Source organism: Acomys minous, assembly GCF_964271855.1.
Source record: "Acomys minous genome assembly, chromosome: 17".
NCBI classification, from domain to species: domain Eukaryota; kingdom Metazoa; phylum Chordata; class Mammalia; order Rodentia; family Muridae; genus Acomys; species Acomys minous.
This window is the reverse complement of record NC_140500.1, coordinates 59,865,188-60,148,454: the sequence shown is the minus strand read 5'-3', so window position 1 is coordinate 60,148,454 and position 283,267 is coordinate 59,865,188. Positions and strand designations below refer to the sequence as shown.

General features: G+C 47.4%; 10 protein-coding genes, 2 long non-coding RNA genes and 1 pseudogene across 37 annotated transcripts in view; 6 read left to right on the top strand and 7 right to left on the bottom strand.

Annotated features, from left to right (window-relative positions):
• Nucleotides 1–3,109: 3,109 nt before the first annotated feature.
• On the bottom strand, nucleotides 3,110–12,754 carry LOC311588072 (uncharacterized protein). Of its 2 annotated transcripts, XR_014776071.1 has the most exons (7): nucleotides 12,640–12,754; nucleotides 11,037–11,136; nucleotides 7,528–7,597; nucleotides 6,820–7,138; nucleotides 5,305–5,632; nucleotides 4,704–4,829; nucleotides 3,110–3,779 (listed from the first exon to the last, which is right to left on the bottom strand). XR_014776071.1 is itself a non-coding variant. In XM_084765551.1 (4 exons), the coding sequence occupies exons 2-4, from the start codon at nucleotides 11,120–11,122 to the stop codon at nucleotides 6,836–6,838; spliced, it is 459 nt and encodes a 152-aa protein (XP_084621677.1). In that variant the 5' UTR covers nucleotides 11,123–11,136; nucleotides 12,640–12,754; the 3' UTR covers nucleotides 6,748–6,835. The 2 variants fall into 2 exon arrangements, 1 of the variants encoding a protein (XP_084621677.1); XM_084765551.1 differs by lacking the exons at nucleotides 3,110–3,779; nucleotides 4,704–4,829; nucleotides 5,305–5,632 and having other exon boundaries at nucleotides 6,748–7,138.
• A 9,991-nt stretch (nucleotides 12,755–22,745) lies between these two features.
• LOC311588097 lies at nucleotides 22,746–32,008 on the bottom strand. 3 transcript variants are annotated; one of them, XR_014776090.1, is made up of 7 exons: nucleotides 31,762–32,008; nucleotides 26,846–26,940; nucleotides 25,621–25,723; nucleotides 24,723–24,916; nucleotides 23,524–23,733; nucleotides 23,057–23,382; nucleotides 22,746–22,818 (listed from the first exon to the last, which is right to left on the bottom strand). It is a non-coding gene; the product is annotated as an uncharacterized lncRNA (long non-coding RNA). The 3 variants fall into 3 exon arrangements; XR_014776092.1 differs by lacking the exon at nucleotides 31,762–32,008 and adding an exon at nucleotides 27,807–27,945; XR_014776091.1 differs by lacking the exon at nucleotides 26,846–26,940.
• A 12,923-nt stretch (nucleotides 32,009–44,931) lies between these two features.
• On the bottom strand, nucleotides 44,932–49,199 carry LOC311588163 (C-type lectin domain family 4 member F-like; the record flags this gene model as incomplete). Its single annotated transcript, XM_084765643.1, is given in 5 exon segments — nucleotides 44,932–45,097; nucleotides 45,620–45,738; nucleotides 46,545–46,949; nucleotides 46,953–47,083; nucleotides 49,172–49,199. Coding segments are annotated over 5 exon segments (849 nt in total).
• Nucleotides 49,200–51,985: 2,786 nt separating this feature from the next.
• Nucleotides 51,986–61,665, bottom strand: CD207 (CD207 molecule). Its single transcript, XM_084765798.1, has 7 exons — nucleotides 61,530–61,665; nucleotides 58,778–58,894; nucleotides 58,567–58,683; nucleotides 56,282–56,656; nucleotides 54,986–55,137; nucleotides 53,487–53,605; nucleotides 51,986–52,694 (listed from the first exon to the last, which is right to left on the bottom strand). The coding sequence occupies exons 1-7, from the start codon at nucleotides 61,657–61,659 to the stop codon at nucleotides 52,556–52,558; spliced, it is 1,149 nt and encodes a 382-aa protein (XP_084621924.1). The 5' UTR covers nucleotides 61,660–61,665; the 3' UTR covers nucleotides 51,986–52,555.
• A 26,049-nt stretch (nucleotides 61,666–87,714) lies between these two features.
• VAX2 (ventral anterior homeobox 2) lies at nucleotides 87,715–114,303 on the top strand. Its single transcript, XM_084765561.1, has 3 exons — nucleotides 87,715–88,020; nucleotides 109,143–109,330; nucleotides 113,583–114,303. Exons 1-3 carry the CDS (start codon nucleotides 87,774–87,776, stop codon nucleotides 114,024–114,026), a joined length of 879 nt encoding a protein of 292 aa, XP_084621687.1. The 5' UTR covers nucleotides 87,715–87,773; the 3' UTR covers nucleotides 114,027–114,303.
• Nucleotides 114,304–117,029: 2,726 nt separating this feature from the next.
• On the top strand, nucleotides 117,030–134,828 carry ATP6V1B1 (ATPase H+ transporting V1 subunit B1). The gene is made up of 14 exons (XM_084766771.1): nucleotides 117,030–117,241; nucleotides 123,675–123,730; nucleotides 127,906–128,004; nucleotides 128,172–128,265; nucleotides 128,661–128,738; nucleotides 129,578–129,717; nucleotides 130,954–131,055; nucleotides 131,397–131,494; nucleotides 132,155–132,278; nucleotides 132,487–132,637; nucleotides 132,775–132,857; nucleotides 133,904–134,008; nucleotides 134,180–134,309; nucleotides 134,396–134,828. Exons 1-14 carry the CDS (start codon nucleotides 117,124–117,126, stop codon nucleotides 134,557–134,559), a joined length of 1,542 nt encoding a protein of 513 aa, XP_084622897.1. The 5' UTR covers nucleotides 117,030–117,123; the 3' UTR covers nucleotides 134,560–134,828.
• A 5,761-nt stretch (nucleotides 134,829–140,589) lies between these two features.
• ANKRD53 (ankyrin repeat domain 53) lies at nucleotides 140,590–147,606 on the top strand. 3 transcript variants are annotated; one of them, XM_084766854.1, is made up of 5 exons: nucleotides 140,590–141,811; nucleotides 142,305–142,507; nucleotides 144,462–144,626; nucleotides 144,997–145,181; nucleotides 146,201–146,817. In XM_084766854.1, exons 1-5 carry the CDS (start codon nucleotides 141,335–141,337, stop codon nucleotides 146,341–146,343), a joined length of 1,173 nt encoding a protein of 390 aa, XP_084622980.1. In that variant the 5' UTR covers nucleotides 140,590–141,334; the 3' UTR covers nucleotides 146,344–146,817. The 3 variants fall into 3 exon arrangements, with proteins under 3 accessions (XP_084622980.1, XP_084622979.1, XP_084622978.1); XM_084766853.1 differs by lacking the exon at nucleotides 146,201–146,817 and adding an exon at nucleotides 146,901–147,606 and having other exon boundaries at nucleotides 140,593–141,811; nucleotides 142,359–142,507; nucleotides 144,997–145,117; XM_084766852.1 differs by lacking the exon at nucleotides 146,201–146,817 and adding an exon at nucleotides 146,901–147,606 and having other exon boundaries at nucleotides 140,594–141,811; nucleotides 144,997–145,117.
• Nucleotides 147,607–148,208: 602 nt separating this feature from the next.
• On the bottom strand, nucleotides 148,209–155,171 carry TEX261 (testis expressed 261). The gene is made up of 6 exons (XM_084766672.1): nucleotides 155,005–155,171; nucleotides 154,363–154,442; nucleotides 153,044–153,197; nucleotides 151,383–151,450; nucleotides 150,733–150,835; nucleotides 148,209–150,622 (listed from the first exon to the last, which is right to left on the bottom strand). The coding sequence occupies exons 1-6, from the start codon at nucleotides 155,072–155,074 to the stop codon at nucleotides 150,507–150,509; spliced, it is 591 nt and encodes a 196-aa protein (XP_084622798.1). The 5' UTR covers nucleotides 155,075–155,171; the 3' UTR covers nucleotides 148,209–150,506.
• Nucleotides 155,172–171,190: 16,019 nt separating this feature from the next.
• Nucleotides 171,191–188,306, top strand: NAGK (N-acetylglucosamine kinase). 7 transcript variants are annotated; one of them, XM_084765358.1, is made up of 10 exons: nucleotides 171,221–171,507; nucleotides 173,072–173,156; nucleotides 173,320–173,418; nucleotides 174,053–174,194; nucleotides 174,981–175,091; nucleotides 175,711–175,823; nucleotides 176,844–176,931; nucleotides 177,665–177,762; nucleotides 178,049–178,127; nucleotides 178,948–179,276. In XM_084765358.1, the coding sequence occupies exons 1-10, from the start codon at nucleotides 171,479–171,481 to the stop codon at nucleotides 179,133–179,135; spliced, it is 1,032 nt and encodes a 343-aa protein (XP_084621484.1). In that variant the 5' UTR covers nucleotides 171,221–171,478; the 3' UTR covers nucleotides 179,136–179,276. The 7 variants fall into 7 exon arrangements, with proteins under 7 accessions (XP_084621489.1, XP_084621485.1, XP_084621486.1 ...); XM_084765362.1 differs by lacking the exon at nucleotides 178,948–179,276 and adding an exon at nucleotides 187,607–188,047 and having other exon boundaries at nucleotides 171,222–171,507; XM_084765361.1 differs by lacking the exon at nucleotides 178,948–179,276 and adding an exon at nucleotides 186,347–187,091 and having other exon boundaries at nucleotides 171,222–171,507.
• On the bottom strand, nucleotides 172,120–173,178 carry LOC311587985. The gene is made up of 2 exons (XR_014776031.1): nucleotides 173,042–173,178; nucleotides 172,120–172,551 (listed from the first exon to the last, which is right to left on the bottom strand). It is a non-coding gene; the product is annotated as an uncharacterized lncRNA (long non-coding RNA).
• PAIP2B (poly(A) binding protein interacting protein 2B) lies at nucleotides 182,801–210,135 on the bottom strand. Its single transcript, XM_084765365.1, has 5 exons — nucleotides 210,014–210,135; nucleotides 209,603–209,662; nucleotides 188,792–188,939; nucleotides 187,109–187,285; nucleotides 182,801–185,632 (listed from the first exon to the last, which is right to left on the bottom strand). Exons 2-5 carry the CDS (start codon nucleotides 209,629–209,631, stop codon nucleotides 185,576–185,578), a joined length of 411 nt encoding a protein of 136 aa, XP_084621491.1. The 5' UTR covers nucleotides 209,632–209,662; nucleotides 210,014–210,135; the 3' UTR covers nucleotides 182,801–185,575.
• Nucleotides 210,136–226,841: 16,706 nt separating this feature from the next.
• On the top strand, nucleotides 226,842–228,373 carry LOC311588083 (cytochrome b-c1 complex subunit 2, mitochondrial-like; annotated as a pseudogene). Its single transcript has one exon. The product of its transcript is annotated as a cytochrome b-c1 complex subunit 2, mitochondrial-like (transcript).
• Nucleotides 228,374–250,379: 22,006 nt separating this feature from the next.
• Nucleotides 250,380–283,267, top strand: part of ZNF638 (zinc finger protein 638) — a 100,715-nt gene continuing 67,827 nt past the window's right edge. For 7 of the 14 annotated variants that reach the window (XM_084765349.1, XM_084765345.1, XM_084765355.1 and 4 more), the window contains exon 1: nucleotides 250,381–250,501. In XM_084765349.1, coding sequence (XP_084621475.1) covers nucleotides 250,416–250,501 — 86 coding nt within the window. In that variant the 5' untranslated portion in view covers nucleotides 250,381–250,415. Of the gene's footprint in view, nucleotides 250,502–281,356; nucleotides 281,488–283,267 lie in introns of those variants that run through there. The other 7 variants (XM_084765350.1, XM_084765356.1, XM_084765351.1 and 4 more) reach the window with 3 other exon arrangements.

The following is a 283,267-nucleotide window of genomic DNA, read 5'->3' as shown; positions in this document are numbered from 1 at the left end:
TAGTGGACGTACAGTCTTCCTGCCTCTGTACATCATCATCCTGACATTGTCTGCCAGGAACATCTTCTACTCCCTGCTGTACCTCTAGAAAAGATGGCTGTACCTCTAGAAAAGATAGCATTTCCAACTCTTGGATTTGAGAAAATGACTCTTTCTAGTCTGAGATATAGCACTGAAATGGCAAATGAGAACAGTTCTAACGTCAGAAGAGAGAAAGGTGACAGGTTGGGAGGGGCAGCAGTGCCGCGCATGCGTGGAACCCCCGCCCTGCCATCCTGCCCGTCTGTGCTGTTCTGCAGAGGCAGCGCTGTCTCCTTTCTCCTGTCCAGGATCTGAGGCTTTTGTCTCAGTAGCTCTGTGCTGCTCTGGAGATGTCAGGTCAGCGACGGAAGACGGGGAAGACCCACCGTGAGAATGTTCCTCTCCCTGGGCTGGCAGTTGTTTGGTATTTGGTGTGTTGTTGCATTTTCTCAACAAGGAGTCTAAGGGAACAGACCAGAGTGACTGAGGTGTACAGAAATGTGCAAATATCCAAGGGAGGCTCTGAGGAGATGTGGCCTCTGCATACGGGGTTCCAGAGGTACCTGGAGTGAGGAGAGGCACACCCCAAAAGTCCTTGTCTATTTCATCCCTGGGCCTGAAGAAGGGCTTGTGATCTTTTCAAGCCAGGCCCCTGACATCAAACCACAGCTATGTGAGTGCTCTTGCCCGTCACTCCAGCTCTCGGGAGGCCGTGGACAGCCTTAATGGACCACTAGAATCTAGAGGAAACAGCCCATACTTCAAACGCATAATTAAGACATCTCTGTCTTTCCTCTACTCCCAAGTCACAATGTGGGATCTCTGCTTACACTGTACTTTAGGGTGTTGGGTCAAAGGCAGCACAGTACTTCATGTCAGGAGACAGGGTTTGTCAGAGCTAGGGACAGGTGCTGCTGCCACCTAGTGGGATGCTTTCATCCAGGGATGCTACTGACCTTTAATGCTCAGATAGGTCACAGAAGCAAGAAGTATTTTCTTCTGTGTTAGAAACTGTACTTGAGAAGACTGACAAACTGACAAGGAACCCCGTGTGTCATGACTGATGTATTGATAAGAAACTCAGTGTAATATGACAGATGTGCATGTGTCTGTCTGGGACGTCACATGCAGAACCCGTAAGTCAGTATCTTTTAGGGAGAGGGGACTGGAGAGGGAGATTTATTATGACCTCAAGAGACCGCCTCTCTAAGTCTAAGTGGAAAACAAGAAGAAGCCACGCTCCAGAATGAAGCCTCAAATGGGAGACTCATCACTTGGGAAGTGTCACTGCAAACCGGAACCTGAACTCATCCCTCACCCTGAGTTTGCTCTTCTGTAGAACAGGACTGGAGGGCAAGGTACCTGCTCAGTGCATGGGCCCTGTGAAGATCAAGGGAATTATGCCAGGGAAATCCTCCTGAGGTCCTGAGCTCCTCAGAGTCACCGGCAACTCTTTAGACCCTGGAATACTAAAGTAGAGACTAGACATGGCAGATAAGACCTTTCCCACCACAACCCTCCCCAACCACACAGCACTCTTATCCCTGGGGCTGTAGGAGTGTTTCCCTGGTGACAGCCTTGAAATCTTGTGTTCACATGCCTACTCAGAATTGTGAGCCATTCAGGAACAAGCCACAGGGACAGATGGTAGATGATGATAGTCTCTGGTGACTGCCTACAGTGGCAGCTGAGCAGGAAACCTCTTTCCTGTACCTCTCACTAGGCTACTCTGGCCTCTGCCATTGCAGTGATTGGCTCACAGGGAGTGGTACTGTTTAGGAGGCGTGGCTGGGTTGGAGTAGGCGTGGCCTTGTTGGAGGAAGTGTGTCACTGGGGGCAGGCTTTGAGATCTCAGAAGTTCAAGCCAGGCCCAGTGGCTCATTCTCTCTTCTTGCTGCCTGCCAATCCAGATGTAGACCTCTTAGCTCTTTCTCGGGCACCATGTCTGCCTGAAGGCCGCTGTGCTTGCTGCCATGACAACAGCAGTAAACCTCTGAACCTGTAGGTCAGCTCCAACTAAATGCTTTCCCTTTGAAGAGCTGCCGTGCTCGTGGTGTCTCTTCAGGGTACTAGAAACACTAACGAAGCCACACACCACCAACGGTCCTGTGACTGCCTGCCCGAGTAGAAAGAGGACAGCCCAAACACTCCACAATGCAGACACTTTCTGGTTAGCTACCAGCGTCTCTGTCTAGCTGCTGGTCTATGCGGGTACACACTGAGATCTAGGTCTCCTACTCATGAAATCCCTGTCCTTGGGTCTTTGAATGACAAGGGCACCTTACGCTCGGAGATTGCCTGGAACCTGATCAGTACGGATGCCACTGTCACATTCTCTGATGTGAGCCACAGTGAGACGCATGAGCATGAAGGCAGAATAAGTGCGGTGCCAGCCACAGGAAAGGCAACGGGACCTGCGGGTTCTCAAGTCAAAGGTTTGTTGCACACAAGGATGCCTCTTCTGTGTCGCCTGTTTTGTGGTGGGCTGCTGCCATGCAGGTGATGGTCTTTCCAAAGGCTTATGTAGCAAGCACATGGAAAATCTTGGTTGGATTTGCCCCTGGGGCCTGGGTGAGTGGACTCCTCACTGGCTCTATAGGTGGCAGGCTGACTTCTTGATGATTAGATAAAGAGATGAGCAATTCTGAGATGAGAGAAAAGATGCAGCATCCCAACCCTGATTTTTTCCATCCCAGATGTTTAGTAAGAGTATGAATGTGTATTCCAGACCATTCCATAGACATACTAGAGGCAATAAAAGACCATGTGTGGTGACCCTGAAGTAAATTTGGCCAACGAATACAGCAGGTGATTTGCGAGAGTTGTTCTCACAGTCAGAACAAGGTGCTGGAATAGGTGTCAGGCACGGGTGTGCTCCGTGAGAACACAGTGGTGAGAGGCTCTTGAGTAGAACTTGAGGAACAGACCTTATAAACAGCCTCGATATTGAAAGCATCAATAGGTAAAGAAGGCTTTACGTAGCAGTGAGTGAGGCACAGGTTTGCAGGTAAACATTCTCCTTTGGATCTTTTTAAACAAACACAAAGCGCTTTTGTTGATAATTGATTTAATTAATTAATTACTGTGTTTAAAGTGTATGAAACAAATTGCTCGATGTCAAGACGCCAGAAGTTTTGGCTCAGTGCCGCCTAACTAAAGTTGAGCTTGACTGCATTTGACCTTACCCAGACTGTTTGTGTTGGCTGTGGTGTTCGCAGGGACATCCACGGTGCAGGGCACGTGAAAACAGTGGAAGCGTGTGGGGAGGCGCTCTGGGGTGTGCTCAAAGGCAAGGGCTGCTCCACACAAACAAATTGCAACCCTCAGAGACTGAGCTCCTTGGCTTATTTTCACATACATCATGGGCCTGCTACATTTCCACCACCCAGACTCATAAGGAATTGCAACTTTGAAGAATTACTTTTAGTGACAGATGCGATTAGAAATGCTATAGAAGGACAGGAAATGCTCCTGAGACTCAACCCTGGACACTAGCGGCTGCGTGTGCTCAGAGACAATGTTCTGAAATGTCCTGACTCTGCGCAGGGAAAGGTTCAGGCAGTGTGCTTCTAAGAGACAGAGAAGGGGAGTCCCCCCCAGGGAAGTTAGACTTGCTTATGTGTCTCCAGCCTAGGGCGAGCAGCCGCACCAGGTCATCCTGAATGAAGAACAGCTCTCCACGTTCCACGTGCTACAATAGTTGGGTCCTCTGTTCTGCTTAGGGACAATCAGGTGTATTATGACTTAGGTCTTCTCACCTCAAAGAGAAAACAAGTTGTCACAATCTCGCACTCTTGTTCTCATAGCTCCAGTCGGTGAAGCCCCGCCCACCCAGGTAAGCCCCGCCCACCCAGTGAATGACTTTCATTCCTTCTCCTTCATCTGAGTGTTTCACAGCGATGGCTTTCTTGTGCTTTTCTGGGGTACTGTATAAATCCCCAAGTCCTTAGGGGCAATGCTGTATGGATCTTGAGTTGTTCTGGGAAGAGCCCATCCCTCTGCTGCCTGAAGCAGCTTTCCTACCCCTGCCTCCTCAGTTAAGGCCTAGGTGAGGTTTGTTTCACACAACACCCACTGGTTTGTTTGGGGCTGAGGAATGGGAGCAAGCTCTCCCTTCAGTGGCCTTGCCTTCCTCACAGTGTCTGCGTCTCCTAGTGGACACACTGCTCAGCACTCTGTATCCCAGGGTCTCTTCCATCTCTGCAAAGGACTGCACACTTAGTGGGCAGCTACAAAGACCTTAGATGATTTGTATCCCCAGGCCTTCCACTGAGGAGGAGCTCAGAACAGGACACAAAGCGACTGAGTCCTCCACTTAGAATTAGTTAAGGAGCCTGCCTGCCTGCCCGCCTTTTCCCGTGAGACAATGCCTCGCTCTCTAGCCAAGGCTGGCCATGAACTTGTAGGAAGCCTCCAGCCTCCGTCTGTAAGTGCCTGAGCATGCCACGTTAGCTATTACTAGAATTTCTATTTCTAACTATCACATTGAAACAAATTGTTCAATTCAAAGGTCTCTGAAAAAGCAACCAAATATGAAATCATCAGATTTGAGGTCGCCAGGCCTTGGCACCCGTGGTTCCCTCTGTGCAGTGATATGACCCTGATATGTTCTCTGAGAGTCACTGGAAGCCAAAGGGGGGAAGAAACAGTCTCCAATCAGGAAGGAGCTCTTATGTCTTTACCAGTGTTGCACACAGGACAGCGCACATTCCCTATTCCTCTCTCAGTGTCCTTTCTTGCAGGACGGAGAGGCCAGTCGCACACATCCTGTGGAATGGCCAAAGGGCGCAGACCTTTGATGCTATGGACTGCAATGGAGGAGAGAGAAAAGTCTGAGGTGAGCAGAGCTCAGCCCGGCAGCGTGAGCCACCCCACCCCACCCCGCCCCACCCCACCCCACCTCACCCCACCTCACCCCCCATGATGGGACCACAGAGTGGGCAGGGAGTTTCTTCCCCAAGCTCTGGCCATAGCTGCCTGGGATCTGGGCCCATAGACTTAACTGTCAGCTTGAGTGACTGGAGCCCTATTTCTAGATATGATTATGCAGTTATTGTTAAGAAATGTCTGGGTGGGTTCACAGTCTCAGTGAGCCAAGTGCCCCTCTCAACTCAGGTGAGCAACTGGGAGCTAAACAGGACAAGCAGGCAGTGGGGGAGGGGGACCTTCTGTGTTTCCGTGGGAGAGGCATGTTTGCTTTGTCCTCAGTTCAGTCCTTTAGGTCAGCTGGGCTTTGGACTCTGAGGTGTGGATTGGGTTTCCTTGGGTCACCCAGACTCTCACCTCAGACTGAGCTTCCATGAGCTGTGATTTTCAGATACGGACTGAGCCAAATTGCACTGCCTCGGCCTCATTTGATACAGGTGAGAGTTTTCCCCAGCGGTGGGCCTGTGAATTCAGCTGTAACCACCGTACTTCCCGACGAAGGTCAGAGTCAGGCTTCTCCAGACTTGAGCCTGTGCGCTCAGCTGTCCTTAACACTTCCAGATGCAGGAGAGAGAGTCAGAGGCCTTCCCCAGCTCCACAGCTGTGCACTCAGCAATCCACACACTTGCAAAATGCGATGAAGGAGCAAAGGGGAAGCTGTTCGGTTCCGGTCCACCTGGGAGAACTAAGCAGGAGACGGGTGACTGGTACCTGCTAAGCTGAGAACCCTGCCACTGTGGCTTTGCTAGGTTTAGTGTCCCATCTTCACTCACTGTTTGGAGTCTCGGGCTGCAGCCTTTCCTGGCTGCAACTTATCCGGGCTGCATGTGCACACAGGTCACCCTGCTGTTCTAGGGCCCCAAGGGTCTCCTTGAGAGAATTACAATTTGGTTTGGAGCTCTTTCTTATTCAAGAAGAGGTTTTGACTCATTCAAGATCAGACAAGGATCAGGCAAACTTCCAAAAAGACAGGCCTGATTCTGCACAGGCGGGATTTCTGCATTTGCTTGCTGAAGCAGCAAGATCTCACCAAGCTTGTTCGGGCTACCCAGGCAGATGTTACAAAGGAGAAAGGAAATTAGCTGAGATATTTGGGAACATTCTTTTTTTCTGAGACATGTGTGGATTTACCTCTTTAAATCCTTTATGTGCTATCTGTGTATGCATTTGTGTATGTGTGTGCATGTGCATGCGTGTGTGTGTGTGTGTGTGTGTGTGTGTGTGTGTGTCTGTCTGTCTGTCTGTCTGTCTGTCTGTGATGTGTGTATGTTGTGAGGATGTGCATGTTCATGTGTGAGCCAGGACACACATGTGCTTCAGCACAACTGCAGATGTGAGCACCCTGCCTGGAGTGCTGCTCTTCCCTGAAATTCTCTCAACTAATATCTCTCCGTTATGTCATAAGATTCTCTGAGACTCCAGCATTCGGTGAATAACAGCACCTTCCTTATGGCGGGAGATGACTTGGTGTTTTCTTAGTGTGCTTAATAAGATTCTTTAAATCTCTAGGGACTCTTAGGAAGTGAAGGTCTGACTTCCAAGGTCTCAGGAAACTGGCCTGACTTAACCTAAATCAAAGGTCATTTTTTTTACAAATCAGGGTGGCAGGACACACAAACACAGCACTCATCACACGAGGTTCTGCTACCACAGCAGAGTAAGTGCGGCCACAGAAGCAAGCAAGACTGAGGACACGGACAACAGGACACAGTATTGTCTGTGTTGCTCAGTGCTCCAGGCCTCAGACCCCTGTCCACCAGCACTGCCTTACCTTACCAGTGAGCTCCAGCTCCCCCTGTGTGGCTGACCCAGATGCAATGGGGACCACGTCTACACAAGTCTTTTCCAAGGCAGGAACCTGCGGTGACTTACCTGGGTCTTGTTGCTGTCACACTTTCCCCAGGCTGAGCGGTGATGCTGATGTGCCAGGGGCCAAGACTTCAGAGGCTTCCTCTAGGCCACTCACCAGTGCTGGCTTGAAAAGTGTGCTTCCCACTGAAGAGGCTTCAGCCTTTGTAGGTGACCATGCTGAACCAGGGCCACCCTCCCCGCTGTGATTTTCTTCACTACCATCCACTGGCCCAGCTGTAGGAGAGCTCCCTTTGGCAAATTCTTCTGAAGTTTTCTGTAGAATGTTTTTGATATCTTCCCAGAAGACAGCATTTTGTGCCACTTCATCATCTTTTTTCTTCTACGGAAAGAGAAAACGGTTTAGGCTGACACTTCAAATCCAGAAAGAAAAATCTCGCCAGCACAGAGATGACCAAAGAATAGTTCTGTGCAGGCCTGACAACAGCCTAGAGTCCCTGTCCCCCAATAACCCTGGTGCCATGGAACACGGCCACCACCCCTTACTCAGTTGCCATATGGCTGTCTTCAACTCTCTGCTCAGGACCTCACTGTACTTTGTGGGTGGACTTGAGAGGGCTTGTATGGGGCCATGGGCATGTTTGGGCAAGTGGAGTGTGGAGCTTATCCACTGAATCACAGACTCCATTGATAAGCCCCAGCACAATCCCAGGGCACACACTGAGCACCCCATTCGCAATCCTCCTGCCTCTGTGTTCTTGACACACTGACCTTATCTATCAGTTGCTGCTCACACTTCATGGTGTGCCTCTGTAGGAACTGGCACAGAAGGCTCTCAGTCCTGTTAAAAATGAGATTTACAATTTGCAATTCAAAACTGAAAAGTATCAGGCTCCGTGTCTTTCATTACTAGGAGTCCTCCTTAGGGTCAGCTTCATGGGTTCCAGAAGTGTCCACTGCACTAGGTTTCCATATTGCTTTCTAAATGCCCACCTATTTCAGCCGTCTGTCTGTCTCTCCCTCTCTCCCACACCCAATCTTTCCTGTTCCCATCCCAACTTCCCACCCCCACCTGCCCACTCACAAAAAATCTATTCTACTCCCCTTCCCGGGGAGATCCAGGTGTGCCCCTTAAACCTCTCTTCTTTACCTAACCTCTCTGGGTCTGTGGATTGTAGCATGATTATCCTTTACTTAACACCTAATGTCCACTTATCAGCTACATCCCGTGTTTGTCCACCTGGGTCTGGGTTGCCCTGATCAGGATGATTTTCTTCCAGTTCTACCCATTTGCCTGCTTATTTCATGATGTCATTTCCCCCAAAAGCTGAGTAATACTTCATTATATAAATAAATGTACTACTTTTTTTTTTATCCATTCTTCTGTTGAGGGACATGCAGGTAGTTTCCAATTTCTGGCTATTGTCAATAAAGCTGCTATGAACACTGCTGAGCAAGAGTCCTTGTGGTAGAATAGAGTGTCCTTTGGGTGTGTGCGCAAGAGCAGCACAGCTGGGCTTTGAGGTGGATCGAGTCCCAATTTTCTGAGGAACCTCCCTATTGAATTCCACAGGGGCTGCGCAAGTTTGCACTCCCACCAGCAGTGAAGGAATTGTCTCCTTTCTCCACATCCAGGCCAACATGGGCTATTATATGGGCTTTTTTATCTCAGCCGTTCTGACATTTGCAAGAAGGACCCTCAAAGACATTTTGATTTGCATTTCCCTGATGGGTAAGGATGCTGAACATTATACGTGGTTATTTTTTTTTCCTCTCAGCCATTTGATATTCCTCTAAGGAGAATTCTCTGTTTAAGTCTGTACCCCATTTTCAAAATTGATTGTTTGGATTGTTGATATGCAGTTTCTTACATTCTTTATATATTTTAGATACCATTGCTCTATCAGATGTGGAGTTGGCCAACACAAAACAAAACAAAACCACTTTCTCATTCTGTAGGCAGCTGCTTTGTCCTACCGATGGTGTCCATTGCTTTTCAGAAGCTTTTCAGTTCCATGAGGTCCCACTTACTGTTGTTCTCTGTGCCTGCTGATCCTGTCGTGTTTTGGAAACTGCCTCCAGTGCTGATGTAGTCAAGGCTATTTCTCGGCTTCCTCTTCTGTCAGGTTCAGTGTATCTGCTTTTATGTTGAGGCCTTTGATACATTTGAACTTGAGTTTTGTGTAGGATGGTAAATATGATCTATTTGCATTCTGCTACATGCAGATCTCCAGTTAGACCAGCACCATTTGTTGAAGATGCTTTCCCCCCCCCCCCCCATTGGGTATTTCTGGCTTCTTTTTCAAAAATCAGGTGTCCGTAGATGTGTGGATTTATGTCTAGGTCTTCAATTCAATTCCATTGACTAATACGTCTGGTTTTATGCTAATACCAAGTGGTTTTTATGACTGTATCTCTAGAGTATAACTTGAAATCAGTGATGGTGATATCTCGGAACATCTTTTCTTATTCAGGATTGTTTTAACTTCTCTACTTTTTGTTTGTTTGTTTGTTTGGTTTTCCATGTAAAATTGAGTATTATCCTTTCAAGGTCTGTAAAGAATTTTGTTGGAATTTTGATGAGAGTTACACTGAATCTGTACATTGCTACTGGCAGGTTGGCCTTTTTTTCCCCCCTGTAAATGTTACCAATCCATGAGCATGGGAGATCTTTTCATCTTCTGATATCTTTTTCTGCTTGTCTGTTTGTTGCTACCCCGGGATGTTTTATATTGTCTGTGGCTGTGTGGAGGGTCTCGTTTCCTTGATTTCTTTTCAGTCTGTTTGGCACTTGTGCACAGGAGAGCTGCTGATTGTGCTTTTTGAGTTAATCTTGTGTCCAGACACATCAATCAGGGCATTAGGAGTTTCCTGGTGGGATTTTTGGGGGTCATTTATATATGCTATCATAATGTCTGCAAATGATTATACTTTGCCTCTACCTTTCCAGTGTGGATCTCTTTGATCTCCTTTTGCTGCTGTCTTAATGCTCTGGCTAGAGCTTCAAGTACTATATTGAATAGATCTGGAGAGAGTGGGCAGCCCTGTCTTGTTCCTGACTTTAGTGCAACTGCTCGAGTTTCTCTCCACTTAACTTGATGTTGACTATAGGCTTTCTGTAAATTGTCTTAGTTATGCTTAGGTATGCTCTGTAACCAGGCTAGGCTCCCAGTGGTGGTACTGGGACACCAACCCAGGCACAAAATCTATGACCCACAACCTGCCCTGCTTGGAAGATGCTCTGGGACAATGATGGCCCAGAGCATTTGGGAGTGGCCAGCCAACGGTTGTTCTAACCTGAGGCTCACACAGTGAGAGGGAGCCCATGGCCAACACCGCCTGAAGGACAAGGACCCACAAGCTGGATGGCCTGGAGACCTAGGGTAGGACCAAACATAAAACCAAAATCAAAACAAAAAACCAAACCAAAACAAAAACAACAAGTAAATTAAATGATTCCTAATGGCATTCTGCTGTACTCATAGGATGGGTGCCTAGCCCAACTGTCATCAGAGAGGCTTCCTCCAGCAGTTACTGGGAGTAGATGCAGAGACTCACAGCCAGACATTACACAGAGCTTGGGGACTCTCAAAGAAGAGGGGAAGAAAGGATTGTAGGAGCCTAAGGGGTCCAAGACACCAGGAGAACATGCCTCCCCCCATCAACTAAGCAGGGCTCAGAGGAGCTCTGAAGTGGCAATTATGGAGCCTGCATGGTCTGCACACATGCTGTAGTCCTTTAGTTTGGGGTCTTTGTTGGACCCCTAAAAACTACAGTAGGGGTTGTCTCTGGCTCTTTGCTTCCTCATGGGAACTTTTTCCTCCTGGGGTTGCTTCATCCAGCCTTGATAGGAGGTATACGCTTAGTCTTACTGCATCTTGTTATGGCAAGTTCTGTCGAGCTCCCTGGGAGACCTGCTTTGATCTGAAGAGAAATGACTAGTGGGTATGGGGGAGACGAAATCTGGGTGGGCAGTGGGAAGAGGGGAGGGGCGGGGGGCTGAGCTTGGGATGTGTGGTATGAGAGAAGAGTAGGTAAAATAATGTGAAAAACTGAAATGAGGAATTAGAGCAGTTCTAATGTCAGAAAAAAGAGAAAGAAAAGTCAGGAGAGGAGCAGTGTCGCCTACAGGATGCCAACCCAGTTCCCTCTCTGTGTTGCTCTGCACAGATGGCATCAGCTCCCCTCCTACCCAGGGCTCGGAATCCGTGGCCTTTCTCCGAGTAGCCCTGTGCTGCTCTGGAGATGTTAGGTCAGCCACAGAGACTAGGAAGACCTACCTTAAGGAAGTCGGTCCAGTGAGATGCCAGTTCAGTGAAGATGCACCTTGCTGGTGTTCTTTTCCCAGTGGCAACATTGTTTCCATATCACCTTTTTTTTCTGTTTTGCCAGAGTCGAGAGTAGAATAGAGTGAGTAAGATGCACAGATAATTTCCAAACGGCTACTTGAGGCCCTGAGGAAATTTGGCCTCGGGATGAAGGTGTTAGAGATGCCTAGAGTGAGAAGAAGCATCTTCTTTCTACCTGTCTGACTGTGTTTGTGTTGGGCTGCTGCTATTCCTGGGATCTTTTCCTCCAGGCTGATATAAGAGGCCCAGTAAAGCTTGGGAAAAACCAATTAAAATTATGAATCGCTCTTTTAGGGGAGACTGAAATGGAGAATTTCCACTTAAAAATGGAGAATTTCTAAGACAAAAAAAGAGAGGATATTTGGCCATGTCCCCTTGATGGGGAGGCCTGATTGCACTCAGAGGAAGGATAGCAGGCTACCAAGAAGAGACTTGATACCCTAGCATCATATTCAGGGGGAGGAGGTCCCCCTCAGTCACAGTCATAGGGAAGGGGGATTGGGGTGAAAGCGGGAGGGAAGGAGGAATGGGAGGATGCATGGGATGGGATAGCAAATGAGATGTGATATGAATTATTTTATTTTTCAATAAAAAAATTTAAAAATTAAAGAAAAAAAGAGGAGGTCAGAAAACATCAGAAACAATTTCCTGCCATTCCTGCAGTCTAACTGTATTTGTGCATGCGTGCGTGTGTGTGTGTGTGTGTGTGTGTGTGTGTGTGTGTGTGAGAGAGAGAGAGAGAGAGAGAGACAGACAGACAGACAGACAGACAGACAGACACAGACAGAACTCTTAAGAAATTAGAGCAAATAAGACACCATATTCTCACTGTGGTAGTCAAGTGGCAGAGCAGGGCCCAGGGATGGCCGTGCCCCCTTGAAAACATAATGCAGAGGAGCTCTTGGGCAGCATTTACCTTAAGGCGCAGACCATACAAGCAGTCTATTTACTGAGATTAGCACTAGAAGACTTGAAGCAGCCGTGAGTGGTCATGCGCACACCAGAGAGTGGTGCACACGCCTGTTGGCTGTGCATACACACACACCCAGCAGTCACCACATAGGCTTCTCTCCTGACACCACCAAGGCAAGGAGTCACACCTCACGTCTTCCACAATGTGACCCTTTCTAGAAGTAGAAGGCATTGTGATGGAGGGCTGCTCAGTCACTTACTATCTATCATGCTGAAGTCTCCAGGCCCATCTGAGGGTCAGTGAGGAAGGAAAACCCAGTCCTTATTGCTGAAGCACGTCTGGGGCTGGAGCTGAGAGAGCAAGCTCTGAGCTCCTTGGGCTACAGCACTGCACAAGCCTACCCCGAGTGTTCCTGGGGAGTTGGGGTGTTTGAGAGCAGAGTGTGATGCACTCGAAAGACAAACTGGTCACAGTTTTGACCTGACCTCTGGGATCCCAATGGCAATGTTAAGAAAAAGAGACATGACCACTTGATTGAATAAATGTGAGGTTAACTAGTTTAAACACAGAAAAGAGTCCTGGGGCTTTGATATTCGCTGCCTATGATTGCATGCAGATTACCTTTCTTTTCAACTGCAGTGAGACTCAACTCATTTGAAGCTCCAGCTATGAAAGATCCTGTAGTACTTTGGACAGCTCTGTGGTCTGAGCGCAGGGTGTCATAAGGCTACTGCCTGTCACCATAAAAACAAGTAATTAAGAAAGCAAATCCCTTGCTTCTTTTGGAATATATGTTAATTTATGTTAATGTATGCATTGCTAAAGCAATGACCACTATGACCATGGGGATATAAGCTTTTAATACTACAATTCAGTGGTTGAGGAGGAGGATAGTTACAACCTGAATTACAGATTGACACACTTAAAAACAACTTTAATTAAAAAACAGGATTAAATCAATGTCTCTTTTACACAAATTTACAATAACTTTTAACATGAAGAAAAGATTCCTTTAAATGATAACAGGGTTTCCTTTATATGGCATGCTTGCCAGGAACTCATTAGAAAACAGAAGGTGCTGCTAGCCAAGAACTAGTGGTGACCGGCCACCTCAGTCCCCAAGTGGAGAGTGACACACCTGAACAAGCAGTCCTGGCACTGTCACTATTTCTAGAGAGTTTGTTTGGAGGGTCACAGCAGGGAACACAGTTGCTCCTGTGCCCCAGACATGAAACACAGTCCCATTTCTCTGTCCTGAAGGTCCAGCTCTCCCTGTAATCCCAGGCCCAGGAGGGTTGCACACTGAGCCCTGAGTAGGACGCAGCTGCCTCTCCAGCCAGGTCAGCCAAGGCAACCCTGCTCATAGAAGGCTGGCAGCTGTGGCATCCAGTTCCCCTCACGTGCCATCACCACTGCTGGACAACACCAACACCGAGATGCCATGTGCAAACTGAGTGGAGGGGGGCTGCTGCAGAGAAGCATCTTGGCTCTGAGTGGCCTGTCTACACCCCCAGCTCTGCCTCTGCTCCTGTTGAAGTGCTTCAGGAACCCCCTGGCATCCTTCCCTATACTGTGCTCCCCTAAACACTCAATACCTCAGGCACTAAGATCAACAATTAATAAATAGAACCTCATGAAACGGAACAGCTTCTGTAAGGCACAGGGCACCATGAAAAGGACAACACAGCAGCCTACAGAATGGGAAAAGATTTTCACCAACTCTAAATCTGGCAGAGGATTGATATCCAAAATATATCAACAACTAGGAACTAGACATCAACAAACCAGATAGCACAATTTAAAAACTGGGTTCAGATCTAAATAAAGACTTCTTGACGAGACTCTTTAATGGCTAAAAGACACTTAAAGATGTTCAACATCCTTAGTCATCAGGGAAATGCAAATCAAAACGACTCTGAGATTCCATCTTATACCCCTCAGAATGGCTAAGATCAAAATCTCAAGTGACAGCACATGCTGGCGAGGGTGTAGCTAGAGCAAGGGGCACACTCCACACTGTGGGAGTGTAAACTCGTACAATCACTTTGGAAATCAATTTGGTAGTTTCTCAGAGAATAAGGAATAGCTCTACCTCAAGACTCAGCTATACCACTCCTAGGCATATGCCCCAAAAGATGCTCCACCATGCAACAAGGACACTTGCTCAACTATGTTTATAGCAGCTTTATTTGTAATAACCAGAAACTGCAAGCAACGTAGATGCCCCTCAACCAAAGAATGGATAAAGAAAATGTGGTACTTTTATTTATATAATGGATTATTACTCAGCCATTAAAAACAATCATATAATGCAATTTGCAAACAAATGGATTTAACCTGAAAAGATCACCCTGAGTGAGGGAACACAGACCCAGAAAGACAACCACGATGTGTACTAGTCACAAAGTATAGGCTGACCATGCTAAAATCCACACACCCTCAAAAGCTAAGTAACAAAGAGGGCCTAAGGGGAGATGCTTGACTCTCTCTGAGAAGGGAAATAGCTTAGATATGAGGGAGGGGTGGAGGGAGGGAGGAGATGAGATGGGGGAGGACAGAGGGAGAGAGTACTAGGAAAGACAACCAGATTTGCGGAGGGTGAGAGGGAGCATCTCTGGGATGAGCCAGAAACCTCGGACAATGGAAACTCCCAGGAATCTATGAAGGTGACCCTAGCTAAGACTCCTAGCAATGGGGGTGATGGAGCCTGAACCAGCTGTGGGAAGGAGTGTAAGCTTTGTCACAGGTGAATGTAGTCTTGGCGGGCTTTACCCTTGGACACCCCATGGATACTCCCTGAGATAGACTGGGTGGAGCCATCTGGGCCTGGAATTCAGGAAGCAGACCTGGGGACTCCACCTGGACTATTGTTTTTCTAATCAGCACTCAATGGGAGAAGGAGACCGCCCTTCGAACATGAGACAGGCAGGTGGAGAGGAGAGAGGGACAGCAGGGTCAGACTGGGCTTGAGCACTCATGGATCAGAAAGAAGATCAGTGAACAGGCCGGACCAGCACACAGGCCAGAAACACCTAGGGACCTGTCCCGTGGAACAGATACAGGAATGTTCACTCATTTTTCCCTTTAACCTTTTTTCCCTCTTGTGTAAGGTAGTTGGGTTGTATAATAAAGTTTAATTGTTAAAAAGCAGAGCCAACAAGTGGCTTCCAATGTTGGGCCCAGTGGGTTCCACAGTTTCTAATGGTGTGAGGAAAGATTCAAAATTCGAAAGTACAGAAATGCTGTTTCAGGGTATCAGCAAAGTCACAACTGCCATTGCAAAACTCTTTCCTGCCTTATACTTAGAGGGAATTATCTGTTTTGTTTTTTGTTGTTGTTGTTGTTCTTTTATTGTATTTCATTCTTTAAGAGATTAGGAAAAATGCTAATAACATAAAAAAGCCAAAAGGGTCAGTAAATTCTATCTTTTTGAAAAAGATTACAGATTTGACTGGACAGATGGAAAGGCTGAAGAAACAAAAATAAAGGGATGGGAAAGCAAATAGAATTTTTGGTAATTGGGAGTGATGAAGGACAGAAAATAGAGAAACCAAAAAGCCAAAAAGCCAAAAAGCCAAAAAAACAAAACAAAACAAAACAAAACAAAACAAAAAAACAAAAAGAGTCAATAAGCTCTATCCTTTTGGAAAGAATTACTGACTTGACTGAACAAATGGACAAAATGCAAACAAAACAAAACAAAACAAAACAAAACAAAACAAAAACTGGAAGGGCTGGAAAAGCAGAAGGCACCTTTGGTTTAAAAGGGTGGAGAAGATCAGAAACCAGAGGAAAAGGAAGGCAGACAGACCAAAAGGTCTTTGGAGGAAAGTGTCCCTGTGGAGGACACCTCCAGAGTCGCCCAGGCACCTTCAGCTTTTTCAGTCACTGTTAGACATGTGCCCGCGCAAAATGGTGCTGAGGGTTATGACAAAATGGCCTGGCATCCTGTAGACATGATGGATTTAAAACATTTTAAGGAATCCGTCATCAAATATGGTATGCACTCTGCCTTCGTTAAACAAATGTTAAACAGCTGGGCCATGCAGAATAGATTTGTTCCCGAAGATTAGAAAAATTTAGTTTCAGCGGTATTGGAAGCAACACAACAGTTACAGTGGTTATCATGGTGGCGAACAGAGGCTATAAAACACAGGAAATAAATATTAATAGAGATCAATTGCTTAGTAAAGGACAATATACTAACTTAAGAGAACAAATTCAAGCTAAAGATAGCATGACTGAACAATGTCGTAAGGCAGCCTTGAGAGTTTGGGAGCTGGTAGAGGAACCTGGGAAAACAACTATTCCATTTACTAAAGTATTCCAAGGACCACTTTACAGATTTTTTACAGAGATTAGGATCTGCTATGGATAGGATGTTGCCAGATTTTGACACCAAACAGACATTAAAACTTATCATAGTTTATGAAAATGCAAATACTGAATGTAAGAGGGTGCTTAGACCATTAAAGGAAAGATGCACTCCCTTAGATGACTGGGTAAAGGAGACAGTTAATATTAACTCTCAAAAATATCAAAATAATATTATAGGACAAGCTTTGGCCAGAGAGACCAGATATCATAATACTCGGTGCTTTAATTGTGGTAAAATTGGTCATGTACAAAAAACCTGTAGAGATAGAAAGCACAATAACCCAGAAAAAAAACATAACTCAGGAGAAAACAAAGAGGTTCTGGCCATGATGGTAATGAGATGTTAAGACTCCCAGAGTACTGTAGTGGCTATGAAAAAGGGAAATATTGGTCTCGGGATTGTCAGTCTAGAAGAGATATGCAAAGCAATATCTTGCCAATGGGAAACAGAAGGAAGGGGGCATCGGCTTGCCCCCCCCCCCCCCCCCGTACACAATGCCAGCTGAACTCCTTTGGCCAGTCCAAAAGTGACAAACCCACACACAAAAAAGAGGAAATGGAGTATTAATAATCTAATGCATGCTACTAAAGACAGCGCAGCCTTGGATCTGGCTTCAAATATGTCTCTTACCCTATCTCCCCAGATTGAATGTTACAAATTAAATACTGGTGTTTTCGGTCCTTTGCCTTCAGGCACAGCAGAAATGGTTCTGGAAAGAAGTTGGCTGATTTCTGACGGTTTTATTGTGCATCCCAGCATTATAGATGGAGATTCTAAGGAGAAAATAAAAATCATGACATGTGTAAAGAAAGGAATAAAAATCAATGCCGGAGATAGAATTGCTCAACTCCTACTGTTTCCTTACGTTAAGGGCAAAGCCGCTCCAGTGGAAAGGACTGGTGCATTCGAAAGCACAGAGACACGAGTGTTCTGACAAACAGTAATTAATGATCAGAGACCTAAGTTAATTATACAATTGAATGGTGTTAAAATAGAAGGCTTGGTGGACACCAGAGCCAATGTCTCAATCATGTGTCAAAAGTCTTGGAACCAAAATTGGCCACTTAAGAGCATTTATACAAAAATTGTAGAAATTGGTAAGTTATCTCAAATAAAACAAAGTGTGCAATGACTTGAGTGTGTGGGACCAGATGGGCAGACAGGGAGGCTGAAACCCTATGTGGCTGACATTCCCATAAATCTATGGGGACGAGATCTCTCACAACAATGGGGTACTCAGATTACTATTCCTGCAAATACAGAGATAAACAATGTTAAAACTAGGGGTAAATTGGTACACGCTTCTAGGGAAGAGATTAATGTAAGTGATCAGGGGCGACCACAAACTATGCCCACTGTTCAACCTCAAAACTCTTCAGGTTTAGAGTGTCAAAATGTATAACAGGGCCGCTGCTGAGATACCAACCACCCTGCCCCTAAAATAGATTTCAAACAGCCCTGTATGACAGGAACAGTGGCCCTTAACAAAAGAAAAGTTACAGGCACTTCACTGTTTAGTGAAAGAGCAGCTGGAGGCTCAACATATCAAAAAATCTTCCAGTCCCTGAAACTCCCCTGTGGTTGCGGTCAAAAAAAAAAAAATCGGGCGGATGGAAAATGATAACGGATTTGAGGGCCATAAACAAGGTGATTCAACCCATGGGTTCACTTCAACCTGGAATTCCTTTGCCTTCCTTGTTTCCTAGGTCTTGACATATAATTACAATTGATTTAAAAGATTGTTTTTTCACTATACCTCTACATGAGAAGGACAGGGAAAGGTTTGCTTTCTCAGTACCTACTCTGAACAGTAATTCTCCAATAAAGAGATCTCATTGAAAGGTACTTACTTCCACAGGAAATGTTAAATAGCCCAACTCTATGCCAGTATTTTGTACAACAACCTTTAAAAATAATTTGCAGGCAGTTTCCTCAATCTATCATATACCATTACATGGATGATATTCAGCTAGCTGATTCTGATATTAGTGTTTTAGAAAAAAATGTTTCAGGAGGCACAAAGAATTCTGCCATGCTGGAGAGATTGCTGTGGAAAAAATACAAAGAAGAGATTCAATTACCTATTTAGGCTATAAAATAACTGAACAAAAAATTTGACCACAAAAGGTACAGATCTGTAGAGATCAATTACAAACTCTTAATGGCTTTCAAAAATTATTGAGAGATATTAACTGGTTAAGGCCTACAATCGGGTTAGCTACCTATAAGTTAAGTAACTTGTTTCAAATATTACAAGGGATTTCAGATTTAAACAGTCCTAGGTGTCTAACCGCTGAGGCAAAAAAGGAGTTGATTCTGGTGGAGCAAAAACTTCAAAAGACATATGTGGATAAAATTGATCCTGAACTTGGTTGCATTCCGGTTATTTTGCCTTCAAAACATTTTCCTACTGGGCTTCTTATGCAAAGGAAAGACAAAATCATAGAATGGATATTCTTGACAAATAAACAAAACAAAAAATTAAAAACGTACATAGAGAAAATTTCTGAATTGATTACAAAGAGAAAAATAAGATTGCGCCAACTGTCAGGGATGGACCCGGTGGAAATTATAATGCCTCTTACTGATTCTGAGATTATGTCATTATGGGTAATTAATAAAGATTGACAAAAAGCTTGTAGTAACTCTTTGGGAGACATTAACAATAGATACCCAAAAAGCAAACATATATAATTTATAAAAACAAACAAACAAAAAAACCAAAAAACTAATTGGATCCTTCCAAGTATTGTAAACCAGTCACCAATCTCATGGGCACCCACCTTTTCAACTGATGCAAATAAATCAGGTATGGGTGGTTATAAGTTTGATAAAATAACTAAGGTGATTAAAAGCCCATTTGCATCAGTTCAAAAGTCAGAATTATATACAATCCTTATGGTATTGTTAGATTTTCCTAAATCTCTTAATATAATTACTAACTCTCAATATGCTAAAAGAGTTGTTTTACATATAGAAACTGCTGAATTTACTCCTGATAACATAAAATTGACTACATTATTTATAAAACTACAACAGGTCATCAAAAACAAAAATTATCCCTTGTATATTACTCATATTCAATCCCATACAGGTTTACCAGGTCCACTGGCACAAGAAAATAAAGAGATCAACAAATTATTGATAAGTAATGTATTCAACGCCTCAAAATTTCATTAAAAACATCATGTCAATGGTAAGGGGTTAAAGAAAAGATTCTGTATCACTTGACAACAAGCCAGAAAAAAATAATTAATAAGTGTCCTACATGTTCCTTATATAGTCAAATACCATTACCTGCTAGAATTAACCCTAGAGGTAACAAAAAGAATAAAATTTGACAGATAGATGTGTTTCATTTTACAAAATTTTAAAAAAATGAGGTATGTGCATCATACCATTGATATATATTCAGGTTTTCAATAGACAATTGCCTTAAGTTATGAAGGGGCTGCCTGTGTGATTACTCATTTGCTAAAAATAATGGCATTTATGAAAATACCTGCACAAATTAAGACTGACAATGCTCCTGCATATGTGTCCTTTGAGATTAAAAAAAAAACTTCTTTATGTATTATAATATAAAACATGTTGCAGATGTACCTCACAACCCCACAGGACAAGCAGTTGTAAAAAGAGCTAATCATACCTTAAAAGAAATGCTTATTAAACAAAAGAAAAGGGTAAAGACACCCAGGGACTGATTAAATAATGCTTTGTTGACTCTAAATTTTCTTAATGTTAATGATAAAAGAACATCAGTGGTGGAGAGACATTGGGTGATTAAAAAAAAAACAACTAAGAAGTGGGGACAACCAATATTCTACAAGGACTTGACGAGTATAAAATGGAAACCTACAATAGTTTTGAGAAGGGGTCATGGGTATGTGTATGTTTCCACAGGGAATAAAAAAATATGGCTACTAACCAAACTTACAAAGATTAGATCTGACCATATAACAAGTAAATCTTAAGAGCTACCTGGTTCTTACAACTTGACATTGTTTCATACAGCTTGGAGAACTAATGCCCTCTTCTGCCTGTTGGTGTACATGCAGGTGGAGCCCTACATTATTCACAAAAACCAGGACAACACTAAAGACAAAACAGACAGCCTGGATGATTTAACCCCAAAAACATGCCTCTGGCACCTCAAGCAAGGTGCCTCAACTGATGTTTCCCTTAAAAATTATATATGTACTAACATACCTATGCTAATGATTTCAAAAGTTTACTTATTTTCAAAACAAAAAACAGGACAATGATGAAGATCAAACTTCTGCCTCTGGTGATACTGTTTCCTCCAGAACTTGCATGCATATTAACAATAAATCAGCTGGCCGAAAGGATCGATCCCAAAAAGACTGGACAAAAACAGATAGAGCTGGCTTTTCCAGCACTTGGCCAATATATTATTTTTCTAGGGTACCCAAAAAACATTTTCCCCTAAACAACATAAAGTAATTTTGAGAACATGACACCCCCATTCCCAGTAGGTGGGATGGGTATTTTTGGTGGGTTACCAATGCTCATTTTTGCCTAACGGGGTTAGTTACAATTAATAAAAGTTCATTTGGGGATTTCTTTCTTCTATCTTACTTTCTCTCTTGTCTTTCTATCCCATCTAATATTTTTAAAAAAGGGAGAAAGGAAGGGAGGGTATAGGTTTATAGAATAAAAGGTAGATTATTGAATCTACTAGCTTCAAAAATCTTACATTGGTATTATAAATTGATGAAAATTTAAGACTTTTGATGGATGGAAATTTAAGACTTCAACTTTTGCTTCACATTGAAAAAAACTTAAATTGTAATTGCTATTCATTTTTTTGCCTTATGTATTGTATGTTATATGTTGACAAAGTATTACATATTGTATGTTAGCAACTTAAGTTCATTTTGTTCAATGTTCATTTAATGTATTATTCATGTGCCATTCATTCAAAAAGGTAATGTCTTATGAAAAACTATTAATAGTCTGTTCAGGAAGATCAGGGATAAAAGTTGGTATTTACCTAGAAATCTTACTAGATACTAACTTACTTTGTCATAGACCAGGTTTGTTTAATTCCTTGTATATGTCTTCAAAGGGATAGATTGATAACTGTAAGAATAGATAGAGAGTTGGTCTTCAAACTCTTCAGAGATCCACAGAATATGACATTTAATGATGGGGGCTTTCCTGACAGAGAAAGACATCCGCTCCTGGCCGCATCTCCATATGCATCATTGAAGATGGGGGCATCAAGAGATGAGGGTGACATGGTCACTGGACTGAGAAACTGCTCTTATCTCTACTGCTGATGACAGGCTGACTGTCTGCAATGATCAACAGTGATGCTGGAAAGTTGACTGTCCAGCTTTGAAGAGACTAGATGGACCAGACCGTCGGATTTCCTGCTTCCAAAAGCAGTTTGTTGGATGTTTTGGGCCGATAAGGCTGAAGATTGATTGCGCCAATGAAGGAGAGAATCTGGTGACTGTCCAAGCGGTCTGCTGTCTCTGTCCTATCCACACCTGGAAGTTGCACCATCACTGTATATATCTGATAGCCTGCCTTCTACAGTTCTACCCTGTAACTTTGCCAATGTGTGTATTCTGTATCCCAGGCAAGGCTGGCAGTGAATGTTCCACCTGCTAATGGGCAGTCTCTAGTGAGGGTGAACCAAAAATGATGTCTCCAATTTGCTTCTGATGAGCACATGAATTAAGTGACATTTAAGACAGCATAAAATATCAAGTAATAAGCTCCTTTCACTCAGGGGTTGGGAGATGTGTAATGCAGAGCTGTTCAGCCGTCTGCTGACTGTCAACACTACCTTACAGAACAGCCTGGCAGATGGTGATAATCTAGTGTGAGGTTGCCGACAGTGTGTTCTCCTGCCCAACACGGGAGCTCTGGCCAGCCCCAGGTGTTCCTCCATGAGGTGAAACTAACGATCCCCAACAGGCCCACTGCCTACAGCCGGAAGATCAGTGACCGCACAAGACTTTAGGGAGAAGCCCCCTGATCCAAACTTCCCACTCCTGAGATCTGAAACACTGTATGCTCCAGACAGTGTTCACCGTGGGCAGGTTTCTTGCTCTTGATAAGACAGAAAGGTCACAGATGTCTGTCCTCAAGTCACCCTTTTGGAAACAAGCTCTGTCTGTTGGAATTCTCCATATTACCCCTTGGTGTATGACTTTTGGAGTAACTGGCCTTTGTGCCCTCAAAATGAGCATCCCCGTTAAATAAAACCCCCACAGGTTTGGCTTAGCACAACCCCAGGGCACATTGTGAAAAGGTGACACACTGGCCCTGTGTCTCTGTGCTGCTCACACTGACCTTGTCTGCCTTGTGCCACTCATGCTCACTAGTGTGCCTCTGTGGGTCCCGGGCCTTCAGCTGCTCAGCTTCAGGAAAGACATTTTATTTAGAGTCTGTGAGACAAAACAGAAATGGTGCATTAGAACAGTTCTAATGTCAGCTAAGAGAGAAAGAAGACAAGTCACGAGAGGCCACAGTGACCCCTGGGGAATGTGACCCCCCACTTCCCCACCATCCCATCCTCCATGCTGCTCCTTGCCCCCACAGTGCTCGGGATCTGTGGCTTTGGTCTCAGGCACTCTGTCCTGCTCTGGAGATTTGGGGTGGGGCACGGTGACAATGAAGACTCACCCTTAGGATGTCCTTTCCCATTGCAGTGATGACAGATGATCACTATCTGTGGCATGTAAGCAACCTCTCTATAATCTAAGGAAATAGGCCAGAATAACTAAGATATATGGAAAAGAGATGCAACCCCTGAAGGCAGCTTTCCAGAGATGCCTGAAGTGAAAAGAGGCCCTGGAAGCCCCCGTGCCCCTTCACCCCCATGCCTGGAGCGGATGAGAGGCCTCTGATATCCAAATCCAGGCACTTGACAGTAAACTCCAGCTGAGTGTTGCCTGCCTGTCACTCCAGCTCTCAGGGGGCTGTGGATGGCATTGGTGGACCAATAGAACCTACAGGAAACAGTCCATAGTCATTACTTCAAAACAGGAAATAAAATATCTGTCTTCTTTTCTAGACTCTCAAGTCACACTGTGGCTTTCTGCTCAGACAGTACTTTAGGGCATTAGTTCCCACCCAGAGGTACAACTCACCCCAGATAACTTTAGGCAGTCAGGAGACACTGGGGGTTGCTAGTGCTGCTGTCCTCACCCAGTGGGATGCTTCACCCAGGGATGCTGTTGACCTCCTCCAATACTTGGACCAGTCACAGAACGAAGAACCGAGACAGAGGAACTCTGTGTGCCATGACTGATGTAGTGATAGGAAACTCAGTGTGATACAACAGAATTGCATGTATCTGTCTGGGACGACACATGCAGAACTGGTAAGTCAGTGTCTTTTAGAGAGGGGACTGGAAAGGGAGATTTATTATGACCTCAAGAGACCGCCTCTCTAAGTCTAAGTGGAAAACAAGAAGAAGCCACGCTCCAGAATGAAGCCTCAAATGGGAGTCACATCACTTGGGAAGTGTCACTGCAAACCGGAACCTGAGCTCATCCCTCACCCTGAGTTTGCTCTTCTGTAGAACAGGACTGGAGGGCAAGGCGCCTGCTCAGTGCGCGGGGCCCTGTGAAGAGCAATGGAATTATGCCAAGGAAATCCTCCTGAGGCCCTGAGCTCCTCAGAGTCACCAGCAACTCTTTAGATCCTGGTGTAGTTGAGCCATGAGGGACAGGACCTTTACGGTCACATGGCAGTCTTGTTGTTGGGGCTCCGGGAGTCTTCCCTGGTGACAGATCTGAACTCTTGTCTCTATTCTGCCCACTCAGAATGATGAGCGGCTTAGGAAAGGTCTTATTGCGATGGTTCCCACAGACAGCAGGTGGCCCATAGTCATCTGGTGACCGTAGCTACAGTTCAGGTTAAGAAGGAAACCTCTTTCCTATACCACTCAATTGGCTACAGGAAGAGAGAGGAGGATCTGGGCTCTACCACACACCAGTGATAAGCCTGTGACTGGCTGTGTGAGCAGCAAAGGCCTGTCAAAACACTCACCAATGTGGACACACCCTGTTCACCTGCCAGCTCTTGTCTAACAGCTGGGCTGTGTGGACACAAGCTCAAGACCTAAGTCTCTTACTCAAGGAATTCCTGAGTCATGTGACACCACGACCTTAGGTCTTCATATCTTTGAATAGCAAGGACAAATATGTGTGTGAGCTGTCAGAAATCTGATTAAAAGATGGCACGGTCAGGTTCTGTACTGTCAGCAAAGCTGAGACGCATGAAGAGAAGACAGGATGAGTAAGGGGCCAGTCATGGGAAGGGAAGGGAAACTGCGGGTTCTCACATTTAAAACATGTTGCGTAAGGGGAAGCCATCTTCTGTGTCGCCCTTTATAATGGACTGATGCCATGCAGAACTATTATTTCCACAGCTGACACAAGAAGCCCAAGGAAAGTCTTGCTTGAATTCGATAGTGTGGCCAAGTTCAGCTAAATTCTTTCTTTTGTTCTTGTGGTGGGAGACAGAGACTGGGTCACTCTGAGAGAGGGGGGAAAAAAACAGAGAAAGAAAAGAGATCACATCTCAGCCCCGCTCCAGCCATGTCTGTCAGTGGTCTAGCACAGATGCATCTTTATCATCGGCCTTTCCTCAAGCTATTAGAGAAGATGAAGACCCACACTACATGCTGTGACAACTTAAATTTAGCGAACAAATCCAGCTGGGGACATTAATAGTGAGGAAGCAGAGTGGAAGAAGAGGGAGGGATCAGGGATGACTGTGCTTTGAGAACGTAATGCAAGATAGTTCTTGAGGGGCTGGAGAGATGGCTCAGAGGTTAAGCACATGTACTGCTCTTCCGGAGGTCCTGAGTTCAATTCCCAGCAACCACATGGTGGCTCACAACCATCTGTAATGTGATCTGATGGCCTCTTCTGGCCTGCAGTTGTACGTGCAGGCAGAGCACTGTATACAAAACAATAAATAAATAAATCTTAAAAAAAAAAAAAAGATAGTTCTTGAGTAGAGTTTAACCTAAGCAGGAGATGTCACAGACACTTATCAGAGGGCTGTGCATAAGCATAAACCCGACAGTCACCACACATGGGCTTCTCATATCACCAAAGCAATTGGAGGCAATGGAGTGGGGAGGGGGCGGTGGGCACCTTGGCTAGGCGGGATCCTAAGTCATACCTTCCACAATGCAATCAGAGCAAGAAGCAGAAGGCATTAAGGCCAGGTACCTTCAATCACTTTGTAAGTATCCATCATATTCGAGTCTGTCTCGGCACTTGAGGGACAATGAGGAAGAAAAACTTCATCCCTGCTGTTTAAGGATGTCTGGGTCTAGAGGCAGCACAAAGAAATAAACCTGTGAGAGCTGTGAGCCCCGTGAACCAGAGCGCCGCACAAGCCCGTCTTGAACTTTGCTGGGGAGTCAGGCTGCTCAGGGGAAGTGGGATGCACACAGAAGACAAACCAGTCACAGCACCAGCCAGTGTGCTGTGAGCCCACTAGGAAGGCAACAGACAAGAAGGTAAGCCATGGACCCTTGGGAAGAAGATGTGCTATTAACAGGTAAGGGCGGGTGGCACTGTAGCGAGCTTTCCGTAACATTAAACAGCAGGGAGCTACTGTGAAGGGCAACGGTTATTTTGGCTCATGGTGCTAGAGGTTTCAGTCCACTGTCACTTGTTCCTGTGGGTTTCTGTCCTGTGGTAAGGAAGGGTGTCATGCAAGGAGCACCCAGTAGGGCAAGTTTCTCCCTTAGGAGACTGGACAAACAAGAGAAAAGGGGGTGCTGTGCTGAGGCTACCCCAGGGTTAGTAGAGTGCTTACATCGCATGTGCGAAGCCCTTGGTACTTTCTCCAGCATCCTATAACATGTATCATGGTGATACAAGCCCATGATCCCAGTGTTTGGGAAGTGGAGGCAGGGGGATCAGAAGTCCATGGACAACCTTGGCTACCTAATAAGGTCCAAGGCTGATGGGGGTTCAAGAGACCTTGTGTTTTAAAAGGTAGGGAGGGAGAGAGAAGAGAAAGGATAGGCTTGGGTACCGTATCCTTTCCCAGGCTTGCTCTCAACGACCAGATGCCCAGATCACTCCCAAAGGATCTATCACCTTGTAGTAGAGTTTAACTGACAACTAGCCACCAAGATGCATTTTCTCATGTGGCCACTTCCTCCTCCAGAGGCTTGACCACCAAGGTCCAGCTTTCAACGCACTGAAGCCCAGCAGTCAAAGGCAGCCATCTTGACTACCCTAATTAACATGCCCAATCCAAAGAAACCAACTCATCCAACCCAGAGTCCCCCCCTTCCCCTGATAAACTGCCACTTGCCACTTTTGCGCATGCTTCTGATTAATCCAGAGGCAGTCTTTTGTCCCTCTGGGGCAAATATCCCTTGTCCCCTCCCCCCACCCCGCCCTGCCTCGCCCTTCATCCTCCTCCCTTGTTTCCTACCCTTTATCTTTTTTTCTCACTGGAGCAAATAAATCTCATTTGTGCAGAGAACTTGCTGGGTCCCATGTCAATTCCAGTCCGTTCAAGGACTAAGCCTGAAATACATAGTTTGTGGGAGCATTCCTGATCGGAGTATAGCACGCAGGGGGTCGTTTTCATGGAAATATGACGTTTGCACATCTGAGTAACACATTGCTCAGGTCCATTTAGACAAATGTTGTGTGTCCTGCCCTGGTCCTCAGCCTCTACAATCAGCTTCTGTGACAGTTTCTGTCCTTAGCGCCAGCACTCAGTCTCAGTGGCCCTTTCCGTGTCTGCTCTCCTGTGACTTTGCCGGAAGCATCCATCACACCTAAGAGTTTATGGTGGAGTATCTGGATTCCATGTGGAGAAGCAAGTCCTCTACAGGTAAGAACACTTCGATCTGACCTTTCCTGCTTGTTCCTTTTTCATTTCTCTCACTTTGTTTTATTTCTCTAGCTTAGACTTCAGGGAGAACACTTAATGAGAGTGAGAGGGTGGGCGTCCTTATTTTGTCCATATTTAGTGACAATGGCTTGATTTTTTTTTCTACTTGGTGTAATGTTGGCTCTTGGTTTGTCAAATGTACCTGTTACCGTATTGAGATATGTTCCTTCTGTTCCAAGTATCCCCCAGGCTCTTATCATGAACACTTACTTTTACCAAATCTTTTAGTACCAGCAATAAGATGACCCTGTGGTTTCTGTGGCTGAGCACATTTATTTGATTTATTACGTCACTGCAAAATTAGAACCATCCCTGCACCTCTGTTATGAAGCAGACTTTATTGTGAATTACTGTTTTGCTGTTTTCTAGAATTTTATGAGCAGTTTTGTTTTGTTTTTTTTTTTTTTTACAATTCTGTTCATTAATAAGTCTGATTTTCTTGGGCCAATTTAGGGTGGGGTCCGGCAGATTTGAAGTAATTGCTGCTACGTACCTGTTTCCTCTGAAACTAACATATTCCATCCTACCAGAAAGGTCCTTTAAACAGAAAAATAACAGAATAGCTGTAGGGAGCCCCTGAAATTGACCAGAGTCACTAAGCCCCTTTTTCCCAATAATAAACAGCGGCTGTAAAGAGTCACTCTCAGATAAAACAAGCCTCAAAGAAGACTGAGACCAACAGGACTGCCCGGAAGAGGGTTAGACCAACCAAGGCACAGGGAAGGACACTTTCCAATGTGCTGAGCAGTGTGCTCAAGATGTCCAGCTTTTGTGAGCTGTCACCCATACTGGGTGGGCTTTGGTGACACAGCTGTCTTTTCTATTCTTATAAGTCACCCTTCACCCAGATTCCCTTAAGTAACACCAATAAAATTCATTTGTTCACCAAATTGGACTTTGGTGGTATTAATACTTGGATTCATCATGGACTACCTATCTGCAATGAGTGGATGTGTGTGTGTGTCGGGGGGGGGGGGGGTGTCTCCCCAAGAAAACTTTGTCACATCACAAAGACCAATTTGGCTTCTGTAGTTTCTGATAAATTTGGATAATATTTGCATATTATTATTCCTATGGGCATTTCTACTATTTGTTCTTTGGGTCACATACAAATATTTCTCATAATTTCCAAAGCGCTATCTGTGTTCTTACTGTTCTAAACATACACACCACAGACTGAGTCTTACAGTCTTTCTGCCTCCTCTGCCACATTGCTCCCGGAGCCAAGAAGGGAGGGGTTTGGTGAAGACAACCCATTTAAGAGTGAGTTTTCCAGCTGGGTGGGTGTCTTTAATCCCTGAACTTGGGGGTTAGAGGCAGATGGATCACTGTGAGTTCAAGGACAGCCTGGTCTACAGAGTGAGTCCAGGACAGCAAGAGCTACCCAGAGAAACCCTGTCTCGAAAAACAAAACAAAAGGACTGAGCTTTCCAAAGTGTCTCACTTTCTGAACATTACCAAAAACTATTTTACAAGATAATGTCAATTTGGAATATGCCTGATTTATGTTTATTATTCTCCAATTGTAAACAAACTTTGTTCTGTTAACTTATGGCTCTTACATTTCCAGTTAGCAATATACTAGTATTGATTTGTTTTTCATTATGGATTTTAAGAATAGTAAATACATAAGAATTTAAAATTGACTAAAAGAAGACTATTCCCCAAAATATTTAACTAGCAGTCATCTGCTCATTTAGTCATTCATTTTTTAATAATTACCTCTGGCTTTCCTGCCAGCTTACACAGATCTAAGTTGTTATAAATATCCTAGGAGTGGCTGTGAGGTATTTTCAGAAATTACAAACTAGTGTATAACTGATTTCTTTTCTTTCTTTCTTTCTTTTTTTTTTTTTTTGTTTGCTTCTTTTTGGTTTGGTTTTGTTTTGTTTTGTTTTTTGAGACGGCATTTCTTTGTGTGTGGCTCTGGCTGTCATGGAATCACTCTGTAGACCAGGCTGGACTCGAACTCAGAGATCTGACTAAAAGGTATGCGTCACCACACTCAGCTTAAACCTGATTTCTTAGTGGCTGCCATAATTACCCACAGCCTTCGCTGGAACTTAGCCCACTACTCTGACTTCAGATGTCCTGTCCTTTGGTTCTGAAGGAATCAGGCCCCTCTCCTTAAGGACCCCCATTAAGGCCAAAGTCTGGGAGAATGTAGAAGCTGGCCTACCCAGTCCTCCCTTAAGGACCCCCATTAAGGCCAAAATCTGTAAATCTTATCTGCTTGGAGAGTCCAGCTTGAACCAAGGACAGCCCGCCTGTGCTGAGGGTCCAGTTTGACTCAAGGACAGCGAGTTTGTGTTACAGCTTATGTTGAAAATTTCCACTTTCCCAGGAATGTACTTACCCCTCCCAACTAAGTTCCTAACGCCCCTGTGACTGCTTCAGCCAATCACATGCTGTAAAACTCGTTTCTTTGTCTAAAACCTATAAAAGGCCCATGCCTCTGCCTCTCGGGGTCTCCAACTTGAAAGAGCTTGTCAGACCCCGGCGCATCAGCTCAATAAATTCCTATGTGTTTGTATCGACAACGGACTCCGTCTCTCAGTAGAGACTCCGGGAGTAGACTAGAGATCTTTCTGGAGGTCTCAGGCTTACAGTTCCACTTCTCAGTGACTCAGAGATTCCCTGGCAGGCATAGGACCCTCTTCCTGAGCGCTGTGGGAACCTAGTGCTGTGAGAACCTAGGGCCGTGGGAACCTAGGGCTGTGGGACCCTAGGGCCGTGGGACCCTAGTGCTGTGGAACCTAGCGCTGCGGGAACCTAGTGCTGTGGGAACCTAGTACTTGGTTTTCTCTTCTCTTTGTTCTCACTGGGTTTAGTGGAGCACAGAGCCCTGCTGTGCGCAGCTGTCATGACACCTGACTGTGATGCCAGCAAAAGTGGCTGTCAATAGATGGGTGTATTGATTCTATTTTGGCAATGAGACAGGATTGTTTAAAATGTTAGCATGTATTGTAGGGTAAAAGGGCCAAAGGAAAAATACCCTGGCTCTGCCTTGACCCCAAGCCGAAGCCTAGAGCCAAGGAACAGAATCCCACCAATCCCTGAGCTTGCCACAGAAACCCACCAAGATCTGAGCAAAAAAACCAAAGCAAAACAAAACAAAACCCAACAAAAAACAAAAATAAAAACAAACCACCAGTCTCTCAATAGGAAAATCCACCAATCCCTGACTCTGGAAACCTCCCCGCCCCCACCAGAAACCCTGTATAAACACTGCCTTTTGCTCAGTCCCCTGCTGCTTCCCTCCTGAGCAGAGGCAGCCACCCGGTTTAACTCTGTGGTGGTCCTTGGCTCCTAATTACCACAACACAGCTCTGAGCAGAGCTGTAAGACCTTCAACAGGGAAGAACGGTTACACTTGCACCGGGAATGGCGAAGCCTTTCCCCACAGCCAGACCCTTCTCTTTCAGCGCTTCAACACCTGCATGTGTTTCCTTTGTTCTATCCCATCCATATCTCTGAATCTAGATAAATTCTTTAGTCATAAAGATGCTCATACATTCACAACACTTTCTGTAACAGATCATAGCCACAACCCAAAACATAACAAAACCTCCCCAGCAGGCAGAGGTATGTCACTATTGGACAGGTTAAATGAATTGTGGTACTTATAGTTACATTAATTATAATCAGTGAAATCCCTTGAGGTTTTTAAAACTAGAACAGACAGCCGGGTGTGGTGGTGCAGGCCTTTAATCCCAGCACTCAGGGAGGCAGAGGCAGTCGGATCTCTGTGAGTTTGAGACCAGTCTAGTCTGCAAAGCCAGTCCATGACAGCCAAGGCTAAACAGAGAAACCCTGTCTTGAAAAGCCAAAACCAAAACCAACAACAATAACAAACAAACAAACAACAGCAAAAAAACTAAAAACCAGAACAAACGTAAAAATATCTGTATATGTGCACATACATATTGCATAGATATTCAGGCAATGAGGGGCTTCCTGAAAACGCTGGAAAGCAGGGCAGTGAGGAGAAGAACTCTCTAGCACCTGTGAGCACAGTTGCAAAACAAACCATTGGTCAATTGATTGGCAGGGACAAAGGGAAAAAGTATTGTAAATGTATAGTGTTTTCTTTTGAGCAGAAAGAGAATATACATTTGTGAAAGTGTACGTGAACAATATACAAAATGTAAATGATATACTACGTCTTAGAACGCACAGGTATCTGGGGCGGCGTGGGAGAAGAACTGAATTGGGGGGGGGGGTTGTTTTGTTTGGTTTGGTTTGGTTTTTCGAGACAGGGTAACCTTAGGTTGTCCTGGACTCACTTTTTAGACCAGGTTGGCCTCGAACTCACAGCTATCCTCCTGCCTCTGCCTCCTGAGTGCTGGGATTAAAGACGTGCGCCATCATGCCGCTGCTGCCGGGCATGAGAACTGAATTTTTGTTCCTGTCCTGAGTTCTAGGAGTGGGAGCACTTCCTTCCATACCTGAGCTACAGTGGGCGCGACAAACGCCTGTTGACAAATCAAGCAGTTTTGCCACCATGTCCCGAGGTTAGCACATGCTGGGAAGGCGCAGAAAGAGCCACAGGACCGGGAGCACCTTGTTGTACCCTTGCTGTTGAACCTCCGCGATTTCAGACCTCCGCTCTGAGGTCGTTGCTTGGACGGTTGGTGCCCGCGCCAGCGTGGAGTGGGCGGTGTCACATCACTTACATGAAGCCAGGGACATCACGGCCACGGTGGCTTCGGTGGGAGCTGGACAAAGCTGGCTGTGCCCCACCAAAGGAGAAGAGCAAAAACCACATCCGGGAATGGTAATGCGCTCTGTGCCAGCCTGGGCAGCCACTGATCCCCACGTTCTCAGCGACCTTGCTCCCTCCTGCCTCCCAGAGTTCTTAGCGCAGCTCTGCATTCTGGGGTCTCGCTCCTGTTCTGACAAGGCTGCATTTGTGGAGCTCAGGCTAGCGCAGAAGGGCGCCGTGGGGGCCTGGCTGCCTATATTGGGTCGTTCCCTTCATCACGGGGACCCACCCGTCCTCAGGTTGCTGTTTAGACAACGCCTGAGAGATGCGATCTGAGTTGGAGATACTCCTTGGGACCCATTAGAGATGCTCTGTCCCTTCCAGGACTCTGGAAGCAGAGGTGTCCTTTGAGGGAATTTCCTCGGTTGTTGCCCCTGGATAGTTTTACGATTTACCTCACAGGTGCTGGGAAACCCTACTTTTCCTACAGTTCTCTGCTTCCCCTCCCAGAGTTCACTAAGCCTTTTCTTTTATCTCTGGCATCCTAGCACAGAACTCGCCTGACCTAGAAGAGATCTGCACGTGTCCATTCATCCACACTCACTTCCCTCCAGTGCAGGTTTACACAAGCAACCCTAAGAAGTACTTAACTGAAATCGAGTTGGGAGCCAGCTCAAAAGACCTTAACATTTTTTTTACATGTTAAAAAATCAACTCCTTAGTGGGGCGCGGTGACGCACGCCTGTAATGCCAGCACTCGGGAGGCAGAGGCAGGCGAATCTCTGTGAGTTCAAGGCCAATGCATATAATCATTACACTTTGCTCATGAGAACTCCCCCACGGCTCCCCTCTGTGTCCTTTGTACCTCCCTGGACTGCCGACCTCCCACATCAGCCCCAGGAGGGTTTCTAGCTACTGCCATTCCATAGAGGAGGAGACAGGCACAGGAGGCTGGCTCTCCCAGCTACAAAGTCCAAGGTGGCGCCTCGCCCATCCCTTGCCTGGCACAGTCCCATGAGACTCTGATAGCAAAGATGATTTCTAAACCAGATAACGTAGGAGCTCTGCTACTGTCCAGACAGATGGAGAGGGCCCAGGCAGAAGGTGGGCAGAGCTGGGAGAACCCCTGCGGAGAAGCTCGACTCAGTTCGGGTGACTTTTCCACAGATGTGATGAAGATGCAAAGAGACAGCTGAGGAGGGCGTAGATGGCCAGCCCTGGGGTCTGTAGATCTAAGAGGGAAGATCACAAGAAAGGCAGGACTTTGGGAAGGCTCGGAAGGCTATGGGAGGCTGGAGAGAAGGTTCAGCTGGTAAAATACTCACCCTCAGGAACCTGAAGACCTCAGTTTAGATCTCTGAAGTCCACAGAAAAGCCAGGCTCCATGGCTTCAATCCTAAGGACGGGAGGATGGGTGGCAGAGATGGAGGTTTCAGCTAGCCTGGACCATATGGCACAGTCAGGCCACTGAGAGACCCTGTGTCAAACTAAAGGTAGAAGATGTCTGAGAGCTGACACCCATGCTGCTCTCATGACCTCTACATCTGCACTCCACGCATACATGCACACACGGCCACACAAATGCATATTGGTAGGGGTGGGGGTCGGGTGGACACTGCAGATCACAGCCCAGCTCTACAGCAGGAGAGCCAAGGGGGCCTCCCACTTCTAAAGTTCATGGGCCTCACCATCTCCCAAGTGAACACCCAGGCCTCTTCCCTCCTCTCCAACTGTCACTGAGACTTGGAGATCACATTGGGGCTTCTGGGGTTCATGGCACTTGGACCACATCAGGAGTCTCCTGTGGCCCACTGAAGGATCCATAGTGCTGGCTCTTAAAACTGAAGGCAGTAAGAAGGGAAGATGCACCTCGCGCATGTGCTGTCCACCCAGGAGCTCAGGCAGGAGTGATTCTGGGCCTGCATTTCGGGATCGGACCTTACGGCGTGTGGGGATGACTTGCTGGAAAGCTGAGTTACTTCTGCTTTCTTTCATTTTGCTAACCTTCCTTCATCATCTGTCACAGAGCTGGCAAGATGGCTCCACAGTGGGCAAAGGCAAGCTTGACCCGAGTTCAGTTCCTGGACACCCATGTAAAGGGAAAGAGAGAACCAACTTGGCAAATTGTCTTCTGACTTCTACAATCACACCAAGGCACACAAAAATAAAGGTTTTTCTTTGTTTGTTTTAATATAGTTTATTAATTTATTCATATTACATCTCAATTGTTATATCATCCCTTGTATCCTCCCATTCTTCCCTCCCTCCCATTTCCCCCTTACTCCCCTCCCCTATGACTGTGACTGAGGGGGACCTCCTCTCCCTGTATATGCTCATAGGGTATCAAGTCTCTTCTTGCTAGTCTGCTATCCTTCTTCTGAGTGCCACCAGGCTTCCCCATCCAGGAGATCTGGTCAAATATGGGGCACCAGAGTTCGTGTGAAAGTCAGACCCCACTCTCCACTCAACTGTGAGGAATGTCCTGTCCATTGGCTAGATCTGGGTAGGGGTAGTTTTTATTTGTTTAATTCTGTGACGTTTTCTTTCAAAGTACCCACTAAGAACTGCTCCTCGTCCCCCCAGAAAACTAACTGTGAGACCCACAGCATCTCTTTTAGAGTCATGCTCTCCCAGCAATTTGTAGAACTCCAGCTTCTGTCGGTTGTAAGCTTCCATCTGGGGGCCCTGGAATACCAACAGGACAACACTTGTGGTGGGCATGGCCACAGCCTACTAGTAACCCCCAAGCAGTCCGCGTCACAGACAGCAGCTGTTTGGAGCTCCCATGGGGGCAGACAGGGTGGACACACACTTAAGGACAACAGGCTGGCCACTTCCTCCAAATCATCTGAGGAGCTCTGTCTCTTCAGATGGCTCCAGGCAGTCTGTGGAGAACTTCCTCCCTCTGGCTCTGTCAACCTCTGGAGGAGAAGTAGCCAGCCTGGACCTGAACACTGATCTTAGGGTATTAGCAACAGCCCTGTCCTCTCTCAACCCCATCTTTTCTTTTGGGACAGGGTCTGTCTACATAGCCCTAACTGTCCTGGAACTCACTGTGTAGACCAGGCTGGCCTCAAACTCACACAGATCTGCTGCCTCTGCCTCCTGAATTCTAAGATTAAAAGTGTGCACCGCCATGCCCAGCTCACCCTGCTGTCTTTTGACAGTAGGTAGCTGGAGTGATGTATGGCTTCTTGTATTCCAGAATACCAGCACCCCAGGCCTCTAGCTCACAGGGTCTTTCCTATGCGCTTGCGCCTTAACTCTCTCTCCTCCCTCCCACAGGACTGCCTCTGTGAGAGCTGGGATTATAATACTGATTCACTGTTGAGTCCCTAAAACATAGGAAAATGGGCTGGAGAGATGGCTCAGGGGTTAAGAGCACTGATTACCCCTCCAGAGGTCCTGGGTTCAATTCCCAGCAACCACATGGTGGCTTACAACCATGTATAATGTGATCTGATGCCCTTTTCAGCATTATATACATAATAATAAATAAAACTTTTTTAAAATAGTAACTTTTAAAACGTAGGAAAGTACTTGGCCCACAGAAGACAGACACACAGTAAATATTCCTCAAATAGAAGCATACTGGGGTGAACTTCCTCAGAAGAAGTGTTTAAAAGCAATCCCAGGGGTTAGAAAGATGCCTGGCTCAGCAGTTCCAAGTATGTGCCTGAGTCTGTACCTAGCACCCATGTGTAACTTCAGCCTTCAGGGGATCCAATGCCCTTTTCTGGGCTCTTCAGGCACTCATGGGCACATAACCACACACAAACACATACATATATTGAAAAAAATGAATCTTTTTTTCTTAATTCATGGAAATTGCTAGCTTGAGTAAAGAAAGCACAAATAAGGATGTAGAGCATTTGCATAATAAAATGTTAAACTTAATGCAAACCATATGCCCATGAAACGTCTATTTAAAAAAAACTGCTCATATACGCAGAAATTTTCCCCAAAGTAGGACATTGTTTAATATTAACTCCTGATGCCACAAATCTAGGAAAACCCTAAAATAAAGACTAACAGTACATATAAGGAAAATATAATAGTTACTAGGAAGTGACTATTGAGTGCTAGGCCTGAGTAAAACATCTGTGTAACATAGGGGAAGAGAGTCAGGAGAGAGTCTGAGAGTTGGAGACTGGGGAGGAGTGCTGTGAAACACTGTCTTCCGGACTTGGCAAGACCGTTGTACTCAGGAACTGACAGCATCCGCGCTTATCTGCACAAGATCTGCACAGGATCAAGCTATTCTGAACTCTAGCAGAGATGGGAGAATCTGTGATGCCCTTCGCATTGCCGACGAGCTGATGGCTGCTGAGGAACATGAAGTCATTTTTCTTCAAGGGTGCAGCTACTGGACAGTTGCCCATGGTCCAGAGAAGAACCCCACATGCACAGGTACACAATTTAATCTAACTGAAATGTAAAAGACAAAATTAGGAAGAGAGAAGAAGTTATCTAGTGAGAAGAGGATATAAAAGGATAATAGGAGAGGGGGAGATATGATAAAATTATATTACATATACATATATATAATTGTGAATATTATTCTAATTAAAATATTGTAGACCGTTATGTGCACATTTTGGATGTATGCGTATATACAGAAACAAACAAGCCATTTTACTATGGCTGTAAATGTGAAATATAGACAAACGAACTTTTAGAAATTAAATCAAGCAAAATATTAAAAGAAGACCATAGCCAAGTATGGTGGCTCATGGCTGTAATACTGGGACCCTCAGGAGACTGAGGCAGGACAAGTTTGAGGCCAGCCTTGGACTACATGGAAAGCCTGTCTCAAAAGAAAAAAGAAAAAAGCATCATGACTATACAAAACTGAAAAGAAACTTCATCTCTCAAAAATGACTAAGTCTACCTACATAACGTCAGCAACAGGAGGGACAAAAGTGCCCTGCCACGGTCAGCTGCAGAGGCCTCAGGGGGTCCCTACATCTTTTAGGAATTAACCTCAGGTAAAGTCAGGATTTATGGCTTCCAGGCAGAAAGCCATGTCAGGGTGAGCCAGTGTGAAACAGAATTAGGCTTTATTAAAACTAATAAATACACTGGCAGGCTACCTCACAGAGGGAAATGCCATCTATTGAAAGGCATTTTCAATGTAGGTTTGTAAGTGCAAGGGGTGAAAGAGAGAGACACGCAGGGAAAAAAAGAAAAAGAAACATACCCAAATGTGGATATGGCCTCCTCAAGAAAGAGTCACAGATAAGTGGTGGCTGTCAAGTGACGTCTCAAATGATGCTAAGGCATGATTTTCCCTTTTCCCTTTTTAGTAGGTGAGATTGTAAGGTGTCTTGAATGGGATTCCAATCCCATAAGTAGAGCCAGAGCCGCTGAGCTTCCGGCAGGGGGCAAGCATGTGCTTTCCCTATAGAGAGGGATTTTGATGAGCGTTCTGGAGAACAGCAGGTGTACAACTGGGAAGGAAGGAAGGTCTTAAACAAATAATAATTATGTCCCATTTCTTGGTTCTCAACTGGCCTGAAAAAAAAAAAAAAAGGCTTCCGCAAGTCTCCTGAGTGAGAGGCTCCTGTCCCTAAAAAGATCCCAGTAACTTTTTATTTTTATCATGTCTCAAAATGATTTTTTTTTTTAGAAAAACCCTTTATTAGCATTTTGATAGATTCTGTAACCCACTTAAGGGTGATTGGGGAGTCCCAGCTTTAGTGAGAGACCTGGTGTTAAGGAGCAAAGAGTGACAGAAGAGACGCCCTGAGGCAGGCAGTGCTGGTGCACACTTTAATCCCAATGCTACACTTCCAACATGTAATGGCACGGGATACACATTAACATTCCAAAAGGTAGGGAATTGTTGTTTTAAAAAAATGAAAATCCCAACCGTTCCATTTTACCAATGAAGACTCGGGAGCCAGATGCTGGGGTGAAAACTTCCCAGCTCAGAGAGGCAGAGAAAGCACCCAGCTGACCTTCCTACTCAGCTCACGTCCCAGAGGAAGAAAGCCTAAAAAGCTCACTAGCTTAACTGACAGCTCAGGAGGAAAAGGCCAAAAAACTCAAGGCCAAAAGCTTGCTATCTCGAATCTCAGAAAACATCTTCTTATCCGCACTGTCTTTTGAAAAAAAATTTTTTATTCACTTTACATCCCAGTTATAACCCTCTTCCTTGCCTCCTCCTGGTCCCACCCTCCCTCCATCTTCCCCCCTCCCCCTATTCTAGTCTTCAGAAAAGGGAAGTCCTCCACTGCCTCTACCAACTGACTCCAGCCGAGCAAGTCTCATCAGAAAACTTGCACCCTCTTCCTCTGTGACCTGGCAAGGCTGGCCCGCCAGGGGAAAGTGATCAAAGAGCAGGCAACAGAGTCCATGGCCGAGACAGGCTCTGCTCTTCTTACTAGGGGACCCACATGGAGACTGAGCTGCCTATCAACTACATCTGAGCTGGGGACCTACGTCCTCTCTGTACGTGGTCCTTGGTTGGTGCATCAGTTTCTACAGGGCCCCCTGGGCCCAGATTTGTTGGCTCTGTTGGTCTTCTGAGGAGCTCCTGTCCTCTCTGGGTCCTTCTATCCCCCCCACTATCTACCTGTCCCTTCTATTCCATGCCCCCCCCTTCTATCTACCCAAAGTTTGGCTGTGAGTCTCAGCATCTGCATCAATCCCCTGCTGGGTGGAGTCTTTCAGAGGACCTCTATAGTAGGTGCCCATCCTGTTCCCTTTCTTCAACCATTTCCAGTGTCCATTCTATTTGCCTTTCTGAGTGAGTATTAAGCAATCTTCCTAGGGCCCTCTATGTTACTTAGCTTCTTTAGGTCTCTGGATTGTAGCATGGTCATCCTGTACTATATGGCTAATATCCACTTATAAGTGAGTATATATTATGTGTGTCATTTTAGGTCTGGGTTACCTCACTCAGGGTGATCTTTTCCAGATCCATCCATTTGCCTGCAAATTTCATGATGACCTTGTTTTTTAATAGCTGAATAGTATTCCATCGTGTAGAAGAGTACCATAGTTTCTTTATCCATTCTTCGGTTGAGGGACATCTAGGTTGTTTCCAGATTCTGGCTATTGTGAATGGCGCTGCTATGAACATAGCTGGGCAAATGTTCTTGTTGTATAATGGGGCATCTTTTGCGTATATACCCAGGAGTGGTATGGCTGGGTCTTGTGATAGAGCCATTCTCAATTTTTTAGAAGGTGCCAGATTGATTTCCAAAGTAGTTGTACAAGTCTGCACTCCCACCAGCAATGAAGGTGTGTTCCCTTTCTCCACATCCTAGCCAGTATGTGCTATCGCTTGAATTTTTTTATCTTAGCCATTCTGATAGGTGTTATATGGAATCTCAGAGTTGTTTTGATTTGCATTTCCCCCTGATGACTAAGGACATTGACTCAAAGTCCCTCCTACTATTGAATCCCTGTCAGCTGGTTTTTTGTTCCACCTCTTGACTAGGGTTAACTTAACTAAATCTTGTATACAAAAAGCTCTTGGATTAAAGGTGTGTGCTAGGGCTGTCTGAACCACACCATATTCACCTGCTTACAATAAACAGAAAGTTCTTAGATTAAATATGTATGTTAAGGCTCAACCACACCAAACAAAAGATAGATATTTTACAGTTCACTATCTTAGGGTTCACAATGGGATCAAGTATCCTGCAACAGGGAATGGATCATATCGACAAAATACTGGACCAAAGCAAGACTGACATGTCTGGGAGCCATGCAAGGGGAACAGCAAACAGCTTTGGAACTCATGGAGGGCGGTCCACCATGGTTAGCACAGCCATGATGGGTGGTGCTTTGGAGAAGCCAAGCCCCGAGGACTAGGTGTCCTGAGGACTTCATGCTGTTATGGAGTTTCACTTTGCTTGTTGCCCACATGGTCATCACATCCTTTATAACCTATGAGTCGCATGAAAACTCTAGAGGAGTTTCCACTTATAATAATAGTAATTGATCTTTTCCAAGTATTGCTGCTGGAGTAAATTAATGATTCAACCACCACCATTAAATTTTTTTAGAGCTGTAGATTGTTAGTAAAGTTAGGCTAAGATGTTTTTGTTAGTGGCTTTGATGCAGAAAATCTTGGGGGAACAATGTACAGTTCAGAAAGAGAGGGCTGTGGTGGCAACATACCTTTAATCCCAGCACCCAGGAGGCAGAAGCAGGCTGATCTACAAAGTGTTGTCTACAAAGTGAGTTCAGGACAGTCAGGGCTGCACAGAGAAACCCTGTCTTGAAAGGAAAAGAAAAGAAAGAAAGAAAGTTCAGAAGGGACACTCTTGGTAGTTGAGTGAGGGACTCCTTGAGGTCAGGGACCAAGAACAATGATAGTCTCGCTATTAGTAGTTGATGTGCCTTTCTTGCTAAAGATGGATTGCTGATCCAAGGTGATAATTTCTTGAATCTGTCGTAGTACAAGAATTGCCACCCAAACCACCCAAACACCAATCTCAGTGAGATATTGATGGTTTATTGAACACAACAGCCAAGGTTGACCATGGTCAGGAACACAGTAGACTTGGGAGCCACACAGTGATTCTTCTGGTCTGCTTCTAAGGCAGGACTTTTATTTAAAAAAAAAAAAAACACAGCCAGGTAGCAACCAGGTAACAAAACTGTAACCCGATGTAGGAAATAGAAGAGAGGGTAGCATTACATCATTTGACAAGCTAGACAAAGCATTTCTAATTGACCTTTAATTTGGTTGGTTCTGCGGTTGGGGGACTTTACAGAGTGTCCAGGTAACAAAGTTTGAGAAATGAAACCATAGAGATAGAATCATTGAAGGCAAAACCTGGAAACTTGAACAGAATTTTACCTTATAATCAAGATAGAGACTAAAAAACAAAATGGCTACATACACTATGCTAAAGGCTGAAGCAGGTTTCAACAGAACCCATTTTTGCCCTTGGCTTCTAATAAAAAAATTACTGGTTAAAGGCTGAAGCAGGTTTCAACAGAACCCATTTTTGCCCTTGGCTTCTAATAAAAAATTGCGGGTGGGTAGATGTGCACTCTGAGGATTTAGGGTAGAAATGTTTATTGGTTTTGGTTGGTTGGTTGGTTGGTTGGTTGGTTTTTCAAAACAGGGTTACTCTGTGTAGCCTTGGCTGTCCTGAACTCGCTTTGCAGACTAGACTGACCTCAAACTTACAGGTTCACCTGCCTCTGTCTCCCCAAGTGCTGGGATTACAAGTGTCTGCCACCACACCCAGTGTGGTTGATTGTTTATGTATATCCAAGTTTAGATTTGTGATTCTTTTAAGATTTATTATAAGATTACTTTTTGAGATGAAGAATAAAATGAATGATTCTTTGTGGCCTTAAAGTGCAGCATGCCAGTAAGAGAACTGGCTGAGGAAAACTCCTTGCGTGCTTACACTTCGTTAATCTGTAACAAGCTGTTTAGACCTGAATGTATGTGGGTCTTTGGGAATAATCTGCTTTTCACTTGTAGTACATAAAACATCTAATCATGTGAGGATATTGAGGAACATGCTGTTTTTTTTTTACTTATACTCACTGTAATAATTTGCTTTAAAATAGCATCTAATCACATTGTAATTTTTATACTGCTTGAAAGATTTTGCAGGGGTATATAAGCTGGGAGGGGGGGAATAAAGTTGTTGGAGCCTTACTTTGTCCACCAAGTATGCGTGAGTGTGTGCCTACTTTACATATTCACCAACCCCACATCTCCTCCTTGGATCACTGAACTCATTGTCGGAGCTGGCCTCCAACATCAAAAACCAGCCAGGCAAAAATCCAAACTCTGCATCTCCACGTCTGATGTCCAAATGCTCTTCAGATCTCCAACTCCTTTCAGATCTGTTGACTGCAACACACTTCTTTCTCTTGGGCTGCTTCCACTCCCTCGTAGCAGTTTACCTTGGCAGGTATCCCATGATTTGGGCATCCCCAACATCTTGGGGTTTCCAAGACAATCCAGGCTTCACCTTCATAGCTTCACACAGTACTACACTAGGCCTCCATGCAGGAACACCCCTGACACACCCCTGGCTTCAGTGCCTTTCCTCATTTATAAAGGAAGATTGTATTACCCCTTCAAACATAGGAATCTATAGGGGTCATTCTGATCCAAACCACTACAGACATAAAAAACTAAGGGTAATTTGAGAGGTCATATGGGAACCTACTAAAGAAGCTGCTTATAATATATACATATAAATGGAGTCACCAAATAACAATAGAAACAATGTCCCAACTAGACTTTCTACCAAGTGAAACCTCCTATGTCAGGAACAGATTACATCTGCTTGAGCCATTGACCAAAGGGGTTCCATAGAAAACCCCCAAACATCTCAAATTATTGCCAAGGCTATTGGTTTACAAACTGATGGTAAGGCCCTATTGATGAAGACAATGCTTATGTATCTCACCAAACACTGAGAAGTTGAGCTGGTACCTAACTAGAGTCTTTCCTGCTACTGACTAATGTTTATGCTACCAAAAGGTACTCTGCTACCAGAGTAGAAAGACAACTACCATCTGAACTACAACCCTTCGATCTACAATGGTGGCTTCCCTGAATGATACAATGGTGCAACAGGGCCATAAACACTGTAGGAGTACACAATCTCTCAATGGATTTAAGGCCCACTCCATGAGATGAAATCTATGCCTGGCACTGCTCATGTGACCAAGAAACTGAGACTAGATAGGCCATAGGCCTAAGAGAAAAATTAATACTATTGTTATGGAAAAAATGTAGTAATAAAATGACCCCTAATGGCTTTCTGCTATACTCATAGATCCGTGCCTCACTCAGCCATCAACAGAGAAGCTTCTTCTTGCTGTAGATGGGAACTAATACAGAGACCCACAACTGGACAATATGCAGAGAGTGAGGGATCTTGGACTATTCAGTCTTAAGTAGGATGTCTCTATTGAAGCTTTGCCCCTTGAAGCTCAGGGAACGATTTGGAGAGGAGGCAGGAAGACTGTAAGAGCCAGAGAGGGTGGATCACACCACAGAAACTATCTTCCAGACGTTAACAGGACTGACATACATATGAACACGGAGACAGTGTCAGTGTGCACAGGGTCTACAAAGGTTCAAGCCAAATGGGTCTCAACACTGAGACGGGGAAGTGGACACAGGATCCCATGCTATCCCCAATTGAAAATGCTTATAAAGGAAAAATAAATTTTCTCCAATGGCGTCACATTGGATATATAAAACACACTTAAGGGTAGGCCACATGCCATAGGTGGGCAACACAGAATAAATTCAATGGTGTTTCTGTAGATATTTTTCTCTTGTATTGCTTTGTTTGGGCATTCTTTTTTAAACCTTACTGGACTTCGCATATATATTATAAAAGTTCCAATTTTCTGTTTTTATGGGTTTTGTTCTCTCTCTCTCTCTCTCTCCCTCTCTCTCTCTCTCTCTCTCTCTCTCTCTCTCTCTCTGTTTCTCTCTCCCCCTATGTGTGTATCTCTGTCTGTGTGTGTTTCTTGTGTTTTATCATTGTTTTTCATGTTTCTTGTTTTTGTTTGCCTATTTTCTAAAAAGAAAGAAAAAGAAAGCACATTGTTGGATAGGTGAAAAGATGGAGAAGATCTGGGATGAAATGGGGGAAGGGAACCATAATCAGAATATATTTGTGAATTTTCAATAATAAAATAAAATATGGAGCCATTTGACTCCTATGGCTACACACAGTACCCATACCCATACACACAGAGAGAAGAAGAAGAAGAAGAAGAAGAAGAAGAAGAAGAAGAAGAAGAAGAAGAAGAAGAAGAAGAAGAAGAAGAAGAAGAAGAAATAAAAAAAGATATTAAAATGGGTATAAATGAGGTAAAGTTCTGTTCAGCCAAAAACATAATAATAGATCTAACAGATTCTACTTCTTTGGTAATATTGAATTTATTTTAATGGTGTGTGTGTGTGTGTGTGTGTGTGTGTGTGTGTGTGTGTGTGTGTGTGTGTGTTTGTATGCATCTGTGCAAGTGTATGTGCACATGAGTGCAGGTGCCCACAGAGGCCAAAAGAGGGCATCAGACTCTATGAAGCTGAAGTTACAGGCAATTGTTAGCTTCCTGACAAGAGTGCTGGGAACCGAACTTGTGTCCTCTACAAGAGTAATGCTCATTCTTAACCACTGAGTGAGTCACTTTTCTAGCCCCCAGGTTTCCACATTGTCATAGCTAGAGGAGCTCTTCGTCTATAAACAACTAGAAAACATGTCACACTAACAGACAGGAAACTCCTATTTCCAGATACAGAGAGAAAGAGAGAGGCCATATAAAGACAGAGATTAAAAGAGAGGAGAGAGAGAGAGAGAGAGAGAGAGAGAGAGAGAGAGAGAGAGAGAGAGAGAGACCCAGAAACCCACATGTGCTTCCTCCTGCATTGGTAGAGTGTTCCACAGACACCAACAGAGAGCTACTGAGGTTCTCATCCTAAGGTGAGCAGAAAGAGGGATTCCCTGCAAAGATTAGTGAGGTGAGTGAGAGGGTGGAGCAGAGACCCTACCAGGCCATAGGACAAGGGAGAGAAACAAGACCCCATCTGTGCACTAAAGAAACCCGTAGAACACCTGGGATGACTTAGGAAAGCCTTGTTGGTCATGTGATAGCCCTGCTGCTATGTGCACAGTCACTGTGAAGCCTCTAGAAAGGGGGTCCCTAGAGGAAACAGAAAGACCCGAAGGACAGAGGCCAGCCCAGGGAGGTGTGTGAAAGCAGCCAAAGGCACAATCAAGCCTCGAGTTTCTATCCAGTCAGTGTTTATTGAGGCTGGGGATGGACAGGCATGTTGGGAGTGCTGAAGGGACACCAGCATGCAGGGCAAACATGTTTTAAATGGTTAAACAAAGGGGCAGCATAGGACATAAGAAGGCCTGAAGTGAAGTCAAGGCTTTTGGGAGTCTCAGGGAAGAAAGACTCAGCTGCGGCCCATTGTGGCCACAGCCTGACCCGTGGTCTTCTTGCACACCCAGTGGTAGGTGGCTCCACAGGCCATGTCATTCCACAGGAGCTGCATGTGGACACAGTCTTCAAACTCTCCGTTGCCATGTTTCCAGTTGTCCGGCTGGTTTTCCCCCCAAAACCTAGAAGAACATGGCTTTATTCTGCTAGACAAAGCTGGATTCTTTCCTCATGCATAAGGGGGGGGCCTCAGGATGGGGATAGGACTGGGACCCTAGGAGCTCTCTGAGGCTACCCTCCCTCCCAGGGTCTGCAGGGGCATCCTTCACAGAATCAATGCTTGGAGGCCTTCCTTCAAAGGGCAAGGGCCAAGAAGGCAGGAAGCCAGTAAACAGATGAACTCAGATAAACAAGAAGACAATTTGTCTGCCATCCTCCGGGGCCTGTCCTTTATTGATGCTGTTCTGTTGGTCTCATAGGTCCACATACTACACTTCATATCACCCACCACAAAGATTGCACATCATACACTGTACATGTCATACTCATCACATATGTCACATGTATAAAGACACATCACACACACACACACACACACATACACATGATTAACACTCCTCACTGGACAGGACCATACACAAAGGACAGTAAAGCCTGTCCAAGACAGTCAGTACCAGACAGTGCTAAAGAGAGGTTAGACTTACCCATTACTCTGAGCAGGATTGAATGGTGTCCCATCTGCCCAGCGCCAGTTGCCTTCTGTGCCCCTGTCAGTGAGCCTGATCCAATGGTACACAGTATTCATGTGCCGTTCCAGGAATGCCTGTGCAAAGGAGGCAGTGCTGTGAAGAGCTGATTCTCTGGGCCATCCCTTCCCTGAGCCCTGAACAGGAAGCCCATCTCAGTGCAGGAGCATCCAGAACCTTCCATGACTTATCCAATATCTAGAGCAGCAGGTAGGTTCCTCTGCGGAAGCCCAGCCTCCCCTATGTTGACTGTCTTCAATAGCCCTCACCCTTGAGAAGGGGTGTGGCTTTGCTGGGACAGGAGTCCTAGTCCTAGTTGATTCTTTACAGCACTGTAACAAGTCCTGGGGGAGCCACAAGGGACAGTTCTGTAGGTTGATCAGAACCAAACTGAACCCAACCTAGCATAGTCCTGTCTTAGCCTGGTGAGTCCCTCCAGGGCCCTAATGAAAGGCCCTCCAAGGACAGTGTTTCCTTTGAGAGGCCTCAGATGTGTAGGAGTCGAGCTCCCAGAGGGCCTCCTCATCAGCTTTCCACGGCCACTAGATCTTTCGATCTAGACTGATGGGCAGAAAGGAAGGCTGGCAGGAGCTGAGGGGACGCAAGAGGGAAGCATCCCCTATACTGAAGAATGGGACAGACTGTCTTTTCCTTCCCTTCCTGCTGGCATCTGCTGGGCCCTGGTCCTGCCCAGAAGGTCTTCCTCCTTGCCTGAGCAGGTGGCAGTAGCTGGCTGCAGTCCCACCTCAGTACGGAGTGCTCTTGGGAACTCAGTCAATATTTGTTGGCCTGGTGGGGACATGAGGGGCTCTACCACCCATTAGGGGGACAAAAGTCTAACAGTACACCAGCCCTCAGCCTGCCCCAGCCTCACAGCTCTGACCTGCTCTGCCTGAGACGTCACAGATGCCAGGTGCTCTCCCTGGGACACACAGAATTGCTCAGCCTGGTGCCACGATTTCTTGTCGTGAGAAAAGTAATACAGGTTTCCCTGGAAGACTTTCCAGCCCTGCATCTCCAACTGGGCTTCCCCGAGGCCTCTGCCCAGCACGTGGAGCTCAGCACTGGTGTTTTCTGCGCTGCTCTTTAAGAGATCTTGGGTTTGAGACGTCATAGCCTTTGCCTTTTCCAAATCTCCTCTCAGACTGTGGATATCAGCACTGGGCAGCTTCAAGGAGTTTCTCAGAGTCTGGGTCTCCGAAGCCAAGGTAGCAGACCCCTTCAGCACACCTTTTGTCTGCTGGATGTCAGCACTGGCGTCCTCCAGATGGCCCCCGAGCTGCTGGACCTAAGAGCTAATGTTGTCCATTTGGCACTTCAGCATCTGTATCTCCTTGTGCCAGCTGCTAGAAGTCACCTCACAGCACCTAAGCCTCTGGATAGCCTCTCGCATTTCCTCCTCTCCGCCGAAGTGGAGATGATCTGACAAAAGCAAAACAGGAGGCAGGGAAGTTCAGGCGGCAAATCAGAAAGTCCCTTCACGTTCCTGAGTATGATAGTTCATACTGCCAACTTGGAAGATCTAGAACTATCCAGAAGACAAACCTCTGGGTGTATCTATAAGATAGCTTCCAGAAAAGTTTAACTGAGCTAGAAGGACCTGCCTTGAATGTGGGCTTTACCATCCTGGGGGCTGGGGATCCTAGACTTAATACAAAAAGATTTAAAAAGAAGAAGAAGAAGAAGAAGAAGAAGAAGAAGAAGAAGAAGAAGAAGAAGAAGAAGAAGAAGAAGAAAAGGCTTACTTATAAAAGCTCATTTAAATTAAAAAGAAAAGCTGAGCACCAGTGTCATAGCTGTTTCCTGACTGTTGCAATGTGATCAACTACCTCAAGCTCCTGTTTCCATGCCTTCTGGGCATGGAGAACTGCGCCTTCAAAATGTGAGCCAAGATCACCACATCCTTAGGTTGCTTTCCTAAGGTGTTTATTGCAGCAGTTTGATGCCTCCATACACAGCTCTGAGTGATCCCAGGGCAGCCAGCCGGTGCCCGCAGCTACATAGACTCTGCGCATGGACCACCCAAGGATGCAGGCCTGGAAACAAGGTGCATGGGGAGCTGGCTGCCTGCTGCACACCCGTGAAGGCGTTAGGGAAAACTGAAGGCCCGGCCTGGGTTCAATTCCCAGAACGACCGAGAATATTTTTTCTCAGATCACATGACTAAAAAAGGAGGCTTAAAAAGAGAACATGATTTTTTTTTTTTTTTTTTTTTTTTTTTTGGTTTTTCGAGACAGAGTCTCTCTGTGTAGCCTTGGCTGTCCTGGACTCACTTTGTAGACCAGGCTGGCCTCGAACTCACAGCGATCCGCCTGCCTCTGCCTCCCAAGTGCTGGGATTAAAGGCGTGCGCCACCATGCCCGGCCTATGATTTTTCTTTTTATCCCTTTTTATATGAACCTCTCTAAGTAAACAACTCTTTAGTCGTGACAAGCAGTGACTACCTGAGGTTGAAGTCAAGAGGGAGTTGGAAGTGATCACCAAGGGTTGCAAGTCGACTCCGGGGAGGGGATGGTGACTTGGTGCTTCACCTTGAGAGAGAATATACTCCTTCCTCAGGATTTATCAGATGGCATGCTTTAAATATGTGCCCAGCATTTACCTCTGCTGGGTCTCAAGGAAGCTGCGCTCAAAAACAGAACAATTTTGGGTTTGGAGCTATAACTCATTGGCTAGAATACTTGTTTAGTTTACACAAGGTTATGGGTTCGGTCCTCAGCACCACCTAATCTGAGCATGGCATCACACACTTGAAATCCTGGTGCTAAAGAGGTGGAGGCAGGAGGATCAGAAGTTTAAGGTCGTTTTTTTTGTTTTGTTTTGTTTTGTTTTTGTTTTTGTTTGTTTGTTTGCTTTTCACTTTGAAGCCAACCTGGATGGCATGAGACCCTGCATCAAAAAAAAAAGTTTAAAATAAAATGTTTTTAAAAACTTTTATTGAATGTCTATGATTTACATGTCATGTTCCAAAGTCCCTCTCCTGCCCCCAGTAAAATAAAACAAACAAACAAAAAATCTTGTCACAGAAGCTGCACTGTATCACACAGTATAGGCTTTTGTCCACCTATGTTTACTTTCAAATGTTCATTGCTAAGAGTCATGGGTCTGGCTGGAGGCCCACACGATCGGTACCAGATCCTCACTGGGACTGCGGTTAATATGTTTTTAGGAGGAAGGTGGGAGCTGGAGGTAAGATGTGGGAAGAGAAACTGAAACCAGGGTCTGTGCTCCTCAACGCCCAGCTCCCCTAGCCTTGTTGGCACCATGACTACTTACTGTCGGGGTCCTGCTCAGTAGATTTGCCTCCCTCTGGCTGGGCTATTAAGGAAAGATCTTCATTCTTCTCAGCTCTCCAAGGCTGTGAAGCTGAGATAGCCATGCCTGGGTCAGCTCATAGCCCTGACATGGTAGGCTGACTGACCCACACCAGTTAGGGTTCCAGAAAGAGGGAGGGGCACCAAGGACCCCCTCTCTGCCCCTCCCACCCCACCACCACCACACCCCCCCTACAGTTTCCCAGGAGAGCCTCCGTTCTCATGGCGCAATGGGCTATGTTGACTCCAGGTCTGGGCCTAATTTGGGGGTAAAAATGTTACTTCAGAGAGCAGAGATGTCCAGAAGACTGGCCTCTGGATCCCTTGGGACTTTTGCACAGGAGAACCAGTTGTGGCTCACATCACCTGAGAACTTACCCACCACAAAAAAAGCCAGGAGAGAGAGGAACACAGTCATAACTGTTAATCCCAGGATGGCCTGGACATGCCTCTGTGTCCTAGGAGCCACGGGAGCCTGCATGTACACCAGAAGAGGGCACCAGATCTCATTATAGATGGTTGTGAGCCACCATGTGGTTGCTGGAATTGAACTCAGGACCTTTGGAAGAGCAAGCAGTGCTCTTAACCTCTGAGCCATCTCTCCAGCTGCCCCCCCCCCATTCTGTTTCTTTTCCCAGACAAGTTTCCTAATTCCCACAACTCATCTCTTCTCTCCAGGAGCAACCACAGACCCTTGTTGGCCTCCACCTCACCCTGGTGTGGGATGCATTCACTCTGCAAACCATGCGTGACACAGCAGAGATGTGACCATCAGAAACTTACCAGTCACGCATACTCATAGCCCAAGAAAGGACACATGTCAGTGCCTCTGTGGTGTGACATCTCGGAGCACAGCCACCAGCAAGGCCTGGAGAGTGTGGGAGGAGAGAGCTACTCCGCAGCCGCCGCGGTGAGCTTGGCCTGCTGAAAGATTTCCCAGGCTAGCAAGGAAGGGAAACATGTGACGTTGATGTGATGGAGTTAAGACTATTGGAATAAAACCACCAGGCTCAATTTAGGTTATAATTAGCCAAATTTATTAAAACTATCAGCAGAGCCCCAGCCTCTAACCCAAGGCAGAGACTTGCCCCCCAGACGCAGGCAAAGGAAGGGCTTTTAAAGGCAAAACCCACAGGAAGTCCTTGAGTGTGTGCACAGCCAAGTTGCAGAGTCTAAAGAGCTGTTCTGCTTGTCCAAGACTAAGTGATCAAGGTGACCTTAAAATAGCCCTTGAATGTCTGCTCAAGCAGGTTACAGAGGCTGAAATTTAGCAATTAATCACATCATAGCAAGCAGATGGCCACGTCACCACTGTACATTTCTGGGTGGGTGGGGAGGGTGTCAAGGAGTCAGGGTTGGAGGGAGCTTGTCTTCCAGGAATTTGAGTAAGAGACAAAATGGCTTTTGGGTACATAGCAGAATAGTTGCATAGCACAAAATGAAGTGTCTTTAGCAAGTGAGTAGAAGGCAGCTGGTCCCATGGTGGGGTACCTAGGCAAATGGGGAGCCCCTCAGCAGGCGGAGTCTACTGGTAAGAGCAAGGGACCTCAGGCTGAGGTCTCTGGGGTTCTTGGAGGCTCAAAGATGCCCTGGTCCTAAACACCTGCAGCCTGGTGTGGTGGCACAATGCTTTTGGTCCCAGAACTTGAGAGGCAGATGCAGAGACAGGCTGTTCTCTAAGAGTCCAAGGCTAGCCTGATCTACACAGTGAGTTCTAGGCTAACCAGGATTACACAGAAAGACCGTGTCAAAGAAAACAGAAAAATTCCTGCGTCCTCTGCTCCCCCTTTTCTCACTCAGCAGTACCTGAGACTCCTCAACCAAGGCTGGCTCACACCTCCAGCACTCTCTCTGCTGCCCCCTGTTGGTGGCCACTGTTCTCAGGCCTTGTCTCAGGATTCTGGCTTATATTCGGAAACACAGCCTCTGTGAAGAATGAGGACCTCAGGAAGGGTACCCCCTGGAATCAGGGCCGGAGGACAGAAGAATGGATACCTAGCAACTCCCAGAAGATGCTTTTCAAACCGTACCATACTTAACTCACATAGAAACTAAAAATAAACCTTGCCCGTGACTACTGGCATTTTCAGGGCTTGACCGACCCCCTTTTAAAAACCTCTATCTGAGTATACTCCAAGCCCCCATTTTTACTTCTATCTGAGTGTACCCCAAGATTGCATATCCCTTCAGGTTCACAATGGCCACTAGGAATAAAAACATGCACTCTAGGCAAGGCTTTGAGCCAGGAGGTGTTTAAAGTAGAAGAAGAGTTTGTCTGCCCAGGGCATAGCAAGAGAGGAAACACAGTGGAGAGGAGAGGTAGGCGCCCCAGGCTGCTGTGAGGGGGGACTGGGCATGTGACAGTCTGGTGGCAGGAGGGAGGGGAGCTGGGCCAGGCAGCTCAAAAAGTAAAACAACAGCAACAACAACAACAAAATACAGACAGAGGACGTGCCAGCCACAACCTGCACTCACTGGATTAGCTCAGTGGAAAGGGAATTCAGGCTTCAGAGAAAATGGATAAAAGAGGTGATGGGACAGGGCATGGACAGCTATTCCCATGGTAGACAGCCAGCCCCCCCCCCCCCCCCCCGGCAAGCAGTATGGGAAGAATTGCTTAGCTGTCCTGAAGCAAACTGCTCCTCTCTCACAATGGTATCATGTAGAGCAGGCTGGCCTGAAGCTCACTGTGTAGCTAAGGATGACCCTTCTGATTCTCCTGCCTCCGCCTCCTCAGCACTGGGATCACAGGTGTGCACCAACACATCTGTCCGTAAAGTCCTGTGGATTTGACTCCGGGGTCACCAGTGCCAGGTGAGCTCTTCTCTCGCTGAGCCACACCTCCAGGCTTCCTATGGATTTTTTTTTTTTTTTATATTTTGTTCTCTTAGTCTGTAATTTAAATCTACAGGACTGAAGAGATGGCTCAGCAGTTAAGAGCACTTGCTATTCTATCAGAAGACCAGAGTTTGGATGTCAGCACCCACAGATGTTTATGGGGATTGAACTCCCTCTTCTGACCTCTGTGGGCACACACACACACACACACACACACACACACACACACACACACACATCAAAAAATAGCAAGTCTTTAAATTTATTTTCCATGGACACATAAAAACAAAATATTTACATATTTTGAGAGTACTATGTGATGTCTTAATACATGTATAAATTGTATAGTGTTTAAATTGGGCGTGTCTGTCTCCTCCAACACTGGTCATGTTTGGATGTAGCTTTCATATGGTCAGCCAAGGTTTCTTAGAAAGATCAGGAAAAAAAGCAAGCAAAATGTTTGGAGTACTGACCTGCCTCCCCTGGAAAGAGGGGACTTTCTACATCTTCTCCAAGTCCTCACACACTTAACCTAAGCTCCTACAAGGTCCTCTGTGGGGGAGGGGGGCAGAAAATTCCAAGCCAAGACATATGGACTCCAGGTCATGTTTGGGACAATTTTCAAGCAAGAAAAACTTAAGGCAAAGAGCAATCTTGAGGCATAGGGGAGAATCATCTCTTCAATCTGGGTCACTGTTGCAGCCCAGTGGCTGATCTCGGGCCAGGCGTGTCATGGGACGGCTTAGATGTGGGGCTGCTTACAGATGAAAAGGAGGGTATTGTCACAGGGAAGATCGTTCCAGGACATGAGAGAGGACACCCTGATATTGACGCAGTGTTCATTGTTCGCTACATTGTTGGGTTCACCTGGAATCCAGAACCTATCAAAGCGAGAAAACAAAGAAAGATACGCTTTATGCACCCGGCAGAATGCTTGCATAGCATGAAGAAAGCCCAGACTCAGATCCACAACACCAAATGCACTGGGCATGGTGGCGCATGCCTTTATTCTGGCACCCAGGAGGTAGAGACAAAAACGATCAGAAGTTCAAGGTCAACCTAGGCTGCAAAGCGATTTCCAAGCCTACCTGGGAGCTGTTTTTTTTTTTCAATTAGTTATTTCAGAAGCCAGAGAGATGGCTCAGTGGGTTAGGGTACCTGCAAGCAAACCTTATGACCTGGGTCTGATTCGATGATTCATGTGGTGGGAAAGGACAGGCTCCGACAATTCGTCCTCTGATCTCTACACACATGTGACACATGCTGCCACACGTACACTCACACAATAAAATAAAAAATTCTTTGATGAGTTATTTCAATCCCAGTTTTTATCCTTGGTGACAACACTGCAAGGTTTTGCTCCCAAAGCTAAGAAGACCAGCAGGCCTTCAACGCTAAGCCTCCTGCTGTGCCCTGACCCTCTTCTCTCAAGGCTCTCACCAGCCCATACTGCACAGGCCTGGACTTGGGTCAGAACCTCAGCTCAGCTGGGCGGAAGGTCCTGGAGGCTCCTAACTGGCCCCAGGTACCCCATGAGCAGCAGCAGTTAGCTGGATCTCCCCCGCTCCAGTGCTGCCGCTGTGCTAGGATGACGACAGAGCACAGAGTGTGTTCATGGGAACTCACGCCCAAGCAAGCCAGGCTGGGAAAGTGGGAGCTGCAGACTCACTCACCTCTCACTTTGCTCCTTGTTGAACGACGTCTCATCTACCCAAAACCAGTCCCCCTCACTCCCTTTCTTGGTGAGGCCAATCCAGTGTGGAAGCCCATCTGCTGCCTTGCACAGAAACTCCTGTGGAGAAACACAGAGTACGTGAGCGGAGGCCCGGCCACCACGGCACCTTTGAGTACCTACCCAATGCACAGCGACAGCCCTGAACTTGATCGTGCCCCGTGAGTCAGGTGCAGCATCTTCTGCCTGGACCCAGAGCACACTCCCAAGGCCTGGTTGCTCTCAACCTATCAGCTCACAAATGTGGAACTTGCGCTCTCTAGTGGACTGTGGGAGGACAAGGGAGACGCAGCCTGCCTGGCCTGGCAGCAGATGCCTGCAATCCCTACACTTTAGAGTCTGAGGCTAAGGAATTGAGAGTTCAAGGGCGTCCTGAGTTACATACCGATACCCTGTCTCAGAGGAAAACAATGCAGAAAACTCAGCCGATCTACAGATAAGGGACATCGAGGGACTGGCCTATATGGTAATACAGAAATTACATGATCCCTTAATTGTACAGGACACCACAAAACCTCCTATGTGTCCTTCCACTGTCCTCTAGCGCAGGGACTGTTTCATCAATTCACTTAAAGTGAGGCCTGGGGAAAGTAAGTTGTCTCCCCAAGGCTCCAGGACAAGTTTGATGGCAGACTACCACACTTGACTAGAACAGAGACCCTGGGCCCTCATCCACTTTACTTCTCTGCCTCTCAGATCAGTGAGCCCAGTCTACACTCTAAGTCACCAGTAAGGAGGCTTCCTGGGTCCTGGAGTTTGTTAATGTGCACAAACCTTTCTATTTTCTAGCATGTGGGAAAGGGCGCCCCCTCGAGGCCTTCCTTTAAGATAGCAGATTGTGTGACAGGCATTCACTAGGGACTTAGGAGCAGAAATGACATTTTAGTTGAGGGCAGGAGCTTTGTCAGCCAGTGCAGCAACTGCGGATGTGTGTTGAAACAAAGCCTCCTTTGGCTTAGGCCTTTGATACCCACAACGAACAGGACCCCTGCCATCCCTTGCTACGTGTGCAGTAACCGTGAGAAATAAACCTCCGGAGGGGTAGGGAGGTGCGGTTAGGGAAACGAAACAGTGGGTAAAAACACTTGCCACACAAGCATGAAGATCTGAGTTCAAATCCCCAGCACCCATATAACCCCAGCCTTATGGGAGGCAGAGACAGGTTTTCTGGAACTTCCTGGCCACCAGCTAGTGCTTGGAGAATGTGACAGAGTGATAGATGTTCTTCTGTGGCCTCCACACATGCATGGGTACATGCCCCTCTGCGTGCTCACACATGCACACACACACACATACACACACACCACACACATGGGCACACATGCACACACAGGGTCACTAACCCCCACCACACAGTTAAGGACTTTTTGTTACTGCAGCAAACTCCTGCCCAGCCTCCCTGACACGGCCCTTCACAGAGCAGTGATGGTTGCAACTCACTTGCTCTGATTTTGAGGTCACTGAGGTCAAGTGAGCTTCCCTAGAAATGCAGAACTGCTCGGCGCTGTACCAGGTCTTTGGGGTACGTGAAAAGTAATAGAAGTTCCCCTCGAAGTACTTCCAGCCTCGAGACACCATCTCCAGAATGTCACCTGCAAAACAGGAGCTGAGGTGACTGTGGCGCTCCTCCCGGTTCCGCTTTGTCCTGACTGGAGATGGGATCTTCGAGGGGAGCCTGGGGCAGCAGTGAATGGGTCCCGGCTCCGGGGTCTTGAGGTTCCAGTATCAGGGGTTGGGGACACTCCATTGGAACCCTAAAGATCTGAGACTTGTGGATGGAGATTCTGAGGCTAGAACAGGTACAGTGGCAGAGGGCAGAATACGACAGGAACACAAGGGGCCATTGCCTCCAGGCCCTGGCTCACAGTAACGAACTGCATGGGTACAGGCCAGGTGTGACATATGTTAGTAAAGTGTCACGAGGTGAGCTCAGTGAGAAGCTGTCCCTTTGTCTGGCCCTTGACTCCATGACAGGGAGGAAAGAAGACAGAAGAATGGACCAAAATAAAGACACTGTGTCCTTGAGAACATGGAGAAGCCAAACCGTTTCCCACAAAGGTTACTACTGTTTATCCCAAATAGATAGACAGTGAAATAGACAGACAGACAGACAGACAGACAGACGGACAGACATAAAGGCCTGCCATGGGAAAGAGGAGCTGAGAGCTTAGCCATGGAGAGAAAGATCAACTTGGAAGATGACTGCCTCAACTTCCCCAAGGCAGTTTCTGCCAGATGTTTATAAGCTCCCAATTTGGTGATGTCACCGTCCAGCTGTTGTTTGTCCTTTTACTCAGAAGCCTTACTCAAGGGAGCTATCAGAAAATTCAGCTGAGGGCCCCCAGTCGATTTCTGCTAGAGGTTTTGAGTGCCCAATTTGACGTTTTTGCCATCATCTACCATGTCTGTCTGTCATCTATCCATTTATCATTTGTTATTCATTCTTTAATTTTTATTTCACTATATACTTAATAAACTCGCTTGATCAAAACCAGACAATACAGAATGCCATGACTGGCTACTGATGGGTCAACATCCTGCACCTTAGTGTAGCGACCCAAGCTGGGCCTACTGTCTTCTCTCCTCTCAGAGCAATAGTTCAGGCCTTCCTTGTTGACTTTCCATTCCACCCTCTTCCCTGTCCCCTGCCCACCCACAAGCTCGCTGGCCTCCTGTCTGAGACAGGCAGGGCCTTGTGGCCACTGGTCCGCCCCCAGGATAATCTCATTTACTTACTCTGCCCTTTGAGCAGCCTGCTGATAGTCTCCAAGCTGTTCTGTAGTCCTCGGACTTTTGCATTCAAGGCGCTGGCTTTATCCAGATCTCTTTGCAGCTCCGGGATTTTGGCGTTGAGACTAGCAACCTCTCCCCAGCTCTTTGTTAATGCCTCGAGTTCAGCATGGGCTAAGTCCATGCTGACTTCCAAGGACGCGATCTGAGAATGCACCCGCTTAAGGCTGGTGTTCACCGTCTCCATCTGAACTCCAGACTTCTCCACGCGGCCTTTGACCTTCTCGAGGTCAGAACCCAGGCTGCTGATGTTGTCCACGCGGCCTCTCAACGTCTGGGCGTCACTCTTCACATCCAATATTTTGCCCATCAACCTGGGATCTGGATTTGAGAAAGCCAAAACGTCAACGGAGGGGTTCCTAAGCCATTGAGGTGGGATGCTGTCCAAAGGAAGGGAAAGCCGCGGGGTCAAGCTTCCCAAAGGATCAGGACGGTCCAAGGAGCTGCCACCTACCCGCCACTCATTCACTGATGTGCATCAAGTGTGCATCAGGAGCCACCATGTGTCAGGAACGCTGTCTGGCACAGGCAGCTTAGGTACCTTCTGAGCCTATGAGCTAGTTCCCAGCTCCTGTCAAAGACACAGCCACCAGCTGGGGCAGCACACCCCTCCCTCTGTGGCCATGAGCTGGGCCATATCTGTGCAGACTGCAGAGCAGACGGGAGGGGCATCAAGCTTTTCCTGCCCTTCCTTGGCCCCATTTTTCATACTCTACTAAGATCATAGGCACGGGAGCAGAAGAGTCCTCTGGGACTGCAGATGAATGACTCAGCAGGAGGGACACTTATTCTTGCAGGAAACCTGAGTTTAATTCCCAGCACAGCACAATGTGGCAGCAGTTCATAGCTGCCCACAAGCGCAGTTCTAGGGAGAGCCACTGCTCTCTTCTCTCTTCAGGCACCAGAGCATGTGGTGTGTGAACATGCAAGCAAAACACTTGCATGCATAAAATTAAATGAGATTAAAAATAAAAGGAGTCCTGTGAGACAGGAAGTGCTAGAAGCCAGAAACAGTCAGGCATGGTGACCCACACCTTCAATCTGAGCACTCAGGAGGCAGAGGCAGGTGGGGCTCTGTGAGTTCCAGGCAGGCCTGCTCTGCTGAGTTCCAAGCCAGCCAGGGCTACATAGTGAGGCTTTGTCTCAAATAAAAGCGAGAGGAGAGGAGGGGAGGGGAGGGGAGGGGAGAGGAGGGGAGAGGAGGGAAGGGGAGGGGAAGGAAGGGGAGGGGAGAGGAGGAGAGGGGAGGGGAGGAGGAGGGAAGGGGAGGGGAAGGAAGGGGAGGGGAGAGGAGGAGAGGGGAGGGGAGGAGAGGGGAAGAGAGGGGAGGAGAGGGAAGGAGAGGGGAAGGGAGGGGAGGGGAAGGGAGGGGAGGGGAGGGGAGGGGAGGAGAGGGGAGGGGAGGGGAGGAGAGGAGAGGGGAGGGGAGGAGAGGGGAGAACAGGGATCTAGGATAAGGGCAAGGTTAGTGATGTCCTGGAAGGGTGAGACTGAGAATCTGAGTCCACACATGTAGGCCATGAAAAGAGAAAACATTGCTCCCTATACATTCAAGAGACTCGACAGAAGAAAGAAAAGTGTGACCACAGCAGAGGCCAAGAAGCTTCTAGAAGAGGAATAAGAAGGCTCCAAGTATGGACATACTCTTTGCAAAGAAGAGAGTTCAGAGACTGCCTGAGAGGCTTGCTGACCTAGCCGTGCTCTCTGTGTGCGCAGTGGAGAACTCAGTCCCTAGTAGGGTCAGGAGACGTCACGCTCACCGTCGGGAGCTAGCCACAAAGCTGTTTGTTTGTTTGTTTGTTTGTTTTTTCAAGACAGCGTCTCTCTGTGTAGCCTTGGCTGTCCTGGACTCACTTTGTAGACCAGGCTGGCCTTGAACTCACAGCGACCCACCAGCCTCTGCCTCCCGAGTGCTGGGATTAAAGGTGTGCACCACCATGCCCGGCCCACCACAAAGCTTTGAATCCAAGGGTCTCAGAGCCATGAGTGACAGGAAGCTAAAGGAGGCAAAGGTAGAAATAAAAGGCTTGGTGACTGTCTCCTGAAGACCAAAGATTACCCTGAGAACAGACATTTTCCAATGTCAGTTCAAAAATCCCCCCAGAACCTGGGATGGAAGGGACAGAAGGCCAGCTTCCAGAAGCACCAGGGAACTTCCCAAAACATCATAGACTGGAGACACCAAGGACTACAGCGAGAAGGTTCAGGTGTCCAGGGACCTGGTGACTTACAGAAAACAGCCTGCAGCACAATAATGGCGACCAGCATCAACGACAGACAGATGGCGGCCGCGTGGATGCAGAGAGGTTTCCTTAGGACCGGAGGCAGATCCGACTTGGGAGGAGGTTCTGGAAGGAGACAAGGAGGTCTGCTAAGGATCAGTGATGCGCCCGGCATTGGGCATAAGCACCTAGTGGGCGTGGAGCAATGGCTGGCACTTGCCTCGAGGCCAGAGAGAGATGTTCTGCTTGTCCACTGTGAAGTGCGCGTCGGGAACCTCCTTCTCCTTCATCGCCACCTCTGGCATTGGAGCTTCTCGATACCTCTCTCCACACGGGCCTTTTATCCAGAAAGAAAGAGGAAATGAGTCACAAAGCAGGTCACTGCATCATGCCCAAGTTCCCTGTTCTTGCCCTAGACACTTTGCCTGGCCGAGGCCACAGCTTCAACCCTCTTCAAAGATCTGGTAAACTTTTTCCCCCACTCAAGCAGACAGAAGAGTGAAAAGGGTAATTGATATCACAGTATTACTATAGAAATAATTTTTACTTCTTAGAGCTCAAAAATGAGTCTAGAAATTTCTGAAGCAATTGCTTAGACAAGGACATTGGGAAGTGTGTGTGTGTGTGTGTGTGTGTGTGTGTGTGTGTGTGTGTGTGTGTGTGTACACGCAGGCATACACTGTGAATTACCTATCCAAATGGATAGCATATTGTGCTGGTTCATGATCACTAACTCACTACATCTCCACAATGTTTCACATGAAGAGATGCTATTATCATCCTCATTTTCCAGGAAATGAGCTACACTGAGGCATAAGGATGTGATATACTTCAGGGAAGAACAAACTAGGTTTTCATCTTATCATAATGTAGGCCTCTGAGAGATGACTGAACTGGGGATATGTAAAACACTGAGTGTTGCATGTTGACTTATCCAGCCTTGGAAGATGACAAGCGTACTTCCTGGTTAGCTCCTAAAGAGACAGGGAGAGAAGACTGTAGTGGCTACCATTCTGAAACTGTCCAAATGGACCCCCAAGAGCTGAGGCCCTTGTGCCTCAGCTGTGTTCGTCTCTGAGAGTTACTCAGAGAGAGCCATGGATACAAAGGCATACCTTTCCCCTTGGAATAGCAAAAGCCTGACTGCTTGGCAGGTGTGTTCATCTGTCTTCCTTGCCCCAGGACAAGCCAGTGAGCCTGCCATTATGGTTATAAGTCTCCCCAGGGATTCTGTGGAGCTTTTCCTTGTTTGAGTGCCAGGAGCAATTGGATTTTAAAATACAGTATCTTATACACTATTTGCAGGGAAATTGGCCAAAGTCAGGCAGTGTTGGCAAAGATCAGGGGATAGCTCAGACACAGCTGCCTTAGGACTGATAGCCACAGTCCAGGGGGGAAGAATTGATTCCCAAGAATCCACAGCCTTGATCCTTTTGAGGCTCCGGCTCCAGCCGCAGACTGAACCTTGCCAAGTCCACTCCTGGACAAGGCCACAGCTACCCTTCCCTTTGTCCTTTCATGAAGCCCTCTGAGGAAATCTTGGGTCAGTCTCGCTCCCAACAAAAGGGGACCAGGGGAAATGGGGAAGAACGAGAAAAAAAGAGACTAAAAGTTTCAAGGGGAATAGGCCCAAGATATGATATACACACGTACAAAAGCATAAGTAATTTAATTTCCTTAAGATGACTTTCTGTTGGGCATGGTGGCATCTGTCTTTAATCCCAGCACTCAGGAGGCAGAGGTCGGAGGATCTTTGTGAGTTTGAGGCCAGCCTGATCTACATATTGAGTACAAGGGCAGCCAGGGTTACACAGTGACACCCTGTCTCAAAAAAAATTTTTTTTGAAATAAAATATAAATAAATCGTTGGCTTTTCCCAAATGGAATCCTCTCTGTACGCTGAGTTAGAGCTGGTCCCAGTGGTCTCAGGAGGCATCAGGGAGCCCCACTGGGCTGAGGTCCTCTTTACGGGAAGGGCAGGATTGGAAACCTTCGGTCCAAATGGACACAGGTTCAAGGTGACGTCTTGATCTCTGAGCCAAAGCTGACCAGTGTGAAATGGGCAAGAAGCAGGGATCTTGGCTTATGAGCCACCTGTGGTTTCAGGAGAAAAAGTCCCAGGCCCTACAGCTGGCCGCTGGCCTCCTCCCTGAGAGGAAAGGGACAGAACAAGGTGTCTCCAGTGTGACTTTTCAGTCAGGGAAGCAGTTCTTTAGCACTCTCTGGTGCAAACCAGCCCTTGCTAATGAGGAACTCCGCCTTAACCTCAAGAGACTAAGAAATCCCTCTGTGACAAGAGAAAGGGAACGGCTATGCCCGTTTTCCTGTTTCCCCTTGCGGTGTTCCTAGGGCTCTCTGACTTCCTCTGGAGAAGGCCAGAGGAGGGGTCGGCTCGGACACCTTTTCCCTTCTCAGGATGAGCGAGTCTTGTGCTTGGAGATGAAGTATGGGCAAGATTGAGAAGAACAGAAACATAACCCTAGGGTACGGTGACACGGCTCAGTTGGTAGAGCGCTTGCCTAGCATACACAAAGCCCCGGGTTCGAGCCCCAGCACTGCATAAACCTGGCAGGTAGTGCCAGCACTTGGGAGGTAGGGGCAGGAAGATTACAAATTTGAGGTTCAAGGTCAACCTGGGCTACAGGAGACCTTATGAGGGACAAGGGAAAGAGGAGAGAGAAAGGAGGAGAAGGAGAGAGACAGAGACAGAGATTGACTCAAGTTGTTTGACGTGCTTGCCCACCAGTACTGAGAGTCACCTCCAAGGAGTGGAGGTCAAGTGGTGACAAGGCAAACATGGAGGACACTAGACTGGACAGCGAGTTGACAGTGAGTACATGTGAGACAAGAGGAAGGGAGGGAGAGAGAGGAAAGGGGAGAAGAAGGTAACAAATGCAGCGAGAGGAGTCAGGGCAGGGGTCAGACCTATCCCCAGGCCTGGAGAGACCCCTACACCTATGACAGGGACTCACGCAGTAGATTCCAGGGAGCTGAGGGATGCTCTGGGTGTGTGCTCCAGTAAACAAAGGACAGGATGATGCGTACAGGAGAGACATCAGAACACAGGCAGCTACCGGCCCCGCTCTCGGAAAGAGCCCTCATCCGGAAGGAAGGAGAGACTACAACACCCAAGAAGTCATGTGTCTCTACACGGACACCTCCCAGTCTCCCTTGATCCTTTTGTGGGTTCGTGTGGAGCAGTGGCAGAGCGCCGGAGTATAGGTTGTTACTAGCCTGTGACAAAGGGCAGGGAAGAAATATGAAACTGGGTGAAAACTTGTCATTGACCAGACTCGGCGGCCACTCCCAGAAGGGAAGCTGTTCTCAATTCGTTTACAGACTGTGCAGTAAGAAGCAGCTGGAGGAGTTGGTGGTTGGACCACCAGACAGCAGGGCTTAGGGGAGGGGCTAGGAGGTGGCCGGAAGAGGCATCACTTATGCACAGGAGACCTGCTCATGAGACAAACCCCCCAGCAATGCAGGAACTTCTCCCCCCAAAAAACAGAACCATGCCTGAGAAAAGTGTGTGTGTGTGTGTGTGTGTGTGTGTGTGTGTGTGTGTGTGTGTGTGTGTGTGTGTCCCAGAGTTCCATGTTTCTCCATTTCACATTTTAAGACAGGGTCTCTCACTCAACCTGGAGTCACTGACCAGCTCAGCTGGCTGGCCTGAGAGCTCAGGGGATCCTTCTGTGTCTGCTTCCTCTATGCTGGGACCAGCAGCTGTGCCTGCTGGTATATGGGCGCTGGGCATCCACCTGCAGTACTCACGCCTGAGCAGCAAGCACTTTCCTAGCGGACAAAGCCATCTCTCCAGGCTGCTGACTCATCATTCTTCAAGTGTATGTGCTTATAAAGAACCATGTGATGTTTCCAAACTTCTAAAAGTCATACAGAATGAAAATATTCCAAGTTCTTTCCCCTAGTTTCTTTTTGTTCTTCTCCTGAGACAGAGCCTCACTGTGTGGCCCTGGCTGCCCTAGAACTTGCTCTATAGACCAGGGTAGCCTGAAACTCACAGCTCCGCCTGCCCCTGCCTCCTGAATGCTGGGATTAAAAGTGTGCACCCCCTACTCCTGCCTCCCTTAGCCTCTTGGAGCCCAGTCATCATCCATGGTGCCCGTGCCATGCAGCCGTGTACCAGAAATGTACTTAGCTCACCAGCCGACCAGAATTTCCTCCACCTAGAAGTTATAAAGATCAGATTTCCACCTTTCCAAACATGGAAGCTGTGTCTGCCATCTGGAGTGAGGAAGGTGACTGGGCTGGAGGAGAAGTGCACAGTGGGAAAGACCAAAACAGCCTACAGCGGAAGCCCAGAGCCGCGCTAATTGGACAGGAGCCTGCGCTTTCCTGATTGCTAGCCTGGGCTTTTATGGTGTGTTAATACAATCATGGAGGGCATGATCAGAGACAAGGAGGGACAAGCAAGTGGCTTTGAAGAAGTGGCAGGAGACAGTGAATTTGCTCTCTGTTCAGGCCAGTTCCCTCAGTACTGGGTGTAGCCTAGTGACGTTAGGAGTCCCAAGGTGCCAGAGACTTCCGGTTCAGCTCTGCAGCCTTTGTTTTCAGGATCACACAGAATGAACCGCCATGTATCATCACTAAGAGAGAAAGGATGAGGTAGGAAACCTGAGTGCCGCTTCAGCCGGGATGGAGAGATGTCACAGAGTACCAGAGGAACCTGTAAGAGGGAAACTGCCGGCCTGACCACACTGGTCAGGAGTTGGCACGAGCTCCTCAGCAAGAAGGAACCAAAGGTGACGACAGCAATGCCGCCTTCCAGATGTCACCCTGCTCTGGGCCAGAGTCCCCTCCGTTGGGGATGACGGAACAAGAGCTGGTGGGCAATGTATAATTACACGGTGCGTATGAATCACGAGTGACATGCTTTCTTGGGCCTCGTGTGCAGTTTTGGGGGACAGTTACTTGGCCCTTGACCACAAGTATCTGGCTTGCCGATCAGATGAGTTTCCCGGTGCCCAAAGTAGGCCAAGTGTCCAGCTCTGTGTGTCTCATATGCCTAATAGAGTTCTGAGTCCAATCCCAGAGAAATACCATCTTCCAAGGCTGCAGAGAGGAGTCAATAAGAAGAGTGAAGACTTAAGAATGGACGTCGAAGGTCACCAAAGACAAGGAACAGCCAGTCATCTCTGAGACCACATGATCACCTTGGCCCTGTTGTTCACAGTGGACCTACCAGTGCCCAGGGTCCTCTGGTCATTTACATTAGAAACCCAGATACACCGAGGAGACTCGTAGCTACTCTTCTGGAACAACTTAACAACTTAAGATTTATCCGCCCCGCCCCAGGGAAAAAAATGCATAGTTCAATGTAAATATTGTTATCAAGGCTTCAAATTATTGATTAATAACTGCAGAATTACAGACTTTGAAAGTTAAAGTTTATACTTAAAAATAGAAATAGAACCTAGAGAAATGGCTCAGTAGTTAGGAGCACCAAGCTGCTCTTGCTGGGGTCCCTCAGGTTTAGTTTCCAGCACCCACGTGGCAGCTCACAATAAATCTGTGACTCCAGTTCCAGGGAATCTGATGCACACTTTTTTTGTTTTTTTGGCCTCCAATAGTACCAGGCCTGCATGTGGTAGACATACACGCATTCAGACAAAAAATCCATATGTATAAGATAAAAAATAAATATATTAAAAATATATGATCCAGCTATTTTATCCCTGGGCATACAGCCCGAGAATCCCACACCCTACCACAGAGACATTTGCACTCCCATGACTATTGATGCTTTTTTCACTATAGCAAGGAAATGGAACCAGCCTAGATAGACATCTGTAACAGGTAAGTGGAAAGTGAAATATACAAAATGGCACATACACAGAATGGAATACTATTCAGCTCTGATGAAAAACTAAGTCACAAAGTTTTCAGGAAAGCAAGCGGACTTAGAATATTAGGCGAAGTCACAGAATCTCAGAAACAAAAAACCACATGTTCTCCCTCATGTGTGATGCTAGGAGCAAGCGTGCGTGTGGTACAGAAGAGAGCGCAGGGGGACAAGAGAGGGCAGGGTTGGGGGATAAGGAAGGATGGATACAGGAACCGGACGCTTGAGGCTTGAAAGAATATAAAGCTAATTGTCTTTCTAGCTTTAACTCTGTCCTGGAATTTTTTTTTTCATTTTTTTAAATTTATTTTTTATTTTTATTTATTTTATTTTATTTGCTTTTGTGGTAGATAAGTGCATAAAAATGGGATTGACGGTGAAGGCGGAAATCCAAAGAAGAGCCCCACCACTTCAGAATGACCACCATCTCGTGCAGACTTCGGATCTGGGCAGGCGTGTGTGTGGCTGGTTACCGTAACCCAGCAGAAGCTCTGCGACCCTATCGCCTAGTTACAAATTTCTTCACAACAAAGTGATTTTCGCCAGTTTACAGTACCTGATCATAATTGTGCCGTTCAAAAGCAAAAGCTAAAAAACCACAGATTGACTCCCTACAAGCTGTCCCGGACAGGAAGCTAAGGTGTGGCTCCGCCCCGGACCTCCGAGCTCTCTTCATCAGCGTTCATTGCACGGGATCTGCTTTACTTCTCCTTGTGTTCCGTTGTTGTTGTTGTTGTTGTTGTTGTTGTTGTTGTTGTTGTTGTTTTATGAACAACATTCTCAACATCAAGTCTACTCTCAAAAGTAAGCTCACTGGTCCAGGAGAAAAGTCCTGAGAAAATAAAGAGGAGGATTTTTAATGAAATGTGTGGGCGCACGCAGAAGCTCATAACAGCCAGTTCTCTCTCGAACGGGGAGCCCTGGCGGGCAGCACCTACCACCTGGCATTGTGTAAATAGTCCCACAGCGACAACGTTCAGGTTGATGCGGGGTCTCTACACACAGTTGAGACAAGGCACACTGAGGCCTTTCCAGAGCCCACAAGACCAGCTCCTGCACGCCCCCACAAGACAAGAAATGTTTCTCTTCTCGGACTTCAAACTGTCCAGTAATGAGGCTGTCGTCTCCAGGAAGCAGAGAAGAGCCCCTGGCTACAGGGTTAAGGTCAAAAGACCGTGACACCGTCAAATGCCATGGGAGGGGGAGACAGAAAGTAAGGGAGAGATGCGAAGACCCCAGGATGAGGTGAGGCCTGAGCCCTCATCTCCTGGGAGTTCTCTAGAACGCTCTCATCCCTTTTCACCAGCCCCACCAACAACAGATGCCCGCTGGCTGGAGCTTCTGTCTGTAATATCCAGAATGAAGTGTTCCTCTTTGCTAGCCACAGAGGCTTGGCTGCCCCACCACCACTACCAGCACCGCAGTGCCCTGACGTAAGCACGCTTCCCCACCCTGAGTGTGGCCCATGGTCACAGGGGACTTGCTAGGGAAACTCCCTGGGTACTGGGTACTTCCTATGAACAAGAGCCACCCACACCAGGAGGCCCCATGCTTTACCACCAGAGACCAGACGTGATGGGAAACTGACTAACTGTGTCTACAGGAGAAAAAGAAAAGTCCCTTTCCACCGGAGGCACAAACCTCTCAGGATGGGGAGACCTTTTGGGGGTCTGGGAAGGCAGTGGGGCTATGTAGCAAATGAGCAGTAGGGGCCAACGGAGGCTGGACAAGGGATGGCAGGGCAGAAGTCCTTGTGGCGGGATGTCCCAGGTGAGGTTGTGGCACCTGTGGAAGCAGGTAGTTTTGGGGAGCATCTCTTGTGACTGCTAGCTAGGCAGTCGTGCGCCAGAACCCTTTCTTCCTGCGGTCCTGTCTTTGCTGGTTTTATTGTTGTTAGGGGTGACTCCATTTTGATTCTGGCACCTTCATGTAGCCTAGAACCTTCCGGGTCTAGCTGTCTTGGTTTGGTTTGGGGTTTGGGGGGGGAGAAGGGGGAGGGGTTGATTTTGTTTTTGTTTTTTCAAGGCAGAGTTTCTCTGTGTAACAGCCCTGGCTGTCCTGCACTCGCTTTGCAGACCAGGCTGGCCTGGAACTCACAGAGATATCCTCCTGTCTCTGCCTCCCACATGCTGGGATTAAAGGCGTGTGCCACCACGCCCAACAGGTCTAGTAGTCTTGATCCGTGACTCTGGATTGGGACTACAAAGTCTGAGGGTAAACATCCTTAGCAACAGAAACAAACAAACAAACGTTTGAGGAACTTTACCTGTGAATTGTGAATCCCAGGGTCCAGCTGATGAGGTCCAGGCACAATCCTTTCTCGTCCTTCCAGCCTCAAGAGGTCCCCTCCTGTACATGCTCACGTGCGCTGACCAGTGCCATTGCAGAGAGCACCCCTGCAGATCTCTGTCTGACACAGTGGTATAAGTGTGCAATCCAGTACCCAGGAAGCTGAGGCAGGAGGATTGCAGGTTTGAGTCCAGCATGGACTACCAAATGAAACCTTATCTTAAAACCAACAACAACAAAAAAATTAAGTAGAGGGAATCTGTTCTTGAGGCAGGGGACAAGCCCTCCGGGAAGCAGATGTCAGGTAGGATTAACAACCATTAAATGTGTGGGGAGTTATCAGCGCAGGTCTAGAGAAAGCTGGCAACCAGGAGACTACAATGCCAGCCTTGCTCCCATGAAGGTGGAAGGCAGAGAGGCCTGTGAAAGTGTTTGTCCCAGGCTGTTGTTTGCCTAAGGACTGTCTGCAAGTCACCTACCAGAGGACACCCACGTGCTGGCCTGCACAGCTGGAAGCAAGCCAGATTAGCACACTGCTCTACCCACTTCTCATGTTGCTTTGAAACCTTTGGTTTTCAAGCAGAGATCGTGTCACTGTGGGATTCACTTCTCACAAACCGACAGGAATCTGGATTTTTTGATCCTGCAAGCTTTGTTGCAGGTTACTAAATTCACGCTGTGCATTCCCCTCCATGACCTGCAGATGGCGCCATCACCTCTGCCTGGACACGGGACCCAGAGGCTGTTTTCACCAGGCTCAGGAACCTGGTCCTCAATAGAAAACTGTTATGACTGGAGTAACACAGCTCTGCTGGGTTAAGGAATGCAACTAGGGCGCTGGGACTGGGGCTCAGTTGGTAGAGTGCTTGCCTATCACACGCGAAGGCATAGGTCCAATCTCCTCAGCATCCTGGCGGTGCACTCCTGTAATCCTAGCACTTAGTAGGCAGATGCAGAGGACTGGGTGTTCAAGATCATCCTCAGCCACACAGTGAGGCTGAGAAAGAACCTCTCAAGAAAAAAAAAATTAAAATAAATGACAAAGGAGCAGGTCATGGTGGCACTAGGGAGGCAGGGACAGGCAGTTCTCTGAGTTCGAGGCCACCATGGTCTACAGAGTAAATTCAAGAACAGCCAGGGCTAACAGCAGGTGGGGGGGGGGGGGAAGAGAGGAAAGAACGAGTGATGCCAGTGGTCATGTGACCTCCTTCACTCCCTAGACCAGGACCCAGGATATTTTTAGTAAATATCAATGTTGATGTGGAATTTAGCCCAGGATCCAAATGTAAGAGGAGAAAACCAAGCCCTACAGGTTGTCCTCTGACACATCCCTCATGGGTGCACGCATGCGCACACATAAATAGGCAAATAATTCAATTACAAAAAGAGAGAGAGAGAGAGAGAGAACTGTTGCCGGTGGCCTACAAGGGCCTATTTTTCAGCAACCTACAAAGATATAAGACCAAAGGCTGGAAAGGAACCAACCAGCCTGGTGCTTAGATGCCCAAAATGTTAACCCCTAGTATTTCCCGCCCCGCTTGGCTCAGGGCCTGCCCCTGTGAGATGAGACTCGTGAATGCAGCTTGTGCCTTGCCCAGCTATTCTTGTGTCATTTGTGTTACCTCTTGTCGGTCTCCCCCTGCCAACACTTGAATGGCTTCTGTGAGGAAAGAGAAGTCAGGTCAGGTGGCCTGGGCCAGGGGTGTGTTCTGTCACCCTAGAATCCCCCAACACACACACACACACACACACACACACACACACACACACTACTCGGGATCATATTCCTGGAATGAGCAAGCTGTCTCAGGAGGGTTTGGTCCCACCCTCCTCCAACCCCTTGAGATGACCTGGAATTGGAGAATGTGCCTGGACCACGTACCACACAGCAGATGCAACCATCAATTTCCAACAGCACCTAGGGAGCCTATTATGTGCGCTGGTGATCAGCAGTGAGCAGGTGGCCACTTTCCAGGCGGTGGCCCACCACGCTTAGGATGCAAAGCTGGATCTGTAAGGGCAGCCGGTGCTCTTAAGCCTTGAGTCATCTCTGTAGTCCCTTGGCATTTCTTTTTACACTCCACAACCGCCTGGCTGTACATCCGTTGTATGACTTTTTCTGGGGAGACATGAACAGCCATTTACTCCAGAGAGGCCACCAACCACAATCAAAGCGACCCGTCCACCTAAATCTACCTTGGTGAACAAAGAAGTTTATTCGGGATTACTTGTGGGAGCATGCCTTGTCATTACTGAAAGGTCCATCCCAGCTTGGGGAACAAGTCAGAAAAGCTGCAAGTCCAGCTTACAGCGAGCTCACAGAAGATTCTCCTCTGTTGCACCGTTGCACCGTTGCACCCTTTGTACAACCCTGGGGAGCAGCCTCGGAGGTCCCAGGAGCCTCCTGAGTCTGGGGCATCCCTCTTCCTGCAGGAAAGAATGTTTCCACTAGAGGGAGCTAGAGTCTCTCCTTTCACAGATGGGAAACCCGGTGTTTGGGAAAACTTCCTTGGGGGTCTCTCTATCCAAGAGGAGATACACCCCGGCCAGGTGACTCTTGTCAGTCATCTTGGCCCCAGGGCGCTGCCCTAGATGGAGGTGGCTGCTCTGGGAGTTGTATATAGCCAAAGAGCTAAGCAGAGTTGCGGTAATTTGAGAAATGTCCGCTATAGTCTCTGGCACTTGGTGCCCAGTGGGTAACACAGCTCTGCTGGGTGAAGTTTGTCACTGGGGGTGGGCTTGAAAGTAAAAAGGGCTTACCTATTTCCAGGTGGTTCTTTCTGCTCCATGTTTGTGGCAATGGATGCGCATTCTCAGCTTCCGGTTCCTGCCGCCATGGCCGCCGCATCTGCTTCACGACGGACTCAGCCTTCTGGAAGCGGATGATAAAATAACCCCATTTGTAAGTTGTCTTGGTCATGATGTTTGGTCACAGTAACAGAAAAGTAACCAAGAAAAGCACGCAGGTGCTCACTGGCCCTCAGCCCTGACTCGGGCCTCAAGCAGAATTAGCCCCCTGAGTCCTGTCCCATGACTCAGAGTCTACCTCCCTGGGGCCGTCTGGAGCATGACTTTTGATCAAAGGAAGAGCTGCCCTCAAATCCCACACATGGTATAATAGCAGCACACCTCCTCAGAGTCCCCAGTGCCCCAGAGACAACACTTTCCTGAATTTCCATCCATTTCTTTCACTGCAGCAGGGGTTCAGCCTGAGACGGGGGACACAATTGTGGTGATGCGTTATTATGAAAATATCCTGTACTTTCTAAAGTACTAGAACATTTGCAGGACCTCGCAGCCCTTAGGCTTAGGACTGCTGTCCTACTGTGGGCCACGCCTGTTCCTTTCACCTGCCTTTAAGGGAGGCATGGAACAACCAACCTCACTTGCCTTGGATTTCCCATGTAATCAGCTTTTATAACCTAAGTTAATGCATGGCTCTAATCTTAAATTTTATGTGCTCTCCCATGCCCCTCATGCATGAGGGTGTGTGTGTGTGTGTGTGTGTGTGTGTGTGTGTGTGTGTGTGTGTGTGTTTAAGGTAATAAATGCTGTAAGTGGCAAATCAGTTGAAAGCCACCATATACAATAAAAATATGCTATTTTTTTTTATTGGAAATCACATACAGGGTTCAGCCCAGCCCAGAGAGGTGAGGGGTAGGACCTGTTCCAGGAGGCAAGGCTACCTTACTGGGGACTGCTAGAAAAGAGCACCTCCCTTTCAGGAGACAGTTCTGGAGAGGGAGGTCTTTATGTGGCTGTCCTGGGGCCAGGAAGCCTTGGTCACCTTCTTCTTGCTGTGGCTCAGAGGCAGGACCACACCCCACATAGCATCCAAAGAAGCAGCTGGGCTTTGCCCACTTTCTGGCAGTGCTCAACTTGCCTGTGCATAACTTGCACACTATGCATGTGGCTCCTGCCCATCTAAAGGCCAAGAACCTCCTTCTCGTCAGGTGAAAGTCTACTTGCACACTCCACAGGCTGGCCCACAAGGGCTGCCAATGTTCCTGTCAGTAGAGGTGCATCTACCTGGGGCTCCCTTCTGTGGATCTGAAGGAGTGTGCTTGGAAGTTACCAGAAGCTTGCAGCCTCCTGGACCACTGCCTACACATGATGGCCAAGACCACCGGCCACCCTCTGTGCGTGGCTTTCTTTTGTCAGTGTCCTTACCACCTACCTCCAGCTTCAAGTCTAAAGTAGAGAGTTCTTCTCAGTGTTGCTGCCTTCTTTCTCCCCAGCCTCCCATCCCTGATGGGGTGCCGGTTGGCCACTATAGATATAAATGAGGGTGCTTGATCATAGTCAAACACTGTGTTCTCTAATGTGTGTCTCAAAATATAGGCACCTCGTATGGGAATTTACCTAAAGAAATTATGGCATGTGTATAAAGAGATAAAAACCAAGGGTGGTTATGGGAGCATCACGTGTTTGCATGTGTGTGGTATAAATACATGGTGTGTAAGATAAATTTTTTAAGATGCCCATTTACAGAAAAAAATAGCATTATACTTTATGGGTCACACAAGCTGTGGATTCCTATACAGCTGATAAAAAGCCTTTCAAGCCATCTTCGTGGGGCAAAGGTCTGGAGATCCAAATGAACAATCTGATCCCGTGTAGGTTTTAAGCAACTCTAAGCCTTTTCTAGCTAAGTGTTCAGACCTTGGAAAACCAAAGGCTACTAGACATGTTAGGGGGGCACCCAAGATTACCAGAAATCAGATGCAGGAAAAATCAAACATCAAAAGCGCCTTCAATTTTGTTTTGTTAAAAACAAATTGTAAGCTCACCAAGATAGGAAAGATATTTTCTCCAAGGCTGCCACATACAAATAGGCAGAACACTATGAATGTAAAGTTTATATAATTCCTAATTGTTCCATTATTCTTCTTGCTGTATGTAGTTTATTTTATTTTATGTGTGTGTGATAATATACATGAATATGTAAAGACAAAAAACAATAAATTATAATAATAAAAGACAACATTTTAACTTAATTCTGGCAGCCACAAATGGGACATTTACATCACACACACACACACACACACACACACACACACACACACACGGTCCAGGGACATTTTGGAAAGAGGCAGACAGACTATCAACGTTTGAGGAGGACCAGAGCAGATCTGGCTGCCTGCACCAGCCCAAGCAGGCCAACACTCCAGTGTGGAGCAGGGAGCAGGGAGTAGCCCCCACCTCTAGCAGAGGAAGTATTCATAGCTGATGCGCTGAAGGGGAGTTGGTTTTTTTTTTTTTCATTTTTTTATTAATTTATTCATATTACATCTCAATTGTTAGCCCTTCCCTTGTATCCTCCTATTCCTCCCTCCCTCCCACGTCCCCCCTTCTCCCCTCCCCTATGTCTGTGATCGAGGGAGACCTCCTCCCCCCTATATATGCTCTTAGAATATCGAGTCTCTTCTTGGTAACTTGCTATCCTTCCTCTGAGTGCTGCCAGGCCTCCCCATCCAGGGGACGTGGTCAGAAAAGGGGCATCAGAGTTCCTGTGAGAGTCAGATCTCACTCTCCACTCAACGGAGGAGAATATCCTGTTCATTGGCTATGTCTGGGTAGGGGTTCGAAGTTTACTATCTGTATTCTCCTTGGCTGGTGCCTTAGTTTGAGGAGGATCCCAGGACCCAGATCCGCCTGTCATAAAGTTCTTCTTGTAGGTTTCCAGGACCCTGTGGACCCTTCTATTTCCCCATTCTTCCATGCTACTCTCACCTAAAGTCTCAATAGGATGATGTCCTCTCCTCTGACTCACTTTCTTGGTAAGTAAAGTTTTTCGTGGGACGTATCCCTTGGACTAGTGTCTCGATATCAGTGAGTGTGTCCCTCAGTAGAAGAATGGACTAAGAAACGGTGGTACATTTACACTATGGAATACTACTCAGCTATTAAAAACAAGGAATTCCCGAAATCTGTGGACAAATGGATTGAACTAGAAATTATCATAATGAGTGAGTTCACGCAGAAGCAAAAAGAGACAAACGGTATATACTCACTGATATCGGGGAGTGGGTTTTAAGAGCGTTATCCCTTGTAAGTTGCCTATGCTCCACCAGACAGGCTCCACAAGCGGGCAGGAGTGTGTGGAATGCAGTAATTGGACGCAGGCTTTGGGAAAACGAAAGAGGAGGAAGGGAGGTGCGGGGGGGGGGGGGCTGGGGGCGGATCCAGAAGGAGTTAGAAGAAAGGGGAACCAAAATACATTGTATACATGCTTGAAATTCTCAAACAAAAGTCTGTATTTTTATAACTAAGATTAGGAAAATACAAGACTGGGCTCTGCGACTCACACGTTTAATACCAGCAGCTCGGGAGACATCGGATCTCTGTGAGTTGGAGGCCAGCCTGGTCTGGTAGTGACTTCCACGACAGCCGAGGGTTTCACATGTGTATTTGAGGTGGGGAGGAAGCTGGCGAGAGCCCTCATGAACTGCTGAATCATGCCTTGGACCCAGGTAGTTAGGGAAATCTGCACAAGGAAGCTTATGGTGGAGATTTCTGAGGTTGCCGGAGGTGGGGGGATGGGGGGATGGGGGGGATGAGTGTAGCCACTTGAGTCGTTTTTTTCCTGGCGGACAGCAATAAGGGGGAGCCGTTGGAAAGATTTATGCTGCTGTCGGAGGGAGAGGGTGTGAACTTTAAAACGCCAAGCTTCTTCTTCTTCCCTCCTGAAAAGTCCCCTCCCAAGCCAGTAGGTGGAGCCAAACCAAGCCAGGTTCCCTACCAGGAAGGGCGTGTGCCACCGCGAGCTCTTGAAGTCGCTGGCACCGTGGCTGGAGTGAGTATCTAAACCCCGTCCCCAAGGGTCTCTACGTGGGGGACGGGGCAGTAACAGGAATGTAATAACACAGCAGGGGACTGATCAAGCCATCTTCAAAGAAGAGAGAAGCCAGCTTTCTCAGCACCAGAGAAAAGAGTGATGCACACAGGAAAAAGGAAACAGTAAGCGGGAGGTAGAGTCGGTGGGCAGAGAGCGCTTGCCCTCCCTCCCCAGCACTCTATAAACTGGGTGTAGCGGCTCCTGCCTGCAATCCCAGCATTTGGGAGCTGGAGGGTCAGAATTTCAAAGTCATCCTTGACTTGAATATGGGGCCAACCTGGGCTACATGAAAACCTGTCTGGGGGCTCGACGGGGGGCGGGGTGGGGTGGGGCGGGATGGAGAACGAAAAGAGGGTGTCAAAAGCCTTTCGTCTCGGCACTCAGGCAGTGGCAGGTGGATACACAGTGAGTTCCAGGCCAGTCAGGGCTACAGAGTGAGACTTCCATCTAAAGAAGGAGGGAGGGGAGAAGAGGAAAGCAAAGTGGGGAGGGAAAGTGAAGAAGAGGAGAGGGGGAAGGGCAAAAGAAGGAAGAGCAGGAAACAGTAGCACACCCTTTGGCTAGGTAGGAACGTAGGGACTTCAGTGAATGAGGCTGACCGCGTGGATAGGCTCCGTTCTCTGAGAGGGCCTACATCTGCACTCGCCAACGTTAGGGCCAAGACCAGACCGCAGACTCTGCCTTCTAAAGCACGCTACATTGGAGGACCAAGAGGGCATCAAAAGCTGTAGCACAGAAACCCTGTGAGAAGCATGGGTCTTGTGCTAGAAAGCAAGGAGCGCTAGGGATGGGAAGAAAGGGAGCGAGGGTTTATCTTGCCTTGTTTTTCTTTTGGTTCTGGGGCCTCACACATGCTAGGCAAGCATTTGCTAGTGTGCCATAACCCACCTCCCCCCCTGGGGGGGTTCCTTTTCTTGGTGATGGTAATATGCTGAACCTGATCAAAGGATGGCTTTGTGATTCTGAGAGTTTGTTGAAATCCCCTGAACGGCACCCTTTATCCAAGCCAGCTACACGACAGGTAACTCAGACCTTGATAATGCTGTCGCCAAAAGGAAGAACAAAGAAATGAGCTTATGGGACTGTCACAACTGAGGAGGACTGAACAAATAGTGGTACCAACAAGTAACCCATTTAGGCACACAGGATCCATCTCATCATGCAGTCTCAAAACCCTTCGCCATAAGACGCTAATTTGTTACAAAGCAAAGCAGTAACTCTCAGGAGAAAGTCTGCATCCACTTTCATGCTGTTGTACCTGAACAGGAAGCGGCTTGGGGGAAATGGCTTTGTGCAGCTCACAGCACCAGGTCACACTGTTCATCGTTGTGGAGATGCCAAGGCAGGAGCTGGGAGGAGTCGGTTGCACCACATCCACTGTCAAGACCAGAGAGGAAAGCATGCAGCAGGCACTCGACTGCTCACTTTCTCCACAATTCTAGACCTAAGCCCAGGGACCAGGCGCCACCCAGAGTTAAGCTGGGTCTTCCCCCACCAATTAGTACAATCAAGACAACCACCTCCTAACAATCTTGACCTGGTCTACAGCTCTCGCCTCTTCCCAGGTGATTCTGGGTTGTGTCCAGTTGGCAATTAAAACCAACCATCACACTCAGCAGAATGTCATCTCTCTCCAAGGATCAGGCAGTTTCTCCAGTAATGGATAAATCATGTCCCACCTGGGCGGATGGAGTGAGCACTCATGGTGACTTTACAGCCGCCCTCACCACAGGTGCACAATCTGAGTCCCCGTCACAAGGACACATGAAGCAAATCCACACTGAGGGCCATTCTACGGGACAACTGGCCATGAAGGTCAGGCACAGGCTGACCTTAACTCTCCCCCAAATTGAGCAGAGAGACACAGCAGCCAGACACAAAACCTAAGGACCTGAGTCCACACATGAGGACCATTTCCCGGATGCCCAGGGAGGCTTCACAGAGACGTGCAGGTTCTAGTGACTGCTCTGTGACCCCCAAGAGAATGTCTTTGTTTGTTGGGATATAAAATAAAGCATTGTGACAGCACCTTATACACAAATAGGTCAGGACAAGGATTTTTTTTGTACAGGCCTTTCTGTGTCAGGTTACTCAAACCAAAACAGGAGACAGTCGAGGTGGGAAAATCATGAATTTCCAGGCTACTAAGAGCTATGTAGTAATATACCTCGTCTCAAAAATCAGTCAATTAATTAGAGAACTAAAATGCACGCAAAAAAAATTTGGTTCCTTCAAAATTAGGTTGCAAAGACAAACAAAAAAAAGTAAATGAATTGTTTCTAGCTAAGAAAGACTAAAAGGATTTTTAAAACAGAATGCAATGGATAATACTGGATTAAAATCTGGGCCAGGAAAAAAAAAATAAGACCAGAAAGGATATTATTGGGATGGTTGGGGAAATGTGAGTAAGAGTGGTGGCTGCTGTGTCATGTCAAGCGTTCCTCAGTCTGTTCCCGGCACAGAGATGAGTGAAATTATTCTACTTGGGAGACACACACAGTAATACTGATGAGGAAGGACGAGGTGTCTGCAGTTTACTTTCCAACACCCACAAAACTCACTATGCGCTCCCGGAGGAAGAAGCTGGTAAACCCAGTGTGCTGGGGCCTTTCTACTATTCTGGTTCAAATTTATACCATAAATTTGAAATTTTTTAATTTTCTTAAAATCAAAACTAAAATTAAACAGAAACCTCACTACCAAAATCACAAATTTAGCTACAGGCACACAAAAGAACTCATATTTTGTGGGAACAGAGATAGAAACACTAAACATGGTGGCTTGGGAGGGGAGGACAGTCCAGCTAAGGAGACTAACTGGACTGCCACTGCTCTTCTTCTTCTTCTTCTTCTTCCTCCTCCTCCTCCTCCTCCTCTTCTTTTTCTTCTTCAAGACTAGATAAGCCTTCTTGCAGAGCAACCCTCAAGTTTCTCCCCTGCCCCATATAACCCAGGGTGGCCTTAAATTCAATCTATGACCAATGATGCTTTGAACTGCTGATCCTCCTGCCACTCCATCAAATGCTGGGTGAGTACAAAGGACCGCCAAGGCCCAGGAGAGTTGAGATATCCCAGAGAGAGCTGGGGTGGAGAGTAGGAAGCCTTGCTGTAAAAACAGAATAGCCTACACACACACACACACACACACACACACACACACACACACACACACCACACCACATCACATCGTTACTGCAGTCATGCATCTGGAACAAAGGCAGACTTCTACACACTTCCATTTGATTAGGCTATGCCTTTCTGCTGAGTTCTGATTTTAAAATTAATCTTAAAACACATACGTAGTCTCATCATGACAAAATTCAAATATTATGTTCAATGCTTAAATTGTTTACACCATAGCCAGGAGAGGGGTGCACACCTGTCACCCCAGCATTGGATGGTAGAGGCTAGAGGATCAAGGGTTCCAGACCAGCCTGATCTTCAGACTGTGACTCAAGAAAAAAAAATGTCTCTTTCAACAAAACCCCAAACCACAATACTTATCTAATTTAATGATACCATAACCTTTTCAAGTCCTACAAATTCCTGGGGTTGAGAAGGTCTATTTCCTAGTCCCTTGACCAGGATGGCCAGGGTGTGTCCCTCCTTGGCTTTCCCACCTGCGCTCTGAAATGCACCTGCTGCCATACAGAGTCCCTTTGCAAACCCCACAGCCAAGAGCTGTGCCATCCAAGACCCCCAGGTCAGCGCTGCAAATTCTTCCCTTCAATCACCTGTTCCAGCTCCGCCCTTTCCCTTCCGACCTCTGAGAGGAGAGCTTCAAGCTTCCGTTGCCCCCTCTTTCTCCACCCTAGAAGGCTCTCCACCTGTGCTCTGTCCTGGGACGTGCCTGCATGCATAGGTTCCGGGCAGGCGCGGAGGACGTTTTAGAATTGGAACACAGTGTTGGCATCTGAGATCCCCGACTCTTGCTGAACAGATTCCAAAGTAAACGCCTCCGCCTCCGCCAGCCTCTTTAGAAAGCAAGTCAGTGATGGGCTCTCCACAGTGGAGAGGCCTCTGTGGTGTTGAGCCTGTAAATATTCAAAGGCTCTACTCTGAGTAGATAGGATGCCTTTAGTTGTGAGCTATTTCAGCAGACCTTGCCTCAAAACATAAAGAACGGATGGAGAAATGGTCCAGCGGGAAAGGCTGCTGACGTCAAGCTAAAGATTTGATGCATCCCCAGAAGCCAGTGGTTAGACAGATCCCATTCCTCTCACTCCAGCCTTGCAGATGCGCGTAAATGTACACACATATTAAATAGATGTAATTTAAAAATTACTAGTCAAGGGAGCTAAAGAAATGTCGCAGAAGACCCCTACTCTTTGGTTCCAGCTATCTGGGGTCCGACGCCCTCTTCTGTCGTCCACCCGCATTTGCGCGGACACACACACATACACATATACACCTGCTAATAAAATGAAACCTTAAAAAATACTTGTACACTAGTTTGATATTTAAAAGAAAGGGCTACATGCAAAAATTATTTTTATTTAAATTTATTGTTTTAAATAAAGCATGTGCGGGGTGTAGAGGGAGCCGACAGAAGGGGGGAAGAGAGCGGTGGGACGCTTTCCTGCCTTCAGTCTGCCCCATTATTTCTGCAGCTGCTGCCTACCGGTATACGGAGGTTGCAAGCCTCTGAGAGGACGTCTGCCTCCTTAAAATCTCTAAAGAACTGAGAAGAACTCCAGGCGCTTTCCAGCGGAGAGACGTGGGGCTCGGTGGGACTAGAAACAGAACGTCATTTGCATTGTGTCTCGGAGCCAAGCCACGTCCATCGACTTTACTCTGACTCAAGTCCCTCACCAATGGCGGGTCCATCCTAGTCCTCTTTTCACCGATTTTGAGTCCGCAGTCGGCTAGTCCACGCCAGCACCCAGGGCCTGCAGCCGGGAAGCATTCCAAAGCGTCGCGCGAGCCGCAGGGCGTGTAGGTGGTCGGGCTAGGGCCCAGCGCCAAAGTGCAGGACTCCAAATCCCCTCCGCGCCACACCCCGGGGCTCTCCCAAGGCTCCTCCGTTCTCTGTCACCTCCTTCTTCGCCTTTTTTCAGTCCCAGAGCGCTGAAAAGTGAAACTTCTCCTCTGCAGGGACCCACTCGGCCTTTCTCCGGATTTCAACAAAACCAAGTCCACCGGCGCACCCCGTATGCGCGGCCTGCACAGCGCGGGTGGGAAAGAAGAAAAGAAAGGATGCCAGGTCACGAGCAAGCGCCGACGATGGCAGCTGGGGCACGCTGGAGGTACGACCCGGACGGGACCACCTCCATCCGGAGACACGGAGGATTCATTCCCACCCCAGCTGCTTCGTGAATTTTTCTTTGGTCACCAGCAAGACCAGGATTTCGAATTCCACGGCGTCGCCACGTTTGTTTGTTCCCGTGAGAACTCGAGAGTCTTTAGGGGGGGGAAATGAAGAAGAAAGAAAGAAAGTAAAGTAAAGTAAAAATGCACACGGCCTTACAAACGTTCGGGGCTCGGAGTCCTGCGAGCACTACTCTTTCGTAAAGGCAAGACGCCGGGCTAGCTGCTCGGTTCCTCCAAGCTCTCTCTCGGTACCTCGGGTTGCACAGAAGAGGGTGATGCGATTATTTTGTAGCATCTCAGAAGTACGATTAGGCCCACAAGGCCACTGATGCCGGGAGAGGGAATAGGCTCTTGAGAAGAAAATTCTACCTGCGTGGGTTGATGTATTTATCTCGCCAAAAAGAAAAGAGGTACTACTAAAAACAAAGAGGCAGGATGTGGTGAGTCATGCCGCGATCCCCAGCAGGAGGGTAGCCAGGAGCAAGAGGCCAACCTGGGGTACAGAGGGAGGTCCTGTCTCAAAAAGAAAGAAAGAAAGAAAGAAAGAAAGAAAGAAAGAAAGAAAGAAAGAAAGAAAGAAAGAAAGAAAGAAAGGCTTAAAATGTAAAAGAGAAAGTCTATCTTTCAAATGGGCTTACGCTCAACTCAAACGGAGTCTTCTAATTGTCGCGGAAGTGCTTGGGGTCTTGTCTGGTCCTCTGGTCCCTGGCTGGGCAGCCGCGGGCCTGTGAGGGCTCCCGGCAGATCGCCTGAGCCTGCCTCTGCCAAGGACCTTGACCTAGCACGGACTTGGTCTCCACGCTTAGCTCCCCCTGACCTGCTTTTGAACTCGCTAATCCACCCCAACTCTTACCCCTACGGCGACGTTCGCTCCCCGCGCTAATTCCCGCAGGCCTTACAGCCCCGACTCCCTCTCGGCCAGAGGCTCTGAAGGGCACCGCCGGGGCTCCACGCCCGCACTCTCCACCGAAGGAAGCAAATGGCTTCAGCTACAAACATGCCTCCTCTTGGCTCCCCTTAATTTAATTCGTTTTTCAATATAATAACAGTACAAATATTACGCTCTTCTATAATGAATCTGGTAAACTGGCAGTCCAGTAAAGCAGTGGTCACCGTGGCTGGCCAGCGAAGAGGGCCTGGGACGGGTAAGCCAGAAGCTGGTGCCCCCACCAAAGCCAGAAAGGCTGGACACAAAGACTTCTTTCCAGATTTTAAGGAGGGAGTTTATGTCTGAGATAAGGCAAGAACGCAAGGAACCTAGTGATGGAGCCTGGAGGGACCACAGTCCGGAGGGATATCTAGTCTTTTCCTAAATGTAAGTTTTGGTCTGTAAAAATTAAAAGTGGCTATTATTTGTAGAAGTTGGTGGGGGTTAGTCCACACCTGCACACCTGCTCAAGGTGTGAGTCTGCAGGCTTGCTGGAATTTGTTGGCTAATAGTTTTGTTGTGTGGCTGAACAGAGCTTAGGCCAGGAGCTTCCTCTCGGATCCTCAAGACACTGGCTGTGTAAATGTGTCTTCCCAGGCTGCTGGGCTGGAAACTTGAGCTTAGACACTAGGCCTGCCTGGTACACATCTGTGACCCATCTGGTGGTCCAGCCCAACCAGGACCTCTGAGGGTCCCCAGCCTTGGTTCTGCATCACACAAGTCTGTCCAGAGCAACACTGTCATCTCTAAAGATACATGTCAGTTTGCCTCCCGAAGGTGCCCTGACAGCTGAAGGTTGTTCAGGAACAGGCAGTTATTCCTGGCAAACTGGAAAAGTCCTTGGGAGCATCATAGAATAAGTCCTTAAGCTGCATCTGCAGTGGGGGTTGGGGGGGAAGGGAGGACTCATCCAGTGGCTGGCATCTTCTGGCACTCCCCAGGAGACTCACCAAATACCTACAAAGGCTGCCATGTTCTTTTCCAATTCCATATATCGGAAGGCATCTCCCAGAGTCAAGGCTAAAACTGAGCGTGTGTAGCTCACACAAAATATCCCCGTGTTCAGTGCCCAGTGAGACAGGAGGGTGAGACAGCAGGCTATGGCTTTCTAGAAACTCCCCAGCCACAGGCCACGGAACAGAGAGGCCTAGGGTTCTCCTTGAAGCAACAATGCTTCTGGATCCTCGGTGCTTGGGACATGGAAGGTGATGGTTGGTAGCAGAGTAGCCAGAGATGAAATTTGATCTGTTACTCCTGGTAAACTATGTCTCTGTCCCACTGGAACCAATCACTTTTAAAATGATGTTTTGCTGGAATTGTTCAACCAGTGATGAATCATACATTTAAAGGCACAGAAGGATACCAGTGCTGTCTCTGGGCTTCTCAAAAGTAAGATGGGGAGCAGTGTGGAAAGTTTATGCTGGGCTCCAGGAAGCACCTGGAAATTCTAGCCTTAGGGGCCATTACTTGATTGGGGAGGGGGGCAGCTCCCCCTGCACCCTCCACCCCTGCTTCTCCCAATAGGAGAATGATGTCTAGCTCCCTCTCACAATGCTCTTCTTGAAGCCTGGGAAAGGCTATTATGGGGTGGGTGGACAGCTGGGGGCATCTCAGGTTTGGAAACAGCTCAAATCCTGCTTCCAGTCAAACACAGGACTAGAGCTACAAACAAGGAAAGATGGGCTGTGGTTGTGCCAGGCCCCCAAGTTGGATGCCTAAGAACAGGGTCCTAGTTTGGGCCCCCATATCTAATGGCTCTTCAGGGGAGCAGAAGCTTAAAGCAAACTGGCTGATGTGCTGTGCTGGAGCCACAGTGGCCAGCTGAGCTCTTTCTCTACCTCCACCTGAGACAGACATAGGGGCAGCCAAGATCATGGATGAAATTTCCTCATCCTCAGCCGGGGGGGGGGGGGCAGGGGGCGGGCGGTGGTGTGTGCTTGGCTTTTACACCAGAATAATACAAGCATCTCTTTCTTTTCCCTGGTGCCCACGGCTGCTAGACACGGGCGCAACGAGTGGCCTACACAAATTAATTTACTTGTGCTAATGACTCCAGGAGTTAGAACTAAAGTTTTCATAGATAAGGACACTGAGGCACAGAAGCTAAGCAACCCATTAGTGACTAGTTGGTGACACAAAAGATTAGCTCTGAGCTATTTCTGCAACACCAACATCCCCGCAAGCCCAGCAGCCCCGTGGTCCCTCCTCGCTGGGCAGAATTGGAAAGGATGCTTCCAGAAGGTGAGTGAAGGCAAGCCATCAGGTGACCTGCAATGCTACCCTGAGCCTCCCCTCTGACTACTCCCTGGAACTTCCCCTCCTAGCTGAGCTGCTCAAATGTGCCATTGTCACACAGTGGATGTTAGTTGGTGTAGGGAGGAGTGGGAGGCTAGTGCCCGCTACAAGCACACCAAGAGAGAAAGAAGCCATGCACAGGTGCACACACAGTGGATACACCCCAAACAGGCATAGTCATAGGAAGAAGAGTGGCTCGTGGTTGAGAGGAAAGGGGGTATTGGGGCGTGCATTTCCCTCTTAGGTCTCTTGTAGCCCAGGCTGACCTTAAACTTGCTACAAAGCCAAGGATGGCTTTGAGCTCCTGATTTCTCACCTCTATCTCCCAAGTGTTGCTCTTACAGGCGTGCCCCCCCACACCTGTTTCAGTGGTCTGGAAATTGACCCCCGGGGGGCATTCTGTTGGCTACACAAGCACTCTGTACTGACACCATCCTTAGCCCATGAAAATGCTTCAAAATTTGTGGTGGTGAAAATGGTTGCATTTATCTGTGGTGCCCTGAAATTGACCGAACTGTACACTCTAAAGAGGCGAGCTATGTGATATTTGAGTTATATGTCAATAAAAGTGCCACTGTCACACACACACACACACACACACACACACACACACACACACACACACACCCCACAACCACTCTCGTCCCAGTTCTGTGGCCCTCAGCTGGGAGTCACCTGGAGATGGTCTGTGCATGTATATGAGGGACTTCTGGGTAACTTCTAGAGCTGAGCACCAGAAATTTTATTCCCACTGTAGAGCCCCCCCACCCCACACCACGTCTTCCTTAACCCTGGTGTCAGAGCCAGAGCTAAACCAATTGCAGCCTGCTCCATGTCTGCCTGTTTGGCACTTGGAGACTATTGTCACCATCTGCCCCTCCAGTGTCTCCCTTACAGACCCACCAGCTGCCCCAGGTGGCCTCCTGGCTAGACCTAAGAGCTTGGCAGCTCCAGAAAGTTGCCAGCTCCTTGCTAGAGGCCTGGCACATGGGCAGGGGTGGCAGGTATTGACTCACTCTAGACCTCTGGCAGCCTGGCTGGGTTTCCTTTGCAAGCGGAAGGGACAACAGCCTGAATTACGCCCCCACCAAGAGATCAGACTATCAGAACCACAGCCACACTATGGCCCCGATAGTTGCTGGATGCCCATCCCCAACACTCTGGCTACCTGCCCTGTGGCTGAGAGCACTTCAGCCATCTGAGGACCCTTGTGGACAAAGGCCAGCAGAAGCCCAGTACCTGAAAAGCTGCCTGAGGGTGAGTCCAGAGGTGACAAGGTGGCTGAAACAGTTGGTGCCCCCAGCTGGGATTGGCTAGGCTGGGTTCCAGCCTCAACAGTGACCTTTTGTGTTCTGTACCGGCTCCCATCCTAAAGCACACCAGCCCCTTGCAGAACCCCGGGTCACAGACATGACATCATCACCTTGTATTGCTTAAAATGTGTCAGTGGGGGTGGGTGGTAGAGGGGATGGCTCAGTGGTTAAGAACACTTTCTGCTCTTTGTAGAGGACCTGGGTTCAATTTCCATCACCCACATGGTGGTTTACAGCCATCCATAGCCCTGGTAAGTGTAGTTCCTGAGAGTCCAACTCCTTTTCTTGACTTCCACAGGCGGCAGGCACACACATGTTGCACAGACATAAATGCACACAAAGCACTCACACATAAAATTAAAATTTTTAAAGAAAGGTATACTGGGATGGCGGGGGGTGGGGGGGACAGGGAGGCACAGTGCTGGTAAGATGGATGAACGGTTAAGAACATTGAGTGCTTTTCCAGAAGGCCCTGGTTCAATTCTCAGCACCCACATGGCAGTTCACAGCTGTCTGTAGCTCTGGTTCCAGAGGACCCGATGTCCTCACACAGACATACGTGCAAGACCCAATGCACATGAAATATAAATAAATAAATAAATAAATAATAAATAAGAAAGATGTATGCCACTATACATGACAAATATTGGCATGTTTTAACTTTCTAAAATATGCCTGTGTGCCTACCCTGTCGGGTTCAATCCAAGAGGAGGTTAGGCACCAGAATGTGAGGCGCCACAGGGACCTGCCTGAGAATTCGCTGCCAGACCGTCCTCTCCTCTCCTCTTTCATCAGGTTACTCTGCTCAGAAACCATCATCTCCCAAAGAGAACGACAGAGGCAGGACAGTGGATCTTACTGTAGCATGAGGTCTGGCCCCCAGATGGGAGGCTGGAGAAGGAAGTGAGGGAGGGGGTACACCCTTTCTGAGGGCCTGCTTGCTCTCTGAGCTGGGATTGGATCTACAAGCAGTGTCCCCTGCTCACCCTGAACCCCAAGCTCCCTTCAACAACAGGAGGCCTCTTAGTGGTGACAAATCTAAGCACTGGATTCTGTGGGGACAACACAGGAATGCTACTTAGGACGTCCCCTCGGGCATATACGGGGGAACCCGCAAACCAGGAAAGCCGCTGGCAGTGTGTGAGAGGGCTAGCTCTGCACACACTGCTGGAAGATGGAGGGAGGGGTCCACCCCACCCTCAGCAAGACGGAAGCAGCAAGCGGAATCTAGACGGAGCTGGGTCCTGTGTGGTAATTTCAGCTAGCTCATTCAGATTCTCCCACACATTGCAGGGGAAGCGCTGCGGACGTGGCTCAGTAGGGTGCCTGCCTAGCATGCAAGAGGTTGTGAGTTTGATCCCAGCCCTAAATAAACCCAGTGTGGCGATGGCATGTGCCTAGAAAAATAAGGTGGAGGCTGAGGGTCTGAGTTTGAGGCCAGGCTGTGCTGCTAGAGACCCTGAAGAGGAAGGGGGAGGAGAAAGAGAAAGAGGAAGAAGGGGGAGGGGGAAGGAGGGGGCGGGGATGGAGGGGGGAGGAGAGATTCTCTAGGGTTGTGGCCAGGTTGAGGCATGAGTGAGGCAGCAGGTGAACACTGATGGCCAGGGGAGTACAGTAGGAATAAAACTCAGTTCTCTTGGCTCCCTAACTTGGATGAGAAAAAGCTTCAATATTCTGAATTTGCACCAGGCAGAGCTCACAGACTGACTAGCCCTGTGAGCAGAAGGGAAACTCTGGGCCCTGTTCTATTACAGGAGCCTCCCTTCCCAGGACACATTCAGTCATTCAGAAAAAGCCAACACCATCCCACCACCACGGATGATGGTACTTGGTGGCTAAGTGATGGCACACTAGAAAGATTGCACCCAGACTTCCTCTGTCAGAACAGCACTATAGAACGCAATCCCAGGCCGGGGTGAAGGCAGAGGCAGGAAGATCACTGAGAGTTTGAGGCCAGCCTGGTCCACAAAGCTGGTCCAGGACAGCCGGGACTACACAGAGAAACCCTGTCTCATAAAAAAAAGAAAAAAAGAAAAAAAAAGAAAGAAAGAAAGAAAAGAAAAAGAAAAAGAATTCAGTCTCCCTGGGTAGAAAGATACAATGGCAGCAGACCACTGGCACCAAAGAACCAATCACCAAAGTGCTTGCAGGTCATGGGGGTTGGGGGGGGGGGGTGGGGAACCACCCAGAATAGCCAAACTTCCAGACCTAAGATCTAAAGCACTCTCCAAAACCAGCAGCCTCTCCAGAAAGGATGGCCCAGGTGACTGGGGACTGAGGCTCCCTCCCAGAGTAAGACCTCTTCCATCAGTGAAATGAGGATTTAAAATCACAAAAAGATGCCGGGTGGCACGGCAGCACAACTTTAGTCCCAGCACTCAGGAGGCAGAGACAGATCTCTGATTTTGAGGCCGGGTCTGGTCTACCAGGACAGCCCGGGCTACACAGAGAAAACCTGTTTCAAAGTAACCAAACCAACCAAACAAACAAACAAAAAATCATGAAACGAGATAGTTCCTTAAACGGGTCCAGGAGGTGTCTCTTCATGCCCCCATCCCTCCCTTTTCTCTCTCCCCCTACCTCTTCTCTCACACCAACAGTTAGTTAGCACCGCTCCCTCTCTGCAGACCCTATTGTGCCCCGTACCGTGAAAGCCGCCCCTCCTCTGTGGTCACTGACTCAAAGCGTTCTGCCCATGTCTCTTTCTTTCTTCCCTCCTTCCTGTCTTCTTCCTCCCTTCCTGTCTTTCCTAGAATGGGCCAGCAAGCAGGCAATCTCTGTTATCCATTTCCTTCCCTTTCCCAACTCAACAAGAATCAGTGAGAATCACCCAGTGACTACTGGTGCAAATCTGCCGACCCCCTCTTTGGCTAAGGGCCTCTGGGATTGGACAATAGGAACAATAGTTTTTCACTTTTACAGAACACAGGTCAAGGCACTGATGGACTCCCCACACTCACACACCTGTTCACCCTCAGAGGGGTCAGGGCAATACTCAAGCCTGCCTGAGAGACAGAGACCTTACAAGCTTACCTTCCCACCCCACCCCTGCGCCCCCGTGGTCACAGACACCCTCAACCAGATCTTGGGGCCTCCTGAAGTACCTTGGCTTAGACTCACACCAAGCATTTTGGTAACTTCCAGTACTTGCCTTATCCCAGATCTGCAGCTGGAAGAAGGGAAAAGTTTGAGGGGACGAGATCCCTGGCCTTTGGAGAAGGCACCACGGACACCTTCCCTCTTAACCTTTCCAGCAAGCCTCTTTAAGGCCGAGCCAATTAAAGTGAGATCGGTCTCCACACCTCCTGACGCTGTCTATGCGGAAGCTGGATTCTGCAGAAACTGTAGCTAAGAGGACGCCTGAAAGCTCCAGGCTTGCACCTAGCCCCCCACCCACCCACCCCTTGCTCACAGTCTCCTTCTGGTAGTGGGAGGTAGGCACTGCTGAAGGGACTGCTCCAAGGCAGAAAGCGTGAGGAAAAAGCCGAAGCTCCCTCTCATTCTCTTAAGTGTCAGTCCTGAGAGTCAACAGCCTAAAAGCTACCAGAGCCCGGACGTTCGCTCCTGGCGTTACCACCTGGCTAGCTGCCTGTCCAGCTTGGCACCTCACCACGGCCAGGGAGAGCGCGTCGTCCTGGCCTCCTGAGCTTGTCTGTCCAAACTTGTGGGAGCTCTCAAGAGGTAGCTGTTCTGTGTGTGGCCGAGTGTCAATGTGGGTTTGGCTGGAGGACTGCCTCTAAACCCCAGGCCTCCTACCCCGGTCTCTATCCCCAACCCCCGCTCCCACAGCACCAAGCGCTGGAGCCCAGCAAACCTCTTGTTTTCCGGGATCGAGCGGGGGTTCGCCTTCCTCGAGCCTTGGGTTTTCCGTCGAGTAGAGCTAGCCTGAGAGCCAGGTGCGTTTCCCTGAGGATACAGGGAACAGAGAGGAGAGGAGCAAGAGGGACAGATGGAGAGTAGTAAAGTTTTGAGAGGGTATGGGGAGGTCTTCTGTGTGACGGCAGCGGTACAGTCTCCTACCGCCGGGCTCTAAACACCGCCCCACGCGAGGAGGCGCGAGGACATCGCTCCCTCCCTCTCCCTTTCTCATTTCTCTCTTGTCCCTAACCCTCCTCCTTCTCCTCTTTCTCTCTCCCCATCCCTCTTCCCCTCACCCCCTCCTTTTTCTCCCCCGCACCCCCACCCCCATCCATCACCCGCTGCGCTGCGCCTACGGGATCCACCCAGAGTCTTAGACTAGCTCTCAACCAATCGCAGTTGGGGGCGGGGCCTGTAGAAGGGGCGGGGCAGATGGAGGAAGGGGTGGGACGGGGCGGGGCGGGGAAGGACTAGCTATCTCTGGCGTGGACTAACAGCTGCCGTGGCCCAGGCAGCAGTGGCGGCGGGCATGGGCGATGGGGGCGCGGAGCGGGACCGCGGCCCCAAGCGCCAGGAGGAGCCTGGTGGCCGCAGCGGGCGTCACGGAGATCACGGCGGAACGGACGATTTGCGTGCTGACACGGGTAGCGCGAGTCCGAGGGAGATTGCTGGGACCTCCGCCTCCAGCCCTGCAGGCTCCAGGGAGAGCGGTGGGGACAGCGACGGACAGCAAGCTCTTGGTGAGACGGACCACTGCCGCCGCATCCTGGTACGAGGTAAGGGGACAGCCACAGCTTTGAGTCCTGGGCCACCACGCAGCCTCTCCTGGGGCCTCCGACCTCCCTACAGCGTCCATATCTCAGTTCATATACTGGTTCATTCATTCGGCAGTACATCCTGCAAATATTCCGAGTGGCTATTGTGTGCGGGACACTGAGCTGAACGCAGGGGACAAAGCAGGGGCTGGAAGGAGTCCTTTTTTCTCTGCCCTGCAGTTCCTCCTGCTGGACCGGTCCGCTCTCTCTAGGCCCATCCCGGCTAGTTGAAGTAGTAAGGACGCGAATCAGTTGAGGAAGCAGGACACCGAGAGCCAGGGCCCTTGCTTGCGTGGGGGTTCTCAGAGCGAGGGCGGAGAAAGTGTCACGCGCGCTCTGTAGGGACAGGATTGGGAGGGACCCGAGTGGACAGCTGCTGAAGAAGGCCGGGGCCCAGCTGGCGCTCGCGGACCCAGTGCTTCCCCAACTCAGCCTAGCCTTGTTTCTCAGCATCGGGCCTTGCAGTGGGTTGATGTCCAGAGATGGCTGGGTGGGCGGGCGGAGGGTAGCCTGCTCCGCCGCTGCTCCGCGCTGCTCCAGTTCTCAGTGGCTTGGACGCCAACTCCGGGTGCCCCTCCGCCTAGCCTAACAGATGCTTTCTTCCTTTGCTCCAACCGCCCTCACCCGGTGTGCGAGCCTTTCCTAGGCACTCTCCTGCGATCGCCCATCCAGATCCAGGTCCTCAAAGCCAGGATCCTGGGTCTGGGCATCTTTTGGGTATATACTTGGAGAAAGACGTCTCCGGTTCAGCCCTCAACTGGATCTCTGGTCTCCTGGGGCCTGTTCTCCTCCCATCCTGGCATCCTGGGGTTTCCGACTGGCTCATTTGGCTTCACCTAGCAGCTGCTTCTGCTTCTTCTGCTTCTTCTTCTTCTTCTTCTTCTTCTTCTTCTTCTTCTTCTTCTTCTTCTTCTTCTTCTTCAAGCCTCTTTATCCCACGCTATAGCAGATTCCCGTGCTATAACCCGTAGGCCTCAGGAGGCTGCTGGCCGTAGCCAATTTCCTCTCTTCTGCCTAGGAGAACCTAGATTTCTCTCACCTGAGTCTCTAATACCTTGGAGCTGGTGGAGTGCAACTTCCCTGCCCGCCTCCATGTGAATGGCCCTGGGGATCTGAGACGCAGCTAGGGCAGGGCATGGGGGCAGCATGCCCGAAGGCACAGGGAGCGGGGAGCGGGGAGCGCTCTTGAGTCCAGATGCAGGCAGAGGCCCAGCATAAAGAAACACCCCTGGGAGTAGGTGTGGTTACTAGAAGATTGGGTGGCCATTGCCACTCTAGGGCCCTGGTCACACCACCAGGATGTGAAGACTTGTTGGTTAAATTACAATTCCATTCTGTCATCTGAGGGGTTCTGTGGGCAAGGCGTGAACCACCAGTTGAGTTTCATTGAGGAAATCTGCAAAGGTTCCAGAGACACAGCTTTTAGAGCCAGGTCCTTGCCAGAGCTGTGCATCACACCCACCTAAGAAGAGGCATTTCCTCTTGTCGGGATGGCTGAGTTCCGAGCCCAAACACCTTTATGTAGAACAAATAAATCTTGTTTATGGGCATCAGTGGAATTGTCTCTGGTGCGAACTCTTAGAGGTGGGAGTAAAAAGTGACCCTTCCTCTCTACAGTAGAACCACTTAAGTGGAGAGAGACATATATGTGTAGGCTTGCCCAGGTCTGTCTTCAGGAGGGAGTGTACTTATATAGTGTACCCACACAAGGTGATTCTCTTACATTTGTAAAAATATAATGAAAACATTAACTATGAAGTACAGTTATCCACTGGACTGAAATCAAAAGCAAATACAGAACTCGCAAATCCCTCTGCCCCTCCCCCATTGAATGAGGAGGCTGTTATTACAGGCCTGAAATGCCCAGGACGTCATTTACTGCTAATCCCTCCTAGGCAGGGTCACCCTGTGTCAGTCACTGCTCAATTACTAGAAGCCCCACCACAGCTAAGGGTGGAGACTTCCATAAGTGAAGCCAACATTGGGGAAGGGAAGAGAGGCCTTCATCACCCAATATGAACAGCCCGCCCCTCCCATAAGCTCTTTGCACATTTTGCCCTTGCCCCCAGGTCCTCAGAAGATATATCTCCCTCATGTCTTCTGAGGAAGCCATTAGAAGGTGCAAGGGAGAGAGGATTATCTGCTGTGGAAGCTGTGGGCGGAAGGCTCTCCTAAGAAATGATCCCACTCTCTCCACTTCTTTTCACCCCTCCTTCCTTCCTCTGGGTGTGGGGTTAGTTCAGAGAGGCCTTTAGCCCTGAGGCGGAGGCGAGCAGAATTGGTGTCTCCGCCTCTGGCTTTGCCACCCTCCTTCCGAAGCTTGCTAAGGATCCAAGGTGCCATCAGGAACACTGGAAAACACTCCGCAGGCTCCCCATAAATATTTGTTGAAGGAAGGAGTGGGTGGCCCTGGGGGTGACCTTTCTAATGGATGGGCTGGTGTTATCTGGCAATCAGAAGCCCCTCTTTACCGCCCCCCCACACCCACACCCACACACCACGGCCCCAGGGACTGTACTGCTGTGGAAAGCCAGCCATTTACAGAGGTAAAGAAGCAGCTGATAAAGGAAAAATCAGACCATCTTGCCAAAAGGCAGTGAGGCCCTTCTCAGTCCCCTGGGTAACCTTGCTTGGTCAATGTCTCAGATTTCCTCTGAGAATGCAAAGCTGGGAGCCCAGGAGGCACTCTCTTTCTGCTCTCCTTGATTTCAGAATGGAGACATTCTCTCCAGCCGCCTGCCTGATCCTTGGCCAAGGAGGGGTAGTGTGGAAGGGACCTTTTGTTTTATCCTGGAAAGGGCCGGAAGGAATGGGGCCTCCAAGCTCCAGTGTCACCCTGCAGTTGGCCAACCCTGCATGACTCTTTTAGGGTTGGGACAGGCAGAGGACTAGGGGCAAGTGTAACTCACAGATCCCTGCAATTGGTAATCCAAGCCTGCCGCCGCCTTTGGCTCCCGTGGTAACTTCCCATATCAAGCAGGAAGAGAATTCAACTGATCTTGATAAATCTGTGAATGCTCCAGGGTTTTATGGTCAATGCCAGGAGGCACCAATAATCTGCTCTGTCAGAGGTACCTCTTGGACCTGCTGCCTCCTCTGCAAGTATCCAAACACTAGGCTAGGCGCACTTTCCGCAGCTCTTCTGTAGCTTTTGCAAGCGCGAACTCCCATCACAGCAGATCCTCCGTAGGGGCACCGGTCATCCATTCCGCTGTCTCTACACAGCTAAACCGCCCTGGAGAGAAAACTAGACACAGGTGCCCCATACATGGGAGTCCGAGGGGTCCTGAGAAGACTGAGCCTTTGGCTTGAAATAGCTTGAACCCTGATCAGAGCACCAACTGACCCTTCAAAACCTGTAGCCAGCCATGACGGAGCACCACGCACAATGGTTGTTTGGGGCTGGCCTGCCTGGTACACTTGAGTTTCCATCGGCCCCTGAGCCTGGGAGACCTCCAGGCTGCAGGCCTGGCCTTGCTTGAGCAGGCGCTGTGCAGCAAAGCCAAGGCCGCGTTGGACTGCAGAGATCAGGGCAAGGCCCCAATCCTGGGCCTCAGAGTGGGTCTCGGTATCTCAGTCTGTGGATACATTTGGAAACCTGGCCTGCACACACGCCTGAAGCAGATGTTGGAGATTTTAGAAGACTCGTTCAAAAAGCCGCATTGTTGGAGCTTTTGAACTTTATACATCTTTTTTTTAATTTTTAGCGTTTGCGGAGAGTACTTTAATATTTTTTTTATGATTGCTTCGTTTTATATTTTCCCCATTGCTTCGTTTGGCAGAAGACCCTCGCATTCTCGTCGCTGGTCTGTGCCGCCCATGATTCGGGTCTGTATTTTCATCTTATGTTTTAACCACCCTCCCACCCCACAAAAACAAAAACAAAACAAACAAACAAACAAACAAAAAAACCGAAGCAGGTGGCAGAAGCTGCGTTGTTTAGGCTCTTCCGCCCAAGCCTCATTTTCAGAGACCGATTGGGGACCGGAGTTACGTGGCTCCGTTCTCTGGAGCTTTCTTCCCCTGTACGAACGCGGCGGGTCCCCATAGCCACAGGACCCAACGAGAGGGCGCTGAGGACGAAGCCTTGGAAAGCTGCAGCTGGGAGTGTGGATCTCTGGGGCTGCTGGTTATTTTGATGTGGTCGGGCTTGCCTACAGATTCTTCTTCATAATTGAGGCACTATCCATGAAAAAGAGCACTTACGCCTAGACGCCATTGCTGTTTCCTCCGCCTCCCGTTTCTCTCCTGGTTGGACACAATTTCTTCTGTTTCATTTTAATCGGGGGCGACAGGGGGAGCCTATGAGGGTTTTTTTTCCTTCTCTTTCCTGTTTGTTTAAAACGAGAGAAATGGGCCTAGTTGTTCGAGGACCGGCGATGAGGCCAGCAAGCCCTCCCCCGGAGACCCAGGGTAGCCTAGTCTTGCCTTGAATCCCGAAGGGCGGGCGGTTAGGGGGTCTCCCACCTCCTGCAGACGCCTGGGGTTTCCAGCGGTCTGGACACTGCAGCGCTGGGGCAGCGACTGTCAGGAATCTGGCCTGGAAGGCCAAGGGTGGGCTCGATCAAGTCCAGGCTTCGTGGCTGTGAGGTGTAGTGGGGTGCCAGCCTGAAGAGGTGGGGCCCTCTCTAACCCTTTGTGCTCAGAGCTGTACGTCTTCTTCCTCTTCTTCAATCAGTCCGCAGACACCATTGTGCACCCCCTGTCTCCCCCCCCCCCACCTGAATAATTGAGGGCCGCAGCGTTGCATCTTAGCCTGGAGGTTTGCTGTCTTTGAAGACTCCCAACTGCTAAACTGTCCGGGCACACTGGGCTCCTAGATCGGGGTTGGGGGGATTAACCTTGCCCGGAGAGAGAGGAGGGGGCGGATTGCCCCATTCCCTGTGCGCCCCTGGAAACCAAGAAGGAAGTGGACACCATGTCTGCCAAGCCCACACCATTTTTCCCCATTCTCAGCACACAATAGCCACTCAAATATTTGTCAAATAAATGAAAGATCATTTGTTACTATTACCTATTTCCTAGGAATGAGGCCGTTAGTGACCACTCCCCCAAAGAATGACATGAAATCCCTTTTTATTTTGGCGTTACACATTTGTGTGGACAGGAGGATCACACAACGTTAACTGTGAAAGTATGAGGTCGTTAACGTCTTATTTTTAAATTTCCCAACTTTGGGAATTGCTAAAAAAAAAAAAAACTAAGACTGAACAACCTTAAGTGTGTGTGTGTGTGTGTGTGTGTGTGTGTGTGTGTGTGTGTGTGTTTTCTGATCACAGGGATGGCAAGGCAGCGGGGCTCTAAAAAGGTCGTAGGAAGTGCATGGCTGCAGCTGTGGTGGATGCTTCCGTGAGATGAGGTGAGGTTCTACCAGCAAAATTAGCCAAAATTGATTGACCAGAGTGGTGGCAGAGTTGGTAATGCCAGCACACTCTACGAGGCAGAGACAGGAAGGTTGACTCAGGTTCAAGACTAGCCTTGGAGTCTATCAAAAAATGAAAACAACAGGAATGTGAAAACAATTCAAGACAACAACGAAAAATCTAACAACTAACTAGCTAGAACCACTAGATAAATCTGCCCCATGCCAACCCATGAGACTGCAGTGGCTTAGAAAAATGGACTTGCTCTCCCCCCCCCCATCCCCAACCCGCCCCCCAAGCTTGATCTCACAGACTGTGGATTTGCAAGGAGGATCCCACACCCCCAACACACAGGTTAGGCAGGCCACACACAACTTCATTTGACCTACAGACACCAGAACACACACATCCCAGAAAAAAAAAAAAAAAAGAACCAGAGGCAGCAAAGGCTGTCAGACACTTCTTCCCTACTGCTGTTTCTTTCCAGGCACTTTCCCCATGCTATTTTGAAATTGTCTTTTTTTTTTCTTTTTTTTTCTTTTTTTAATCTCAAACTGCAGGAGGCATTTGTAGTTCCTCGAGCCCTGCTTTCATTGATTGTGAGGCTCAGGGAGGACCTGCCCTTGGTCTAGTTTAGTATAAACACAGGGACATGAACTCCCAAAGCCCCTGGCTTTGTGCAGATTTTTTAAAAATGTTTCGCTGAAATAAACTCCTAGCAGGAAAAGTGCTGATTTGAAAGCTTACAGGATTTTAATGATATCTCACTTAATTGTCAAGTGGGGAGTTCATTAAAACATCATCCATAACCCCATTTATGTATTTATTTATTCATTTATTTATTATTTTAGTGCGTGTACACTCATGTAGGACAATCTTCTTTTGTTTTGTTTTTTGTTTTGTTTTTTGTTTTGTTTTGTTTTGTTTTGTTTTGTTTTTCAAGGCAGGGTATTCTGTATTCTTGGGTGTCCTGGACTCACTTTGTAGACCAGGCTGACCTTGAATTCACAGAAATCCACCTGCCTCTGCCTCCCTAAGCACTGTGATTACAGGCTCAGCTCAGAGGACAAGTTTTAAGAGTTGGGTCTTGCCCTCTGGGTCCTGGGGAGGGAACTCAGGTTGTCTCACCCCAGATTCCTGCCTAGAACCTTCTGAGCCCCCTTTTAAAGTCTACTGTGAAACCCAATGGCTGGAAAGCAGCCATTTTTATTGCCTTGTAATCTACTGCCTTAGGGCATTTGCATGGTTTTGCACATCTGTACAGCTATGTGTTCATTTTCCTCCTGCTGCATTTTAGACATAAAGAATCCTCCCTGCGTTTAACAGATATATGGCGTTTCTTTGCAGGGAGCTCTGTCTCACAGTTGGCACATTAGTGATGGACACTGGGCTGTTTTCTGTTGCTGCTGCACACAAGCTGCAGTTAATAAACTTGGATGCTTTCTGTTTGTTTGTTTGTTTTGCTTTGCTTTGCTTTTTCCACTCGATGGGTCTATCTTTGAGGGAGTTCCTCAAAGTGGGTTACTGGGTCAACGGGTGTCTACGTTTATAATTTGAAAGATAATGCCAAATTGCCCTTATTGCTGGAAACTAACATCCCTACCAAGAATGCCAGACCGTTACGTTTGCCACGCCCTCTCTGCACCCCAGGTTCTGAGCAAGCCCTCTAGCTTTAAGCGGGTTCCCTGGTGCCTCTCTAGACTTATTTTATTTTGTTTAGTTGGTTGATTTAGGACTGTTTGTTGTTGCTAAATGTTTTATGACTTTGTCCGTGTGTGTGTGTGTGTGTGTGTGTGTGTGTGTGTGTGTGGTGTGTGTGGGGTGTGTGTGTGTGGTGTGTGTGTGTAGTGTGTGTGTGTGTGTGTGTGTGTGTGTGTGTGTGTGTGTACATGAGGCCAGAAGAGGTCACTGAATCCCCCAGAGCTGGAGCTACAGGCATGCTCTGGTCTTTTGCAAAAGCCGTATGCTCTTTCAACAAGAAAGTAATATGCACTGTTAACTGTTAAGCCATCTCTCCAGCCTCTGGTTCAGTTTTTACATTTTAATTTATTCATCGTATGTGTGAGTAAAGTGTTTGGGGGTCAGATGTTCACTTACTGGAGGCAACTCTTTTCAGTGTATGGAACAGCGGATGGAACTTACGTCCTCAGGCTTGGCGGCATAGCACTTTGACAAGCTAAGCCATCTGGCTGGCCTCTGGTTTTGGTATTTCGAGACAGTTATCTGCATGTAGCCCAGGCTAGCCTAGGACTCACTGTGTGGCTGAAGTTGATTTGATCTCTGGATTCTCTGTCTCCACTTCCCCATCGTGTGTGACAAGCCACCTTGCTTGTTTATATATTGATAGATATTGCCAAGTTATTCTGCAAAAAAAAAAAATCTAGTAATTCACACTTCTACCTTTGCCCACCCCTAAATTTTGTCAGTGTCAGGTGACTGGAGCAGCTGGCATTTTAACTTCGCTTCTTTGTTAATGAAGCTGAATATCTTCCCACACCTGTGAGCCCAGCAGCATCTCCTCAGCTGCCAATCGCTGGCTTTTCCTTTTGACCATATTTTCAAACGCTCCTTTCCTTATTGGTTCGTGGCAATTCTATATTGTAGTCCCTACCCCCCACCGCCTTCAATATTATGGTGATTGCTCTAGTTTATAGCTTGCGTTCCAATTTTATGACAGCCTTTGTTTGAGAACCATGATGTCTTTTTAGTCATAAAGTCCACCAAACTGGTTCGCTTTGCCATATATGGAGAGAAGCTCCCTTTCCCCACTGCACGATCCATGTTTGCTCCAAGGATGTCCCTAGTAACTGAAAAGCACAAGAATCTGAGTGATGGGTTGCAAAATCATGCGGTATTTTCACAACCTTTTCTCATTAGCAAATGTTGCATGGAAATATATCTAGAATTCCTTCATTCTTAAAATAAACTATACATTGTGCCATTGTGTGTATCTCACACTTTATTTGTTTAACTTACTTCCTACTGATAGATATTCAGGTTGGTTCTTTTATTTTTTCACAATTCTAAACTCTGTGCATGTGTGTGTGCGTGTGTGAGTGTGTGTGTGTGCATGTGTGTGTATGTGTTTATGTGTGTGTATGTGTGTGTGCACGTGCATGTGTGTCTGTGAGCCTGCACACACATGAATGTTTGTAAAGGATGCATGGGAAATATGGTTGCACACGTCCTGAGCACCTACTGCAAGCGCATGCAGAGGTCAGAGCAGGACAAGGCATCTTGCTCTCTATCCCTTACTGTCTGGTTGCCTTAAGACAGGGTCTCTCGCTGGACTGGAAGCTTGGCAGTTTGTCATTGCTGCCAGGCTGGCTGGCTGATGAGTTCAGATCCACTGTCTCTGCCCTCCAGTGCTAGAGTTTCAGGCACACGCTCCATGCACATTCCCCCCCCCCCCCTTTCTTTGTGAGTGCTGGGGATTCAAACTTAGGTCCCTGTGCTTGCAAGGCAAGCTCTTACCCAGCAAGCCATCTCTCTAGTCCCAAGGCTGGATCTTAATTTAAACAAGTAGGTTGTTTTTTTTTAATCTCACTTATGGAAAATATAATAGCAGGTGAAATCTTTCTTTATATTAAGGAATTGTTGTTTTGTTATCATTTTGTTTTGTTTTGCTTTGTTTTAAAATGGTGTCTGGCCCTGAACTTACAGTAATTCTCCTGCCTTCCCTCCTGAGTGCTGGAGTTGCAAGTGGCCCCACCATACCTAACATGGAATGCTTGTTAATTTTTGTTGCAGTAATAGTTCTCTGGTTACCTTTCTTGGAGGAGTCTTCTTGTAAGTAAAGTGACAGGACGTTTTGCATGTGTGTGTGCATGTGCGTGCGTGTGTGTGCATGTGTGTGCGTGTGTGTGCGTGTGTGTGTGTGTGTGTGTGTGTGTGTGCCCACACAAAGAAATAAGGCTGCTTCTGACACGATGATAATGAACAAGGGACAGTGAATATCTATTATACTATTCTCCTTGTTTTTGCATCTGTTTGAAATTCATCATAACAAAATACCTACAATAATTGAAATCACTTCGCATATACATGGTATGCTTACAATGACAAGGTAAATTCTCAGAAGCAAAAAATTGAAAGCACAACGAAGTCATTATAGGTACTTATATATTTTATGCTAAAACATGCTAGCTCACGCGCCCAGTGAGCAAGAAAACATACGTCACTCACCGCTTCCTTCCATCTGAGGTCATTCTTTAGCTTTTAGAGTAAGATCTTTTCAAGTAAATAAACAAAAACCTCTCAATTTTGAACTGCTAGTGAGGTTAAACCTGCCTTAATATCTATTCTGCATTTTAATTTTCTCCACCGTGCTTTGCATGTAATCATTTATGTGAATTGGCTTTTGTTATTTCAAGTTTGAAAGAGCTATTTTTAAACTTAAGATTACTTATTTTGAGCGTATGAGTGTTTTGCCTGCCTGTATGTATGTGTGCCTGGTGTGTGCCTACGGATGCTTCTGAGGTGCCGTGTGGATGCTGGTGGTGGAACCTCGGGCCTTTGCTAGAACAGAAGTGCTCTCCGCCGCGCCGCCTCTCCATCCCTGAAAGGGCTATTTATAAACTAAGGAAACAAACCCTCTTTCTGTGGCTTGTGTTGCAGACATCCCTCGGGTCCTTTTCTTTTTAAAAAAAATCTTTCTGAGGTTTATTTTCTGTGTGAACCAAAATTGAAACTGTCATCACATCTAATGACTGTCTCCTTTGGGGATGCTAGATTTTAGTCCCCATTAGAAACGGAGAGGAGTGGGGCGGGGGGAGGAAGGGACTCTGGGATGTGGAAATGCGGAATTTGCGGAGTGACGAATCCAGTCCACACAACTTCATACAGATACTTGTCACTTATAGGAAATGCTGCTGGGGGTCGCTAAAGCAGCACACATACTAAAATTGGAAAGATACAGGGATTAGCATGGCCCCTGTGCAAGAATGACATGCAAATCTGTGAAGCACTTCATATTTGAAGAAGAAGAAGAAGAAGAAGAAGAAGAAGAAGAAGAAGAAGAAGAAGAAGAAGGAGAAGAAGAAAGTAAGGGAGGGGGAGGAAGGGAGGGAGGAGGAGGAAGGAAGAAGGATGCTGGACACACTCACTGCCTCCCCACACCCTCCTAGCATTTTCCTCACCAGTAACACCAGTGCCATGAAATGCTATGTTAACAGTCATCAAACTGCATTGTCTAGAAACTTTTTAACTAAGCACTTTGATCTGCGTTTCTTGAATCCTTGAATATGCACACAAGCATACACCTTGTGTGGAAACACAGTGGGGAAACACTTGAGCTGAAGGTGCCGGGGTCCTTCCTCAGCACTGGGGAAAAGTTCTTTTGTTTTCAAAGCAAACTAAATAAATATAATTTCTTAAATTATACAAAGGATGGTGATCATCCTTTTCTGATCAACTTCTAGTCCCCAGAGGGAACAGAAAGGGAGGTGTTCATCCTACCAGACTTGCACCTGTGTGGGCATACATGAACACACAGGACACAGGCGTCTACTCTACAAGTAATGCATACACACACACACACACACACACACACACACACACACACACACACCCTTGCCAGTGTCTGGGAAAGTCCATCCAGACTAGTAGATGAAGACATTCCTCAGTCTTACCAATGGCTCCAGAGAAGCCAAAGGTTCGCTGGTTCCAACAGCCATTCTCCTGTTACCAAGCTTTCGACATGTTTGTTTGTTTTAATGAAACTACATTATGATAGATTTGACTTCATCAAATTTCCAGTATTTCTTTAGAGCATAAACATCTTCAAGGGTTCTAGGAGGGCCTGCACATTATTTATTGTTGTTTGCTTGCTTGTTTATTGGTTGTACTGATATTATGTGTTACTAGTTTTCACAGAGACAATGGCTCTCCAATACACCACCCTCCCACTGCACCCCCAATCCCTCCCATTAGTTCCCAATTCCTTTCCTCCTCCCCCTTCCTCATTTCTTGTCTTCTCTTATGTCACATGTGTGTGTATGTATACACACACATATGAAAACATATATGGTTTTCAGTGTCTATGAGCAATTCTAGGACTCCAAGGTGAAAGAGAAGACATTGCTCTTTGTCTTTCTGACTCAGTTTTATCTTGCTTAACTTCAATTAATACACTAACCTCCGGTTGCATTTGTTTTCCATCAAATGACTTCTTTAATTTAAAGCATGTGTCTTTAATTAAAATTTCCATTTATTTATCTGGGGTGTGTGTGTGTGTGTGTGTGTGTGTGTGTGTGTGTGTGTGTGTACACGCACACACCCACAAGCCCAGCGTGTCCCAGCACTTGTATGGAAGCCAAAGGGCGACTTCCTGTGAATCTGCTTTCTTCTTCTACCATGTGGATCTGGGAGATGAAAACCAGGTCACCAGACTCGGTGGCAAAATGCCTTAACCCACTGGGCTCTCACTGGCCTCCCATTTAATTCTTCTTTATGGCTGAATAAAACTCCATTGTGTTACCGCATTCTATTTATCTGCTCATCTAGTGATGGACACCTAGGCAGATCTCACATCTTGGCTATTGTGAATAGGGCTGTGTTGCCCCGCCCCCCCCCTCAGAATTTGCCATATTGTATCCATTTGTGTTTCTATTAACAGCTTCCGAGAACGTAATTGCCCTGACTCTGGCCGGCATTTTCCTAGTCTGAGAAATAAAATAACAATGTTTCAAAAATCTGTGGGCCCCTTTGCTGCCCTCCGTCCATTCTCTGATCCCCTGTGCCCTGTGAGCCTGAGTATTTGGCCATTTTATTTTGTTTTTAAAGATTTACTTATTTTATGGGCAGCAGCGTTTTTCCTGCATGTATGTCTGTGTACAGATCAGGAGAGGGTTATCACATAACCTGCAATTAGGCCTCCAAACAATTGTGAGCTGCCACGTGGGTGCTAGGAATCAAACTCAGGTCCTCTGGAAGAGCAGCCAGCACTCCGAACCATTGAGCCTTCTTCTCATCCGACACTTTCCATTTTAATTAACCATTTGTGTTTCTTCTTCTCTGGATAATGTGTTCAGTCCAGCTTGGACCCTGGTCTTAAGCCGCTGGATATGTCTGACCATGCAACTGTTCTGCACGTGACAAGCCTCTTACCAGGGTCTGTGTTTAACTCTCTCACTTCCTGCAGAAGCATTTGCTCACAGGTACTCAAATTGGTCATTGTTTTCCTTTGATTTTTTTTTTTTTTTGAAGCTCTCTTTTTCACATTTCAGTGTTAATTTGGTACTGCATGCAATGGCAGATGGATTGCCTAACTCAAACAATGAGCTAACTGTCCAAGGGCCATGTCTATAACAGGCCTGCCTTTCCTCCAAGTAATGTGAAATGCCATCTTTCCAGAACATTCTCGATCCCTGAGGGTGTGTGGCTCTGCCTCCAGGCTCTCCTCCCACAGTCTCACCAGTTTAATGACTCTTAATTTATAATAGGTTCTGCTCTGTGTCGATGTAAAAATTGTCTCCTCTCTCTCTCTCTCTCTCTCTCTCTCTCTCTCTCTCTCTCTCTCTCTCTCTCTCTGTGTGTGTGTGTGTGTGTGTGTGTGTGTGTGTGTGTGTTTGACACGGGCTCTCTCTCTATATGTAGAGTCTGAGTTGTCCTGGAATTCCTTATGTAGACCAGGCTGGCTTCAAATTCACAGAGATCTTTTTGAGTCTGCCTCTAAAGTGCGCCACCACCCTCAGCTCTGGTTTAATGATTTTAATTGTCATATAGTTAGTGCAGGTGGTGATGAGTTCACAGTATATTCAGAGGCTGGGGAGAAGATGCTCAGTGAAGCACCCATGGCGTGAGGCTGTTATCCCTGTGCTAGGAAGCAGAAACAGGAGGATTCCTGGAGTTTACTGGCCAACAGTCTAACCAATCCATGTGCTCCAAGTTCACTGTGAGATTCTATGTGAAAAATAAGATAGAAAACAATAAAGGAAGAAACTGACATTGACCTCTGGCCTTCACGCACTTGAATGCTCACACATTCACACACGCACAAAGACATTTTCTTTTTAAAAATTTATTTATTTTTATTTTTTATGTACATTAGTGTTTTTGTCTGCATGTTTTTTCTATATGAGGGTGTCAGATCCCCTGGAACTGGAGTTACAGACAGTTGTTAGCTGCCATGTGGTTGCTGGGAATTGAACTCGGGTCCTCTGGAAGAGCAGCCTGTGCTCTTAACCACTGAGCCATCTCTCCAGCCCTGCAAAGACATTTTCATACACATGGATGGTGTACTTTGACCAATTTATTCCTCCCTTCTATTTCTCCCCCTTTAATTATTCGCAATTGTCCCCGCAACCTTGCTTCTACTTGTGTGCATGTGTGCGTGTGTGTGTGTGCGTGTGTGTGTGTGTGTGTGTGTGTGTGTGTGTGTGTGTATAATGTATATCCAGAGAGAGGGAAATATGTAGTATTTGTATTCTGAATTTGGCTTATTTCAGTTATTACAATGATTTCTGTTTACATCCATTTTCTTGCAAATTTCATCCTTATGGCTGCACATACTCCACTGTGTTTATGCACTACTACGTTTTCTGTCCACTCATCTGTTGATGGACAGCTAGGCTGAGTAGTGTTGGAATAAAACTGGGTGGGTAGGTGTCTCTAACGTGCTGAAATTTGCCTCTTCCTTTTGAAAGACTTCTTAACTATGTAATTTTCCCCAGTCCTTGAGAGTGAATTTTTCACAAGGAATTTTAACATGGCAACATAATTTTTCTGTATCAAGGCAGAAAGGATCTTGTCTCAATTAGGAGTCAGTACATGAAAGCGAAGATTGGTGGCACATGCCTGTAATCCCAGCATTCCAGAGGCCGAAACAGGAAGATTGCTGAGTTCAAGGCCAGCCTGGGCTACATAGCATGATCTCGTCTCATAATAACAAAGTGAAAATGAGCAATAAAGTCACTCACAGACAACTTCATGCAGAAAGGGGCTTCCTGGAACGGGGTAGGAAGTGGAGCCAGGGAGGACCTTCGCGGTCTCGTGGGAGAGGGGCCAGGGGGACCTGTGTGGCCAGGAGATTGGGTTTGTAGCTTCCTGGTTTGTTTAATTATCTTCTCTGCTCCCATCCTTACCTTGTCTAGCTTTTTGTTTTTTAAAGATGTATTTATTTATTAGGTAGCCAATGTTCTGCCTGCACTGTGTAGCTGCCCACCAGAAGAGGGCACCAGATCTTGTCATGGTTATGAGCCACCATGTGGTTGCTGGGAATTGAACTCAGGACCTCTGAAAGAGTAGACAGTGTTCTTAGCCTCTGAGCTATCTCTCCAGCCCCAACCTTGTCTAGTTTAAAATTTATTTTTTTTATTGAAAAAAGTAGTTATATTTAAAAACAAATGCTTTTATTTAAAAATAATTAAATGTATTATGTCTTCCCCTTCCTGACACAGGATCTCTGGAAACAGAACCTTGTGTATTTTGCTGGCCTCTAAATCCTCAGATGCTAGAACAGTGCTTGGTACATTAATAAATACATATTAAACACTTGAATCCATGTAATTTTTCTCATTACATAAATGGAATCATAGTGTACAGGTTATTTATTTTTAACGTATTTTTCAATAATATTTTATTTTGTATGTATGATGATTACTTTGCATGTGTGCATGTATATGCACAGTGTGTGTGTGTGTACGTGTGTGTGTACGTGTGTGCCACATGCATGCAGTGCCTGTGGAGGTCAGAATACGGTGGCAGATCCCAGGACCTGGGGTTACAGATAGTTGTGAGGCACCATGTGGAACTGAACCCAGGTCCTCCGCAAGAGTAACAGGTGCTCTTATCTTCTGAGCCATCTCTTCAGCCCCCTAAATGAGTTATTTTATAAGTTGCTTTCTTACACGTAGTGGCAGTTCACGATCATTACCTCATTCTTTTTCACTGCTACTAGATATTTATAGTATGGGTCACAGTATATTGAGCCGTTTCCCTGTGGGTAACATTTAGGATGCCTTGGGGAAAATTGTAATTGTTATTGTTGCTTTGGGTCTCATTGGGAGGCAGAGGCTGGGCTGGAACTCACAGCGATCCGCTTGCCTTTTGAGTGCTGGGATTAAAGGCCATCATGCCAAGCCTATGTTTTGAGTTTTTAATATGTGGCTATGAGGGTGTCATAAGTGCATAGGTAGAGACCAGAAACCAACATTAGGTGGCTTCTACAATTGTCCTCCAAGTGTTGTTGTTGTTATTGATTACTATATGTTATTGATTCCTATGTTGAATTGCGTGTCTTACCTGCATATCTATATATGCACCGCATGGGTACAGAATCCAAGAGGCCAGAGAGGGCTTTGGATCCCTTAGAATTAAAGTTGCTGATGGTTGTGAGCCACCATGTGGGTGCTGGGACGAAACATGAGTCCTCTGCAGAGCACTTAGTTGCTGAGCAGTCTCTCCAGCCCCTCCACCTTGTTTTTTGAGTGTCTCTCACTAAGCTCCTCACTTCATGGAGCTGGCTGGCCAGTGAGCTCCAGGATCTATGTCTCTGCTCCCACTGCAACCGGGATTATAAACATCCACCCCTGCTCAACTTTACCAGGTGCTGCTCAGTTTTTCCTGCTTCTGAAGCAAACCTCTTGGCTGCTGAGCTCTTTCCAAAAACAGTATTTTCATCCAACTGTTCATCGTATGTTTGAGTCTTGGTGTTTTCCTCATATAAGCTTTCCACTTTCATGAAGCAAGATGCATCTTCAGTGTTTCCTCCAATCTCCTGTGGATAGCTCTGAACAGAGCCAGGTGTGGTGGTGCACGCATTTGATCCCTTTACTTGGGGGGGGGGGGGGGAGGAAGCAGAGGCAGGTGGCTTTCTGTCAGTTCAAGGCCATCCTGGTCTACAAAGTGAGTTCCAAATCATCCAGGATTGAGAAACCCTGTCCTGGCGGGGGGTGGAGGGGGGGGGGAGTGGGAGCAGGGAGCAGGGGTGGGGGGGGGCAGAGAGAAAAGCTCATAACAAATAAGGTTATAAGAAAGTACCCTGGAGCTGGAGAGATGGCTCATGGGTTAGGAACAGAAACCCGGGTTCAGTTCCCAGCACCCGCATGCCTGCTCACAATTCTGTAATTTCAGTTCTAATGCTCTCTTCTGTCCTTCTCGGCCATCAGGTCCACACATGGTACACAGACACACATGCAGCCAAACACTCATATACATAAAATAAAATAATCCTGAAAGAAAAAAAAAAGCATCATCTCTTATTTTTTGTAATGTCCTTACCATTTTAATATTCTTTGTTTTTCGAGACAGGGTTTCTTGTGTAGCCTTGGTTGTTCTGGAACTCACTCTGTAGCCGAGGGTGGCCTCGAACTCAAATATCTACCCGCCGCTGCCTCCCAAGTGCTGGAATTAAAGGCAGGTGCCACCACCACCTGGCTTCCATTTTAATTCTTATGGTTTTTAAGTCACCATTTTACAATTGATGATTTGCTCTCCAATTTACTTGAAACTTGATATTTACGGTGTGCGGCGGGGGGGATCACTTAATTCCAAATAAGTTATTTGTGGTTACTGGTATATTTGAGCCTGTTCATCACCACATGTGGTCCTCATTTGGAATGTCCTCTACGCGCTGGAGGAATGGCTCAGCAGTTAGGAACACTTGCCACAGGAGCCGGGCGTGGTGGCACACGCCTGTAATCCCAGCACTCGGGAGGCAGAGGCAGGTAGATCGCTGTGAGTTCGAGGCCAGCCTGGTCTACAAAGTGACTCCAGGACAGGACAGCCAAGGCTACACAGAGAGACCTTGTCTCGAAAAGAAAAAAAAAGAAAGAAAGAAAGAAAGAAAGACTTGCCACTCTTATAGAAGACATGAACCCTAGCACCCATTTTGGGTGGCTAACAACCAACTGCTTCTAACTGCAGCTCCACGGGGTCCAACAACCTCTTCTGGCCTCGGTGGGCACTGCGCACATACACGGGGGCAGGGTGGTGATGGTGGATAGATTTAGAATGTCCCTAGCCATAGCGCCATCCCTGCACATAGATGTTTGATGGGACCTCCATCCTTCTGGAACTGCCACCTGAGATCATTCCTTTTCTGGCCTAGTCATGCTCCACTTATTTGCTTAGCGTTTTAGTATAGAGCACCTTTTTGGGGAGGAGTATGTGAGGGTCAGAGGACAAATTTCGGGAGCTGGTTCTCTTCCACTGCGTATGTTCCAGGAACTGAACACGGGCCATCAGGCTTGGCAACCTTTCATGCTGAGTGAGCCATCTCTAAGGCTCGTCGGAGCCATGTGAGATCATGGTGTGTTAGTTACTTTCCTAGGGCCGTGACAAAAACACCAGGACCGAGGCAACTTAGGAAAGAAAGGGTTTATTTGGACTCATGGTTCCAGAGGAATGAGCAATTGTCACCATCCTGGCAGGGAGGCCCAGCCACACGCAGGCTGGACGGCAGGGCCAGCAGAGTGAGAGTGCACATTGTGAACTGCAAGCACCAGGTGCAAAGTGTGAACTGCGAATTCCCGGTGGCTTTTGACACCTTAAAGCCGTCCCCCAGCAAGGCCGCACCTCCTAGACTTACTTAAGACATTCCTAATGAAATTGAACCTACACGTGGGTTAATTTTTTTTTTCTAGTAAACATTAAAATAAGTTTTGAAATGGCAGGCTTTGTCATGTGCTGCTTTAAAATCATTTTACAGCCACAGGGTACACAGAAACACAGGGGACCACTACTGCGCTCTCTCTTCACTGATGACTGTGTTTGGTGACAACACAGCACGCTGGCTTCGTGGTTTGTTTTTGTTGTGGCTAACTTCATATTTTGAAATCCTTGTGGTGCCACAGGAACTTGTGAGAACAGCAGAGAAGGGTCTCAGTGTCCACCACCCAGCCTGGCTTCCGGTGTCAGGAGTACCCACAGCACATCATCAAAGCCAGAGGACAGAGTCAGGCCCGGTGTGGCGCACATGTAAGGCCCTCAGAAAGCAGAAGCAAGGAGAGTCAAAAGTTCAAGACCAGCTCGGGCTACAGGGAAAGATCCAGGCTAACCTGAATCTCAGGAGTTTCTGTCTCAAAAACACAAAACAAAATGAAAGGCAAACAGGAAAATCACATAGGAGATTGTCATGAGGACATTCTGAGAAGCTGAGCCATAGGCTGTCCTTGAACTCCATTGGTTTGTGCTGTTCCTCATCTCTGTCTTCGCCAGTCCTGTGACATGGCCTCGTCATATTGCTAGGTTCATAAAATGACTGAAACACAGAACCGTTGTCTCACCACAAAGGGCGTCCTTTTTTTTTCTTTTCTTTCTTAAAAATTTTAAGGATTTATTTTATTTTTAATTCTGTGTATGTCTGTGTGTGGTGTTGGCACAGGAGTATAGGAGCCCTCAGAAGCCAGAGGCAGATCCCTTGGAGCTGGCGTTACAGGCAGTTGTGAGCCCTGACCTGTCTGCTGGGAACCAAACTCAGGTCCTCTGCAAAAGCAGCAAGTGTTCTTAACTCCTGAATCATCTAGCCAGTTTTGTTTGTTTGTTTGTTTGTTTGTTTGTTTGTTTCTGTTTTGTTTTGCTTGATAGAGTCTCACTACATAGTCCTGGATGCCCTGGAGTTGTACCGTGTAATCCAGGCTGTCCTTGAACTCACAGAGATCTACCTGCTTCTGCCTTTCAAATGCTGGAATTAAAGTCACCATCACACCTAGCCTACAAACAGCTTTGTAATGTTCCCCTTGTGTGGTCAAATCCTCCATCTTCCCCAGTCCCTGGCAGTCACCTCCACCTTCATAATTTTGTCATTTTGATGTTATATAAACAGAAGCGTGTGTACATGGCATCTGGGGACCGGCTTCTGTTTGTATTATTTTTTTATGCATATGGGCGTTTTGCCTGCAGGTATGTCTGTGCGCCGCATGCATGTATGCCTAGGAAGGTCCAGCAGAAGGCATCAGATCCCCTGGAACTGGAGTTACAAATGATTGTGATCCGATATGAATGTGCTGAGAATCGAACCCAGGTCTTCTGGAAGAGCAGCCAGAGTTCTTAACCACTGAGCCCCCACGGCTTTCTCCAGGCACATGTGTATCCATGAGGCCAAAAGAGAGTACAGGATCCCCCAAAGCTGGAGTTATAGGTGTCGAGAGCCTGGGAACGGGTTCTTTGCAAGCATAATCGCTTTTTACTGCTGAGCAGTATCTACAGCCCCATCTTACCCTTCTTAGGACTTACATGTAAGCCAGTTAAGCGAGTAGCTTCCCAGCACATTAGCAAAAGCCACCTCTGCGCCCCCTGGTGGAAGTGGAGGTCCTTGCAGCTGCAGGGGCTGGCGTGCTGCAGGGGCTTCCTGAGCTTCTTAGTGGCTAAATCTGTTTTGTTGGCGGTCGTGCTGGTGGTAGCGGTGGTTTTTGTTTTAAGACTGGGTCTCTTGTATCCCAGGCTGGCTTTGAACTCCTGATCCTCCTGCTTTCACTCCAAGAGCTGGGATAGCAGAGGCACAACACGGAGTCCTCCTGAGGTGGTGGTGAACCTTCCAGGCTGCTGCTCCTTCCATCGTGGGGGGGGGGGGGTAGGGGTAGAGGGGGGTGGGCTGCAGCTAGTCCTCTTGTGTGATTGATGGGTCCCACGGGGTACGGTGCTGCCTGATTCCACTGTCTGGCTATCGCCTGTGCTAACAGATTTCACATCAGAGCCAGGGAGCTTGGACTAAAGCATGCTTCCTCGCTATGGTGCTCCGTGGTGCTCTGTGGTAATTGTGGGCCGCAGGTCTTTGGCCCCTTTTAAATGGACTCCAAAGCAGCAGAGAAGCTGTGTGGGAGACATTGTCCTGAAGCCAGAGGTGGCTCAGCTGTCCAGGGACACAACGAATGGGGTACTTTCCTGCATGGAAGATGACCCAGCCACCTAGGAGGGTGGTACCAGCCCTTGGGCTCCTCCTGGAGTTTCCAGCTCCAGCTCTGCCTTCTGTGTGGCATCACTAACCTCTGTATGGACCCCAGGAGGAAGCAGGGCTCCGGGAAGCCCGCTATGACTGACCACATTCAGCTCTAATCCATCTTCTCCGGACTTGAGGGCTTGTTTCTGCTTTGTCCTGTTATTCTTTACTCTACAACAGAACAGAATCCTGGTGAGCCATAGTGAGTCCCCTCGGCCCAGGCCATGGTGGCCGACCTGACATTTTTATTGAGGCAAACTCACGCCTCTCTCTCCCTTCCTCTCTCCCTCCCTCTCTTCACCCCCTTCTCTTCTTCCCTCTTTCTTCTTCCCTCCTTCTCCCCACCTCCCCCGCCTCTCTCTCCCTCCCTCTCTCTCCCTCCCTCTCTCTCCCTCCCTCTGTCCCTCCCTCCCTTTCTCTGTCATTCCTTCTTTATCTATCTATCTATCATTTATCTATCACCTATTGATCATCTATCTATCCATCCATCTATCATCAGTCTATCGATCAATCATCCATCTAGCATCTGTCTGTCTGTCTGTCTGTTGTCTGTCCATCCATCCATCCATCTCTATCTCCATACCCATTACATACAGCTCTCTGCATGGGGTTGCTGCGGAAGCTCAGCTCAGAGAGGAGCAGCAAGTTCTCTGAGATCACGTAGTCAGGCAGGGCCCCGAGGATTCCTGATAGGATTCTATCAGGCCTTGAGTTCAGGGTTATCCTGGGCTACATGGAGAAACCTTGTGAAGAAGAGGGAGGAAGAAGAGGAAGTAAACCTCCCAGATGACCTACCTCAGCTAGCGAGCTAACCTGGCTCCCTTCACGGTCCTTGCTTGCAGATGCCAAGGGGACCATTCGGGAGATTGTCCTGCCCAAGGGCCTGGATCTTGACCGACCCAAGAGGACCCGTACCTCCTTCACAGCAGAGCAGCTGTACCGCCTGGAGATGGAGTTCCAGCGCTGCCAGTATGTGGTGGGCCGAGAGCGCACGGAGCTGGCCCGCCAGCTGAACCTCTCTGAGACTCAGGTGAGAGCCAGGCCAGGTTTCCACCATCTGGTCCTGGGGAACTTCTTGGGGTATGAGGCCTGACATAGAAGGGCGTGACTTGGGAGGAACACACACACACGCGTGAGGGGACAGAGACAATAGGGTCAACAAGAGGGCTGGGCTGAGAGTGGTGGGCACACACCTATAATCCTAGCACTCAGGAGTAGAGGCAGCATAAAGAGTAGGAAGCCAGACTGGACCTCAAAGTGAGAACCTATCTCAAAGCAAACAAAATTTAAAAGATAAAGATGGAAGGAAGGATAGAACAAACAAAGAGGAAAAAAATGGGAGAAAGTCTTGTGGGTAAAAGCACTTGTTGAGCAAGCATAAAGATCTAAGTTCAAATGCCCAGAACACACATTAAAAGCTGGACGTGAGCACCTATAATCCCAATGCCCTGTGTGGAAATGGGAGACACAGAGTAAGACTCCTCCCACCCACCTTGCCACCGGTGTTTGCCCTACAGTGAAAGAGCAAGGGACCCTGGAAGACAAGGATGAGTATCCGAGGCTGTCCTCTGACTCCACACGCAGGCCATAGTCATACACACGAATATCCACAACCCGTATATACACAGGGGAAGGAAAGGAGAGAGGGGAGGAAAGAGTCAAGTTTCTATAGAAGGCATACATTCATATGTAAGGAAAATGGAAAAGGACCTAGAAATGGGGCACATTCAAGTTGCAGGGAGTGGGTTGCAGGGTGGGGCCGGCTTACAGTTTCAGAGGCTTATTCCACTAACAACATGGCAGAGAGCGTGGCAGCACACACGATGCTGAAGAGCTACATCTGTATGTGAGCTGTATCTGAGAGCTACATCTTAGTCTGCAGGCTGAGAGAGAGAGAGAGAGAGAGAGACACTGGGCCTGGCTTGGGCTTTTAAAACCTCAAAGCCCACCCATAAAGACACGCTCACTCCTACAAGGCCCATACCTCCTAATCCTCCTAATCCTTTCAGATAGTGCCACTTTCTGGTGACTAAGCACTCAAATATATAAGCCTAAGAGGGTCTTTTTTTTTTTTTTTCTCTTTTTAGACTTTTGAGGCAGGGTTTCTCTGTGTAGCCTTGGCTGTCCTGGACTCACTTTGTAGACCAGGCTGGCCTCGAACTCACAGCGCTCTGCCTGCCTCGGCCTCCCGAGTGCTGGGATTACAGGTGTGCACCACTGTACCTGGCTGGTCATTTTTATCCAAACCACCACAAGGGATACTGCCAGGTAAGAGGTGCCTCTGGATGGTGACCACATAGCTTCTAGGGAGCAAAAATTCCAGGGAGTACCATGCACAATGGCAGGAGCCTGCAGTCCCAGGTCCTTAGGAGGCTGAGGTCCTATGGTCATGACTCAGGAGTTTAGGACAAGCCTAAGCAACCCAGGGTGAGCCCAGATAAAAAAACAACAAAGGATTCTGGGAAGAGATGAACCATGACAGACTGGACTGGGGACCTCTCTCCCCCTCTCAGTCCTTTCTCATTCTCTGTCACCTTTTCTTTCATCTCAAGATAACTGAGTGCCTCTGTGTAAGGAGGAGCCAGCCCCTCCCTCTACCCTCAGAAGGGCTGGCATTTTAACAGGCCAGGGATGTGGCTCAGCTGGGAGAGTGCTTGCCTAACATGCATGAAGCTCCCGGTTGGATCCACAGGAACTGCTTACACTGGGAGTGGGTGGTATATACCTGTAATCCCAGCACTCCTGAGGTGGAGGCGGGAGGGTCAGAAGTTCAAGGTCATCCTTGGTGAGTCTCAGCTCCATAAGACCCTCTACTGGCTGTGCTGTGGGAGGTGGCACACACCTGTAATCCAAGCACTTTGGGAGGCAGAGGCAGGCGGAGCTCTGTGAGTTCAAGGCCAGCCTGGTCTACAAAGCACAGGACAGCCAAGGCTATACAGAAAAAAATCCTGTCTCTAAGAACAAGAACAAAAACAAAAACAAAAAAGACCCTGTCTCACACATTAATAAACATGCCTAGCAGAAGAAATGAGGACAGATGAGGTTTAAAGTGAAGGAAAGACTGTAGGCCGCCTCAGTTGTCCTCTTCCTCAACAGGCCAATAGATGGGCTAAGGACAAGCCAAGCCCCAGTGGGGACAGAGTCACCCATTAGCTTAAACAAATGCTACTCTGGCCCTTCAGCAATTGTCTTTAGTACCAGTGTGTTGCCCCGGAACAGCAGATGGGAGGGGCCACCCCAGCACAGGAACAAAGCCAAAGGCACCTTCCACACTCAGACATCCAGACACTGGATGAGCCCACGGTCCCAGGAAGTGGCCTATGAAAGACGAATGCCTAGTACATGCTTCTCATCCCTGCACTCAGGAAGTTGAGGCAAAAGGATGCAGAGTTCCAAATCAACCTGGGCTTCATAGGGAGCCCTTGTCTGATATCGAAATTATGAATGGCATTTTTTATTTTTTATTTGAACAAGCCTTAGAATTGAGCACTAACCTCAGGCCCAAGGGGATATGCCCTTGGGGGTGGGGGGAGATCTCCCCGGCTCTGGAAACCACGCTCCCCCTCTGCTGTGGGCCTCTGTAGCCCAGCAAAACATCCGGTCACATAGCCACCAAGCATTCCTTGAGATCCAGGGATCCAAGATGGCAGCCTGCAAAGAACTTCTGCAAAGCACTAAGGAGCCCAGCGGGAGTGAGGCGGGGCAGGTAATGCCTAGGAAACACACCACAGATGGTGCCCTGGCCCTTCGGGAGTCGGCCAGAGATGGCTTCCTGGAAGAGGGACAGAGCAGAGCCAGAAAGAATCAGCTCGAGAGACAGAAGGAACCCCAGGCTTCTTGGAGGAGAAGCCATGGTTCTGGCTACCCTGAGCCCATCTCGGTGTCACACAGCCTCAGGAAGCTGCCTCAGGAAGCCCTGAGGTTGATGGGACACAGAGAGGCACAGGTGCTGAGGGTGCTCTCCCAGAAGCATGTCGGAATTCTCTAGAAATCCTGAAGCCTCCATCCTGACCCTGATAGAAAGAATTTTAAATGAGCCATGGGCACTAGGATTTACAATGCACACAGGAGGTTTGTTTGCAGCCAAGCTTAACACATGACAACAAAGGAGACGCCAGGTCCCAGCCCGACCTACCCTAGCCTTCTCTCTCCACTTCTGGGAGTCTACAAGCCCTGCCTTCCCCGCCTGCACATAGAACTCTGCCAGGAAAGGGTATAGTGGGCTACACAGTCCCAGGTTATGTCATTCTGCACTGGCCACATCCCTTGTCATTGTCACTGGCCAGAGTGGGTTTGTCCCTTTTCCTATGAGACATTCAGCTTTTGGGACACAGGAGTCATGACTTCCCTCTCTCAGAGCCACACAAGTAGATGGACCTCTGAGGTCCTATGAGAGCTGGTGACGATGAGAAAGGTCCCCCAGCCCTTCCCTTCTTGCTCTTTCCCCGTCACTGTGCTGTCCCTGCTCATATGTGAAAGTACATGTGACACTTAGCCAGGCAGTGGTGGTGCACGCCTTTAATCCCAGCACTCGGGAGGCAGAGGCAGGAGGATCTCTGTGAGTTTGAGGCCAGCCTGGTCTACAGAGAAAGTTCCAGGACAGCTAGAGCTGTTACACAGAGAAACCCTATCTCGGAAAAAAACGAAAACAAACAGAACAAAAACAAAAGAAAGAAAGAAAGAAAGAAAGAAAGAAAGTCCGTCCCTGGATTGCTCCCTAGCAACTTGTACGACCAGATGTGATGATATAGGCCTATGAGGCAGCACTAGAACCCCAGCAGGAAGTTCAGAAGTTCGTGGCCAGTCTGGGATACCTGTCTAAATAAACATAGAGCTATAAGTGGCAGTTGGCTGCTGGGCTTGGATCTCAGTTTTGAGGTCTTGGCCTAAGGCAGTGTTGGGAATTACCTACACAGAAGTGATGTCTAAAATCAGACACCTGACTAAGAGCAAACTCCCAGCTTCTGTCTGCCAATCTGCTCCTGTAGGCGGGCCAGAGGCGGCGCAGCAGTGAAAGGGTATCTATACGTTGAGACATGAGGTCTCCAGTCAGCTCCTCAGTACAAGCGATGTGAGATGACTCTAACAATCTGTTCTTTCTTTCCCTGTCCTCCTCACCCTTTTTACCGCACCCCGCCTCTGAACTTCCTCTCCTTTTCTCTTGGCTCTGTCTCCTGCCCCTCCCCTTTCCCCTTCTGGCACGCCCCGCCCCCGTGTGCACCCCTTTCCCCGCCCCCCGCTGCCCCCACCCCCACCCCCGCGTGTGTGCCCTCTGCCCCAAGGTGAAGGTCTGGTTCCAGAACCGTCGCACCAAGCAGAAGAAGGACCAGAGCAGAGACCTGGAGAAGCGAGCATCTTCCTCTGCCTCCGAAGCCTTTGCCACCTCCAACGTTCTGCGGCTTCTGGAACAGGGCCGGCTGCTCTCCGTACCCAGGGCTCCCGGCTTCCTGGCACTGACCCCTGGCCTTCCAGGCCTTCCCGCCAGCCACAGGGGCACCTCCTTGGGTGACCCCAGGAACTCCTCCCCACGCCTCAGTCCAATGCCCTCAGCCTCAGCGTCGTCCTCTCTGCCACCCCCTCTGCCAGCCATCTGCTTTTCCACAGCTCCTCTCCTGGACTTGCCTGCCAGCTACAAACTGGGGTCCTCGGCTTTTGAGCCCTACAGCAGGCTAGAACAACAGAAAATAGGCAGCCCTGGCCAAAGTGACAAGAAAGCTGACATTTAAGAGTCCCCATCCCCGTGTGACACTGAGTCCCCAGCACAGCACTACCCCAGCATCCTGGCCCCCCTGTGGACTATACTGAGAAGGCCTGAAAGAGGAAAGGTGGGCCCAGCATGCACCTCTTCACCTGCCCTCAGCTCAGAGACTGAACCAAAAGACTTTGGTCCCAACATACTCTCTGATGAGTGAGTGTCATGTGAGTGAGTGTGTATATACGTGTGTGTGTGTGTGTGTGTGTGTGTGTGTGTGTGTGTGTGTCTCACTGAAATAAAGAAGGGAACTGGTCCCAGCATCACCAACTCACTCCCTTCTGTCCCTGTCCTCAATGTGCAGCAAAATGGGAACTTTAAAAGGGACGGGCTAAGCACTGGGCTGGCGTCTATCCGGGCACCACAGCCCTCCCACACCCACACAGGGGCTTTCTCTGTTTCAGCTTCAGCATTATTCTATGTAAGCTTTTCTTTCAAGCTTCAAAATACTTGCTCGGGTGATATATCAAGGTGCCAGTGGGCTTGGATCCCGTCTTTCTGCCACTTGTAGCACATGTAAGCATCTGTCTTGGGCTAACTCCATGCTGTGCCTACAGCTTTCCTCAGCAGACATGAACGGGCGCTAGCATCTCCATTACAACGTAAGCTTTCCCTTCCTTCACGGCTTCCTGCAATGCCTTCTCAGGGCCTCCCTGCAGGGGACTCAAACCTGCCACGCATGACCTGGCAGTAACAGCATTCTAGAACCTTGGCACAACCCTCCATGACCCTGTAACTCTTGCATTTTGCATGCCTGTAAAACCATCGCCGTATGGATGCTGATGCCGGCTTCTGCTGTCGGCTTGAGATGTGCTCTGGCCCCTCGTGCCACACCTCTAGTGGGATCTGTGCTCTTCAGCAGCCAATTCTCTGAGAACTCTCAGGGGGTTTCTCAGAGCAAGCTGTCTCTGGCCAAATGAATTTGCATTTTCACAAGTTGGGCAGTCTGATGAGTGGGTTTGCCTTCCAAGCCCATTTCCTATTGTCCCAGTGCAGACAGGATGCCATTTGTCTCTTTAATGGCGCTAACCTCTCTAACACTCTTTCCATATCTCTGCTCTGTGTGCCGCTGTCTCTCACTGCAGACCTGCGTAGGGTCACTGAGCAGGAACCATGTGACAGCCTAAATGATGTCCTGATGTTTTCATTAATTTTCTATTGCAATGATAAGGCACCACAACCAAGGCAATGCAGAGGATATTTTATTTGGAGTTTATAGTTTCAGAGAGTTAGAGTCCGTGACCATCACAGCCGGGTGCATGGCAGCAGGCAGACAGCTGTGGTGCCGGAGCTGCAGCTGGACGCTCACATCCAGACCCGCAAACAGGAAAAGGCAGAGACAGAACACTGGGAATGATGCAAATGTTTTGAAACCTCAAGGCCCACCCCTGGGCCACACCTCCTAAGCCTTCCTAAACAGTTCCACCAACTAAGTACCTAGTATTTAAACATATCAGCCTAGGGGGCCAATCTCCATTCAAACCACCAACCCTGCCGTGAGATTTCCTCTGCCAAACAGATTAGCCCATTACTTCTGAATTCCGTCTCACTCGAATTCTCAGGACATGGGAAGAATAAATACATATTCTTCTCCAGAACACAGTCTGAATCGTTTCCAGCCCATTTCCTCATAAAGTACTTGTTCGCCTCTGAAACTTCATGTGCTGGCTTTTAACTGTTCCTATATCTCTCAGCATCCTGGTCTTCCATCAAGACAGCCCACCAAACTCTTCTTACCCCCTGATAGGGCTGAACAGCTCTCCTACATTCCTCTCACGGACCAGTTTTAGAGGCCTAGAGAACTACACGGTCAGGTTTATAGCGACAACCCCACTCCTGGTACCAACTGTCTGCGTTAGTTACTTTTTCACTGCTATGACAAAGTGCCTGGTAAGAAGAAACTTTTAAAAGGTTCATGATTTGAGATTGCAAATCCAGTACAGTGGGAAAAGGCATGGTGGCGGCAGGGGTGGAGGGATGGGGCTGACGAGACCATGCTAGATGATTCGAAGTCCTTTCAGGTTGGCAGCCAAGTTAACCATCACACCCACAATTTTTTAATTTCTCGCGTAATATCACACAGAAAAGTAACACGGGGGCCATAAGTGTAAGCTTACATCATTTCATCGGCGTATAATAGATTCATGGAGGTGTGCGATCAGAATTCGGCTACCTTGCAGCCACACACAGCCCCCAGCAGAAGAAGAGCTCTTTGACAGAATGGGAGACGTGAGGGAGGGAGCAGAGACCCGAAATGGACCAGAGCTGGAGAGAGTGAGCAGGGAGGACAGCACAGAGAGAGAGAGAGAGAGAGAGAGAGAGAGAGAGAGAGAGAGAGAGAGCGCCAAGGAACATGGCAGCTTCCTGCAAGAGGTGGCCTGAACTGGCCAGGCCTCTAGAGATGACAAAATGAGCCAGGTGTGGTAGCGCACCCCTTTAATGCCGTCACTCGGGAGGCAGAGGCAGGTGGAGTGCTGTGAGTTCAAGGCCAGCCTGGTCTACAAAGTGAGTCCAGGACAGCCAAGGCTAAGCAAAAAAACCATAAAACACACAAACAAACAAACAAACAAGATGATAAGATGGTGGAAAGGGAAGGGTGCCCAGGTATGGTTCAGGACAAAGGGTCCAGGTTGGGAGGGCAGTAAGAAGACAGAAATAGGGCACACAGAGCCATACGATGGGGACAAGGACTAGTCGGGGAAGGAAAAGCTGAAGCCACAGTACTCAGATACGGGAACTATGCTGAGGGACGTCTGGGCACAGAGTTTAGAAAAAGTGCCCTGCACCTTGCTCTGCCCTTCATTGCAAGCTTTCAGCACCCGAGGGGGCCAGCCACTACAGGATTTGCTCAGCCTGTGCTGTGCGTGAGAAACCTTGGGAGCTGGTGCGTGCCAGCTTCCCTGTTTACAGTCAACCTGGCGGGGGGGGGGGGGGGTAGCAGAGACAGAAGGAAGGGGAGGGGTGGCTGCTGGCACGGGCTGAGCAGTCTGCCCCAGCTCCAGCCGGAACTGGAGTCTTAGAGTTGCCACCAGGCTTCTCAGGCACCACGGGCTTCCAGCTCTCCACACGCCATGGCCACGGAAGTAGACTGCAGGCCTGAGGGACTCACTAGCAATAGCTGTGACCCAGCCACAGCCAGAGAGCACATGCAGGCTGTGACCCGGAACTACATCACCCACCCCCGCATCAGTGAGTAGTCATGTCCAGCTGCTGAGGGGAGCGGGCTGCTGGGATCACTGCTTTTTTGCCTCAGAAAAAGAGCACTAAGACCTAAGGAAATCAGGGGGTCCTGGCATAAGCTTATACATGTCTCACCTCTACAGGTGGAGGCATGGGGGTTCCATTCAGGCCACCCCAAAGGAGAGGGATGAGTAGCAACTGTTATTATCAGATCCCATCTAAAACCCAAGGTGGGGGGGGGGGGAGAGATGGAGAGATGGGGGGGGGGAACAGGAACACACATGGGCTTGTATGAGTGAGCAAACGGATCTGCAGTGACTGTGTAGAGGGATGGGCAGTGGGCACTTGGCTTGAGGAATTTAGCACCCACTGTGTTGTACCAATGGGTGCCTGCATTACCTCCTAGGGGAGAGAAACTGTACACAGAAGCACCGACTAGAACAGCATTCTCCCCTGGGGGAAGGGCACGAGTTGTACAACAGCATGCTTGTACGCACAGGGTGGAGGTGAGGTGTGTATGCAGTGTGTGTGTGTGTGTGTGTGTGTGTGTGTGTGTGTGTATGTGTGTGTGCGCGCTTGGATACAATGTACCTGTGTGTTTAAGGGGAAAGAACCCATGTGGATTCATGTGGTAATGTGTGTATACCATTGGCGTGTACTTGTTTACACACGGTGTGCCTTTCTCACTTTTGTCAGTAGGCAACTCTGTCCCTGATCTGTAGGGGTGAGCCACACCAGTGTCAGGGACAGAAAACCAGGGAAGGTCCACAGGGTCAAAGCCACCCCCCATGTTCTTGCCCAATGTCACTCTCCCTGGCTCGGTAGTCTCGGGCAGCCTAGCTCACTGGCGGAAACCAGCCTGAGTGGCCCCAGCTGAGCAGAGCCTGAGGCTCCTAACAGGGTGTGCCGGGGGAGGGGAAAGTGCTAGACACAGACACCCCCTTTTTCACCCTGGCTCCAGGGCCACCCAGCTGCACAGAGGAGGTACAGTATTCATATGGGGCACCCGACAGCTGAGCACAGAGCAACCAGTGCCTTTCAGCCTCCAACGAGCAGAGTCCTGGGCGCCAGGACCAGCTGAGGGTGAGACAGGCACAGGGTACACCAACTCTGTACTGAAAAGGTGAAGGGGGGGGCAGGCCAGGTTTCTTAAGGAGGTCTGAAAGCCCCTGCCTAATGGACATACAGAGTCCAGAGATAGCCTTCCCTTCCCCCTGCATTGCCCCCCCCCCCCCGCAAAAGCTTGGGTCACAAGGGCCCAGAAATCAGTGGAGAGAGGGCCCCCGCTGTGCCCAGGCTTTGGGCTATGTGATACCCTGCCCCCTGCAGGCCCTCCCACCTGTGGGCAAAGGAGAGCTGCCAGGTTGGGTGGGGCAGCAGTCTGGACATCCAGGCTCAGCTTTCCTTCTGGAATGTGCCCATGCAGGGATCTCCTGGTACACCCCAGACCGACCTTTGTACAGCCTCCCCTTGCCCCACCACTTTTCCTTCCAGGTGGGAGGGTTCAAGCTAGAGCTGCCTCTTACTAGTTTCCTCCTGCGGTTGACTTATTTATTGTCAACACCCTGTAGGTTCTGACACTCACCCCACCCCCCACCCAAGTGACAGAGCAAAGGCTATGGAAGGATGCTCTCCAGGTTCTGCCATGGTATCCTTACCTTACCACAGGCTATCCCCCAGGGGCTGGGCTAGCCTTCCAGGACATCCTTTCAGCCTGGATGAGCTTCATTCCCCAGATGTCTCTCTCTGCCCTCCTCCCCTGCTACCAGGTCCTCTACTCTGAAGCTTCGGTCACTAGCTCAGGCTGGAGAACGAGCGAGGGAGCCCAGTAGATGGCCCCACCCGAGAGTCAGGGGCCCCAGAGCTCTTGTAGCCTTGCTTAGAGGTGACTGTGACCATCACAGGGCTCAGCTATGGCTGGAAGAGTGGTGCTGGGCTGATGGACAGAGATGGCCAGAAAGAGAGGGCAGGGCAGAATTGAAACAACTGGATGTGAGTGCTAGCAGCATCTGCCTTGGGAAGCAGGGCTCCCCGAAAGGCCTCTGTTTACTGTGGAGGAGATGTAGCTTCAGTGTGGTTGCTGGGTAGATGGGGAGCATTTTGCGGTGTAGGGGGAGGTGGGTGTACAGCTTGTGCAAAAGTGCAAAGCGACAAGATGAGGCGATGGAGTCAGGTCAGGTCATTCATCCAGGGTTTGAGAGCCAAAGGGGAGGAAGTTACCGTAAGGTGCTAACAGGCAGGTTCTGATTCTAAGACCCATCTTGTAGTGGAGACCCCTTCACGAGACACGGCCCCCCCCTCAAAAAAACAACTGGGATGGGGGTGAAGGAGCAGGACCTGCTGCCCTGGGCTTGCCCCCACCCTGGCCTCCAGCCTGCTGTGGGAGAGATGATGGGGGGGGGGCAGGACACTGCAGGTGTAGCTGGGCCTGCACTAATTAGGGCCTTGTAGGAGCCCTGCTGAGCCTTTCACTGAGGGCTGTGGGGCAGTGAGGGTAGGGAGGGAGCTCTCTCCCACCCTGCAACCCCCCAAGCAACTCCAGTGTCAGAGACAATGGAAGGGGGTGGGCAGAGTGTCTGCTGAGTCTGGGGAAAGCCCATTGAGGGGCTGCCCTGAGGTCAGTAGCTCCAGCTCTCTCCTGGCAGCTCATCACCCCGTTTCTTTCTTCAGGGTCAAGTGGGACATCCCTGGGTGGGCAATGGCCATAATCCCCGAGTGCCCCAGAAGCAGCTGACTCTTTCCACTTTAGTTTACGTCTCCATGCAAGGGACACAGTCGGGGTGCCCACCAGCCAAGGACATCTGGGTTGCTCAGTTTCCCTTTGCCTGAGTCCTAACTGGACCATTCAAAGCTGGGTGTGCTGGCACGCCTATACTTCCGACACTCAGGAGGATGTGGCAGGAGGATGACCACAAGTTCGAGGTCAGCCTGGCATATAAGAGAGAGTTTGAAGGAAGCTGGGACTGCAGAATGAAATTCTCTCTGTCTCTCTGTCTCCCTTTCTCTGTCTCTCTGTCTCCCTCTCTCTGTCTCTCTGTCTCTCTCTCTCTCTGTCTCTCTCTCTCTCTGTCTCTCTCTCTCTCTGTCTCCCTCTCTCTGTCTCTCTCTCTGTCTCTCTCTGTCTCTCTGTCTCCCTCTCTCTGTCTCTCCCTCTCTCTGTCTCTCTGTCTCTCTCTCTCTGTCTCTGTCTGTCTGTCTGTCTGTCTGTCTCTCTCTCTCTCTCTCTCTCTCTCTCTCTCTCTCTCTCTCTCTCTCTCACACACACACACACACACACACACACACACACACACACACACCAATACCAATACCAATAGAACCAGATGGCTCTGAGAAAAGGTCTCGTCTCATGTTGGGGTCTACAACCCCTCAAAGTGTCAGTCTGTGATTCTGGGGATTTTCAGGAGACACTGGGTAGTAAAGACCCTGCAGAAGGTAGGCAAGGGCAAGGCCTGAGGACTCGCAGTCAGTGTTGAACAGAAAATGGTACTGTTTTGTTTTGTTTTGGTTTGGTTTGGTTTGGTTTGGTTTGGTTTTTCAAGACAGGGTTTCTCTGTGTAGCCTTGCCTGTCCTGGACTCGCATTGTAGCTCAGGCTGGCCTCAAACTCACATCAATCCACCTGCCTCTGGCTCCCGAGTGCTGGGAGTAAAGGCGTGCGTCACTACCACCCAGCCAGAAAATGGTTCTTGAGTAGTTTTCTACAGTGAAGACTCCACACTATGCTCTACGCACACACCCACTCCAGCCACTCCGCCATTCCTGGCTAGAGTTGGCGGTGGATCCGGCAGCCTGGACAGAGGCTGGGGTGCTGGGATGACTCAGAGGCTCACAGTGGTCGCATATTCTTTCTCCTATTTTCCTCTGTGGTCATCAGCAGGCAGGAGCTGGGAGCACAGCCCCTGTGCTGGGCATCAGGGCTGTCTCTTGGTTTGGGGCTAAGGTGGAGGCACCTGTTGGTTCTGATGTGGGAATGATGAGCTGATGGAACCAGTTAGAGCCTTCCAGAACTCAGCCAGCCCAGTGTGCTGAGCACAGCAGAGCCCACCCCTCACAGCTCTCCCCCACACGGGCAGCCAGTCCAGAGCAGCTGTGCCTCATCTTCCTTCTCTCTGTCCCTCAAAGCACTGAGGGACTAGAAAGAAGGAGTTCTTTTAACTCTGCCATGGGCACTTTCCACAACTCCTGGTTGGGGGGGGGCTGCTGGATGGAAGGCTCCCTTAACCTGAGGGTGTCTCTTCCCTGAGCACCCAGTCTGGTCCCAGGACCATCTCACTGCCCCTTCATCCCCTTTGCACCTCACCTGTCCATCTTGGCCTCCACATGGCCCACCCATCCTGCTCTTTATCTCCCTTGGCCAGCCTGATGGTCACCATCTTAATGTCCCTGGAGTTTCACATAGTTCAGTCATGCCTTGTCTTTTCTGTCCCTTTGATATTAGGCTCTCAGTTGGGGTAGTCATTGATTTGCCTCACGTAGTGGCAGCTGAAGGGCATCCAACAGCTAGAACAGAAGTGCCTAAAGAAAGGAAGAGAGGCGGGAGGGGGCCGTGGTGGCGCATGCCTTTAATCCCAGCACTCAGGAGGCAGAGGCAGGCGGATTGCTGCTGCGAGTTCGAGACCAGCCTGGTCTACAAAGTGAGTCCAGGACAGCCAAGGCTACACAGAGAGACTCTGTCTCAAAAAAACTGAAAAAGAAAAGAAAAAAGAAAGAAAGGAAGGAAGGAAGAGAGGAAAGAGCCCCAGGGAACAGGGAGTGAGAGGGAAGGAGCTGGCCCTGGGCTGATCTGTAAGAAATGGGGGATGGTGTGGGTTTCTTCCAAGGATCCTAGAAGTGGAAGAAGAGGGGAAGGAAAAGGAGCCTGCAGGGAGAGGGGGGGACGCGCCTGATGATGTGTGGGGTAGCCCTCTTGTGAAAATGGGTGCAAGAGCAGGAGGAGGCTGAGGGGGAGCCATTGGGGATGGGTGACAGGGCTGGCCTGAGGGACAAATTCAGGGTAGGCAGCTGGTCCCTCACCCCAGGAGGGATGTCTTCTGGATCCTGCCTCTGATAAAGATGGAGCTCCTTCAGGGGCAGAGGGAAGAAGGCAGGTATCTGGTACAAGGGCAGTAGGCAGCTCTGGTAGGGAGTGGGCCACCCTCCTCTGGCCACCCTGGCTAGACTCAACCTTGAGGTTTTCAGATAGTCCGCACACTGGGTCCTCGCAGGGAGCCGCAGAGGAATGGTGCACGTGCTGTGAAAGCAGCTTAAATGACTGGGAAGGCACAGGCAGGGACACTGGCTTCTTCTGGGACCAGCCATGCCCTTTCCCACACCCTACTACAATCATGCCAGGGACCCTAAGCCAGGCTTTTTCTGTGCCCACCTCCCCTGAACCCTGTGTCTGTGGGTGACTCAGTTCCTTTCCAACACCCCACTCATCTGGTCTGGCCAAATCAACTTGTCTTCACTGTGTTACTGGTGCACCCCCCCTCCCCCCAGAATCTCTGATCCCTGAGAGAGACTAGCTATGGTACTCCATTACCACAGACAAGGAACTGTGGCCTCCAAAGGTAAGCTTCCTAGATGACAGTCAATGGATCTCACTCTGGGAGCTGAGCTCTCTTCTCGTGTGTGTGTGTGTGTGTGTGTGTGTGTGTGTGTGTGTGTGTGTGTGTGTGTACACTCTTCTTGGTAACACTCTTCCCCTCTCCTGCCCCCCTCCCCCTCCCCTCCCCCCTCGTTCCCCTCCCCCACCCAAGGCTGTCCAGTGAGCTGGGGGGACCTGGCCAGGGCTTGGTGGAGGAAGCAGAGGCTGCAGCACCTTATCCCACAGAGCCCATCAGTGCAGGGTGAAGGGAGGACAATGCAGGATGGGGGGGGGGGAGGCTGGGGGGGGGGCTGGGGAAGGTCCCAGGAGGCCACAGCTGCGGCCCAGAACTTTTTGGAAAATTGAAGCGGAGTTATGAAGAGGGAGTCGGTGAGGTGGGGGGCTGAGGCCAGAGGGGAAGCACATGGGGTGGGGAGCTCAGCAGGCTTGGGCAGGGCTCTGAGGAGCCCTCTGCCCCCCGTGCCCTCCTCCAGCATCCTGCAGGTGTCGAGACAGTGGGGGGTCTGTGGCAGGGGCTTGACCCTTACAGCAATGGTGGCTGGCGCTGTCACAGCTAATGACCCTGATGGCCCAGGCTGAGGAGGAGGTGGGGGTGCAGAGAGGGCAGGAGACAGAGGATGCTACTCTCTCTCTCCCTCTCTCTCCTCTCTCCCTCCCTCTCTCTCTCTCTCTCTCTCTCTCTCTCTCTCTCTCTCCTGTGTGTGTGTGTGTGTGTGTGTGTGTGTGTGTGTGTGTGTGTTCGCGCGCGCGTGCATCCCCCCCCCACATGCAGGCGCATGCATACATTTCTCTTGGAGGCAGAACATGGTTGGACTTAGGGGTGAGACCCTCACACATCCCTCCCCTCCCCCAGCCTACAGGACCGTGTGCAGCGTTAATGGCCCTCTGGTGGTGCTGGACCAGGTCAAGGTAAGACTCTTCAGTCCCTTTCCTGGCCCCCTAGGCTACATCCAGGATTTCTTTTAAGCTGTCCATCTAGAAGTTTTGTGTTATTCTGCCTAACTCTGTCACTCCTCAAGTCGCCTGCAAGGTTTCCTCTTCACGCTTTGTCTGTGAGAAGCTGTAAAGGGCCCAGGGCTGCGGAGGTGGGGGCTGGGGTGAGTGCTGGCCCTAGGAATTCTGTTCTCCGTTGACTGGCCCACCTTCATCACTTAGTCTCTCCCTTTTCCGCTCCCTCTCCCTCCCCTGACTCAAGGGCCAGGGCCCAGGGCTTTATGCGCGCCAGGCAAGCACTTTGTCCTGAGCTGTATTTCTCTCTTTGTCTGATTTTGTTGACAGCCAGCCTGGTTTCTTTTAGGCCCAAGTTGGTATTCTCTGTTGAGATTTTCCTCTTCAGGCTGACAGTCCGTCCTTTCAGGTGAGAGGGCAAACGCTGAGGACAGTTGCGGTTTCAGAGCCCCAGGCTCACACGGAAGGGAGCAAGGACGACGCGAAAAGTGGGACTTTTGTGGTAGAAACGAAAATTTCCTTTGTCTCTCCGCTCTTGGGCGCCCTCTTGTGGTCGAGATCCCAAAATGCTGCGCTTCCCTGTCTCTTGCCTCCTAAGAGCAATCGGGGTTGAGAAGGGCCTGTCCTGGAGCAACCCCACATGGCGGTGGCTCACAGACCGCTCAGAGAAGAGGGGCTTCGCGTCTTTTCATCAGGACAAATAAAACCGCCTTCAGTGACCCTCATCGCTGAAAAATCTCAGCAGGGAAGGCCTGGGAGAGTGGCTCCACTCTGGTTACTAGTCTATCCACCACTCCCCCGAGACCGGTTAGGTCACTTAGTCTGTGGCCATCAGGGGACAGAATGGCAGCCACAGGGATGGTAACTTCCGGCACTATAACATATCATTAAATGTTATTGTATTTTAATAGTAAAAACTAATACATTCTTCTTCTACCCAGAAAAACAAAGGAAAGCCCTTGAGCATCTGTCCCTTTGTCCCCAGTGCCGTGAGACCCGCGATCTATGCTCATATGTAGGTGAACAACGCAGGTGCGGAGAGACACCTGTGCCCGTTAGATGGTGACCCATCAGGTTGCGTTTCTGAGTATACTGATATTTGTGAGGCTTAATCTTTAACATCAACTGCACTGGATTTTAGAATCACGTAAGGGTCATGCCACTGGGAAATGTGTGTGAGGACATTTCCAGAGAGGTGTCATTGAGAACGGAAGACTTGCCCAAAATGTGAATAGCTCCGTCCCATTAGGTGGGGTCCCGGGGTGAATAAAAAGAAGAACGGTAGAACAGACGCTGAGTACCAGAACCCGTTTCTTCCGCGGCCAGCCACTTCAAGCTCTGCCCAAGCCTTTCCCACCATGGTGGACTGTACCCTCTCAGACCATGAGCCAAAACAAGCCTTCCTTTAAGTGGCTCTTGTCAGGCAAAGAGGCGGGGCGGGGGGGGGGGAGGGGAAGCTAACGCAGATTCATTGAGCAATCCCATTCCGTTTGCGGGCTGTGCTGTTACAAACAGTTCACGAGTGCACATCCTTTCATACTGACTCTCGTTGCTGTATGTTGTTGTATGTTCAAAGGGTAACTGTAATTAAAGGCGTGTTTCAGGAGCAGAGTGAGTGCTTAGCAAACTCACTACCTTGGATGTTATTCCCAGCACCACAAGTAAATAAACACACAAATAAATATTGGTATCAGGACGGAAGTGCTTCTTCTGAAAAGTGCAGTGATCTGGCTCCCAGAGGGTCTGTGGGAGGACCTCCCCCTGCCCCCCCCCCATGTCACATCCCTGTAGCCCTTGAATGTGGTCTTATCTGTGATGTTGCTGTAAGCGTTTTACTGACTGAGCATCTCCCTAGCGCCGCCCCCCCCCCCCCCGCCGTCTGTCTGTCTGTCTGTCTTCCCCCACCCCCCATCCGCCATTTGTCTCTCTCCCTCCCCTTTCCCCTTCTCTCTCCCCATCACCCCTCCACCTCACCCCCATCTCTCTCTCTCTCTCTCTCCTCTTTCTTTTCAGGTGCCATCAGAGGCCAACTGGAGTTAGAGGATTTTGTGAACTCTTAACCACTGAGCCATCTCCAGAACCCCGTAGACACTTTAAACTCTCTCCTCCAACTTTTAAGATATTGATTTTTTAAAAAAATCTTTTAATCCATTAATAAGATGAACTTCACCAGAGTGTTCCCTGTTAGAGTAACCTTGGGGTCTTGAAATCAGTGCTGTGTGTTTACCTTCATTTTAATTTTTTCCTGTTTTCCCCCCACTTTGGGTTTGTGACCTGGACTTCTTATAATTGCTGGACCTTATTTGTGAATGTTCAGTTAAGATTTTGGGATCTCTGACTGTGAGCAGGCAGCCTACAATTTTCCCATAACGGTTTTATTTTTGTGTCAAGGTCATGTTTGCCTCATAAAATGAATTAAACCCAGTGCTCCCCACCCCAAGGCCTTTGAAAAGCTTAAGAAAATTTCAAATTCTTTGTCCTTTCTTGTTAGAATTTCCTGGCATAACTCTCAGTGGTCGATGTGGTAAACTTTAAACTTACAGAATCAGCCAAGGAAGGCAGTGCACAGGCTTAATGCCAGCACTCAGGAGACAGGGGCAGGTGGAACTCTGAGTTGAAGGCCAGCCTGGTCTACACATCTAGTTCCAGGCCAGCCAGAGCTACACAGAGAGACATTCACCAAAAAATGATGAGATCATCTGCCTTTCTATTACTTTTCAATTGGCTCTGGTTTGAGTTGTTTCCTCCTATCTTCATTCATTTCTTCTAAATCCTGATATGTGCATTTCTTCCTATTGTTTTCTGAATCTGATTAGTAGAGCTTGTGGTGGTTTATTTTCCCAATAGCTATTTGTTCTCTTTTCTTTTTCTTTTGAATATTTATTTTGTTTTTATTTGTGCATGCACGTGTACATGATCAATGCTCACAGAGACCAAAAGAGAGTGTTGGATCCACTGGCCCTACCTTGTTTTCTCTTCCTCCCTTTCTCTCTCTCTCTCTCTCTCTCTCTCTCTCTCTCTCTCTCTCTCCCTCCCTCCCTTCCTCCCTCTCTCTCTCTCCCTCTCTCTCTTTCTCTCTCTTCCTTCCTTCCTTCCTTTTTCTATTATGAATAATGCTTCCATGAGAATTCACATTCAATATTTTATATGAATATATATGTGTTTATTTCTCAGGTAGATATCTAAGAGTAAAACTGCTGAGGTCGAATGTAACTGCACTTTAACCTTTTGAAAAACTTCACCTTGCCTTGTGTGTTATTTTTGTATTGTGTTAAACAATTGTGTTATTTCTGTATTGTGTTATACACAAAGTGCATTGGCTTATTCGCCACCCAGTAGAGTAAGAGGGTCCCAATTTCTCCATATCCTTAGTAATGTGTTATCTGTCTCGATGCTGCTGCTGCTGCTGATGATGATGATGATGATAATGATGATGATGGTGATAGTGATGATGATGGTGGAGATGATGATGATGATGATGGTGATGATGATGATGGTGGTGGTGATCACAGCCACCCTAACCGGTGTGCAGTGGCAGCTCATCATGGTTTTGGCTTTCATTTTCTTACTGACTAAGGAGACTAGCCATGAATATGTTGCTCCCTGCCTACTAGCCATATCTGCATCTCTAGAGAAATGCCTATTCAAAGCTTTAATCAAGTCCTTCTCATCATAGAAGTCCTTTATATATTTTGTTTATTAACCTTACTTGTGTTTAGATTCCTAAGCATTACACAGACATCAGGAATGGGTGTCACTGGTTCATGGTGACACCTGGAAAACAGGGAATCCTTTTTCTGGTGACAGGTGTGCTCCTCCTCGGTGCTCAGGAGACCTGGGTGGCCGCAATGGCCACTTTGTGCTACTGTGCCCGTCCCACCCCTGCCTGATGCTATGCTCACAGCTTGCCTGTGATGCATAATTAGACGTGGGCCACAAACTTGCACTAAGCGGGGAGCTTTGGCTTTAACACGTACTTCTGATTAAAGTCACAGTTCACCGCAGAGCACCTCTTCCCAAACAAAATCTCCTTCCCCACACGGGGCACAAGAGGACAAACAGTAGCTTAGGACCCGAAAAAGGAGACATGGGGAAGTGGCAGGTCCTTCACACTGGGTGGCTCTTCTCCCTAACAGTTTGCCCAGTATGCTGAGATTGTCAACTTTACTCTCCCTGATGGGACTCAGAGGAGTGGCCAAGTGCTTGAAGTGGCTGGGACCAAAGCCATTGTTCAGGTACGTGCGTGCGCCAGTGACAAGAGTGAACTCACAGCCCCTGTGCTGCCTTACAAGGACCTATTTCCCAGAGAATACCCTGCTCAGAGCTGTGCACTCTGAGTGCCTGCCATGGGAAGCCTCACTCTTTCCAGGCAAGCCCCTAAGCAACGGTTCCTAACTCATAGGTGTTTGAAGGGACCTCAGGGATTGATTCCCAGAAGACCACATGTGAATTCACGGGGGACATCCTGCGGACTCCTGTGTCAGAGGACATGCTGGGTGAGAATGGGGTGGCAGGCCGGGTGCCCCTCTCACAAAGCCCTTCACAGCCTGTACAGGCGTGTTTCCTATGTGCCCCCTGAGGCTGGAAGTTATACTTTTTCTAGCTCCCATCCCCAGGACAGGGCCCAATATATAGAACATGCTCATGGTCCCAGGCCAGTGACAGGGTCACTCTAAAATGCCTTGTCTGTGAAAATTCCCAAAAGAGGAAGGAAGATGCCCTGCTCCTTGCAGGGACAGTCAGGGAAGTGTGCTGTCTGTGGAGGGCTGGAGGCTGGGGAGGCGAGGAGCACAGGATGATGGATTCTGGAGGAATGTGTGGGACTGGCGGCCGACCGTGCAGAGGCTGCGAGCCGGCCCTGACACCTTCCTGAACCCCTTGTCCCTCCCAGGTCGGATTTTCAATGGCTCCGGCAAACCCATTGACAAAGGGCCTGCTGTCATGGCAGAGGAATTTTTGGACATCAACGGTGAGAGAGTGGAAGCTGTGTGTGGCTTGGAGGACATACACCCAGCAACTGTCCCGCCCAGGCCATCCTTTGTGCCACCTACCCTTGGAAGTCCTACACAGTCCCATGGCGGGTCAGATGAACAGGCAGATAAGCAAAGGCCTCCCTGTCCCCAGATCCACCATAGAACCCCTGAAATGCACCCCCCCCCCAGATTTTACCATCGCACAGCACCTCCGGCCATCCTCTGTAGCCTTCAGCTCCCTAGGCTCTCCCCTGGGAGCTAAGTAGGGGAGACTCACAGCAGTGACAGATCCCTTCCCAGGACCCCAGCTATTCCCAAGGAGACCCTCCTGACTCCCCCAACCTCAGCCCATCCGTTTTCTGAGGCAGTAACGGAGGCCTGCGGAGCCCGCTCATTTGACCAAGGCCACACAGCAAGCTAGCGGCAAAGCACACATCTGACCCCACATAATCTTTGAGCCGCCCCCTCTGGTGCTCTGATCACCATTCAGGTGTCTAAGTGTGGAGGAGGTCTGTCTAGCTGAAGGCCTCACTTCCTGCCGCCTGCTTCTGAGGTGCCTTAGGGCAATGCTGTCTAAGATAGCATGGATCCATGGCTGTTTAAACTTGAACCAATCCTCCCCCCACCCCCCAAAAAAGGAAATTTCCTTTTAAATTGCATTTCATATGCACAAGAGCTATGGGTGCCTGGGTGGCACTGCCCCCCCCACACACAGTTAGAGCAGAGACCCATAGCTGCAGAAGGTGCTGTTGAACAGGCTGGTTGGCAGAAAGAGACCGTGGGGGTTGGGGGTGCAGGGAAGGGCTGACCCTGGCTCCATGACCACCCCTCTCAGGCCAGCCAATCAATCCCCATGACCGAATCTACCCGGAGGAGATGATCCAAACGGGAATCTCCCCCATTGATGTCATGAACAGCATCGCTCGTGGCCAGAAGATCCCCATCTTCTCTGCGGCTGGACTCCCCCACAATGAGGTAAGGGATGATTAAGCAAGGACCAGGGACAAGAGGAGGCCCGGGCCTCCCGGCTAGCGCTGAGCACTTCTGCGCCAAGCAGAGAGTAGGAGTCGTCAGCATCCACCCTGGCTGGTGTTTTCCTGACAGCTCAGGGTCAGGGTCGCATGAGAGCCACCCCCCAACACACACAGTCACACACTGCCCCCAGGGAATGGCTGCACGCTGTCCCTAGTGAATGAGGTGCTTGCTGGCTTCAGGGAGCCCAAGTGGAGTCCAGTGGAGAAGCCCTGCTCTGCTGAGCGGAATCCTTGTACTAGTGATGGCCTGACGCCCCCACCAGACACGAGCCACTGGTGTGACAGTTTCTAGATATCCCTTCCTCACCCACCACTCCTGACCATGCTAACTCTCTTTCAATAGTCGTCTCCTCCTCCTCCTCCTCCTCCTCTTCTTCATCCTCCTCCTCTTCTTCTTCCTCCTCCTCTTCTTCCTCCTCCTCCTCTTCCTCCTCCTCCTCCTCCTCCTTCTTCTTCTTTCTCCTCCTCCTCCTTCTCCTCCTCTTCTTCTCTTCTTCTTTTTAAATGAAAGGAACCTGACTACTTCTAAGTCAGGTGGAGGAGAAAGCTTTATTTTATTTTATTTTAAGATTTATTTACTATGTATACAGTGCTCTGCCTGCATGTACACCTGCAGGCCAGAAGAGGGCACCAGATCACATTAGAGATGGTTGTGAGCCACCGTGTGGTTTCTGGGAATCGAACTCAGGACCTTTGGAAGAGCAGTCAGCGCTCTTAACCTCTGAGATATCTCTCCAGCCCTTCAATAGTCTTCTTCCCCAACACATCTTGGTTATGGACGGAGAGCTCTCATAGACACACACACACACACACACACACACACACACACACACACACACACACACACACTAGTCTCACGGCCACACAGGAGGCTGTGGGAGGGGCAGCCTCTGAAAGGCTCAGTTATCCTAAGCTAATCTGCCCAATTTCACATCAAGACTATTGTTCTTCTGGGCTCTGCCCTGATCCCTGTGACAAGTACCTTCAGCTCCTTAGGAGCCAAAAGAACAGACCATCCCCAACCCTGGGAAAGGCTGCAGGATCCAAAGCAGCCCCTCACTTCAGGGTTTGGACTCCATCCAAAGTCTCTAACCACCCATCCTCCTCAGTGATGCTCAGCAGGCCAGACACAGGGCTCTGACCCTGACAGCCTCCCTCCTGGCCCATCTCCTCTCAGATTGCTGCCCAGATCTGTCGCCAGGCTGGGCTGGTGAAGAAATCCAAGGCCGTGCTGGACTACCACGAGGACAACTTTGCCATCGTCTTTGCAGCCATGGGGGTAAGGGAACCTGGAGACCAGCTCTGGGAGCTGTGAGAAGCAGCCCTTTGCCTTGGCTCTGGCATCGCCTACTCTGATGGGAGACACCAGCCCTACATCCCAAGAAGCCCCTAAAGTGCAGGCCAGTATGGAGGCAGAGACCATGGCATGACCAGTGGGGGCAGGGATGGAGTCAGTGGCCAGGGCGGGGTGACCTTGAGGCATCCCAAGGGCTCACCTGTACACTCAGTGACTGCTAAGCTGGTTGGTCCCCAAGATTTGCTGCAAAAAGCTGGGTGTGACTAAGCAAGCCCTGCCCTTGGCCACATGGCCTGCCTGTAGCTCTCCTGCTATGTGCCTAGGTGAACATGGAGACAGCCAGGTTCTTCAAGTCAGATTTTGAGCAGAATGGAACCATGGGAAATGTCTGCCTCTTCCTAAACTTGGCCAATGACCCTACGTGAGTTTTTCCTATGCTCAGACTGCCTTTGGGACCTGATCCTTCCCTAGATCTGAGATATTGGGGTTCAGAACTTCTCAGAACTACAGCCATGGGTCAGAGCTGTGCAAATAACTCTTGGTTGTACAGGAAAACTGAGGCCTGGGGCAAGCTAGGGAGCCCTGAGTCACCGCCACAAGGTCATCGCTGGAGAGACCATTGTTTGTGGCATTTATTTAGAAAATGCTCTTTTGAAAGTTTTGAAGATGGCATCTCAAGTCTGGGGTTCACATGAATGAAATTTAAACTATCCAGGGTATTAAGGGTACCCCCAAACTAAGTACCAGGATTCTAGGGGCTGGGATGGCATTGCTAAGGGAAGATCCACAGGGCCAGAGCCCCGGAACTAAAAGTGGTCAGCTAAAGGAAGCTTGCTCAGGAGAGCTTCAGATAGGAAAGGGACATTTTTGGCTCACCTCGGATGGTGGACCAGTGTTGCCAGAAAGTGCCCACTCTCGAGAACCATTGTCTTGACCAGAAGGCCTAAGCTGGGACCATCTTATCCATTCCTCTGCGCCACACACATGCCATCTTCCCAGCTGACCTTATGCTTAGTTCTGGGGTTCATGGGGCTCAGGCCTGGGCCTCCGGGCTCTCAGCATTGCCATGCTTGGCTTCCAGGATTGAGCGGATCATCACGCCACGCCTGGCACTGACCACAGCTGAGTTCCTTGCCTACCAGTGTGAGAAGCACGTGCTGGTCATACTGACCGACATGAGCTCCTATGCGGAAGCTTTGCGGGAGGTATGTTGACTGACAGGTGTCACATTCAAACCACCCCCGCCCTGTCCCTCTCTTGGTCTCACACCCACCCAGATCTGTGCCTGCTCCTCTGAGGGCTCAGTCACGGCTGGCCGGTTCCTCTTCTCTCCCCCCTAGTCCAACTTTCTAATCTCCTTTCCCGAGTCTAGCCTTGCACCTGCTGACATAGCCACTGTTGTGGATACTACAGGTCTCAGCTGCCCGAGAGGAAGTGCCAGGGCGCCGTGGCTTCCCTGGATATATGTACACAGACTTAGCCACCATCTATGAGCGAGCTGGCCGCGTGGAGGGCCGGGGTGGCTCCATCACGCAGATCCCCATTCTCACCATGCCCAATGACGGTAGCCTCCAGCACCCTCACCCTTCTAGAACCCGCCCTCCCTTTCCACCAGCCACCCCATCACTCCCACACTGAAAGCAGTCCCCGAGCAGACGAGAACCCAGCCTCCCACACTGAGGACAGGGCATTTGCTTGCAGATATCACCCACCCGATCCCAGACTTGACTGGCTTCATCACAGAGGGACAAATTTACGTGGACAGACAGCTACACAACCGCCAGGTACTGTTTCCTTCCAATATCTGCCCCCTTGCCCGAACATCTGTGCCTTGCCACTAAAGCCAGTGGGGAAAGTGCTATGTATCACTCCTGTGCAAGAAAGAGGAGAGGCCGGCCCAAAGTCACACCAGCAGGAGTCTGTGCTCGCAGCTAGCCATAGGCTAGCCCAATTAATTGACCATTGAACTTGAGAAAATGATCCTAACTCTCTGGGTCCGTGTTTTATGTCTCACACCAATGTACTGGGGAGGGGAGGAATACATTAGCATATCTGAAACATATGGAAAGCACTAAATGTAAGGCTTTTCTCTTCCTGTTACAGTTATTTGCTTTGGTGACACTAAATAAGGATAATAGGGCTGGGGGTGTAGGTCAGTTGTCAGTCGCTTATGAGCCTGGCAAGCGTGTAGGAAGCCCTGCGTTCTGACCCCAGCATTGCAATTCTAGCACAAGCCTGCCATCCTAGAGCTAGCAAGGAGGAGGCAGGAAGGCCAGAAGCTCAAAATTATCTCTAGTTACGAAGCAAGTTTGAGTCCAGATAGCCTGGGGTATAAGAAATATTGTCTCAAAACATGCACGAGCACACACACACACACACACCCCTCCCACTCACACAAATGCACACACACACATGCACTCACACACATACGTATACACACATACACACACATTCACACACATATGCACACACACATATGCACACACATACGTATGCACATACATACACACATTCACACACATAAACACACAGATGCTATTAAGATTCAACTTGTTTGTACAAATAATCAAATGTTTTGAAATAGAAAGAGTTTTATTCATTACTCTCACCTCATTGCTCCTGGCTCCAGCTTCCTTCCTGCATGGACTCACCTATGTAGACAACCCTCACTCTCTCCCACCTGGTAACTGAGGCCTAGAATCTGTGGGGAATAACGCAGGTGGCATGCGGCCCGCTCACTGCTCACTTTTCTGTAGACTGAGTCGGAGTCTCCTGAGAAGGGTGTGGAGAGCCTGGGTCCTGTCACCTGCCCCTCTCTTGTGCTCCCTAGGTTTATCCCCCCATCAACGTGCTCCCTTCCCTGTCACGGCTGATGAAGTCTGCCATAGGCGAGGGCATGACCAGAAAAGACCACGGAGATGTCTCCAACCAGCTCGTAAGGAAATGGGTAGTGGATGCGGGTAACTGAGCCCCAACTGAACTAGAAGGTCCTGGGGGTGGGATGCATGGGGGGGGGGGGGGAAGGCAGGGATCAAAGCTCGTCTCCAGCAGGGGGAGCTCACTCTGCAGGGGTGGTGAGCCCACGCTCCCTCGCTCCCTCCGATAGTACGCCTGCTACGCCATCGGGAAGGATGTGCAGGCCATGAAAGCGGTGGTCGGGGAGGAGGCGCTCACCTCTGAGGACCTGCTCTACCTGGAGTTCCTGCAGAAGTTCGAGAAGAACTTCATCAACCAAGGTGGGGCGCAGCGGGGGCCGGGGCCGGGCCGGGGGGCCGGGGCCAGGAGCGCCTGGACCTCCCCTCACCCCCTGCATGGTACCCAGGTCCCTACGAGAACCGCACGGTGTTCGAGTCGCTGGATCTAGGCTGGAAACTGTTGCGCATCTTCCCCAAAGAGATGCTAAAGCGCATCCCGCAGAGCATGACGGACGAGTTCTACTCCCGCCAGGGGGCGCAGCAGGACCCCTCGTCCGACACGGCGCTTTAGGGCAGCCCCAGGCTGCAGCCTCTGATTTACAGTTTAAGCTCATGGTTTTTTGCCCTAAGTTGACAGGAGTATCTTTTGGTGTGAGTGGGTGGGTGTGCTTTTATTGGGAAAGTGCTTAGAATGGAAGCGGGGGTGGGGGAGGGGGACACTCCAGAATATTAAGTTGACATTCTACTACTGAACTCCACCTCAGTCCTGTATTTTATTTTAGAAGCCCCACCTCCAAAGATGTACCTGAAATGGAAAATAAAAACAATAACTGAGATGAATTTGTCTCCGATGAAAACAAGCTGGGAAAATTTTGCTAATTGCTGAAGGTGCACATGATACCATGTGGTCTGTAAACATATTTAAAGAGAAAATTCTGCCTGGCATGGTGTTACACGCCTTTAATCCCAGCACTTGGGAGGCAGAGGCAGCAGATCTCTGTGAGTTCGAGGCCAACCTGGTCTACAAAGAGGGTCTAGAACAGCCAAGACTACACAGAGAAACCCTGTCTCGAAAAACCAAAACCAAAACCAAAAAAAACAAAACAAACAAAACAAAACAAAAAGTAAAAAGAAAAGAAAACTCTAGTTGAGCATAATAAAGCACACTTTCAACCCCACTGCTTGGGAGGCAGAGGCAGGTAGATCTCTATGAGTTTGAGGCCAGCCAGGGCCGCAGAATGAGGCCCTGTCTCCAAATAAATAAATAAGTAAATGGAAAACTGAGATGAATTAGTGCCTTAGCGGCTGTACCAGAATTCCTCTTTGGGAAGTATTTACCGTTAAAATGAGAGCTGCGCTGGCAGAGTGGTGAAGAGTTTGCACAGAATTCAGAAAGCCTTGGGTCCCAGTCCCTGCACTAAATAAACTAGGTGTGGTGGCATGCTCTTGTAATCCCAACACTTGGGAAGTAGAGGCTGGGGGACCAGAAATTCAAGGTTATCCTCCCCTACATAGCCAGCCGGAGCTACATGAGACACTATTTCAAAAAATAAAATGAAGTAAATTATGAAAGGGCTGGGACTATAGCTCACTAGTAAAATATTTGCCTATTACACGCAAAGTCTGTGGGTGGATTCCTACCACTCAAAATATAAATATAATAACACTGGCCACCAAGCTCTATTATCCTGATTACCTGAGTTCAGTCCCCACAAGAGACATGGTGGAAAGAGAACACCAACTCCCAAAGTTATCTTCTGGCTTTCACATGTGCACTCATGCAAATAAATCAATGTTGTGGGGGCGGGGAGTTAGCTGTGTGTGGTGGTGCACACTTTCATCCCAGCACTAGGAAGCAGAGGCAGGTGGACCTCTGTGAGTTCCTGGCCAGGCAGAGCTTCATAGTGAGACCCTGGCTCAAAGAATGAGGGGAGAGGGGAAGCAGGATGAGTCTTCTAAATTCCAGATGTCCAGGCTGCCTGCTTGTCCTCCATGCCGTCCTCCCCAGATCTCCGGGCACTGCAGTTACAGGTGGTTGTGAGGCACCGTTGGGTTCTGAGAGCCAAACCTGAGTCTTCAGCAGAGCAGCCTGTACCTTTAACTGCTGAGCCATCTCTCCAGCTCTGTTGCTATTACTTTACTGTACACTTTCACATCTGCCACTGGGAACCTTGCTCTGTTTTTTCAGTGTGATTTCCAATTCCAGAATGCTCACTTTGTTCTCTCTAAATAACAACTCTGCACTAACGTGCTTTGGGCCCCTTCTCAAGCAGTTTGTGTGTTGCCCAGCTTTTTTGTTTTTCCCTCTGCTTGGGGGCTATGGATTTTCATTTCTTTGTTCATCTCACTTTTTCTTCTGAAAACTACTATTTTCAGTAATGGGCGCTAGCAACTCTGACCAGCCCGTGCCCCTCTCTGGGACTTTGTTTTGTTGCCAATGTGTTGGTGCCTGAGATGAGTGCTTTTCGTGATGTCTGTCCCCTCTCTTGAAGCCTCGGATATGCTTATGTCTAGAAACAGCCCCGCAGACGCAGCCACTCTGGGACTGTGATGGTTTAAGCAGGATCCTTGTTGACTGTCTGTCTGATCTTTGTTTACCTCTCTGCCTCTGCTGACGTTGCACCCAGCTTTTAGGCCTCACTGTTCCCAGCCTCTTGTTCTAGTTCCCAGGATGCCTCTGGGGAGATCATTTTTTATCACAGACCTGATTGATGTGTGTTCTGACCTAAGAGAGCTCTTGTATGCTGTCTCTCCGGGATTCCTCTGGTAAACCAGTTGACCTACTAGCTTTTTTTATTACTTCCCACCCAAATCTCCAGGATTTGAACTTCTCCACACTTAGAAAAAAAAAAAAACCAACCATGTCCTTGGATAGGGATCTTTAGAAATTCCGATCCCCGCAGATTGACTGGGTGTAACCCCCAAGTCCCTGCTGTGGGTGAGTGGACCACTTTTCTCAGTGACATCTTGGTCAGAACTCAAGGCTCTCCACCTCGGAGAGGAATAGCTGCCCTACTGCCAAGGGCTTGGTGAAGAAGAGCTTTCTGCCTTTCCACCCCATTCCCCAGGCTGTGGCCTAGAGCTGGTGACAGGAGAGAGAGGCAAAATGGCTTCTTTCTCTTTCCAGTAAAATGTCATATATCTTCAGAGCTGCAGAGACAGGAAGCCCCGTTTTCTCAGCCACACACCCCCAATTTGGAGCTTCTGGAGTTTTGTGAAGGAGGGCGGGGCTAGGAATGCGACAAGCCTAGGGTGCCACAGAGCCCTCCTGTTTTACTAAGATTTCGATTTTTGTGACCATTTCCTCATTTTTATATACATTAGGGCAATGCTGGTCTTGTTTTCTTTTAACTGTTAGTTTTGAGAGACTTTCACTATGTAGCCCTGGAACTCACTGGGTAGACCAGGGTCAGACTTGAGGCCATCTTCCTGTCTCTGCCTCTGGAATGCTGAGACTGCAGGCGTGCACTGGCTCATCTGTTTTGTTTTTGTTTTTATTGTTGTTGTTGTTGTTGTTTTAAATAGTTTCCATCTATTATGGCTGTTTCTGAGGGTTGTATCTGCAGAGCTCCTGTGCCTCCACTTCAGAAGTGGAGGCCAAGTACAGAGATCCTGATCTATGCTTGCTCTATATATCGGGCACCTAGAATATGTCAGAATCAGTCTCTCTGTCTCTCTCACAGAGTCTCTCTCTCTCTGTCTCTGTCTGTCTGTCTGTCTCTCTCTGTGTGTGTGTGTGTGTGTGTGTGTGTGTGTGTGTGTGTGTGTATCTATGAGTGTGTATGAGAGAGTAGTGTGGGCATGGGGCATACACACAGGAACCTTCCTGTCTTCACCTTCTGGGTGCTGGGGTTGCAAGCATGTTATCAGCACTCCTGACTTTTTACATGGGCTCTGGGGATCTGAACTTGGGTCCTCATGCTTGTGTGGTAAGCGCTTTACCAGCTGAGCCATCTCACCACACCCAGCAGCATCTCATTCTGGATGCCTCTTGGGATCATGGTGGACGGTCATGGTACTTAGCGGGTAGTTGCTTAAGCAAGCTCCTGGACTGGCCAGCCACAAGGATACTAATTGCCCATCTGGAAGCACCAGCGGAGGAGACTAGATATCTGGCCATCAGGCCTTTCTTTCAGAGCCTTGGGAACGTCTCTGAGACACATGTGAAGGATCTGTTTAAAATGGCTGTGGTAATGGAGTGCTAGGGGAAGGAGATGGGGGAGGCCACAGAGTTTTCTGGAACAGACCTTTCTCCAGTGCTTCCAACACCCCAGATACCTGTCTTCCTCCAATCTGATCCCAAGGGCAGATGCTCCTGCCCTGCTTGCTAAGACTTGTCATTCAAATCCCACTTCTCTCCCAAACACAGATGCCCTCCCCCACAAAGACAAGACTAGCTCTCCTGGCACCCAGGATACTGACCTGGAAACCCTATTTCCTGCCCATCACCAGCACAGCCAGACCTCGGGCCCCAAGAGAACACCCTGACTGCCGGCAGCTAACTCAGTCCCCGCCTCTGCCCTGATACCATCCTCACAGAAGCGCACGCTAACCCACAGAGTGGAAGCTGGCTCAGCGCCCAGGCCAAGCCCCACGCGGGTATGCCCCTACTTGGACAAGCCAGGCCCGCAGTCCCAGGGTAATTCCTCACTCTCATCTGCTGTTCCCCAACAATGCAGAGGTGACTCTAAGTGTTCCTTGGGTGTCGCAGTGTCCTAGCCCACACAGCTCATTCCAAGGGCCATTATCCCTAGTCACTGTACCCCGTGGAGGATTTAACTGAAGAGCTTTCTACTAACTAGACTTTCCCGAAAGTGACAGAAATCCAACTCAAACTAGCTTGGGCTTCAGAAGGAGCTTGAGATTATAGGATGGTGGGGGGCAGCAAGCCTTGCATCCTGGGGATGGTACGTTTCTGAGTCCTGTGCACTCTCTAAGCACTAATTCCTCATCTAGCCTTTAATTTCCCTTGTAAATTACTCTGGGGTCATGCTATTTCCACTATCATCCAAGAGTAATCGTGATATTCCTCTTGGCCCATTGTTGTTTTACCAGGCCCTCTGTGCAGATCCATGGATCTGGATAAGGGTCCTCCCTCCTGAGCATCCATCCCTCCTGAGCATCCATCCCTCCTGAGCATCCATCCCTCCTGAGCATCCATCCCTCCTGAGCATCCATCCCTCCTGAGCATCCATCCCTCCTGAGCATCCATCCCTCCTGAGCATCCATCCCTCCTGAGCATCCATCCCTCCTGAGCATCCATCCCTCCTGAGCATCCATCCCTCCTGAGAATCCATCCCTCCTGAGCATCCATCCCTCCTGAGCATCCATCCCTCCTGAGCATCCATCCCTCCTGAGCATCCATCCCTCCTGAGGCCCCTGCCCAACTTCCCCATCTTCTTGCCGCACTCTGCTGACCCTCTGTCCTCAGGAGTCCTCTATCCTCCTCAGAAAGACTGTAAAGGCAGCACTACCTTAAAGTAGCTCCTAACCCTGGGTGCGTGGGAGATTCTGCCACATAGCCATGCCTGGGCCGCCACCACACCAATTAGTCTGACCCTGCTGGTAGAAGTATTTTGTACGGTCTCCTCACTTCAGGGTGACCATGATATGACATGAAGATATAAAATATGAGGCAGATGCAGGAGGGTCAGGAGCCTTGGTTACAAAGCAAGTTCAAGGAGACTATGGGCTACACAAGACCCCGTTCAAAAAAAATCTTAATAAACAAACTAAATAAAAATAGGACTGTAAAATATTCCAGGTGCAGGTTAACAACATCTGCAAGGCTCCCAGAAGCAGCAGACTGGTCCCAGTCAGCAGGTAACGCTTAGTAGTTGACCTTACTTTACCAGAATGTAATATCAGTAGCTAAAAACCACCTGCAACAGGAAAAGCTGTGATTTTGCTGGCTTTAAAGGTGCCTGGCAGGAGTGACAATTCCAGTCTTCTTTCTAATCCAGAATTTGAGGCTCAACAGCCATACCTGCAGCTTCCAATGTGGAAGTTTAGTCAGCACATAGCAAGTCAAAAAAGCACAACTAGCAAACGGCGGACAGACAAAAGCAGAGAGATAGAAAAATACCCACCAAACCAGGCACTCAAAACATGCCAGAGAAGACTGAGGTAGCCTGACCGAGAGTGACAAAGGCAACAGCGCCAAGGGGCCTCAATCTTCTAGCAGAAACTGACCGCTGAGGTGCTCGGCTGGAGCCCCTGACCTCTGAGGTGCTTGGCCGGGGCCCCTGCTTCAGCTTTCTCTCCATGGATGAGCTTCCCCATGGCTGAACTTCTGGCTTCCCTCTTCACCTCAGGCATTTTTAGATCATGCGGTAAAGAATGGTAGCATCTATTGGGAAATGGTTCACCTTCTAGCTAAGACACGATGTTTTACTCCTGAGCCACACTGCAGCCTCTCCTAACCCTGACTCAGAGTTAGGAACCCACACTGCTCCAGGAAAAGCTGTTTGGGAGGATATTTTATAATAATAATAACAATAACAATAACAATTATTATTATTATTATTATTATTATAAAAATAATAAAATTATTATTGTTGTTGTTATTATTATTATTATATTTTTTAGGTTTAAATAAAATCATGTTGGGTGCTGGCAACTGAACCTAACCCCTCTGAAAGATCAGCAAGTGCTCTTAACCCCTGAGCCATCCCTCCAGCCCCTGAGAATAGCTTTTTTATTTTATTTTTTACCTCTGCAGATCTTAGGGTACCCTTCCTCTTTCAGTTTTCTCAGTGCACACATATCCTCCAAAAGCACACAAGGACCCACTTCCCTCAACTGGCCCTTGCCTCCCAATGTCTACCATGTCCTAATAATACTAACTCTGGAGTGCAGAATTACAAGCTAACATCATCACGCCTGGCACGTTTTTCTGGTTTTCTTTTGGTCTGTTTGTGTTTTGTTTTGTTGTTGTTGTTGTTGGCGGTGGTGGTGGTGGTGTGTGTGTGTGTGCGCGCGCGTGTGTTTGAGGCAATATCTGGAAAGTCCAGGCTACCCTGGAACTCTATTCTCCTGTTTCCCAGGAAAAGAAGCCAAGTAGAATTGTTCTGTTTTGGGCAGCCTGTGTGACGTAGTGGCTGTCCATTATGTTCTACTCTGAGGAGGACGTCATAGTTTAGCATGTGGAATGGCAGGGAGAGTTAGCTCATAACGCAATTTCAAATACAAACGCACTGCGTGTGCACGTGGCACCAGGCCTACTTTCTCCCGGCAGACATGGAAACACTCCATTTCCCAATTGCACTTTCCGTTTCATCTCTATGTGATTCTAATAGAGGCTAAGTGTGTAGTGGGACTGGGGTGCAGAGTTCGCAGGGTTGCAGATGCAGTCCCTCCCGGAAGTCTTGGCTAGTGCCAAGGGCGGTGGGGGCACCGCTTGGGGGGCGGGGGCGAGAGCGGGTCGCGTGCGCCTCCCCTCACAGAATGGCCTTAGCTCTAATGCCTGTGCGCCCTCCGTGAACTTCGCCACTCCGTGGCGCAGATCAGGGAACTTGATTTCCAGAAGGGTCCAGGTGAGCGAAGAGCAGCCCTGTTCTGCTGTACTGGGCTGCCTGCTGCAGGTGGAACATCCCTTGCCAAAAGCTGACAGCAGCAGCCCCGAGACCTTGCAACTCATGTCGGCGGGTGCCACAGCCAGCCTTCCAGCTTACCTTGGTCGGGCCGATTCTTGCCGCTCGGAGGCTTCTGAGCACAAAGTGATCGCCAACCAATCCGAGCTGTTCGCAGCCTCGGTGGGCAATGTGGACTGGCTTCGGTTCTGTCTGAGGCGGAAGCACAAGGAGCTCACAGTCGACGACAAGGTAAAGCTAGCAGCAGAGAGGCAGATTCAATTTTCCCAACCTCCGACCAAGTACTCCCCATAGAGAGGCCACCTGACGACTGCCACTGGGACTCCGAGGTGACCTTTTCTATGCTGTGGTCCTATTTATCCATTCATGGAAGTCTCATTTGGTTTTCTTTCTTTCTTTCTTTTTTTCTTCTTCTTTTCTGAGACAGAGTCTCTCTGTGTAGCCTTGGCTGTCCTGGGCTCACTTTGTAGACCAGGCTGGCCTCGAACTCACAGCGATCCGCCTGCCTCTGCCTCCCAAGTGCTAGGATTAAAGGCGTGCGCCACCACAGCCCGGCTGGAAGTCCCATTTGGAAGCAGAGAGGTAGTGGATGAAGGGCTGTGAACGCCCCCAAGGACACTGGGAACAAGGAGGGAACCCCACCCCTCACCCCTGCAAGGCTTGCGCAGGGTGTGAGCCCAGCCTCCACCCCGTGGAACCTTCTCCTGTGCTCTCTCCTCCTCAGGGCTTCACAGCCATCCACTTCGCAGCACAGCAAAACAGGCTTTCCTGCCTTCAGGTCTTGGTAGAGGAGTACAAGATTCCTGTGGATCTGCCCACCAGCAACGGCCAGACGCCCCTGCACCTACTGGTCATGCAGAAAAACGACAGAGCCGACATCATCCCCTGCATCGACTACCTGCTCAAGAAAGGGGCGCACATCAACTCGTGAGTCCAGCCTGCTGTAGGAGAGACACTTGGGACTCTGTGTCCCTAGACAGGTGGAACCCTGCAGGACCGGGTGAGGGCTTGTGAAAAGGACAAGGAGAAAGCAGTCAGGGAGCCAGCCCACTTGATGTCCTGGCTCTGAACAGACTGGCCATACAGAGAGGGCAGACCTAATGCACAGAATCACAGATAGGGCAAAGTGTGGGTCCGTGGGCAAGCCGCTCCACCTCTGAGCCTCAGTGGTTGGTTCCCACACTCAGGTGTACACAGTAGGGGGCCTCATAGATGTCACTGTACACAATCCTCAGGTGTTTCTAGTTTGAGGCTAAGGTTGGCAACTGGCTACCTTTGATTGAGGTTGGGAGGGTGAATGGGCCTCTACCACAGAGCTTCTGTGAGAGTTGTGTGCAGGGAACCAACCTCAGGTCCTCTGCAAGATCCCTACATCCTCTTAACTGCTGAGCCACCGCGCCAGCCCGACTTTTGTGCCAAGGAGACTGCATGGCACACTAAAGACTGCCAGGGAACCCACCCCTGCCCTCACAGAGCTGACTTTCTAGTGACTGGACAGTTTGCTAATTGCAAATACATGAATGAATGAATGAATGAATGAATGACCGACCGACCAGAATTCCGGGAGGTTGGCTATGAAGAGAACAACGGGGTTTTGGGGTGGAAGCACCAGAGAAGGCTGCATTTAAAAGAAGCAATAATCACGCCAGGCGTGGTGACACACACCTTTAATCCCAGCACTCGGGAGGCAGAGGCAGGTGGATCACTGTGAGTTCGAGGCCAGCCTGGTCTACAAAGCGAGTCCAAGACAGCCAGGGCTACACAGAGAAACCTTGCCTGGAAGAAAAAAAAAGTGACAATCTCTAAGAAGGTGGCTTTTCTTTCTTTCTTGATTGCTTTTTAAAGTGTCTCATGTATTCAGGTTACCCTCACACTGGCTATGACAGCCTAGGAGGGTCTTGGACTTCTGATTCTCATGCCTCCAATTCCCAAGTGCTAGGATCCCAGGTATGCATCGCCATCCCTGGTTTGATACAGTGCTGGGGACTGAACCCAGGGCTTCAAGTATGCCAGGTAAGCACTCTATCACAGGAACTGCATCCCCAGCCACAGGAGGTGACATTTAGTTGCAACTTATAGGGACTGGGGAGAGATAGGTCAGTGGGCAAAGCACACATTGTGCAAGTGTGAGGAGTACCTGAGTTCAAATCCTCAGCATCCATGTAAATGCCAGTTGGGTATGGCAACCCTCCTGTAATTCCAGCCCATGGGAGCCAGAGATAGGAAATCTCCGAGCAAGATGGCTAGCACACTAGCTGGTTTGGTGTACTCTAGGCCCAAGTGAGAGACCCTGCCTCTTCATATAAGGTAGAGGATGGTGGAGGAAGACCCTCAATGTCAGCCTCTGACCTCCACACAGCTATATATAATACATATGTATATATGTGTGTGTGTATATATACATATATATATAAAACATCTCTACATGCATCCCCATATGCACGTGAACATGCATATATACATATGCACACACACACACATTGAAAGTGAGCTCACCTTGCCAAAGCCAAGAAGGGGCCGGACTTGGTTGCACATGTCTATCATCATTGGCTTCATAGTAAGTTTGAGATCAGCCTGTACTACAAGAGACCTTGTCTCAAAAATCATACAAAAGTCAATGAGGTAGGTGGCTCTGAAGCAACCCAGGGCACTGGGCAGTTCCCAGGTGTCATAGCAAACACATCCTACACGTAGATTTGTTCTGCTCATATAGTCCTTCTCTCCTTCTAGTGAAGAAACTTGAGCAGGGATATGAACAGGGTCTCCCCACCCCACCCCACCCCAGTGGTGGCAGAGTGGGCCCTGGAAGTTGCCTTGCTTGCCTACCTAATGCCCTGACCCCTGCTCCCTTCTGCCCTTCACCCCTGGCATCACCTCACAGGCAGACGTGCCAAGGCTCCACACCACTGCATCTGGCTGCTCGCAATGGCCTGCTGGGATGTATAAAGGTCCTGGTGCGGAATGGAGCCAATGTGCATGCCCGAGATGCCGCGGGCCACAAGCCCATCGACTACTGCAAGCTATGGAACCACCGTGCCTGTGCCCGGTAAGCCTGTTGCTTCTTCTGGCATGGCCCTTGCCCTGGGCCGAGCCTCTAAGGGGAGGGTTGAAGAAGCCAGGTAGCAGTTGGGTAAGTCTGGGAAGGAGGCCCTCAGGCAGAATATTGTCCACTCGCGTTGTGCCTGACCTCACCCCTTTAGATTGGACACTGCCCTCCTTTGCCTTTCCCCTCCCTCAGCTCTTCAGTAAGGATCCAGGGCCATGAGACACTTTCCTCTTCTCCTTCAAAGGTCCCCTGGGCAGCGGGACTGGGTGCCTTGCTCTTCTCTGCCCTGACAATTCCTCCCATCCCACCCTGGCCTACCGCGCCCCACCTCTTGTTACTGTAATATGACACACCCTCACCTCGATGCCAGGTTCTTGAAGGATGCCATGTGGAAACGGGATAAGAAGGACTTTGCCCGAGAGATGGGCAAACTGAAGACCCTGAAGGGGAAGCTGGCCATTTTGGAGTTCCGCTACCTGACTGAGTTTCAAGTAAGGGGGAGTTCTTCCTCCCCAGGGCTGGGCCCTGCTGCCAGACAGGTGCCTTCTTGCCATGGTGAGAGAAGTAGCCAGAACATTCCCTCTCATAAGGAACCCCTGCCCCACCCCAACCCAGATCCACCCTTATAAGCCACTCCTTTCGGCCAAAGGTCTTGTCCTGTGCCAGAAAGCAAATGCAACCCGCCTCATGGGGCAGTCAGAGTCCTCATTAGGCACTGACCCTCTAGGATAAGGATCTCTCATGGGACACTTCCTAACACTGGTGTGCCCACTCATTAAAAGAAAACTCTCAAAAGATGCCCTGCCCTCACTGTACACTGTACAGAGCTCCTCTTAGGCTCTGCAGGTCCCAAAGGCCAGCAAAGTATGGTCCCCACTCAATGAGATTAGGTGCTAGGGAGCAGTAGGTTTTCCTCCTGGGTGCTGGGTGGGGGAGGGTGCCTGAAGAGATGCCAAGGAGGGAGGTTTCTGTGAAGATGGACAGGCATCTATCCATGTGGAGTAAGGAAGGACTGACCCACAGAAAGAATCACTATGAAGAACACATGGGCCCATGAGAACATCCTGGAGGCTGAAAACAGGCAACTTGGGGATCAAGTCTGAGTTGGGTGGAGGCTGACAGACTACAGGTTTCACAAGGGCCCAAAACAGTGAAGCACCGGGGTTGGTCAAAATGACAGAGGAAGGGTTTGAGCAGAAACAAACACGGAACATAAAACACCACAACAGAACAAGAAACAGGGCTTTGGTTCTGTTCTGTTTGTTTTTTCGAGACGGGGGCGGGGTAGGGGGTTTCTCTGTGTGTCCCTAGCTGTCCCGGAACTAGCTCTGTAGACCAGGCTGGTCTTGAACTCAGAGATCCGCCTGCCTCTGCCTCCCAAGTGCTGGTGGCAGCATGCACCACCCCAGAGCAGCTCAAGAGCTTGGATTCCTAAGTGAATCCTGCAATGGCTGCAGGACCCTGCCACTTCTGTACTGTCTGTACCTGTCGCCATGGAGTCCTCCTTGTGTCACCCAGCCCTTACAGCCATCGGGTTTCTGTTGACCCTAACCCTATTCAGCTGCCCCTTGCAGACCTCCACTCAGGACCCTTGCGTTGGCTTCAATGGGATCATATGGCCACTACTCTCCGATGGCTAGAACAAAAAGCAAGCCAGATGCTACCTGACATAGGACCAGGCAAGGCTGACGGAATTAGGACGACTGGCTTACCCTAATCAGAGCCGGCCTCTGGAGCTGGGTCAATCTCCAAAGCGCCTGATGACTTAGCAACTGTGTGGCAGTGAGACACAGAGGTAACAGGGGCGAGGACATTTCCATACGTGTTGGCGTTTCAGTGCCAGCGGTGGTAGAGACAGTCACCTACCACCCAGTCACTGTCCTCCTCCGTGTCACTTCCCAGAAGCCTGTCTAATTTCATTACTTCTAGCCAATGCCAGGCCTCCCAGCCTTTCCTCCTTGGGGACCAAACCAGAGCCATCTGAGGGTAGGACTGACTCACTGAGGCTGGGGCTGCCTCTGGGGGACCTTCTCTCTGCAAACCTGAGGTCCCTAGGGGAGGGACTATGTCTTTGTCCTCAGGCTGGAGGTTTCCTATGAAAGTTTGTCTCCTCCGCAGCCTGGGACCTCAGTCAGAACAAGGGATGCCTCCTCCATCAGAACGAGGCTCCTCATACAAGGCATCTCGCCGACCGGGCCTGAGGTTTCCCAGGGCACTAGCCACAAGGGTCTTCTGCCCCGCGGTGCCACTGCCCTGTGCCCTTCATTCTTTCAGAAAGAACAGCGAAGTCTGAGAGAGGCTCATTTTAAAACATGGCTCCAAGGCAAGCTGCTGGCCAAGACCAAGGGCTCTGCTCGCCCCAAGCAAGAGGCTGGTGTCCCGTCTTGGTCATTAACCTTCTCCAAGACTCTAGGACCCCAAATAGCCAAAAGTTTCCAAAATTTTCCTTCTGTGGAGGCTCAGCTGCAAAACCTGCCCTCACCCGTGGTGCCGCCCAAGCTCATCTACAGGCACAGAACCATCAATCGGCCCAAGCTGTGGAATTTTAGTAATAACCCTGAGAGGCCCCCCATCACAAAGATTGGCTACCCACAGGGTATACGCCTGGGCGTGCACCCGGACCCCTGTAAGGAGCATGACTTCTGCAGATTCCTGGAGGTGACTCAGAATCCCCTTGGGGGTACATGCCTGCGCACAGTGGACAATCAGTTGGTGACACCTGTACCTCAGCTGCCGTTTGAGGTGATAGCCCGGATGCTGCACCCAGGGGTTCAACCCTACAGGATGAAAGTGCCCCAGGGCTTGTTTCCACTAGACATCCTCAGAGTCTCCCAGAAACGGCATGTGGGAGACACCTGTACCAATACAATGGCCACGAGCCTTCGTGAGACATTTGATGAACCCTTCCTGGCTACCTTGAAAGCTTACCAGACTCCAGCGGCCCCACCCTCCAAGGAAGTTCTCACATAAAATTGTTTTGGAAACCTCCTGGTGAAGGCTGAAGTGTTAAGATTCATATTGTGGTAGGAAGGACTGGGGGTTTGGGGGGTACCCCACTTCCAGGTCCAAGGACAGCACCCCCATTTATTCCTCATGAAACACATATGCTAGTCTCTCTCCCCCTCCCCCCCACCTGCCTTTTCTCTACAGAGAAACTGCCTGGCTCCCTGGGACATGAACATTTGGACAAGAACACCAGGTTCAGAGTAGAGGGTCAGTAATGTCCTGAGACACGGAGATGTGAAAGTCAGCAACCTCTGGTCCTCACTGTTCTACCCTAACCCACCCCAGCACACCGGGGACAAGGCTTCCGAGCCAGGGCAACCCTAGGAACTCTGCCACCTTTCCTTCCTGTCTGCTGCAGACCCTGACTGGGGATGGGGAACAGCTAATGTGCTATCCAGCACAGGCTTCCCTGCACATGTGACACTGCCCCCTGCTCCTGGCCCCATTGAGGTGTGTGAAGCTGCAGGAGGCTGGGCAGCACTTCTGCCAAGAAAGGAAGTACTGTGGCTTTGATGTGAGACCTGTCCAGGAAGCCATCCTGGACCCTGATGCTCCCTTGAGACACACTACAGCTCACTCTTTAAACAAAACATTTATTGAGTGCTTTCCACGGGCCAGGTGCCGGAATCAGGTAGTTGATAATACAAAATTCCAAGGGCTTTCCCTGCCCTCAAGGAGCTTCCAGTCTAGTGGGGAGACAGGCCGTACCACGGGCCAGTGAACCCAGAGGGATCTGTGTGGCAGCTGGGAGAGGAGACATTCAAGGCTCGTTAGAGGAAATAAAATCTAAGTGGAAAAGCGGCAAACTACCAAAGTGAATTAATTGAAGGAAGGGTATCAAAGCAAGAAGAGAGCGGTGGTGTCTGTACACAAGAGGCTGGAGCCCAGAGCACAGGTCAAGTGATGAGGCTAGTAGGGACCTCACACACTGTCTGGACTTTATCCTGAGGGCAGTGGAGAGCTGGGGAAATTTTGAGGCCAGAAAAGACTTGGCCAACTGTACATTTTAGAAAAGCAACGCCAGCTGGCCACAGGCTAGAGGAACACAGAAAACTGTCCAAACCAACCAGGTGAGAGACAACAGTAGGAGTGGCCCAAACAAAGGGTTCCCAAGAATAGATTGGATGTAGGACATAAAGAAAAAGCAGTATCCTGCCTGGCTCCTGAGCCATCATGGGACCAGGGCGGGTACTAGAAAGAGCAGGTGAACAGGGCGGATGCTGAGCTTGAATTGTCTCTGTGGCCAGAAGGCGGGAGAACTGTGGCTAAGGTAGAAAGAAGCTGGGCTGAAGGCTGGCCCTGGCTTCCTCCACAGCATCCCAAAGGTGACAGCACAGTTGGACTTCTTCAGGCAAGGAGCCCCTGGTGTGCACAGCAAGACAGAAGCCTATACATAAACTGAAAGGACAGAAAGGTCAAGGGACAGCCAGCCACACAAGTGCCAGCAGAGTGTGAATTGAGAAATAGGCCATCAGCAGGGTCAGCTACCCCAAGATCTAGTAGATAACGTGTGATGACTCCAGAGGCTTAGCCTGGGAAAGCCTCTGTCCAGGTACTGACCAGCAGGTAGGATGAACAAAGACGAAGAAGTAGACAGCAAGGCAAGTGGGTTCAGTCTCCGCCCGCTGTGGACAGCAGCCTCGTGTTTTATGCCTTCACCCACCTGACTGCCAGAAACAGGTCTAGTGATCTCATCTGTAGCTGCAGAACAAAATCCAGGGAACGGCAGGCTAAGAACAGAAATGCAAGAGCTAACGAGATGAAGGATGCTTGGTTCATGAACTAGGGTCTTCATGCCTTGTCCATCTGGGCACCTGCCAGACTCACTGTGAGGTACGAGATTCGGCCAGTGGCGCCTTCATTCCATGTACTGCTGAGGCCTTGCAAGGCACTGTAGTTGGAGTGCAAGGTCAACAGATGCTGGTCTGTGCCCAGGATGGGGGCCACACCTTCTTAGAAGGCAGAACTTACATCCCTCTAGGAGCCAGAAGCGTGCATGAAGTGTGAGGCCTGTGTGCTCTGAGGGACAGCCTTTCCCAACCCCATTTCTCAAGAAACAGGCCACAGGCGAGGCTGCCTAGAAGCCAATGTTTATTTTTTTTTCATTGAGCCTGAGATAGAATTCACCAAGAAACCTCTCCTTTTATCTCAAAGGAAGACATAACTAGGATATTATACACTGTCTTCTGCATCTCTAACCCAGCCACAAACGGTTTCTGCTTCCCCCATCTGGACTATCACAGTCTGGGGAAGGAAGCCATGGCAAGAGGGAGGAGCCTCAGGAAGACTGCCTCTGCCTGCTCATCCTCATCTCTGTTCCTTCCTGCTTAGGGCCACAGGAATCCCTTCAGAAGGGAAAGAGCCAGAAGAGGAGACACTAGAGCAGGCTAGCCCAGTCTAGGCAGAAGGCTAGTGGGCAGAGAAGATGAACTCCTGGGGTGTTAAGGCAAACAGTGCCGCCTAGAATCTTTATTCAAAGGGGATTCAGCATTGGACAAGACCCTTAGTTCAACAGCAAAATGCACTTTTCCTGGAAGTGCCAAGCCTCAGCTTCTCCCTATGGTCACCTGCCTGAGAACTTGCTGTCTGTTCCCCAGCTTCATAGACCCTCCCTGCCTACCCCATCTGACCAGACCCAACTCTGGGGAGGGGAGGGCTGGAGACACAGCTGCCTGGCACAGTAGGCTCTGCTACCCCCTCTGGTGTCCTTGGCAGCATTCAAGCCCCCTGAGGAGAGTGGGATGGCGCTTCAGAACAGAGGGGAGGGAAACCGGGGCTGGCAGAAGACATCCTCCAGGCTCCCAGGCACTGCTGCCCAGAACCCCAGGGACCTGGTTCTATTGGTCTTGCCCCCCACACGCCCTCCCCAAAGGGTCAGTATATCTTCTGCCGACTGGGTAGGATGGCCTCTTTGATGAAGGAGAAGACAACCAGGATGCCTAAGCGCTTGCCTCGCTTGCCTTTGGTGAAGTAATTGGAGACCACGTCATCTGCGGAAACACAGGCGGGGAGATGAGCGTGCATGCATACGCATATGCGGTTCTCACCACCGGAAGCCCCAGGGTTTTCTCAAAGGGCCGGTGCCACTCCCCCTCCTCACCGCCTGGCTGCATGGTGGAGGGCAGGACATTCTCCCCAGCCGAGAGTGACACGAAGAAAGCAAACGGGATGATCCACAGGCAGAATGTGAAGTAGGCCAGGACCTGGTGGCAGGAGAGACTGAGAAGGGACAGCCCCAGCAGTGCCCCAAAGGCCCACCCTACCCGGGCAGGGGCTAGCACTCAGGAAGCCGGACTCTGTGACACCGAGACCGTTGAAGGAGGGGAAGAACAGCTGTGACTGAATGAAGTCCTCTCCCAAAGGGACACTCTTCTTCTCTGGGGCTTCAAGCGGGAGGAATCCTGGGCAGGTTCTGATGGCGCTGGGGCAAGGAGGCTGCCACTCAGTCCTGCCTTGTGAGGTCTGAGTCACACAGGCCAGCCTGGTGCCCCTTCTGGACTTAAGGATGACCCTATGGGGGCGCCCAAATGACTCACTGGGGGAGAGCAGTGTCCTCCCACCTCAGCCAAAGGGATCCTTTCTGTTCCTGGGACACCCTGCCTTCCAAAATCCTCGCTATGTCTTTTGTTTATAAAAAGCATGGCTCCTGAATGCAGCCAGTTTTGGCTCACAGCTACATTCACAAAGCAGATTCTGTAAGACCCTTCATTCCTCCATCCCCATCACTTAAAGACACTGGGAACATCTTACCTCAGAGAAAGGGTAATATTCTTCTGCAAAAAACTGAAATGCCAGGTAATGGTTCACCACCACCAGCCCTGTGGGGATGGAGAGGCGGGTCACTGTGTGCTCACCAAACCCAGAAGGCCCCCAAAACTGGAGTCCTGGTCTCAGTCTTGCCTTTGCCCTAGTCTCAGCACGGCTCTGGGCCAAGTCTAGAATTCAGTCCCCACCTGTTAAGAACGGATGCTCAGCTCCTCACTGCAGAGGGCAGCGGGAATAGAATCAAGGTAGAATGGAACATTCTGGCATGTTATAAAAACAAGGGCTTCTTTGTGTGTGTGACAAAATCCATGATCACGCCATTGCTATCCCAAGAGCAGCAGGTGAGGGGAGGTCACGGGCAGGAAGAACACACACCACACTAGACTCCTCTCCACACAGGGAGAGGCCTCCTCAGATAGAGAGGGGGTACGCTCAGGGCTCCTTGGAAAGCTAGGATGGGGCAAGACACACCAACTTATACTGGTATGCTCTGGCCCTGTACACTCTTCCCTGGTGTGCACAAGTTCACGAAAAGGGCACAAGGGGATGAGAGCCGCTCAGGGGCACAAAGCCCTACTTGCTTCCATGGCAGGGTGAAGGGCAGGTACCAGAAAGACCACCTCCCCCGATACCTACCTCACAACTGTATGTCTCGTTTTTGTCCTTTACCGTGAAGACAGCACTCTGCTATGCCACACACAAGGCTAAGCGACAATAAGGCATAGATGGCACCTGGTGCTCACAAGGTCCCTCAGAAAACATTCCCAGGCATCCAAAAGGCAGGCCGAGGGAGTGACATAAGGAAGCCAGAGGAGCCTTCTGGTGACCAGAGCTGCTCTCTGGGAGACACACAAGGAGCCTGGTGCTCAACAAACTCCTTCTGAACAAATTCTGAGACAAAAATCCTACCTGACATTGAGAGAAGATGCCCCACCCAGCTCTACCAATCTACCTGTCTAGGGATACCATTCAGAGTTTCCCCTAGTCAGAGAAACCTAAGTCTAACACACACACACCACATCACCTTGACCCAGGAGAAACAGCAGTGCCTGTGACCAAACACTTTCTAAAACCTTTCTCATGAAAGTTTGTGTTCCTCTGTGACCACCGCCTAAACCAACTGGGTCTAACAGAGTAGCTTGGGGATAGGAAATTAGTTCCAGGGACAGGAAGTAGTGATGAGGCCAAGGCATGAATGAAGGCAGGACTCATGTCTGAGGCAGTGGAACCTTCTGAGGACGTGGTGAGGAAAGGCTGCTCCAAGTTGTCGCCTCTGTGGCTTAAAGAGATGAAATGTCTACCTGCTGAGCTGGCCCCATGCTTTTCAAAGGGACCAATCGATTTCTTACAGGTGAGAGTTACTCTGCCTAGGGTGTTCCTTCTCTGCTTTCCCAAGCCCTTGTTCTAACTTGCCTCTTTGGCAAGGTCCTCCTGGCTGGAGCCTCTCCCCTGATAAGGGCTAAGCCCTAGGTTGAGACAGGCTCTAGGGTCCTCAGGAATGAGAAGCCATTTTTTCCCAAGCGGCCTGGCCTCCTGCAGGACCCTCCCTCCCTGGCTGCTCCCCTCCTTGGTAGTCCCTTCCAGTGCCTGGGCCAGAGTGCCCACAGCCAATCACAGAAAGTCCTCCCTGCTTGTCCCCCGCTCACCGCATGACAGGATGAAGTTAGGTGATGTCAGCATGATGAAGGGGAAGGTCTGGAGAAGGCCAAAATAGACGAGGTTGGTGAAAAGACCCACGCCAATCATGCCGGTGGGGAAGCGCTCAAAGACGTAGAGGCCGATCAGCACTGCTGTGGAGAACTGAAACAGGCACAGGCATTGGCTGCAGGGGACCTTCCAGCCGCCTGCACTGCCCGCCCCTGCCTGCCTTGGGCAGCGTTACAATTACACTTTGGTTTTCTTGGTTCATAGTCACCTCCATGGCCACATTCAAGCCCTCAAAGGTGGCGTCTTTGAAAGCTGCTTCTAAAAGATTTTTGACAGTGACCCAAAGTAAGAAGAAACACTTTTACATAGTATCCACCTGCCCCCCACCAAACACACATCCACTTGTGTGACAGAGCTCAAACTCAGCTTGCCTGTCCTAGTCTTTATGGTTATTTATTTATTTTTGAGCTGGGGATCTGACCAAATGCCACATGCATGCCCACGCCCTCCACCCCATTTCATATTGTCCTTGAATGCTAAGCATGATCTCTTGAATCAATTTCATAACTGTAGTAATGAATCCAGGCAGCAGTCTGAGCAAGGCTTTAGTTGTTAGTGATGTAAGGCCTAATTGCTATACCAACCACACCCACAGACTGAGCCAGTCAACTGGCCGTGGGTATAAACTACAACCCCAGGCTATGCTCTGAACCAAAGGAGCTGCAGATAGTAGGTGAGTGAAAGGTAAATGTTTCTGTCCAGACATTTCCCACTGTAACCTCAGCCTTCCTCACAGCTGCCAGAGGAAGCCTTCCTACAGCCTTGCTAGCAGCAGCAGGGACCAAGTCTGCATAAAAAGAAACTGCCCATAACGGTGCAAGATAAAGGGCCAGGCATGCTCTCTTAGGACAAATCACGTTGACCAGAAAGAGCAATACATAAGCATTACAAACTGTCCTTAATGTCACTGTAAGTTCTAAGCCTGAACCAGGGTTGGGTGGGGGGTTCTGCAGCTAGAGACAGTGAACACAGTGGGAGACTGCCACATGAAAGCAAAGCCATGAGTACCTGTCACTGAAATACTTCTACTGTCACCTTAAGAAATGGCATGCCACGTGAGGCTGGAGGGCCAGGAGGGAATCTGGACCCAGGAGTGCAGACCCAAAAAGGTGGACTGCAGGGCAGGGAGCAAAGAGGGGCGCCCTCAGAGCCTGAGGTCTCAGGACCAAACAACGGGTCCCAAAGCAGTCTTCCACTTCCTGCTTCTGAGGCAGGGCAAACAAGCCTTGGGTGACTTCAGGGAAAAGCGGCCACTTACCCAGATCATGTATTTGATGATTCTGCTCGTGGCCACCGTATACTCTTCGATCAGCTCTGCCAGGTAGTACAGTCCAGCCGCTAGGTAGGAAGGGGGAGCGAGGTTGTCCCGGGAGGGGACAAACAGGAAGAGATCAGCCAGGACCACTCCCACCAGCCTGCTCGTCCCTTAGTTCCCACCAACCCTCCCCAGACTCCAGGAAGTCGGGGACAAGCCAAGGCACCCCCCCTGGGATTCCCTTCTCATCTGCACAAGTAGAACTTCGCCAGGACAACTGCAGAAAGACTGGACTTGACTGCACGGAGTAAGGTTAACCTCTGCCCCGGGAACCTTAAACTCCACTCAGTCACTCAATCAACACCTGCAGAATACTTAGTTTACAGGCCGGGTGCTGTACGCTATAGCCCACAGCCCGGTGAGCCAGACGGGGGCCTTCCCTGCCATAGCTGGAGCAGACGGGCATAGGGGGCAGGCCAGGATCCCGAGAACAAGGATGGGTCTCGGGGACCATATATCCCCTCCAGAAGTTCGGCCGAGGTCCAGCAGGACAAGCTCGGGGTCGCCCGCGCCCAGCTGCAAAGAGCAGCAGCGGTTGGCGACTCGGGGTACCGGGGAGCGTGCGGCCCGGGTCAGCGCTCTCACCGACGGCCAGGGTGATGAATGCCACCTGGATGAACAGCGACAGCCAGCTCAGCACGTACATGAACCACATGGCGCCCCCCGGGCTGCCGGGACGGGCCTGCGCGGGCCGGCTCCGGGGACACTGAACGGCCGCTGCCGTGGTGTCCCCGCCCCGCGGACGTCGAGAGGAGAGGGGAGGAGCGCCGCCGCCCGGCCGCCCGGCCAAGCCCGCGAGCGCCGCCCACCGCCTTGGAGGATCGAGTGAGCGCTGCACCCTGCACCGAGCGCCGACACAGGGAGCCCAGGTTAACAGGTTAACAGGTACCGCCGCGGACCCGACTTTTCTGGAGGAGGGAGGTTAGTGTATCTCAGGTCACACACTAGGAAGCCGCATAGTTCAGAATCCTGTGTGCCTTTAAATGATCACCTTCAGCCTCAACTCCCTCTATAGGCTGAGTTGTTTTGCAATGCAAGTCTGCACGTTTGCATGAGGACTAAAGGTACCGCTAAGCACTGACTGCACTTGGCGACACCGCAGGCAACCATCTGAGAGAGCACCACCTAGTGGCTGACACAGGCCAGCTCCGACTGCGGCTTTGCTTCTTATCTGGGACTAGTTATTTCTCATGGTTATAGCTGATCGTGACTACCTACCTACCTACCTACCTACCTACCTACCTACCTACCTACCTCCGCCTCTCAACTAGTAGGATTTCAGATGTGTCCCACCATGCTAGAGCAAAATAAAACTTTTGTTTTGTTTTTCCGAAACAGGGTCTCTATGTAGCCCTGGAACCTGCTGTATAAATCAGGTTAACCTCGAACTCACAGAGATCAGCCTGCCTCTGCCTCATACGTTCTGGCATTAAAGGTATCGAACCACCACGCCCAGATTTTTTTTTCTTTTTTTGAATCAGTCTTATGGGTCCCAGGCTGGCCTTGAAGCCACCAGAAGCTTAAGATGACCTTGTGTTTCTGATCCTGTAGCCTCGATACTGAGTGTTGGAATCACGGGTACACACCCTATCACACACAGGATCATATTTCCTGATCGTAAAGAAAGTGTGCGTTCCTAAACAAAGGGAAAAAAAAAGAATTGTGCAGAAGAGATGATTCAGTGGCAAAGAGCATGTTACTCTTGCAGGGAACCCAAGTTCAGTTCCCAGCACACATGTCCGGTATCTCAGAACCACCTGAAAATCCAGGTCCAGGTGGACCCTGTGCTTCCGGGGTCATTGGACACCTGTACTCAAATGCACATACTCACAAATACATAATAAAAATAAATAAATAGGCCACCCATGGTGGTGCATGCTGTTAGTCCCAGCACTTGAGAGGCAGAGGCAGTTGTATCTATCTGTGTGGGTTTGAGACCAGTCTGTTGTTGTTGTTGTTGTTTTGGTTTTTTGAGACAGGGTTTCTCTGTGTAGCCTTGACTGTCCTGGACTAACTTTGTAGACCAGGCTGGCCTGGAACTCACAGCGATCCACCTGCCTCTGCCTCCCGAGTGCTGGGATTAAAGGGGTGCACCACCACCGCCCGGCTGGAGACCAGTCTGTTTTACATAGAAAGTTCCAGAGTAGTCAGGGCTACATAGTGAGACCCTGTCTCAAAACAAACAATAAAAAATGTAAAAAATATTAATGAATAAAAATGCTTCGTGGAGGGAGGAAATGTAAGCGTGTCCTCTGATCTCTTTTCCAAAACTGGAGCTAAAGAAACTCGAGGCCCTGAAAGCTGAGCACATCCATACTTCACTGTGCCCGCTAGAACTGGTACAGCAGCTGGGTGCTGCCACGTCCTCCTCTTTAGAGCCCAAACTGGCCTGAACAGTGAGGGCTGAAGATCTGAATTGTCTTTGACAGCAAGAAAGGCAAGCAGGAAGAAATGAAAAGCAGTTTCTTCTGCCGCTCCATCCAGTCCAACTCCACAGCACAGGACTCTGGAGCCCCGGGGGCCAAGCTGAGCAGGGGTCAGCTCAGGGCCAAACCCAAGTCTCAGTGTGAGAAGTTGACATAGTCATGAGCAGAGGCCACTCGTCATGCGTTCTCCTTCCAAGGCTGCAAGGACCCCTTTCACCTTTACTCATCACACTTTTGTGACTGAGTGTGTGGGTGGGGCAGGGGAGCTGGCTCAACCCCATATAGGTCTCTTCCTTGTAAATCATTGCTGAAAAATTTCTTGGCTTTTGGGCAAAGATCAAGGTCAGAAGACAACGCTAAGTGCTGGCAATTCCCAAGCTATTACTGTGCCAGTCACGGCCCTAGGTGATTCAGATGAGCTGACCCAGTTAGCATCACATCTGGGGCAGGAGATGGTACCGTTGCTGTCTCTGCCTCACAGACAACGACCAGAGACACCCCCCTCTGAATCCACATAGCTAGTACCAAAAGGAGGCAGGGTTTGAATGTGGGCAGCCTGAGTTGGCTTTGCCTTGTCCGCTGGTTCTGCGTGTCCACTTATGGCCTGCCTTTCAGCCCAGGAGCTGGGTCCTGCCTCAGCTCCCGGCTTCCTCTTTACTCTCTACCTGCCCCCCCCCAGACAGGGTCTCTCTGTGTTAGCCTTGGCCGTCCTGGACTCACTTTGTAGACCAGGTTGGCCTCGAACTCACAGTGATCCGCCCGCCTCTGCCTCCCGAGTGCTGGGATTAAAGGTGTGCGCCATCACGCCCGCCCGGCTCTACCATTATTTTTACAGGGACACTTCTCACCGTTCTCTCTTTGGCCACTTCTCATCCCCTATAGTGTACCTTTAATAACTCACTCTGTGACATTCTCCCAGACTCACACATCCACAGGGAACATTAAGGTCCAGTTGTGGTGCCAGTGGTCCACCCTGCTTGGGACTAGATTCCATTTCTTGTTAAGAAAGCTGGGGTGGCGGGTAGGGGGAGGGAGGGGAGGTGTGAATCGTCCTAATGGCAAAATCCCTTAGTTGGCGTTGTTGGTTTCTGCCCTCTAGTGGCGATCAGAGGAACAGCAGAGAACAATAGCCTCGGGAGTGGCCTCTTGAAAGGAGTTTTGAGAGAACAGAGATTTTCCTGGCAACCTTGAAATGAGGGACAGCCAGGGAGGTGTGATAGCACCCACCACACACACACTGCATACACTTGTGGACGGGGTTCATGTCATCTTTAGACCTCTGCTGCCTTTTCTTCCCAGGCTTCAGCAATGGAAGAGACAGGGCTTGGTGGGGAGAGAGAGAGAGGAGGGGAAAGGAAGGGAGGGAGGGAGGGAGGGACGGAGGGAGGGAGGGAGGAAGACAGAGAGAGACAGAGGGAGGGAAGGAGGGAGGGAAGAAGGGAGAGAGGAGGAGGAGAGGGAGGGAGAGATGCTCAGAGGTCAGACACCAGCAGAAACCTGGCTCTTCTTTCCTCACCTACCTGATCTCCTTTCCCTGTCAGCTCTCCAGGCCTCCCAGAAACAGTATGGGGAGGTGGGAGCCATAAGCAGGTGTGTTTTCATCTGCTCCACTCCATGACAAACGCATATCATATCAGATCCAATAGCTGTCTTCTTGGGCGAGCCCACCTCCTGGGGGGCCCAGTTTTCCCTGTGACGGTCCATGAAGTGAGCAAGCTTCTTGTTTGGGATCCTGTGGCAAATGACCCAGCGCACAATCCTAGAAGCGAATAGAGAGCAAGCCATGAAAGCCTTGACCGCTGCGCGGCACACACAGGTGATCTGGGATCCACTTGTCTAGGTTACCCTGTGGGCCAGTCCCCACCCTCATCCCTGTCTCATAAAAGGGGCTCTGAACAGAAGGGCTTTCCAGTGAAATGACCTCAAAGGTTCTAGACCACTGTTAAAGCGCTGTCTGCTAATGTGCCAGGCTAATGTGCCAAAAGAACCACGTGCAGGGGTGCTGTGGTGGGCTGAAAAAAATGGCCCCACAAGCTTTTTTTTTTTTTTTGAATGTGTGTTCCCCAGTTGATGGAATTATTTGGGAAGAATTAGGAAATGTGGTGTGGCCTGGTTAAGGTGTGTCACTAGGGATGGGTTTTGAGTTTTCAAAAGCCCATGCCGGGGCTGGAGAGATGGCTCAGTGGTTAAGAGCACTGACTGCTCTGACAGAGGTCCTGAGTTCAATTCCCAGCAACCACATGTTGGCTCACTACCATCTATAGTATAATCTGATGCTCTCTTCTGGCCTGTGAATGTATATGCACGCAGAGCACTGTATACATAATAAATAAGTCTTTAAAAAAAAAAAGCCCATGCCATTCCCATTAGCCCTTTCTTTCTACCTCAAGATGTAAGCTCTGACCTACTGCTCCCGAGCCATGCCTGACTACATACTCCCCACCATGATGGTCTGGACTCACCCTCTGAAACTGAGGACCCCGATAAACTCTTTCTTCTATAAGTTGCCTCACGGTGTCTTATCACAGAGTAAGAAAAGTGACTAAGGCAAGTGCACAGGATGTGAGGGGGAGTGACAAGATCGTGGTGGGGGAGGATCAGACCCTAACATGTTGTTAAAGGAAAGTTCTAGAGACTGAGAGATCTCTGCAATGAAAGGGTTTATGAAACCACTACAGCCAAAAGACAGGAAGATAGTCTTGGAACACTTTTCCCTCGGCCACTAGCTGCAGAACTGGGTGGCAGTTTTTTGGGGACAGGTCTGTCTGTGTTCTCAAAGATAGAATCATAGCCTGGGCTCAGTCTGGCCTCTCTAACAAGCCGGGCTTGACCACTGTCCTCAATATACGAACCAACGAGACAAGCAGTAGTGCAAGGCAGGGAAAGGAGACTTACTCAGTGTGGAAAAGGGAACAAATTGGTGAGGTCCAGCAATGCCCCAGTCCATCTCTCAGGGGACAGACATGAAGTTTAAGCTTCAGTGGCAGACAGTAGCTAAACAGCTCTGGTGAAGGTGTGGTCTGCCCATCACTGACCCTTCACTGTCTCAGCTCCAGTCTCTCCTGCAAGGTGGTCTGGCAGCTGTGAGAACTTTGTGAACTCTCTTTCTGGGCGACAAGCTCTTCCTCTGCCTGGCATCAGTTTCAGCATTTGTCCTTCTCCCAGTGTGTGAGATTCCTTCGGGAAAGCCAATTTCTTGGAGTCCGTTGTCTCAGTACTCTGATGGCCCAAGTGAGGGGCAGAAGTATGTCTTGAGATTTGATACGTGATCATGAACATCTGGGCACTGGTGAGACAGTTCAGCGGGCTAAGGCACCTGCCGCCAAGACGAAGGACCTGAGTTTGATCCTTGGAATCCACACGGTGGAAGGAAGGAAGAAATTCATGCAAGTTGGAAACCTGATTGCAGGGCAGCTGGGCTAACAGGAGGAAGCAAGACGCTCATCAAAGCCAGAGCGCACAGTTAGGATGTCCCCACATGCGATTCCCCTTGTCTTAGTCAGGGTTACTGTCGCTTAGATGAAACGCCATGGCCAAAGGCAAGTCGGAGAGGAAAAGGTTTATTACATTTCCACATTGTAGACCATCACCGAAGGAAGTCAGGACAAGAACGCGAACAGGACAGGAACCTGGAGGCAGGAGTGACACAGAAGCCATGGAGGATGCTGCCAACTGGCTTGTTCTTCATGGCTTGCTCAACCTGCTTTCTTAGAGAACTCAGGAACAGCGGTCCATGGATGGTACCACCTGCCATGGTCTGGGCCTTCCCACATCTATCATTGATTTCGTTTTTTAATGCCTTACAGGACCAGAGAGATGGCGCAGAGATTAAGAGCACTGGCTGTTCTTCCTAAGGTCCTGAATTCAATTCCCAGCAACCACATGGTGGCTCATAACCATCTAAGATCTGGTGCCTTCTTCTGGCCTGCTGACACACATGCAGGCAGAATACTGTATAAATAAATAATAAATAAATCTTTTTTAAAATGTCTCACAGATTTTGTTGGGTTTTTTGGTTTTTTGGTTTTTTGTTTTTTCAAGACAGGGTTTCTCTGTGTAGCCTTGGCTGTCCTGGACTCACTTTGTAGACCAGGCTGGCCTCGAACTCACAGAGATCCACCTACCTCTGCCTCCCAAGTGCTGGGATTACAGGCGTGAGCCACTGTCTCTGGCTTTACAGACAGATCTTATGGAGGCATTTTCTCAACTGAAGTTTCCACCTTTCAGATGACTCTAGCTTGTGCCGAGTTGACCTAAGACTAGCCAGCATACCTATCTTGTCTCGGTACTTTCTTTGCATCCAGACAGGGAGGAGAGAGTTGGGAGGTGCTCTCTTCCTACAGGGTCTTGCAGGTCCCCAGCCTTTCCCAGCACCATTTGCCTGCCTCTCATCTGGAAAATGTCTAGCTGCCCTTCAATACCCAGCTCAAATATTTCCTGAGAAGGTCGTGGAAGTGAGTTCATAACCATGACCCTAAAAACTCTACAGGGCCTGACAAAGCAGGAGAAGGCATGAGCCATCCTGCTTATGGGCTAGCTCTGGAAGTCATATTTCTGCCAGGTCATGCCATCCTCCTGGAGGGTGACTATATTCTCTTTCCTACCGCAGGATAACGGGTCTGAGAGAAGCCAGACTGGCCTGTGTATACTGCACTACCATGATGGCAGCCTGTCAGTGTAAACTATCTGTACCGAGAAAACATTAATCGAAAGGCTGGTCGTGGGTATGGTCTGGCTCCCGCGTTACCAGGCCTCCAGGGCTCAACTGCTGCTGGTGGGGAACCTGGGCCCATCTGCTGCAGACTCTGGCTAACTCCTGGCCCTTCCAGATGGCCCTTCCATCATGGGTGGATTCTCAGATCCTCATTTCCACAGATTCCATGAGGTACCTGGTGGGAGGGAGCTCCTGCCTCAGGATGAAAAACACAGAGTGCTCTGGCAACAGGAAGCCCTTCTTCTTCTTCTTCTTCTTCTTCTTCTTCTTCCTTCTTCTCCTTTTCCTTCTTCTTCTCTGAGGTGCTGCAGACATGTGAGTTTGCCTTGGAGGAGCCTGCCTATGGCCAGCCCTCCCCTTCAGTATTCTAGCCTGTCTCCTGCAAAGGCAGCCACCTGGAGCTTCCCCAGGCCCACCCACATCCACCCGGAATGTGCCTATCCTGTCAGCACCTCCAGCCAAACTGGCAGCAGCCTTTCCTCCTGGCTTCCGGTTCGTACCATAGTCCACCATCATCACTGGACCCTCTTGGGCCCTTGCTCTGAAGCAAGTTTAGAGCTGTGTCTACCCCATGTGGGAAGGCTCCATCCATGTCTGCTCATCCACAGTATGGCCAGTCCCCACACTGTACTGTGGGATGCAAAACGGCGGCTCTCACCTCAAAGGGAATAACGGATTTTATTCTGAGCCAAATATGAGTGACCGCAGCTCTGGAATACAGGTTCAGGTTTCCCCAAAACACCATAGTCCAATGTAGAGACAGTTTCATGGAGTTTTTATGGTAACATAAAATTGAGAAACTATAAAAAACCCACTGGTGGAAACATCAGGATGTGGGTTGCAGAGAAGTCACAAAATCTGCTATAGACAGACGCTGTCTGATGACGGCATTCTTAGGCTTCCGGTTTGCAAAAGCTAAGGCTCTGTTTTGCGTTTAAAAAGGACTTCACCTGATACAGGGCATCAGGTCACACACAGAGGTGGCCAATATATAGCTATTAAAGAAGGTTAAAGATGGCCCAAGAGAATTTGGCTCCAGATGGGCAACAATTACGGACATTCTGTTACTCAACTAGCCTTAGAGACTCTTTGACACAGTGTTTCTTCCTTTTGTTTTTGGTTTCCCCCTAGGAAATTCAGTGTCACACTGCAGGGAAGGTGTTACTATCCTCTTCTCACCTCCCTCATCACTAACCTTCCTTGCACTTTCAGGGTGGGAGACCAACGGGATATGAATCTGCAGCCAAAGCTAGAGGTCAGTAAGAGGCCAGAAGCACAAAACTAGCTACTACATAGCACATACTGCAGGTGCATGAGGGGGAGGGAGGGAGAGAGGGGGAGGGAGGGAGGGAGAGAGGGGGAGGGAGGGAGGGAGAGAGGGAGAGGGGGGAGGGAGGGAGGGCAAACTTGCCACCTGCTTGACTTACAATACAGTGTAGCATCTTGGGAGAGCGCCTTGCAGCTACTTGCTGGTGCCATCTGCTGCCCAGGTGAAGGTGGAGGCGCCAGCATACTCCTTGAGAGCACACCTCCACCACTACCCCCACCACCACCCACCCCCACCCCCACCCCTGCACCCCCTACCCCCTGCACCCCCTACCCCCCACCCCCCCACCCCGGTCAGCTGGGGAGGAGGATGTTACAGCTTTCAGAGCTGACAGCCCAATGACAAACCTGGAAAACACTCAAACACTTGTTCAGTCTCCCAGTAAAAGCTCAAACACCTAGAGTCCTCCACAGCGGGCAGGTCAAGGGCCGAGCTGTATGCCTGAGTAGGCATACAGTGCAGAGGTACTCCGGACATGCTCACATTCAGAGGCTAGCAGAATGGATTCAGCTTGGCATGCATCAAACGTAAATGCATGGGCCCACCCACAGACACAGGGCCCAGACAGACACATAGCTGTGGGCCTCTGGTCTAACATCCTCAGGACAACCAAGCCATATTCTTGCTGCAGCAATGTTCTCTGAGTTGAAACATTGTACCCAGGAGGGACGCTCCTGAGACTTAGGAGCCTCTAACAAGAGGGTATTAAAACTCAGGAACTAAACAACCTGTGGTTCTCAGGAAGTCCCTGAAACCGACCAGATGCAGAGGCCACTTCCTCTACAAGTTTATATAAACTAGTAAGGCTTCCTGAGGAGACTTCTGGACCTGTAGAGCTGCCTGTAAGGCACACAGAGTCCTAAGGTTCCATTTTGTGAGTTGTCACTCATACAGGAGTTAGCTTCAGTCATTCATCTGCCTTGAGTCAACATTTTCCTGATTTAACCTTTCACTCATACACACCTATAACCCCAATAAGCCCATTGGTTCAAAGTTGGACTTTGGTGGTATCATAACTTTGGTCAGTTGTTGCTTCCCGTCTGGGGTTTGTGGATGTTTGTTCATATCTCCACAGGAGAAGTGTCACACATTTCTTCAGTTGAAAGGAAGAGAGCTCAGCTGGTTTGACATGGTGACAAGTTTTCCTCAACAACACCACTTCATTTTCTTTGTTATTACCCAACGTTCCTTGAGACCATCTGGATGGACCAGACTAGCTCCCTCTCTCCCTTGGGCTCTTTGTCTGGGACTAGGGGTCTTGGGAGATGGTTCAAGGTTAAAAGTCAGCTCTCCATGACTTGCTGGAGCTCAGAGCCCTTGAGAACAGAAGGTGGGGGTTAGTGAAAGCCTCGGCTGAGACAGCCTACCTTGTGTCTCTTCCACCAATGGCTACTATGCATCTCAGTCCCAAGGGCATCCTTGCCTCTGGCCACCAGGCAGCTTCAAGGCCAGCTTTAGGCTGGGGTTCCAGGATCACACCAGGTTTTGAAGGCTCTGATTCATTTCCCTGGGCACCCATGGGTGCCAAGTGCACAGAGCCGGCTTTGTATAGCTGAGCACACCCATCACGAACAACCTCAGGTGCTGTCTGTGTAAGAAGAGAGAACCCTGTGTGCTCAGCTGTGTGTGTGGTTGGGCCGAGGGAAAGCGCCAAATCTGGACCCCAGGTTAGGGCTGGGAAAGTAGGGTCAGCTTCCTGTCACTCCAGCTATATCTCCCAATCCTTCCGTTCCCATCTGGCTCCTCTCACCCTGGCCCTGTTTATTGCCCTACCTGGTACTCTCCTCCTCCTCCTCCAAATCATCTGGGTGCCACATCTCTCCCTCAGAGAGGCGCAACCCAGAGGACAGCAGCTAAGGAGCAAGCTGTACCCTGCTTCCAGATCTGCCTTTTCTCATAGGATCTATTGCTATAGAACGCAGCCGAGGCTGATACATTTCCCACCTGTCCCGCTGGACTTCCAGCTTCTTGAGTCCAGGGACTGTAGACCGCTAAACCCTAGGCCTCCAGGTGTACACAGCAGCCACACACTGGGTGTGCTTAACTGGGCGCACAAAGGCATGCCCAGGCCACGGCCACAAACCCTGAGTGACGAGCATGGGCACAAACACACACGCGGCAACATGCCTACACATGCATTTGTGAGTGGAGGCATGCCTGTTCATAGATCTTCCTGGCTTGCTCCCCACCCTCACCCCCCAGACCCCTCAGCCCCAGCGTCCAGTGGGAGTGCTGTCACCCATGGCTCTCCATCCAGGCAGCTGGCCTCCACTCAGTGTCCTGGTGCTAACTCGGCCTGACACTCTAGCTGCACATGGGGGCCTCCTGTGGAAACTGTGGCAAGCCCGCCACTGTGGTGGTGACTGCTAATTGGCTCTGTGTTGGGCCCTGGGTCACAGCTCGGTCAGCCATGGCTGATACTTTCTTCCCACTTGTCCCAGGAAAGGCACTGCTGTCCCTTCTGCTTAGGCCTCAGCCAGCCACTGAACCGCACATGCCTGGCCGCGTGGGACAGACCGGGCAATCCAGTCTTTGATGGTTGTGCCCCCACCCCCTGCCCCCACCACACACACTCCATCTTGAGAGGCAGAAGGGAAAACTCAGCACACAGTACTGGCTCTGGATGGGCACTGCCATCACACTGGGAAGGGCCCAAACCCAGGTACCTGTGCATACGCTGACCCAGGGCCTGGAAAACCATCATTAGAAGGACAATTCTCGTGAGTTCTGGCTTCTCTTTTGTGTTTTTCTAAAGAGTACATCCTGTCCAGGGACCTGGGATATCAGAAGAGGAAGAGTGCATCTATGCTTAGATTCAGTGACCAGGTCTCTAAACCTGATGCTGTGGTCCCTCTGTCCTGTGTCCTGGGACTTTCAGTGGACCCACTTCAGAGGAGAAACAGCTGTGTCCCATCTCCTCCCCTCTCTGAGATCTCAACGCCCCTGGGAAAGGGAAGTGGCTTTTCCTCAGCCAGCTGGGATCCTCTGTGGGTGCCGACTAAGTGACGTCCAGGTGGACACTGCCTAGGCCACAGAAGATAGCAAAGTCTGGGAGTGTGTGGTGTGAGTCTCCCCATGCCCACTTTTCAAACCCCAAGAGCCCAATCTGTACCCTTTCAAGGCTTGTCAGAGCCAAGTCTTGTTTTCTTTTTATTTTTTACGGCTTTGTTTTGTGGGGTGTTTTTACGGTTATTGGTATTTGTCTTCTGTATTGGGGTAGGACCTCATTATATAGTCCTGGCTGGTCTGCCCGACTCTGCCTCTTTAGTGTTGGGACTAACACATGTGCTAACGAGGCTGGCTTCTCTACGGGTTTTTTGAAACCAGGTCTCACTATGTAGCCCAGGTTAGCCTCAGACTCTCCATACTTCTGCCTCTCTCCCTGGAAGGCTCGGATTACAGACAACCATGGCCATCAGAGTCCAGGCCTTTTAAGTGTATGAATCGCTTTCTAGTTTGGGATTTGAATAAACAGCAATCAGTCTCCGAGACAGCCTCAAAGCCTGCCTCCTCTGGGAAGCCTTCAGTCTTGCAGCCCGTGCTGTTCCTGCCACATCTGCTCTCACAAGGAGCCTGCAGAGTCAGGGCAGATGTGGGCTACGGCATGCCTCTGCTGTCTTTCTTTCCCTAGTATCCAAGCCAGGAATATGGGTGAGTGGGTGTTAAGAACAAGCATCCATATGAACAACAACAACAACAACAACAACAACAACAACAGCAGCAGCAGCAGCAACAAATCATGCTGGGCCAAGCCCAAGTGACTTCCCTTTATATTTTCTGGGAACGTATACAAGAGGCAGACCAAGGCTGGGGGTGTGGCTCAGTTGGCAGAATCCTTGCCTCCAATGCATGAATCTGTGGGTTCCTAGCCCCATGTGAACAAGGTATAGTGATGGACCTTGTAATCCCAGCACTTGGGGAAGACAGGAGAGTCAGGAGTCAGAGGCCAGTCTCAGCTATACAACAAGTTGGAGGCCACCCTAGAATATATAAGACCCTGTCTCCCCCCCCCCCTCCCCCCGCCCCAAATAAGTTCAGGTAATGCCTCTCTGGTTCTGGTCTGGCCCATCCTCAAGGTCTGGAGAGCTGAAAGCTACTGTGGGGACTACATTAGGCTGAGGCAAGCTAGAGTCTTTCCTAAACAGAATCTAGAGGCAGGCGTGGAAGGATGCTATCCTCATAGCCCCTGTGCAGGCTAACCTCTGTCCATTTTCCTCAGGTCTTGGGTCGCCACCAACAATCATTGTCTCCACGGCTCCCTTGGCAGCTGATGGTTCAGGCAAAATCAAACAGAAAGAAGAAAACAAAACCAGTCCTGACCTGGGGCCTCAGGGTGAGGTATCTGGGTGGTCGGAAGTGCACCGCCTTCTGGCTCTTCTTTACAATAGCGATGCAATGTGATCAGCTGCCTCACACTCCAGCCCAGGCCGTGAGGCGCCGCACCCTTGAACTGTGAGCCAAGCTAGGCCTGTCCTTCCTTATGTGTGCCTGTCTGTCCGCCAGGGATCAGCACTGCCTTCCCTTATTTTCCAGTTCCAGCTAGACCCCTCCCGCCAGGGCTCCCCACCTCTTTGACTATGGTCACGGAAGGCCTGCCCTCCAGGCCTTCTTTCCCATAGTCCCAACAGCAGAGGGGTAGCACGGGCCTGACCTGGAGCTCTTCCTGTAGCTCCTGTCATCAGCTCCTCCTCATAATTTCCCTTCTAAGCCTGTCCCTGCTTCAAGCTCCTCCCTCCCATTTGCCCTGCAGTCTGGAACCCGAGAGACTTTTCTAAAGTACAGAGCAGTGAAATTCTAATGAGACCTCCTGGGCCCCATGTCCAGCTCTGCTTCCTCGGCTCACAGTTTTGGTTCTTGTCTCCCCCACCCCCACATCTTTCATTAGTCTGTGTTGAAAGCCATCTTTGCCGTGGAACTCGCTTGCACCCTCTTTTAGCATTTACTGTGGGTCTTGTCACGGTACTATCTCACAGTCTCTTGGCACTTTCAAAGCGATGACAGTGTCCAGTGGCGAGGTCAACACTGGGAACAGCGCTGCCTAATAACAGATAGGACTGTAATCTGCTAAGGAAGAACCTTGGGCAACGAGTCCCTCCGTTGCTTTCCCACTGTGAGTGATTTTGGCCCGGGAGGTCTTTTCCATTGTCCCTCTGCCCTCTCTCATCCTGCCTCTTCTGCAGCGAAGGCCTCCCTGGCGTCCCAGGGACAGCGGAGAGAGGACAACAGCTGTAGCTTGTAGTTTCTTTCCAGAACATTACCAATCTTGTGAGCATCACGGGAAGAGCTGCTGGGATGTTGCAAGCTGAGGGCAGAAGGGCATAGACCTTTACGGAGCCACTTAAAAGCAAGCAAACACCTTGCACTGCAGCATCTTTATTGCCTCAGCCTTGCAGCCGCTCACATCTGTGACAAGCATCGTTTTGTGTGAGCTGAGGCTGGTTGTCTAGATTTCACAGCTCCAGTTCCCCCTTGTAATATGGTTAGAATCTCCCGTAATTTCCTGTAGGGTTTTTGTTTGTTTGTTTTCTATAGCGGGATAAACAAAGGGACAAAAGGAGCATTAAAGAATTGTGAGCATGGGCTGGGGATGTGGCTTAGTGGTACAGCATTTGCCTAGCATATGTAAAGTCATAGGTTCAAACCCCAGTACCACCAACCAAAACAAAGCAAAACCACAAAAAAAAATTATGTGCAGTGGCTAATGTTCTTATCAATCTCTTATTCAATATACTGTTTTAAGTTGATATGGCTAGCATATGTTTCATAAAAATGGGCAACTCAGTGACTTTGAAATAATCTAGTCAGGATGGACTGAAAGACAAGACCCAGAGGAGCTACTAGAAAGAACATAATGTAAACCACAAACACAAGCCTCGCGTGTGAGTTAGATTTTTCTAATTTAAAAGGCTGGCAAAATCAATGTGAATGGTACAAAAAAAAAATTAATTCACCACCTCCTAAATGTTATCCTTCCAATCTGGAATTCATATAAAAGTTAATATTTAATTTATGTTTTTATTACTAAGCCTGTGTGTGTTGTCAAGTGCTGAAAAGTGCATGCGGATATAAATAAAATTAGTTACTGGGCTGGGGATGTAGTTCAGTTGGTAGATAGGTTATCTACAGTACACAAAGCCCTGGGATCGATAATCAGCACTACATAAACCAGGCGTGATAGTGGTTACCTGTAATCTCAGCGCGTGGGAAGCTGAGGCAGGACAGTCAGTTCACACTGACTCTTGTCTACGTAGGGAGTTTGAGGTGAGCCTGGGCTACAGGAGAGCTATTAGATTGGGTCTCTGGAGGTTTGTAAGTTTTTTTGTTTGTTTGTTTTTGTTGTTGTTGTTTTGTTTTGTTTTTTGTTTTGTTTTCTTTTGTTTGTTTCTTGAGGCAGGATTTCTCCGCATAGCCTTGACCATTCTGGAACTCACTCTGTAGACCAGGCTGGCCTTGAATTTACAGAGATCAACCTGTCTCTGCCTCCCAAATGCTGGGATTAAAGGTGTGTACCGCCACCACCCGGCTGTGATCTTTTTTAATATTTAATTTAATATTTTATTTCATGCAGTGCCCAAGGAGCCCAAAGGACAGAGTTGAATATCCTGGGGCTGGAGTTCCAGGGTGTTTGAGCCACCTGGTGCTGGGTGCTGGAAACTCACTTCCAGCCCTCTGCAGGGACAGCAAATGCTATTAACCTCTGAGCCATCTCTCTGGCCCTGAGGTTTATCATTCTCACTCTAGAAGTGAGAACTGGCCGCGATTATATGTCATTCTCATGCAATATCAAATTTAGAACTCAATCTTTTCTTCAAACTAAACTTTCTCTCTTGTATTCCTTTCTAAACAAGCAATACAGAGCTGAAAGGACAGTGTAGTCTTTTAATCCTAGCGTTTGGGAAGCAGGAAGATTGAGGTTACTTCAGGAGTGTAGGGCCAGCCTTGGTGATTTGAGACTTCATTTGACAGGGGCTGGAGAGATGGCTCAGTGGCTAAGAGCACTGGCTGCTCATCTAAAGGTCCTGGGTTCGACTCCCAGCAACCACACGGTGGCTCACAAGCATCTATAACGGAATCTGATGCCCTCTTCTGTCATGCAATGGAATGCTTATATATACATAAATAAATAAATCTTAAAAAAAAAAAGAGAGAGACTTCATTTGACTAAAAATCCAAACAATACTACAAAAGCACACTTGAGTGTTGTCAAAAACAAGTCCTAGGACTTAGAACATTAGCGCAAAAAAAAAAAAAAAAAAAAAAAGGAAAAGTTCCTTCAAAATTCACCTGCAACTTCACATTTCTGCCAAAACTTCTGTTCAGTTAGAATCCTATGGAATTAGCTTTGATTCTAAACATATTGGATAAAGTATTTTTCTAGCCTTGATGTATTGTGAATGGAACGGTCTCAAAGGGGCATTAAGACCTCCCTCTAGTTTATTCTTGAGTTATTTGTTGCATTACTGACTCAAATAGGTAAGAAATGAGGTACAGAGCCCACTCGGTAACCTTAAAAAGCATGCCTACACCCCAAACATCCTTCACTTGGGAGGTGGGAGGCGGGAGAACCAGGAGTCTAAGGTCATCCATCCTCAACCAGAATTTCAGGTTATTTTGAGAAACATGAGGCCCTGTTGCTCACATCAAAACCCAACTGGACCCAATTAGCTTGCAGGCAAGGAAAGGGGATCCCAGCTCAAGATTTCTCCACAGAAGGCAGGCTCGGAGGTTGGAGGTTGGGTAGGAAGGAAGCAGGCTGGCCCTGTGGAGGCTCCATCTGAAGTCTCAAAGAAATGTCAAGAGTGGCTGACAGCCCACCTGGCTATTGAAGCTGCCTCTAACTGACCTGGAACCCCTTGGAGGAGTCTGAGGAGGCGCACAAGAGCCAGTCTTTTACCAGACCTGATCGGTGTCGCCTTCCTTCCCTCACTGCACATTTTAAAATAAGGGAGCAGATGTTGGCCAGAAGGTGAAATGTGGTCTGTGATTGCCAGCTTTTAGCAGGCTGAGCCAGGATTGCATTCTGGCCAGTCTGGGTTATACACAAGAGATAATGCCAGAAAAGAACAGAGCTGGGATCAGCTCACTGTAGAGAGCTTGCTGCCAAGCAGGAAACCATGGGCTCCATCCCCTCCATCGCACAGACCTCCTAAGCTGACAGCAGCCTAAGGCCTTTCTGTTGGCAGCTCCGGGTTTTCAACCCAAAGTAGACGGGGAGTAGTTTGGACCTTGGCCCCGCCCGGGCCCTCGCATTTCCGCCAGACACTGGGCTTGCCTCGGCAGGCGTCTGCGCATGCGCACCCCACAACTAACGGCGCCGCTGCTAGCTGTTTCCGGCGCAGGCCCTCTTACAGCCTCCCAGTGTCCTCAGCTGGGTTCAGCCTCCGCGTGGAAGCACGGCGCGGAAGAGCGGGCTGGAAGGAGCTGGAGAAGACGGCCATGCGCGGCAGCCTGGGAGGGAGAGGACCGCCCTTCCGCACCCTGCGCACGCGCGCTGCGATCACATGATGTGGGGCGGTGCCGCGGCGCGGGCTGGAGCAAAGCCACGGCAGCGGGCAGAGTAGCTACGGCGGGACCTGCGGTGGCGACGGTAGCATGGCCGCGCTTTATGGCGGTGTGGAAGGGTGAGCGCTGGACCGGCCTCAAGCTGTCTGTCCGGGAGCCGCTGGTCAGGGGGCGGTGGCCCATCAACCCACGCCCGGTGCCTTAGTGCTGCTCGGCGCGACCACGCCCCTCCGGACCACCACCTTCGCGCCCCAGGGCTCTTGTGTCAACACGGAGAGAGTTTTGCAGAGCTGGCGTCAAGTGGGAAGTTGCGGGTCGCGAGTGGACATGGGAAAGTGGCGGAAGCCCAGACTGAGATTTATGCCCAAGGGAACCCTGGAGTTGAGCAGCTGTCACCAGAGTACTGTCTGGTCCTGGTGCCAGGGACCCTTCACTGCTATTGGCCAAAGGGCCTTTGGTTTCCACATTCTCCTCAGAAGCTAGTCTGTTGGACTTTGGGAAGTAGCTCAGCTGAGCATGGCTTTGGGTGAGACGTCTGCCTTCTCTGGGCTTCAATTGCCCATATGTATAGCGCTAGGACAAGGGTGTGCAAGACGGTGGTTTACCCTGTCCCCTACGCATGACAAACATTTTGTGGATCACAGGGTGTGTCAAATCAGGGCATGATAGGAGGATGTGGAATCATAGCAGCTTACTGCTGACTTACCCAGAAGTCTCTTCCCATGAATTGCTAACCTGGATGGTCAGGCTTTATTTTTTTGTGACACTTTAAAAACAAAGAAAAGCCTTCAGCACAATGTAGAAGTTTGCACTTAGTCTCATTATATTCATATGGAAGCTAGAAGTTATTTCCCCCAGTTGGTCAAGAAGTTATTTTGGATCTAGTCTGCTGTCTCATGAGTCAGTGTCCCCTCTGAATTTGATGCCCTCTTTGAGTTGGCTCATGGCGTTTTCATTGTCTTTCTATTGCATTCCAGGAAGTACTGGTCAGTAGGCTATTACTAACTTGCACATTACTCTTCCTTTAAACCACGCCTTACCCAAGGGATTTAACTCAGGAGGGTTTAGTTGCCTAAGTCTGTAAATTCCTCCTTGTCTGGTGGTCATTTCTCACAGGTGTCCTGAAGACCTTTGTGGCGGGAGACGGGGTCTTGAAAGTGGCCCTTAGGGAAAAAAAAAGAAAAAGAAAAAGAAAGTGGCCCTTAGCTGTAGCGAGAAGAATATGGTGGTCTGCTTTTCTCCTCTGGTGTATTTACCATAAGTTGCCTGGGCCAGGCTCTGGGTATGTTAGGGGGCTAGGTAGTTAATTGCTCTGGAGCTTCACCCAGTGAGCTCACGAATAGGCAAACAGGAAACAACTGGATGCCCTCGCGATTCAGAGCAGTCTCTACTAACTAGGGGCTTACCGCTGTGCGGAGAAGCCCTCCAGCGCACACATTTTAAGGCCCAGGTGGTGAGTAAGTGGGATCTTGTAGAAGTGGGACCTACCAGGGAAGAATGAGCAAGGCCGCCCACTCATTTACCTTTCCAGAGTGTAGCAGACACTACACAGGCAGGTTTGGGAGTATGTGTTGGGCTTGCTGAAGCTTCTCCACCCTAGACTCTATTAAGGGGCTACTATGCAAGCTTGGCTCCCCCTGCCTGCAATCTTACCAGGGCTGGGTGCCCTCTTGTGTTTTGTAGGGGAGGCACACAGTCCAAAGTCCTTTTACTTTCTGAGGATGGGCAGATCCTGGCAGAAGCTGATGGACTGAGCACAAACCACTGGGTAAAAAAGCCATCATCCTGAGGGGACCCGAGGGTTGGCTCTCATGTAATATGCTGTGACTCCCCTTGAGGTGGTGGCTGGGCCTCTTGGCAGCTGGTAGGGGCAGCGCAGATCCTGAAGTCTTTTTTTTTTTTTTTAACTCCTCCTCCCCTGTTGGGGCCAGCTGATAGGCACAGACAAGTGTGTGGAAAGGATCAACGAGATGGTGAACAGGGCCAAGCTGAAGGCTGGAGCGGATCCTCTGGTACCCCTTCGAAGCCTGGTGAGTCAGCTGGAGCCTGGGCCATCAGCAGGCTTGAGGCAGGTGGCCAGTGGGACTAGACGAGCTTGGTGCCTGGAGGAAGAGGTCTCTAGGACCAGGGCCCTCCATCTTGCCCATTTTTTGTGGTTTCAGTGATCATCTTTAAGCAAGAAAGCATTGTAAGAGCATGGCGCTCCAGAGACCCGTTTGTACCTTGATTTGATTCTCAGCTTTGCCACTCAACAGGAGGGCCCTTAAGTCAGTTGCCTTCTCTAAGCCTGTTTCCTCATTTTGCAAATATAGATATTAAGAGTTGTTGGGAAAGTGAGGTGATGTGACACAGTCTGAAATGGTCAGCAGCCTCTAGCCTGGAGAGCTCTTAAAATGTTAGCTCTTCTTCCTCCAAGGTTGCAGTGCCTCTGGCTGCTTCCCAGATACGCGAGGGAGATAGATAGGCAGGCACAGGCAGACTGTCAAGCCAAGCTGCTTTCTCCACCTTCCCTCACCTTGCTCCTTTACCTGTGCCTTTCTTTCCTAAGCCAGGCTGTCCCTGCGGGCTGGATGGGTGTCAGGAGGGGAAGGATTAGGAAAGGAGCTGGTCTGGGGCTGTACCCTCTCTTCCGTTGCTTAGCTTATTCCTCTCCCTTGTGCCTAGGGCCTGTCCCTGAGTGGTGGGGAGCAGGAGGATGCGGTGAGGCTCCTGATGGAGGAGTTGAGGGACCGATTTCCTTACCTGAGTGAAAGTTACCTAATCACCACTGATGCAGCCGGTTCCATTGCCACAGCTACACCGGATGGTGAGGATGTGAAAGGAGAAGTGGGGTTGAGAAGGAGCTTTCTTATGAGGAAAGCCTATAACCTATAAAAAAAAAAAAAGGTAGCTGGCAAAGTTTGTCTTATAAATATCTAAGGCAGCCATTGTTATTCTCTCCCAGCTGTGCTTTCCTGGGCAAAATAATACCCTTGCTAGAGCAGGGATGAGGGACAGAGGAGGAGGGAGGGCAGGAAAAGTATCTGTGTGGGAAGTGAGGGATGGAATCTAATGGGGCAGAATGTAGGGCTACTGAGCGGAAAGAGTGGGACTCTGTGATACCCTATGTGCTGGTATATAACGGAGTCTCAACAGGCATGTCAGTGCACACCTTTAACTTTCAGGAGACAGAGGCAGGCAGATTACAGCAAGTTCAAGGCCAGCCAGGGCTACCTTATGAGACCATCTCAAAAATGAAACCGGCTTAGGCTCTGGTTTGGCAGCTCCCCTCTCTTTGAGAAGTTGTGGGTTTCGCTTCCCTCGTGTAGAAGTGAGGGTCGCTATCTGTACGACTCAGTGGTGCTGATGGTCACAGGGTCTGTCATAGTGTCTGGTATTAGGTACTCAATAAAGCTAAGATCATTTGAAGTCTGCCTGGCAGGAAGCCATGTTCCCTTGAATTGATACAGATTTGGGGTTTCCTCCATCCCCTGGGCAGGAAGCAAGTGGGCTATTTGTCCTGGGAGGTTGGGTGGCAATCCCTCCGCTGTAAGGCTGAAACTGCTGCTCTCTGGGCCCTAGGCCACACTGAGCCCCCATGCCCTCTCCCCAGGTGGGATTGTGCTCATCTCTGGAACAGGCTCCAACTGTAGGCTTATCAACCCTGATGGCTCGGAGAGTGGCTGCGGTGGCTGGGGCCACATGATGGGGGATGAAGGCTCAGGTGAGCACACATAGGGCCGTGACATATCCCTTCCTATGGCTCCTCTCGGTTTTCCTGCCCTCTCGGTTCCTAAACCTAAACAGGTGTCCCTAAACAGCTCCTAAATCTCTTTTGGAGTACAGGGTAGTATTGGGAGAATCACAGTCACCATCTTGCTCCTTAGTAGCCAGGGCCCGCTTCATGGCAGGGTGGTGTAGCCTCCCTCTGTTGACCTGGAGACCCAAGGGAAGGATTGAGACTGAAGGGTAAGGCCAGAGACTTCCTGCCAGTAGGAAAGGGGTCTGGAAACACTTCCCACTGACACTGCTTTTGAGGCAGTGTGTGTGTATGTGTGTGTGTATTGGTGTCTTTTGGGTCCAACTCGTGCTGTGACTGCAGCTGTGTGACACAGCTCGCCACCTTTGTCTTTGAATGGGAGCTGGTGTGACAAGTTCACTTACTCTTCCCACCAGCCTTCCCTTGTCTGGGTCTGTCAGATAGTTGGGTTAAAAGCCTCCCTCCTCTACTGGAAATGTGACTGACTGATCACTGACTTCTAACTGGTCTTGAGCTGAGAGCCCATCTGCATGGGGAGAGTGCTCTGCGACTGGCTGTCTTCTTTGCCCTCTGCTCTCGGCAGCCTACTGGATTGCACACCAAGCTGTGAAAATCGTGTTTGACTCCATCGACAACCTGGAGGCAGCTCCTCATGATATCGGCCATGTCAAGCAGGCCATGTTCAGCTATTTCCAGGTACTGCCTACCCCATAGTCATGAGCACCTGGTGTAGAAGACAGGGGATTCTGATGGAGAGGCTGTAGAGAGGAGGATGCAGGTCTCCGGGTGGTCAGAACAGGATTCAGAGTAGTGTGCGCAGTGTGACTGCCACTTCCTCTTAGGAATTTTAGTCATTTTTTCCAAATATTTTAGCAAAGCCAAATGAGACAAGCGTAAAAAAGCTACTGTTTCTGTAGATAATCACATTTACCCTACCCCCATTAAAATATATTCAGGAGAATCTCTGTTTTCTTGGAACTCAGATGGGTTGTATGTGTTAGACTGTTGGAGGAAGACAATTTGGGAGATAAATCTGTCTTTTAGTTATAGCACTTTTCAGAGCCTTTGCCATTGTGAGCAGGGACTGTAGGGGAGTGCTGCTCTTTAACTGAAGCAGTCTTTTCAAGAGTGATCTCAAGGAAAATGAGAAAGGTTTCTCTTTGTAGCCTTTGGCTGTCCCAGGACTCATTCAAACTCACAGCAATCTGCCTGCTTCTGCCTCCCCTAGTGCTGAGATTACAGATGTGTGCCACCACCTCTGGCAAATTCCCATAATTTTTAAAGCTTAAAACCAGACAAACAGCTGGGTATGGTGGTGCATGCCTTTAATCCCAGCACTCGGGAGGCAGAGGCAGGCGGATCTCTGTGAGTTCGAGGCCATCCTGGTCTACAAAAGGAGTCCAGGACAGCCAAGGCAACACAGAGAAACCTTGTCTCGAAAAACTAAAAAACAAAAAACCAGAAAAGCCCTAGTGGTGGTCACACACGCCAGGACTCCGGAGGCAGGGGCAGGGGATCTCTGTGAGTTTGAGGACAGCCTGGTCTACAGAGCGAGTTCTGGGACAGCCAAGGCTACACAGAGAAACCTTGTGAAAACAAAAACAAACAAAACCCCAAATACTTTGGTCATCCAATAGATACACTATGAAGGCCACTGTGAGTTACAGACCAGGGATTTCTCTATCTATTGACTGCTTGTGTCTCTGTGTTCCTCAGGTGCCAGATCGGCTAGGAATCCTCACCCACTTGTATAGGGACTTTGATAAATCCAAGTTTGCTGGGTTTTGCCAGAAAATTGCAGAAGGTACTGTAGGTGCTGGTTTATATAGCTTGGTTCCACAAAAGCATGTCTTATGGGAGGGTGGTGAGTGGTTGAAGGCTGGCCTCTGTGCTGGTGCCTGTCTCACTAAGTAGCCTGGAGTCTGTGGCTCAACCTGGTGTGGTGACTAGGGTGAAGGTGGGACCAGACAACACTGGGTTGCCTGCTCTTCTCCCTGGTTGCCATATGGCTGGTGCAGACTGTATGCCTGGTTTTGAGAACTTGAAGTCCTTTGGACAAGTTCACAGAAGCCAGGAGTTGGAAAGCTCAGGCAGCTTGTGTTGGCTTTTTGAGGAGCCTGCATGTCTACATCTTTTTTCAGTAAGGCTTGCTCCTTTTTCACTTGGATTCCTTAGCCCCAGGGAGGTCTACATGTTTCTCTCGGGTCTGAGGCTCAAAACACTTGTCCTGATGAGGCTGATACTAACAGGAAAATCAACAGTCTTCTTAGCAGGGCTGATAGATTCATGGGGACAGACACAGTAATGTGATTTAGTAGTTCATCAGTCTAGTCCTACTGCTCTAGTGAGCATCATGAGCTACTTCCAGTAGGGCACTGGAAAAGGAGGTGCCTGAAATGGTGGGAGGAGCTTGTTTACCAATATGGGCATCCATCCTAACATTAACATGGCCTGAGCTTGCTGCTTTACCTCAGGGAGAGTGCCTAGAGTAGGGTAGGCTGCTTTCTGTATTCTCTAGCCCCCTTTTTCTCCCCCAGGTGCACAGCAGGGTGACCCTCTTTCCCGGTACATCTTCAGGAAGGCTGGGGAGATGCTGGGCAGACATGTTGTGGCAGTGTTGCCAGAGATTGACCCGGTAAGTTGAGGCAGTATACAAAGGTGGGTGAAGTCTGGCTCTTGGCCTAGGGTAGTGAGACTGTCCCATCAAACTCTATGCAATTCGATGCCTCTGTATCTGTAGACTGGGTTCATGTGGTGCTGTCTCCATCCTCCTGTTTGACCATTCCTTTCTTCTCTGCCTCGCTTTTATGACTCCCATTTTCCTCCTTGCCTTTCCCCCCCTTGAGTCCACCTTGTTTCTCACTAGCAAGGGCTAGGGTTAAGGTCAGCCTACAGTGTCCCATTTTCTGCCCTTCTGCCAGGTTTTGTTCCAGGGGGAGCTTGGCCTCCCCATTTTGTGTGTGGGCTCAGTGTGGAAGAGCTGGGAGCTGCTGAAGGAAGGTGAGTCTTGGTGGCAGATGTGGGTGAAGACAAGAACACAGCAGGAAAGGAGGGTGAAGTGTGGGCCTTTATTCTAGCCTCTGTGACCTGCTGGAGCATGTGCCTTGTTAAAAGCCTGTGTAAGCCTCTTGAGCTCCTGAAAGGATGGTCTATTCCAAATGACACATTAATCACTTTTTAAGATTTATTTACTTTTAAGCTGGGTGTGGTGGTACATACCTTTAATCCCAACTCTCAAAGGGAGGCAGAGACTGGCAGATCTCTGTAAAAAAATTCAAGGCCAGTCTGGTTTACAAAAGCTAGTCCAGGACAGCCAGGGTTCTGTTGTTTGGGTGTTTTTTGCCAGCATGTATATCTGTGCATATGGGCATGGAGTGCCCAAGGACAGCAGAAAAGGGTGTTTGTGTGATCCTCTGGAACTGGTGTTTGTGTGCCATTGTGTTGGTGCTGAGTACTGAACCCAGGTCCTCTGAAGAACAGCAAATGCCCTTAACTACAGAGCCATCTCTCTAGCCCCTTGGAGCTCAGACCAGTGTGATAACTTGTGGTGGCACCCTTAGTCACTGTTCTGGTCAGAAGGAATTAGCCAGTTGTAGTATTTCCATTAGAATCTCTGAAACAGCTCAAAGACCCCCCACTAGATTCTGGCACCAAAAAATTGTGATTACATGCCCTGGAGCTGAGAAGCACTGGATTTTGGGGCTGCTGGTTCTAGGACCCAGGTACGCTGGCACCTTTGTGCTGGATGGTTGGCATATGGCCTCTAGCATCTGCACTGAAGCTGTAGCTGCTGGTCTCCTCTCTGCATTCTTCCCTCCAGGCTTTCTCCTGGCGCTGACCCAGGGCCGAGAGCTGCAGGCACAGAACTCCTTCTCCAGCTTCACCCTGATGAAGCTGCGACACTCTTCTGCACTGGGGGGTGCCAGCCTGGGTGCCAGGCACATTGGACACCACCTTCCCATGGACTACACCATCAACGCCATTGCCTTCTATTCCCATACCTTCTAGGGTCTGCCCACCTCCCCATCCAGCTGACACTGAGTGTTAGAAGGGAGATTAAAAAAAAAAAAAAAAAAAAAAAATATATATATATATATGGAAGAAAATAAATGCACTTTATTCCTTCCCCAGCAGGAGGTATCCTCAACACATTGCTGTGTATGTCCTCAGCACCTCCAGGTGCTTACTGTGGTTTGCATGCACTCACCAGGCTTTTAGGCACATAATCCAAGTTTTCTCTTGGCAGACTTATGGTTGCTCATGATGAAACTCGCCCCAACTCCTAGAGAATGACCCAAGATCTATCACACCCTCTCGTAAGGTTCCCAGTAGGACTCAGGGACCAAATAACCCTAGTCTCAATTTTGATTTAACTGGATTTGGTAGCTGTAGGTACACAGCACATTTTATAGTTTCTTGTGTGAATGAATTCCAGAGGGCCAAGCAAACACTGTTTAACTCAGTGGACTGCCTACTTCTGACTGCTGCTCGCCTGGCTCTGGTTACTCTTCTCTCTCTCAGACCTTTTTATCTGGGCTGCTGCCAGCCCTGGGGGAAGGGTCTTTCCTCTGGAGCTAATCCTTCCAGGAAATACTCTCTATGTGCCGCCCGAAGGCAGGTTTCTTGTCATTCCCAGACCCAGATTAACCAGGTGTGGATGTGCATCAATGCTAGTGTTTTAACCTCTGTGTTCTGTTTTCCCTGTCTCTATCTCCTGCACAGCACACGTGTCCATAAAGCTTAGCCAGGAAGGTGCCATCTCAGCAAATGCATTATTCTCATTTACTGAGTTTTTCAAACAACTGCTATTTGATTGGTAGCGTAAAAATTTTAAGTTATCTTTTACATGTGTTTTTAGGAAAACTATTTTTAGGGTTTTTTCTTTGTTCTTTTAAATTTTGTTTGGGTGTTTTGCCTGCATGTATGTACAGTGTATGTGCATTGTCTGCAGGAACCAGGAAAAAAAAATAGATCCTCTGTCTGGGACTAGAGTTTCAGATGGTTGTACACCTAGATGGAGGTACTGGGAATTGAACTAGAAACCTATTGAAGAGTAGCCACTTAATTGCTGAGCCCTCTCTCCAAACTTTTAAAACTTAAAAAAAAAAAAAAAAGGCAATTAAGAGCATTGGCTTTTAAATACTTACAACTGGGACAAGGGTCCAGAGTCTGGACCTAGGTTTACTGGAGGTGCTAGGCAGCTGCTGGGCTCCACTGGTGCCTACACCTTCCCTTTGGCCCTCCTTCCTCCTGTGTACACTTCTACCATCAGCCCTCCTTCCTTCATGTATCTAGCAGAGTCTACAACTCTCGTACCCATGGGCATGACTGGAAAGTTCAGAAGTCTCGGCACTGATTCTGGATAGAAGAGCAGTGCAGTTTCATACCCTGTCCAGTTATGCTCATTATTAAATGGGCCTCAGGTACTTTAGAAGTCCTGGCCTGTAGGAGATAGCACAAAGGTTCTTGAGAAGTTGAGGATCATAGGAATCTGCAGTGCCTAAGGCTCCTAAGAGGCACAGCAGCTCCCAAATCCTGTGTACAGACAACTTGCCAAAGTGGAGGTAGAGAGCCAAGCCTAAGGGGCTGACAAAATGCAGCACACACTCATCAACAGGTAACTGGTCAGTAGTGGAAGAATGACTCAGAAAAACAAGACAGATAATGAGACCACAGCATGTTTAGCTCCATTGACATGAAACATCCAGAAAAGATGCATTATTAGCCACACCAGGGCCTGGGACCTGCATATGAAAGAGCTTTCTAGAGAGAAATAGGGTGGTTGTTACTCCAGCACTAAAAAAGTTCCTAAACTCTGACTTGGGCACTTAAGTCCAGCATATGAACTATCCCAGCTGAAAGCTGTGGGTTTTTTTTTGGGGGGGGCATTTCCACTTTTAAAGTATTAGTTTATTTTATTAATTTATTATTTACAGACAGGGTCTTACTATGTAGACCTGGCTAGTCTGAACTCTGTTGGCCTCAAAGTAGTGATCTGCTTATCTTTGTGTCTCTGCTTCCCAAGTCCTGGGATTAAGGGTGTATACTACCACTGTCTGTCAAATATTTTTGAAGGTTCACAATGGGCAGGACGGGATTTCTACACACACAACCCTAGACAGGGTTTCCCTGGGCAGCCTTGGCTGTCCTGGACTGGCTTTGTAGACCAGGCTGGCCTTGAACTTGCACTGCCTGGCCTGACAGAATTAAATGTATTTACAGAATGAGACATTTACTACTTTATGGGAAATACATTTTATAGTCAAGGGATGTAGTTTGCTTTTGGAATACTTTCTTGGCCATGCATAAAATCTTCCATTTAGCTCCTAGCACTAAAAAAACAATTTAGTAAAAGTATGATATTAAAATATTCAGAACAAGCTGGGCACATGCCTTTAATCCCAGCGCTTGGGAGGCAGAGGCAGGTGGATCTTTTTGAGTTCGAAGCCAGCCTGGTCTACAAGTGAGTCCAGGACAGCCAAGGCTACACAGAGAAACCATGTCTCAAAAAACCAAAAAATAAAAAATAAATAAAATATTCAGAATAGCCTGGTGGTCTACATCTACAATGTAGAGGCTGAGGCAGGAGGTCTAGTCTGGACCACAGAGCAAGACTGTGAATCACAAACACCATTTTGCTACCCTCACCCCGGGGTAGAAGTAACTCTGTGGTAGATGCTTGCCTAGGTGTGAGGTCCTGCATTAGATCCTAAGAACTACCAGGGTCTCTTCTTGTTACCATTAAGTAACTTAGAATGTTTACTCATTTTAAAGGAAAAGTAGTAAGGTAAATTTGGGCTCAGTAAATCTTCCATTTAAGTAAGAAGCAACAAAATGTAGAAAATGTTTTTACATTAAAAAAAAAAAAGGTACGCCTGTCCATTGAATTCCCCCAAGAACAGGAAGTCTGGCTCCTAAGAAAGCAGTATGTCTAATGTCCCAGTCCCCAAGTCCCCTAACTCCCAGGAAGTGGACTTCTGAGGTCCAGCAGTGGTCAGTATGAGGACAGAGTCCAGGTAGTATTCAGTCAACTATATTGTTCCCTGCTCTGTTCCTATCACCACCAGTAGCTTCTACGTGGGAGATTAAACAGGAAAAAGAAAGGTCCTCAAGTGCACAACAGGACTCACCTTCTTTCAGATTGTGACTATCTAGTCTGGTGACATCCTCTGTAGCATGATGGAATTTGGTAGGTGCTCACACCCACTGCACTGAGTCATCCCAGGACTGACCGTCCCTGGGGGCAATGAGTCTCATGACAGTGGAGTCCCTGCTTCACATGTCAGCATCGTTTCTATTTTCTCTACTTGGCAAACAGGAAGTGTGATGCCCCCTTACCCCTGTCCTCCCAGAGGAGAGTGGCTGGGATAAGCTTTTCCACCAGGTGGTGGGCACTTTGTCAGACCTATTGGTGGCATCCTGTAAACAAAGACTAGTAGCAATACAAGACCTTTACTGAATAGGCCTGTCCCCTCTAGCAGTAGAGGACAAACTCAGGAAGTCAGGCAGTCACATGCTCATTTACCACACCCCAATCAAGAAGTATCCTCTGGCTGTCCCCCCTTTTCCACCTCCTCACAGAGGGTGCTAATTCACAGTGCTGTTTGCCTACATCTCAAATCTCTCTAAAGTAAAAAAATGAACCCTTGACATAACAATACCCTGGAAAGTGCTTAGAGTTCACTAAAAACATTTATTTTTAAGCCATGGTTAACCTTACAATCTTAATGAAGCAATCATAGATCCTGTGACTTTGGAAATAGGGGTACTACCAAGACCTAACCTTTCACATGACTGGAATACCGCTTGGTGTAGTGCTTGCATGGTACATGTGAGGTCCTGGGTTCAAGAAAAAAGACTCAGTCTTCTCATTAGAATATTTTCTGGCTTGCTTATATGGCCAAAAGTCAGACACATTACAGATAGAAACTGGTCCCTGACCTTGAGCTATAGTACCCAGGCTTTGGCTACCTCCTCAGATTTCTGATGCAGTCCAAAATGCCTAAAGAGGCATTCCTTCACCACCACCACCCCAAAGTTATAGGGCCAAATAATCATAATTAGAGCTCAGTCATGAATAAATGAATACTGGGACTAGCCAGACAGCCACCATTAAGAACATTTCCAAAAAAGAAGATCTCAAAGGGGAAAAAAACTAAACTCTTAGCAGAGCAGTTTTGCTAAGTTGGCAAACTAACTAGGGCCAAGTCTGCAGTCTGGAGCACAGTTGTGCTACCTCACGACATTGGGTGGTACAAGAGTTGGGCCACAGGAGTAAGTCATCCCACACGTTACCAAGGACCACCTCACTGGCTGCATCTCCCAAGCCTGGAGTCAGCACCCTGCCTCTAAGGTGAACCCAACACACCAGCCCTTGGTTTCCAGGTACACCCAACAGTAGTCCAGTAGTAGTAACCAAATGTACTCCCTGAAACCAGGCCAGAGACTGACCTCCAAATAAAATGAACCAGCGATGGGCCTGTTGGACCGCTCCTAGCAGCTTGGCTTCCAAAGAGCAAAACCTCTCAGGCTTAAACAGCATTCCCAGCTAGGAACTCAGAGAAGAGAAGGTTGCACTCTATGTTGATATGCTGATGGGATTCTCCAGGATCTTCCTGCAATTCTGATATGTTCTGAACTCCAACAGCCTTGAGACTGCAGCAGAGAGAATCTTTTTATACCCTCCCTGTTCCCTCCCTCTCCTCATTAGAGGTGGCAAGCCAAGCTAAAAGGGGAAGCAGGAGTAAAATCCTCAGAAGGAGTTCCTAGTTTCATTCTCTTGAGGGAGAAGCTTTGGGAATTGGTGTGTGTCTGACATACAAGTTCCCTGAGCTACTCTCTATGATGTGCCGTGAGGGGGAAGGCCATTTTCACAAGATGCCAACATTCTATGGGACTCAAGGAAAAAGAGGGAAGTTTGTGTTTGACTGCTGGGCCTGTCTACAAGTGTTGAGAACAGCTCAAGGGTAGGGCTAACCGGACACCAAGACAAAATGAAAAGTCAGCAAACCAGCTCATAAGAAAAAGGGGAAAGGTTCAATTATCCAGATCCCAGTCCTTTCTTTCTAGTCTCTACCCACATCCACATGCTAAACTGACAACTACTGGAAGCTGCAAGATCTTTCCAGACCTACCACACAGCACAGTGACAACTGTACAGAAGCCACAGCACTCTCGGGCCTTCTAAGTCTCTTGTCCTGGTAATATGCTCAGGACAGGACACTCACTCTTTGACCCATCAGCCACTACCATGTCTACTTACAACAGCGGCTCCAGGAAGGAGTCAGCGCCACAGAGTATCAGCAAACCCTAATGAGCTGCGTGTAGAACTAGGAGTGCACCTAGACAGGACCATGGGGAAACTAAAGAAGCTGGATTGTGGGAGCAGTAACGCCTGGTTAAACAGCTTCATGGATACAGAAAGCCAAAAGCTCTGTTGTGCACTTGAGCAAGACCCCCTCAGGAGCTTAGTTTCTGGAAATCACTCTGTAAGGCAGAAGAAACACCCACGCTGACCCAGGCAGCTTGCTAGTGTCAAGGGAAAAAAATGTATTTCCTTTAAAAAACACAGAAATCTTTGAGGGAATTAAGATACCAAAAGGGCCAAATATTCATGGGACTTAGGAAAAGAAAACTGTCTAAAAAGATTCAAGCTGTAACTAACACAACTAAAGGCCTGTCTCAGACTTGGCTAACAGTGTCTTTTAGACTGTGGGGAAAGAAGCCTGGAGGAGCCCCATCAAGATCATGACAGAGAGCCCTATGTAACCGTTCACCTGTGAATGATGAGTGAGAGCAGCTACACAGTGATGACGGGACAACACTAACTAAATGACAGCCACCATCAAGCCCTGTTCTTCTGATACACAACTTACATCCATCTGAAGTTACATTCATCCAAGAACTTGCAAATCTGTTTTCTTGAGTAGAGTTCAGGACAGGAGACAAAAGCTTTGTGGGCCACTGGCACCCTAGTTTCATCATGGAAATGCCAGGGGATGGGGAGCTGAGTGTTGCATCTGGTTTGTATCTCTCACCACCCAGCAGCTCTCCAGGTGCCCTGTTCCTCATAGGTACACAGCAGGGAAAGTTATCTCTTAAATACTGTTTTCCTTGGTCTGCTTATTTTGCTTAAATGCAAACAACATTCTTTACATGGGGAAAACAACTGCAGTTGCTTAACTCTGAAGAGCTCATCTAAAATAAAATAAAATAAAGTGGGAAAACTGCTCTGAACAAGTAGGCAGAACAGAAGAGCCATTCTCAGAGGCTTGGAGAGTAGTACCTCACACATTAGTTACTCAGTCACAGTATCCAGTTAAACAACCTTCCCGACCCAACCCGCCTTGGCCTCACACCCTTACCACCCCCCTTCAGCTCTGCCTTTTTGTGCATTGCTGGCCCCAGGTACGGGGACAAAACAAGTCCTTCTGGAAGCTTCCAACAGCTCAGTACTTCACTCCTGGAATAAACTCCTTGGCATCTGGATTCAGGTTACTTTTGCTCTGAAATAAGAACCAAGAGAAAACATCTCAAAGCAAGCTGTAGTTTATTTTTTTCATGATTAAAAATTTAATTTGGCTGGGCGTGGTGGCACATGTCCTTAATCCCAGCACTTCTGAGGCAGAGGCAGGCAGATCACTGTGAGCCTGGTCTACAAAGTGGGTCCAGGACAGAAAAAAAAAATTAGCATACACAATAATGTTTCATTTTAACATTTCTTTCTTCTTTTTTTTTGGGTGTGTGTGTGTGTGTGTGTGTGTGTGTGTGTGTGTGTGTGTGTGTGTGTGTGTGTGTGTGTGTGTGTGTGTGTTTTCCCAAACGGTTTCTCTGGGTAGCCTTGGCTGTCCTGGACTCTTTTGTAGACCAGGCTGGCCTTGAACTCAGAGATCTGCCTGTCTCTGCCTCTCTTGAGCACTGATATTACAGGTGTGTGCCAGCCTCGCTTCACTATAACGTTTCCTACAAAGGCATTACACTGACTTTGCTGATATATGCCTCTTATCCCTCCCCATATCAATGGTCACCTTTCTGCTTTCATGTCCTATTGCACTTTAAAACTTACTCCAGGCTAGGGATGTAGCTCACTGGTAGTACTTTGCCTAGTGTACACAAGGCTCAAATCGCCAGCCCTGCAGAGAGATGGAGGCACAGGGAGAAAGAGAGGAAGGAGGAGGACAGGGAGAAAATCCCAAATCATTTAAACTTTGTTTTTGCAGTGCTGATGACTGAACCCAGTGTCTGATATATGCTAAGCATGTCTTCCACAACGAAGCCACACCACAGCACCCTTCTGGGTAGCCCCAGGCAAAGAAGGAGTCTCAACTCCCTAGGCTGTAACTGAATTGTGCTCAGAGGCTCTTCCCTTCCTGTTTCCATTCCATTCCAGGATATTCCCCAATGTAAAAAGATACTCTATCCAAACAGCATTTCAAGCCACTGAACAGATTAACATGGTGAGAAACAATATTCCTCAAAGCTAGCTTGCATATCAGAGCCTCTATTTTTCTCATGTTTCTGTGCCCCTTGGTGCTCTTGTGAATAGCCCAAGTCTTGGCTCACTGAAGGCCACAGCCACCTACAAGCCATGAATCACTCAGAGAATTCTAGCCACATCAAAACAGAAAGCAAGGAACTCACTTCCTAGATTTAACTTAAGTGCAAAGTGGCCTGTTGAGTGTGTGTTCCTTCTAATAGGAACAGTTTTCCTAGCACATGAGAGAACATTAGATACAGAGAGAGAAAGAGAAAGGCACTATCAAGTGGTCTACCAAAGCCCTTTATCCCAGTGTGGAACATCAGGGCAAAGGAAGGCTGACAACTATAATTTCAGAGATGGGGGCCATTTAAGAGGTGAAGACATGGCAGCTCAAGAGGCTCCAGAGACTTGACGTAGGGTGTAGGGCCACACAGAGCACCTGTGACTCCAAACGCCATATTCTGTTCAGGCTGTCATATGCAGAGCTAGTGACGGCTCTTACCAGAATGTCTTCAGATTCCTGACTGTCGCTGACTGATAGTCCATTTAACTGTTGCTGTAAGTGTCCCACACCCTGAGGCAGGTCTCGTGATGGTATGAACCAGTCCTGGTCCTCTTCATCCAGCATCTCCTGAAAGCAGCGGTCCAAGAAGTCTTGCTCCTGCAGCTCTTCCTCTACCTGCCAACAAGTAAAGCTCAGTGGTATCCCAAATAAGCCATCCAGGGTCCCCTGCCCTTCCCTTTAGGGGTCCTCAGCCTGCAACTCAGAACCATAGGCAGGAGAGCTAATGATGCTCCTGACTATTGTGGGTTAAATGAGAAATGTTCCCAATTGGCTCATGTTTCTGAATACTTGCTCACTAGCTGGTAATGCTGTTTAGTTTGGGACATCACAGAACCTTTATGAGGTGGAGCCTTGATAGAGAAAGTGTGTCACTGGTGGCAGGCCCTGAGATTTATAGCCCTACCCCATTTCTTTCTCTCTGCTTCCAATTTGCAGATAACATGTGATCAGCCAGCTCCTTGCTCCTGCTGCCAATGCTTGTCTGTTGCCATGCCTTCCAAGACATGATGGACTGACTATATCCTCCCAAACTATAAGCTAAAACAGTTGGTTTTGTTCTTGGTATTTTATCACAGAAACAGCAAAGTAACTAATAACCATAGAGAAAACATGATTTTAGTTATTCAAAATGGCAGGCCTTCATAGATCTTTATTGGATACTTTTTATTATTATTACTTCTGATTTTGAAGGGGGGGGGGCGTGAGGATGGGACTGAGTGGAGAGGAGGGAATAAGCTGTGTACCATCATATACCATTATTTGCTGAGATCTAAAACAAATGGCATTTCCTTATTTAGAACATAAGTTTTTCTCTCCTCAAGATGGCATTTCAATCTGCTTCTAAAAGCCTCATATTGTTCACCTTTTTTTTTTTTTTTGAGACAGAGCCTTAAACTCCGGATCCCCCTTGCTTCTACCTTGCAAGTGTTGGGATTATAGGCATGCACCACCTTGACCATCTTTCAGAGATCATTTCCCCACAAAAAATCAATAGAGCTGGGAAAACGGCTCAGCAGGTAAAGTGCTTGTTGCACAAACATGAGGACCTGCATCTCACAGGCTCCATGAGATGTTTGATATATCATACATCATGAATTGAATCTTATGGTAATTAAACTGTGGCTTACTTGAAAACTTTGATAAAGTATCTTCTTGTCATCAATTTTAACATGATTTTCCAGAATGATATACGCAAAAGCAGCAAGCGCATGTCCTTAAAATGTTGTAGTAGACACCACCACCACTGACAATGGTAGCAGCAATGCCAGTGGAGGCAAGAGGGCAGGGAAGAACTCCACACAACCAGCAAAGACAATGAAGGCTGGTGGGGTGTAAGTATATGGAAGACAAGAGACCCACAGAGGGCAGAAGGGAAGAGGAAGGGATAGACTACAGATCCTTGAGGATTTAGAAACATTTAGAAGGTCAGGCCTTTGGCTCAGAACCCAGAGCTATCAGCTAACTTGAGCTATAGACCACTGGCTACTAAGGCCTGGAACCCCTGATTCTCTGAGTATGTAGAGCCTTTATCAACATTAGAAAAGCCGTCTTGTTCCTACAAGTACAGAAACAGATTCCAACAGTTCACTGGGATAGAGACTGCCTTCTACCTTTGCCTACCTGTCTGTTAAAATCCTCTTCATTCTCCATCCACATATATTCTGCAAATGGGTTTTCCTTTTCCTCATGTCCATTTAACCCTTGGTCCTCTTTGCATTTTACACTGGGTGATGTACTTGCCACACTGGATCCATTCATTATGGGGATTCTAAATAGATAAAAGGAAGCAAAAAGTAAAGGACTGAGGAAATATGAATCTAAGAAATCCAGACCCTTCCAAGTTGTTGGCCAATGACTTTAATGAAAATGAACACAACTCTTTTGTTTGTAACTGCTATGACATCAATCCCATCTGTATAGGTACCAACTATACAGATGTATGGTTCTTTAAGAACTGAGAGGAGTGGGGCATGGTGGCTCACAATTATCATCTCAGCACTCATAGACGTCAAAGCAGGAAGACTGCCTCAAGTTTCAGGCTGGCCAAGGCCATTGTGAAACCTGTCCCAAACAAACAAAAACAGTTGGGGCTGGAGAGGTGGCTTAGTGGTTAAGAGCACTGACTGTTCTTCCAAAAATCCTGAGTTCAGTTCCCAGCAACCACATGGTGGATCACAATCATCTGGCCTTCTTCTGATGTGCAGGTGTACATGCAGGTAGAACACTGTAAACACAGTAAATAAATAAATATTTAAAAACAAAACAAAGAAAAAAACCACTGGCTGCTCTTCCAGAGGACCTGAGTTCAATTCAAGGCAGCTCACAACTGTTTGTAACTCCAGTTCCAAGTACCTAACATCCTCATACAGACATATATGCAGTCAAAACACCAATGCACATGAAATTAAAAAGAAACAGTCTAAGCTTACTCTTTCTAAACAAAAGCCAAAGGACACAGTAGGAGTACAAACTTTATTATGCCAAATTCCTAAAGTCCTAGAATCTACTGCAAATCAGCTTCCTTACCATTTGGACAGGAAGAAGTGCATTCTTTTAAAAAAAAATTATTCATGCCTATTTTCATTTACACATGTGTGTCTATGAGTGTATGCTATGCATGAGGGTCACCTGGAGCTGGAGTTATACATAGTTGTGAACTGCCTGACATCTATACTAGGAACTGAACTAAACTAGGGTCCTATGGAAGAGCAAGTGCTCCTAACAGCTAAGCCATCTTTCCAGCCCCCTAGAAATACACTGTTAATGAATAGTATAAGCACCTGTTCTTATTCTGAGCACTGAGTCCTCACCTTCTCTCTCTCTCTCTCTCTTTCTCTCTCTCTCTCTCTCCCCCCCCCCTTTTTTTTATTTATTGAGATAGGGTTTCTCTGCGTAGCCTTGACTGTTCTGGACTCTTTGTAGACGTCGCTGGCCTTGAACGCATAGGGATCAGCCTGCCTCTGCCTCCCGAGTGCTGAAATTAAAGGCGTGTGCGGCACCATGCCCAACTCCAAGTTCCGTTTCTCTTTTAAAATGTATTTCAAAAGTAACACAATTCATGGGAAGTGAGGTTGGAGGGATTACCAAAAAGCAAAAACAAAAACAAACAAACAAGATAACCCTCCACTGTATTGCTAAGAAAAAAAATTAAAAAATAAAAAGTTCACCAGCTGTCCAGTCATCTACAGTTAAGAATAGGCAACAAAGTGCACACAGCCTTCCTACCCCTAAATTCCATACATACATTCCCAGTATCCCTCCTCACTAGCAGGATGACAGGACCATCTGACATGTCAGCATGCAAACCTGCCTTGGGAACTGCATCCAGTGTTTCTCTATGACACAGTCTGGAAGAGCCTCTGTCCATCTTACTGATTTCCTTAGACTATCTCTCAGAAACACAGCCACTGCATTACTGGCTATATTCACTTTTTTTAAAAAAAATATTTATTATTATGTATACAGTGCTCTGCCTGCATGTACATCTGCAGGCCAGAAATGGGCATCAGATCACATTATAGATGGCTGTGAGCCACCATGTGGTTGCTGGGAATTGAACTCAGTACCTCTGGAAGAGTAGTAGTGCTCTTAACCACTGAACCATCTCTCCAGCCCTATATTTACTTTTTTGAAGTTCTTGATTTGTTGCCACTCTGGTAAGATGGTTTAGAGCATCAAAGCACTTGCTGCCAAGCCTGAGGACTGAGTTCTATTCCTGAGTCCCACATTGTGGAAAGGAAAGGAATGATTTTACATAGTTGTTCTCTGAACACACATGCATGCACACAACACACACAGATACACACACACAGTGAAAAAAATTAAATTCTCACCAGCAGTGCCTATTTCCTTACTTTCATGAGCATTTTAAAAAAGTATTCCTATTCTCATACCTTAGTTATTTATAGCTTTTTCTTTACACTTGTATTTTGTTGAGGACATTGGCCATTTTTCTACAGACACACATAACTTGTCCCTGTCTTTTATAATTTCTAAAGTTATTTTGCGTAGCTTTTGGTGGCACTTTTACTATCCTTAATTTTGTCTGTCTTATGTATGATTTTTTAATAAAAATATTTGACAATTTTATACCTGAAAAGATTATTTTTTGCTGGTGTTTTGCTTGCATGTTTATCTGTGTGAGGGTCTTGGATCCTCTGGCATGTGGGTGCTGGGAATTGAACCCAGGTCCTCTGGAAGAACAGCCAATGCTCTTACCTGCTGAACCATCTCTCCTGCCCAATTTTTAAAAATTTCCCCCCTAGACAGGGTTTCTCTGTGTAGCCTTGGCTGTCCTGAACTCACAGAGATCCTCCTGCCTCTGCCTCCCAAGTGTTGGGATTAAAGGTGTATACCACCATGCCTAGCCTCCTGATTTTTAAACTTTTTGTGTGTATGCACGTATATATACACATACTATGGTGCACAAACGAATGCCAAAGGCAATCTGTAGAAGTCAGTTCTCTTCTACTATGTGGGTCTTGGGGATGAAACCTAGGTCATCAGGGTTGGTAGCAGGTGCTTTATCCATGAGCCATCTCACCAGCTCTTGCCTATAGCTTTTAAAGGCATACATGGGCTGAGTTTATAGTGAAGTGGTTCATCTCTAGCATGGAATTTAACAAGTGAACTAAGGCGCCTGTCTGTAATTCTTTTCTTTGGCTTCTATATTAATTACTTTATCTACTACTGGGACCAAATACTTGACAAAGGCAGCTTAAGGAAGGGTTTGTTCTGGCTCACAGAACCAGACAAGTATGTGAGGAGCTATCACATTGCACTACAGTCAGGAAACAGACAGTAAAGAATGCTGGTGCTCACCTTTCTTTCCTCCTTTTTATTATTCAGTCCTGAATCCTTGGCCACGGATGGTGCTGTATACTTCTCATCTGGCGACTGCCTCACTGGCATGCGCAGAGGTTGGGCTCCTTGATGACTCTAGTTAGATCTCACCAAATTGGCAATCAATATGAACTGTCACAGTTCTTAAATTCAATTTGGTATTTTTGATACCATTTATATGCCTTTTTTCTATAGTCATTACTTCTCCCTTCCTCCTCTAAGCTGCTGTGCCTGAGGAGCACAGTTAATGGCATTTCTTGTTCCAGTTCAAGTGCATAAATTTTTCCTCCAATTAGACTCTCCACTTTTGAGAAACAAGACTACTGGGCTGGAGAGATGGCTCAGCAGTCAGAAGCACTTGCTGCTCGTTCAGAAGACCTAGGTTCAATTCCCAGCAGCCACACAGTGGCTTACAACCATCTGCTAACTCAAGTTCTAAGGGATCTGGCACCTTCTTTTGGTCTCTGTTGGCACCAGCTACACTTGTAGTGCAGACATAGATGCAAGGCAAAACACCCATTCACATAAAAATAAATATTAAAAAAAGGAAGCAAAGCAAAGGTCTATTCATGCTGCCATTCATATGCCAAGTTGCTTAGTTGAGTTTAGCCCTGCTTTCTCATCTCCACTCGACACCTCTGGCTACTTGGATTTAAGTTTTTTCTCTTGTTGCCATCTAGCAACACAGCTGAAAGTTATCTATGCTTTGAATACACACACACACACACACACACACACACACACACACACACACACGAAAAGAAAAGCTTGCTTAATCGCCCCAAAGTATCTGCAACTTCCTAAAATTTGTTATTAACATTTTTAAAAATGCAATTTTGTAAAATAAACATGGTAGAATGTTGAAGAGTAAATAAACGGAAAAGCCAAGAGTAGTAACAAAGGATTTTAATCTTAGAACTTGGGAGATGGAGGCAGGAGGATCAGCAGTTCAAGGTCATCTTCAGATACATAGCAAGCTAGAGGGCATTCAAGAATAATCTCTTACAAACAAATGTGCTGGAAATTTATCTCAATGTATATCAGGTCTTGGATACAACCTCTAGTACTGCAAGAATAGTTAGAAATTTAGCTCAAGAGTTCTAAGAGAATTTCGTTTTAGGGCAGCATGGTGTCTCGTGTCTGGAATACCAGCACTCCAGAAGCTGAGGCAGGAGGATTATCATGAGCTCCAGGTCACACTGTGCTAGAGTGAGACATTGCCCACCCAAAAATTTTATTTTAAACAGACTTTTAAGTAGGGTACCAAGTAAACAATATATCTGTTTAGCATACTATAGAGGGAGACAGAAGAAATCAAAGTTTATTCCCAATACAGGCTCAGAGGGAAGGTACCTCCCTTTCCCCAGGAGGAGGAATTCAGGTCGCTACTGCTGCCTTCCATATGCACTGTGAGGATAGAAGCCTGCTTTGAGTGCTAAAGCATCTGTAAAATAAAATCTCTGTGCATTCCTAAACACAGAGACCCCACAGGGACTACGCCTTGCTGTGCAGTAGGTTGTGCTGGGCTGGCCTTCCCAAGGCCTTAGCTGGTAGCTATTTACAACAGGCAGTTACTTCTGCCCACTAATCTGGAAACCATCCATAGAAACACAGTTCAGTTTTCTAAAAATCTACCTTTGTCCAAAACAAACAACAAACACACAAACAAAGCCTGCATGCATAATTGCAAAGGTCAAAAAGAAAGCAGCAAAAGAACTCTGATGTAGAACAAGACAGAGCACAGTAAACTTGCTCATAACAGTGGGAATAGAAGCCAGGCACAACATGTGTATGTTGGCTTTTGATTTTTATACAGGCCCATCCTGGGTCTCATCCATGGTTTCTGGCTCACAGAACCTCAGCCTTTTGGTTCAGTTTGGCTTCAGATCAATAAGGATGGAAGATAGTCCTTTATCCTTCTTTCTCCAGAGTTCCTTGCACATGTAGGCAAGCACTTAGCCACTGAGTTGCACCCCAGCCCTCGACAGTCTCTTGTAATGCTTTAGGCTTCAAGAACAAAATGTCTTTTCCCCTAGACAAGTAATCAAAACAAAAATATTTCTGAGCTTCCCCTATCTTTCTGTCTCAGGCTGGCCATAAACAAATTCTCTGATCTTATGGATTGACCATAAAAAGCCCATTTCAATAGAGGCCCTACCCATAGCTGGGAGGACAGATTGCTGCAGAGGCTAGAAGAATCTGGATAGACAGGCCCTGCTGGATTTCCCTATGCAGTCTTGTAGCATCAGACCACACCCTGTCTGGCCACACTGTTACAGGGTCATCCTGTTTCAATCTTGCTTTTGTAATGAAGCCTTCATAAAGAACCCAAAGAGGTGGGGTTCAAGGCGTTTCTATACAGCTGTACACATGGAAGCTTGCAGAAAGTGACTAAGAACTTATTCACAAGCTGGAAGGGGGTGACTCCAGCTCCACAGGGATAGGAATTCCTGAGCCCAGGATGTTTCCAAACCTCATCCTACCAATCTCTATCTGGCTATCTGTTCTTTTGTTGTTGTCTTCTTTCTTTATATTTGTAATAGTGGTCTCATTATGTATCCCTGGTTGGTCTGAACTGGTTATGTAGCCAGCCTGACCTTTAACTCACTGTAATTCTTTGCCTCTGTCTCTCAGATGCTAGGATTACAGGCATGTAGCACTAACCCCAGTGGTCTGTGTCTTCTACAAAATATCCTTTAAACTGACCAGCAAGCTAACCCAAGGGTGGGGGAATAGGAGGTACAATTAACAGCCAGGTGGTCCTAAGTTTCAGAGGTCTACAAATTTCAACTGGTTGTCTGAACTGAGGAGGCTGTATGTTGGGGCTGAGTTCTCCATCTGTGGGACATGATGCTACCTCTAGATAGGCAGTGTCAGAATTAAAGTGCCCAGCTAGTTCCTGTTGCAAACCAGACTGCTTTCCAGAGGGAGACAGGCACACACATTTTGAGATCACAGAAATAATCTGTGCTGTAAACACAATAGTAGTAGAAGCTGGATTCATTTTCCTTTAGTATCATCAGGTTATAGAACTGAATATAAAAAAAGGAAAACACAGAAACAAAACAATTCTTGGAGTTCTCAGTGGTCACACACAACTGATCTATACTTTACATTCAAACTGCAGCTTCCATTAAGTGAAAAGTTGGGCCCGGCATGGTGGCGCGCGTCTGTAATCCCAGCACTCGGGAGGCAGAGGCAGGCGTTTCTTTGTGAGTTCAAGGCCAGCCTGGTTTACAAAGTGAGTCCAGGACAGCCAAGGCTACACAGAGAAACCCTGTCTCGAAAAATAAAACAAAACAAAAAAGAAAAGTTGGTTTTTCAAAACAGCAACAATCTATATAGCTGTGCAACACAGCCATAACTGTACAGAGTTTAAAAACAAATGAAGTTCTATCACATCTATATTCTGACCGCATAATCCATCCAACCATATTTAATTTTTCCCCTCAGAGCTGGAGACTGAACCCAAGGCCTTTTATATGGTGGGTATGTTCCTTACCACAGAGTTACCACTCCAGCCCTCAACTGCAATTTAAGAGGTTTCACACGGTGAAATGACCACCAGAGAGGGCACCAGACGAGGAGTTAAGCCACCTTTCTGTGTTACAGGCTAGCTTAAGACCACACAACTGGGTGAGTATGCACTGGTACCTGAATATGTCTGTAATTTGGTTTAGTAGCTAGCTGGGAACAGGAGATTCTGCTAGAGATTGCAGCTCCTCCGGCTGCACATAGACGTTGCAATGTGAGGAAGCTATGTGGTGATGTGGGATCACTGCCCTTAATATCACTGAATTCCGAGCTCCCAGTTTCACGCAGCATTCTGTTCACAGCTCTTCCCTAGCTTACCACGCAAATGCTTCAATGGTGAGCTGCTTCTGGTCAGTCCTCTTCGTCAGTTTGCATTATTTAACATGACCCTTTCTCAAAGCAAGCACATTCATATCAAAGTCTAATGTAGTGGGGATGACAAAGAAAATGTCAAGTTTCATAAACCGGATTAAGAATAAGATGATGCTGCCCTAGGTGGCAGGGAGTGAGTCGCTAATGTGTGAACTTGGAAAGGTATCTTCCCACAATCAAGCTTTGCCAAGCACAGCCTCAGCTGACAGCCTGCCTGCAACTTCATGACAGACTCTCAAACACAGACACAGGGCTAGGCTACTCCCAGATTCCTCACCCTCAGAGTAAATATCTGCTGTTTTAATTCCTAAGTAGCTATGTGGAAACATGTAAGTGTGAAGCAGGACAGTGCTTAAGGAGTGCTTCAAGATCAGACTCTATATGAGATAGATTTTAGGTCTAGCTTGGGTCTACACTGTACTACAGAAATACAAGAACAATATGAAAGTTATTCTTTCAGTTTTTGATGTAACAACAAAATATTTGACAAATATCTTAGAAGAGGAAAGATTTATTTTGGCTCATGATTTCAACCCATTCCCAGTTGGCTCCAGTAGAAACATCATGGCAGAAGAGCACAGGGGAAGAAAGCTGCTCACCTCATGGCATCCGGGAAACAAGAGAGAAGTGGAGTGGGGAATACATGGGTTAAGACAACCCCTTCAAAGGCATACTTCTAGTGACTGGCTTCCTCTAAGTCCTACTAGCCCAGTGATGAATGAACTCAACAACAGAGTAACTCACTGATGAAGTTAGTATCCTAGTGACCTAATTACCTCAATAGTGGCACCAGTTGGAGACCAATTCTTCAACACACGAGCTTTTGGAAGACACTTTACATTTAAACCATCAACAAGAAACATGCTGAATATGGCAAATGTCATTATGGCTAAAACTGGGAAAGATACTAAATGCAAGGTGTGCAACCCTGTGGACAGGTGGCAGGAGCATGGGAGGCTGCACAAGACCTGAATGACCACAGTCAAGAGTTTAAAATAGGAGTCTCGCTTCCCAGCCATAATATGCTTCGGGACTCTTAATGTGACAGTTTAAAAACACATGCTTTGTCAGTTCAACACTCTGAACTGCCAAGGACCCAGGTGGATGGCAGTCATTCACTGGCTACAGAACTCTGAGAGGCACAAACCTTTCTTGGGTGGTGATGAGGGGATAGTTAAGAAATGTGATGAGCTCAGCTGTGGACATGTTAAATATGCAACGCCTCCAAACCACTCAAGTGCTGATGTTAAGTAGCTTGGCTGTATTTAACAAGAATAGAAATCTGGCTAAACACAGACAGGTGGAGTGATTATTTATATAAATTAAAGACACTATCTAAAGAGAAAGAGCAAAGTAGATGGAAAGAGGACCCAGCACCTGAAGGAATCAGACAGAGGAAGACAACATGAAAATGAGACTGAGAAGCAGCTGAGAGGCGAGACAGTACAATTCCAGTGCACTGGGTTAAGTGAAAGGCTCCTGCCAAAGATAAGCCCACAGACTAATCTAGATCAGTAAATACTATCTTATTTGGGAAAAGGAACTTTATAGATGTAATTACATGAAGGTCCCTGAGACAAAGAGACCATCCAAGTGAACACTAATAAGTGTTCCTATAAAAGAAACACAAGGAGCGGGTGTTTGCAGATGGGAGGTAATGTGACCAGGGAGGCTGAGGCCAAAGTGATATCCCCTCCAAAGAGGGCCGATACACAACAGAAGCTAAGAAAGAGAGCTTTCCCTGGAGCCACTGAGGAATTGTGGGCCTCAGATACATTGGTTTCCAGGATTACAGCCCTCCAGAACTGTGGTTCAGTTTTAAGCCACCAGTTTATAGTAATTTTGTTATAGCAGCTATAAGACACTAATACATGCCTAGTGAAGTATCTATGGATGTTGAAGACTTTTGAAAGTTCGAACAAGAAGCAGCTGAATAGGTGATGGTGGCAAATGCCTTTAATCCCAGCACTTGAGAGGCAGAGGTAGGCAGATCTCTGTGAGTCTGAGGCCAGCCTGGTCTACAGAGGTAGACAGCCAGGGCTACACAGTAAAACCCTGTCTCAAAACAAACAAATGGCTGAGAAGTGTCTACAGAAGGCAAGAAAATAGAGGCTGCTTAAAACTTGAATGAGAGCTGTCTCCATGAAGAGAAAGGAGGGGGAAGGTTACACAGTGGCAGAACAAACTGCAGGTGACACTGAGAGACAGCTTCCAAAGGAAGTAGCAGGACTTGGTGGGATCTAGCGGGGCAAGAGGTCAGCAGAAGTGCTCTCTTGTTGTTGTTTGAGACGGGGGTTTTTCTGCGTAGCCCTGGCTGTCATGGACTCGCTTTGTAGACCAGGCTGGCCTTGGCTGAACTCAGAGATCCACCTGCCTCTGCTTCCCCAAGTGCTGGGATTACAGGCATGCACCACCATGCCCGGCCTAAAATTAAAAACAAAAACAAAACCATAAAAGTTCTAACTTTACAATAGTAAGGTCAGTATTAAGTGACTGTAAGAGGCTCTAGTGGAGAATGAAGAAATAAAGTTTAGTTTAGGTCCTGGGAAGGCAGGAGGATATGTTGTTACTATTATATTGTTGTTGTTAACTGTAGTTATTATTCAGGGTCTGTGGCTTTCACTGGCTAGGAACTCATCATGTAGACCAGGCTGGCCTTGAACTCACAGAGATACACCTGGCTATGCTTGGATTAAAGGTGTGTGTGTGTGTGTGCTACTATGCTTGGCCCAACAGTTATTATTGAATAGCTAAGATACTCTCATGATCAAAGGTGCAAATGCCTGGGATTCAACTGATAACAGATGGTGGCGTGGTGAGCATGGAATCAGACAAGAGCAAGAGCATGTACAGGGAGATCATCTACCTCAGAGCCGAACACTGCAACCTGAGGCAGGACTGCTGCCACACAGCTGCCAGACTCCCCTACCAAACTCCAGCTTCCTGTTACCTTCTGGTTTCTAATTATTTGCAGGGCCATTTCCATACACATGCTTGCATGGACACACACACATTTCTTTTAAGTCAGGGTCTTACTATGTAGCTCAAGCTGGCCTTGAACTTGAAATTCACCTGCTTCATCCTCTCAAGTGCTGGAATCAGACACATACTACATAAGGTTCAATCTGTAGTACTAAAAGAAAGAAAGAAAGAAAAAAACAAATTTATAGCCTGGTGTGATGGCTTACACACTTATCTCAGCACTGTGGAGGCAGGAGGATCATGAGTTTGAAGGTAGTCTGTGCTACCAAATGAGCACTGTGTAAAATAAACAACAAAAACATACATGTTCATAAGCCTTTTATGTAGAACTTGTTTTATATGCCATATTTTACTTCATACTATGTGTATTCTCTTTCCATATTTCACAGTCCTTTCTTATTAAGTATACAAACTCATCATTTGGTGGGGGCCCAGGCAAGACAAGAGCAGGAGTGGCTCATTTTCTGTAGGGTGAGGAGGATCAACAGGATATATGTACAGATGCTGAATACCAAGTCCAAGATACCCTCTAATTAGAATGATCTTATCTCCCACATTTCCATTTTTATGAGTGGTTATGTAGGCTTTAGCTTTCCTATTCTGACCACAAGTCACAAATACCCTACTGGTTACCGTTCTCCAATGCAAAAACATCGCTTACAAACACACTGTTAATGTGTTTGTCAAAAACACAGGAAATTTAACTGTCATGTAATTACAAATTGACAAAGCCAGGCCTGTCGTACTGGCCTGTAAATCCCAGCTACTCAAGAGGGGCTGAAAAGTCACTTCCTGCCCGGACTATAGTAACATCAAGATCAGACTGAGTAACTGAGTGAGATATTATCTCAAAAACACACAAACAAAAAACTATAAAGAGGCCTGGGAATGGCCTATAGTCCTCTTTAGTGGGACCATATAGTTTAGTGACAGACCCTTGTCTATCATATGAAAAGCCCTGGGTTCAATCTGTAGTATGAAAGAAAAAAAAAAACTTTCAAAAACATACTACTTAAGACATCTGTGGTGGTACATGAATGCAACCCTAGCACCAGAGAGGATGAGGTGAAAGGATGGTAAACTAAACTTCAGGTTACCTTGATCTCTACAGCAATACCTTGACTGTGCCCCCAAAATCAAATCAGAACAAAACCACAACATCCCCAAATAACAAAAGAATTACTAGTGGGTGAGAAAGTCAAGAAACTAAGAAAGGTCACTTATGTGATTCCTAAGAGCTAAAATACAACAAAAAACAAAGACAAATTACAGAGGCAACTTTTAAATTAAAATGAAGACTCCCAAATTAGATAGACAATGAAAGCAAATTAAACTCAACCTCTTTGCTGATGTTGCAGTCCATCCTATTATAGATCTGTAAAGAGCCCTGCATTGAGAGACTGATGCAGACCCTCTGGGAAAAATCAGTATCCTAAGCTTAAGGTAGGCCCCTGGACCAGAGCCAAGAACACAAACATGTGACAAACATTGAGAAAACAATTTCTAATCCAGGGTTCTTAGTTAGGAACATCACTTATAAGCATTTACACACACACACACACACACACACACACACACACACACACACACAGCACCCAACTCCTCTAATTCTGCTTTGTTAAACCTAAGCCAACACTTTTTTTTTTTTGGCTTGTTAATTTGCTACACATCCTTCTGATAGAAAGGTTAAAGAGGACTAAAGGCCATTCCTTTAATACAGTGGCAAAACTCGATGAAGAATAGAAATTTTAGTTATTCTAATTCTACAACAGCAGTTCCCAAACTGGCATTCTTTAAGTACTAGTCTAAGAAAAGCTTTGAAACAAACAAACCCCACAGCTCATGGGTACAATACCTGTTGGGTAAGAATAAAGAACCTGAATTCGATCCCTACCATCTATGTAAAAAAGCCAGATGTGGTGGTATGCCCCTATAATCCCAAGGCTAAGCAGTGGAAAGAAGAGGATCCCTGGGGATTGATGGCAAGCCAGACTTGCAAAATAAAGATGCTCCAGGTTCAGTGAGAGAAGCTGTGTTAAAAAAAATAAGGATATGTATGTATATATACATATGATATAATGTGAATAAATTATAATAAATAAAACATTTTTTTTAAATAAAGAGAGGAGGGAGTGGGGGGAGGGGAGGTGTACGGGTGGGACCCAGAGAAGGGACGGGGCTGGGATCAGGCTGCAAAGTGATTAGTGATTTATTTAGTGATTAAATAAATAAGGTGGAGAGCAATAGAGAAACATACCTAATGCTGACCTCTGGCCTCTGCATGTGCACATGTAGGCTTATGTAAGCCTACATGTGCACATACACAGTTATAGGAATTTATAACTAAGAAGTCTTGTTCAATTTACCAAATACTTACTAATTTTATCAATTTGGTCATTTATTTTATTTTATTTATTTACTTTTAAAATTTTTATTTATTTAGTTTGGTTTTTTGAGACAGGGTTTTTCTGTGTAGCTTTGGCTATCCTGGACTCCTTTGTAGACCAGGCTGCCCTTGAATTTACAGCAATCCGCCTGCCTCTGCCTCCTGAGTACTGGGATTACAAGCACGCAGCACCATGCCTGGCATCCCCATTTCTTTTATTATATCTACTAATTTATTATTGCTATGATGTGAATGACCCCATCCAAAATTCAGGTGCTAAATTACCACATGACAGTAGTAAGAAAGAGCATCATCTTGAGGAACAGATGAGGCCTTGGGGTGGGATTAAAGTAGGGTATGGTGGCACATGCCTTTAATCCTAGCACTTGGAAGGCAGAAGCAGGTAGATCCCTGTGAGTTCCAAGCCAGCCTGGTCTACAGGGTAAACTCCAGGACAACCAGGGCTACACAGAGAAACCCTGTTTGGGTGGAGAGGGAGGACAGACACATGGCTCAGAGGTTAAGAGCACTGTTCGCTCTTCCAGAGGTCCTGAGTTCAATTCCCAGCAACCACACGGTGGCTCAGAACGCTCTATACCCATAATGCCCTCTTCTGGCATGCAGGTGTACATGTAGATAGAGCACTCATATACATAAAATAAATAAAATCTTTTTTTTAAGTGGATCAAATGATTTCACACAGTATCTGGCTCTCTCACTCTTCTGCGTTCCACCTTGTCAGGACAGCAGAGAGAATAAATGTGCCATCCTGCAAGAACAACCTCACCAGAAAAGCAAACCTGGCACTGCCTTGATCCTAATATCCAGAGGTACAAGGAAATAAAATTTCTATTCTTTGTAAACATCCAGTCAAAGGTATTTTATTATAATTGTACAATCAGACTCACATATCTATTCATTCATTCATTCATTCATTCATTCATTCAAGATAGGGTCTCACTATATAGCCCTGGCTGCCCAGGAACTTACCCTGTAGACCAGGCTGGCTTGGAACTCCCAGAGATCCCCCTGCCTCTGCCTCTAGCGTGTGGTATTAAAGGTATGTACCATCACAACTGGCTATTTTAATAACCTAATGCCTATTAACAGATCATAGGCTTCTGTAAACAATGTACCGATGTTCTGTGAAATTCTGCTATTTAACATGTAAAAAAAAAAAATCACAGTAAGCTCCCTAATGCACTTAAAAGCACTTCCAAAGGCAGAACCAACAGATATACCAATATTTAATGACAAAATTGTACCCAGACCAATCTTCACACAAACACCCGTTTGCTTAGAAGTATGAACAATGTCTAACAATGATGCCCTAGAAGCTTCAGAGTATCACAAACCACAAAGAGCACATCTTTCTAGGCTGAGTCTCATCTGGCCTCCCAGTCTTGAGGAGCCTCTACAGATTGACCTTCCAAAGGACCTCATTTCTGAGAGTATTCTACAGTACCTCAGAAGTCATAAGCCAGTAACGTTTTGAAAAATTTTTAGGAAAACAGGATTCTAAGGTTTTTTTTAATTGCAAAATGTAAAAATCTCATCAATGTCATTTTATAAGGAATTATTTAGCACTGAAAAACTAGGGAAGCCTTAATTCAATGCAAAGGACAATCTGATAAACTACATGAAAATTTAGTTTTATGAAAAACACTGTATGGTCCTCAATTTTCTTATTCTACAGGCTGATGAAAATTCACAAGAAAATTCACTAATCTGACCTAAGACATAGCCCCCAGATGTTTATATAAATATTACTTAGGTCACTGAGTTGAAGAGATGGCTCTGGTCAGCAAAGTGCTTGAGCATGAAGACCTGAGTCTGAGCCCCAGAACTCATGTAAACATCAGTAACCCCAAGACTGGGGAGGCAGAAAACAGGAAGATCTCTGGGGCTCACTATCCAGGAAGTCTAGTGGAATCAGTGACCTACAAGTGGAGCGAGTCACCTGTCCTGAAAAGTAAAAGGGAAAAAGGGATCTCTTTGAAATCCAGGCCAGCATGATCTACACAAGTTCAAGGACGACCAGGGCTACATAGAGAGACCCTAGCTCAATAATTATATAAGTGAATAAATAAAGTGGAGAGTGTGAGATATTCAACATTAACCTCTGGCCTACACACACATACACGCATACATACAATTACTGAGGTTTCTAAACATGTCAGCTCTGCAACTTAAACAGTTTTAGAGGGAAGCCCCTGAAACAAACAAACAAACAAACATACATACATGCATACACACACACACACACACACACACACACACACACACACACACACACACACACACACTTTAAAGAAAATGCCTGGGTTGTTTCTGATGTGCTGCCAGACTTCAGAACAATGGCTAGCTTACAATTTAATTTGCCCTTCCCTTTCCTAACCCAAACTTTTCTCTGATGGCTCAGTTCAGATAGTACCATCTTCTCTAGCAAACAGTAAGAATCTAAAAATTATCTGTAGCTAGGTGGGCTGGAACACACCTGTAATCCTAGCATGCCGGCTATGAGAGTCCCAGGCCCACCTGGGCTACATCAGACTCTATCTTAAGACAGTTTATATGTACATGTGTGTGTACACACACACACACACACACACACACACACACACACACACACACACACGTTTCTTAATCACTGTCTCCAGTTTTCAGCTTCCATGTCAGGCAGGCACAGGTATGAAAAGATAATGAAGTTTCCTGAGCATGCATAACTGAAAAAAAAAAAAGAATCACAGTAAGAAAAAAAAGTAAATAATGAAAAATTACTAAAGGGGGGTGGGGTGACCTGCAAATGGCTTGGCCAAAAGGCTCAGTAAACATGAATTAATCATGACTGCAGAAACTTACAACAAGTGCAAGTTTTAGGGGGAAATGAAAAACTCTGGTTGGTGCCCAGGTATAACACTTCACTAATGCCTGTATTACATTCTTCAGTCTGTAACTCGGTGAAGTCATTTCCTCATCACCACCCATGACTCTCCCATGCATCATACACTGTTTAAGTGCTGAAACTACAAAGAAACTCACTCCCATAGAGCTCACACATCAGAGACAGAGACAACTGATTTACCATGTAGTGTGGAATAAAAGAGTGAAGCTCAGTCTAACTGAAGAAAGGCGCGGCTAGCGACACATGGACCGCATGGGAGTTTCTAAGATGTGCTCTTTGAGGCTATACAGACACTCTAGTTCTTACTGAGCTCTGGGCTGGCTGGTTCAACTCAGCTGTTCTGGCTCAAACTCCTCTTCCAGCTAGCTTTCTTTCTTTTTTCCTGAGATGGGTTTTTTTTTTGTGTGTGTGTGTGTATCCCTGGCTATCCTGACACTCTGTAGATCAGGCTAGCCTCAAATTCAGAGATCCATCTGCCTCTCCTCTCAAGTGCTGGGATTAAAGGTGTACACCACCATGGCCTGGTTTTGAATTGGTATTTTCAGTGAAAATTTCATAGTTCAGAAATAGCACATCCTGTTGTAAAAATTGGAAAGCACAAAAAATAGACTAGACAAAACAATGGGAACCTAGAGACACTTTCCTCAGACTAATTATTACTTTATACCTGCTATGTATGTTCATGTGTATACATACAGATGCATACATTCCAAAAACAGAAGTGGACTAATGGTGTTGTTCAGTCATTCTAATCAGATACATATATATCCCTTAAGGGTATACTGGCTTTGTCCAAAGAAGTCTTGCTTCATGTTACTGTATATAATAAGAATTAAGAACGGGGCTGACTTTTAGCCTAGTAAACATGTGACCAGTTGGGATCTAATCTGAACTATTCCAGAGGCTTCATCAAGCCTGTATAAGCTGGAACTGGACATGTGACTGTGCTCATCACTATTGTTTGTAATAGTACAATGTTATCCACCAAAGAGAACTGGCTAAGGACACAGCTGTACTCTGTGAGGGGGAAATCTACTTACAGTAACACCTTCTCTGGAAAGCCTTTCAGGAGGAGTTGAGAAGTCCCCAGATCAGATACATGTGCAACAGCTGCCATGTATCAGGTTCCCAACCAAGCGTCCAAGGTAGAAGGATGCAATGGTGGAGCCTGCTGTCATGGAGCTCAGTGTAGGAAGGAAGACAGCCATGTGAACAAGTAGTTCTACCACAATACATGCAGATGCAGCGCCAGGAGGATGATGTATTGAATATTTGACAGGTGCCAACCATTTTGCTAGATGCTTTATCTGATAGCATCTATTATCATGTAAGGTAGGTGACCAAAGAGAAACCCACAAACCCTAGGACTCCTCAGGTATCCTTTGAAGAAAAGTAACTGTCTCCAGAATCCTACTCAAATATACTACCATATGAGACAGATAATACAAGAAACCAACCCTGTTTCTTTGTCCATGAGAGATCAGACCAGGACTCAGTATCAGGTAATATTTTCCTGTTTCAATTGTTGTCTGAGAGGATAACTGCCGCCATCTGCTAACCTAGGCTTAGAATGTTTTCAGCCTCGGAGATTTACTGCTTAATAAGCTCACCCTTTCTTGTTCTTACTGAGCTCTGGGCTGGCTGGTTCAACTCAGCTGTTCTGGCTCAAACTCCTCTTCCAGCTAACTTACTCAATCTGGCTTTTCTTTCAGGCCTCTGAATTGCTCTGCTTGGCCTCAAACTAACTCCAGCAATCTGCTCTAATCTTTTGGCTCCCTCTCATTCTCTGGCTTGTTCTGTGTTCACCTGTCTCTAGCTTGTTTTCTCATCCAACCTCTCGCTGTAAAACCTTCCCAGTAAAACTGCCTCCACCTGGTAAAACTGTTCTAGCTCGATCTCGCTGTCTGTCTGAGTCTCCCTCCCTGTCTGTATTGCCCCTTAAGTAGTTTCCCTTTCCTCTGTCTTCCCGTGAGAGTTGGGTGTATCCTAGTCTGTCAAATCGTTCTCTGATTCATCACCTTTTCTGCCACTCAATTAAACATCACTTTCAAACATGGGTGCTTCTTTCTACAAACTTTACCTTCATTGTTTGGAATTAAAGGCGTGTACCACCACACCTGGACCTAAGCTTTTCTTTACCTGAAACTTACTCTATACCAGGCTGGCCTTGAACTCAGATCTGCTTGCCTCTCTCCCTTGTATTCCAGCTGTATCACAGAGACATAGAAGGTCTTTGGATGTGATGTCTTGCTAGAGCAGCCATGTTCTGAAATAAAATTCCTCTACAGTATACCTCAGCTAAAGACAACATAAAAGTTAAACTTAAAGATCAGGAACCAAGAACATGGCTTGGCTCAAAGCACTCCCTAATAGGAATCTTCCGTTTTAGAATATTAAAGGTCTGGCAGTCTTACTCTCCTTTGGAAAATATAAACGTTAGGTGGACAAAGCATGAGAAGGTACTAAAATCATATCTTAAATATTGCTCTGTATCTGTGGTTCTCAACAGATCTGTGGGTCATGATCCCTTTGGATGTCAAACATGCTTTTACAGGGGTCTTATATCACATATTTATATTACAACCCATAAAAGTAGCAAAGTTATACTTATGAAATAGCAATAAAATATTTTTATGGTTGGGGGTCACCACAGCATGAGGAACTGTATTAAAGGGTCACAGCATTAAGAAGGTTGAGAACCGCTGCTCTATATGGCTTTGAAAGAACTAAGGTCTAAACAATATGGATGAAGAAATGATTTCCCATTTTCCTTTACATTCATTCCCCCATCCCCACAGGTGATGTGTGTATGCCTCTTCCCTGAAACCCAAAAGTGTTCACTACACATCACCAATCTTGGAATTAGGACACAGGTTCAAAAGTCTAAAGTTGGACCACAGTTGTTCATGTAGTAGATGGCAGATCTAGATTTCAAAAAGGTGGCCAGGTCCTAAAAACACCTGAGGTTGACCCCTGGTCTCCATATTCACACGCACACAAACATACCTGCAGTGTGTGTGAGTACACGCACACACAGATAGACAGAGTGGGTAAGAGAAGATGAAAGAGTATAGAAATGGTCTGGAAGTTCTCGTAGGCCTTGCTGCAGGAAAGAGTATGCTTGGTATCAACCCAGATTAAATAAATTTCTAATTTCAATACACTCAAGCCCTAGCTGTCTTTCTGACTCAACTACAAAGCTCAGAGCACAGGACCATAATCTCTAGCTCATTTGCTAGCATCTAGAGTACAGCTTACAGTAAGTACTTAATAAATATCTGTTGAATGAATGAACAGTGAGCACAGTACCTAACACACTATTCTACTGGGCCACTCTAGATGGATTTGGAATAGAGGAGCGCCATGAAATGAGGGCTAGGGACCATTCACAAGGATACTTCTTATGTGCAAATCTTTTTACTTGCTAAAATTTGCATGTAAATCTCCAAATTGATACTGGTGGTGCTTCTGAAGTCATTCATGCTGTGATGGTTAATCTTCACTGTTATCTGGCTAGATTTAGAATCACCATGGAAACATACTTTTGGGTATGGCAAAAAGATTAACTGAGGAGGAAAGCCCACCCTGAATGTGAGCAGCAGCATTCCAAACGAGGGGTGTGTGTGTGTGGGGGGGGGGAATCGAGGTGAGAGCATTCATCTGTTTCCTGGCTGTGAATGCGAGAGGATCAGCTCCTTCCAACTCCTGCTGCTGTGAAGGACTGTGCCCCTCAACCTGTGAGCCAGAACAAATGCTCCTTTCCTTAGGCTGTTTTTGTCAGGTACCTAAGCCATGCACATGCATATGTAGATAGCAGTGCACTTGCTCTTTGCACTTGTGCTAAGCTAAGGTGGGGTGAGGCGAGGTTGGACCTTCTCAGTTAGGTGTTCACACCACAGAGATGCCAGAGCGCAGAGGCAGCAGGGCTAGTTCTGTGCCACAAGTTCTAGCTTTGGGGTTAAATGGACAGAGTTTCAGTTTTAACTCTGGCACCTGTTTCACATTTCTGAAAATCATTTTCTGTTGTGTAAAATATAGGGAACAATATCTAGCAGGATAAATGGTTTTCAGAATTTAAGATTATAATCCACACGAGACAGGTAGGTTAAGGAAATGCATTTCAGGAAGTCTAGAGCAAGGAGAGGGAAGGCGGGGACATGGGCAAAGAGGACTTCTCCCCTTCCCACACCCTGACCTGCAGAACCCTCTGTGCATTAAACCCTTGGCTTATAGGTCTCTCCTTTACTAAACTCTAAGATCAAGATCTTTGGGAAGGAAGCACAAGCTACTGTCTTCTAAATTTCCAAACAAGTAACCGCTAAGCACAGATTTATCGAAGACACAAAATGCACATTTGGTTTTCAACTGCAGACTTACAACAATTTAGTGACCAACTCAGAGATCTGCAATTTGCCCATGACTCTGACAACCGCTATAACTGACATAAATTACAACAGTTTTAAGATCCTGCTCTATCCAGTGTGAGTCACTAATAAGGCTCAAACATATGGCCGACAAGACAATGTTGTCACCTACGAGTAAAGACTGCTTTTAGTTCACTCTAACAGACTTCTTTCTCCATTAAAAGACAAAAATCTTACCACAGCAAAGCACAAGGAACGATACTGTTATGTGCTACAGGTCGGTTAGGAAAAATAGTAAAGCTTTCCCACAAAAGCTTACAAACTCCAAAAACAGTGAATCTGATGCCACAGCTTACTGTTCTCTTTCGAGAACTAAGAAAAACAATTCCAGATATAAAGCCATGAGAACGACAACATGAGAACAATGCAGTTGCTCATATATAGTTTCATGGGCTCTTAGTCTAATATTCAATTTCCTCCACCTTCCAAAATATGCCCCCCTCCAATGTCCAGCGTTCTTCCACTTCTAACTTTTCAGTTAAAGCCACGAATGATGATGAGCTAATTTCTTCCAAGTAAACGTCTGGCATGTTTTTATTTGGGTATGAGACAGTGTAAAAAGACCATCTAGAAACATATGGCTTAGAACCACTACTGGAAGCCAAACACTGCCATACTATGAAAGTGCAAACAAATCTTCTGGGAAGACAATGCTGAAGGTCGTCTCTGGGCTGTTGTAATTCACCCAGAGGCTGTGTGTGATATAATCACATATGTCCCGTATCTTATGGACGTCCGGGATGACCAGGCCCTTCCTTTACAGTGTAAATTAACGCTCTGACTGGGATCGGCCAAACAGAATCCCGTTCCATCCGCTTAACAGATTTCAAACTGGTTTGCTGCTAACAAGCCTTTCCACCTGCATTTCCAGCAGTTTCGAGCAACAGCACTTTCTGGGGACAAAGATTCTAGAAAGGGAGAGTGATCAAATGGGCATGTCAGGGAGGCACAAATAGTTTAAGCAAGCCCCCATTCCAGCTCCGAACCTTGCAGAGCCTGTGTTCAGCGTCGTCATCTGCCTCTCTCGCCTTCACCCTCCCAGGTGCCTACAAGAAGCAAAGTGAGAGACGTTAGTTTTCAGGGGAAATGAGGCTAAAACCCTAAGGCTGCGGGTGGACCTTGTGGAAGGCAGAAGGCAGGAGAAGCGGCCCGCGAGTCGGCAGGCAGGCAGGTCACGGCAAGGATGGTGGGAAGGGATAAGGTGAGGGGAGCTGGCCAGCGAGCGCCAGAGCGTCGGACGGCCTGGGCCCGGGCCGCGCCGGGAAGGGGGCTCTGCGCGCTCTCGGACAGCCCGCGGGCAGAGGGGCTTTGCGCGCTCCCGGGCGCTCCCGAAAAGAGTGGGGGCCGCGCGCGCCCCCGGATGGCCCTAGGAGCCCAGCCCCGACGCCTGGACCCACCTGGCCGCGCGGACAACGCCGCCCCGAGGTCCCGACCACAGCACAGCGCCGCCCCCTCAGAGTGCGAGCCGCCGCGCACAAACGCTCGAGGTACCTCGGCCTCGCACGCGCCGCTTGCCCCGCCCCCCAGCGCCAGTCATTGGCTGCCCGGCATCCCCCCATCCAGCTATTGGACATCAGAGAATGCCGCTCACTTCCCTGATCTTGATTGGTCTAAATGTGAAACAATGCCCGCCCACCTCTTTCAGAAGTTCCAGCTTGCGATTGGTCTTAACGTCTGTCCGTTCGCTCCGCCCTCGTTGGAGAATCCCATCCCTGATTGGTTGGGAAATAATTGCTCACGCCCAGATTCGGGCGTAAGGATGAATCACACCCCCCCCGTGGGGGAGGAGCCTGAGCACGACGACTAAGGGTTTGTTTACAACGGCTTCTGCTCTTGTTTCTTCCTTTGGCTAAGCTGGCGGCCATTCTTAGCTGTTTTGGTCACTCACAGAGATGGGGTCCGGACTCGGAAGAATTACCTCTGTAGTTCACTATCTAGAGATGAGTTTTGAGAGCTACAGAACAGGGATTTGCGTCTGTGTTAGGTTAAGAACTGGGACTGCTTGAGAGATTGGAAGAACAGAGAGGGACGCTTCCTCGTTTTTTAAGAAACAAACGTGAGCTTCTTCAGTGCCCGCAGGCTCGAGGCTGAGGCAGGAGGATGGCAAACTCCTGGGAAGACTAGAGCTAATTGCACGACCAAGTCTCAGAAAAACAGGGCAACGCACGCCCGCACACACACACCGCTAGTTGTTCTGTCCTTTGGATTTAAAATATCCAAACCTTGAGTCGTGTTCACAAAAAGAAAACAGGATATTGGTGGGTCAGCGGTTAAAAGTATTTGCTACTCTAGCAGAAGAAATGGGTTCGATTTCCAGCACCCATATGGTGGCTCAACACCTCCTCCTGTAACTCCAGCTCCGGGCATTAGACGTCCTCTTCTGGCTTCCTGTAGTACTGCATGCATATACATACTTGCAGGTAAAGCACTCGTGCACATAAATCTTTTGATTAAAGTGAATTTTTAAAAAATGGAACTCCTCATGCATCTCTATCTCCTCCCCGAATTACAGCCACAAGACAAAATACAGGTTTAGCAAAGGAGTGGGTAAAGATAATGAAGGTAATTAGATAAATTCATTTTCTAACATTTGGCTTTCCTCTCTGCTCCCTCTTCAGGGAATCTCCTCCTATGATTGGCCCCGCTAGGTACTCTAGGTCTTTTACTCACTCTTTTACTCACCTTTGGAGGACCAAATCTACTTCTAAGGCACAGTGTTTTTTTTTTTAATTGTACATATTATTTCTGTTTATTTGTGGGCTCTGGGGATCCAACTCAAGTGGCTAAACTTGGTGGCAGATTCCTTTACTCTCTAAACATCTTGATGGCTCAGAATCTGATTCTTTAAAAAATATTTTGTTAATGAATAAATTAATAAAAAATTTAAAAAATATTTTTAAAATTTGTGTATGTGTGTGTGTGCGGGGGGGGGGGGGTTGGTACACATGAGTCCAGGTGCCCACAAAGGCAAAGGCATTGGATTATCTGGAGCTGTTTTATAGGCAGCTGTGAGCTGCCTAATGTGGGTGCTGGGAACTGAATGCGGGTCCTCTGTAGGAGCCGTATGCTCTCTGAATGGCTGAGCCATTTCTCCAGTCCCTAGCAGCTGCCCAGAATCACGTTTACAACTGCCTAGTAAAAAAATTAAACTTGGCAGCCTGGAAGACAGGATGAATGAAAAATGATCCGATCCAAAAGGCTTGCTCTTCTTCTGCCCCAACCTTGGTTTCCTGGCTATATAAATTGTACCACTGTTCAAACCTCCTGCCCTAGGAGCTGGAGAGATGGCCCAGGGGTTAACAGCACTTGTTGCCCCTGCACAGGGCCAGGTTTGGCTCCCGTATGGTGGTTTACAACTGTCTAGAACTCCAGTTCTAGAGGATCAGACACGCTCTTCTGACCGTGCCACCACACGCACATATGGTACCCATATATTCGTGCGGTAAATACTTATCTGTATAAAAAGAAATTTGGAAAATACCAAAACCCCCCAAATGAATGAAAACTCTAAATGAATGAATTGGCTATATACTTAATGTATTAAATACACACTTAATAATAATAAGGACATACTTAAGGAAATCCAATGGCTGAGTAAATGTTACTGAACATCTGCAGCATTCCAGGCTCGGTGCCAATGACGTGGCGGAGAGAATGAGGACGTGTGGACTGTGTACTGGAGCTCCGACTGGCAGCAAAGAAGTAACCCAGGAGTGTTCAAGTGTCATGAGTGCTAATAAGGAAAAGGCAGTTACCGAACCGCCAGGGGAAAATAGCTATTTTGAGTAGATTGGTTAGTTGAATAGCTCTGTGAAGACAATGAAGAGAGAGACACAAGTGCAGAAATGAAGACTGGGAAAGGACCAGTAAGAGGCGCATCTCCAGAGCCTCTCCTCTGTGGCCTCATCCGTGCTGATGCTGTGCGGCAGGGTAGGTTTGCATGCCGTCGAAGATTGCCTACGCACGTGTAGAGCTTCATGTGGTTTCTGAGACTCCCTGCCTAAGGATAAACAAACCCATACACACTCAGGTCCTGTCCTAGTTAGCTTGAACTCTCAACTTGGCATGGCCTAAAGTCACTTGAGAATTGAGGGATTGCCAAAAAAACAAATAGGCTTGGCATATCTGTGAGGGGCTGTCTTACAGTTAATTGACATAGGAGGGCCCAGCCTACCGTGGGCAGCACCATTCCCCAGGCAGGTGGTTCTCGGCTGTATTAAAAAAAAAAAAAGCCAGCTCAGCGTGAACCTATAAGTTGAATAGTAAGTAGATTTATTCCTCTATAATTTGCGCTTAAGTTCCTGTTTGGGTTCCTGCCCCAACTTCCCTCAGGGATGAACTTTGATCTGGAAGTGTAAACCAAATAAATCTTTCCCTTCTATAAGTTGATTTGGGTCACCGTATCTTATCACAGCAACAGGAAGCAAACTAGAGTCCCCTAGTTTGGCTCTCTGTTCACGGGTCCACGGAACCTACAATCTTAACTCCCCTTTTAAAGATTTAGTTTTAATAATGTATGTGTGTGTGAGTGTGTTTATGTCCATGTGGATGTGGTGTTTAAAGAGGCAAGAAGACGGCACCAAAGTCTCTGCAGCTGGAGTTAAAGGCTTTTCTTAGCTTATGGATCCTGGGAACTGAACTCTTGTCTTCTACAAGAGCTGTATTTGATTTTAATTGGAGAGCCATCTCTCCAGCTCCCACTACTTTTTTTTTTTTTTTTAAAGACAGGATCTCTCTCTCTCTCTGTAGCCCTGGCTGTCCTGGAAATCACTATGTAAACTATGCTCACCTGGAACTCACAGAATCTGTGGCACCCGCACCACTGCAGTACCGAGTCGAGGACAAGGGACTGCAGATTTAACTCATGCACACACACACACACACACACACACACACACACACAATAACACAGCGGGCCCTTCGTCCTAAGAGAGCTGCAGCAGCAGCCGCGGCAGCGGTTTATTATTCTCTTTCCAGAGTTCCCAAGAGCCTTCTTATAGGCAGCAAAACAGGAATCCTCCTCCCAGGTGAAATCCCTCAAGAGGTGATTGCACACAGGAGGAAAAGTCTCGAGGAAGGGAGGGGTGCATTCTCAGAGCAGTAAACATGACTAGCTAACCAACATAAACACAGACATGGAAGCTGCTAGAAACAGGACATGAAATAGCAAGACAGGCAGGCAGCCCAGTTGGGCCTGGTTCCTACAGAGATCTGCCTCCCCGTTGCTGGGACTAAGGGCGTGTGCTACCATGCCTGGTTCCTGTTCAATGAGATTTAGTGATCATGTTGTCATGCAGCAACCACCACAATTATTGGAAACTGTTTTCATCAGCTCTGACCAAAGTTCTGGGTCCGTTAAATAGTAACTTCTTACAGAATTGAAAAAGCATACTGTCCCATCCCACGGGACAAGTCGAACAGGGTCCCTGAAAGAGGGAGTGGGGATTGAGGGGACAGACACACGAAGTATGGAGCCAAGGCAAGTGTCCTGATCAAGGCCCAACTTTACTCAAGCTAGCATGGCTTATATAGCAAAACACCACAAGCTCTTCCACCTGTGTTTGGAATGTTGCTGGTTTTGTGAAAAACAACTCAAAGGTCACAGCATGGAAAAATGCAGCTTCGGCTCAGCTGTCAGCCACAGCTGACTGTGTAAACACAGTGATTTCTACTAGCACGGCTCTCCACGGCATACGTACATTGTAAAGAGTCAAAGATACTTTACTAGAAAAGCAAAGAGACTGTACAGATCAGATATAGTGCAAGTGAGCAGTGAGCTCCTTGAGTTAGGGTACACAAGAACCCCAGGCTATTGTCTCCTTCCTTCCTTTATGGGGTCTAGAAGGAGAAAGAGCTGGTTGCCCCAGGTTATAGATTGTCTAGGTCTCTGTTTTGACTGGGAGGCTTGGATTATATATGCATTTGCTTACTGCACATGTTCTTTGCCAAAAGGCATCTGATTTTAATCACACGCATGCCTAGCTGTGCATAAGCATAAGAAGGTAAATAGACGTGTATTAGGATTCTCTAAAGGAAAAAAAAACTGATAGATGAATACATGTGGGATGTGTGTGTGTGTGTGTGTGTGTGTGTGTGTGTGTGTGTGTGTGTGTGTGTATGCGTGCCTGAAGATATTCATTAGACCGGGTTATACGCTGTGGTCCAGGAGGAATAACATTGGCTGTCTCACACTGTAGAGACCAAGAGAACATCAGTTGTTCAATCCACAGGCTGGGCATCCTGGAGGATTCCTGGAGAGCTGACGGTCATCATTCTGTGCTGGAATCCCAGAGAAGCTGTTTCTGATGCTGATGAAGGGATACTGAAGCCCAGGATACATTGTTACTAAGAGTGAGGGCGAACAAACAGAAGTTACCTTATTCCATATCCTGTTGATCTGGGCTTCCACTAGAAGGTATGGCCCAGATATAGGGTAAGTAAGGCTTTCTGATTCAAATATTTAATTAAGAAATTAAGGCACGCACCTTTGATCCCAGCACTTGGGAGGCAGAGGCAAGCGGATTGCATCGCTGTGAGTTCGAGGCCAGCCTGGTCTTCTACAAAGCAAGTCTAGGACTGTTGAGGCTACATAGAGAGACTCTGTCTTGAAAAAACAAAAAACAAAACAAAACAAAACAAAACAAAAAGAAAGAAAGAAAAAAAAATCCCTCGTGTGGCTGCAGAGATGGCTCAGTGGTTAAGAGCACTGGCTGTTTTTCCAGAGGCAACGGGTTCAATTCCCAGCACCCACATAGCAACCCACAACTCTCTGTAATTCCAGGTCTAGGGAATCCAAAACCCTCACACAGATATAAATGCACTAAAAACACCAATGTACGAGAAATAAAAATAAAGAATTATTTTTAATTAAAAGAAAAAGAAAATCCCTCCTCTCTGGGCAGTGGTGGCACAGGTCTTTAATCCTAGAACTCAGGAGGCAGAGGCAGGTGGATCTTTGAGTTCCAGGCCAGCCTGGTCTACAGAGCAAGTTCCAGGAAAACAAGGGCAACACAGAGAGACTCTGTCTTGAATTAAAAACAAAACAAAAAGCAGAAAATAAACAACAACAACAAAAAGAGAAAACCCAGGTCTGGAGAGATGGCTGAAAGGTTAAGAGCACTGGCTGTTCTTCCAAAGGTCCTGAGTTCCATTCCCAGAAACCAAATGGAGGCTCACAACCATCTATAATGAGATCTGGTGCCCTCTTCTGGTGGGCAGGCATATATGCAGGCAGAACATTGTATACATAATAAATAAATACATACACCTTTTTTTTTTTTTTAAAGAGAGAAAATCCTTCACAGGGATGCCCAGCAGTTTGGATTTTAGTTGATTACAGATGCAGTCAAGTTGACAGCCAAGGTGAGCCATCACAAAGGGTTTTCCCTTAAAAGTTCACTCACAGTACACAGGTTGCCTGGTTTCAAATATACCCCAAACTAATTCAGGCTGCATTAGCCCCTGTCTCCTGTACTACCGAATGTTCTGAAATACGTTGGAATGGAAACTGACCTAAAAAGGGGGCACTTTCAAGGGTTGCTAGGGAGGAGCTGCTTATTCATGATTTAGTTCGTTGTTTGAACAAGAGTGTACCTGCTGCTGATGCAAGTGAAGATGCTAGGCTGCTGGGTGCTTTGTTAGAGGAGGCGTGTGTGCATATATATATATATGCACACCCTCTCAGAGTCTCTACTAGGATGTTTTCAGCTGGCAACATCCAAGCTCCCCCACGAAGTGGTTCAACTTCTAAGGGGATAAACATCCTGCTCTCTCACTATTCTGTTCCCCATCCCACACTTGGGATCAACACAAAAACATGTTTATCTCCTCTTCATCTCCCCCTTTCTATTAAATACAATAAACTATATACAATAAAAATAATTATGACAATTATTCAGTAAAAGTCACATCTACAATGACCAGTATGTTTGTATTTGACAATCTTAGAGAAATTATTTCACTATCTATCCTATCCTACTGAGTCTTATCCTAGTGTCCAGAGATTTAAAAAAAAATAGTAACACTGTGGCTATCTAGTCTTTAACCCCATCAGAGACCCCAGAAGGAAATACTATCTAATATGAAGGAAATGCAGGCAAGCAACTTCCAAAACTATAGACAGGACAGAGAGAGCTGACTGCCTGGACAGGCACAGCTTCCTCTCCATCACGGGGACATCTGGTCTTCAGCCCGCTGGCCCAAAACATCTGACAGACTGCTTTCTGACTGTCACAAGTCTAGCCTTTTGCTTGCTGCCTCAATTCAACTTTTTGTGTCTGTAAACGTAAGTGCTATAGGGGATCACACATAAGTGACACCACACGGTGTTTGTCCCTTTGTTCTGTTAGTAATTCATTGTCTTCCAAGTTCATGTATTAGTCTTTCACCCTTTTTAAGACTTAGTGCTAAGGCCAGGCGGTGGTGGCGGCACACGCCTTTAATCCCAGCACTTGGGAAGCAGAGGCAGGCAGATCGCTGTGAGTTCGAGGCCAGCCTGGTCTACCAAGCGAGTCCAGGACAGTCAAGGCTACACAGAAAGACCCTGTCTCAAAAAAAATAAAAATGAAAAAATAGGAAAGAAATTCCTCACAGAAATTTGTTTTGTTATGTGTTTCTTTCTTTTTTAAAAAAATATTTACTTATTTATTATCTATACAGTGTTCTTGGTATAGATCTTGTTACAGTGTTCAACTCTAGATGGTTGTCAGCCATCATGTGGTTGCTGGGAATTGAACTCAGGACCTCTGGAAGAGCAACCAGTGCTCTTAACCGCTGAGCCATCTCTCCAGCCCTTGTTATGTTTTTCAAAATAGGATTATTTTTTTCCTGTAGCCCTGGCTGACCTGGAACTCATTCTGTAGACCAGGCTGGCCTTGACTCAGATCTGCCTGCCTCTGCCTCACGAGTACTGGAATTAAAGATTTGTGTCACCTTGCCCAGCTAGGAATTTTTTTTATGTATTCTAAATATTGTTCCTTTTTAAGATACATGATTTGCGCACATTTTATTCTGTAACCCTGATCTTCTCTTCTCTTCTTTCCTTCCTTTCTTCCTCTTTTCCACTTTTGAGGCAGAGTCTAACTATATATCTATATATCTATATATATCTATATATCCCCAGGCTGTCCTCAAACTCACAATTCTCCTGCCTTAGTCCTGAGTGCTCTAATTAAAAACTAGTAGCATCATTCCTAGCTGGGTTGTTTTTCCTGTTTTTCTGTTCAGAGTGCCATTAATGGTTAAGAAGCATTTCTGACTGTGTGGACCCCAGGGGCCTGAGATCACCTGAGCTCCTCCTTTCTTAGCAGCCCCTACAAGCACCCCAGGAGGAAGCTGCAGGACACATGGGAATCCTCCTGTGGAGACAGAGTTGAGCATTTCTTGTAGGTCTATTTGACAGCCTGATGAAAATGAAAACTTTTTCACTATATATATTCATTGTGCATGATACTGTGTTATACAAGTGTGTATTGTATGTCCAGCCTAGTCTCCCCTCTCCAGATTGTCCCGTTTCCTCTAGATATTTTGCGTTTATTTTCATGTCATGCATACTTATGTGACTTTATGTATTTATATAAAAATTTAGGAACCATGTATTACAGGAAGCATATGGTATTTGCCTTCCTGCAACTGACATAATTTGTTTAATATGATGATCTCCCATTTCAGACACTTTCCTACAAATGACACAATTTCATCCTCTTTTACAGCAGAAAAAAAAAATCCGTTGTGTATAAATACTACATTTGCTTTACCATTTCAACGGGCATCTAGACTGTTTCCATCTCTCACCTATGGTGAATAGTGCTGCAGTGAGCATTGATGTGGCAAGTGTTCTGTGATGTGATGAACTGGGAGTCTTAGGGTCAGTACCCAGGAGCAGTATAGCTGAGCCAGATGAAGATTCAAGCTATAATGGAGAATCCAGAATCCCTCTGGATTATGGGAATATGAACACACACACACACACACACACACACACACACACACACACACACACACACACCTGGGGAGGTGCTGCAAGGTTCTAGGGAGAAAAGCAGATCAACTCAAAAGGTCAAAGGAAGACATGGAGGAACAGATGCCCACTGGAAGGGAGCAGGTGCAGCAACATTGGAGCCCTGCATGGCATCTTCAGGAATATGTGGCTCCCAGCAGAGGCAGGCGGATCACTGTGAGTTCAAGGCCAGCGTGGTCTACAAAGTGAGTCCAGGACAGCCAAGGCTACACAGAGAAACCCTGTCTTGAAAAAAAAAAAGAAAGAAAGAAAGAAAGAAGGAAAGAAAAGAGTATATGGCTCTGTAGTGGATTCCTAGGGAAAGGCCTTTTACTTTTTTTTTTTCTATCCAAGCATGTGCAAAACAGAAGGACTACCACATACATACAAACTCAGGTTGCTAACCATGGGGGAAATTTTAAATGCACTTCTTCTTTTATTTTTTTAATTAATTTATTTTGGGGGGGGATTGTTTGTTTGTACTGGGATTAAAGGTGTGTGCCACCACACCCGGGCCTTTTTTTTTTTTTAATAAGATTTATTTTATCTTAAACATGTGTATGTTTGTGTAAGGAACTGAGCATATACATGTGTCCCACATGCATGCAGGTGTCCTTAAAGCCAGAAAAAGGTATCCAGTTCCCTAGAACTAGAGTTACACATGTCTGTGAGCCGTAGGATGTGTGTGTGTGTGTGTGTGTGTGTGTGTGTGTGTGTGTGTGTGTGTGAAACCAAACCTGGCCCCTCTGAAGAGCAGAAAGCATTCTTAGCCATCTCTCCAAGCCCCTATAATAACTTCTTTCTGATGTCCCATAATCCATTGCCTGCTGTATCTAGGCATCATGATTCCATTCCCAGAACCTTCCCACAAAGGCACTAACTAACCCAACATAAAAGACCTGGAGATGCTGGAATTTGGAGATTTCCAGTAAATGTATAGGTGCCCCCTTACTCCCCACTGGGAGATCAGTGGGTCAGAAACCCTCTTTATGGAGACTTACTTTTACAATGCCTGTTTTTGTTTTTGTTTTTCAGTGTTAGAGATTGAAACCCTGGTTTCATGTATACTGAGTAAGTGCTCTGCTAATGGACCGCGCCCAGCCCTAATTACCTCATTCTTTATATACATAGTTAATGACAACCAGATAATTGAGGAAAGCCAATCAATCACCAAAAAGACAAGGGCAAGCATAGCTAAGCAGACAAAACACTGAGCTCAGTGGAAACAGAGACAATGTAACCAGCAGAGGAGGATGGAACCAAATGGTAACAGCCTAGCCACGGTGGCCCACACCTGCAATGCCAGCACTGGAGAGTGTGAAGGAAGAGGATTCCAAGTTCAAAGCCAGCCTAGTTCGCACCGATGAGGTACTGCCTCTGACAGGAACAATGAAAAAGTAGCCAGGCGGTGGTGGCACACGCCTTTAATCCAAGCACTTGGGAGGCACAGGCAGGCAGATCTCTGTGAGTTCGAGGCCAGCCTAGTCTACAGAGTGAGTTCCAGAACAGCCAAGGCTACACAGAGAAACCTTGTCTCAAAAAACCAAAAAGGATAAAGAAAAAAAATGAGACAAACTTTTATACAACAAACCATGTTTTTAAATGAGAAGCGTTTAGAAAATACCAAACAGTTCTTAGAAGTTGAAGATCTCCTCAGAATCTCAAGCACAATTGTATCTCACACTTGGAAAGGAGAGAGCAGGCTCCCACCTTCTACACATCAGCAAGGACAGGAAGACTGTGCCCCCTCTTACTCCATAGCCTTGGCCTGGAATTCGCTCTGTGGACCAGGGTGCCCTGAACTCACAGAGATCCACCTGCCTCTGCCTTTGGAGTGCTGGGATTAAAGGCCTGTGCTACCACTTCTGGCTGTCATTTTGAGAGACTTGGGCCTGGGGATTCATCTCAGTCAGTAGAGTGCTTGCCTAGCCCATGTGACATCCTGGGTTCCGCCTCTAGCACTGCACATCTGTAATCCCAGCAGCTGTAAGGTAAAGATGGGAAGATCAGACTTCAAAGTCATCCTAGGCTGAATAGTAAATTCAAGGTCAGGCTGGGAAGAATGAAACTCTGTCTCAAAAGGAGGAGGAGGAGGAGGAGGAGGAGAAGAAGAAAAGAAAAAAGAAAGAAAAGCGTGCGTATGACTTCAAGGATTTGCATTTCCACTGGCCACCAAGAATTTAGTCAAAGAAATCTATAAAATAAAATATTTATGAACAAGTGGTGAAGTAAAATGAGGAAAATGGATATAGAAAACCATAAAAGATCTGGAAACCAAAAGATAAAGTTGAATAAAGGTCTCAGGGAGCAAAATAAAAACAAACGTAGCCAGGTGTGGTGGCGCACGCCTTTAATCCCAGCACTTGGGAGGCAGAGGCAGGCGGATCGCTGTGAGTTCGAGGCCAGCCTGGTCTACAAAGTGAGTCCAGGACAGCCAAGGTTACACAGAGAAACCTTGTCTTGAAAAACCAACCAACCAACCAAACAAACAAACATACACAGAAGATATGAGTGACATTATGAGAAGTGTTCTGGGAGAAAGAGGTTTCCAGTGGGGAAAGTAGAGTCCAATGTTCCAGGGAGAGAGAGATAGAGAGAGAGAGAGAGAGAGAGATAGAGAGAGAGAGAGAGAGAGAGAGGCAGAGACAGAGAGAGAGAGAGAGAGAGAGAGAGAGACAGAGAGAGAGAGAGACAGAGAGACAGAGAGAGAGAGAGACAGAGAGAGAGAGACAGAGAGAGAGAGAGACAGAGAGAGAGAGAGGCAGACAGAGAGGAGATGTATCTCATAGTTGAAATAACTCAAGTCTCTTATCAAAGTGAATTCATCATGAAGCCCCGTGTGGTGGCACGTAACTATAAACCCAGCCCTCAGGAGAAAGGAAGTTCTTGAGTTCAAGGCCGCACTCGGCTACCTAGTGAGACTGTCTCAAGAGTGAAACTACAAAACCCACACGTGTGAGCAGAGCAGGTCTATATCGGTAATGATTACTACTCAGTCAAGTTTTAACTCAGAGCCAGCCACGACTCTAAGCACCAAATCTGTACTCTCTCTGCTATGTCTTCAAAGCAACGCAGCATGAGGGCTGCATGATCTGCACTTTAGAAACAGCCAGGCCCAGACAGATCCTGCAGCTGGAGGCACTCTGTGTTCCCACAGAGGAGGAATGGATTCAGATGTCATACTGATGAAATTACACACATACCAAGAGGCACAGAGAGATGCGCTACAAACCCAGTGACAGCTCCTGCGTCAAAGGCTCCCAAGCTGATCACGAGTGAGAGGGCAGAACCTGTGACTGCCTTCAGGTTTAATTGTGCGTAGCTGGAAACTGGGCGAGCATTTTTTTTTTCCATAGGTATGCTGGGGCTTGCAAGATTAGAATCTCGAAAAGATGGAGTGATGGGGCTGGAGGGGAGCACTTCCTATTTGTTTGGGGGGGCAAGAGGAGTCAGCGTCTCCATTGCGCTAACTCAAGTCAAAGCTTCACAAAACCAGCAGAGAAACAAAAAACCCTGCAAGCCCCCCGGGAAACCGTCACACGAAGATCAGTCAGGTAGGCTGGGGAGACGGTTCCTTTCATCAAGTGCTTGCTCAACAGGCACTGAGGACCCGAGTCCAGATCCCTAGCACATGTGGAAAAGGCCAGGCGTGGCAGTGTGCACTTTTAATCCCAGCCCTGAGGAGGCAGGAACAGGAGGAACCCTGAAACTGGCTGGCCAGCCCCGTCAGTGAACTCCAGGTTTGATAATAGGCAACGTCGCAAAGCAAAACAAAAACAAAAACAACAAAGGCAAACAAAACCCTGTTACAGTTATTTTTACAAAACTGTGTTTCTCAGTTTCTCTCTTAACCCAGCTATCACACAAATAGTTGAGACTCTTATTATATTATTTTTAACAATAAGCTTCACAGCACAATAACAACAGTTATTACTCTCTTCTTTCTTTTCTTTTCTTTCTTTCTTTCTTTTTTTCTTTCTTTCTTTTTTTCTTTTTCTGAGACAGGGTTTCTCTGTGTAGCCTTGGCTGTCCTGGATTCCCTTTGTAGACTATGCTGGCCTCAAACTCACAGTGATCCACCTGCCTCTGCCTCCCAAGTGCTGGAATTAAAGGCGTGGGCCTTAATCCTCTAAACTTCCCTGAGAGCTATGTGACTCTTCTTCCTCAGATACATGCCATAGATCCTGCACTTTGTAGCTTTCCTGCTCCGGCTCCTTTTCTTGATGTCTCTTGGACGCCTCTCACCGTTGGATCCCCTTCTTCCCCCTCTGACTCCTCCTCCTTGGCTGGCAGGAAGCCCCGCCCTATTCTCTCCCCTGCTCAGTGATTGGCTATAAGCTGCTTTATTGGCCTATCGGGGACAATTGGGCAACAGTGTTTACACAACATTGAAAGAGGAGATTCTCAGAACAAGGATTGCAACCAGATTGGGGCGGGGGTGTACAGAAATCAGCTTTTGAATTACACAATAACCTTATGCCTACAAAACTCTAAGATGGTGAGTTCGAGGCCAGCCTGGTCTACAAAGCGAGTCCAGGACAGCCAAGGCTACACAGAGAAACCCTGTCTCGAAAACAAAAACAAAAACAAACAAACAAACAAACAAAGGCTGGAACAGTTGGGAGCACTGACTGTTCTTCCAGAGGACCCGGGTTCAATTCCCAGCACCCACATGACAGCTCACAACTGTCTGTAACTCCAAAATCTGACACCCATAGACATACAATGCACATAAAATAAAAATAAATAAAAAATTTAAAACCTCTAAGATGGAGAAAGACTGAGAAAGGAAACTGATGTCAATCTACAGCCTCCATACATGAATGCACACTATACACCTGCACACACACACTCAAACACACACACAATATTCATCAAGCTGGGCACGACAGCACATGACTTTAATCTCAGTACTCCACAGCAGTGGCAAGTTTGAGGCCGATTCATTATTTACCAAGTTCCAAGCCAGCCAGGAACTCTTCTTAAGACATCAAAAAATTAAAACAACAGCAACAACTTAGGAATCAGAAGAAAACCACATTTTCCTTTTCTTTCTTTTTTTGTGTTTTGTTGTTGTTGTTGTTGTTGTTTTGTTTTGTTTTTTGACATTTTTGTTGTTGTTGTTGTTTTGGTTTGGTTTGGTTTGGTTTTTCGAGACAGGGTCTCTCTGTGTAGCCTTGGCTGTTTTGGATTCCCATTGTAGAATAGGCTGGCCTCGAACTCACAGGGATCCATCTGCCTCTGCCTCCCAAGTGCTAGGATTAAAGGCGTGCACCACCACCGCCCGGCTGAAAACCACATTTTCTAAAGCCAAAAGAGGAAGACAGAATCTAGTGAGGGAATACTTTTAAAACTCTGAAAGTTGATTCTTCTGAGCTACAAATCTATATCTAGTTACTTAACCAGTCAGTGTGGGAAAGCAATAAAGACATTTATAGACAAGAATTTTGAGGAATTTACCTGTCAGGGACTGTGGGCCCTGCTGGGAGGTCAAAGTCAGGCACTTCGGTACAAGAAGAAGGCAGCTCTATTGCTGTGAAATCTGTGCTGCCCACCTGGGAAGCACCCGCCGGGCCTGGCTCTCACTGGACCTACCTTCTGGCCGGTTTCAGGGGCCCACTGACATTCTTTGTCATGGCAGCTTAACACAGGGCTGTGACGCTTTGGGTACCAGCAGGGGCTTTTGGACTTCCGAGTTTCCACTGCCTTCTGATACTGAGAGGATCAGACTTACTTAAAAGGCCTGTGGCCGGAGTCACGTAGGCACCAGTCAATCCCAGTCGGAGTCACATAACTTCCACTGGGACCGGCCAATCCCAGGTACAGATAATATTCCATAGAAACCTCTAAAAGAGTTTCCCCCCGCCCCCGCCGGGTTGCCGCCATTTTGTATAGATGGTTGACTCCTGCAAGTTGGTTGTTTCTGCAAAATAAACACTCTTTGTTTTTACATACTATTTGAGTCTGGGGACGGGGGGGTCTTCCTTCAGCAATTCTCGGACCCTTACAATACCAGCGATCTCATTTTGAAAATGCTAACTGTAACACCCAATGGAAAACTCGTTTTCTACCTCCCCTGGAGAGCCGGGAGCCTCACCCAGTGCACCGCCTTGCCCTCAGCACTGTAAGCCAGCCTTGAGCAAGAAACAGGACATTTGATCTTGAGGTTCCTGTTCCTAATCTGAACTAAGCAGGACCTGGTGCAGATTGACCTGCCTGGTGCGGATCCCCCTGGATGATGAACAACAGGGACAGCATACCATTATGTTGACTATATTTTTAATTCTTTTTATAGTGTGATGATGTGTGACACTGAAAAGACTCTGGGCAGAATAAAACTACCTTTCTTTTAAAAGTATTTATTTGTTTATTTGTTTGTTTGTTTTGGAGACAGGGTTTCTCTGTGTAGCCTTGGCTGTCCTGAACTTGCTTTGTAGACCAGGCTGGCCCCAAACTCATAAACATCTGCCTGCCTCTGCCTTCCTGAGTGCTGGGACTACAGGCATGCATCACCGTTCCTGGCTAGAAATATTTAACCATTTTAATTTTATGTGTGTGAGTGTTTTGTATGCATGCGTGTATATGCAATGTGTGTGCCCTTGGAAGCCAGAAGAGGGTGTCAGATTCCTTAGAATTGGAGTTTCAGAAGGTTGTGAGCTGCCATATGGGTGGGTGTGGGGAATCAAACCCAGGTCCTCTACAAGAGCAGCCACTGCTCTTCACCACTGAGTGAGCTCTCAAGTGCCAAGTCTTTTGCTTTATCTTTCAGACAGGGTTTCTGTATGTGGCCTTGGCTGGTTGGAACTCATTGTATAGATAGGGTTGGCTTTCAACCTATTCCTGTCTTCCTGCCCGAGTGCGGGGACTATAGGTATGTGCCCCTCACCTGCCCTGCTGTTCTATGTGTTGAATTTATTAACTCATTTACTGCTCATATCAACTTATTTTTGCAGGAAAAGAACCTTCAGCAGAGAGGCTAAAGGCGTGCACCTGCCAGAGAGCCCGCCCTGCACCAGTTCCTTCCTGCTACACTGAATTGCTTAAAACAACACACATGTTCAAGTGTAAGAAGCAGAAATTCACAGTAAGTTTTGGGGTTTGTTGTGTGGTTTAGTGATGGGACTCAAAGCTTCACACATGCTCGGCAAGCACTCTACCACTGGTCTATATCTCCTGCCTATGGAACGTTCTAAGCGTTAAAGAGAAGGCACTGGCAGGTCTGAGTACCTTCTAGAAGCTCTCCGGGGGAAAACTCAGTTCTTTCCTCTAGAACAATGGTTCTCAACCTTCCTGGTGCTGCATCCCTCATGTCATGAGGATCCCAAACATCAAATTATTTCATTGCGATTTCATAACTAATTTTTCTACTATTATGAATTTTATGTAAATATCTGTGCTTTCCAATGGTCTTAGGCGACCCCTGTGAAAGGGTTGTTCAACCTCCAAGGGGGTCACGACCCACAGGTTGAGAACTGCTGCTCTTGAGGTTACCTTCTATTCCTTGGCTTGTGCTCTCTTCCTGCATCTTTAAAGTCAGAAATGCAGGGATTTCTCTCCCTCTGATATCTGCCCTGTCCTCATAGCTGTTGACTGGTTCTTCTCCTTTCCTCTGGAAAGGACCCTTGTGATGCCCCTGACCCTACCCTCACAAATCAGGATAATCTCTCCGGCTCAGAATCTCAAGCTTAATCACTCACCTTGGATGGTTAAACCTCCATAGCTTCTGGCAACTAGTATGTGGACACCTCTGCATGGACATTCTTCAAGATGTAACATGGTGCATCTAGGTCCAGAGTTCTCCATCAGTGTGCTCTGTGACAATGTTTACATACCGTGATCTTGTGCATATTGAACATAACAAATTTTGGGAGTAACTACATGGAAAGGTTAGAGTAGGAAATTGTGTTGTGAATGGCATAAAAGAACTGATTTTCCATAGTTCATTGCAGAAAGGCAATAGATTAATTAGGTACCTTAAAGCTAAAACAATTACAACAGTAAATATATAAGCATGGTATTACTATATGAAGATATCTATATATCAACTATTATTTATGTATTTATCATATATCTATATGTCATCTATTTATCTATCTTATCTCTATCTATCTATCCATCTATATATCTATCTATTTATGTATCTGACTATCATTTCTCTATCATCTAAATAATCACATCTGGGTCCGGTACCATCTTGCTTCACTACCGGTGGCAGTGACCGTGGGAAAAGGGCATCCGCTAGAACCATGAAGTTCCTCAGCAGGGCCGGGTCCTTCTGGAGATTTTATTCCTCCAAAGTTGCCCCGAAGTTTAAACCTTGAGCAACCTCTGGAGGAGTTGCCTCTGCAGCCCGAGGATCTTGAGTTTACCAAATTACCAAATGGCTTGGTGCTCCTCTATCAAGAACTGGCTTATTCATTAAAGCAGGCAGTAGATATGAGGGCACCAACAACTTAGGAACTGCTCATTTACTATGTCTTGCATCTAGTTTGAGTACCAAAGGAGCTTTGTCTTTCAGGATAACCCATGGAACTGAAGCAGTTGGTGGTAAATTAAGTGTGACTGAAACAAGGGAAAAAATGGCTTACACTGTAGAAGGCATCCGAATGACATTGAAATCCTGATGGAGTTCCTGCTCAATGTCACCACAGCCCCTGAGTTTTACTCTTGGGAAGTGGCTGCCTATTGGTCTCAGCTAAAGATTGACAAAGCTGTTGCCTTTCAGAAATCATAGACTTGTGTCATTGAGAACTTGCACCATGTTGCCTACAAGAATGCCTTGGCTAATCCCTTGTATTGCCCTGACTATAGAATAGGGAAAGTAACACCGGAAGAATTACATTGCTTTGTTGAGAACCACTTCACAAGTACAAGAATGACCTTGGCTGGACTTGGTGTGAGTCTTTCTGTCCTAGAGCAAGTTGCTGAACAATTTCTCAACATGAGGGGTGACCTTGGTTTGGCTGGTACAAAAGCCAAATAAATACCTTGGAGGCGAAATTAGAGGGCAAAATGGAGACAACCTGGTTCATGCTGCTATTGTAGCAGAAAGTGCTGCCATTGGGACTACAGAAGCAAATGCATTTAGTGTACTTCAGCATGTTCTTGGTGTTGGACCACATATCAAAAGGGGCAACAGCACCACCAGCCTTCTGAGCCAGAGTTTTGCCAAAGGAAGCCACCAGCCTTTTGATGTCTCTGCATTTAATGCCAGTTACTCAGATTCTGGGCTCTTTGGAATATACACTATCTCCCAGGCTGCAGCTGCTGGAGATGTTATCAAGGCTGCCTACAGCCAAGTAAAAGCAGTTGCTCAAGGAAACCTTTCCAGTGTAGATGTCCAAACTGCCAAGAACAAGCTGGAAGCTGGATACCTAATGTCTGTGGAGACTTCAGAGGGTTTCCTGAGTGAAATGGGGTCACAGGCTCGAGTTGCGGGTTCTTGTCTGCCGCCACCCACCATCCTTCAACAAATTGACTCTGTGGCTGATGCTGATGTCATAAAGACTGCAAAAAAGTTTGTTTCTGGCAAGAAATCAATGGCAGCAAGTGGAAACTTGGGACATATTCCTTTTCTTGACGAGTTGTAACACAGATGCATATCGTCAAGTCTCAGCCCAGATCAGCAAACATACCAGAGTCAGTCAGGTCTCTTAATTTAACATTCAACATTTTTTCTCAATGAAGTAAAGAACTTAAAAGCGTAAATGTGGATAGTTGCTCCCAGCTTCCCTAGAGCCAATAAAGCATTGTGTGTGAATGGTTTTCTTGAGTTCTTCCTAAGCAGTCCACAGGCATTTATTATATGCTGAGGTCTTTGTTTAAATGCTTTAAAGAAGACAGGAAGGTAGTAATTGAATTCATCAGTTACATCAATGGAGAAAGTTCAGAAACTATTAAAAGTGAAGCTAAGGAGCTCGAAAAGTAAAAATTCCAGATTATTATTGGTAGCTTTTAAAATAAAAACAAGTTTAAAATTGCTCATTTGGGGATAACAGCAATTGAATGGCCCTGGTTTTGCCCCTTTTGCAGTAAAGTGACATTTCTAAGGGAGAAAAAAATCACATCTATTGATCTACTAATTATTTATGTATCTATCATCTATTTTTTACATATCTACCTATCACCTATCTATATCTATCTATCTATCTATCTATCTATCTATCTATCTATCTATCTATCTATCTTTAAAAACCCAGTTATGTTATAGGAATATGTTTTTGTTTTAATCCCACGTGTGGGATATGGGGCTGCTTCAGATTGTCCACAGTCACTAACTATGATTTGTCTCATTCTCTAGGAGGGGCATGATTTTTACCAGCTGAAGATAGTTTACATTTAGAATTCTGGGTACTCTTGAGAGGGTATAAATGTGAGAGCCCCAAGAGGGCCCGTGGAGGCTGCTGCTTACCCTGCTGCTGCTTTTGCTATTGTTGGGTTGCTTGATGTTTGCTGTTATTCTGACGCCTTGCCCCAAGGAGCTTGATACCCCTAATCAGCAGGAAGTAGTCTAAAGAGGCCTGTGGCCGCTTTCCCCTCTAATGTCTTTCTCGCCTACTTAGTGTTGAAGAGTTAGAAGGGATTGGGATGGGAAAGGGTGGTAGATATAGGAACCCAATAAAGGAGCCAGAAAGCCCTGTTGCAAAGTAAGCTAGTGATTTTTCACTATGAGCCTTAGAAATCCAACTAATTTTTTTTACAAATTATCCATAAGTGTTACTTTGGCCGAATGCAATTCCATAGAGAATCGGCAGGTGTGACCCTGGGGATGGTTATGGAGTTTCTGTCTGCAGTCTTCTCTGGTAGTATTGGCTCTCATGTTTCCGGCTCCCTGACCTTGTTTTGGGATCTTGTTACTTGCCACTGGCTCCTTGCATGATAGATAGGTTTGGCAGGGTCACCTCAGCTTTCGCACCTACTCTTGGACAGAGCCTTGGAATCTGTCCTCTACTTACAAGTCTGGGACTCTGAGTTTCTAAGTGTCCTCCATTACACAGGGGTTATAGAAGGTCTAGCTTGGCTTTGAAGAGCTCCAGGCCTGGCCTATAAAAAAGTACCTTCCCCCCACCCCATGTTTCCATGGACTGGTGGCAGAGGGCTGAGCTCAGCATCAAAGGCTAGAACAGAGGGACGAGTGGCGGCCAGGCTGTAGCGGCGATCAGGGATGTGTACACAAGTATGGAGAATGGCATCTCCTTTTTTCCTTGTTAGCTTTAATTGTCAACTTGGCATCATCGAAAGTCATCTGAGAAGAAAGCCTTGATTGAGGAATTGGCTAAGTCAAATTGTCCTGCAGGCATTCTTTTGATTGTTGGTTGATTTGAGAAGACGCAACCCACTGTGGGAAGCACTCTTCCCTAGGCAGGTGGTCCTAGGCTGTGTAGGAAAGCTAGCTAAATCGGGTGGCTCATCCCCTTTTAATCCCAACACTTGGGAGGCACAGGCTGGGGACTCTCTGTAAGTTTGAGGACAGCTTGGTCTACAGAGTGAGTTTGAGGCCCGTCAGAGCTACACCGAGAAACCCTGTCTCAGAAAGAAAGAAAGAAAGAAAGAAAGAAAGAAAGAAAGAAAGAAAGAAAGAAAGAAATCTAGATATTCTCTTTACTCATGAGCCAGCCAGCAGCCTTCCTCCGTGTTTTCTGCTTCCGCTCCTGCCCTGACTTCTCTAAAGGATGGATTGTGACCTGGAGGTGTAAACCTTTCCTCCCCTAAATTGCTTTTGGTCAGGGCGTTTATCACAGCAACAGAAAGGAAACGTGAGCACCTTCTAAGAACAGGGAGCCACAGAGAGGACTAGCACATTGTGTGCGCTTTGATGTGGGTCACTTAATGAGTCATGCCCTACTGTGGTTACCCTTCAGACTATTTGCAAACCTTCTGGTGGTTTTTCCATTCCTAGTAAGAGATGCTTATAGTGAATAAGGGTGAAGTGAAACCATTGAACTAAACCACTCTGTGAGTAGATAGAAAGGGTTATTGGGGAAATCAAACTGCTAGCTCTCTCAGGGGCCAGAGAGAACAGCAGACATGGGAGAGCCTGCCAGTTCTAAGGAGAGCAAATGGGGTCCAGGTCTCCCTGAAGGAGAGACAAACATGTTTTTTGTTTCAATCCCAAGGGTGGGATGAGGAACAGACTTGTGAGAGAGCAGGTGATATTTATGCCCTTAGAAGTCGAACCACCTTGTTGGGTAGCTTGGATGTTGTCAGCTGAAAAACATCCTTGAGTAGAGTCTGAGAGGAGATATAAATGTGAGCTGAAAACAGGAGCGGGGGTTGTCTTTGGAGACTTGGGATTGTTTGGCTGTTCATCGCTCCACATTGAGAGAATCACTCGAGAGATGGCTTGATGAGGCTCTGGGCTCTTGCTGAGGCTCCAGGTTCCAGCAGAAGAAATCCTGATGTCGGGGTTGGGGATTTAGCTCAGTGGTAGAGCGCTTGCCTAGCAAGCGTAAGGCCCTGGGTTCGGTCCTCAGCTCTGGGGAAAAAAAAAAGAAAGAAAGAAAGAAAGAAATCCTGATGCCTATGCCAGAACTGATCCTCAGAACTGATACCCAGAAGATTTCATTCTTGAGTTCTTAAACCTCCTTTTCCTCTTGTTTAGGTTAGTCGGGTTATAAGTGAGGTTCGCTGAGTTAATAAGTTAATAATAAAATATAGATGTTAAAAAAATTGAGCCTCTCTCTCACACTGTGTGTGTGTGTGTGTGTGTGTGTGTGTGTCCGTCCATCCGTCTGTTTGTCTGTCTGTCCATATGCTGGAATAGCCTGGGGCTTTGATCTGTTACTGCCTTTAGCTAATCAGGGACTGGAGGCTGTTGTCCATAGGGGGCAGCTGAGGAAAGTTATAGTTTTTCTAACAAACAGAAACCCACTTCACTAAGTTCCTGAGAAATGCTGAGTTGAGGTAACAATCCTTCTCTTTACTCAGAGTCCAGCCTAAGCTGAGCCTAGACTGTCATTTAGGACATTGTCAACAGCACTGCCAGTTGGTGCTAAGGCTACAAGAAAATTTTCCACGTCTGTTGAAGTTGTTTTTATACAACAGTGTTTGTCTCTTAGCTTACTTCTTAACCTGGCTATCACACACCTAATTGAGATTCTTTTATAATACAAGGCTTGACAACACAATCTGAGAATTTTAGGTTTCTTCTTAACCCTCTATGTTATTTTGTCTAACTCCCAGCAAACATCCCAACGATACTTGTGCTTCATAGTTTCCCATGGCTCCAGCTCCTTCCTTCAGACCTCCCTTGGACCTCTGCCTGTGGCTCTTTTCCGGCTTCTCTCCTAACTCCTCCCCCTCCCCTGTCTGGCAGGAAGTCCCACCCTAGTCTCTCCTCTACTCATCTATTGTAAGCAGCTGTAAGCAGCTTTCTTGACCTATCAGGGGGACAATTGAGGAGCAGCGTTTACACACCGTTTAGACAGGAAATCAGAATTTAAACTACACAATAACCTTATGCCTACACACCTCAGAAAAGGGAACACAGCTGCTTGACTAGTTTCAGGTGCGTTAGCGCAGAGGTTCAAGCAGAAATTTGTACTAAGAATGCCTGATAGTCAAATGAGTTTACATCTGGAGCCTCTGGGATTGACCCAGCAGGAGCAGGTGCTCTAGGCTGGAAGGCAGGGATACTTTGGGAGGTACTTTGGCCATTCGTCTTCTGTTGGAGAAGCCAGAACGTCCAGACAATATGATCAGCATGTGATTGGCAGCAACTGGCCCTGGACATACAATTTCCACACACAGCTGGATGAAGCAGCCTTCTGGTGCACTGTCTTTTCTGTCTGCCCCAAGCCTTAGCAGTGCTTATTCCACTCGTCTTCCTAACTTTTACAAAAAGTGTAGATTCAGTTCATCACAGGCTTTGCTTTACTAGGTCAGGCAAATACGGGAGCAGGGACCTATAGTCCCCCTCCGTGCTTCTCCACATAGCGCCCCTTCTCTGCTAAAGAAATGTACACCAGAGCTAGGTGTGGTAGCATATGCCTTTGATCTCAGCACTCAGGGAAGCTGAGGCAGGTGGATCTCTATGAGTTCCAGCCCAGCCTGGTCTACAAAGGGAGTCCAGGACAGCCAGGGCACCTAGATGTAAGTAGAGCATCACCAGCAATGCCAGCCTCAACCAATGGGAAATATTCAACCCCAAAGCCCACCCCGCTGCCAAGGTTTGTAAAATCCCTGCTCACATGGAATAAAAACGCATCATCTATTTCACCGAAGATGGTCTGAGACTGGTTGTTTCTATTGACCTATAACACTTGGGAAAGAAGGGAATTCCCGTTCTCCCTGAAGATTTCATCACTGGCCCCCAGAATCTCCGTGGTCACCTTGGTAGATGCCTCCAAAGTGGCACCCTATTTGCCTAAGTCAGGTTGGCTCCTGTAGCCTGGCTCTGTTCTAGAGCCACTGGCTCTTGCTGTCACCTGGCCTGGTGCCCAGCTAAAAGATCTGTGACACTACGTTGTATTGCAGAGAGGGTTTTCTTTCCTGCATGCTTATCAAAGAGCTGTGACCCTTTGCTGTGGGGAGGATTTTCTTCTCACGTACACCTGGCTGGACCAGAAATCCCATAGCATGGGTTGTACCTGTGCTCCATCCCTCTCAGCCCGGAATCCAGCGATGCCTGGATGTTCCAGGGAAAGGCGTGCACTTCTTCCCTCCTGACTTGGTACCTCGTGGGATCCAGGCACCCCAAGGAGAAGAGGACTAGATAGCCTAACTTCATCTTAGGCCTGTCCTCCATCTTAGCACACAGGCCTTCAGTTCATGGGGGAAAAAAACCCAACCAACCAAACAATATAGGAACCACCAGAGCAATGGGACAAAATATTAGCCAAGGATAGATGGATGATCCCAGTCCGAAGATGGATTACTGCTGCCTCTTATCCTGCTGTCTCCTTGGTTTTAATCACATCCTGTTGACTCCAGCCTTGGTGGCGCATGCCTTCAATCCCAGCACTCGGGAGGCAGAGGCAGGCAGATTGCTGTGAGTTCAAGGCAAGCCTGGTCTACAAAGCAAGTCCAGGACAGCCCAGGCTAACACACAGAGACCCTGTCTCAAAAAATGAAAAGGAGGGAAAAAAAAATAATGAGTCCATCTGAGACTGGCTAGTCTAGTAAGACTGCCCCTCTTCCTGCACATGCCTTCTTGCTTATGGTTTTTGTTTTGTTTTGTTTTTACTTTTAAAAGACTGTAAAAATCTTGCACAAAGTAGCAGTTTCAACTCCCGAGCTTGGAGCTGCCAGCCTGGCTGCCAGATCCTTCTCCCTGGAGAATAAACCTTTTGCTTCCCTCAAAGGTGTCCTTGGTGTTTCGTTTGTGTGACCCATACCCAACATTTCGGAGGCCTGTCCGGAATTGCACTTACAACCTCCAGGAGATCTCTTGAGGCTTTCCGGACTGACCAGTAAGTTTCTTGGTTTTCTTTTCTCCGTGTCTAGACATCTGGGGACCACAAGCAATCAGGTGGATACACTATTTATCCCAGGGCCAGAGGATTCCAGGGAACACCCTGAGACCTCCTCTGAACATTGGGTCTTTTTTTTTTTTAATTTATTTTTATTGTATGTGCATTGGTGTTTTGCCTGCACGTATGTCTGTGTGAGGGTGTCAGATCTTGGAGTTAGAGACAGTTGTGGGTGCTGGGAATTGAACTCTGATCCTTTGGAAGAGCAGTCAGTGCTCTTAACTGCTGAGCCATCTCTCCAGCCCCTGGACATTGGGTCTTACAGCTAGACCCTTCGGAAGAACTGGTTTAGACTTGTCTCTAACACACAGTCAGCTGAGTAGCGCTCTTCCATCAGCTCACTACTTTTCTCCTCGTCTCATTCACCCTCTCACAGCTCTTTTCAGTGTCGATTTCTTACCATTTTGGCTACTGAGTTAGTCCTAGCCAACCCCCCTTGGCACTTGTTCTCTCTTACTTTTGGGATTTCGAGGCTGCAGCTGCCGCCTCGGCAGCCCACGTCAAACCTGAACAACTGAACCCTTAACTGTTCCTTACAGCGGCCCTCGCTCCAAGTTGGAAGGCCTCCGGAGGAGGTCCTATGACCTACGACTCATCCTTTGGATCCAGTACATGATCTTTAGCCACCCTGGACATCCTGACCAGGTCCCTACATTGTTGACTCGGGTTACTTACTTAGCGACCCTCCCGCTTGGTTAAAATCGGAGAATGAGACTGCCATCTTGGTCATTCCGCCCACAGGGCCCCAGCTGTCCTGCCTCCTTCCAACTCTGACCTGGAGGTCCTTTCCATTCCCTATAACCCACGGCCTTGCCAGCAGGTGAGGCCTGGCACCCCCACCAGTCTGGCCAATTTTCCTCCTCCTCTCTCCCCTCTCCCAAGCCTTCAGCTCTGTCTCGGAGCCCCCACTCCTTGCCCCCTCCCCCACTAGACAAAATAAAGATGTGGATATATCACACAAGCCAGTCCCTGACAGATGAGCCGCTGACCCGGATGTCAGGTGGAAAGCCGAAAGACATCCAGAGGATCCTCTAAAGATAAGAAGCAAGCGTTCTCAGTTTTGTATTAGACATGTGTTTCCTCTCTTGTACTCTGTAACCCCCACCAACTATTGGTTATGGCTTGGATCTTAAGTATCAACTATCCTGTTGTTGCCCTGTGTTGTGGAAATCTTACAGCTTTGGTTCTGAAGGACCAGCCCCTTCCTGCGCCCCGGCAGTTCATAGATGGGGTAGATGTTAGGGTGAGCCAACTCAAATCCCTGGATACCGGCCTGGGTGGTACTTGAGTTGGTCAGCCTGACAGCTCTCCTGAGATTATACCACCTGGGCTAGCTCTCCAGCACAACCAAAGTGAGTGGCGGGGCCAGCTCTCCTGCTCTCATGACCTCAGGGCCAGGTCTATCATGTTACCCACGTGAGGTGCAGGGTCTCTCTTATCCTTGGGGCCAGCTCCTGGTGGGATCAGCTTTTCTGCCTGTGAGTGGGGGAAAGGGAGGACATCTCTATTGCTCTTGTGCCCTCGGGCTGGTTCATCTGCAACCCTGGCATCTAGGGCGAGCTCTACTGTGCTTCCTAGATGAGGTGCAGTCAGAGCCAACTCCCCACACTGGCCAGATGAGGGATGGGGCCAGCTCTCCTTAGTGCTGAAGCCAGTGAGGGTGGGGTCATCACTGTACAGTGCTTGGACACCAACAAGGCCCCAGGCAGCAACCCAGATGAGGGATGTCTGCTTGACATTTGGTGGTTCCATGGGCCACAGATATCAACCTGGACCCCACTGAGGCTGGACCTCAGACCCAGACATAGCCTCCGCCAGGACCGCACCATGTCCTCAGGTGGCTGTGCACAGGCTGTTCCTCACTACCCTCAAGTCTTTTGTTCTTTCTCACTTCATTGTGCACACACCATTCTGTTTCTCTTTCTCTTCCATCTCTCTACCAAACAAAAGAAAAAAAATGTCCATTCTGGGGATGGGAAACTAGCTTAGTTGGTAAAGTGCTTCCCATGCAAGGACCTCAACTTAAGATCTAACTTAAAAAAAAAAAAGATACTCATAGTGGCTTATGCTGTTAACCCGGTACTGGGGGAAGTGGAGACAGGTGCGCCTTCACCCCTTCAGTACTTCGGCCAGTTATCCAAGCTGAGTCAGTGAGTTCCAGATTCAGTAAGAGAACCTGTCTTTAAAAAATCAGGTGGGGCCGGGCTGCACGCCTTTAATCCCAGCACTCGGGAGGCAGAGGCAGGCGGATCGCTGTGAGTTCGAGGCCAGCCTGGTCTACAAAGGGAGTCCAGGACAGCCAAGGCTACACAGAGAAACCCTGTCTCAAAAATCCCCCCCCCCCAAAAAAATCAGGTGGAGCTGGACAAAGACCCGGGTGGATCTCTGTGAGTTCAAGGCTAGCCTGGTATACGGAGGGAGTTCCAGGACAGCCAGGGCTAAAACAGAGAAACCCTGCTGGACCCCCCTTCCCCCAAGAGAGGTGGAGAGTGATTGAGGAAAACATCTGATGTTGTCCTCTTGTCTCTATACACACATGTGCAAACACAAAAAGATATATGCACAGGGATATACACGCATGTTTGTAAGGTGCGCACAAATGACAGTCTAGATATAATAGAACACAAAGTATCTAAGACCATCTTTTCAAATATGAACATCATGTTATAAAAATTCCATCTGTGCATATGTGTACACGTAGTCCAAGAAAAACCAGTATGGAAAGAAGAGGTAATGGATTACTCTCTGGATTGTGATATTTCTGGGCTCATTTGTCATCCTTTTCGTATTTTTTTTTCTACATAATTGAATGATTAAATAATTGGATCTTTAGGGTATGCAGGAAATGACTAGGCATCAGCTGCACACTCGACAGAACTGGCTGGTCTTTAAATAGCACTTCCTGATGTCAGTAATATGTACCCAATCATTGAAGTCACAGAGAGAAATGATGTGATTACGGAAGAAGACAGAATGAGAGGCAAGAAAGGCTTAGGGCCAGAAACCAGCAGACAGGCCAAGAGACAGGACCCCAGCCAGGGCTTTCCTGGAAAGGGGCTGCAGAGGTGTTAAAAACAACAACAACAACAACAACAACAGCAAACCACAGATGTATTTGTCATCAGAATAATCGAGAGAATTGTTAGTAAAATAACAGTAGTCAATATCCCGTCTCCCCCAAAAGCAAGGGTGATGGGGACTGAAAAGCGGCATTGAATCCCGTCACTGAAAGCCGCTGGTGCCTCTGGAGAGAGCAGTTTCTGTGGAGTGGTGGGAGTAATGGGCACCAGGCCCCGGACAAGGACTTACTCCAGAGTGAAAAGAAACATGAGTTCCCAAACTAAGCGAGAAGAGAAAAGAGCATTGAAATCTGAGAAGGCAGGGAGAAGATTGAGAAGGGGGCCGGCCAGCAGGATGACTTGGGCCTTTGTTAAGTAGACTGCAGGCCTTTGTCCCTTATGGAGGCAGGGAGGCTGAGCGGTCACGAGCCGTGCGTTGGAGGCAGGCTGTTGACTTGCTGTACAAAGCTGGGAAGTCGCTTCTCCGGCTTTGGCGTCCTTGTTCGTGAAGGAACGTTGTAGGTAGGCGCTTAGGAGAGCACCCAGGATGCTGCTGCTAAGCTGTCCCATTACCAGGACACCTGTACACTCTGGCCTTTTCACTTGGTGATAGCAACGGCTTCCGGTTAGGAGCAATGTCCAGAGTATGATCTGGGGGTCCCCGGCGTTCCACGAGGCTCTTTCCTGGAGTCTGAGAGGTAAAAAAATTCACAGTACAAGGGCATGATTGGCCTTTTCACTCTCGCCGGCTCCTAAGTCTATAGCAGAACTTTTTAGTGGCAGTGTGATGAATGAGATTGCAACAGATTGAGGGAGGCAAGCAGAGAATCCAGCCATTTTTTTTCCCCCCGAGACAAGGTTTCTCTGTGTAGCCTTGGCTGTCCAGGACTCTCTTTGTAAACCAGGATGGCCTCGAATTTACAGCGATCCACCTGCCTCTGCCTCCCGAGTGCTGGGATTAAGCCCCCGCCCGGCTTCAGCGATCTTTAATGAAGGTGGACATGGAAGAGATTGTTTTACAATGTAAAAGAGTCGCTCTTTCCATGAAGTTTTGTTGCGTTTTTTTCTATAGTTATTCTTATTCTTATTGTTATTGTTATTATTATAAAATGTGTTATTCATGTTAATATTTAAAGGACATCTTTGTTATTTTAGATAAAGGAAAACTAAGTGAATTTTTGTTTTTTTAAATTTTGAATGTGGTAAATATTCGAAAGACATTACCTACATAAAAGCCCTTGGAGGTAGCAATAATTTTGGTTTTAAACAGTCTCATTGAACCCACTATGTGGCCAAGGATGACCTCGAGTTTCTGATTCTCCCACCCCTACTGCCCAAGTGCTCCGAGCACAAGCCTGGGACGTTGTCTTGTGCTCTGCTTGTGAAGTGCTGGGGGTGGAGCCCAGGGCTTCATAGTCTACTAAGTAGCTATAACCTGGCCCATTTCCTAAAGGCACAGAAAAGAAGAGAATACTAAGAATTTCAAGAATAGGGCCTGGAGAGATGACTCAGAGGTTAAGAGCACTGACTGCTCTTCCAGAGGTCCTGAGTTCAATTCCCAGCAACCACATGGTGGCTCACAACCATCCACAATGTGATCTGGTGCCCTCTTCTGACCTATAGGTGTACATGCAGGCAGAGCACTTATAAATAATAATAAATAAATAATTTTTTTTAAAAAAAGAATTTTGAGATTAATTGCTTTAGGGACTGAATCAGACCTGGAAAAATTGGCCAACTTGTATGCCTTTTCCTAGTAAACATCCACTGCTTTTTCTGAAGGAAAATATTTTTTCATTGTTCTAAATTTTTAAAATAATTTTATCATTTTAATTATTCATATTCTCTCTCTCTCTCTCTCTGTGTGTGTGTGTGTGTGTGTGTGTGTGTGTGTGTGATTGTGGAAGTTGGTTTTCTCCTTCCACCATGCCAGTCCTGGATATCAAACTCCAGTTGTCAGGCTTGGATGCAGGCACCTCCATACACACAGCTCTCAGGCTTGGATGCAGGCACCTCCATACACACAGCTCTCAGGCTTGGATGCAGGCACCTTCACACACACAGAGCTCTCAGGCTTGGATGCAGGCACCTCCATACACACACAGCTCTCAGGCTTGGATGCAGGCACCTTCACACACACAGAGCTCTCAGGCTTGGATGCAGGCACCTCCATACACACACAGCTCTCAGGCTTGGATGCAGGCACCTCCACACACACAGCTCTCAGGCTTGGATGCAGGCACCTTCACACACACAGAGCTCTCAGGCTTGGATGCAGGCACCTCCATACACACACAGCTCTCAGGCTTGGATGCAGGCACCTTCACACACACAGAGCTCTCAGGCTTGGATGCAGGCACCTCCATACACACACAGCTCTCAGGCTTGGATGCAGGCACCTCCATACACACAGCTCTCAGGCTTGGATGCAGGCACCTCCACACACACAGCTCTCAGGCTTGGATGCAGGCACCTTCACACACACAGAGCTCTCAGGCTTGGATGCAGGCACCTCCATACACACAGAGCTCTCAGGCTTGGATGCAGGCACCTCCATACACACAGCTCTCAGGCTTGGATGCAGGCACCTCCACACACACAGCTCTCAGGCTTGGATGCAGGCACCTCCACACACAGAGAGATGTCAGGCTTGGATGCAGACACCTCCACACACACAGAGCTCTCAGGCTCGGATGCAGGCACCTCCACACACACAGAGCTCTCAGGCTTGGATGCAGGCACCTCCACACACACAGCTCTCCAGCTTGGATGCAGGCACCCACACACACACAGCTCTCAGGCTTGGATGCAGGCACCCACACAGACACAGCTCTCAGGCTTGGATGCAGGCACCCACACAGACACAGCTCTCAGGCTTGGATGCAGGCACCTCCACAGGGTCTCTCTGTGTTAGCCTTGGCTGTCCTGGACTCACTTTGTAGATCAGGCTGGCCTCAAACTCACAGCGATCCACCTGCCTCTGCCTCCCGAGTGCTGGGATTAAAGGCGTGTGCCACCACACCCGGCTTTGCCTACCTTTCTTTACCTGTGAAAGCTGCATAGGTTTAAGACACCCATCATGCTGGCTGACAGTGATATTTGTCCTTGTCCTTCCCTCTGAGAAGCTGCTGGATCAGCCCGGTGGTGGTGGCACAGGCCTTTAATCCCAGCACTCAGGAGGCAGAGGCAGGGGGATCACCAGCCTGGTCTACCTGTCTCAAAAACCAACTAACCAAACAAACAAACAAACAAATTTTTAGGCCCTGGGAATACAAGAGCTGGACTCATGAGGAGCAGGCACCATGTCCCTCACTCAGCCCCATGAGATGGTCTGTCTCTGATAGAAAGAAGCTTGTCAGAAAGAAAAAAGAAGGACAAAAGCATAAGCGGAAACTGAACAAGAAATGTCGACTGAGGCCCAGGTTACAAAGGAAGATAAAAACAGACATGTTCTCCCGCTTTGGCAAAGACTCGAGTACAACTATTGTGGTGTTTCTGGTTGGAGAAAAAACAAGAGGCCACAAGAGAAGGGAGCTTAAGTGGAGCTGATCCAGCTGCTTCTTCTTCTTCTTCTTCTTCTTCTTTTTCTTCTTCTTCTTCTCCCTCTCCTTTTCCTCCTTCTTCTTCATATGTGGTTTCTTTACAGTAACATTTCTGCCAGCTTCTGAGCCATAGTATTAGCTTAGTTGTGCCCCATACATACCCCACCATGATCTACAGCATCTCTTTGGTTTTCATAATTCCACCAGGATATTTTCTCCCTTTGAATTAGTTATTTCTGTCCAAAAGACTACTCCCCCAACACACCCTAAAAAAACCATAGTAGAACCAGGTGTGGTGGCACACCCTTGTAATCCCAGCACTCAGAGAGGCAGAGGCAGGTGGAGCTCTGTAAGTTCAAGGCTAACCTGGTCTACGAAGTGAGCCCAGAATAGCCAGGGTGACACACAGAGAAACCTTGTCTCCAAAAACCAAAACCAAAAAGCAAACAACTTAGTAGCTTGGATGCTTTTAACATATATTTTTTCCAGGTAGTTGGGTCCTGCTTTTCATATACCACGCTATGCTGTGGGAAGGCTTGGCATCTACCAGATAAGTGAGCACATGAAAAGTTAATGGACACATTACCTTTTTCTACTGTACACTTATTTGTTTTCTGTCCAGGGCCTTGAAGAAAGTGTGCCAGGTGGTGGTAGTGCAAGCCTTTAATTCCAGCACTTGGGAGGCAGAGGCGTGTGGATCTCTGTGAGTTCAAAGCCAGCCTGGTCTACAAAGTGATTCCAGGACAGTCAAGGCTATACAGAGAAGCCCTGTCTCAAAATACCAAGAGAAGAAAAAGGAGGAGGAGGAGGAGGAGGAGGAGGAGGAGGAGGAGGAGGAGGAGGAGGAGAAGGAGAAGGAGAAAGTGTAGTTGTAAAGAACTGGGCAGAGTCAGTAACAGTGTGTCCCTTTAGATAAAGGTGGGGGAGTAAGCATTCCGGAGTCCAGAGTCTAGGCTAATATTCCCACTTAGGGCTGTCCATCAAAAAGAATCCTATATGAAAAGTAAGAATGGAGCTAACATCACTCCTAAAACCACAGGTTTTTTTTTTTAAGCTTTCTGTTGAGAAAATCACTGCAATGTCAGAAACCATCCCAGAGCACAGCTGCCTATCTGCCAGAGGGCTCACCTTTTCCAGTTTCCCTAGAACATCACCAGGGAGGAGCAGAGGAGCGAGATGATCAACCTCCATGGCTTGGGTACCTGGAGAAGTAAACTTAGTGCCATCTTATGAAAGCTGTAGACTGCCACTCAGTTTTCCAGGTCTGGTAGTTCAATAAAGGAACTTACAGGAGGCAGGAGGATTTCTGTGAGTTTGAGGCCAGCCCAGTTCACAAAGAAAGTCCCGGACAGCCAAGGCTACAGAGAAAAAAACCCTATCTATCAGTGGGATTGGGGGGGAGGGAAGAAGGAAAGAAAGCAACTTACAGGAAGTTACTGGTGAGAGCCCAAGTGTCCAGAAAATTCTACATTTACAAACGTATATAGACACCTGCAAGACCCTATAAGGTTGCTGTTCAAATTGAAGAGGTACTATTTAAAACTTGTTCAGTCTTTATAAAGTCAAAGGTGGAATGTTTTTCAGGCTTACAGAAGTATGACTTCCTGTAGTGAAGCTGCACATAAAAAATTTATGGTAGAGGCAGAGGCAGAGGCAGAGGCAGAGGCAGGCAGATCGCTGTGAGTTCAAGGCCAGCTTGGTCTACAAGGTAAGTCCAAGACAGCCACAGCTACACAGAGAAACCCTGTCTCGAAAAACCAAATAAAATAAAATAAAAAATTATATTTTTTAGTAATCAAGAGGCATTTTGGGTTTGTTTGTTTTTTTTTTTTTTGAGACTTTTATTTTATAGTTAATACATGTAGGCAGGCTATTTGTTGACTTCAAGTAGCATTTGCAACTGTTGAGCAAGTCTTCTTCAGCCATAGAAATGTGCTACCCTCTCCAGGACATTCATTCCTCAATTCTTTGCTGACAGTACACAAGTTATCGTATAGCCGGCAGGGGGGTGTGAGGTCTACTGCTATTTTCAGCTCACCCTCTGGCTTGCTTTCTAACCTTGGGAAAATCACTTCTAGGCCCGGTGCCACTGACCTGCCATCTGTAAATCAGGGCTGGTTAGTGACCTTCCTCTGGCCAAGGCAGTGGAGACATGACTTCTGGAGTCTGGTGATGAGATTTAAAGATGTGCCATCTGCACAGTTATTCATTTGAGCTTTTCTCGCACACCAGCCATCTTGAACAGTTGGTACTTTCACTCTGAGAGCACTTCTGCAGAGAACACAAGGTAGTAAGGCTATTAAGTTTGACCATTCTAACTAAACTTCTTTCAAACTAAGAGAAGGTGGGAATAAAGATTTTCCATCTCGCGTGTTCATTTCTGTTTCTCTCTGTCTTTATTATGGTGCACTTGAACTCATTACTTACACTTGATTTGAGGGATTTGTGGTTTTAGTCCTGTGTTGCTAGTCAATGGATAGGGATCAAGGTTGTCAAAACAAATAGGATGCTAAAAGTCATATATTTAGGGCTGGAGAGATGGCTTAGAGGTTAAGAGCACTGACTGCTCTTCCAGAGGTCCTGAGTTCAATTCCCAGCAACCACATGGTAGCTCACAACCATCTTTACTGTGATCTGATGCCCTCTTCTGGCCTGCAGGTGACCATGTAGACAGAGCACTGTATACATAATAAATAAATAAATAAATCTTTTTTTAAGTCATATATTTAAGACTGATAAACTTTTTTTTTCCGAGACAGGGTTTCTCTGTGTAGCCTTGACTGTCCTGGACTCAGTTTATAGACCAGGCTGGACTCGAACTCACAGTGATCCACCTGCCTCTGCCTCCCAAGTGCTGGGATTTAAGGCATGTGCCACCACTGCCTGGCAAGACTGATAAGCTTTTTAAAAGATTTATTTATTTATTTGTTTGTTTATTATGTATATAGTCCTCTGCCTGCATGTATGCGTACATGCCAGAAGAGGGCACCAGATCTCATTATAGATGGTTGGGAGCCACCATGTGGTTGCTGGGAATTGAACTCAGGACCTCTGGAAGAGCAGACAGTGCTCTTATCACCAAGCCATCTCTCCAGCCCAAGACTGATAAACTTAAAATACATCTATATCATGCTATTTTATATTTTTTTATTTTATTATATTTTCGAGACAGGGTTTCTCTGTGTAGCCTTGGCTGTCCTAGACTCACTTTTTAGACCAGGCTGGCCTCAAACTCACAGTGATCCATTTGCCTATGCCTCCCAAATGCTGGGATTAAAGGTGTGCACCACCATGCCTGGCCAGCATTCTTTTTAAAAATGCTTATCCTTCTAAATAATTTTATCAACACATATTTATCCATTTTCCTAGCTTCATTAATAGGCTCTTTTATAATTTTCAGTTTTTTAAACGATTTATTTATTTAATTTACTGCATATGACTGCTTTATCTTCAGAAGAAGGCACCAGATCCCATTATACATGCTTGTGAGTCACCATGTAGTTGCTGGGAATTGAACTCAGGACCTCTGGAAGAGCAGATGGCACTTTTAACCACTGAGCCATCTCTCTAGCCCATAATTTTCAGTTTTCATCACAGCAAGGTTAAAACTTTCTCCAAGGTTTACCTACCTCTCTTCATTTTTTTCCCCTTCTGTAAGCTCTTTGGTCCAGACTTTGACTCTTGTCCAGAGAATCCGAGTGTTGGTTTTGTTCTGACACCTTCATTGAGATACAGCCCACCTCTATACTATTCTTCCATTGAAATAATTAAACAAGCTTTAGTATATCTTGAGTGCAACTATCACCACAGTCAATCTTAGAACAACTAGTTCATCATTTCCCCTTAGGAAAGAATAAATCCTGTGTTCTAGCCTTTTTTGTTTTGTTTTGTCTTGTTTTTTCAAGACAGGGTTTTTCTCATAGTCCTGGCTGTCCTGGACTCACATTGTAGACCAGGCTGGCCTCGAACTCACAGATATCAGATTAAAAGTGGGTACCACCACCCCCTGGCTCCTTATTCTAGTCTTAATCCCTCCCAGTCCTCCTCCTTTCTAGTCTTAAGCAACCACTAACCTTCATATTTCTATAGTTGGGTCCATTTGGACACTTCTTCTTTTATTATATTTTATTTAAGTAATTTACTCAGATTACATCTCAATTGTTATCCTATCACTTGTAGCTTCTCACTTCCCCCTCCTTCCCTCTTTCACCCTATTCCCCTCACCTAGGTCTGTGACAGAAAGGGACCTCCTCCCCCACCATATGATCACAGCCTATCAGGTCTCATCCTGGTAGCCTGCTTACCCTTCCTCTGAGTGCCACCAAGCCTCCCCACCAAGGGGAAGTGCTCAAATAGGGGGCACCAGAGTTCATGTCAGAGTCAGTCCCCACTCTCCACACAACTGTGGAGAGTGTGCTGTCCTTGGCTAGATCTGAATAGGGGTTCTAGCTTTACTGCATGCATTGTCCTTAGTTGGTACAGTAGTTTGAGCAGACCCCCCACTCCATCCCCTGGATCCAGATCCACTAGCCTTGATGGTCTTCTTGTAGGTTTCTAGGACCTTCTGGATCCTTCTATTTCCCCATTCTCCCATACCACTCTCACCTGGAGTCCCAATAGGAAGTCCCCGCATCTATCCCAAGCTCCTGCTAAGTGAAGACTTTCAGGGGACATCTCTGTTGGGCTAGTGTCCAATTATAAGTGAGTATAGACCATGTGTAGGATCTGGGTTAACTCACTCAGGATGATCACTTCCAGTTCCATCCATTTGCCTGCAAATTTCAAGATTTCCTTGTTTTTAATAGCTGAGTAATATTCCATAGTGTAAATGTACCATAGTTTCTTTATCCATTCTTCGACTGAGGAACATCTAGGTTGTTTCCAGGTTCTGGCTATTACAAATAAGGATGCTATGAACATGGTTGAGCAAATGTCCTTGTGTTGTGGAACATCTTTTGGGTATATTCCAAGGGGTGGCATAGCTGGGTCTTGAGGTAGCCCTATTCCCAGTTTTCTGAGAAATCACCAGATTGATTTCCAAAGTGCTTGTACAAGTTTTCACTCCCATCAGCAATGAAGGAGTGTTTCCCTTTCTCAACATCTTCGCCAGCATGTGCTGTCACTTGAGTTTTTGATCTTAGCCACTTTGATGGATGTAAGATGGAACCTCAGAGTCATTTTGGGTTGCATTTCTCTAATGACTAAGGACTTTGAGCATTTCTTTAAGTGTTTCTCAGCCATTCAATATTCCTCTGTTTAATTCTGAGCCCCATTTCTTCTTCTTCTTCCCCTCCTCCTCCTCCTCCTCCTCCTCCTCCTCCTCCTCTTCTTCTTCTTCTTCTTCTTGTCTTTTGATACAGGGTTTCTCTGTGTAACCTTGACTGTCCTGAACTTACTTTGTAGACCAGGCTGGCTTTGAACTCACAGCGATCCCCCTGCCTCTGCCTCCTGGTGCTAGGATTAAAGGTGTGTGCCATCATGCCCTGAGCCCATTTCTTAATTGCGTTATTTGGTTTGGTGGTGTTTAATTTCTTGAGCTCTTTATATATTTCGGATATTAGTCCTTTGTCAGATGTAGGGTTGGTGAAGATCTTTTCCCAGTCTGTAGGCTGTTGCTTTGTTCTGTTGACAGTGTCCTCTGCCTTACAGAAGCTTCTCAACTTCATGAGGTCCCATTTATTAATTGTTGACTTTAGAGCCTGGGCTGTTTGTGTTCTGTTCAAGAAGTTGTCTCCTGTGCCAGTGAGTTCCAGGCTCTTCTCCACTTTTTCTTCTAACAGATTTAATGTCTCTGGTTTTATATTGAGGTCTTTAATCCACTCAGACTTGAGTTTTGTGCATAATGATAAATACGGATCTACTTGCATTTTTCTACATGTAGACATCCAGTTAGACCAGCACCGTTTGTTGAAGATGCTATCTTTTTCCATTGAATAGATTTGGCTTCTTTGTCAAAAATTACGTGTCCATGGGTTGGAGGGATGGCTCAGGGCTTAAGAGCACTGACTGCTCTTCCAGAGGTCCTGAGTTCAATTCCCAGCAAGCATATGCTGGCTCACAACCATCTATAATGAGATCAGGTGCCCTCTTCTGGGGTGCAGTCATTCATGCAGGCAGAGCACTATTTATGTAATGAATAAATAAATCTTTCTGGGTTTTGAGACAGGATTTCTCTGTGTAGCCTTGGCTGTCCCAGACTTCCTTTGTAGATCACTGGCCTCAAACTCACAGCAATCCATCCGCCTCTGCCTCCCTGAGTGCTGGGATTAACAGTGTGCGCCAACATGCCAGGCTCTAGAGATGGGTTTATATGTGTGCCCCACTGTGCTGACCCTTCCATCTTTGTGTACACATATGCCTATCTCTTCCTCTTCTCATAAGGACGTCTGTCATATTGGGTTGAGATACTGCCTTTATGATGTCATTTAACCTTAATTACTTTTCTTAAATTGGGATGGCAAAGGCTTCAATAGCTAAATATTAGAGGACACAATTCAGTCCATAATGCTTGATACTTGTTACAATATTTCCTAAATTAAATACAGTATATGAAATTGCTATCTTTTTATTATATAGATTTTAAATTATATACATTGTGCTGTGGGTGATGTGGTTTTGATTTGCATATGCTTGATGGCTACTGTTTTGACTTTTTTTTTTTTTTTTTTGTCACTGTGGTAAGAATCCTGTCAGACAATTCAATATATGAAACATTGGTTTGGTTTGTAGTTTCCGAAGCGTCAGTCCATGGTTGTTGGACCCCACATGCTTGGGTGGCACATCACAGCCGGGGGAGATTCCTTCATGGAAGGGGTCAGGGAAAGACAACTTTCAAAAACATCCTCAGGAGCCAAGTGCTTCCAACTAGGTACCCCTTCCACAGAGGTACCACTTCCAGATTGTCTAAAGTTTGCATCTACCAGTGTCTCATATCTATGGATGAAGGCAGAGCCCCCATGAGTCAATCACTCCCCCAGTTTCCCACCCTGAAACACGGCTTCAATACCTGAAGACCTACAGGACACATTTCATAGCTGAATCACTAGCAGATACTAATGTTGGGCATATTTTTATGTGATTACTGGTATTTGTATACCTTCTCTACAGAATAAATTATGATTTATTTCTTAATCATGTCCTTCTCTAGAGAATAAATTATGATTTATTTCTTTATCATGTCATATATATTATTTCTGTTATAGATAATATGCATTATTGATTATTGGGCTATTAACCATAGGAGACTTTTTCTAAATCTTGGGAATACTGATAGACTTTAAAAATATATAATATCTTAATTAATTCTTTGAGAATTTTATACATGCATAGAATGTACTTTGATCAAATTCATTTCGATTGCCTCCTAGATCCATACATCACCTTTCTACCCTGTCCTAATTTGTGTACTATTTTTTAAAACAAAACCATGACAGTCTTTCTAAGAAAGATTAAAAAAAAAAACTTTAAAAATCAATTAGTTTGCCCATGTGAAAATGAATACAGTCATTTGCAAAAATGTGTTAAATTAAGCCAAATGATAAAGTGGCTAAAAGATGTTTATTATTATTATTTATTGACAATGGACTAATTCTTACATATATATGTATATATACATATATATTCTACACAATATATATATAGTCTTCGATTTTAAAATGGTCAACTAAAGACCAGGCGTGGTGGCTCATGCCTTTAATCCCAGCACTCAGGAAGCAGAGGCAGGCAGATCACTCTGAGTTCTAGGTCAGCCTGGTCTACAAAGTGAGTCGAGAACAGGCAAGGGTACACAGAGAAACCCTGTCTAGAAAAACAACAACAGCAGCAAAAAGGTCAACTAAAAAGAAAAATAAGCCAAGGTAATGCCCAGACAGTTCATTCATTATTCAGACCTATACTACATAAAGAGATGGTGTATTGTGGGCTGGGGCAGTAGCTCCCAGTAACATGCTTGCCATGCAAAGCCAAGGACAGGGAACTAAAGGATCCATTTAAAGAGGTGAGCATGGTGGTCTAGACTTGTAATCCTGGTGTTGGGAAGGCAGAGTCAGGAGGATCTCTGGGGCTTGCTGGCCAGCCAGTCTACCTGAACGGGCAAGCCCCAGGTCTGTTGAGAACTCATGCCAAAAAAATTAGGTGGTCCGTTTCAGAGGGATGATACCCAAGGTTGACTGTAGCCTCCACACATCTGCACAAACATACATGAGAACCTACACGTGTGCCCTCCCACAGAGAGAGAGAGAGAGAGAGAGAGAGAGAGAGAGAGAGAGAGAGAGAGAGAATATGAATGAGGATGCCACTGAGATGCCTCAGGGGGAAAAGGCACCCAATACCAGTCCTTGTGACCTGAGTTCAACACGGTGGAAGGTAAAAACTGACCCCAGCAAGTTGATCTCTACACAAATGCTGTGGTACTTGTGCACATGCACATGTATGTGCACAAACACACAAAGGTAAATAAATTTAATAAATGTTTAAAAGATGGAGACTTGTGGTGGTGGTGGTGTATACCGTTATTCCCAGCACTTGGGAGGCAGAGGCAGGCAGATCTCTGTGAGCTTCAGACCAGCCTGGTCTACAAAGCAAGTCCAGGATAGGCAAGGCTATATAGAGAAACCCTATCTCTAAAACAAACAAACAAGCAAGCAAACAAACGATGTGATAAAACACCCCAATTGATATGTGTATGTCTGTGTTAGATTTCTGTTTCTGTGACAAACTTTCAGTCCATGTACACTTGTTCTGGTGGTCTTTGGGTCTGTGGTGAGACAGGCCGCCATGGCTGAAGTAGTTTACCCCATTGCAACTCTAATGGAGGGTAGAAAGGAGCCTGCAGACCTGTGGAGGGCAGGGCCCTGATGACTTCCACCTCCAACTGTGTGCACTCTGTCAGGAAGTTTCTAACACCACCAACTGTAAGCCAGGCTTTCAACACATGAGCTTTAGGGGGACATTTTTTATCTTAAGCCATACCAGACTAAAAAAATAAAATAAAATAAAGATAATAAGCTGCCAAGATACTGACAGTTGGTATGCTACAGAAAGACATGACTGTGGGCACTTATATACAAGCAAACATTCACACACATAAAAACAAATACATCTTTTAAAAATAAATGCTTGACCAAAAACAAATTATGGAAGAACTTATTTTGACACAGTTTGAAGGTTGTGGCGGAAGTCAAGGCAGCCGGAGCACGAGGCACCTGGTCACATTGTGCCCTCACTCGGGAAGCAGAGTCACGAGTGCTGGTGTTCAGTTCCATTTCTCCTTTTTATTCAGTCCAGGACCCCCAGTCCTTGGGACGGTACTGCCTGCAACAAGGAAAGATCTTACTACCTCCGCTTATCTATTCTAGAAACTTCCTCACAGAGGTGCCCAGAGGTTTGTCCCCTGGGTGATTCTAGATCCTGTCAAGTTGACTATTATAACCAACATGCCACCATGACCTATTTGTTTAAAGAAGGGAAGCGCCCTCCAGATCAGAAGCATGTCTCTAACGAAGGAGACATTTTCCAGCTACTGTCAGCTCCAGCCTGAAATTTAACTGAGGCTTCGCTGAGCTTTGAGCAACCTGGGAGATCGGCAGACCAGGCCCCGCCCCCGGCTTCCCGCGCTCGGCGCCCATTGGCTGGCTTGTTGGTGGGCGGATCCTTGCACGGAGCTCAACTCCTCTGGGACCTGGCGGAGGCTAATGAGGTGAGGGAGGAGCTCTGAGCTGTGCGGATCGGCGATGCCTGGGGCCAGCGTTCCAGAAGCCGCGCAGAGCCCCACGTCCGGAGCCGCCGGGGCGCTGCAGGTGTCGGACTCCTTGAGGCGGTGAGCTTTACCCTTGTCCCTGCTGCCCCTGGTCGCTTGCGTTAGAGCTTCAGGGGGCGGACCGCCAGGTCCTCTGTGACTGTCATTCACTCCCTGGCTGCAACGCAGAGCACTGGGCTGGGCGTGTGGGAGGTGGCTGGCTGGCTGTCAGCTAAAGAAGCGGAACGCCAGGGCTTGCGCCCTTGGGGACACCACCCCCTGTCCTGTCCTGGCCTTTGGCCCTAGTCGCGGCCACACTCCCTGGCCAGTCTGGACCGGCTCAGCGTGAAGCCCTTGGTTCTGAGAAGAAGCACATATGATGGTCCCCCTCCTCCCCCGAGAGAACATTGAGGGGGGTAGTGGCTGGGTAGTGCCAGCGCAGCGAAATGGCTGGGATGAGCTCGGCTTTGCAAGGCTTGCTCTTTTTTAAAAAATGAAATTAAAAAAAAAAAAAGCCCACTTGCATAACTTGCTGTGTCTCATCCCAAAATAGTTTCTGATGTCAAGACTGTAGACGTTGGATGCAAGACGGACATATTTCCCCCCTCAAACCGAGTAACTTTCACGTTTTTTAATTTGGTTAGTAACAGACTTCTGTCATCAGAAGTTGTGGTGGGTTGCCGTGGAAGCTCGGGGGTGACGTGCTTGCCTAGGGTACAATGCTCCCTGAGTTTCATCCTCAGCACTTAAAACACAAAAAACCCGAAAAAAAAAAAAACAAAAAACCAACCAACCCCCCCCCCAAAAAAACAAACACACACACACACACACACACACACACACACACACACACACACAAAACCACAAAAAACAAAACCTCCATAAATATTGAAGAATGGGGAAAACAAATCAAAGGAGCCATGCACAACATTTGGGACGTTCTTGAATGGCGGCATTTGTTCTTCCACTTGGGTGATTTCACCCTCTGCCACTCACTCACCCAAGGTTTGGATTCTCAAAGTGTTTAACAGCCCCCCTCCCCTTAGCGGAGGGAAAGTGGGCGGCACCTGGCAGTCGGAGTAGCCCACCCACAAACTCAGCAGAGGAGAGGCAGCAGCCCTGTAACCAGGGAAGCATCGGCTGGCCTGTCCCCTGCGTCACAAGGGACACTGCTTGCACGCGCGGGTGTTGGGAGCACTAAGTGGAAGCCTGGGCTCCTGAGGTTCGCCCTTCTGGCTGGAATCTCCTTTGGTTTTTCTGGAGGGAGCTGGCTGAACTGCGTGGTTCCTACTTAATCCAGCTGGCATGCAGCCCGCTACTATAACACTCCCAATCACTGGGGTGTTTGTGTGGATCCTTGGGAAGGGAGAGAACGGCACGCATTGTGGACAAGGAGAACGCTCTGGTCTTATGTCATCCTTCTTGGCGCCAGGTTTTGAGTCACATTTTTGTGACGTTGTTTCAGTCCGCTTTGTCCCTTCTCGGGCCTCTCTGGGTTGGTTTGAGTGAAAAAGGAGTGCCTATTCTCTAGTGCGGTAGGGATTAGAGAAGCCCACTGAAGGCGTTAGGTGGGTTTTTTTTTGGGGGGGGGTGTGTGTGCGCGCGCGCTATAGCTTAATCTGAAGTCTTCACGGATTTTCAAAATGAGGGTGGAGAGATGGTGGAATACTACAGTTAGTGTTCTTCCTGCGGGGGCTGGGATGTACGGACACTAAATTTATTTGGTAATCAGGAAAAACTTAAGTACTGTGAAAGTATCCTTTCAAAACCAACATCTCAACAGAGAATTTGCTTGCAAAATGAAGTGCCCCCGTTGAAGCGGTTTAAATAAGATTAGTCTCCATAACCTCTTGTATGCATGCTTAGTCCCCAGTTGGTGAACTGTTTAGGAAGGATTAGGAGGCGTGGCCTTGGTGGAGGAGGTGTGTCACTGAGAGTGGGCCTTGAGGTTTCAAAAGTCCCCACAAGGCCCTGTCTCTTTATCTCCGCCTGTCAATCAGGACGCAAAGCTTTGCGCTGAGGCTCTCGAGCACCGCGCTTGCGTCCGTCCCACCACTATAATAATGGACTGTCTCTAAACTGTAAGCAAGCCCACAATTAAATGGTTTCTTCTTTACGGTGTCTTGGTCATGGTGTCTCTTCACAGCAACAGAACAATAATTAAGACACCCACGGATTTATATTTTCTGTTCCCCTTGCTTTCCCATAGGCTTAAAGATCATGTTTTGGTCCTTATGCTTATTAAGATTTTTTTTTTAGTGTCTTCCTATTTAAATTTAAGTATATTTTAGGAAGGGGGGTTATAAACTGTAGTATTTCCTTACCTTTGCTTCTGAGAATGGTTTATAGTGATCAGGAAAGCTTAGTAATGCTTTACAAACAATAGAATGATTAATATATATTATATATATATATTATATATATATATAGTACTGGAGAAATGGCTCAGAAGTTCAGAGCACTTGTTTCTCTTGGGAAGAACTTGGCTTTGGTTCCTGGCATCCACACGGTGGCTCACAACCACCCATAACTCCAGCCCCAAGGATTTAGTTCTTGCTTCTGGTCTCTGCAGTTACCAGGCAGGCACACATTGCACATACACACATTTAAGCAAAACACTCATACATGTAAAATAAATAAATGTAAATGGATTAAAAAATTTTGTTAGCCTACTGTGGTAGCATATGCCCTTAGTCCCAACACTCAGAAGCAGATGCATGCAGATATTTATGTTCAAGGCGAGCCTGGTCTACATAGTGAATTCCAGGACAGTCACAACTAATAAGGGGCTGGAGAGATGGCTCAGCAGTTAAGAGCTCTGGCTGCTTTCCCATAGGACCTGGGTTCAGGTCCCAGCACCCATATCATAGTTCACAACTGTCTGTAAGTCCATTTCCAGGGGAATCCAACACCCTGGAAAATAAAATAAAAATGTTAAATTTAAAAGCCGGGCAGTGGTGGCACTCGCCTTTAATCCCAGTACTTGGGAGGCAGAGGCAGGCAGGATCTCGGTTTGAGGCCAGCCTGGTCTAAAGAGCTTATTTCAGAATAGCCAGGCCTACACAGTGAAGCCCTGTCTCAAAAACTAAAATAAATAAAATAAAATAGAAAGTATATTAGGTTGGCTATTTTTAAATGCATACTTGTGATTTGTAGAATGCTAGAGTATGCTGTATCTCATCAAAAACAGTTTTAAATGTCAGAATAATCACTGGAATGCAACATTTGCACTTTTTGTTTACTAAACAGTAAGTTTGAGCTCTCATATTATTTTTGTTAATATATTGTCTTTCATTAAAGGAATATTTCAAAAATACAAAACAAACAAACCAACCCTAAAATACCAACTTATTCTAATTTCCTTACTGTTCCTGTGATAAACACTCTGACCAAAAATAACTTGGGGAGGAAAGGGTTTATTTGGCTTACGCTTCTAGGTCATTGTCTCACTGAAGGAAGTCAGAGCAGGAGCTCCAGGCAGGAACCATGGAGCCACAGTGATTGCTGATTTGCTCTCTAGCTTGCTCAAAGACATGCATAGCTAACTTCACATATAACCAGACCACCTGCCCAGGGATGATGCCACCCGTAGTTGGCTGGGCTGTCTTCTTCCATCAATTAATAATCAGGACAATCCTCCGCAGCCTGCCCACTGGCCAGTCGGATCCAGACGGTTCCTCAATTGAGGTCCTCCTGTCAGACGACTGTAAACTGTGTCAAGCCGACAACTAAAGCCAACGAGGACACTAATGCTGTCACGCCTCCGTTTTGAAGGATCATCATTATTATTTTTACAGCTGCTTCAGCTTGCTTTCACCCACAGCTACATGCTCAGCTTTCAATTTTGGAACGCTAAGAGTATGGAATGTGCAATTTTAGGGGTGAGTGGGTGGAAAGCCTGATGATAGGTTGGATTAGGATTCCAGTTTTTCTCCATTGAAATGTTAGTACCACCAAGATATTCAGTGTTGAGTCAAATGAGAAGCTTATTCAGATTTTTCTATTGGTATGGCTAGGTAAATATGCCTAGCCTTAGAGCCAAATGAGCAGCCGAGACGGCCTCTTTTATTTGACTGTCCGTCATCCTTTGAAATTTCTCCTCTAAAAGTTTTAATGTTATCAAAGAAGCCAGACAACGCAGGGCTCTGTCACTCTCGTTTTTGAAAGGACTGCTTGCTTCTTCATGTCTCTTGTCCGTACACTCTCGTGTGCTCTTTCAAGACAAATATCGTTAAAGAGGCAAGAAAACAAATGTGCACAACCCAGCAGCAGAGAGAGAAACCGTCAGAACCAGAGTGCCAGGAACCCCAAACTGCAATCAAAATGGAAAGGCTAGTACATAATGTTGTCTAGGTTTGAGGTATAGCATAGTGCTGGGTCTTTCTTTTTTGTGATTTATTTATTTTTGTTTTACGCATATGAGTGTTTTTTACCTGTGTTTGTATAAAATAAAAATATATGTGTAGTATCCTTATAAGCCAGAGGAGGGTGCAGGTCTCCTGGAATTATAGACCATTGTGAAGTGCCAGTTGGTACTTGGAACTGAGCTCTGTTTTGTAAGAAGAGCAAATGTTCTTTATTTTATTTTATATACATTGGTGTAAGGGTGTTGAATCCCCTGGAACTGGAGTTACACACAATTGTGAGCTGCCATGTGGGTGCTGGGAATTATACCCAGGTCCTTTGGAAGAGCAGCCAGTACTCTTTTTTTTTTTTTTTTAAAAGATTTATTTATTTACTATACATAGAGTCCTCTGCCTGCATGTACCCCTGCAGGCCAGAAGAGGGCATTAGATCACACTGTAGATGGTTGTGAGCCACGATGTGGTTGCTGGGAATTGAACTCAGGACCTCTGGAAGAGCAGCCAGTGCTCTTAACCGCTGAGCTATCTCTGCAGCCCCACAAAGGTTCTTTTGTTTGTTTGTTTTTTGTTTTTCATGGCAGGCTTTCTCCGTGTAGTTTTGGTTTTGTAGACTAGGGTTGCCTCAAACTCACAGAGATCCACCTGCCTCTGCTTCCCTGAGTGCTGGAATTAAAGGCATGCGCCACCAAGGCTGGCCCCACAAATGTTCTTAACTGCTGAACCATCTCTCCAGCCAGAGTCCTGGGCTGTTCTTGTCATCTTTCCTGGTATAATTCCTTTGCTGTTAGATCCTGGGGTTTGTTTGTTTGTTTAAGAAACAAAACAGAGTTTCACTGTGGGTTCCTGGCTGACCTGGAACTCACTATGTTGACCATGTTGACCTCGAACTCACAGAGATCCACTTGACACTGCTTCCTGAGTGCTGGGATTAAAGGCATGTGCTACCACAGCTGGCTGGTTTGCTCTCTTCTACTGTGGGTTTTGGGGAATGAGCTCCGCCTGCCAGGCTGTGTGGCAAATACTGAGCTCACTATTCCTGGTTCACTAATTTTGGTGAAACATTTAATCCAATTACTTTATAAGAAAAGAATGTTTTGGTTAGTCTTTGCATGTCTTAGAAATGCTGGTATGTGTGTGCAGCTGTGTATGAGTGCACACACGTGTACAGGTTAGTATGTTTGTGGAGGCCATGAGTCAACTTCTGTGCTGTTCTTCAGGAGCTATCCACCTTGTCTTCTGAGACAGGCTCTCTCACTGGAACTTGGGGCTCATTGATGAGGTGGGCTTGCCAGCACATGCCAGAGATTTGCCTGTCCCTGCCTCCCCAGAGCTGGTGATACGGTACCTCCTTCTTAAATAGGTATGGAAAATCAAACCCAGGTCCTGTGTTGGCAAAGCAAGTCCTTCTCAGCTTACAGGTTACAGCCCATCTTTTAAGGAGGCCAGGGCAGGAGCTCAAGGCAGGAACTGAAGTAGAGACCATGGAGGAATGGTACTCAGTGCTTACCTCCAGGCCCACCTACATCAATCTTGCTTATGCAGGCCAGGCCCACCTGCCTAGAGATGGAATCATTCAAACTGGGCTATATCTATATGATGGAGGGACTTCTTCAATTGAGGCTCCCACTTCTATCTTCCCAGCCCTTAAATTTTTTTTATTCAAGCCAGGTGTGGTGGCAAACACCTGTAACACCAGCACTCAGGGAGGCAGAGGCAGGGGGACTGCTATGAGTTCAAGGCCAGCCTGGTCTACAAAGCAAGTCCAGGACAGCCAAAGCTACACAGAGAAACCTTGTCTCAGAGAGAGAGGGGGAGGGAGGGAGGGAGGGAGGGAGGGAAAGAGAGAGAGGGAGGAAGGGAGGGAAGGAGGGAGGGAGAGAGAGAGAGAGAGAAAAGAAGAAGAAGAAGAAGAAGAAGAAGAAGAAGAAGAAGAAGAAGAAGAAGAAGAAGAAGAAGAAGAAGAAGAAGAAAACAATTTGGGGTGGTGAGATGGCTCAGCAGTTAAGAACACTGCCTGTTCTTCCAGAGGTCCTGAGTTCAATTCCCAGCAACAGCATGGTAGCTCACAACCTTCAATAAAGGGACCTCATGTCTTCTTCTGACATGTAGGTATCTGTACAAACAGAGCACTCCCACATTAAAAAGGAAGTACATAAATGAACAAAAATTTTTAAAAAGTTTTCATTCTACCTTTATACTTGAATTCTGGTTTGGTTGAACCTAAATCTGGCTTTTCTTTAGAATGTTTAAGACTTAATTCCACTGTGTCGGCTATTGGTATTGATGTTGATAAATCTGAAATGTGTGTTTCCTTTTCCTTTATAAATGAGCTGTGTTTCTTTTGCAACAAGTTTTAGTATCTCCATTCTGGTTTTAGGTTTGAGTGTGTAGTTATGATATGTTTGTTCACTGTGCTCTGTACTGGGCGGTACAATCCCTGTGCCCTGCCTGGTTTGGCTGTTAGCTTGACACACATGGGAAGAAGCAAGCCCTTTCCTCCCCACGCTGCTTTTGGTCTGTGTTTTATCACAGGACAGAGCATGAACGAGAACACTGTCTTTCCTTGTACCTTGCTAAAATTGACATCAGTGTAATTTCGTCCTTTTCATTTATTGTGACTTTTTGTTTTTAAGTTAGATTTTTTTAACCTATCGAATCAATCATTTAAATTTTTATCCTCCCACTTTTTCATTTCTTTATCATTTTCCAGCTTCTCTGAGTTAATGTTTTAGCTTTAAATCATTGTCCTGTAATATTTCATTTTGATCATCATGCTCTTCTTAATTTTGTAGATCTTTCTTATATTTTCTGTGTGTGTGTGTGTGTGTTCTCTGTCTCTGTCTCTGTCTCTCTCTCTCCTAGTGTTCTCTGTGCACGTAAAGATACTGTATTTTTAGGTTTTAGTTTTTTCTATTATTTCTTTGCTTCTGTCATTGAAGTCCTTTTCACTCATTGACTTCTCAGTTTCTTTGTAGAGAAGCTTTTAGTTTTCTGAGCGCAGGATAAAATACTGGGAGCAGGTCCACGGAAGGGATGATGCTGCATCCCAGGCCATCCTGATATTCAGACTCCTAAGAGGACTTGTGGGACTCTAATACCCCCCTCAGCCAGGATGCTTAGCAGTAAAAGAATGTGGAGGAAATGTGTCGAACAGAAAAGATTTATGGATTGAAGCCTTCATATAACAAGATACAGCCGTGTAGAGGTGGTGCACGCCTTTAATCCCAGCACTCAAAGCAGAGGCAGGTGCATATCTGAGTTCGAGGCCAGCCTATTCTTTCTATGGAGTGAGTCCCTGGGACAGCCAGGTCTACACAGAGTAACCCCATTGAAAACAAACAACCCCTCCACCTCAAAAACAAACAAAACCAAGACACAAGCTTCCAAACATTTGTTTTCAATGCAGTGTCACAGGGTACAACTATAAGTGTGACAAGTTGTCTGCCTCAGGTTTATATTGGGGCTGCAGTGTGGTGGAGGCACCTGTGTAGTATGTATCTGAATTCCGGATTCCCAGAAAGCGAATATTTCACACAAACCATAATATTTGTACTGTTTAGGGGGTAGTGAGCCATCCTTCTTTCTTAGGGAATGTGGAAGCCTTCCAGAAATCTGAGTTGCTACGTATCAGCCAAGGGCTGACCTTGAAAGCATCCTTTTTAGAGGTTGAAGTGTCAGGCCTGCCATATGAGCTCTTCTGCACAGGGACCATGGACAGTGGTCCAAACACCTTTGAATATTCTTTGCCTCAGTTTCTCTTTGATGAATGGTTTGAAGCACTGTCATGTTTCACTCACATCACAGCACATCTAAATACTGCAAATATTTCTTTAAAGGAACCTTCATAATGCATACCATATTTATATGAACCATGTTTCTATGTCTAGAAAACAAGTGTTTGAGCACATATATACATACACCCCTCCACACACATATGTTCAGATGTCACACACTGCTAGATTAGGCCAGGAAAATTCAGGATGAATTTGATATAAAGAACTATTTTTAGGGTTTGGAGAGGTGGGTTTATCTTCAAGAGAGCGATCTGCTCTTGCAGAGGACCCGAGTTCATTTCTCAGCAAGTGGTCACAACTGCATGTAGCCTCGGTTCCTGTGGATGTGTCACCCTCTCTGGCCTTTGTGGGTGCCTACATGCATACTTGTGTGCACATGCGCGCGCGCGCACACACACACACACACACACACACACACACACACCTCTAATATAAAAAACAAACAAACAAACAAGAAAGGAAACTGTCTTCAGACAGTAACAGAAAAATGACATGGGCCTCCGCTAAGGAGCCTGGAGTAGCCAGTTGTGAGCTAGTATTTCAATAATAAACTGAGATGTGTTCAGTTTTTGTCACTTTGGTTTAAAAATGATGTGGTTAAAAAAAATGATGTGGCTAAATTCACATGACAATAGAAAGTGACCAAAATTATAAAACTCAGATAAAATATCAGGCTTTGACTTTTTTTTTCCTGGAGCCTAGCTGAGACGAAGTTTTCAGTACAATACTACAAAGCACCACAAGGTGGCGACAGAACTCAAATACTTTGGGGAAAGATCTGTTATAGGCCTGATGAAAGTAAAAGTTTAAGAGTGTCCCTTTCAGAATCTATGCATTAGTCCCAGTGCTTGCTCTGGCCAGTTTTTGCAAGGCATAACCCCTGTTTAATTAGATAAATAACACTGCCAAAAAGCAATATTGCTGAGTGAATTTGATGTCTGTTTGTTGGGCTCCAGCAGACATCTGTATTGCCTTTTCTCTGTCTTTGTTAGGACCTCTAGCCCCTGATCCCTGCCAACAAAACTTCAAAATATAAGCCAGGCATGGTGGTGCACACCTGTAATCCCAGCAGTTGGGGAGGCAGAGGCAGGTGGATCTTGGTGAGTTCGAGGCCAGCCTGGTCTACAAAGTGAGTCCAGGACAGCCAAGGCTGCACAGAGAAACCCTGTCTTGAAAAACCAAGAAATAAATAAATAAATAAAAATAAAAAAATAAATCTTTAAAAAGTACTTCATAAGCTAAGGAAGGTAGGGTAGTGCAGTGATAAAGGGTTAGAGTCCAGAGGCTTTTTCTTGTGTTGAAATATAACTCATATGTCACTGTGTGGTATTCAGCAAAACTACACACTTTTGTGTCTCATCTTCTCTTTCTGTGAAATAAGAGATGATAATAGTGTCCCTTTTACTGTTTTATTCTTGGGATTAGATGGGCCAAAAGAGTGTGAACACATTTACAACAATCCTAACACATGAGGTGTAAAGTTTTGTGGCATTAAAATTTAAGTATTGTGCTGGTCATGTACGGAATTACCTTAAACTGATCTATTAGCTAGATGAGTAAACTGCTGAGGATTTTCCATGATTAAAAAACAAGGTTTAGCGGGGCATGGTGGTGCATGCCTTTAATCCCAGCACTTGGGAGGCAGAGATAGGTGGATCGCTGTGAGTTTGAAGCCAGCCTGGTCTACAAAGCAAATCCAGGATAGTCAAGGCTACACAGAGAAACCTTGTCTCAAAAAATCAACCAACCAACCAAACAAACAAACAAAGTTTATGGGCTGGAGAGATGGCTCAGAGGTTAAGAGCACTGGTTGATAACCCAGAGGTCCTGAGTTCAACTCCTAGAATCCACATGGTGGCTCATGACCATCTACAATGGTGCCCTCTTCTGGTGTGCGGTGGTACATGCAGGCAGATCTGTATATATAACAGATAGATAGATAAATCTTAAACAACAAAAACGAAGTTTAGGGCTAGGTGTAGTGATACATGTCTTTAATCCCAGCTCTTGGGAGACAGAGGCAGACAGTTCTCTGTTGAATTTGAGGCTAGCCTAGTCTACACATTGAGTTCTAGGTCAGGAATATATGGTGAGACCCTGTCTTTAAAAAAAACTTAAGATATTGCTGTGAGTTCAAGGCCAGCCTGGTCTACATAGTGAGTCCAAGACAGGCAAGGCTACACAGAGAAACCTTGTCTCAAAACAAACAAACAAACAAAAAACAACAAAAAACCCCCAAACAAACAAAAACTTAGGGCCAGTAAGGAAGGCACTTGCAGCCGGGCGTGGTGGCGCACGCCTTTAATCCCAGCACTTGGGAGGCAGAGGCAGGCGGATCGCTGTGAGTTCAAGGCCAGCCTGGTCTACAAAGCGAGTCCAGGACAGCCAAGGCTACACAGAGAAACCCTGTCTCAAAAAACCAAAAAAAAAAAAAAAAAAAAAAAAAAAAAAAAGGAAGGCACTTGCTGCCCAATTTGACAATGACCCGAGTTCAGTCCCTAGGAGACTGAAGCATGGTGGGAGGACAGAACCGATTCCCTTGAATTGCCCTGTGACACCCAATATGTACACTATGGCACTTTTTAAAGTGTGAAAACAAAATATTTTTAGGGGACTGAGGAAATAGCTTAGAAAACTGCTTGCCCTGCGAACACGAGGCTCTAAGTTTGATTCTGGGTCCATATAAAGGGCGAGTGTGGTGATGCACACTTGGGAATCAACACTGTGGAGAAAGAGACGGCCGGATCCTTGGGACTTGATGACCATTCAAGCATAATTGGTGAGCTCCAGGCCAGTGGAAAAGCCCATCTCAGAAGACAAGGTGGGCGACCCTTCAGGATGATGTACCCAAGACTGATCTCTGGCCAGTACACACACACCAACACACACCAACACACACATACACACACACACACACACACACACACACACACATGCCCAAGCTGGGTGGTGTGACTCATGACTGGGATCTTCCTTCTTCAGTAGTTGAAAAAAGGATGGTTTTAATTTTTTTAAATTGTATGTGTGTGAGTGTATGCCTACATGTATGTACCAGACATAGCTGGTGCCCATAGAAGCCAGAAGATGGTATCTGACCCCATGAAACTAAAGTTAGAAATGATTGTGAGCTGCTATGTGGTTGCTGGGAACCAAACCTGGTTCTGCTCCAAAAGCAGCAAGTGCGTGTAGCTGCTGAGGCATTTCTCTTGCCCCATGCCATGATTACAGTGTTGTGTTCCTAAAGTTCATCCATTTAGGCAGATGTAGTTAGAACCCATCCAGTTTGACTGCTGTCTGGTAGGATGTGACAATACCACCGATTGTCCTGACCTAGGAAAATGGTATTAAATGAAGAACGCTTTAAACATTGCCATTACGGCCAGATTTTTTTTTTCCCCAGTCAGGCTTTCTCTGTGTAGTTCTGGCTGTCCTGGACTAGCTTTGTGAATGAGGCTGGCCTCAAACTCACAGCCATCCGCCTGCCCCTGCCTCCTGAGTGCTATGATTAAAGGTGTGTGCCACTACACCCAGCCTTACAACCAGATTTGTGCGAACACCTTTTTATATCTTGTTGTTTGTTTGCTGAGACAAGGTTTCCTGTACAGCCTTGGCTGTCCTGGAACTCACTCTGTAGGCCAGGCATGGCTCGAACAAACAAAGATCTACCTGCCTCTACTTTCCGAGTGCTGTGATTAGAGTTGTACACCACTGGCTAACAAAATACATATTCCAGGCTGACCTTGAACTCCAGATCCCCTGCCTCTGTGTCCTTCATCAAATCCTACTGGTTTGAGCCACTGGCTTTTTAAAATGCCATTAAAAAAAAAAGAAAGAATTTTAAATGAAATGTATTGACAGTTTGTACATATACATGTACATTTTGACTACACTCACCCCCTAACCCTCACCTTTTTTTTTTCTGAGACAGGATCTTTCTGTGCAGTCTTGGCTGTCCTGGACTTGATTTGTAGACCAGGCTGCCTTTGAACTCACAGAGATCCACCTGCCTCTGCCTCTCGAGTGCTGGGATTACAAGCGTGCACCACCACCACTGTGCCTGGCTCCCCTCACCCTGTTTTTTTGTTTGTTTGTTTGTTTTTAAAAGATTTATTTATTTACTATGTATACAGTGTTCTGTCTGCACATACACCTGCAGGCCAGAAGAGGGCGCCATATCACACTATAGGTGGTTGTGAGCCACCATGTGGTTGCTGGGAATTGAACTCACGACCTCTGGAAAAGCAGACAGTTTTCTTCACCTCTGAGCCATCTCTCCAGGCCCCCCCCCACCCTGTTTTATTCTCCCTTTATTTCCCTTCCCATCAACCTCCCACTCCTTCCTACAAACCTCCTGCCATCTTTCATCTTTTATGGAGGGTTGTTGTTGTTTGTTTGGAGACAAGGACTCAGTGTAACCCTGGGTGACCTGGAGCTCACAGAGATCTGCTTGCCTCTGTGTGCCAGATAGTTTTATGTCAACATGACACAACCAACTAAAGTCATCTGAGAGGAGAGAGACTTAATTAAGAAAATGCCCTAGAGCCGGGCTGTGGTGGCGCACGCCTTTAATCCCAGCACTCGGGATGCAGAGGCGGGCAGATCGCTGTGAGTTCGAGGCCAGCCTGGTCTACAATGGGAGTCCAAGACAGCCAAGGCTACACCGAGAAACCCTGTCTCGAAAAAGAAAAAGAAAAAAGGAAAAGAAAATGTCCTCCTTGGTTGGTGCATCAGTCTCTGCACCCCCTATATTCAGATTTGTTGATCTCCTTGTGGAGCTCCTGTTCCCTCCAGATCCTTCTATCCCCTGGCCCCGCTCTTTCATAGGACTCCCAGTGCTCTGCTCAAAGTTTGGCTGTGATTCTTATCATCTGCTCAGTCTCTGTGAGGGTCCCCTAGTAAGGGGAGCAGGGGCCATCTCTGACATGGACTCTGGCGGTCACTGTTTGATCACTTCCCCCAGGGAGCAGCCTTGCCTGGCCACAGAGGAAGAGGATGTAAGCAGTCCCATTGGGACCTGACTGATGGGGGATGAGGGGGGGATGGTGGAAACAGCTGGAGATGAAGGAGGAGGAGGTTACCATTGGGATTTAATGTACATAAATTATGAAAAATAAAAATTAAAAAGCAAAGAAAATGCCCTCTAAGGGCTGGAGAGATGGCTCAGCCATTAAAAGCACTGGCTGCTCTTCCAAAGGATCTGAGTTAAATTCCTAGCAACCACATGGTGGCTCATGACTATCTATAATGGGATTCGATTCGGTGCTCTCTTATGGCTTGCAGGCTCTGTATGCAGATAGAATACTCGTATACAAAAAAATAAATAAATAATCTTAAAAGAAAATGTAAGGTATTTTCTTTTTTTCTCGAGACAGGGTCTCTCTGTGTTAGCCTTGGCTGTCCTGGATTTGCTCTGTAGACCAGGCTGGCCTCGAACTCACAGCGATCTACCTGCCTCTGCCTCCCGAGTGCTGGGCCACCACGCCCGGCTAAGGTATTTTCTTAATTAGTGATTGATGCAGGAGGGCCTCGCCCATTGTGGGTGGTGCTGTATCTGTGCTGGTGGTCCTGGGTGCTATAAGAAAGCAGGTTGAGCAAGCCATGAGGAGCAAGCCATGAGGAGCAAGCCAGTAAGCAGCACTCATCAGTGGCCTCTGCATTACCTCCTGCCTCCAGGCTCCTGACTTCAGTTCCTGTCCTAATTTCCTTCAATAAAGAACACTGATATGGAAATATAAGCCAAATAAGCCATTTTCTCCTCAGGTTGCTTTTTGGTCATGGTGTTTCATCTCATCAATGGAAACCATAACTAAGGCACCTGGCCCCGTTTGTAACCCACTGAGTTTAACTAGGGCTACTGCTGTGAACATTTGTACCTAGGTCCCGAGACTAGGGCAGTGACACTAGAAAGACCAAAAGTGTTTTGGGTTTTTGTTTTGTTTTGGTTTGGTTTGGTTCTTCAAGACAGGGTTTCTCTGTACAGCCTTGGCTGTCCTGGACTCACTTTGTAGACCAGGTTGGCCTCGAACTCACAGCAATCTGCCTGCCTCTACCTTCCGAGTGCTAGGATTAAAGGCGAGCGCCACCAGGCCCGGCCCAAAAGTGTTTTTGTCAGGGGATTGTTATACTGTCCCTTCCTCCCATAGTGTACGAGAGTTGCTGTTACCCAGTCCTCCCCACCGTCTGCTCTTTGGCTTTTACCTGCTTTGTCCAGTGTGGTCTCCCTGCTTAAGTTATTTCGGCTTCTTGAATTCCTTATAACCTTTGCACTTACTTTTTCTTCTGTCTAGAGTGTCTTGTCCTAGTTTGCTTTCTGTTGCTGTGATAAAAAAACAAAACAAAAAAAACCCCACTAACCAAAAGCAACTTGGGGAGAAAAGGGCTACACTTTGCAGTCACAGTCTCCCCATGAGGGAAGCTATGGTAGAAACCTAACCAGGGCAGGAACCTGAAAGCAGGAACCCGTGGCAGAATGCTGCCTTCTGGCTCCTCTATGACATGCTGCTTGCTTTCTTATACAACCCAGGACCACGTGGTCAGGGCTGACACAACCTTTAACACGAAACGTCTATCAAGGAAATGTGCCACAGGCTTGCTTACAGGCCAAATTGATAGAGACATTTTCTCAGCTGAGGTTCCCACTTCTCAGGTGACCTTCGGTTTGATAAAAACTAACCACCGCAAATCTATATCCTGCTTTGTAGATCAGGGAGGGATGGTGCATGCCTGTAATCCCAGCACTTGGGAGGCAGAGGCAGGTGGATCTCTGTGAGTTCAAGGCCAGCCTGGTCTAGAAAGCCAGTAAAGGACATCCAAGACTACACAGAGAAACCCTGTCTTCAAAACAAAACAACATAAAATGTAGGATGTTTTTGATTGTGTCACAGAAGATCCTGATATAAAAAAGATGTAACATCTTCCATCAGGAATTCTAGAAGTAGGGTGTGTGTCAGACTAGTGAAGATCATTTTTTTCTACTAGTCTCAGTGGAGTCTTCATCATTAGGTTAGCTGCTTGTGATTGGAAATTAGTAATGGCCATAGAGATACAGAGCCAGTAATATAGAGGGCAGATTCTTCTTTTTTGTTTTGTTTTGATTTTTTGAGACAGGGTTTCTCTGTGTGGCATTGGCTGTCCTGGACTCACTTTGCAGACCAGGCTGGCCTCAAACTCACAGGCCTGCCTCTGCCTCCCAAGTGCTGGGATTAAAGGTGTGAGCCACCACACCTGGCATCTTCTTTAGTGATGTCTTGGCATTATTGAGTTTCAACTCAAGCCAGCTTTAGCAAAATGGGAATTGATCGACACGTGGAACAGGAAAAGACATGGGGCTTCTGGATTTTGGCAGATGGTGTCCTCTGGCCATGACCATCACCTCTTGAACTGTCAGCAGCTGTGATTGGAGACCTGCCCAGGACTGAGCCCGTTAGCTCTCTGTCATTGGAGGTGCTCACAAGGCTGTGTACTTCCCCAAGGATTTAAAGACAGTTACTAGGGGGCTGGAGAGTTGGCTCAGTGGTTAATAGCACTGTCTGCTCTTCCAAAGGTCCCAGGTTCAATTCCTAGCACCCACATGGCAGCTCACAACTGTCTGTAGCTTCAAGATCTGATACCCTCACACCAATGCATATATATATATATATATATATATATATATATATATATATATATTTATATTAAAGACAGTTACTAGAGGAGGCCTACCATTCTTCAAGAGTAACAGCCAGTTAAGGGTTGTTAGGGGACAGGGTTCATAAAGTGTGTGTGTCTGTCTGTCTGTCTGTCTGTCTGTCTGTGTGTGTGTCCAGTAGAAATACTGGGAGGCAGAGGCAAATGGATCACTGTGAGTTTGAGGCCAGCCTGGTCTACAAAGTGAGTCCAGGACAGCCAGGGCTACACAGAGAAACCCTGTCTTGAAAAAAACAAAACAATACAAAAGAAAACAAAAACCTAGTACCTCAGCCCATCCTTAATAGGTTTCTGCTGTCCTTCTTTCCTCAGCACAAGCCATATTGTGCTGCTTCTTTACATGTCTTGTAATTTTTGTTGTTGGACATGTGGCATCTGGGCACAGATTCCTCCTCTCCCCGGGGGCCACTTGTCTGCACTGTTGAGTGTGGTCTCTTCCTTTGCGGTGGACAGTTCTGCTTTATCCGTGCCCGGTTGTCCTGGAACATCAGTGTTTTTATCAGGTCTGTTACAAGGCGTCTCTTGTTTCAGTCAGCCTTGAGGCTTCACTAGTTACATGGTGACTTCCCTGTTGTTTCTGGTCATGCCCCAAGGTGCAAATTTCTCTACGGACTCAATTAAACTTCCATATCTTTGCTTGGGTAGTTTCTGAGAACAGCCTCTGATGTTTCGGTTTCCTAAAGCACTTGCTGTTCTCTGTCCCTGGTCAACTTGCTGGTCTATGGCCTAACTTGTGGACATCAAAGCTGTCTGCTTCTTCCTCAACCGTCTAATTTCTCCAGGTCTCTGAGACTTCCCTCAGGACCAAACGTCCCATCTTTGGCTCTGAATGGATTAGTTCCCCTTTATTTCCTCCTTGAAGATAGCTTGCATTCTCCATGCTTATTGCCTGCTCTTTCTTCTGGACCAAAGGGGTATGGGCTGACCCTGGTGGGCCCGATCTGATGGCCTCACTAAACCATGCAATCGGTAGTAGCAATGGGCTGCGTGTACAAAGGGCAAGGACTTAATCAATCAAGCTTATGACCTGCACTCACTAGGAATTCCTCATTCGTGGGGAATAATTGCAATCCCCAATCCCCATCATGAATGGGGTTCAACGGGTTACCTGTGCCTGCCCGCGTAGGGTAGCCACACGCTGAGCCAGCCAGTGTAGCCCCGGACATCTAAGGGCCTCACAGACCTGTTACTGCCCAATCTCTGGTTGCTAAATGCCACTTGTCCCTCCGACCGTCAATGCAGAGCTTGTATTGGGGATAGTGGCCCACTTTTAGAATGACTGCGCTGGTGCCTCTTTCACAGTACTCTGGTCTTGGGGGGCAGCCTTTGATCATTCAGTTTGCCTTTCTGGGACCTGAGGGGTGGTTTTGTTTGTTTTGTTTTGTTTTTAGAGAAACTTCTGTTTACTTCCTAACAAGCTGATTCTGACTTTGCATGTGGAAGAACTGCTGAAGTCCACTCGGTGACTGTTCCTGGTAGTCGGCATTCAGACCAACTTCAAAAGGACTCAAATCTGTCAGTCTGAACCCTGTTTAAAAGTCCAAAGCCCAAAGTCTCTTCTGAGACTCATGCAGTCTCTTAACTGCAATCCCCTGTAAAATCAAAAATCGGAGCCGGGTGTGGTGGCGCACGCGTTTAATCCCAGCACTCAAGAGGCAGAGGCAGGCGGATCGCTGTGAGTTCGAGGCCAGCCTGGTCTACAAAGCGAGTCCAGAACAGCCAAGTCTAACAAAGAGACCCTATCTCGAAAAACCAAAAAGAAAAAGGAAAAGAGAAAAAAATCAAAATTGGAAAGTAGACCACACACTTCCATATACAGTGGCACAGAATATATATTTACTATTCCAAAAGAGAGGAAAGGGACCATAGTAAGGAAATACTGGACTAAAACAAGACTGAAAACCAGTTGGGCAAACTCCAAATTCTGCATCCTTGTGTCTGACAGCAAAGTGCTCTTCAGCTCTCCAACTCCTTTCAGCTTTATTTACTGTAAGACACTTCTTTCTCTTGGACTGGTTCCTTGCCGTTAGCAGCTTACCTCAGCAGATATCCTTGCCTCTGGCATCTCCATGGCAATGCAGGCTTCACCATCACAGCTTCACACAATGGCCTCTGGAGGCCTCCACGCAGGAACATCCTGACACATGCCTGGCCTCAGCGGCATTCCTTTGTCAAGCAGGGAGATTCCACAATCCCTTTCTTGTATCCTTGACTCTGAAGTTAGGACCATGTGGTGGAAGCTGCCAAGTTCTGCTGCTTGCTGGGGCTGGAAAATGATCTCCTCATTCGGTTACATTTTCATTAACTTCCCGTTTTTATTTTTTTACTTTTCACTGCCTAAGTTTGGCTGTTTTGAAACTCCATAGACCAGGCTGGCCTTGAACTCGGAGATTCACCAGCCTCTGACTTCCAAATTCTGGGATTAATGGTGTCTGCCGCCGCCGCCGCCGCAGCCGCCACCACCACTACACCTGGCCCTAAGCGTTTTTTGTTTTTTTTTTTCAATTCCTTTTCATAAATTGGATGCTTGGTTGTGTGGGGCCTTGCTCAGAGGTCACCAGTACCTTTATTCCACTAAGCACCACGCTTTTCTTTCATTATTTATTTATTTATTTATTTATTTATTTTTTATTATGTATATAGTGTTCTGCCTGCATGTACATCTGCATGCCAGAAGAGGGCATCAGATCACCTTATAGATGGTTGTGAGCCACCATGTGGTTGCTGGGAATTGAACTCAGGACCTCTAGGAAGAGCAGTCAGTGCTTTTAATCTCTGAGCCATCTCTCCAGCTCGCACCAGGCTTTTCTGTTTACACTTCCTTTTGTATTTTTCCTTGCTCGGCTTGCTCCTTTTCATTATACATCTGCATAAGACTGGCCACTACTAGCTACACAACATAGACAATGCTAGGTTCCTTTGAAATGTTCTCTACTGTATTCATCAATTTAGCCTTAGGTGAAATTTTTTTTTTTTGACAAGGGCAGACAGCAGCCATATTTTTTGCTAAAATATCACAAGAATGGTCTTTAGGCCACATATTCATATTCCTCTCCTCTGAACCATCCATCCCCCAAGACAGGGTTTCTCTGTGTAGCCTTGGCTGTTGTGAAAAACCAACAAACAATAAAAGAAAAAAAACCCTAAAAACTAAAGTCCAAAACCCAGAAAAGTGTCCAATAAGGACTTTACTTTCTTAGACTCAGCTTCTTTTCTAGACCTTGCCAGTTCAGATGCTTGAGTCTTCTCAGCCTGGCTCTGGCTCCTGCTTCCAGGGAGAGACTTTTTTCTGCCTCCCTCAAGGAATCCTGACTTCTCCACTCTGCAAAGTTATTGGATCCACAAATATTTGCTCCTCCTGCCTGCGTGACTCAGGGCAGCAAAACCCCTTTTCAAAGGGACTTAGCTTCCTGCCTTGGCTAGTAAAGCCTGGCTTTGAGAAGCTTGTTTGTGTTAAAGAGCCACTTTTTTCTTAGCAGGGCTTCCTAAAGGAGCTGCCTCTGCACTTTGTATGTATCAGTTTTTGTTTTTCTGTAGCTGGCTGGAGGCCCTGCTGCTGCTGCTGCTGCTGCTGCTGTGTGTGTGTGTGTGTGTGTGTGTGTGTGTGTGTGTGTGTGTGTGTGTAGGGGGCATCTAATCAGGAAGCTGGGAGCTCCTGCTTTAGACTGTAGTGGCTTTTTTTTTTTTTTTTAATAAAACTGTTTCTCTGTTTCTCCCTTAACTTGGCTATCACAAATCATTGAGACTCTATTATATTATTTAAACAAGCTTTCCAGCACAAGAACTGAGCAGTTATTACTCTATTCTTAACCCTCTAAACTAATTTGGCTTTCTCTCAGCTTACATCCCAGAGATACTTGTATTTTGTAGCTTTTCTTGTTCCAGCTCTCTCTCCTGATGTCTCCTGTGCCTGAGTCCTCTACTTCTTCCTCTAAATCCTCCTCCCCTGGCTGGCAGGAAGTCCAGCCTTATTCTATCCCCTGCTCGGTGATTGGCTGTAAACTGCTTTATTAGCATATCAGGGGTCAATTTGGGAGCCGTGTTCACACAGCATTGAGACAGAAGATTCTCAGAACAAGGATGACAACCAGATATTTGGGGATGGGTTTGGTATAGAAATCAGCCTTTGAATTACATAATAACCTTATGCCTACAGTGGAAATATTAATATTAAATTAGAACTCAAATAAAAGGTTTTTTGCTCAACAGTTGATGTCATGCCTCTGAGTCATGCTTTTTTTAAAAATAAAGATGATTTCTTGTATTCAGATAATATTTTTATTATATATGTATAAAATAATATATATTAAGTATATATGAGCACTATATATATATGAATGCCTGTAATCCCGCCACTCAGAGAGGCAGAGACAGCCAGATCTCTGTGAGTTCAAGGCCAGCCTCATGTACAAAGCAAGTTCTAGACAGCCAAGACTACTCAGAGAAACCCTGTCTCAAACAAACAAACAGTTATCTCAAGACTTGATAGTCTGTAACAGCAGTGTACATTTTTTTCGTTCTTACTGTTTGAGACTATAATCTCAGGAATTTTAATACTTGGTCCTCATTTGGTGGTGCTGTCTGGATATGTTTAGGAGGTGTGGCCTTGATAGAGGAACTATGTCACTGAGGGCAGGCTTTGAGGTTTCACAAGCCACTGCCATTCCAGTTTACTGTCTCTGCATTGTGCTTGTGGTTTAAGACATGAGCTTCCAACTTGCTCTAGCTGCCATGCCTACCTGCTGCTAAGCTTCCCTGCTGTGTCAGTGTAGATTACTCTTACCCTTCAGGAACCATAAGCCCAAATAAACTTATCCTTTTGTAAGTTGACTTGGTCATGGCATCTCTGGGATGTTCATTGCCCTGTCTTGCAGTGCTTAGAATACTTGCACAGAATAAATATTCACTGTACCATTGGTTCAGCTGTGTTACTTCTTTGCCTCAAGCCTTTCACAGCTAAAGCCCTTACTGTGTTATAACTAAGTCATGTCCTTACCCATTTCCAAATCCACCTATCTTCATGTGTTGAAGTCCTCAACTCTAGTACTCTTTAGCTTGGAGAGTGAGCTTTTATAAAATGAAAGTTAAATGAGATAATAAAGATGGGACTCTAAACCAATATTATTGGTAGGCTGTGAAAAGAACAAGAAATGCTACTGTGGGATGCTGTGCACCGAGAAGAGGCCTCAGAGGAACACACCCACTGGCACCTTAATCTCGAACTGGAAGGGCAAAATTAATGCCATGTTCTGTATGAGAACTTGTCCTCTAGGTGACCCTTTGCCCTGCCAGCAGTCTCCAAAACGTGTATGTACACAATTAGCTCCCAATGTCCCTCTGAGATTAAACAACAACAAAAAAAGCTTCCCCTCCAGACTCAGTCTCCATCCAACCTGCCAAAAGGTCGATATTCCTGTGATCCACAACTTCCCTGAGGATCCAGCCTCCCCCCCCACAACCTGCCTAAAGGTACACATTCCTGTTACCCACAGTGTGCCCCCCCCTTCCCTTTATAAACCCATTGCCCTTGAATCTCTGAGTCACTATCCTGCTGCATCAGGAAAGATTGTGACCAGAGCTCTGAGCCCATAATACAGGACCCTGTGTGTGCTGCATCTGCATCAAGTCCTGGTAGTCATTTCGGGCGTCTTAAGATCCAGGTGATCTCGATATTACAGAGCCTGTGACCTCCAGAACTAAGACACAGTCTTGCGTGGCTGCATTAAGGGGATGCATTCTGAGAAAGGTACCTTTATGTGTTTTCATCATTGTGCAAAAAATACCTGGATGCTGGATGCTGGAATGGATATATATATATATGCAGAAAATAAAGTTAAGGGCTTTAGGGAGATTTTGTTTTGTTTTTGTTTTTGTTTCTGTCTATTTTTTTTTTTTGAGACAGCGTTTCTCTGTGTAGCCTTGGCTGTCTTGAATTCACTTTGTAGAGCAGAGTCGACCTCAAACTCACAGAGATCTGCCTGCCTCTGCCTCCGAAGTGCTGGGATCAATGGCGTGTGCCACCACCGCCTGGCTGGGAGAAAAAATTTTTATTGGTTATACATTTGAAATTTTTAGCCCATGGTGTTGGTAGTTGGGTGGGTAGGTGGGGTGTCCCAGGACCAGGAAAAGGGAATAGACCCCACTCTTGGGAATAAGAAGGGAAATAGGCTGTTGATTGACAGTACTTATCTGGAGTAGTGCATTTGACCTGTGAGAGGTGGTTGCCCGTGGATTCACTGAGCTTAACTGTATCTTTTTAAGTTTACAAAAAGATACATTAGTATTACCACTGTTTGTAACTTGTGCTAAAATCTACATTGTAGAAAGAGCAGTAGGTGCACACCCTTGTGTCATAACTGAACCTTGGGAAACAATGTAAAATCTTGACTTTGTGAGTATAAAGTGGATTGTTTGTTGGAAGGCTTTACCACAGTTAGATGAATACTTTATTAGAATTCCACTGATTAATATCAAGGGCCTGAGCAGTCTTAATGCAACAGTTAGCCTAGTGAGGGGAAGAAACCTCAAGCATTTTCATTCCTTTTATATACCGTAAATCATTTTCTCTTTAAAAAATTTATTTATTATTATATATACAGAAGAAGGCAGCAGATCACATTATAGATGGTTGTGAGCCACCATGTGGTTGCTGGGAATTGAACTCCGGACCTCTGGAAGGGTAGTCAGTGCCCTTAACCTCTGAGCCATCTCTCCAGTCCTTTAAGTTACTTTTTAAAATCGCCATTGAACTTAGTCCATTATCATCATGTGTGGGAACAGATCACTGTGAGTTCAAGACCAGCCTGGTCTACAAAGCTAGTCCAGGACAGCCAAGGCTACACATAGAAACTGTATCTTGAAAAAAACAAAAACCAAAAACAACAACAACAACAACTGATCTGCCAGAGCACAGTCTAGATTCAGAACCAGACTGTGTCACTGGTCTTCTTCTTTTTTCTTTTGTAAAAAATATGCATTTATTTATTATTACATATACAGTGCTCTGTCTGCATGTATACCTGTAGAAGAGGGCACTAGATCACATCCTAGATGGCTTTGAGCCACCATGTAGTTGCTGGGAATTGGACTCAGGATCTCTGGAAGAGCAGTCAGTGCTCTTAACCTCTGCTAAGGCAGTCTTCAAAAAACCATAACCAGGTAACCAGGTGTAGGAAGTGAGGCTGAGGGGTGGGGACAAGCATTACGTCATTTTAACTAGTTAAACATAATTGATTTTGTATCCAGGTATCTAGACAAAGCATTTTAAGCTGATTGGCTAAGATATAGGGACTTTCTAATTCCCCACCGTTCCGGAGGAAAGGAACATAGCAGGGTATTGTGGTTGTGTTTAAGTAGAACATATATCATTAATTCAAGCTGAACGTTCAACAAGTATTGAACTGTATGTAAAAGGCTGTTCAAGCTGCCAGGCAGGTGGAGCCTGAGAACACGAACTTAATTTTACCTTATGTCAAAACAGAGACTTAAAAACAAAAATGGCTTCTGTTATGCTAAAGATGAGAGCAGACGTTAGCAGAGGAGCTACAGCTTTGAGCAGGTTACAACACCTCAAAGCCCAAGCCCAGTGATACACTTCCTTCAACAAGGCCATACCTACATCTCTTAATCTTTCTTAAATAGTGTCACCTTCTGATGACTGAGCATTTAAATACATGAGCTTATGAGGGCCATTCTTATTCAAGCCACCACAGAGGGTAGAGAGAGGGTGGGGCTTCTGGATGACACGGAAAAATCAGAAGTCATGAAGGAAAAATGATAGATTTGGTTGCATGAAAATGTAAAGTTTATAGTGGCAAAGGCACAGAAAATATTAAAGGAGAGAAACTAAATGTAACATTTTTTTTTTCCAGACAGGGTTTCTCTGTGTAGCCTTGGCTGTCCTGGACTCGCTTTGTAGACCAGGCTGGCCTCGAACTCACAGCGATCCGCCTGCCTCTGCCTCCCGAGTGCTGGGATTAAAGGCGTGTGCCATATCACCATACCACCAGCATTCCATGGAAGGTAAATATTCTTTGTATACATGAACTCTCTTCTGGGCTGGAGTGATGCCTCTGGTCAAGGATGTGTGTTGCTGCTCTTGCAGAGGCCTGAAGTTCAGTTCCCAGTACCTATATCAGACGTCTTCCAACTACCTCTAACTCTAGCTCTAGAAGGATTTGATGCCTCTAGCCTCATTGGGCATCTGTAGTCACATGTACAATACCCTCTAACCTAGATACAATCACACACGAAATTAAAAATAATAAAAGTAGTTCTCACCTTTAATCCCAGCACTTGGGAGGCAGCAGCAAGCAGAATGCTGTGAGTTCGAGGCCAGACTGTTGTACAAAGTGAGTCCAGGACAGTCAAGGATACACAGACAGACTCTGTCTAGGAAAACAAAAAACAAAACAAACAAAAAGTATTTCTTAAAAATGAATTATCTTCTGATAAGGGACAAGCAAGTCACTAGATATGAGGAAAATATATGTAAAGAAGCTCACAATTGTTTGTTTGAGACAGGGTCTTACCTTGTTTTTTTTGTTTGTTTGTTTATTTTATTTTTTTTTGTTGTTGTTGTTTGTGATTTGGTTTTTCAAGACAGTTTCTCTGTGTAGCCTTGGCTGTCCTAAACTCACTTTGTAGACCAGCCTGGCCTCGAACTCACAGCAATCCATCTGCCTCTGCCTCTCGAGTGCAGGGTCTTATCTTATAACTCAAATTGGCCTCAAACTCACTGTGCATCCCAGACTGGCCTTTGAGTCCAGAGCCTTCTACCTTAGTTTCCTGAGGGAAGTTCAGTTGTGTACCCCCATGTCTGGCTGAAAATGGAGGCTTTTAAATCAGGAAATGACCATGCTAGTAGATAGGAGCTGATGCTCAATAATTACACAGAGACACACACATGTGCACCCACATATACATTTTTACCTGTCAGTCATTCGTTCTTTCAACACATATTTATTGATTTTTGGGTTTGGTTTTGTTTTCAAGATAGGGTTTCTCTGTGTAGCCCTGGCTGTCCTGGAATTCACTCTGTAGACCAGGTGGCCTCTGCCTCCCAAGTGCTGGGATTAATGGCGGCTATTGCCGCCGCCGCCTGGCCCTATTTTGTCTTTTTCCAAGACAAAGTTTCTCTGTGTTAGCTAGCCTTGGCTGTCCTGGAACTCTTTCTATAGACCTCCCAAGTGCTGGGATTAAAGCCATGTGCCGCACTGCGTCTGGTGGGAACCTGGGCCCTGCCGGGCACTCTCCTGGAAAGCTTGGGCCCCTGGTTCTGAGCTCCAAAACTTAGGGGCAGTGATGAGAGCCCAGTTTGATCCAGACAGGCAGAATGGCTCCTTCAAGAACAGGCAGCCACTCACCTCTGCAGATAGATGGGCACCGCAGAGAGAGGTAGCCCAGCGGTCCTGGCGGACATGCCAGGGCTCGGGGATGGGGGGTGGGAGGGTACGGATGAAGCTCTTGGTGGCAGCAACATGTGGCAGCCGAACAGCAGCCAAGCCCAGGAGTCCAGTGGTAAATCCTAGGGGGGTGTGGGGGCGGGCGCGGGTGGGGAGTTCGGTTCTTTCCCAGAATGGGAGTCACGGTGGAGTAATGAAATGAGAGAGAGAGAGAGAGAGTTTATTTTTGAATCGGGGACATTACAAACCTTGGGCAGTGGGAGAGGTTCCTGGGGTGAATGTGTTTGACTCGCTGGGGCTAGGCGTGCCAGGGCTACTTTATGTACTTTCAGCAGCGCAGTCCTAGCCTAAGAAGAGGAACACAATACTTAATATCCTATGGGCAGCGGGGCTGGGGAGTGGGGCAAGGACTCCAGGTCTCTTTTGCATGGAGGGTATTTCCAAGAATCCCAGGTGCACTCTGAACGGTTTTTTCATCAGAAAAGGGTTGGGCCTGTAATCACCCTGAAGGCTGTGTCATACTCCTTTGGAGGATATGGGGTTTCCCCAGATTTGGGGCATAGGATGGAATCCAGCCGAGGAAGGGAGTCCACCATTTAGCATTTAGCTTAGTGGCTAGCCAGTAATGCCAGACTTTGACCTTACTAGCGGGGTCCAACAGCAGCTACTTACTGATTACTGTATTTTTTCTGGCATATAAGATGACCCCCAGCTTTAAAGCTTTTCCAGTTAAAATAGAGTTTGGAATATACTTGCTGTATAAGTCTACTCCTTTTCCAATGCACACCCTATGCAGCAGACTCATGCTGCAAACTCTATATTTACTGTCTTGACATAAAGTTAGGAAAAAACAAAACCCCCTGATTTCATGGGGGCTCACATTCTAGTGTAGAAAGACCCATAAATAAGAAACAAAGAACAAGAATTCAATGACAGGGGCTGGAGAGATAGCTCAGCTGTTAAGAGCATTGGCTGCTTCTACAGTGGATCCTGATTCAGTTCCCAGCATCCACAGGGTTGGGTCACAGTCATCTGTAACTTCTCTTCCAGAGGATCTGATACCTTCTTTTGGGCTCTGTGGGCATAGGCATGCAGGAACTCTCACATAAATATAAAACAAAAGTAAATTATAAGTATGTTAGAAGGTGATAGAGTGCAGTAAAAATACTGACTTAGAAGGAATCGGCATAAAAGAAAAAAAGTTCAAGGCCAGCCTGGTCTACAAAGTGAGTCCAGGACAGCCAAGACTACACAGAGAAACCCTGTTTCGAAAAACAAGAAAACAAAAAACAAACAAAAAACCCAAACCAAAATAAAAAGAACACCAATAAAAATATTTTAAACAGTGGCTGACAACATGGCTCAGTGTATAAAGGCACTTGCTGCCAAGCCTGAGTATCTGAGTGCAATCCCTGGTACTAACGTGGTCAGAATAGAGAACCAACCTCTGTGTGATGTCTTCTGGCCTTTGCACATGTGCCCACATACATGTATCCACATACACAACTAACTAACTGTAATTAAAAGTAATGCGTAAAAGTAACTTTTATTCTCCTGGTTCAGTTGTTGTCTGGGAGGCTTTCTGCCTCCTTCTGCTAACCTGTTTTCAGCCTGTGAAACTTACTGCTTAATGAGCTCACCCTTACTTGTCCTCCCCCCCCCCTTTTTTTTTTTTTTTTTTGGTTTTTTGAGACAGGGTTTCTCTATGTTATCTTGGCTGTCCTGGACTTGCTTTGTTGATCAGACTCGCCTCGAACTTACAGTGATCTGCCTGCCTTTTCCTCCCAAGTGCTGGCATTAAAGGTGTGCGCCACCAGGCCTGGCAGTCAGGATGGCCGAGTGGTCTAAGGCGCCAGACTAAGGCATAGGTTACTTGTTACATTCTGAACTCTGGGCTGGATGGTTCAACTCAGCTGTTCTGCCTCAAGCGCTTCTCCCAGCTGATTTACTTAATCTGGCTTCTCTCTTAGCCTGGAATTGTTCTGCTTGGCCTCAAACTAACTCAGCAATCTGCTCTAATCTTCTGGCTTCTTCTCATTTTTCAGTTTGTTCCGTCTTCACCTGAGTTCTCTCTCTGCAGCCCATCTCTCTATTACTGTCCTGGTAAAAACTGCCTCCTCTCTGTAAAACTGCCTCTTAAGTAGCTTCCCTTTCCTCTCTATTCTCGTGAGAGTTGGGCAAATCTTCTCTGATTTGTCACCTTTTCTGCCACTCAATTAGACATCACTTTCAAACATAGGTGCTTCCTTCTACAAACTAACTTTACCTTCATTTGGGATTCAAGACGTGTGCCACCACACCTGGACCTCAGCTTTTCTGTACCTGATACTTGCTCTATACCAGGCTGGCCTTGAACTCAGATCTGTTTGCCTCTGTCTCCTGGATTAAAGGTGTGTTTGTATTCCAGCCGGATTACACAGACCTAGAAGATCTTTGGATGTGATCTCTTGCCAGTTGGATCATATAGACCTAGAAGGTCTTTGAATGTGGTCTTTTGCCAGAACAGCCATGTTCTGAATTAATATTCTTCTACAGTAATGTGAAAATTAAAAATACTTCAAATATTGTGTACTAACCTTCAAAGAACAGAGCCAAGCATGGGCATTCCTTTAATCCCAGGCTTGGGAGGCAGAGGCAGGTGGATCTCTATAGGTTCAAGGTCAGCCTGGTTTACAGAGTGAGTCCTAGGACAGCTAGGGCTACACAGAGAAACCCTGTATCAAAAAACCAAACCAAACCATAACCAAAAAGAACCTTTAAAGAACACAGAAGTTCAATTATATGTAAATTATACCTTGGATTAGAGAAGAAAGTGAGATTGTGGAGAAATGGTTATTTTCATATGTACTTGGTAGTAGTGGAAATTTGCATCTCCCACTTTCAAGGCTGGGCATCAGTCTCAGAGCCTTGCACTTTCTAGGCAAGGATTATACCTGGAGCCCCTGTATGAGTCTTCTGGGAAGTCTTCTGACACTCTCTATTAAATGCTAGTCACACCTTTAGAAATAAAATTATCATTTAGTAAGAGCTGGCTTGTGCACAGCAGTGTTTGTAGTGGTCAAAAAGAAAAAAGAAAAACAATACAAAGAAAGAAAAAAAGAAAGAAAGAAACCATGCTCATAGTCTGTGTTTCCATAGCAGGTTGGATAATCACTAGTCCAACTATATAATTGATCTTATACAACTGTAAAAAGTGGGATCTCTTGTTTACTTTCAGAAGTATTAAAAGGCTGGGAATGGTGGTGTTGTAGGCCTTTAAACCCAGCACTTGGGAGGCAGAGGCAGGTGGATTACTGTGAGTTCAAGGCCAGCCTGGTCTACAAAGTGAGTCCAGGACAGTCAAGGCTATACAGAGAAACTGTCTCAAAAAAACCAACCAACTAACCAACAAAAAACCCACCAAAATGTATGGGTAGAAATCAAAGTTAAATGCTTGTTTTTTTGTTTTGTTTTGAAGGGCATATCTAGGGAGAGCTTAGTGGCTTCTGTTTTTGTTTCTTTTTCTATTAGGATTTGTAGCTGGTGTTTGCTACTTTGTAGATTCTTCTTCCCCCCCCCTCCCCCGCAGCTCCCCCTAACACTAGATAGGCTAGGGACAAGAGAGGAATTAGGGAAAATCCCCGAATCTAATTTCTTTTGTTTCTTCTTTGACCACCTTCACTAGCAAAATACAAATAACCTCCCTAAACGACCAAGAACCACCTCTTTTGGGGCCCTCACATTTAAGTACCCTTTGAAAAGCTCCCAGAATTCCAAAGGTCACACAAGTACCGGAAGTTTTTGCAGTTGGCGAAATCATGCCCCTGCTAGAGAAGGAGGCAAGTCACAGTCAGCTGCTGCACACAGCCAGAAGCGCCCACAGGCCCACATTCCTACACCTGGGACTAAAGTGAAAGCACATTCTAATTTCCCTGTTCCAGAATTCTCACAACAGGGATTTTTCCCTCTGAAGTGAAAATTCAGTAAGATGTTTCATTAAAAAGACTTGGGGGCTGAAGTGAAGGCTCAGAGCCTAAAAGAACGCACTGCTCTTTCAGAGGACTTGGTTCAATTTTTCTTTTCTTTTCTTTTCTTTTTGTTTGTTTGTTTGTTTGGTTCAATTTTTAGTGCCCACGTCCTCTCCTGGCCTCTGAGTGTACCACGTGTAGATGATGCACAAACATGCAGGCAAATTCTCACATATGTAAAAACTTTAAAAGGACTTTTCTTTTAGATTTTCCAAAGCTTGTTTACTGGTCTTTTGTGTTATTTATTGCTCTTTCTTTCCGTTTTTGTTTGTTTGTTTTTTCTTTTTTTGATATAGGATCTCTTTGTATAATGAAAACCTTTGGCTAGCCTAGCCTGGAGCTCAATATGTAGACCCAGGCTAGCCTCACAGAGATCCACCTGTCTCTGACTTCAGAGATATGCCAGCCTCCCTATGCTTATTTTAATATGAATAATGTGGTCTGTAAAGCAGATATGAGAACCTCAAGGTAGGTAGTGGAACTGTGTGTTATTCAGTTGGCAAGAGGTGACTTTTATCATATTTTCTGCAATGACTGACTGCACTGGCATGCTTGAGTCAACTTGAGAAGACAGAGCATTGAAGAAATAGTTTACTTTTTTTTCTTAACCCAGGGTGTTTCATGGGTAAAATCAAGATTATAGATTTTTACCACCCAGGTAGGGTTTTTTGTTATTGTTTTTGAGTTGTGAAATAATATAAAAGTATTTCCAATGTTAGGCTTTTGCCTCAGTAAACTTCCATTCCATTTTAATTTCCTAATTTATTTTATTTTTTTACATTTTTAAAAATGTTTTATTTAATTTTAATCTATGTGCATTGGTGTGAAAATGTCAGATCTTGGAGTTACAGACAGTTGTGAGCTGCCACGTGGGTGCTGGGAATTGAACCCGGGTCCTTTGGAAGAGCAGGCAGTGCTCTTAACCACTGAGCCATCTCTCCAGCCCCTCCTAATTTATTTTATTCTTTAGGTTTTTTTTTTCTTTTTTCTTTTTTCATTTTGGATTTTTGAGACAGGGCTTCTCTGTGTAGCCTTGGCTGTCCTGGACTCCCTTTGTAGAGCAGGCTGACCTCTGCCTTCTGAGTGCTGCGATTAAAGGCGTGACAGAGCTTCTCTGTGTAGCTTTGGCTGTCCAGGAACAAGCTCTGTAGACCAGGCTGGCCTCTCTCACTGATAATAGCCTGCCTCAACCTCTGGAGTGTTGGGATTAAAGGCTTGCACCATCACGCCCAGTTTAATTTCCCAATTTAAAAGGTGGGAGGTAAATCTGGGTGTGGAGGCACAGGCTTTTAATTCCAACAGTTGGAAGTCAGAGATGGTGGAAATCTATGGAATTTCAAAACCAGCCTAGCGCAGCATAGGGAGTTCCAGACCTAACCTTAAAAAAAAAAAAAAAAGGTGACAGATGATGGGGGGTGGGGGGCAGATACCTATCCTATTTAAAGCATTATGCTAATAGTGTTAAGAGAATGTTACTTTGTATCGGAGGGAATAGTAACGGGAAAGGCTTCATGGCAGACAAGAGGCCACACAAGACCCCGCATGGTTTGCAGGGGCTAAGATCCGAGTGATGGTACCCAGGTCCAGCGGCAGCTCTCTATCTCCCCTTTCTGGCAGAGGGCCGCCCTGACAGCGTCTGCGGCGAACGCCGAGCCCGAGGTACGCAGGCGCGGTGAGTGGACCAGGGCTCTAGGAGGAGGTGCGCATGCGTGTAGCTCTATGGAGGCGGTAGCTGCTTCGTCGTGGTGACCGGAGGCCGAGTGCTAAGCTGTGGGGCACGGATGGGATCCAGCTGTTAGTCGGTAGGCATAGGTAGGACCGCTGCCTTGCGGGGAGCCGGGGGCTGGAAGGCGGAGGCCCTGCGCGCTGGCCCGGAGCCGTCCCTGTGAGGTCGCGGTCGACTATTGTATGTGTCGCAGCCGCCGCGTACAAGATGGCGGCGGTGGGGGCGGGCGGAGCTGAGGGACCCCCGGTGGGCCTCGGCCATGGCCTGTTCCCCTGGCCGCTCGCTGTCGCGCCGCAGCGCCCCTGGGCGCAGCCGCCTGATGCCGCCGCCCTACGGAGAAGCGGGGGGCGGCATTGCCGGGAGGCTCGGCCGCTCCTTTCTCAGCGCCGCGGGTCTGCCGCTCCTCAGGCCTGACAGCTACTGGGGGGTCGGGGAGGCCACCGCGCGCCCCAGCACCTTTCGGAGCCCTGTGGGCCGCGTGCGCCCTCAGCCCGCTTGGAAGAGCGTCCTTGGAGGGGGCCGGAATGGGGGTGCGCGGGCCAAGCGCCCCAGTCTTTGAAAATGTCGGCCCTGGGATGTCGTAAATGGCGGTGACACTATCACATTCTTAGAGTAGTCGTGAGCACCGCACGTCCGAGATACCTGCCTGCTTTGATGTGGTCGCTTAGCTTGGGCCTGTTTTGTTAAAGAGCAGAGATGTCTGTACCACTGACTCTCATCCCCGAGGGTGTTTCAGACATCCTTTGTTATTGGAAGTAATTGCCTATGAGGGAGTCTCAGTATTACAAAATCTTGGAGCTTGACAGTGATTGTAGCCTCGAGCTATTTAATGTTAAAATTAACCCCTGGCAGTTCGGGAAATCTGGAAGGCATACTCAAGTGTGGAAAGTTCTGAAGCTCATCACCGGGATCCACCCGACCATGCGGAATCATCTCTCCTAAACAGTTTTGAAATGTTTCGTACTCAAAACAAAAAACCTCCCACTCCGTCATTTTGTGTATGAAGGGTTAACTTGTTTTTCAAGGAGGTTGTGTTTACTTCTTCACTTTAGGAATGTAAAATGACAAACTGGAAAAAGATTACAAGAAAAGGACGTTAACACAGAAAAATAAACTTGTTTATCACGCTGCTTCAAAAGCTGTTAATGATTAAACACTTAGTATTTAATGGGCCTATGTTGCATTCTGCTTTACAAAGTTTTGACTGTTACATCCCCGTATTCTATAATGTGTACTTTCAGATTTGTGGAATCCAACATATACTAAAATATACTAGGCCATTCCCTGCCTTGTCATTTGTGTTGGAACCAATGGGTAAAGATAAAACAATAGAAAGAAATCACAAAAATCACCTTCATTTGTTTCCAGATGTATTCATATGACACACAATGTATTACTTTGTATATCGATTATATTTTAGTTTTTTACATTTGTTGTGGAGTGTACTTATACCATAAAATTTAGTTCTAAAAAAGGTTCTGGTAGTCATCCTTTTCTGGATGTCTGAAGAGTATTTTAAGGAGATCTCTGAAAGTGTGATTTTCATGTAATCAACAAAAACGATGTGTCTAATGGACATAGGATAAGTTTTGGAACCAGAAGTTACGCATTCAAATCCATTTTTCTCTTACTATTCTGTGTGAGACTTCAGTTGTTTTAGACTTGCTGAAGTTTTGTTTCTTATTTGTAAAGTTACACTTCTTCCTGTTTGAGATTTCTTCTTGTACACTTAGATCCAGTATGGATGCTCCTATCCTTCAGCATGTAGATTTCCCCCCTTTCTGTGTTCCCCACCCCCCCACCCCACCCCCTCCTCGAGACAGGGTTTCTCTGTGTAGCCTTGACTATCCTGGAGTAGCTTTGTAG

Coding starts and splice junctions, on each gene's coding strand:
- PAIP2B (XM_084765365.1), bottom strand. CDS start 209,631: ATGACGACGCTGAACACAGGCTCTGCAAG. Junction 188,940..209,602: donor CTGAACACAGGCTCTGCAAG/GTTCGGAGCTGG, acceptor TTATCTATTTAG/AATCCCCATAATGAATGGAT. Junction 185,633..187,108: donor AGGAATCTGAAGACATTCTG/GTAAGAGCCGTC, acceptor TTCTTATTTCAG/AGCAAAAGTAACCTGAATCC.
- LOC311588072 (XM_084765551.1), bottom strand. CDS start 11,122: ATGGAAACAATGTTGCCACTGGGAAAAGAACACCAGCAAGGTGCATCT. Junction 7,598..11,036: donor ACTGGACCGACTTCCTTAAG/GTAGGTCTTCCT, acceptor CATTTTTAACAG/GACTGAGAGCCTTCTGTGCC. Junction 7,139..7,527: donor AGCAGCAACTGATAGATAAG/GTCAGTGTGTCA, acceptor CTCTTTCCGTAG/AAGAAAAAAGATGATGAAGT.
- TEX261 (XM_084766672.1), bottom strand. CDS start 155,074: ATGTGGTTCATGTACGTGCTGAGCTGGCTGTCGCTGTTCATCCAGGTG. Junction 153,198..154,362: donor TCATCAAATACATGATCTGG/GTAAGTGGCCGC, acceptor TGCCTGTTTCAG/TTCTCCACAGCAGTGCTGAT. Junction 151,451..153,043: donor TAACTTCATCCTGTCATGCG/GTGAGCGGGGGA, acceptor CCATCCCCACAG/GGCTGGTGGTGGTGAACCAT.
- ATP6V1B1 (XM_084766771.1), top strand. CDS start 117,124: ATGGCCACGGAAGTAGACTGCAGGCCTGAGGGACTCACTAGCAATAGC. Junction 117,242..123,674: donor CATCACCCACCCCCGCATCA/GTGAGTAGTCAT, acceptor CCCCTCCCCCAG/CCTACAGGACCGTGTGCAGC. Junction 132,858..133,903: donor GACAGCTACACAACCGCCAG/GTACTGTTTCCT, acceptor TGTGCTCCCTAG/GTTTATCCCCCCATCAACGT.
- ANKRD53 (XM_084766852.1), top strand. CDS start 141,335: ATGCAGTCCCTCCCGGAAGTCTTGGCTAGTGCCAAGGGCGGTGGGGGC. Junction 142,508..144,461: donor AAAGGGGCGCACATCAACTC/GTGAGTCCAGCC, acceptor ATCACCTCACAG/GCAGACGTGCCAAGGCTCCA. Junction 145,118..146,900: donor GCTACCTGACTGAGTTTCAA/GTAAGGGGGAGT, acceptor TCATTCTTTCAG/AAAGAACAGCGAAGTCTGAG.
- VAX2 (XM_084765561.1), top strand. CDS start 87,774: ATGGGCGATGGGGGCGCGGAGCGGGACCGCGGCCCCAAGCGCCAGGAG. Junction 88,021..109,142: donor CCGCCGCATCCTGGTACGAG/GTAAGGGGACAG, acceptor CCTTGCTTGCAG/ATGCCAAGGGGACCATTCGG. Junction 109,331..113,582: donor TGAACCTCTCTGAGACTCAG/GTGAGAGCCAGG, acceptor CTCTGCCCCAAG/GTGAAGGTCTGGTTCCAGAA.
- CD207 (XM_084765798.1), bottom strand. CDS start 61,659: ATGAGGGCTCTTTCCGAGAGCGGGGCCGGTAGCTGCCTGTGTTCTGAT. Junction 56,657..58,566: donor TGTGCTGCAGGCTGTTTTCT/GTAAGTCACCAG, acceptor TCTCAAATCCAG/ATCCCAGGTTGATGGGCAAA. Junction 55,138..56,281: donor CAGGCTGCTCAAAGGGCAGA/GTAAGTAAATGA, acceptor CCTGTTTTGCAG/GTGACATTCTGGAGATGGTG.
- NAGK (XM_084765358.1), top strand. CDS start 171,479: ATGGCCGCGCTTTATGGCGGTGTGGAAGG. Junction 174,195..174,980: donor TGCCACAGCTACACCGGATG/GTGAGGATGTGA, acceptor CCCTCTCCCCAG/GTGGGATTGTGCTCATCTCT. Junction 178,128..178,947: donor CTGGGAGCTGCTGAAGGAAG/GTGAGTCTTGGT, acceptor TCTTCCCTCCAG/GCTTTCTCCTGGCGCTGACC.